At 44.2% G+C, this 288,358-nt stretch overlaps 1 protein-coding gene and 1 long non-coding RNA gene across 26 annotated transcripts; one reads left to right on the forward strand and one right to left on the reverse strand.

Moving 5' to 3' along the window:
- Positions 1-49,012: 49,012 nt before the first annotated feature.
- On the reverse strand, positions 49,013-204,725 carry ARPP21 (cAMP regulated phosphoprotein 21). Of its 25 annotated transcripts, none has more exons than XM_043595812.1 (21): positions 204,599-204,725; positions 163,320-163,493; positions 161,375-161,541; positions 160,267-160,308; positions 159,404-159,493; positions 155,260-155,404; positions 153,756-153,834; positions 152,997-153,056; positions 152,130-152,270; positions 137,514-137,622; positions 135,489-135,590; positions 129,158-129,195; positions 127,277-127,336; positions 123,073-123,305; positions 116,186-116,416; positions 108,302-108,483; positions 107,201-107,305; positions 105,984-106,244; positions 101,701-101,827; positions 50,949-51,097; positions 49,013-49,840 (listed from the first exon to the last, which is right to left on the reverse strand). In XM_043595812.1, exons 3-21 carry the CDS (start codon positions 161,501-161,503, stop codon positions 49,583-49,585), a joined length of 2,541 nt encoding a protein of 846 aa, XP_043451747.1. In that variant the 5' UTR covers positions 161,504-161,541; positions 163,320-163,493; positions 204,599-204,725; the 3' UTR covers positions 49,013-49,582. The 25 variants fall into 25 exon arrangements, with proteins under 25 accessions (XP_043451747.1, XP_043451754.1, XP_043451750.1 ...); XM_043595819.1 differs by lacking the exon at positions 204,599-204,725 and adding an exon at positions 203,281-204,068 and having other exon boundaries at positions 107,201-107,239; XM_043595815.1 differs by lacking the exon at positions 204,599-204,725 and adding an exon at positions 203,281-204,064 and having other exon boundaries at positions 127,277-127,333.
- Positions 100,400-121,168, forward strand: LOC122492183. The gene is made up of 3 exons (XR_006299570.1): positions 100,400-100,692; positions 115,813-115,815; positions 121,046-121,168. It is a non-coding gene; the product is annotated as an uncharacterized LOC122492183 (long non-coding RNA).
- Positions 204,726-288,358: the final 83,633 nt, after the last annotated feature.

Genomic DNA, 288,358 nt, shown 5'->3' on the forward strand with positions numbered 1-288,358 from the left:
TATATACACATTTACTCAAAATGGGTCACAGAGTGAATGTAAAATGCAATTTTACATTAATGTTACATCTTTTAGAAAAACACACAGGAGAGAACCTTCAGGGCTCAGAGAAGAGTTCTTAGACTTGAAATGCAAAGCAAGCTCCATAGGAGGAGAAATTGATAAACCGTACACATCAACATTTAAAATGTTGCTCTGAGAAAGAGAGAAAACAAGCTGCAGATTAGAAGAAAATACTTGCAGACCTTATCTCGCCTGGGTGGCTCAGTTGGTTGAGCGTCGGACTTCGGCTCAGGTCACGATCTCGTGGTCTGTGAGTTCGAGCCCCGCGAAACATGTTTCTTCAAGCCAAATATGCACTTACCACAAACTCAGCAATTGCACTATTGAGTATTTCTCCCAGAGAAATAGAATTTTATGTTTACAAGTGTTCACGGCTGCTTTATTTGTAATAGTCTCAAGCTATAATCAGCCTAGTGCCCTTCAACAGGTGAATAGTTTGAAAAACTATAGTATGTCCATAATAACAAATACTATTCATCAAAACAAACAAGAAAGGAACAGACTCTTGAGATATACGGCAACGTGGATAGATCTCAATGTCACTATGTTGAATGAAAATGTCAAAATATTACCGTTATGGACTGAATTGTTTCCTCAAAATTCATATGTTAAAGTCTCAATGCTCCAGGGGCGCCTGGGTGGCTCAGTCGGTTAAGTGTCCAACTTTGGCTCAGGTCATGATTTCACCATTTGTGAGTTTGAGCCCTGCGTTAGCTTTGTGCTGACAGCTCCAAGCTTGGAGCCTGCTTCGGATTCTGCGTCTCCTTCTCTGTGCCCCTCCCTCACTGGTGCTCCATCTCTCTCTGTCTCTCAGAAATAAATAAATGTAAAAAAACTTAATTTTTTAAGTCTCGACTCTCAGTGCTTCAGAAAGTAGCTGTATTTGGAAATAAGGTCTTTAAAGATATGATTCAGTTAAATGAGGCCATTAAAATGGGGTTCCAATCCAACGTGACGGACGTCCTTCTAAGAGTTGGAAGAGAGAACAGGGGTGTGCGGGCACAGAGGGATGACCAGATGCGGACCCCGCGAGAAGGCGGCATCTACAAGCCAAGGAGGGAGGCCTCAGGAAGAACTAAACCTGCCTACGCTTTGGCCTTGGGTTTCTAGCCTCCAGAAGTGTGAGCAAATACAGTTCTGTTGTTTCAGCCAGTCTACCGTGTTGTGTTATTGCTGCTTTAGCAGACTCATACAGTTATGTGCTATATGATTCCACTCATATGATATTTTTGAATGACAAAAATGTAGAGATTGAGGCCATATTAGTGGTTGCCAGAGATTAAGGAGGGGGGAGGGAGTGAGATGGTTTTGCCCAGGGAAGTCTACGTGAAGGAGCCTTGTAATGGAACTTTTCTGTGTCTTAGCTGGGGTGGCGGTCGCAAGTGTCTACCCATGTGATAAAGTTGCAGCGAGCTAACTACACACACACACACACACACACACACACACACACACACAATGAGTGCGTGTAAAATTGACAAAATCTCAATAAGATGAATGGATTCTATCAATGTCACTCTCCTGGGCGTGATATTTATTGTCCTATAATGTGCAAGATGTTACCGTGGAGAGAACCGCAAACAGAATCTATTATTTCCTACCCTATATGTGAATATCCAACTGTTTCAATACAGCAGGTCAAAAACTATAGCAAAATGCGAAAGCCTTGCCCGATGTTCTCTTTCTCTAGAGACGAGAATTTGTTTCTGGCAAGGGCCTGGGATCCCTGCAGTGCATGATTGCCTTAATCCAATGTCAGGAATTGACTTCAGTTGAGGTAGACGCGTAGCCCATATGAAAGCTCTTCTGTTTTCGGAGTTTTGTGTCCTGGTAATTCTTCACAGCCTTGTTATCAATCCAGGGTCTTCAACCAGGCTTTATTTGCAGTGATTCTGTTTCCGGCAGGGCGGTGGGTCGACTTTGCCTCGTCGGCCATCACCAGAAGCGAAAGTCACAGGGTGATGGGCATTGAAGAGGGCATCTTTTGGGATGAGCACTGGGTGTTGTATGGAAACCAATTTGACAATAAATTTCATATATTGAAAAAAAAAGAAAAAAAGCAAAAGTCACAAATGCCCCAGCTTCAGCTTTCGGAACACCCGATCAACGTGAGGCTTCTCTATTAACCACACGAGCGTGACTTCTCAAGATCAGAACATTTGGGTCATCGCCAGCTGAAGCATCCAAATTGTGAGTTTCACCATTTACTCGGGGTTTCGGTCATCTTCGTGATGAGTCCCTAGTGCATTCATAAGACTGCCTGGCCATGTGAATAATTTGAGAATCATTAAACCAGAAATAGTCATTGGAATATCCATTATCCACAGGCGCCGCTTTAGAGTAACTAGAAAGAGCAAGGTTAGGGACCTTCAGCTTTGGAGGCTATTTAAGGGGGTAAAATGAAAAAGACTGTGAGAGAAGTGGCTTTGATAAGCTTCAAAGAGGCACTTGAAAGAATTGGAAGAACGCTCAATAGTGGGTGAGGAGAGGTGTCATGGTCATGAACGGCAGCAGTGAGAAATTCAGGAATTTGGAAGTCCAGCAGAGAGACCTGTGTGAAAGGAGCGGAGGTATCCAATTGGAGGCATAGAATTTGTTTGCTATATCTATATTTTTCCTTCCATTGACTGGTGGTCAAACGCCGACCCCTTTGTAATAGCCCCTTCGGTGGTTTGCACTATTTTTGTGCGGGTTTTCATCTCGGGATGTGTGGCCATGAGTTCAGACAGACATTTTCTTTTGTTTTGTTTTTACAATGAGATGAAAGTATGCTCCATTCAGAACATGCGATAAAACGCTCAAAATCCCCCACTGTGAAGTTCCAACCCCGATTCTTTTAGTTTGGAGACAGTGGCGAAGATGCTGTAGATACAGGGAGACCAGACATAACAGTGTGGCATTGTCGTTAATAATTAGGAACGTGATGGCATCTACAACATGCGTCACTCTGTCCACTGATGTTTGTTCAGTCCTATCCACGCCATCGTACCTCGCAAACCTTACCAACCTCCAAAAGGCAAATTATTTAGAAATAACAAAGAGAGGGGCGCCTGGGTGGCGCAGTCGGTTAAGCGTCCGACTTCAGCCAGGTCACGATCTCGCAGTCCGTGAGTTCGAGCCCCGCGTCGGGCTCTGGGCTGATGGCTCAGAGCCTGGAGCCTGTTTCCGATTCTGTGTCTCCCTCTCTCTCTGCCCCTCCCCCGTTCATGCTCTGTCTCTCTCTGTCCCAAAAATAAATAAACGTTGAAATAACAAAGAGAACTCTAATCACGTTCTTAAATTCTTACCCTTGAAAATGTATTTATCTTCAAAATGTTTCCTTCCGAAAGCTAATCTCAGGTCGACTGTAGTGCTGGCTGTGCTTCATTCAGGAGCTATAGATGCACGGCCAGGTGGGCACCCAAAGGCACCTCTGTGAGGGTTTGAAATAACGCTCTTCCCCTTAGGGAGACACAGCTACGTTGATGTACGGCTTGGATGAGCAGACAGGGGATGTGTGTAGACTAGAAAAAGGAACTACGGTTGGTAAGGGGAGATTGGACTAGAATTTCATCTGTTTCTCACCCTCATGGCCAGATGTCCTTGTGAGTTAAGTTTCTGATGGCCCTTGCCTTTGACCAAATGACAAAAATCAAAATTACTTTGAAGTCAGGCAAACCTGGGTTTGAATTCTGGTATTCACAATTTATTAACTAGATGGCTTCAGAACAATTGACCAGTCTTAGTTTTTTGGGTTTTTTTTCTCTGTGAAATTAGGAAATAAACCAGCCCCCACAAGGTTGTTCAAGCACTAAATAAAGGTAGGTCTGTAGAAGGCTTTATAGATTGCCTGGTACCCAATAATCTTTGATATATGGTAGCTTTTGTTTTTAGCTTTATTTTTTTTTTTATTTTTTTTTCAACGTTTATTTATTTTTGGGACAGAGAGAGACAGAGCATGAACAGGGGAGGGGCAGAGAGAGAGGGAGACACAGAATCGGAAACAGGCTCCAGGCTCTGAGCCATCAGCCCAGAGCCTGACGCGGGGCTCGAACTCACGGACCGCGAGATCGTGACCTGGCTGAAGTCGGATGCTTAACCGACTGCGCCACCCAGGCGCCCCTGTTTTTAGCTTTAAAAAAAATCAGATCTTCCCTGTTAATTGGTGGCACAATCATCCGTCCGCTGCTGAGGGCCAGAAATTTAGAATTCATTACCATGCTTCTCTCCTTACAAACCCGAATCACCTCTTCAACAATGTTACAGAGACCAACATAGTCATCTTCCTGAATTCTGTCCCAACCATGCCACTCCTTTGTTGGCATCATCAAGCTGCTTCCTCCCCCAATCCATTTCCTATAAAACAAGTTGCAGACTTTTAAAACTAGCACTCAAGTCTATCTACAACCTGGTCTTGCCTATTCCTTGAGACTAATTTTTCGCCTTTCTCCCACCCCTGTACCACCCTTAAGCCAAGAACCTTTATCCAGCTTAAAATTCTGCGGACATCATTACAAAAACGATGGCTGTATTAAATGAGCTGTTTGAGACTATGTGTGCCGGCATCCATCACCTCCAAGAGGCTTTGAGATGACCCCTCAGGATAGCCAGCACCGCTCCAGTTGATGTCGAGTTACTTCCTCTAGGTTTTGGTTCCCCGTTGTGCTTTCCCCACATGTACAACTGCCCCCACCTGCTTCATCCAAGGTAAGAGTCTGACCCAACCTGCCCCTAAAATGATGGGTTTCAAATGTATTTTATTTCTTCCGTTAGGGAGGGTTTGGATTGAGAGATCTCTCGCCATCCCCCCCCCCCCCTTTCTCAAGCACGTTGTCTCTTTTAGTGCTTTTGCTTGATATTAGCTCACTGTTGATGTTGAGGTTATCAATGCATTTTGAATGCAGTGGAGGAACAACATTAAAATAGACATGTCTTCTTGTTCACTTATCATTGACCTGAAAGAATCCATCAAGCAAAGAAGAAAAAAAAAAGCCTGACAGGAGTTGACAAAGTCATTACCAACATTCTGGAATTCTCATGTGCTGTCACTTGCTACCTGGAGCACAGTTCTCCTGAAGTGCGGCTAATGCTTAGAGAGCAGTGAAATAGAGCCACAGAAACCCCACACATGACTATTACAGGATGTTACCTTGATCAGTAGACTCCATGTAGATTTCTGGATGCTAAGGAGCCAGGAGATATGGGAGCTGACAACCCAGGTTGGTTGGCCACCTTTAGTTGCAACACAGTGATTGGGACAGCAAGGTTACCGTCCCTTCCACATACGGGCTAAATCTGAGTATTGCTAAAGGGTGCACGTATCTTGCAGCACTTACATCGAGTGAGATGGCTATGCAAGACTGCAATGGGTCTTTCTGGTCTTCTCCTGACATTTTGCAGCTATATTTATGTCTTTGCATCTCTAGAAAAGTTTTTCGACAGAGGACCTGGTGATACCTTTCAGATGACGTGAAGTTAGACATGTTTAAAAAACCAAGTCTGGGCTCTCTCAGGCTCCCGTTTTGGCATCCTCGAGTTATTGGCAACACCAAGAAGACATTGGGGCTCTGGGGCACTTTATTTATATCCATGCACACCTTCCAAAGTGTGTTAATTCTGCATATTTCTCTGCTTCCTAGGGAAGAGGGATTCTGTTGGGTACAATGCCAAACTGAGAATACAAGCTAGGTGATGTGTGACTTCTAGAACCTCAGCAAGAACATATTTCAGGGTAATGCTCTGATGAAATAGAATCTCTGGAAGAATAATAGTTGCACACACTATAGCTGACCATCCTAATCAACGAATATGTTACTTTCTCACGTCCTTGTTGGAATGCTCACCTCATCCACATAGCCCACAGACTGAGAAACCTGCTTATTCCCAGAGATCGAAATGTAACTATCCATTTACAGCTACTCTCAACCACCTGGAATTTCTGTAGAGGATTATGTCATGTCAGGTGGTGAACGAATATGCTTGCATGATTTTTTCCAATCACAACCCCGAGATCCAGAATCAGTAGAATCAAGATGGCCTCCATTGAAAATGGTGGATTGGCATTTGTATTTAGCTGCTCTCCGTGCCAAGATCCAACTAAAATGGCAGTGACATATTATATCCTCTCCACAGGGAAAAGATGGACACCCACCCAAAATTTGGTTCAGATGTGGACACTGATGATTTTACACACACGTGCACGCACACACACACACACACACATGCCAGGAAGGTATGAAAAGAATTTTTGCTCACATAATGAGACATTCTGAGGAGGCAAAGGTGGCTTCCAAGTGATTTGAAAATGGCTTGAGAGGTCAGGAAAAGGAGACAGACTGCGAGTTTTTATTATGGTCCAGGGGTGGGGCTGGGTCAAGGTTTCCGCACCTGAGTCGAACTTCGCCCCAGTGGCAAAGAAGGGAGCACTCAGGCTTTCTCACCTGCTTGCGCAGATGGGGGCCGAAAGGGAGGAGGGAAGAGTGTGGCTTCCAAGCTGTCAGGAAACATTTTAAAAAATGGAGTCTGCACTACATGACTGAAATAAAAACCTATAGCATTTAAGTCTAAAATAACCTGAATGGGAACATCGGTGGGTGAGAAATTTCAACAAGATGCTGACAATGGAGGATTTGGTGGGGAGGATAGAGACACAGGCTAAAGTATGTACAGCAGCGGGCAAAGATGTGGAGAGAGTCAGTTTACGTTGTGCTACTTTTCTAAGGCTCGCGACACCAGGGATGATGGATGAGGCTTAAGGATGGAAATGGACAGTGGCTGAAACCCTTAAGTGCTGATGTTCTTTCGGGAAGTTGCTCCCCTCAGGAGACCTTTTTCGCCTGAACCACCTGAGGGCATTTTTGTGACTTCAAGTATCAAGTACATGTTGACCATGTTGTCTTATAGCTTCAGTTCTGATTCTCTCCTCATCTCCAGACCCAAACATCCACCTGCCTGTTGAAGACCTTTACCAGGGTGACCCACAGGCCACGTCAAAGACACTGCCCAGAATTGAATTCACAGTCTTTTCCTTTATTGTTGAGGCATTTTTTTAATATGAAATTTATTGAGAAATTGGTTTCCATGCAACACCCAGTGCTCATCCCAACAGGTGCCCTCCTCAATGCCCATCACCCCTCCCAAACCCCCCCACGCCCCACCCACCCTCAGTTTATTATCAGTTCTTAAGAGTCTCTTATGGTTTGTTCACACGTCGTACCGTAGTCCCATGAGTGACTTTGTACCTTATTCACCTAGTGTGCTATTCACTTAGTCGCTTTGGTCGAAAAACACCGCCCCTCCCTCCATCTCTCATACACATTCTGGCAATGACAAAGTCCTGCCGCTTCCATGTATCTCTCCCTTCTTTGATACGGCCACTGCCTTGCGTCAGGCTCTCATCATGTATTACCTGAACTATCGCTGCAGCCAGGATTTCCATTTCTGAACTTGATCTTCCTAAATTTAAATTCTGATCACTTCTAGGCTTAAAATCTTAAATAGCTCCCAGGACATTCTAGATATCTCAGTATAGCACTCAAGCTTACTAATATTTGCTATTTCTTTCTCCTTTTCAATCCTCTCTACCCACTCAGGGCAATGGAACACAGACAATGCAAAGATAGTGTTTTATTTATATATCTGAATCTTCAGCACCTACTATTGAACAGCTCAACATGAAAGTTAATTAAGAAGTATGTGGAATGAATAAAATGCATTCCACAAATATTAGGGCTATCTTGAAAATCTGACCTGATTCTCTCTCAATCAAGAGAGAGGAGGAACGATCAATTCATGGTTCCTCCCAAATGATGCAACTCTTTCAACCCCGATTTTGCAGAAGGACCATGGACGTGGGACAATTCAACAGGGCTCGGAGGAGAGACCCAACAGGTGCTGAGCTAAAGCTCAGGTCATGATCTCACAGTTTGCGAGTTCAAGCCCTGCCATCGGGCTCTGCACTGACAGTGTGAATTCTGCTTGGGATTCTGTCTCTCCCTCTCTCTCTGCCCCTCCCCTGATTGCGTTCTCTCTCCACCCCCCCCCCAAAATAAATACATAAACTTGAAAAAAATAAATGTTAACAACCCATAATTTATAGTTTTAGTATATTTAGTAGATCTGTGTCTAAAGTTGGTGGGAAGTGGCATTCTCTCATTCCAAACTTCTACGTGCGTAAATTTTACTGAAAATCCTGGAAGATTTTTTTCTCATGAACAGGATTGCTTTACTGAAGTATAGCTCAAAGGTGAACTTGGGCCTCACAATGAGTAAGCTGTAGCAAGACCCAATTCAACCATCTGAGAGTGTCCGAAGCCTCTTGAAGATGGCTGGGCACCCCATCTGTTTTCTTAATCCCTCTCTTTCTGAGCTCCTAAGTCCTACACACATACCTACATATGGAAACACATCCATACATGCCTGGCTGTGTAGGTCAAGATACCAAAACCTTCATGTAAGACTACACAAAACATTAACACTCGGACCTTTCCTCAAGAAATCCAATTATATCCTTCTTTCTCAATGATTCATACTCTTAACTTCTCACATCCCCTCATTCTTGCTTTCATAAAATTCTTCTCTTCTTAATTTAACTGAGGAATTAATCTTCCCCGCTGACCACAAACCACTTGCATAAGCGTCCCTTTTGATGTGGCCAGCGGAAAAAACTGTTCTGACCATGTGACTGGAACCCTCCCCCACTTCCTTTGGAAAGCAGTCAGCTTTATACGTAACATTTTATTTCTTTATTTTTTTAATTTTCTTTAATGTTTATTTATTTTGAGAGAGACACAGAGCACGAGCAGGGGAGCGGCAGAGAGAGACAGAGACATAGAATCTGAAGCAGGCTCCAGGCTCTGAGCTGTCAGCACAGAGCCTGACGAGGGGCTCGAACTCACAAGCCGTGAGATCATGACCGGAGCTGAAGTCAGGTGCTCAACTGACTGAGCCACCCAGGTACCCCTATTTCTTTTTTTTTTAAGTTTGTTTGTTTGTTTATTTGTTTTGAGAAAGAGAGGAAGCAGGTGAGGAGCAGAGAGAGACAATCTAAGGCAGGCTTCCTGCCGTCAGCACAGAGTGCAATGCGGGGCTTGATCCCAGGAACCCTGAGATCGTGACCTGAGCCAAAATCAAGACTCAGATGCTTAACTGATGAGCCAACCAGGCACCCCAGAACATTTTATTTCTAATGTATTAGGAAGTATATTAAAAGATATACGCTTTTTAAAAAGTATATCGTTTTTTAAAAAGAAACTTTATTTCTCTTACAAAACTCTTTGGGATAAAAACCCTTAATTAAATATTGCCTTATCATACTCAGTCGGTTAAGCGTCCGACTTCAGCTCAGGTCACGATCTCAAGGTGTGTGAGTTTGAGCCCCGCATCGGGCTCTGTGCTGATGGCTCAGAGCCTGGAGCCTGCTTCCCAGTCTGTGTCTCCCCCTCTCTCTCTGCTCCTCCCATGCTCATGATATGTTTCTTTCTGTCTCAAAAATAAATAAAAACATTTAAAAAATTGCCTTATCATAAAGTGTATATAATCTAGTGTTTAAATATATATATATATATATATATATATATATATATCTTTCTGGAAGCCAGTGTTTGATATATATCTCTTAATTATGCCCTCTTTTCAGCATGATGTGAAATAGCCCATGTGGCCTGGGACTATACTGGCTGCTATTTGCTTTCTGAGAGCTATTGATTCTGAGCATGTGGTCTTCTAGGCGAGTAAGTTCCTTTGTGGTATTCTCCTGTCGCAACCTCCATCTGACTTCCTGTCTCATACATCTTTCTGTATGCTGGATCTCTCCACCTGGATGACCCATAGCCTCCTCAAATTCAACAGGTCAGTAGCCAAACCCACTACTTTGCCCACCACCCACTCCTGTGTTTCATTGTTCAATCAGGATGGGAAAGCGTGGGCCTCTCCCACTCTTTTTATGCGGTATTTTTCAAACTTCTACTTCGTGCCAAGAAGGATGCCAGGTTCCAGCAATAGAACCGTGAGCATGACTGAGTTGTACGATTTCTCTGCCATAGTGAGTTTACCACCCAGATTTCCCACACCCATTTCTACACTCCTCACCAGTTTAGGTCTTTTCCAATCCTTATCTGGACTTCTGAAATGCTCTCTAATCTTGCCTCTCCTCCTTTCCCCACCATTACTCACCACGTTTTTCCACTTGCAGGCCTGACCACGTTGCTTTCCTGTCTGAAAACATATAGGCGATGCTATTTATTGCCTGCTACACGATTATATACAATCATTTGGTATGGTGACAGTTGATAATGAGACCTATTATGATCATTTTCTAATTTATAAGAATATTGAGCCACGAAGTTGCACACCCGAAACTAGGGTAATATTGTGTTAGTTATGTTCAATAAAAAAAAAGAGGGGTGCCTGGGTGGCTCAGTCAGTTGAGCCTCCGACTTCGGCTCAGGTCATGATCTCACGGTTTGTGAGTTCGAGCCCTGCATCGGGCTCTGGGTCGACAGCTCAGAGCCTGGAGCCTGCTTTGGATTCTGTGTCCCCCTCTCTCTCTGACCCTCCCCCGTTCATGCTGTCTCTGTCTCAAAAATAAATAAACATTAAAAATAAAAAAAAAATTAAAAAAAATTAAAAAAAAAGAAAAGGAAAAATTCCACAGGCACCCTGTGGTCATCAAAAATGGCAGACTCCTCTTGATGCGCAAGGCCTTTCAGGATCTGGCTCCATCTCACCCCACTAGTTTGATATTTCTTCCTAGATATCAACCTTTGAAATTCCAAAAATCTACAGACTAATTCATGATGTACGTTGACAGTGTCTGTGTCCTATATAGAATTGTATTGTGCCCAATTTCCATTGACCAAGGTCTTACTCATCATTCGAGACGCCATGTTGCTTCATCTGAGAAGTCCTCCCTTCCCCACCTGTCTTCAGCTCATTCCATTGCTCTTTGGACAGACCACTGGTTAATTAGTGACCAAAGAACGCGATACCCGACTGATGATTCATCTCCCAATATAGTGTAAACTCCTCTACTGAAAGGCAGCACCCAGTTTATAGTCTTACTCCCACAGACCTGCCTGATCACAAAATAAATGCTGCAACAGCTATAGATGTTGCCCACAAGTCTCAAGGGTGAAGAAACGTCACGTGACGTCATCTTATGCAATCACATAAAGCCGTTCGAAGATCCCTACGTGCCTCAGCTGGTGGCAAATTTCATCTCAGTTATGAGTTGTGGCAGCTCTTCCTCTACTCGGAAATATTCAAAGCAAAGAGTCCATAAACTCACCTTTATGGGCGCTTGGCATTCCAGAATGCCTGACAGAGGGCCTTCTGATTTCATTCCAGGATTGGCACAAGTGATGAGCTTAAAATCCTAGCCTTTATAGATTCACTCGGGAAAGAAGTCCCTTCGCTTTTTTGAGCCAGTGTCAGCCATAGAGAATTTTGACTCCAGGTTGTATAGGACCTTAGCCATTTCTTTCATTCGACTTCCTTTCTCCACCCTTTGGCTTCTCCCATTGCCCTCTACACGGTCCCGTCCCTTGAGGGAACTCTGCAGTGGAGCCGACTGGATGTCTCCCATTCACAGAAAAAGCATGACATATTTTTTTCCTTTCCCAATCTAAGAGAAGCCCCCACGAATATTTGGCCCTTCTTTTGCTCCCTACCTGAAGGTTTCCTTTCTTTCCCTCGCCAAACAAAAGCCTTCCTATGTTGTTTTATTTTGGGGCTCTGACAACGGCTGCTTTCGTTCCTATAATACTGTTGTAAGGAATAAAAATCCAGAGTTTGGAAGAATGTGAGGGGTGTTGGTTCTTCCTGTTATGCCCAACCTGCTATAAATAATGAAAACAAAGCATAAATAAATACCTCACAAGATTGCCCTTTGTTTATGGACTACGTAGTGAGCTCTAGTTATGATCCATAAAGTGAAGACTCCTTACATTTGTAAAGAGACTGGTTTGCATTATCTGAGATAAGTCTTTGGATCCAGTGCCCTGCCAAGGCTGACCTGCTTCGCTCAATGTCCATTAGGGGGCAGCCAAGAACCTAATCCTTTTGTTGCGTTGCAATCATGGAACACTCTCAAATAGATCTGGTTCTTGGGCCTTGCACTAGTCAGCTAGTCCAAAACAAAACAAAAAACAAAACAAAACAAAATAATGCATTATCATTATGTAAAGTACCCTTTAATATCATCAGTCTTGTACCTTATGCCCCCACTCCTCTCGAACTCACACAGCCACACACACTCCTCACAAAGGCACCCCACAGCTATCACCAAGGGCTGTTTTCATTTCCAAAATGACACCCTTGCCACAGCGTTTGCCCCCTTCACTGATTTTTTTTTTAAAGAGAGAGAGAGTAATTTGACAGCATCTGTAAAAATAAAAAAAAAAGGAGGTGACATTAATTCATGGAACATTTATACTGCACAAAAATCAGAACCAGCAAATGTTCATGTAATGTATTCTGATCAGCCTAATTCTACCTTTTATGCAATGCTCACATATGAACAAACAAAATGGCGGTGTGGTTGAATTAATTTTCCTGCATTTTGCCTTGTGCCCTGTACGGGCAAATAAAATTTTCTTTCAAGGATATTTTCCTCTCATGTTGATGTAATCATGACTGGTTTTGCTGCACAGTCAAACTCTGTGTGTGTGTGTGTGTGTGTGTGTGTGTGTTTTCTGCATGTGTATGTATTCATCCCGATCCTCTCCTTTCTATTTCATTTCCTTTTCTATCCTTGAACCTGTCCCTCTCTATATATACACACACATGCACGCATGCACACAGATGTAAATGAATATACATACCTATGTGACAAGCTGACGAGAGTGAGGTTGACACCGAATTCTCTGCTTTCCAAATGCAGCTAAACTAACTCCCAGCTAGAATGCTGTCACCCTGACTTTCAGAAGAGAGCATTGAAGCTCAAAAAGAGTTACCCACGATGACTTAAGAGCTGTTGAAATCATAGCACCCACTGCATCCCGTTATGTGCGATGGAGGGGGGAGAGTTGCCAATAGCTGGGATTCTTGACGGTCAAAATAGAGGGCAAGATATTAGGCCATGATAAATCTCAGAGAAATTAGGGCAAATGGAAGCACTGTAGCTTCTCTTTATCGAGAGGATGGTGAAAGTCATCATTGCTTGGCCTTACAAAAGGCAATGGATCTGGAACACCATGCTTTCTTTTTTTTTTTTTCTTTCATTGTTTTTTTTTCTAGCCCGTAACCCATGGTCTGTCTTTTGTTCACCCTCAGAAGCAGTAATCCCAATGGGAAAACTCTTCCCTCTCTGATCTGTCTTGACCAATCAATTTGGGATTCCTAAAACGGGAAAGCTGATGTGGACGAGAGAAGAATCCAGTCTTAAAGCTATCTCTGATTTTTATCGCCAAGACTGCGGCAGTTGAAACTATTCTTCTCGGTTTTTTCAAGCTCTTAAATAGACTTAAATATCTTCTTTGGACAATCTGATTTCAGTTACAATCACGCACCGGTGTTAGCAGAAGGAGGAAGAGAAAAGGAGGAAGAAAGGAGAAGAAGGGGGAGGGGAAGAGGGGTAGAAGTTGGGGGAGGGTGAGTAGGGGGACGGGGTGCGGGGGGAACCAAAAGGAAGCCATTTACTGTTGAAGAAGTTGTTTTTAATAAAATGCCCAGGTTGATTTTTCTGCTAGAATACGCCATGCTGGGATTTGTTATTCTTTTTAGCAAAAGGGAATAGAGTAGGAAGGTATAGTAATACTACAAGGATGTGAACAGAATAGAAATCCCACTGCTTTTGGCTGTGGGATCTCACATGAAAAATGTGTGAGAAGTGGATAAAGAGCCCGCACTGTTTGTAACATAGGAAATTGCTACTGTTTGGGTTCTAAAAACATCCATCTTCGAGATGGCCAAAGTTGCTACAGTTAAGGAGAAATGAAATGCAAAGACGAGTGATAAAGGACTTGTCTATCTGATTCTCAGTAATTAAGTTTGCAAAGTTGTTCTACTCAGGTATACTCAGAAAATTGAATGTTAGTTAATTTACCAAAAGAGAAAAACAAAAAAAAGCCTGATTTAATTTCATCATCCGTTCAGAAGGGAACAGTCCACAAATTTGAAAGAAAAAATGTGTGTGTGCGTATATATATGTGTGTGTGTGTGTGTGTGTGTGTGCACATATATATATTTACATAAATATGAAATATACATATTTTTTCATTTTTAAGGAGCATTTTCAAACTAAACTAGTTGATTTTTAAGAGTCTCAAGTTCCACTATTCTTCAGTAGAACCTCTACTTCCAAAAACTTGTTTTAGACTGCAGACAGGAAACACAATGTTGGAAGGCGGTTCTAGAAAACCCCACGGATCAGAAGACCCAGCCAGGGATTCCGTACTCCTTGACTGCTTCTCAAAATGAAAAAAAGTCTAATGCTGGGACCACACCTTCACTCAGCCAGCCTGGCTGGGGACGTGAAAACAAATTCCAAAGTAGCCAGTTGTGATATACAAGTGACATTTCCAGTCAGGTTAACGTTTTAGGAATTTAAAGCTAACAGTCTTGAGGAGAAAGGAAGCCACAAGCAAGGAGGGACTGACCAGGGTCAGTGAGCAGTGAGTCAGAGGCCTCACTGTTGTTCTTTGTCAGTTATAAAGATCTTTATGAAGATTCTGTTTGCACTTTGGCTTTCTGGAAAACCACTGAAGTTGGGTTTGTTTTTTTGTTTTTTTCCTTCCAGCTGGGCAATGAGGTTTTCCTGATTTTTCTGTATTGCCAAGGCAGAAAGATGGGCCTCTGGCTCCAAGTCCTATAAGGGATAAATAACCTTCATGCCAAAAGAGCCTTTGTTATCCTGTTTTTCTGATGCAGCCTGATTCTGTTGTGAAATTCTTAAGGAGTCAGTCCCTGGCTGATTCCACAGGAGGCGTCCCCCAAATTTCACCACATTCGGACGAGCCTGGAAGATCCCCTCAAATGAGCCAGCCTCGGGGTGCAGAGTGCAGGGAGCTGTTCTCCCCAGATGTCAACTTCTCTTTGGTCTATTCTTGGCTTCTGATCCTGGTCTCGGAGAATGTTTGGGAATTAACAGATTGAAGAGCTAGGAAGAGTCTCAGTTAAACAGGTTAATGTACACAAATGATTCACCTTACTTTCTCTTAAATCCCACCACAGTGGAAGTAAAGGAATAAAAAACGTAGCCCATGGAAAGGAGGGGGAGCGTGCGACATGAGATTCAGTGACGAGACAACAGCCCATTTAAAAGGCTGATTCCAGGGTTAATTCCAGGGTGGCTCAGTGGGTTGAGCGTCTGACTTCAGCTCAGGTCACGATCTCGCGGTTCATGAGTTCGAGCCCTGCGTCGGGCTCCGTGCTGACAGCTCAGAGCCTGGAGCCTGCTTCCGATTCTGTCTCCCTCTCTCTCTGCCCCTCCCCCACTCACTCTCTGTCTCTCAAAAATGAATAAATGTTAAAAAAAAATTTTTTTATGTTAATTCCATTAATTTTAGAAGCTGGAAAGAATATTGGACAAGTGATAACTGGCTCTTTATACCCGACAGAGCTGCAAGTGTGGAATGGGAGAGTCATGAGGAAGCAAATGGACTCATGCTACAGGGCCTCCGGAAATGGAGGTGGGGTCCAGGGTTGGTGTGCTGGGTGGATGGACGGAAAGAAGGATGGACGGTTTGTTTAAGGAGCAGTCAGACCCATCGTTCTGCAAATCCTCATGCCCAGATAGCAGTTCTCTACAACCCCAGGATATATCAGGCTTACTTCCCGGGGTGCTGCGATTACGGATCGTGTGGTCATTAGGCATAGTTAGTACATGATTGAAGTTCCTGTCCGAAAATAGGTGAATGACGAGGACCTCTGGTCTCTTTCCCTATTTTCGCCACCAGGCTCACCTACCTCAGGCAGGAGATTAGATGATTTCCCAGCCCAAGGACTGTAGCTGAAGAGAATGACACTGGGGGGTGGGGGGGTCTCGTAATAAAAAATCCATTTCACTCCTTATCACTCTGCATTCAAAACCACCTGTCAATTTGCCTTCCTCGTGGACTGTCAGCTCCAGGCAGGTTTCCAGTGACTCCCTTGCAAACTTGAACGGATAGCCAAGAGTCAGAGGAAAGCTTAAGGCAGAGAGCATGTTCACGGATTCACGATAGGGGCACAGGAAATGAAGCAAAACAAATAAACAAAAAAAGACTGTAAAGCTTTACGTCTTCGAGAAGAAACAGCTGCAGGATGTAATCAGATATAAAATAGTTAAATGGTTATAGTAACAGAAACACTAAATATTGATTAAACTAAAATTTGTGATATTACAATAGCAGGGAGGCAGAGGAAAGAATGCCTCTATAATATAATATAATATAATATAAATATAATATATAAATAAATACATAAAAATATATTCTATTGTATATATGTGAAATTGATGATGCATATTTTATATATAGAATTCACCTGTGCTTGACATAATTATGTTTTCAAGGTCAAGCTAATTTTAAACCTAAATAGACCTTGACGGTGTATATCTCTGATAGAGGTTTCCACTCTCCTGATTATTCCACATTTACATGAAAAATACGTCATAATTTATTTAGTCGTTACTAATTACCATTCCCTATAGTATGTGTCTTAGAAGGACCAGCGACAAAGCTATTCCCACCACCTCGTTTAACAGACAGTAAGCCTGGGTCTCCGAAAGCGTGTATAACTTCCTTTAATGAGTATTGAGATAACGCTAACGAGAAATATGGAAGCAATTTCCAGAAGAAATAGCAAAGCAAGTGTTAAATAGCTGTTTCTAAGGGGAGGAATTAGGAATGGAGAGGGTTGGCCTGTATCAGCGATCATTTTGCTGTACAACAAACCACCCTATAACTTAGACTCAAAAGAACACGTTTCTTTTCTCTTGAGTCTAGTTTGGGCAGGGGTTGCCGGGGGACTGCTCGGCTTCTGGTAACAGCAGCTGGGTGGCTTAAATGAGGTTGGAAAATCCATTGTCGCAGCAAATTGTAGAAAATATTGGAAGGTAGGAATATTGGAAAGCACGGAAAATTTTAGACAGTGCATTTACGTGCGTGCTGTTTATTCGCGTGTTCATTCGCGTTTCAACAGCAATATTGGCTTTTCATCCAACATCTGATTACTCCAAGTGGGCCTGCACGGCCACAACGGACCACCGCATTCCAGGGCCAATATCAGCCTGCCCTAGACAGTCCCAGCCTTGCATTCCTGTGATGGCAGCATTCACAACTCTCAAACGTTTGCAACTGTTGTAGATAAATAAAGAACACGTGTGAAATTGAATATCGGAGCCAAGGGCAGCGGTGTCACATGTTCACGTTTAATGATACATCCGAACAGGTGCAGGCAGAGCCGAGACCGTGAACATCAATCAGCAGGACTCAGAGCTGAGCCCCCAGGATCCCCGACACGAGCGTGACATACAGACAAGACTCTGCAGCTGTCAGAAGATCGGTGCTTGGGGCTGCATTCCATGGCTTTTCCCTGATTGACAGTCCCTTCGAGATGCCTTGGGATTTTGTTGCCATCTGGCAGTGTTCCCTACCCCTTATCTTCTCAGCGTGTTTTATGATGCTCCAGCGGTTCGGCTTCAGAGGAGCAGGATAGAGAAGACGGGAGCAAGTAGCAACCACTTCCTTTCAGCTAGAGATCAAGAAGTATTGAAGTCCTGGGAAGTGACGTGACTCACACCAGATCGTAACGTCATCGACTCTGATGCCAGATCGTATGCTCATGCCTCTCACATCATTGTGCGGTCGTATGTGCCGGGAACCAAGTGAAATACTGAACTCACGCGAGCCAACAAGACCACACGGTGTCGTGGTGGAGCTCCCCAGCTTGTACATTCAAAATGGAGGAGAGAGGCACGGAGGCAGGGCAGCGAGGCCACGTGGCGGTTTACGAGATAGGGTTCGGAAAGCCATGTCTGCCTTCAATTCTAAAGCATGAGTGTGAACTTGCCCTAATGGTGACCACAGATGTTTGTGTAGGCTGGGAAGGGAAGGAAGAAAAGCAGCATCTAGGGTCTTAGAATGTTCCGGAAGCTCGGTGTAAAAGCACAGGGTCCTGACGTAGCGCTTGCTCATATCTGTACTTTCTTTTTTTTTTTTTTTTAATTTTTTAATTTTTTAATTTATTTTTTAGAGAGAAAGAGAGACAGAGCACGAGCGGGGAAGGGGCAGAGAGCAAGGGAGACCCAGGATCCTAAGCGGGCTCCGGGCTCCGAGCCGTCAGCACAGAGCCCGACACGGGGCTCAAACTCACCAACCTTGAGATCATGACCTTGAACTGAAGTCGGAGGCTTAACTGACTGAGCCACCCAGGTGCCCCTCACGTCTGTACATTCTTTGCACCAAAAAGTGGGCTGTGTAGCCGGGCAATATGCCAGTTATAATTTGCATTACCCGAGCTATGTGGGCTAGACCTGAGTCTTCTGAGAGCATTTAGGCAATGAGGGCACCAAAGAAACATGACAATTGATTACACTTGGTTATGTCACCTTCAAAACACGTGTTACACTTGTTGCTAAAACAACCAACCCAAACACACGAACAAACAAACAAAACACTTATCCTGAACCGGAAGTGCAAAACGAATTGAGAAAATCCGATGCCAAGAGGTACAGACCCAGAGGATTTAGCGACGGACCTTTAGACACCAGGCTTCTGCTCTTTAGGCAAAACTGTGTGAGAGCACTCTTGAAAGAGCTTCAAGTTAAAATTGGTAATGACCAAGTATTGCGTCATTGGATCCTTAATACAGGCAAACACCACTTTGGTCTGGAAACAATTAAACCTGCAAATCCAGTCTATTCCTTGTTACTAGCAGATTACCTTCTGGGCTTTCACTGCCGAACTCCTAATCTCGGCCGTCTTTGCCTTCTTCCTCCACTCATTTCTGTCTTAATCCGTTGCAATCTAGCCCGCTGCCCCCCTCTCTATGTCTGTCCCCAGCCCCCAGCCCTCATACAATCTTCCACTGTCATGTGACAAGAAGTCCCAAACTCAGTAAAATAAAATGAAAACTATTATTTACCACAATTCTGTAGGCCAGGAAATGGGTCAGGGCTCAGCTAGGTGGTCCTTTTGTTCTCTGTGATGCTGCCGGGGGTCACTTAAGTGACTGCAATCGGCTAGGGGTTCAGATGGCCCTGGACCCCCAAGCTGCAGTCTCCTCCTTCTAGAGTCTGGCCCCAGGGGTTTGGTAATCATTCAGTAGTTTAGCTTGGGCTTCCTTGCAGTATGAAGGCTGGGCTCCAAAAAACAAGCAGCAGAAGGTGCCAGCCCTCTGAAGGCCCGGGTGTAGATGTCCCAGAATGCCACTTCTGCTGTATTCTGTCGATCAAAGAAAGGCCTCACCGTAGTCTCTACCCCTTGCTACGAGGATGGAAGGAACCGATGGAAGGAAGCATTCGGTTACAAGGATGGAAGGAACCGAGCCAACTCTCTGGAAACAACCTACTGAACGCATACTCTCAAATACAACTGCTCTCAAGGACCACAAACGCCATGCTTCCAAATAAGTTAGAAACCTCTTTTCGGGGCGCCTGGGCGGCTCGGTCAGTTAAGCGTCCTACGTCGGCTCAGGTCAGGATTTCATGGCTCGTGAGTTTGAGCCCCGCATCGGGCTCTGTGCTGACCGCTCAGAGTCTGGAGCCTGCTTTGGATTCTGTGTCTCACTCTCTCTCTGCCCCTCTCCTCTCTCTCTCTCTCTCTCTCTCTCTCTCAAAAACAAATAAACATTTTAAAAAGTTAAAAAAATATATCTTTTCGCACTGTGTATCTGAGGTTAATTTTTTGCAATGCGTTAGTTTCCTAGGGATACTAGAACAAAGCACCACAAAGTGGGTGACTTAAAACAACATACTTTCATTCTCTCACAGGCCTGGAAGCTAAAAGGCCAAAATCAAGGTCTTGGCAGCCCTGGCTCCTTCTGAGGCTTGGAGGAAGAAGATGTCCCGTGCCTCTTTCCTAGCTTCTGGTGTTTGCTAAAACCCTTGACATCGTTTGGCGGGCAGATGCGTCACCCAAACTCTGCTTCTGTTTTCTCTATCTCTGTCCAAATTTCTCTCTTCTTAGAAAGAGACCAGTCACATTGGATTAGGGCCCCGCCCCCCGGCCTTGCCACCAATGACCTTATCTTAACTTGATTACGTTTGCAAAGACCCTATTTGCAAATAAGGCCACATGTTGAGGTACTGGGAGTTAGGAACTCGACATCTCTTTTGGGGGGACGTGATGCAATCATCACACACGTCGCCCAGGGAAGCGGCCCCAGCGTGCTGACTGACATCATGGGCACCTGAAACCACATAACGGCGCCCGCTGCTACGCGTCCAACATTCCGAAGTGTTCCTTTCTTAACTTACTCTTGGGACTCTTGATAGTGGTGTCTCAGTTTGTATTTCACGGCCCCTAGCGTGGTGCCCAGCAAATGACAAATGCTTATTGCATGTAGTTGGTTTTGATGATGAGACTCCTGAGTTCATGTGTGACAAGAAGAATGCAATTGTGCCCACCCCAGCTCATAAACACACGCGTAAAAGCCTACACGGTTGAATCTGTCCCACAAAGAGCGTCAAAGAGCTCTAAGTTCGAAAGAGCACTGTGGATTCTGCAAGTACGGCCGTAGCCTCGAAGTCCCATGTTATCCAAATAGTCTTGTTGGTAGTGTAGTATTTGACAGTAATATTTTAATGTGTACGGTCCTCTTACTGTTTGAAGGGCTCGCCTAATGCCTCGACGTTTTCCAATGTTCTTTTTTACCCCTTCATTTTGGAGATAGTACATACTCATTTGAGACATTTTGTTAAATACAAAAATGTATGCTAAATAAAATAATTACATACACTTCAGTTACCCAAATGCCACCTAATTTAACTTTGGGGACATTTCCTTCTGGTCTTTGTATACACACGGTTTTATTTTTATTTTCTATGTAACCGCCCCCCAGATCTGGCCCACCGCCTGCTTTTGCAAATAAAGTTTTATCGAAACGCAGCAGCACCCATTTGTTTGGGTACCGCCTACGTCTGTTTTCATGCTAAAGTGGCAGAGGTGGGTAGTTGTGACAGAAAGAGAGCTTAAAATATCCCACAGAGCTTAAAATCTTTACTAACTGATCCTGGGGCACCCGAGTGGCTCAGTCGGCTAAGCGTCCGACTCTCGGTTTCAGCTAAGGTCACGATCTCACAGCTTCGTGGGTTCAAGCCCCGCATCAGGCTCTGCGCTGGCGGTGTGGAGCCTGCTGGGGATTCTCTCTCTCTTCCTCCTTCTCTGCCCCACGCCCACTCATGCTGTCTCTGCCTCTCTCAAAGCAAATAAATGAACTTAAAAAAAATTTACCAACTGGCCCTTTCAGGGAAAGTTTGCTGATCCTTGAGCCAAAATGTGTTAAGTTCTGTTAAAAGAGTACAAGTCTGTTTCATTAATCACTGTTTCCTGAAGTCTTTACATAGCGTCTGATACCTAGGAGGCGACGGAACCTTTGTCAACGGCTTTATACTGTACTTAATAATATTGACTCTGCTTTTTACTTAACGTTGCATTGCAAACATCTCTGAATTTTACTCAATAGTTTGTATGCATGATCCTATTGTCTGTATAATATCTCGAAGGGTGTAGGGGAAGAGGACGCATGGATATTAACATTTCAAAGGCACTGAGTAAGCAGTTAGCAGACATTCCTTCTATAATCTGAACAACCTTCTTAGGTAAGAAGTATTATCTTGTTGTTACATCTGGGGAAACTGAGTTTCATGAAGGTTAAGTGCTTTGCATAAATTCACATTCTCCTGTATTTAGACATTTTGGTTTTTTTAGGCTACCACCATTTCGAGAAGACAAAGAGAATCATGATTCTGCTTCACACAGACTTCTCCCATCTGTAAATTCATTTCTATAAGCTAAATCTCCAGAAATGAAGTCATAATGTCAAATTTCTTCATTCGTACTGCCAAATTATTTTTCAAGAGGACATTTAAAGTCATTTTATTATTTATCTAATAATGTTTTAGAGTTACTTTCCGAAGAATAACCTAGTTAGTTTGGGAAACACACACACACAGCATGCCTGAGTTATTAATATGAATCTCTAGAACAAAATCTCAGAATCAGCAGTTTAACACATTTTTCCAGGTGACGGTGATGACCAGCGACCATTAGTATTTGAGGAATCCTGTTTTTGTCTGAGCAAATTTGACATTTGAATAGCCTGGTATTTAGAAATTCAAACCATTCATCTGCCAGTAAGACAGATAAGGAAGAGTTTGCACTTTAAAACGTGTGCAGCTTAAAATAATGTGGCTATTTCCTGATGGTCTCCATAAAAACGTTTCCCTCTAATACAATATATTGAAATAAGCCAAGCGTTAGCCTCCTACTTTGGAGAAACAGCTACATTCAGAGCAGACATTTATACCTCAAAAAGGCTCAATATAATAAGCAATCAAACACCGTTCAATCCCAATGACCTCGGCAAACATTTCCTTTTATTTCTCATTTTGGAAAAAAAAAGTATTTTCTGCTACTATTTAATCTTGACTTGCATCTGAAATTGGGTATGTTTGTTAAGAGCAGAAAGGGGGGGCATGACAGGTTTGTATTTTGAGGCTTTTAGGTCCCAGACCGAATGTAGTGGTGGTGGCAGGTCAGGGGAAACCGCGGTCCAGAGGAGAGGTATCGCACGAGGATAACATTCTTGGCTCACTGCTGGGGTTGGCTCTCTAAAATGAACTGAGGTCATTTGCGCAATGGTCTCTAGCCCAACCAATGGCCGCCTTAGGCTGCCCTCCACAAAAGGGAGGAAAATGAGGTGGCTGGAAAGAACGTGGTCTGATTCTCTCCCTAACTTGGTGCTTTACGTATCCTCTCTGGATTGGGGCCATTTCAATCTGTTTTTCGTGGAGGCTGTAGGGGACAGTGGACCTGGGACATTTTCCCCAGCCCGGCTGACCTGACTCTTCCGTCCCTCATCTCATCCAAATGTCTTTCTACATCCCCCACTGCTGACCCAAAATCATATTTCAGTGTTCGTAATTAGAACTGTAACCAACCCCCGGGATTCCAAAAGTCATCAAGGAAAACCAATATTGGAACACTAGTCTTTGAGGCAGTAAAACGTAAGCATTGCCTTTACTTTGGCTCTTTTTGGACCCTGTCATGCCCCTGGCCCCTCACCCATCCCTTCCGTATTCACTTCTTCATCCCTCTCAGGCTGTGAGAGTCCCTACCTGAGCACTATTTCCTGGCTAGCAGAGCACACGCTATCTGTGGGGTGTTAATACTGACCAAAGCAGCCAACAATGGATAGGGGCTATGTGGGAAAATAGTCTGGAACCCTTGACTGGAGGTGGGATCATGCTGAGACCTGTTCTGCACTGTCTCTCAGACCGCCCCCAGCGGGGCTGAGATCTCGTTCCCCAGAGGAGCCCTTGCTGAACATCCACTATTGGGTTTCTTCTTTTCTCTGCTTCACTCCCCCACCCTCTTAACCACGCCTCCAGGGATCAGAATCAGCCTTAAATATCTGCCTTTGAATCATTGTCTCGGGGGGGGGGTCTGATTTTGGAGAGAACTCGTCAGGACAGACGCTCCCAGCAAGGCTGGACAGCTGACCTGCCCCTCTCAAAGGGCCCCCCGCTTTCTCTTCGAACCAGTCTCAGTCTTACTGGTTCTTACTTCCATTACCTCTCCTGAGGCCATGGCTCCCTGGCATGGAACTGGCACCTGACTGATATTTATTGAATATTAATGTCATCACTGGAAATAATCATAGTAATGCATGTCATTGAGAAGTTTCCCTGTGCCAGATAATGTGCTCATATGAATTCGCTAATCATTCCATAAGCTTTGAATAAAATACTATTATTGTTATTATTATCCTCGTTTTGGAGAATGAGAATACTGGTTTGGTTGAGGTAATTGATGGCACAAGATGGGTCTGGCTTCAGCCACGCTCTTAACCACTGTAACTTCCCAGCATTTCAGCCTGCTTAGCACAACACGGTAATGGGCATTATTGATTGAGAGGATGAGACATAGCAGTCGCAAGCCCCTCGGTGGAATTTTCCGGTCCCATTGGTTGGGAGTATTTGGGATTTTTGATAGCCCACAGAATATAGAATAGCCTGGGTGCTCTTTCTCATGTATTGGCCTCTGATTATCCTGTCCTCTGAGAGTTGCCCAAGAGTTTATGAAGAAGACCTCTGAAGGTCTTATGAAGCAACTCTGAAGAGTTGCCCAAGAGTTTATGAAGAAGAGTTTATGAAGAAGAGTTTATGAAGAAGGTCCCGTGTTTGTTAGGCCACCAGCCTTTGTGGTAACCCTGTGCGGGAAGAGACTCAAGCAAGCACCTCTCCCTAAGGAACGCGGGACCAGTAGCCTGGACACTTGGGGTCTAGTTCTGACATCACCACCAAGCAGCTGTTTGATATGGAATAAATTATCAGATCCTCTTGGGGGTTTCCATTGTTGCCAATGGAGGGAGTTGGGGGAGCTGGTCTTCACAATTTGGTAAATCTACGAATCTACAACCATTCCTTATCGGTCCTTATGAGTCACGAGGAGAATCGTTGCTTCCACGCATGTTTCTCAAGCTATCGAAGACACATGTGCGATTTGTCTTCTCTCCAGATTTTGCTATACTCCTTGACGTGGTTTCATATCATTGTCAATCTGTAACTTTCTAGAATATGACTGTTCAAAATACAACCAACTATTGCAAATGGTCGGTGGTTCCTTGACCACTGCATTCGCTTTTACCTGTCTTTGAACGTGAGTTACAGCACTTTTTAACACTATGACCTTAATTGTTATTTTTATGAACATTTTTTTTCCCTAACTGCACTTGAACCTGAGAATCGGGTCTAATTCATCACCTGCATTTAGTGCTTACACATACCTTGCGTTTAGTAGAAATCGATACGTGTTCATTGAACTCCATTTAGCAGTCAATGTGTCCTTTCCTCGCCACATTTACAAGTCTTCATGCTCTGTGATTCAGTGTAGAAAATGCTGTTGCTGTGGACAACTCCTAAAACAAGCCCCACCCTCACCATCTTATTGCCTGGGGGGAAAAGAAAAGATTAATATATTCTAGTCTCAGATGTAAGGGCTTCTCCTTCTAAAGGTCCTGAGAGGCAATACGGTTAGGGGGCCGAAGATGACAATTTCAGTAGAGCTGGGGTTGAATCCAGCCTCTCATAAGCTGTGTGCCCTCCAGACTATCTGAGCCTGAACTCGCTCATTGCCAACATGGGAATTGATAATGCAAAATGACGACTGGCTGGGTTAGATTAGGTACAGTAAGTCGAGTGCTCGGCACCAAGGCTGGTACCTAGTAAGTGCCAGACGTGATGGGGCGCCTGGGTGGCTCAGTCAGCTGAGCGTCCGACTTTGGCTCAGGTCGTGATCTCGCAGTTCGTGGGTTCAAGCCCCGCGTCGGGCTCTGTGCTGACCAGCTCAGAGCCTGGAGCCTGCTTTGGATGCTGTGTCTCCCTCTCTCTCTGCCCCTCCCCTGCTCACGCTCTCTCTCTCTCTGTCTCAAAAATAAACATATGCCCACAGAAACGAGAATGACAACGCACATTTCCGATTAGCTCTGACCGAGGGACAAAGGAAGAGGAAATCCTTTAACTCATGCTCCCAAAGACCCCTAGCGCTATCTCCTCTGCTGGGAGAAATACAACTAGCTGGCCGAGGCAGATGTTATGATCGTTGTTCATTTTGATTCCGATGCAGAGAGTGGGGAGGGAGGCGAGGGGAAGCGAGAGAGAGAAGGAGAAAGAGAGAGCGCGCGAGAGCGAGAGGGAGAGAAGTAGGTAACTGTGTTACACCTGCTCCGTGATGGTACAGATTCACAAAGGCAACGACAGCTACATTCCCGTGTATCTTGCTCTGCACCAAATATAGCAGGATCGTTGTAGACATTTGGCAATCTCTCTCTCTCTCACACACACACACACCCACCACATCTTATTTGACACAAGGGAAGAAAAAGAACTCTTCAGAGCTTCTGAGACATGGACAGCTTCATCTGAGAGCTCGGAGGTAGAATGGAAATTTCAGTTTTGGGTAAGCCACTTGTTTGTGCAGCCTCACAAAGTCCATTTTTCTCCCCGACTGATCCCATTTTCAGATAGAATCATCACATGTCCAACCACAATTGCCTAAATTGAATACATGTGACTCAGAAACTCGGCCAAGTTTGTGGCGTATTCTTTCCAGTTAGAGACCAAGCTAGTGATTTTGTCATCGTCACGAGGACACGGCCACTCTTGGTCAAACATCCAGGGTTCATTTGTTCTCATTAAGAAATAAAAATACTGGAACATATGACTGGGGAGAAGGTGCACACGCTGCAGAGCGTTGGGGAAGGTGGCTCACAGACCTTCAAAAACAGTGGCTTCTGGGGCGCCCGGGTGGCTCAGTCAGTGAAGCGTCTGACTCGCTTTCGGTTCGGGTTATGCTCTCGCAGTTCGTGGGTTCGAGCCCCGCCTGCTTCAGGCTCTGCGCTGACAGTGCAGAGCCTGCTTGGGATTCTTTCTCTACCCCCCCACCCCCCGCCTGTACTCCACATGCTCTCCCTTCTCTCTCTCAAAATAAAAACAATAATAAGTAAAAGAATGGTGTCTGAGTCTTGCCAACCTGAACCCTTCCTTTCACGTCTTTCTCTTGTGGTTATTCTGCACACTGATGGCAGAGTGATTTCCTTAAAGTACAATTCGGATCCAGCACCGCCCAGGCCAAACGTCACCTCTCGCATTTTGACTTTCAGGAAGTGATTTGTAGAGAAGAGGGCAAGCGAATTGGTTCCTAGAGGATTGGCGGGATTTCTATCGGGTGGGGCCTGGTGGAGGTAATCCAGGGGAAGGGAGACAGTATGAGCAGACAGAGAAGGCAGAAGGAGTTTGGGAAATAGCAAGTAATCCCACCTTGTTGAAGCGCAAAGTCTCTCTAGTCTCTCTAGCATCGCTAATGCTGCAATGCTAACATTTACCTTTGGAGGTCCTTGAATTAGGTAAGATTAGATCCTCTGATAGATAGAAGGAACTCAATGTAAAGAGGGAGGGATGAAGACTAGAGAGAGAACAGAAGGGAGGAGCAAGTGAGAGAGAGACGGAGGGTGAAGGAGAGATGTAATAAAACAGTAGTAAGAAATTTAAGAGGAGGATCGTACACGAGTCCACAGTCACGAAGAACGTCCCAGGTTGCATCGACACTCACTGCGTACATTTCAACCTATCTTCTACAGGTGAGACAGGCGTATAGGGTTACTGGAAACTGGTTCATCTTGGAAAGTACGGATCTCTGAATGATTTCTTTTCACGCTTCCTAGCCTGCCTTTATACCTGCTACCGAGGTACAAAAGACGGGGAAACTTTTGAACGTCATGCAAGGAGTTGTGTGTTGAATGAATTTCAATGAAGTTTCAGGGTGCTTGCCCGGGTTCTGTAAAACAGTTATCCAGAGTCGCTCTGACCCCCCTCCTCTCTAAGACTCTGTCTGTAATCGTCCGTCAACGCCCACGGGTTCTAACCCCTGCCTGGTGTTCCAATTTTATTCCCTTTCCGCTCCTTCAACTTTCTTCCAGCCTGTTTGGCAGCAACTGCACCGGCCACCTTCGAGTTGCCGAAACAAAGCAATCTGAACCTTACTCCGAATCCTTCGCTCCTTAGCCTCGTCACTAGAAGGTCTATGTTCTTGAACTTGACAGGACTTGCTTTTTCTCTTCATTCAGTTATCTCAGATGACACCCCCTAAGGAAGTCTTCCCTAATCCTGCTGGCAAAATCAGCCCCCCCACCCCCATCACTCTCCTACACACACCACTGTGACCTCCACTAGGTTAAATCGTCTTATTTATTCTCTCGTCTACAGGTTGGTCATCTCTCTGGTAGGTAAATGATAACTAGTTGTAAAGGTAATGGGGCAGCAAAAGACCTTGAATAAGCATCAAAACACTGAAAAGGAGCAAAGATGGAAGGCAGCACTGACATCAAGACTCACTATAAGACTACAGTGATCCGCACAGTATGGTGTTGCTGATAGAATTCGACTGTAGCTACATAGATCCATGGAGCAATGCGGTGCGGTGCTTGGCCGTGTACTCGCACAATATGGTCAACTGTAGCCTCTCTGCTCTCAACCAGGTGGAATACATTTCCTCAGTCCAGAAGGGTTGGCCAAATATAGTCACTTCCTCCCAAGAGTATGGAAACGGTTGGGGGCGGGGGGCGGAGGATAAAGTAACTTTACTGTGGAGAAACCTGACAGACGTGACCTCTGCCAGGAGATCAGGGTCCACATCGCCAGTGATAAGCCATTTTGGTACTACGGTATACTCAACACGGCGTGCTGGAAATGCCACTTCACCTTGTGATCTCCTCCCCAAACCCGTAACTCCAGTCTAGTTATGGGGAAAATATCAGACAAACTTCATCTGAGGGACATTCTATAAACCACCTGAGCGTCAGTCGTCAAGACTGTGACGGTCATCAGAAGCAAGACAGGTCAGAGCGACCGGCACGACCGAGAGGAGCCTTGGGAGGCAAGACTACTAAATATAGTGTGGTGTCTTTTTTTTTTTTTAATTTTTTTTTTCAACGCTTATTTATTTTTGGGACAGAGAGAGACAGAGCATGAATGGGGGAGGGGCAGAGAGAGAGGGAGACACAGAATCGGAAACAGGCTCCAGGCTCTGAGCCATCAGCCCAGAGCCCGACGCGGGGCTCGAACTCACGGACCGCGAGATCGTGACCTGAGCTGAAGTCGGACACTTAACCAACTGAGCCACCCAGGCGCCCCATAGCGTGGTGTCTTTAATGGGATCCTGGAACAGAAAATGGTAGGTAAGACCTGGGAAACCAGAAAAAAAAGTATGGGCTTTAGTTAATAATAATAATACATATATTAATAAAATACATATTATTATAATAATATAAGAACAATACAGAAATACTACTTTAGAAATTGTGATAAATGTACTTTATTAATGCAAGGTATTAATAATTAACAAAGGGGGAACTGAGTGTAGTGTATCCAAGGACTCTCTGTGTTATTCCCGCAACAATTCTCTAAATCGAAAACTGTTCCCAAATGAAATTTTGCTTAAAAAATAACAAACTCTTAGGTGTCTTCCCTTTGAGACTCAATGTGAAATAAGAATATTACGATATTTTTAAATCCTCCAAAAATAAACACACAAACCAACAATGGAAAACATTAGCACACCCAAGGAATGAAAACCGTCTCTCTCTCTCTCTCTCTCTCTCTCTCTGCAGGCCCTCACTCCATGATGGGTTTTAGGACCACGCATTCTAGCACATTCAGATGCTAATTTTTTCCCTAAAAGTTTTCATGTATGCCTACTCTCCACTGCCTCTGCGTCTTTATGCAGATTGCTTCTTGTACCTGAGATGGCCTTCCACATTGAGGATAAGCAGTCAAATGCTACGCCATCGTAAGACCTTACAAGACGACTGCATCGTCTTCTGTCATCTTGTCCCTAATCTATCCAGTCTCCCCAGGTAGGAATAAAGCTCCCGATTCCTGATGCCTTCAAGCACTTTTCACAGCACTTTTCCAATAGCGTGGCCTTTTATCTTATTTTTTCCGTGTCTCCTCGGTCTCTGCAACGTTATCATCTCGATTGCAAGACCCGAGGTTCATTTATCGTCGCGGTCATGCAGACCCTTGCACAAAGCCGACAGCTGCTCACACGGCGGGCATTTGATAGCATACCTGCTCAATTTCGACAGGAAAAAAGCACAGTTCAAGTCTATTAGATTATACAGACATTCTCGACTGTGTCTTAATTTCTAACCATACAGGATAGATGGGCCTTGTGCGATTAATTTTACATGAGCAAGGCAGTTGATGTCAAAGGAGGAAAAAAATCAACACGGGCTTCACTTCTGATTTTGACACATGTATTTTCTCGGGCCCCCGGGCATCAAAGTCTCTCCCTGCAAGCTTTGATGCATCACTTCATCACTAATGAAGGTCTTTCTCAAACTCCTCCTGTTCACAACATCCAGCTTCCCTTGAAAGATCTGAACAAATGTCAATTGCTTCCTGTTCCAGTTCGTCACTCAAGATGCCTGACAGCATCGGATTTTAATGAATGCCACCAGAGCGCCCAGTCCCCCTACCACCACCCTCTCCCCTTCTAGGCTCACAGCCACACGAGCACCGCTTTGACGATGTGGATACAAGGGAGTCTGTCGGACAGATGTAATCACAAGCTACCCTCCATTTAACAACCCATTTAGCTGACGTGATGTCCTTTCGGCCAGGTGTTTGTGTACTTACAACTGTTCTTGACTGCCTGTAAAATTCTAAACCGGACCGAGCCATTTTTCTAAGCGTGTGTGGTGGTCATGTTCCTTGCGCAACCATCCAAGGTTTTTAAAAACGCTTCGTTATCTATCTAAATCGAATTACATTTAATTCCGAGTCTGTGCTCTTCTGGGTGGCGAGAAATTCAAGCTTGGTCATGTTTGAGGACTCCCCTGTTTCTGGGGCTCCAAACACTTGCTGAGGTTTTCTGTAACATCCAGATGAGAAGGAGGAGGGGATAGATGGGTTTAGAGAGAAGCTCATGGCGGGGCGCCTCGGTGGCTCAATCCGTTGAGCATCCGATTGTTGATTTCGGCTCAGGCGGTGATCTCGCGGTTTGTGGGTTCAGGCCCACAAACGTCGGTCTCTGTGCTGACAGCTCAGAGCCTGCTCGGCCCTCTCTCTCTCCCCCTCTCTCTCTCTCAAAATAAATAAATAAACTTTAAAAAAGAGAGAGAGAGAAGTACATTGTGATTGTCTCTTAAATGTCCTCTATCTGAACTCAGGAGTTACCTTAATGATTCAAGGATGGGTAACCTCCTCCTGCTCATTGTCAAACGGGCATCTTTTGAGGTAATTCTTAGTGCTATTCTGAAACAGCTACACGGTGCGGGGACTCAGTGCAAAAAAGCAAACTCAGAGCCTCTTGTTCGAATTTATTCAGAATTTCAAGACGGTGAGAGCAGGGCTTTAAACCAAGTCCCTTCTGAGCACGCGCCTGTGCGCGCACATCCACGGAGCCTAACCTGCTACCATATTCTTGATGTCAGAATCCTGGGTCACCCCAAGTCACCTTATAAGAGTTCTGGTGAGGCTGGCTCTCTAAGGAAATAGTTTCTTGTCAATTACAGGAGCCACAAAGCCCAAGTACTCTTGCCTCTGGACCGGCCCTCCACCCCACTCTTTAAACAGTGATCTGTTCTCCTCCTGGGACAGTCCAGCCCTTTGTCTTCTGGGACTTCAGGCCATAAAAACAAAGCCCCTCAAACCCCACCCTGGAGTTTAAGGTGGCTACACTTCCCCAGGATATTGCCATATAAAGTGAGTTCTAACAGCAAAGGCATCACCAGGGAGCTTGTTAGCAATGCAGAATCTTAGACCACGACCAGACCTCCTGCATCCAAATCAGCATTTCGACAGGATCCGCAACCCTAGGACTCAAAGCATCGCTAATTCTCCTTGGGATAGAGGGCAAGGAGGGGAAAGATTAGTGCTTCTTGTGTTTCCTTCTTCCACACCGAGAAAAACGTACAAACGCGTTGCCGTACCCAATGTATGGTAGCCAAGAAACTAGTTAACAACAGGATTGAGTCCCCGGTGTAGAGCCGGGAATTGCAAACTCAAATGCATCTAAGGGCCAGGAAGGTAACTGAAATGGGGGAGCCGGTTGTGGGTGAGGTGGTGGGGGGGATGCTGGAACTGGGGCCGACTGGGGAGAATGTTCTCAGACATAGTCGTTGTGGTGGAGAAGCATGGATCCCCTGCCATGGATCTTCTCCCTCTTTTTTTTTTTTTTCCTAAAGTTTATTTATTTATTTATTGAGAGAGAGAGAGAGAGAGAGAGAGAGAGAGAATCTCAAGCAGGCTCCACGCTGTCAGAGCCGAGCCCGATGTGGGGCTCAAACTCACGAACTGTGAGATCATGACCTGAGCTGAAGCCGGACGCTTAAAGGACTGAGACACCCAGGCACCCCTAAGCGTGACATTTTTTTTTCCAGAATTTCCATTGGATTGTTTTTTGTACATCCCAAATCTCAAATGAAATTCATTAAAAAAAAAAATACATTCTCTGTCTTATTTATGATCGCCATTTTAAACTTCCCCAAGTACTCCTATATCTTATCTATCTTTGGGCTTGCCTCTATGATCTGATTCTTTTCTTGTTCATCTCCTTGCATGTCTTTTGACGGTTTTTTTCTTGAAGTTAGGCATTGTGAATAACGAATTTTGAGACCGATGATGATACGATGTTACTGTTTTCCCACAGAGGGAAAATAATGACGTGAATTCATTTTGGAAAGAATAAATACTAAGGTGGAAAGGAGAACATCTGGATGGTAGTCCTGACACTCACTAGGAGCTATCAAAATTCACCCCCAGGGGCCTCTGTTAGCATTAAATGCTCTCTACTGTCTTGTTATGCGCGAGAGTTTACAATTCAATGATTTCCTACTGCTATAGTGATGTGCGAAATCTTGTGGAAAGGAGAAGAATAAACAGTGTTTAAGTTTAATGATACCTTTCTGAGATGAGGAAACTCAAGCCCAAAACATCAGTTAACCTGCCTATGGCTGAAGAAATTACTTGGGACTTTCAAATCAGTTTCACTGGGGTACCTTTCGGTGTATCAATAAGCATATTTGTTTTAAGAAGGTTTTAAAGACGGTTAATTCAATTTTTCAGTGAGCCTTTCGTGTTGGTATTCAATGAGTGCCTAGTAAATGCTATTTATTAATTTTGCAATAAAAATAGAGGCGTGGTATTTGACTTCAACCGAACCCAAAAGCACCAACCATCCTCAAACGCCCCCAAAGTTCTGGGAACTCGAATTTTACTCATTGTAGCAAATTATCCACAACCTGTGGTCACATGAGCCTGTCCAGGTGCACACACTCACACACACACACACACACACACACACACAAACACACACATTCTTTTCTTCCATTCACACTGTTTTATTTCTGCTTTGCTGAGACTGTCACAAACATCCGAATAGGTAGCCAGTATCCAGCTGACCGTGTGAAGCAGCCCTTCTCCTGACACGGGCAAAAAATAAAATGCCGGTGCTACTCATAAGTGGTACCAAAATGTACTTTTTTATACGCCGCATTGTGTACAAGAAATGTAGGCTATTTCTCAGTTATGAACATTCGCCAAATGCAGAGGTAAAGCAATAAAATAAGGGATGCCTGGGTGGCTCAGTTGTTGGGGTTGGGCGTCGGACTTCGGCTCAGGTCATGATCTCGCGTGATCTCGCGTGATCTCGCGTGAGTTCGAGCCCCGCGTGGGGCTCTGTGCTGACAGCTCGAAGCCCGGAGCCTGCTTCAGATTCTGTGTCTCCCTCTCTCTGCCCCTCCCCTGCTCACGCTCGCACTCTCTCTCTCTCCCTCCAAAAAATAAAGATTAAAAAAAATTTTTTTGAATAAAAAAATAAAACGCATGACCATAACGAAACGCCTTTACCTGGGTGTCTTGAAATTTTTACTTTGAAATGTCAAGCTTGTAGGCAACTATAGAGAATACATTTTGCAAACAATCATCTATTTGTTGTGAATTCACCGTTTTTAAATTTATTTCGTTTTTTATCTTTCAGGTCTAGTTGAAGCTTCTTAGGTAAATAAACCCTTTCCATTCTTCACCCTCTTTTCCCCAGAATTAACCAGTAGCCCACGTGCATATTTACATGCATATTTTATACTTTATCCATGTTCATAAGCCATACATCGATTTATTTTGAATGTTTTCAAATTTATATAAGTATTACAGGGGTGCCTGGGTGGCTCAGTCGGTTAAGCGTCCGACTTCAACTCAGGTCACAATCTCGCGGTCCGTGAGTTAGAGCCCCGCGTCCGGCTCTGGGCTGATGGCTCAGAGCCTGGGGCCTGTTTCCGATTCTGTGTCTCCCTCTCTCTCTGCCCCTCCCGCGTCCATGCTCTGTCTCTCCGTGTCTCAAAAATAAATAAACGTTAAAAAAAATGTGTTTAAAAGGTATTACATTTTAAGTATTTCTCTACAATTTAGATGTTTATCCAAAATTTGTATGTGGGGGATTTTTCCATGCCGTTAGAGGCAGCTTTACTTCATCGTTATTACTGCTGTATTATATTTCATTGTACGTGTGCATGAATTTATCCATTCTCCTACTGGTAGGCAATTAGGTTGATTTTAATTTTTCTTTTTTGGAAACACTGTCATCGTCATTCTCATAAGCCTGTTCTTGGCTCCCCGGGTAAGGGGTCCTCTAGTGTATTTCCCTACAAGTAGAATTGTTGGATGCTAGATATTCTTATTTTCAATGTTATTAGATAACGCGACTTTTTTTTTTAACGTTTATTTATTTTTCAGACAGAGAGAGGCACAGCATGAACGGGGTAGGGGCAGAGAGAGAGGGAGACACAGAAACGGAAACAGGCTCCAGGCTCCGAGCCATCAGCCCAGAGCCTGACGCGGGGCTCGAACTCGCTGACGGCAAGATCCTGACCTGGCTGAAGTCCCACGCCCAACTGACTGCACCACCCAGGCGCCCCTGCGACTTTCTTTTCTCAGGTGATCTTACCAATTTATAACCCCGCACCCCCTGTTGTGGCAAAGAGGTCCCATTGCTTCCCATTCTCGCCTAATGTTTTTCTGTTGTCAAATTTATTAAGTTTTGCTGATGTGATTAAGAGTAGAATGGTATCTGGAATTTTAAACTTGTCATTTCCCTGATCACTAGTGATATTGAGCCTTTATTTAAATATGTTTCCAAACCATTCAAGTTTACTCTTCTGTGCACTGATGGCTCGTTGTGTCTTTTTTTATCGGTTTATAAGTAAGTGTTCTTTAAATAGTTTCAAATATATTTACTATCTTCTGGTCAATGGCTTTTCTCTTCACCTCGCCATGGTGACATTTCCTTAGAGAAGCTTTCATTTTTATAGTAACCAAAATTTAGTAATATTTTTTCTTTGTGTGATTTTGGGGTCTTCTGTAAAAACTCAGTACGTAACTTGAGGAAAAGAAGATATTCTTTCATAGTTTCTCATAACATATTATGTATGTATTTGCCTTTCATGTTTAGGAATTTTTCTTTTTTCAGCGTTCTTGAGATATAATCGACAAATAAAATCATAAGATATGTAACGTAGACACCATGATGATTTGACGTACGTGCACACGGTGAAAGGATTTCCCTCAATGGGTTGATCAACCCATACATCTCCTCACTTATTGAGGAGTTTCATCCTTTTCAATGTTATCCCTGTGGATTTTGTGTGATACAGCGTCTCATTTCATCTTCCCACCCAGATTGTATATATATATATCTCATTCCATTACAGGCTAAAGTATCATTGTCCTACATTTTGCATTGCATTATTTTCATTTGGGGATGTGTCTGTTTCCGGGCTCTTTAGCGGCTATCTTTATTTATTAGTGTGTTAACACGAGACAACTTTAACTGTATACCTTTATAAAATATCTGGATATTTGATAGAACAATGGCCTCTCCCATGCCAATATTCATAGGATGTTCTTAGCTGTTTGGTATGCTATAGGAAGGTTGGGGTATACTTTTGAAGTTCCTCGAAAATATGAAGAAACCTTGCTTAGAATTGATTTCAATTCATAATTTAACATACGGAAAACCGGTATTATCTTACTAGAGTTTCCATACCACAGGATGGGCGGCTCAAAGAACAATTCTCGCGGTACTTTAGGCGTAATGTCTAAGATCGACGTGTTGGTAGGGTTTTGTGTCTTCTTTTTTCTTTTTTTAAAATTTCTTTCTTTCTTTTTGAGAGAGACAGAGTGGGAGAAGGGCGGAGAGGGAGGGAGAGAGAGAATCCCAGGCCGGCTTTGCACCTTCAGCACGGTCGGATGTAGGGCTCAAACTCATGAAACCCTGAGATCATGACCTGAGGTGAAACCAAGAGGTGGAGGCTTAACCGACTGAGCTACCCACGCACCCCAAGTTTTGCGTCTTCTGATGTGATCACGCATGCATACAGACATTGTTGTGTTGAATTTGTTAATACTTCATTCCAAATATTTGCATCTATTTTCCTGAATGAGTTTGGCCTATAATTTGACTGTCTCATTCTTCTTGTTTTGTTTTGATCTCAAGGTTTTAGCACACTTAAAAACAAATCCTAAAAAACAGCAAGTCTCTAGAGGATGTATATAAGATTGTTTAGTGTGACCCACTATAAACATATCTGGGACTGGTGCTTTGGGGGTTGGGATCTGTTACCTGTTATCAGACTATTCAGCTTTTGTATGTATGATTCATTTTTGTTAACGAACATGCTGCACATATTTCATCTATTTTTCAAATTTATTGGCACACAGTTGTTCAGGGTGTTGACACTATTTTTGATTCTTGCTGTATGGGTGGTTAGGTCCCACTTTCCCTTCCTAGTAGTATCTTTTTTTCCTTTTTCATTATCTGTTCCATCAGACTCGTGGCATTTTTATTAATCTTTCCATTCACTTTTGTTTATTCTGAATGGCAGGAAGGACCCCATCCTTCCAAAGGTTTGCATTTCCTTTTCATATTGTAGACTTCTTGCTACTAAGTGGCCTCCTAACTAGGAACACATTTCCCAGTCTCTCCTTTCCATGAAGCACATCTATGTGATGGATCCTCACCAGTTGAACAGAGGGCTGTTCTCCCCGTCCTTTGCACTGGGTGACTGCAGAAGACTGTAAGACCATAAAGAAGGATGAGTTCTCAGGATGGAAGGACTCTGGGTCCCTGTCTGTGGCAGCCAGGGGAATGCGCCTCTCAAACCCCTGATCGTGGGGAGATTGAGTGAGGACCCCAACCACTGTGCTCTGAAAACCATCTCTGTCTTCAGAGCAATATCAACGATCACACATGCCGTTCAAAGACAGCAACTGAGCTCCGCAGAGATGCTAAGATGGGCTCACTCCTGAGACAGCTGGGTCTCCTCCGACAGTTGCTTTGACTGGAAGACTCCCCATTGATCTTGGTGATACCTTCTTGATTTGCACTGTGTTCTAAGATTTGTCCTACCCAGACCTTTTCTCCTTCCTTCTCTCCCATCTACAGGGGGCAGGCTTGCATCAGAGTCAGATGACTCTGCTGGCCTTTTCCAGCGCCTGCCACATCTTTCCTTTGTCCTAAATATCTAGAAAGTCTAATCCCACCTTGGCATCTGCTTTGCAGAAGACCCAAACTGACACAAGTGGCGACAGGTGTGGCATGGGTAGTGGGCAGTAAGGTGGGGTTCAGGACTGGCAAAGAAGACAGCATCCACGACTCCTTGACACATAGTTCAGTGGCAAAATATGATTCAAGCATAGTAGCCATAGGAGGGGGGAAAATGCCCACAAAGGTAGCAGAGTGGCGGTTAAGGTTCTTGCTAAGTTGTGTTGACACTCTGCGGAAGCTAATGAAGGCTGTTACCAAACCGTTGCGGTCTTAAGGGTGAGCACCAGAGAGGCTCCTTGGGGGCTTACAAAGAGCTTCTGAACTTCCGTCGCGGAGGAGGGGACATGGCTGAGCAGCAAACAGCACACTTAAGATCTAATAGGATTTCAGAGCTCCAGAGACTTCAAATGCTCAGTCGGGAAGGTCTGCATTGCTAAGTTAGGGCCACGGTTGAGGCAACTAGAGACCCTGACGTATGGAATGGGGGGCATCTTGATCGATGTCCCAGGGGATGTTGGTTCTGCACTGACACTTCAGAGTTCCCAGAGGTGGTCCCTCCCCAGCGTTGTTTAAAAGACACCGTGGAAGCCCTATTCCCCCTTGGCAGATGCCTTTTCTTCCTCCTGGCTGGTAAGCTGGTAACTAGTAAATCCCTACATAGACCGACAGGACTATTGGTGGGCCTGGTGAATAAGGGAGGTTAAAAGAGGAGGGAACAGCAGTAATTAGAGAACGTGTACCAGCAAAACCCAGAGGAATATTTTAGAGGTTAGATTTTTGAGGGTGCTGACCATGGGAGCTAGAAAGTAAGACTTTCTCAGGACATGGAGTTGAACATTCTGGCAGGGACCCGGGGGGATGGCTTTCAACGTCCTGAATAAAGCGATGCTCAGCCCTGAGAGGAGTAGGAAATCCTAAGAGGATGGTGAGGGACACGACCAGGGTGGGGGAAGTGGGCTTGCTGGGTGGATATGTTCTGAAAAGTCAGAAGATGTGCTAGAAGTTGATCTTTCATAGGAGGGCGGGAGGACCCATGAGTCTGCAGGATCGTCGGGGACTTGCTGATAAGGACACCAGCATCACCAAGATCTGTGGTGGCCTGCTCGGAATGCCAGGCTGATGGCAGGAGAGGTGTTCACGGGGCTGGACACGCTAATATCCACAGGAATGGTGGCACCCCAAAAGTGACAGTATTAGGAGGTTATACTCAGCCACCACAAGCTAAGGGCCACAGTTACTACAATGACAAGTAAATGTGGGGAAGCATTTTGAAATGAAACAGACAAGCAGGCAACATCCACCACCAAAAGGACAAGAGTTGGAGGAGTAGAAGAGTGAAAGTGGTTGTTCTAATAAAAAGTTATTTCGGGGGGTGGGGGGGTTGGTGCCTGGGTGGCTCAGTTCATTCCGCACTTACAGCCTGGAGCCTGTTTGAGATTCTCTCTTCCCTCTCTCTCTGCCCCTCCCCTGCTTGTGCTCTGTCTCTCTCTCTCTCAAAAATAAATAAGTAAAAACAAGTTATTTTTGTAATGTTATTTAAAAAAAATAAATTATAAAGGAGGACTAGGTTTTTGCAACGCCCACCCCCCCCCCCCCCAAATTCTATCTGTCCTTGAAAGCTCAGTGCTTTCGACCCATGGCCTTTGGTAGGCCCTTTTCCAACACTCAGAGAACTACCCTAAACACTCTCATAGTCCTGAATAACCTATATGGAATTATATCTTAAGATCACGACCTAGCCTTCTACATAGGTCTTAAGCGTCTCTTAGATATATCAGGGATTTCAAAGTCATCTACTCCAAATCTCACTGGTCAACAGAGCCACTGGGAGATCCTGCCAAACAGATGAGATCCTGAAATCTTATTCTCCACTACCCACCCCACTTACTGGACATGAGTTCCCCAAACTTCACAAGTGATCAGACCACGGAGGAATATGGCGCCACAATGGATGCTGCAGTCATGGACACATGGACAGCGCTCCCAGCAGTGACAGAGGCTCGGACAGACTTCCTGTCTGAAGCCTGTCCTTGTCCTTAAGTTTACCAAGTGAAGGAGAAGTCATATGTCTCTATTTTGGAGACTAGTAAATAAAGTTTCACAGATGAATAATTTGTCTAAGGAGAGAAGACGGACCCCACAGTCAGGAAGAGGGTGTTTCAATGCAGTTATGTGGAACTTCATGAAAACAGCATAGAGAGAGGGAACTCTATTTTGTCTTAGTAGGGAGTCAGAGAGCTAAAGGAAAAGTGTCCACAAGAAGAAATGTTTGAGGAAACAAAGGCTCGTCCAATGTCGTCCACGTATTATACATTAGGACCCGAGATCTGGTCTTCTTTACCCAAAGCCTGATTGTGTTTTATGAAACAGGACAACTGCAGGACAGATGGTGGACCACAACAGACGACATCGCCTGAAGTTTGGCTGTAGTTGGAGACCTGCAGGCTTGGGGTGTGTTATGGGTTAAACTGGGACCCCCAGGAAGATACGCTCAAGTCCTAATTCCCAGGACCTGTGAGTGTGACCTTATTTGGAAATAGGGTCTTTGGGGATGTAATCAAGTTACGAGGAGATAGTTGATGGGCCTTAACTTCCTCTTTGAGCGTCCTTAGGAGGGGAGAAAAGACACAGACACCGAGACGAGGACACAGATAACAGACACACAGCCACGTGAAGAAGACAGAGGCAGAGATTGGAGCTAAGCTACCACATCCCAAGGGTCCCCTGGGGATACTGGAACCTGAAGGGACTAAGGAAGCATTTTCCCTGAGAGCCTCTGGAGGAAACGTGATCCTACCAATACCTTGGTTTTGGACTTCCGGCCTCCAAAACTGTGCGGGAAAATATTTCCGTTGTTTGAAGCTACCCCGCCGTGGCATTTTGTTATAAGGGAGATAAGAAAAATAAGACAGAACTTGAGGACAAAGGAGAAAAAAAAAAAGAAGTGTGCGTGTTTCCAATGCCTGGAGGCATTTCTGGGTCCTCCTTCCGTATAAAGGTGAGCCCATCCTTGGACAGTCACCGTGCCTGTCCATCACGACAGGTTGTGTGTCGCTCACACACAGGCATGTTGAATGAGGCTGGATGGAGGCACTGTGTTTTGGGATTGTCCCAAGGGGGGGCCCAATATAAATGAGGATGAGGCATAGTCTAGGTGTAGCGGGCCCTGAGGGAGGCTGAGTGGCAGGTGTATAAGATCCTTTGCCTGAATCAGTGTGGGGCAGCAAGGTCAGAAAAGCAGATTCCAGTGATAGATTCTTCCAGGAGGACACTCTCAGGGAGTGTGAGAGAGATTTTTAAACGTCCACAAAAATGCGTCAGTTTCCGGAAAGTACCTTTTGTTTTTTTTTATTTTTTTTTTCAACGTTTATTTATTTTTGGGACAGAGAGAGACAGAGCATGAACGGGGGAGGGGCAGAGAGAGAGGGAGACACAGAATCGGAAACAGGCTCCAGGCTCTGAGCCATCAGCCCAGAGCCCGACGCGGGGCTCGAACTCACGGACTGCGAGATCGTGACCTGAGCTGAAGTTGAACGCTTAACCGACTGCGCCACCCAGGCGCCCCCCAGAAAGTACCTTAGTAGTGAGAACTTCAGGGAATTTTCCAGGCCAGTGCGGCCTGTTCGCTCAGAATTACACACAAAGGTGCACTGAAAACTCTGGCTTAACGTCTGTACGTGCACAGCGTTCAGCCAGGATGGCATTTTGCACTTCTGTTCACAAATGAAGGGTGTGAAAACGTGAGTGAGACGAAGAGGCTTTGCACAAATCCTGGTGAGTGTGTGTGTGTGTGTTGGGGCGGCGGGGCCTGGGGGCTGGGTTGCTGGGATTCAAATGCAAGGCTTCTGACGTCATGTAAAAGATGCTCTGTATACCTTACACCTGCTGATATGGCAACAGGTCGGTGGGAAAGAATAATTATGTCCTGCATCCTCGGGCCAAGTAATACTGACTCATTAACAGCCAATCGATCAATCAATTTGAACAAATCAATCAGTGGCTTGAAGGCTTGAATAGGATGGGATCCATATATAGACAGACAGACGGATAGATGATAGACAATAGATGTGGATACGTGTGTGGTGGGGGGTGTGGGTGTCGAGCAATATCCTCGGACGCTGTCTGACACAGCGTAGACTGTGAACAACGGAAGCCCCTGTGTTTCCCTTACAGCTTTACCTTTTTCCATAGAGTTTTACGTCTTTCCACAAAGGAAGACAGAATATAGACATCACGGTCCTCCGGTACAATGCGGATCCTTCCATGATGGAAAGGAAGCTAACCGAGCCTAGAAATCTCCAGTGAACATGACACGCAGGCAGAGTAAAGCAATAAATCATCAAACGATCAGCCAGCGGATTCAGCCGCAAGTGTGTTTATCTACTCCCTTTTAAACAACTCTTTTAATGGCATCTCGCCGTTTCCCCCTTAGGAAATTATTTCATTGTATAATTGCCCTCGCTTCGAGTGAGATTTTCTTAATGTCCAATTTAAATGGCTGCTTTTTTTCCCGTCTCAAGTCATTGCTCTCTATTACGTTACTATTAGGCGCCTTAAGTAGCTCCTCTCTCTTTTGAAAAGGATGAAATTGGCTTGTACGTTTCGTTTCGAAACGTGACCTCATTCTTGTAGATCAAAAAATGTAAAGCACCCGAAGAAGACAGGCGAGCTTCCTGTTTCTTGGAAAAATGGGTGACGTTCCTGCTGGTGAGTTTTTCTCCAGCTTAGAAACAATTTGTGGGGCTGATCCAATGAGGTGGCACCAGACGCGTGGTGTTTCTTCCGGGGTCCCCGTTACGAAAAGGTAAACACACTCATTTCTTCACGGAAGCGTGAACCCCACATGAGCGGAGATATTTTGCAGAGGAGGAGAAACAATTGCACAGACAGAGGTGCTTACTGACTTCCTTGCTCAAGAACACGGGGGAATCAGCCGCAGACTCCGTGTGCAAAAGAGACAGAACCTCAAGAATTGGGTGGGGGGGAGTTGCTCTCACAATCATGTTTTCTCGGGCCATTCATTAAAAAAAATTTTTTTTACTGTTTATTTTTTGAGAGAGAGAGAGAGCGAGCATGAGTGGGGGAGAGGCAAAGAGAGAGGGGGACACAGAATCCGAAGCGGGCTCCAGGCTCCGAGCTGTCAGCACAGAGCCCGACGCGAGGCTCGAACCCAAGAACCTCGAGATCATGACCCGAGCCACCCAGGCATCCCTCGGCCCATGTTTATTGGGGTGCCAAATGTTTAGCAAAACACAGGATTCAAATTTTGCACACACAAAATAGCTGCCTTATTTTGATTCTGAATTCCAGGACCTTTATATTTCTGTGCCTCACCTTCCCCTCCCAGCCCCGCACGCCCCCACCCTCCGGACCCTGACGGAGTGGGGCCTTGAGCATTCTTAAACGTGACTCTCCTCCAGCAGGATGCTCCCCCGCCACGTGGGTCGGTCTGGGCCTGCGCATCATCTGCACGTGCGCCCGCTGGGTTTGCTTCTTGATGGCCCATCAAATCCGGTTTCGGGGTTCACCCCTATTCAGAGTCATGTCTCCTCCTGTTTGCTCAATATCTGACCTCTCCTGACGCCCTCTATGCCAACGCTGACAGCAAAATGGAAGAAGGCAGTAAAACAAAACCAATCAAATCGCGAACACAAACAGCAAAGCCTTCCCTGAGCTTCTGCAGCCAGGGAGTTGGTTAATATTGTCTTAGAGAATGCAGCCTCGTGCTCACTAGGGGCATCAGTTCCCTGTCAGGACATCAATCAGGAAATGATTGTCTTCTACCGAAGAATGTCAGATGCCTGCCACTCCCACTGTGCCCGCAGCGCCGAAGAATCCAGAGAATCCAGCTTTGGCCGCTGGTGACACAGAACAGCCGCGAGCCCTTTTTGAGAGGAGATTGGAGGTTAAGATGCCCCACAGAGGGCAGATGATAAAGATTTGAACTTGAAACAAACACTGATGCTGAGAACTGTGGGAAAATAATCTCCAGGCCCTAATGAGAACAACTTCCTTAGAAAAGAGGGTTTTGGGTAAAAGGACATGGCAAGAAGCACAGAGTTTTGGTTTTGTGTAGAAGTGTCATCTGTAAGGGTACAGAATTTTTGTTTTCTCCTGAGCTATAAAGGAAAAGTGTTCTCACCATTTATTTAGTTATTTAAGTTTATTTGCTTATTTTGAGAGGTGTGTGTGTGTGTGTGTGTGTACAAGCAGGGGAGGGGCAGAGAGAGAGAGAGACAGAATCTGAAACTGGCTCTGGGCAGTCAGCGTAGAGCCCAACACGGGGCTCTGTCTCATGAACCATGAGATCATGACCTGAGCCAAAATCAGGAGTTGGATGCTTAACTGACGGAGCCATCCAGGTGCCCCCTCACCATTTATAAATATATATATATATATAGTTTATTTATTTTTGCAAAGAGACAGTGTGAGCGGGGAGGGGCAGAGGGAGAGGGAGACACAGAGTCCAAAGCAGGCTCCAGGCTCCGAGCCGTCAGCACAGAGCCCGACATGGGGCTCGGACTCGTGAACCGAGAGATCGTGACCTGAGCCACAGTCGGACGCTCAACCGACTGAGCCGCCCGGGGCCTCCCTCACCATTTATTTACACAAGGGGAACAGGACGTTGATCTGCGATTTCACTGTGTGTTGGGTACGGGTACTGAATACTTGGTAGCCCTCCCACGTTGTCCCCTGTGTTCACTTGCCTTCCTTCACCCTGACGGGGGACGCTGACTGTGCCCTGTGATCGTAAGACACGGCACTTACATGCGCAAGTTCCCGTCGGAGAGGGAGGCATCAGACCTACACAGCTGGGAAGCCTGGCCGTCCATGCGACAGAGCTGCTCGGGGCTAAGAGCCAGGACTCATGTCCGACTTAATCCCAACGAGGCGGATGGTAGCTGTAGTTCAACGACAAACCTCGACTCTCCTCGTGTTCATCTCCACTTTTGAAAGAAGAGCCTTTTCGGGTCTAGCCCGTCCTCCTTTTTGAGGCCCGTGCTCCCTTAGGAACCATGGCTGGATCTTAGCATCTTTCATAAGATCTTCTCTATCTTTGACTCAGAAAGCCTCACGGGCCCCTGGGGACCTGTTAACTCTGCCTGGCTGTCAAGGTCCTGCCAATCAGGCCCATGGCACACCTGTAAGTCCTCCTCCCGTCCTCTTTTCCCATCTAGCTGCCTCCCACCCCAACCAGCCTGAATGAGAAAGGCCACACGTTTCTGTTTCTTTCTTTTGCTTTCAGGCATTTCTCTCCGCTGGGGTTGTGATCCACCCACATCACGTGTGCGTGCCCACATTCTGTCTAACCAGCGCAGCCCAGGTCAAAAGCCTCTTCAAACGTCAGCCAGAAGTCATCTGCTCCTTCTCAAAACTCCTGTATTTTATGTCTATTTATTTATTTTGAGAGAGAGAGAGAGGGAGGGAGAGAACGCATGTGAGCAGGGGAGGGGCAGAGAGAAAGAGAGAGAGAGGGAGAGAGAGAATCCCAAGCAGGCTCCACGTTCAGCACGAGCCCGACACAAGGTTGGAGCTCACAAACCTCGACCTGAGCCAGAATCAAGACTCGGATGCTTTACCAACAAAGCCATCCAGCCAGCCTTAAAATCCCATTTTTACGTGAGGGCTATATTTCTAGTCATTGATATGCTGGTATATAATTTAGTCTCAAAACTCGTAAACTTCCTCAAGGCAGGGCCTCCGTGGCCTGGCACAACATCTTGAAATCAGTAAGTACCTAATAAAAGCTGGTTGAATAAAAAAAAAATGCATAAATCACTCTTGTTTTCTTTTACACTCACAGAGTGGTGTGCAAGATCATTGGAGATAACTACATCTATACATCTATATGATCACTATAATTTTAGATATAAACATAAATATAAATTCATTCAACATGAAGAACTCAAAAAAAAAAAAAAACTAGCCCAGAAATATCAGCAACACGGCATTACCTTCCAGGCTCACACTTGTGGAGGAAAAAAATACACACTAGAGCAGTTACCAAAAGAAGTCATACTTGGACCTAGGGTTGGATATTACGTGTTGGTATATAATGTAGTTTCTATAGAGACAAAAGAACTGTGTTTGTATTCCTTTTTAGGGGTCTGTAATAAAATGTTTAATATATATGTTCCTGGGGCGCCTGGGTGGCTCCGTCGGTGAAGCGTCCGACTTCGGCTCAGGTCATGATCTTGTGGTTCGTGAGTTCGAGGCCCGCATCGGGCTCTGTGCTGACGGCTCGGAGCCTGGAGCCTGCTTGGCATTCTGTGTCTCCCCTTCTTTATGCCTTTCCCCCACTGGTGCTCTGTCTCTCTCTCTCCCTCAAAAATAAACATTAAAAAAGTTTTTTTTAAACATATGTTCCTCATAATACTATTCGTTTGACACAGTGTGTGAAAAGAAAGGCATTGTGTTCAACCAGGTGTGAGAAACCATGCAAAGTACCCGTCCTGCTTGGAAACTCATAATCTAAAGTGACATGGTAAGGGTTCCAGAAACCAGACTCTTTCAAAGGATCGCTCGACCTTCATTAACCCTGCTTCCCAACTATTATTATCCTTGGAACAGCCTTTTGCAGATAACAACTCTTCGTAGCCCAAGGAAAGGGTGTCCCATGGAAAATATTTTAAGAAAACTACTGTTCTAGGGTATTACTTGGGAACAAAACCCCAACGATTTGCGTTGACTCTGCCCTTAGGGCAAGGTATTTGCAATGCTTTCTTTTTGGTCTGTAAGTGATCAAGTCACCTGCCAAGGACGGTGGCAGGGTACGGGAGAGGGGTGGGCCTCACCTCTGTGACCGGCGCGTACCTGTCAGCCCAGAATACAGGCGACAGGAGGGTGGGGGCTGAAAACATCCCACCACACTCTCGCCGCTGGCAAACGTCGACGCGGAGTCCGAAAGCGCCTTTGTTAGGTCTCAGAGCCATTTCTTCTGTGATGTTCTTCCTTCCGCGATTGTATCTGCTTCCTACTTCAAATCTCTCTTCTAAAACTGCTCCGGCTCATGTGGACCCCACTTATTTTCATGATGATGATTTATAACTTTATTTGAAATCCTCCAACCGTACTCCTAAGTAATTGTATAATTCTACTTCCATAATGTTCTAGAACACGCTCTCCTTTCCCACCCCACATCCTGTGAAACTATATTAAAACAATAAAATAATTATGGCTGAAATTCATTGGCATCCTAGTGAACATTTAGTGCCAACTATCGCAGAATAACTAAGTGTATGATAAAACTTACAAGAATAAGTCTAAGTGCTTTAAATTTATTTGTCCCCATTTGGAATGGTGCCATGTAATTAGGATATAATCAAGTATGCAGTAAAAGTTTGCCGAATAAATGAATGCATAAGTCACTCTTCTTCTCATGGACACCCACGTAGAGGATCATCAGGGACAAATGTATCTATTTATCTATCTCGTTACATATATATACAAATATATAGAGATATATACACACAAATATATATATATACACACATATATCTATATATAAATAACCATGTCTCTCTACATAAGCTTATGAGCTGAATAATATATCATTACGAAATGCAATTGTGATAAAATTATTAACCAACATGAAAAACTGCAATGTGCTGATGATAAATTCTGGAAATGCTTCCCTGATGAAAACCAGGTCCAGTAACGTAGTATAAAAGACAGTTAAGCATAACATAAGATTCGGAATAATGTAATGCTGGGCGTCTATATTTAGGATTCATCAATTCTTTAGCGAAGAAGGCTCAGCCTGAAACAGTATACAAAGGGCTTTATGCAGGAAAAGTCAAGTGTCTAAGCAGGAAGGAGTGTGGCATGTTTGGGGGGAGGGCAGCCCAAGAGAGAGAAGGCCTGTCTTTACCACAAGCATGATGGTGGTTTCAAATCCACGGGAAAGAAGGCTCGGTCATGCTAGGAATCATTAAAGAAAAGATGAAAATGTCTCAGATTTCCAGGAAAAGAAGATAACCCTTGAGACTCGTATTTGGATACTTGATCTGGTATCACCTCCAAGATGAGAAAGCTAAATGGAGACTGTATTTCTAAAGGGAATCTCTGTTGGTCAGGCCCCCTCCTTCCATTAGGGGAAGGTATTAACTGGGCAAACACATCGCTCCCTCTCAGACCAGCGGTTGGTTTAATAGCGACTCAGCCTGTTGGTTTAATGACTCAATAAAAAAAAAAAATGCAACATCCTCTTTTTATAACGTTTTTCACGTGTAAGGCTTCTTTACGACGAAGAGATCCAGGAGACTGAGATTTGGGTAAATGGGACAGACGTCACAGGGAATGAAGCTAGTGACAGTGTGTGTAGAAGCCCCCCTTGGAAGGGAAAAAGAAAATGATACTATAACATTAAGAAATGGTAATCCTTGTGGCACCTGTGTGGCTCTCGTGGCTGGACATCTGACTCTTGATTTCGGCTCAGGCCATGATCTCATGCTTTACGGGCTCCAAGCTGTCAGCGTGGGATTCTCTCTCTCCCTCTCTCTCTGCCCCTCCCTCTCGCTCTCGCGCGCTCTCTCTCAACTAAATAACTAAAAAAAAAAAAAACTTAAAAAAAATTCTAGCTAGGTAGGCGTTTTTGGTAATTTTTTTTATATTTAAGTTTTAGTTAACGAGTGCACTATGGGTTTCGGGAGTGGAATTCAATGATTCATCACCCACATACAACACCCAGTGCTCATCACAAGTGCCCTCCTTAGTACCCATCACCCATCTGGCCCATCTCCCCCCCACCTCCCTCCATCACCCCCCAGTTTGTTCTCTATCATTAAGAGTCTCTTGTGGTTTGTTTCCCTCCACTTTCCCAGGTAGAGTTTTTAACTAGTAGCCTAACTCAACCGCCAACTCATCAACACGAAAATGGAAAGGTCTAATGTAGAGCAGGCGATAATAGGAAAAACAGGGGGGATTATCCAGATATGCTTTCCATATCCCTCTCATTGGCAATACTGGCTTTTAGGCAGAGAGTATAAAAGAGATAACTATTAATCATTGTACTGTGATAGCAAAGTGAAAGCTGTGAGGTGATATTCCTCCAATAAATACGTCCCAGAAGGGCCAACGCTGATATTTGATGTTATTATTTTTCAAAGGTTGTCATAAATCAATCTCACCCGCAGAATCTACAGGGGATTAAATACACATTTTAGGATTAGATAGAAACAGCCTTCTTCTAAATGTTTTTCCCCCCGAATGTTCTAAGTCTTTGTGACTAAACGCTTGTTCTGTTTTACCTTCTTTTCAATTACTAGGATAAACATTAGCACCTTTTGCATTATTGACTTGCCCTCAAAACTAATGGCGCTTTTCACTGTATGGCCCAATGTAACTGATAGAATCAGACCATGCCTCTTCTGATTTCCCTCTAAAGAAAGAAATCTTGTTTTCCAGGTAGCATGTGGAACTCAAAGAAGATGGAACGGGGTTTGGTATGGCGTATCCCTAAAATTAAAATCAGGGTATATGTTTCAAAAATGTGAAATGTCACTGAATGGACGAGGTGGAAGCCATCTTATTCCCAGGACCCCTGTCGTATCAGGACAAGAAACTGCAATTGGTTAGGTGTTTGCCTACCACGTCTCCCAACGTGATGCTGATTCATTCACAAATACCCGGAACACCTTTACCCTGCATGGTGCATGCAACAGTGTTCCAAGGGGACAACGGTGACACATAAGCGAACACATATTGGAACAGAGAGTGAACCAAACTGGTGGTAAAAACATGACCTTCCTCCATAAGGTCAAATAGTTTTATTTTGATTAAACACTACAATACAGTATATATCCATTAAAAAAAAAAGAAAAGAAAACTCTATAGCGTATATAAATTATTCCTTCCATTCATCAATTCTTCTCTTTCCCGTTACGGCTTTGGTACGATGTGATTTCGGTATATGATCTTTCAATACTTTTAGCATCACAAACTCAACACAAAGTACAAAACTAATAATCCAAATGAGGGATATTATCATCTACACAGTGGTGTTCAGTGGTAGGAGAAAATCTTACCTTGATGAAATCATGTCACTAGCTAAGCTACAAAGGCGTACCTAGCAGACATGACAGAAATATGCACCATTGACCAGCTAATGTGTGTATCAGTCTTTGTGTGTGTGTGTGTGTGTGTGTGTGTGTGTGTGTATGTGTGTTTACAGAATACCAGCAGCGATCGTTTGGGTGTTGAGTGAATACATTAAGTCCTCAGCCAGCGTCCCACCTTTGCTCATCTTGCCTCAGCGGCCACGAGCGATCTGGAGACACGTACCGCAGCCACAGTGCTCAGAATTTGACCTGCCACCCGGTGTGGCTCACACTTGCACAGTTTGTCCTGCAGCTAGCCGACATCACGGGGACAGTGCTGGAGGGGCAGTGTGGACCGATCAGCCTCAGGTTGTTCTGAGGGGTCGGCGGTGTGACGTTACAGTAGACAGGCATTCCGGTGGCCTGGAGCGACCCTTGACCTGCCTGGTCAGGTAGCAAGATTGGCTGTTGGTATGACTGCTGGGGAAGTCCTTGAGAGCCCTGGGTCATTGGCACCTGGAGGAAGACACAAGAGAGAGCCCTTCGTGAAGAGGTTGTGCCTGCGGGTCCGGTAAGCCACTGTGGTGTCACAAAACATACTCAAGCATTTGGGTGAGACCTAACTGGTCACCTATCCCGGACGGACCTCTCGTCAGCTGTTTTACATCGGGCAAGTCGCTTAGCGTCTCCGGTTCCCCGGACCATGGGCATCATGACACCTGCTCACAGGGTTCCTGAAAACCTTGCGGGGATGATGTACCGTGCGGGGACCCTCCCGGGACTACGGTTTGGATCTCCTGCTCTGGATTTCGCTCAGTGGGGAAAGCCGCATTCCCACTCTGGTTTTGGCAGACAAAGTGGCCTGGAATCATCTACAGCAACAGGGACCTACCTCACTCTCAGCCTGCAGCTTTAGAAGCCATGGAGCTGGAGGGAGAACCTGATGCAATGTGAATAAGGATTGTCAGCTAGGAGGGCCGAGGACAGACTTTTTATTTTGCTTTGGCTTGCTTGCTTGTTTGTTTGTTCGTTTTAGGGCCAGACGTGGCTGGTGCGGCTAAATTTAACGATCGGAGCATTTCAATAACCCTTCAGAGTATTTCGGGACGTCAGTCCCCAAAGGGTGTGCGACATTTTTTAAATACCCGGGATGGGTTTAGTCAAGAAAATGCAGTTGGTAGGCCCTCTACATGCCCTTTGAATAAATCTGAGCTGCCGAGTCTCCTTTAAATTAAAACTGTCGTGACATGAAATTTTGGAGGCTGTGTACTAAAAATGCACGGAAGCTTGTCATGAAGGCTTTTCCCCAATAGGCAAAATCTCAATGGACTACCCAAAGGTCTTCGTGAATATCACTTTAGACTACAGCATCTTCTTCTGTGAATAGAAGTTTATAGAGTTTAAATACCTTTTTAGCAGGACATTCAGAAGCCACGGTAGTAAGAGAAGCATGCGTGTCCCGTTTTCTGCTCTTCTGTTAATCTTAATTCAAAGTCAACCATCGACAGGAGCTGGGCACGGCACCCCCCACCCTGCTGACCATCCATTACGGGGCGGACTCACGGCCTCTACTTTGGCAAGCTCTACTTTATAAACCACGATCTTCCAAGCTGCTGATGTGCACCTGATAAGAAGACATTGTTGGGTAGGAGACCATCACGCCTTGCACCGGATTCCCCGGTTGGTTGCTCATCACGTTCTGACTCTGGGAAGGCTGCTGCACTCCTATGAGGCCTTGGAACCCCTGTTGACCAGACAGGACTGGCTGGTAACCTGCCAAGAAAAACCACCTTTTGAACAGGCTGTGCCAGCAAGAACACAAATGAGATTTCATGGGGGTAAAAGCACTTGTTCGCAAAACCTTCAGACATCCCAATCTCCCCAGCAGCGGGGTGTTGTCTAAATACTTATTTCCTAGGAATGCATCTTGTTGCTCTAAGAGGAGACAAGAGTACGATGCCAAAAAAATTCACTGATATTTACATCTCCGGGCGGAATGGTCCGGCGAACACGACGTGACAGTGGTCAATTTTTTTTACGGCACAAAGACAGGAACCTCTATTGGTATCACCGGGCCTCTGATATCTGTGGTTTGCTTCGTTTCAATGATATTCGGAGTGTTCGTAAATTATCAAGTGGTTTTTTTTTTCCTAATTAAATTGACTCATTCTCTTACTATCTCACCTTTCAGCACAAACTCATTTCACCCAGTGATCATCAAACTGCCTGTTAAATTTTTATTTTCCATGCCCTAGTGAACAAAATGATTCACTACTCTGACTAATTCAACGTCCACTGCCATAGACAAAAGGCTGCAACTGGAGAAAGATACGGCATGCTTTTTATTCTGTTTCAACGCCGGCTCCCCGGAGGATATTCTGGTAAAGCACTCCAATAAGTGACCACGTATGCTAATAATACGGAATACAGAACTTAAAAAAAAATGTCTCTGTTGTGTCCTTGTGAGTGGGTCAGTTGCTTGGGTTTCTTTTCTCTTCTTTTTGAAGTGTATCACAATTTAAATCTTGCAATCATTTTAATCCCCACCACAAGTGGTTTCAAATGCATTCTCTTTCTTTTTTCAAGATTTTATTTATTTATTTTGAGAGAGCAAGAGCAGGGGAGAGGCAGAGAGAGAGAGAGAGAGAGGGAGAGAGAGGATCCCAAGCAGGCTCCATACTTTCAGCGCAGAGCCCGACATGGGGCTCGAAGTCACGAACCGTGAGATCGTGACCTGAGCCGAGAGCAAGGGTGGGCTGCTTAACCGACTGAGCCACCCAGGCGCCCCTAAATTGCATTCTCAAAGGAAGGGAACGGTTCTTATGTAATTCCTGGGAAGAAGGTTCTGATTTAGGTCAAAATGATGTGGTGGTAGAAAAATAAAACAGATGCACTTCATGACGTAAAGTAAGGTCTTTCCGGAGCTTCTACTACAAACCATACTGACTACTCTAAAGTCCATCTGCTGCCTTAACACAATTCTCTGAGAGAAAAATCTTTAAGATCTTAGATTGTTTTAAAACACAAACACTAAGCTATGTTTTACAACCAGATTTTAAGAATCGAAACAATCAATATGCATTGTTAATAAATAACCTGCATTTCGAGCGCATGTGAGAGTTTTAACTTTATATGGAGGACAGGTAAAATTGTATTATAATAGTCTTTGCAGGGGGCAACCTCTTGCTCTCCTTTGGCCTACATATAATTGCCTTCACTCATCACAGAGATATTGTGGACACAATGGCTTGTGAATAGTCCCCGAGTTGGGAGATCAGCTCCATTGGTCACACAAGCTGTCTTCAGTCTGGAACACCTGAGAACAACAAGTCTGGGGAAAAGCCAAGCTGGGAGGCCTGCCCTGTGCTGGCCGCTGAGGGGGCCAAGTGTGGACTTTCGAAAACCACCCTTCGATCTTCGTCTCCCATCGCTTTACCTTCACATTTGTCACCCTCCTTCAGCTTCAAAGTGGTTTGAGCCTGCTATTTTAAGTTTTTGTAAGGACATCACATATTAAGGACGTAATTAAGAGTCACGACCATCTTCCCTCCGACTACTTTGTGCCCACAGTCAAAGCCTTCCCTGGACGTGCTCTGCAGGCCTACGTAAGACTAAGAACATCGGCTCACGGGCTGCGTTCCTGGAAGGTTTACAGGTCATACAAAAAAGGAAACCCCAGCACACTTGGGAATAAGAAATCGGGACACAGGCCACGTGACGGCCCTCACTATCTCCCAGAATGCCTCGTCTGCAGAGGCACTTGGGAGAAATTTATTTTAACACTGCAGACATACCTTGTTTCTTGGGGCTTTGCTTTAACACGCTTCACGGATACTGTATTTTCTACAGATCGAAGGTGTGCGGCAACCTTCCGATGAGTCTGTTGGTACCATTGCCACAACAGCGTTCGCTCCCTTTCGTCTGTGTGCTACAGTTTGGGGTTTCTCACAGCATTTCAAAGCTTTTCATTATTATGTTTGTCATGGTGGTCTGTGATCAGCGACCAGTGACTGCAACTTGCGCAAACCTCAGATGATGGCCAGCCCATTTCGGCAGGAAGTATGTTTTAATTAAGGTACGCACGTTGCGTTTTTAGACTTAAGGCTATGCTACACTTACTAGACTACAGTACAATGTAAACATGAGTCTCACATGCACTGGGAAGGCAAAAAACTTCGTTTGACTCGCTTTATTACAATAGTCACTTGGTTGCGGTGGTCGGGACCCGAACCCGTCACACCTCTGGGGAATGCCTCGCCTTGCAAACAGTCGTGGTCTATCATTTCCCTTGCCTAGATAGTCCACTCTAATGCGTATATCCATTGGCCCTGCAAAATTCTCTTACTCTTTTACCATTTTGTTACGACATTATTCCTGCCCCTATCCAACTCGTGCTAGCAAGAATTGTCTTACGTGTAGGGAAACAACCTGATACGAATGTAGACAAATGATCACCCGCCGTATTCCTCCCCATTGAATTCCACAGCAAAGAGCAGACACTGTGAACACGCTTTATAGTCCATGTGACGGTAAATATAATAGAGCCCTTTTTCTGGCTGAAGATTCAAAGCACAGGTTGAAAAGGTGAGGGATGTCTTTGAAAATTCTGACTTCTATCTGGGCACATGGTGAAAGCCCCGTTGGGTCTTTTTGTGGAACATACCTAGCTAAGATGGGAACAAAAGAGGGGAGGAACGGAATGGGGGGTGGGGAGGAGGGGTGCGGTGGCCTTGCTTCAAAAGATTAAGTTGTTTACTGAATCCTTGCGTTCTCTCAGAGCCCTCTTCAAAACGTTCAAAAATAAACTGACGTAACCTATGAGAGATTCATTTATTACACCAGCTCTAAACCAAAATTGGGATGAAAGGGAATAAAAAAAAGTCTTTTTTTTTTTTTAAGTTTATTTACTTTTTTTGAGAGAGAGCGAGAGAGCCGGGAAGGGGCAGAGAGAGAAGGGGAGAGAGAGAATCCCAAGCAGGCTCCGCACTGTCAGCTTGGAGCCCGACATGGGGCTCAAACTCACAAACCGTGAGCTCGTGACCTGAGCCAAAACCAAGAGTCAGATGCTTGACCGACTGAGCCACCCAGGTGCCCCAGTTTTATAACAGAGCCGTTTAGACATACAGAAGCAGACTGTCTTGATAGGAAAAGGAAGTGCACTTCAAATAACATTCAAGGAGAGAAAAACCTGCCGGGGGCTGTGTGGCCCCATCCCCGTACAGGCCCAGACCTGGGGGTGTGATGCATCTCTGCCCAGAGCACTGATGCAGTGCACGACGGTGACGCCCTCCCCCGGCGAGACTTGCGGATGTAAATACTCAATCGTGCAGACAGCAAGGAGCCACCAGCTCTGCACTGGGGTCCCGCGGTAAACACACTTAAGGCACATAAAGATTTATGGGGGAAGCAGATAACGCTCTGCAGTTTCAAGACGAAAACTTAAGTGAGGTAAAGCCCAATTTATATTCATGAATCCCATCCATTTCTCAATAGGCTCCCCAGGCAACAGAGCTGCATCCAGAATGGTTTAATTGCAGCTGCCCATTTCTTTAAACGACGTTACAGACGGTAGGTAGCAGGATGGTCCCTAAGACAGGAGGCTTTTTGGAATGTGAATCCGAGCCCTGGTCCAGAAATAGACGGACAGAAATGTGAGACCACTGACCTAAGAACGAACTAAGCGTCTGCCCAGGACACAACCCACCCAAAGGCCGAGACGGCAGAGCTGGAGGCAACCTGCTTATCTCGTCTATTCAAATGAGAAATGTGTTCCAGTTTGTCAATTCTTGGCTGTGAAATGATCACCTTTTCATATTTATCCAGGATTAGCGAGATATAATACATCTTACAAAACAGAAACAGCAACAGTGGCTGCCCTGTAGGCTTGCTATGGAGATCATAAAGACATTAGCTATTTTTCTTTCTTTTTCAGCCAAGATTCATTCAATTTCCAAGTCCCGTGTATCATTTGTTTTCTGAAGGTAAAAAGGTTAGGAATGGACAAGTGCCTCCTAGCAAATAAAAAAAAAAAAATGCACTCTGCTGGGATTGAGGGGTTGTCAGATTTAAAATGTCTGGATCTGATCAGTCTGAAAATGTACTAGCGTTCTTAGTGAAATACAACAGTTATTGAATACTCTTGGTAGTTGCAGGATACTTCATTAATATTCTGCCAAGGCAACGTTTCTCTCGATGCACCACGATTAGGAAAAATCCGAATGTAAATTGATGAGGGGCTATGAATTGGCAAGACTGTGATGGAGCTTATTTTAACTAGTATTTGAATACTCTGTTACAGATCCAACATTTTGAAACTGAAGGCAACGTCAAAGTAGCAACCTGTATTTCAGGGTACCGTCGCCTCAGCTGTTGTTGGGTTACAGATGTGAAGACGGGGAAGGGAGTAGTTAAGAAGGCAAGTGCGTACAGAACAGAGAAGCTACCACCTCCCCTAACCCACTCAAGCACTGTCATTTACACGTTGTGTTTATTAAGTAAAATATTCTTAATGTGGCGGACTGTCTTCAAATATGAAAATTAGTAACTTTTCATATAATAATTACTTATCTTGGAACGATAAGATGTCAATATTTTTCTAAGTTCCTAGGGAACACATGAGCTCTCTCTGAATTCAAATCCTGCTCTTTGTAAATGGCTTTGAAATAGAATTACAGTAGGTCAGCTGCGGCAGGGCTGGTGAAGGATATGAAGAAAAATGCTGATTCAGAACTGGCTTCTCCCTCTGCTGAATTTTTACAGTTTGTGCCTTGGGCCGTTTTCCAGTATCTTCCCAGTTCTGGTTCTTGGTTTCAATTCCTTTACACTTTCATCTTTTTTGAAGATTTTCCATTACAAATGAGCTAACTAGCTACGTATGTTGATCACTCAGTCTCATCCAAACAGTGAATTAAATGCTTTTACCTTGTGTCATGACAATCCTGGGAGGCGGTCACTGTTATTAAATTGCTTTTACAAAAGAGAAAACTGACTTACAGGGGTGTAGGGATTGTTCAAGGACACACAGCTACGAGGAGGGAAGGCTCAAATTTTAGTCGTGGTTTTCTGACATCAGCACCCTTGCTGATATTCCCTAAATTGTAGTACTATTTATTATACATTATTCTAGTTCTAATACCTTAACAATTCCTTTAGTATGTCAGGTATTTAATGACCATTTATTGCATTCACTGTTTCTCGGTAATTAAAACAATTAAGAGGACAAGACATATGATTCACAGTTTGGTGAAGATGATCTTGTTAGTATCAAAGAAAGGAAATCAAAGGCAAAGCATAACTTACCGGTCCAAACAAACTCATACCACTCAGTAACAGTTTTAAAGTCTTGTTAGTCAGATTAGGGGACACCAGACAGGCAGTTGGGTTGGAGTAGGATCGGGCTAAGTCAAACAGACTCTAGTCCCTTCACTTCACTAGTTTCTAATAAGCTGATACTGTAGTTTTCAATTACTAGGACCATTTTGAATAATGGCACTCTTCACACTCTTTGAAGACTCTGGACTTCAAAGACTCTATATTTACTCTGGACTGTTTTGTCAAAATCATCTTAAAATATCAGACATAAAAGTAACTTATGTCTGTATTAAACGTAAGAATGATCGCTTGACTGTTCTAGGCAACTGGCTGCCTCTAGGAAAGTCGCTTGGCCTTTGGAAACAAAACTAGGATTAATAGTTTTAAAAGACAAAAACAGGCAAGAGAAAAGAGGTACACAGAGACCCTGCGTCTGATCTAGGATGACAGATGAAGGCCCGGAGGAATCAAGATTCCCCAGGCCGCTTAGAGACGGCTGTACTTTCAGAGTTTATAGATTGCTATCATGCTTTCTAATTCTGCGAATACTGTGGCTTTCGCCCAAGTTTTACTTGTTACTAGGGTACTGTCTCTATGACGGGCGTCCTTTTCGGCCTCATCTATCTCTATAGCATCTCGGTGCTCAAGGTAGCCTTGGATACAGAGACTGGATATACAACATGATATCATGATATCTCTATGGTTTTCTGAAAGAGGAACCACTGTCTTAGGCTTTAGGGACATAGATTTGGGGTAATGGCTACCCCTTGTCTGTCACCCCACCCTCATGTAAGGTGAATAAAGGCCTCAATATCTTACTTCAGGCCTCCCAGAACCAGGGGTCCCTCAGAAACCAGGGAAGACACCCGACTCTGGCCTTTGCAGATGATGGCCTGTTCCAACACAAATCCCAGGTGTGACAAGGTAGGCCAACTGGGCTCAACCCTGACAAGGTGTTAATCTTTTGACGCACTGGCCTCTAGGCCAAACTCCCAATAATCTATGTTACCGAAACCCTAAGTAGGACTTTTAAAACAGAGGAGCAGTATACTGGGGTGCCTGGGTGGTTGAGTCAGTTGAGCATCTGCCTCTCGATCTCACAGTTCATGAGATCAAGCCCTACATCGGGCTCCACGCGGACAGCAATAGTCAGATACTGCTCTGTTCTTACAGATGAGGTACAATACCACAAACTGGTCCTAACTTCAAAAGGAGGAGTGCACCAAATTGCTTTTTCGTTTTTTTTCCGGTTAAAGCCCATCGCGTTTACTTTCATCTCTGTGTAAACATCTGCCTCCACCTCATTTATGCACCGTTTCCGCACCCTTCCTCGTCTTCTCCTCTCCATTCGTTAGCCTGTGGCTGTAGTTTCATAGGGACACGACCCAGAATGACCTACAGGGACTCTGCGCGGGCACGGAGGTGATGCGGCCCATGTCCCCGCAAGGACCGGTCCGTCCTGATGACTTTGAGGAAGGTTGCACCAGGTTCTAAGCGGGACCGGGCTTCCTGAAGCTGTAGCTTTCCTTCACACGTGTGTGTTTGCTCATTAGCTTTCATACTGCACAGAGCGTCCTTCTTAAAAGCCTCTTCCCTGTCCCCTGAGAACATCCACGCATGGGTCACTTTCTGATGGCAGTATACATCAGACGGACCAGCCTATTACTGCCAGCTCGGGGGTCTCTTTGCTGCAATTATACCATCCTGATCCATGTTATCGCAACTACAAAGCTGGTTTTCTCTCTCTCTCTCTCCCTCTCTCCCTCTCTCTCCCTCTCTCTCCCTCTCTCTCCCTCTCTCTCTCTCTCTCTCTCTTTTTAAATCAGGGCAAACATGAGAGACCTTGTTGAATGACTACAGGAATGCATCACGCATAGACTTTCAATGAACGCCTCCGAGAGAAGCTGCACTGAGTCCCGTTTTAAATGGAAGAGGCTGTCATATTATTGAAGCAATTCTCTGAATTTTCCCGGCCCCGAGTGCCGTGCTGACAGCTGGAGAGCTTCGACGACCCAGAGGGAGACAACCCCAGCTGCATAAAAGACCCGCAAACGTTTTGCTTTCTTCACGAGGCTGCTGAAGGCTTAGAAGATAACGGTGGCATCCCTGCATCCCTACACCCTGCCAGAGTTAACCGCGAGCATCATACAGCCAGGCTGGGTGACGGCCAACTGCTGCTGAGGCCCCGTGAGGACCCCTCTTCTCAGGCGAGGCTTTGGGCAAAGTCAAGGTCGGAAATGGCTCTAATCACGGTCCCCATAATATCACCCCCCCCTGGTGGACACCTTCACTGATGATTTGCTGCTGATTGGCCGGCTCACACAGGATAATCGCGAGGTCAGATGTCACAGGGTTAACATCACTGTGATCAAGTGACCGTCCCTGTCACAGGGCTCCAGGGTCCAAGTTGGCCCCGGCTGACCATTTTGAAAATAAGTGCTGTGGACATAGATTCAATCTGTAGAAATCTATCCATCACTACAAGTAGAAAAACCAGTTCACAGGCAACTAATGGTGAATCAGAAGCGCCCCCTTTATAGAATGAGGCATTCCAGGGGCGCCTGGGTGGCTCAGTCGGTTGGGTGTCCGACTTCAGCTCAGGTCACGATCTCCCGGTTTGCGAGTTCGAGCCCCGCGTCAGGATCTGCGCTGACAGCTCGGAGCCCGGAGCCCGCTTTGGATTCTGTGTCTCCCCCTCTCTCTGCCCCTCCCCCGCTCACGCTCTGTCTCTCTCTGTCTCAAAAATAAATAAACATTAAAAAAAATTAACAAAAAAAGAGAAAGCATCCTACGTTATTTTTCCCAAGCAGCCAAAAAACAATGATCTTCTATTCTTCCGCTCCAGACTGGCAAGGGTCCTTACGCAAACCTTCCTCCCGTGGTAGATTTAACAGTATTACTGTTCTAGTAGTAGAGTCTTCTCGGAGGCAACAGCACTGATCTAGGGCAGGGTCAACGAGGACCTGAACTAAAGCAGGGGAGGCAGGAATGGAGAGAAGGGACATCTACTGAGAGAAATGTACGATGTGACTTGTGAGAAACTGGCATCTCGTGGTTTCTGTGGTATCACACGCTCGACAGAAGGGGGCTGTACCACCATCGGGAAGACCAGTCACCCACGGGAAAACGGACTCTCTGAAAAACGAAAGCCCTGGTTTGTAGTGCTTGCCCATCTCCCTGGTGTCAACATTCCCACCAGGGCCCGTCTCACGAGACACATGTCTTAACAACGCGCTGGCAAGATTCTGATTGGTTTTTTTTATCCTTCCTTTTCAAATCTTATTTGCTATTGTCTTCGACATTGGCATAAGAATGATTATGAGAGCCGTTCACAGGGCTCTCAGGCAGGTGGTGGAGCCCAGCCGTGAACAGAAACTTGGAGGACACCAGGATGGCCCTAGGGTGGAAGCAGGTCTCAGACTCCAGGATCACTGAGCGGGAGATGAACTCGTGGTGTGAGTTGGGGGGGAGATGGGGAGCATGTGGGAGGCTCCCAGGAGATCATTTTGAACCGAGTATTAGAAGATGAGTAGGTGTTTGCTAATGGAGTGGGATGAAGGGGGGAATAATCATGATAAAGGAAGTAAAACACATGGGACACCTGGGTGGCTTAGTCGGTTGAGCATAGGACTTCGGTTCGGGTCATGATCTCACGGTTCCCGAGTCTGAGGCCTGCCTTGGGCTCTGGGCTGACAGCTGGGAGCCTGGAACCTGCTTCAGATTCCCTGTCTGCCTCTCTCTCTGCCCCTCCCCCCGTTTGCACCGTCTTTCTCTCTCAAAAATAAATAAAACGTACGGAGCAACATGGGAAAAGCCAAGAGATGCGGGACGTACGTTTAAGGACTGTCCGTATTTCGAGGCAGTAGCAGGTTAGAAATGAGAAGAGGCAGCACAGGGGAGAGAAAGGGAGCTGGGTGCAAATCCTAGGGCCTTGAACACCATTTATGAAAACCGGAACTGAAAGCTGAAAGACTGAGGGTGCCGCGTAAGGTTTATAAGCTGAACAGCGAAATGACGGATGGCCATTTCATCGAGATTCTTCAGGAGTCGCTTGGGGGTTGCATACCTGGAGGTAGGGCCTCGCCTCCTGGGAGGCCATGGCCATCACCTAGGGCAGAGACAACGAAGACATGCACTAAGAAGGAATGGTAGGGATGGAGACAACGGACACATCAGAGAGATGCTTAGCACGCGAACCATCAGTCGCTGGCATCTAGGAGCTGCAGGGAGGAGCGGCAGAAAGGAAAAGCCCACGAAGCAACGTCAAGTTCTGTTTTGGTTAGGGGAGTTGACTGCAGTGCCCTCGCTGTGAATACAAGCGGGACAAGTAAGTGGAGATGGGCAGGAAACACGTGAGCAAAAGAGTTCTAGAGCTCAGGCCATCAGCCTGCCACAGGTACAGATTCAGAAGTCGTCGGGATGTTGTTGCACGTAGAGACAGTATATTCCCGAATGGGTACAGACTGGGCAGACGAGCCACGTGGGACCCGAAGGCACGACGGTATTCAAATACTGACCTGAAGAGGAGAATGAGGAGTGATGGGAAAATTAGAAGAACCAGAAGAGAATGGCGTGAAGGCAAAAAAGGGAGAGACGCGTTTCAAGAAACGCGTGCCAATGACTCGCGCTGCCCAAGCGCGGAGAGAAGAAATGACCCCCGTGGTTCAAAAACATACCGGTGATCCTGACAAAAGCAAAGGCAGTGAGGAACGAAGCAGCCGAGGAGGAAGGAAAAGGAGGAAAGGGGATTCCTTTGAAAAGTCTGACAGGGCGGCCGAGGTGTGGGCAGGGGCCAGAGCAGAGAGCCCGAGGGGCACCTAGGGTTGACAGGCCTTTGTGGGTTTGTTTTGCCGCGGTGTTAACATGGGATGAATGGAAGGGTTTTTATATTTTAGCAGATGAAGTGAAGAGAAAAAGATTTAAAAATCTGGGGAGAGAAAGAAAACTAATGCACTCGTCGTGAGACACAGTACATTGAACACCAAGGGATACGCACCATCAGGAAGTTTGGGACCTGAGCGACAGAGTCTGCATTTTTCTCTCCCGCCCAGCTGACAGCTTTCAGTGTCCCCTCCTCACTATTCGAGACCTCCTCTGACCCAGCAGTAAAACAGCTGGGGTCGCTTCCCTCCGCCAAATTGGTCGAACGCACAAGACGGCTCAGAGAGGTCACGAGGGAGCAGGGCTGAATGCCGGAACACAGTTTGAGAAGGCAACAGAAGATACGCAAGATGACTTCTGACAAGAGGCTGAAGGAAAGAGGCCCTTGTTCATCTTGTGAACCCGATGAGTGTCTCATTCGCAAGGAATTGCAATAATGAAGGAAGTCTCGATTAGAAGTGAACGAGAAACCCGTGGGTCCCGCCAACTGTCCATTCAATCGATCAACAGGATCCACCGATACAATGGCCCACGCTGTATTATCTACCGAAGCAGACAATGAAGTGAAGTTCCCATAAAAACAAAAACAAAACGAGCCTCAGTAAGAGGTCTTCTGTTACGCGTCCTACGGTGAAACTGTAGGACACATGGTATGTTCTGGCAAGTCTTCTGTCACACGTCGGACACCTACTCTTTGAACAGATGTCCGAAAATGCCAAGCACTGATGTCTTCAAGATTTAATCGTTCTGATTTTTCCTTAAGGTCTGCGTAGCTATTATCAGTTAGCTGTGGACTTCAGGATGCCAAAATTTAAACCTTCAATTATCTCCATTCACTTGCAACCCAAGAATGAATGATTGATTCTAGATCATTGTAATGTGTAGAGCCTACCCACAGCTGATGTTTTCCACGAACGCCATGGAGAAGAACCTTTGTACCGGTCTCTTTATAGAGTTTGGGGAACATGACTTTCGACTCCCTAATAGTCTGCCTCCTCATCGATATTCAACAGATGACCCCAAAACAAAACCTCTGGTACCAGATGATGTCACAGCTCTAAGCGGCAATAAAGAGACACTTTCTGTTCATCGCCATAATTAACTGTGATAATCCTTGGCGACAGCAACAAGAAATACCTTTAAGCTCACCACGTAGGGAACTGTTACATAAAAGTGTTGTTTCATCTGGATGGAGACAGTGATCAGAAATCTTCAGCCTTGTCTACACAAACACAAATGTGCTTATCTTTTTCAGCCGGCTGGAATAGAAGGCTCTGGTCCACACGTAAATCTGATTTCACAATAATTAAGGTGAAAATGAAATTGTAGGACAAATGCAGACTCTTTCAATCACCCCTTTGGGGCAGGCTGTCTCCCAGGACAGAGCCCTTCCATTTTTTAATGGCCTGCTCCAGGGTAGGAAGAGAAAGGATGCAGATCATTCACTTGTTAATTTTTCCCTTCAACCCAAGGCATCCAAGGGTGAACCTCATATTTCACATGCTTCATTGCTTTATAAGCACCCAAGTGGAGCACAGGCATTTTAAAATGGTCACAACCTTTCTTGCCGGAGGTTCCCTTCCAGGCCTCAGAGGAACCCCCTACATGGCGTAGCCAGCTGTCCAAACCTTCGGCAGAGGGAGCCCCCTGGCCAAAGGTACCACTGCTCTTTATAAACCCACTGGGTCTAAGAGAGACGGCAAAGGCCTCAGGTTTTACCCTTGGCAGGACATCAGGCTACTACTCCTAGAAGTACCTCTGAGAAAGTGCCATGCAAGGCCCATCCTTACCCAGCAAGGTTTGCACGCTGGCATCTCAGAGCTTTGTGTTCTCACGGTTTCACTCGGTCCTGCCTCAACATCCTAAATCTGTTTCTGACTGCCTGCTTCCCCACCCCACTGGCGCGCTTTTCCCTGGGTCCACAGTTCTCAGTGTCACCCTGTCTCTGAATAATGCGAGGGGCCACTTAAAACACAAATCACTGCTCTTCAGAGGTATTGGTTCAGTAGCTTTGGGTTGGGGCCTGAGAATGTGCATTTCAGTAGGTCTGGGTTGGGGCCTGAGAATGTGCATTTCAGTAGGTCTGGGTTGGAGCCTGAGAATGTGCATTTCAGTAGGTCTGGGTTGGGGCTTGAGAATTTGCATTTCAAGTAGGTCTGGGCTGGGGCCTGAGAATTTGCATTTCTGAGAAATCCTCAGGTGATGCGGATACTGCTGGTCTGGGGACCACACTTTGAGAACCACTGCTGGACCTTCGTTCTCAATAAATACTTTTGCCTTGAATTCCTATCGTTGAAGCCACTCGTGATTTGTCCCCCTAGAAAGCGGGTGATGGGATTTGGCAAATCACACTTCTGTGGGAGGCTCTCTCTCCTCTTTGATCTCATTTCCCTCAGCTGTAAAAGGGAGACAATCTTCTCAGTGGGTGTTAGGATGGACGGACAGACCTCCTGTGGGACACGTCCCGGTGTCTGGGCACCTGGCCATAACCAACGTGTGTGAGTCCCTTCTTCTGTTCTTTGCACTTTCCATCTTGTACGATATTTTATTACTTGCTCAGGTCTCCCTGCCTCCCAGGGAGATTACGACCCTCGGGGAGAGAAGGTCTATCCCAGACATCTCTGCCTAGCCCAGGATTCTACGTGCCGCACTTCTAGAACCCTTATCGGCAGCGCGGACAAAGCGACTGCCCTTATTATACTCACCCTCCGAGAATCCTTGTGTTAACTATTATGTGACGTCACGTAACAGAAAAGAAGCCAACAAACAAAACTTTGAAAGAAAAGAATGCAGAGGTGATGTGCTCAGAACAGAGAGCCCGAAGGCCTGCCCGCGCGACGGGTAGCAGGAGGCAAAGGACTTGTCCCCTCCACAGCACAAGTTTTTAACAAGCTGACTAGATGTCAACGACTCTCTCGTAACCCCTTTGCCTTTGGGAAAAAAAAAAGAAGTTCCTTCTAACAGCAAATCAAGAGGGCACAGCACTGTGTTCTAAATTGGCCTCATGCTGCTGAGATGGGAGCAGAGACAGGCCCAGAAAAGGAAAGGGGGAGGAAATACAGGAAGGAGCTGATAAGGGGAGTGGGGGGGGGCGGGGAGAGAAGGAAAAATGCATTTGAAGGGGATGATGCTTGTCATTCTCAAATCTGGTAGCATTTGGTGAGGCCTCTGGGACACCAGACCAAATGTCTACAGCCTCCCATTTCTTGAGATGTAGCTGTGAGTTTGCTAACCAATGGTAATAATCTCATGGCAGTGCCTCAACTTTCCTTTGTCCTGATAGAAAAGCAACCCACTTGGACCTCACCTGCTTTCCCTGATACAGTTCAGGCTGATTTCCCTTGTTTTTCTTTTCTTCATTCTCTCGTTGGCTCCCACTCAGCCTGCGGGCGTTCCACGCGACTGCGGACCACGGCTCTGGAATCACCCGGGCCACCTAGCTCTAGGTGGTGAGGCTGAGCTTTACAGGGTGAAGAAGGCACTCACACAGCATCACGCACAGGATTTCTCAGCAACTGGGGGCTACCTCTCATGTTCCTGTTGGTCACTCCGCCAACGGGACGGACTGGATTGCTCGGAATGTTTTTGCTTCCTACACGCTCCCAACTGAGGAACTGAGCTGTGTCGTGCTGGTAATAACCCATACGTGTTTCACAATGGAACAGGGGCGGCACTGCCTTTCCACGCAGGTGAAAACTCTGTTGCTGTTATCACATTATCACTAAGAGTTTGGAGAAAACCTCTCGCGTACCTGACCTGGAGCTCACCTAGCTTGTCCGCCATAGCTACCAACAGATTTCTCTAAGAGAACCCATAGGAGGGCCTTACGGAAAGAAAAGGAGAGGTTTGGAGATTCAGGGAACTCATGAGTTGCAAAAAAAAAAAAACAGAATCAAACCACCTCTTTTGAAACTTATCAGCCCAACCATATTCCAATGTTTAGATACAGATATCAGCAGTTCCTAACCAAGAGTTCATATCATGGATGGTCTACACCCTCGCGCTAATCCAAACCAGGAAAAGCAAGCATTTTGCTTACCACCTTAAAGCTAGGAGTGGCCCTTATTAGCATACTGCTTACTGTACTCACTGAGCTAAGCACTTATCGGTGGGTACAATTATTATTCTCATTTGACAAGAGGATGCGACGAAGCACAAGGAATTGAATAGACAGGTCAGGGCCACATAGCCCTCAAGTAGCAGACTGGAGTCTACTCCTTTCTCCTCTAACCCCTACACCTCGGGGGCCTGGCAGGCAACAGAATTCCACTCAAAGGATTCATCCGAAGGGATATTAATAAAGACAGAAGTGCCAGATGAGTAGGCAATTTAAGGGACCAACTAGGGAAGGAGGCATCCAGAGCCTAATGACAGAGGGGGCACTGTTTTCACTCTTTGGCCTGAAGGTCTTGGGAGAGGAGCCAGGGTTAACAGAAGCTAGGAAGAGCTTGGCGGGGCCATCCGGAGAAGAGGCTGCATCCCGAGGCAGGCAGGGAGATGCCCATCTCTCAGCTCTCTGATCTCTTGCCGCTGATGCCTTCTACGACAAGAACCCACCGGGAAGCCCCAGGCCAGAGGCACCTGAGAGGGGCAGTCTTCAGAGCGAGAAGAGAAGGAAAGAGAACAGCATGCGATGGGGGGAGAGGTGAACAGACAATAACCCCACACCCCTTCCCTCCGAACACGGCCAACCTGGTCAAATAAAGATTTTCAAGACAGTGGATCATGATTTTAGCAGAGGTTTTACAGATCTCTCTTTTTTTCCCCCCCCTTTCAAAAATGATCCTTTCTAACACCTGATAATATGTCAGACGAGGCACTTAGCGTGGCTGCTTGGGCAATTAAGTAAATGTTCACTCTCCAATTTGTGTGTCATTAGATATTAGGGCAGAATATTTGACTCTCTGCCCTACTGCCTGCCTTTCCATTTTGAGGAAATGGCAATGTTTGTAGGAAATTGATAATAACTTAGGAAGTAGTATCCAGTCACATTAGTGTTTAAATTTCCTGTAGCGCAAAGGAAAAAAAAGCTAAATTATGATTCAGCTCAAGCCACTCATTTTGTGGAAACCCACATTTTTCTCCACTGGCGGCAGAAACGGATGGCTGAGATCAAATGGGTAACAACGGGCAGAGAATATCTCAGGGGAAATGACAAAGGGGAAAAAAAAAGGATCCAGTTTATTTCTACAATGACCCTAACTGACCCTTGCATTTCCCACGTATATTTGGTTTAGAAGGTGCCCTGTTATAAATTGGTCTCCAATTTAGTACATGTAGCCGTGTTTGTTTTCCAAATATTTTAAAGCAGCTATCAGCAAGATGAAATAATAGGAAAGGATACTTAAATGCGACTTTGAATAAGACTTCCGTCCAATCTAAGGAGTTTCTGCTTCCTAATGGACAAATCACAGACAGGGGGCCAAAGGTTACCTCTTTCCACCCACTGGGCCTGTGACCGGTGGGGAAGTTATCTCACATCGTTGAGGTTTGTTTTGCTTCCCTCTTAACTGGGAGCTGGTAACGCCCAACTTCCTAGGGCTTTTGTGAAAGTCAAGTAGGTATCAGGTAAGGTGACTGACACGTTCTGCGGCACAGGGCATTTATTACATGGCGGCTGACACCCGTTTCTACCAAACGATGCTACATAAATGAGAGTATTCTCACGTCCTCCAGAAGGTGTTTTAAACGAAGAACAAACTGGGTGTTGACAATACCAGGATGGACCCCCCCCCCCACCAAATTTCCTTAGGAGCCAAGGCGCAGTCATTAAGCGCAATTTACATACATGGACGTAACCATGGGTTACGTGGTTTGGATTCGTGCTCCTTTGCCCTTGGATTATGGGAAGTACAATCTCTAGGAGCAAAACAAAAACAAAAACAAAAACAAAAACAAAAACAAAACAGCAGAAGCAGTTCTGAATGGGAAAGCAGGCCAAGTATCCAGTACAGCGGGGGATGGAAAAGGCAAGCTGGCCGTAACCGGGGAGCAGATGTCCAGGCAGGAGTCATTTGGAAAGGCATTTGGCCCCAGACTCCAAGCACTGGGGGAACACCGATTTCTGCATGTAACTTTCGGACAGCCGGGGGACTGACTATCTCCTTTCTTTCCAGGCTCTACTCCATGTTGGTTACCAAAGACTCAGCAGAACGGGAGGCCTCCTTTTGTTCCTGCCTCTGGTCTCCTAATCAAAGCTGAGCTTGCACCTCCCATAGGCTTTGTGTGCTCCCCCTGATCAGAGTACTCAGGAAAAGGAGCGATGCCCTTCATCTAAAGCTGTCTCAGAGCAAAAGGGTGCCGAGTGCACCCTGGGCTCAGGCAGGCGCCTTTCAATCTTTTTCTGGTGACATTAATAAGCCCATTTAATAACAGGGCCCCCTGTCATCGCATCAAAGATACGACACAAAGCAGCGGCCCCCTCCTCCGTCTCCCCAGGCCTGCTGCTCTTGTGAAAGGCCGTCTCCTAACTTAAGACTACGGCATTGCTTCCCCACATCTAGAACCCCTGGGATGTTTGCAGAGACACAGAGAAGCTTCCACTTTACAAATATTTCTAACCTACCCATTTGTACTATTTTCTGTGCTGGACGATTAAGCAAGTGATTCTGAAGAATTATCATATTTTTAATTAACATATTACTGATTCAATTATTGATTCTATTATTCTTTCAAATGCAATATTTAACGTTATTCATTCACAATTTTATTTTTTCCCATCGAACAAGTGACATGACAGTATGTTTTCCATGTAACCGAGTAAGAACAAAAATCGTGATTTGCGAGCAAATACCTTTTGAAATGTTGGGCCTGGGCAACCCAATGAATAATACGGTGAGCATTTTAGTTAAACATGTATTACATGCTTTGAAACATGCTCTTTAACATGATTTTGACGAGTTTTGTGTTTTGCTTCTAATTGATAAGACAAAAAGATTCATGACGTTCACTGCCAGCACTTACACACACGCGCGCGCGCACACACACACGCACACACCACGGTAGATTATAGATAGCCTCTATTCCTTCTAAACGAAAAGCCAAATTGGATACAAAGGTCATCATTTTCCTCTTTTAACCTTTCGAATGCATTCATTTATTTACTCTTAATCGCTAGTTTTTATTTAATACGTATCTAGAGCACGAAATGAAGATTAAAATCCACCTGTCACTTCTAATGTTTCTGCACGTGTATGTATATCTATATACACACATGTACACATTAATACACCTTTTATGAAGATGGTGATGATCTGATTGAAATGAAGTTAGAGAAGTTTCACTTTGTGTGCCGTTCATAAACTCCATCACGGCACGTGTTGTCCTTTCTCGTCCTGTCCTCGATCAGTGGGTCGTTACGCACATAAATTAAACAATGTATGGCTCAAAATTAAAACTCTTTGAAACAGGGGCACCTGGGTGGCTCAGTCAACTGAGCGTCTGACTGTTGATTTCGGCTCAAGTCATGATCCCAGGGCTGTGGGATCCAGCCCCACGTCAGGCTCTGGACTTGGTATGGAGCCTGCTGAACATGATCTTCCTTGCCTTCTGCTCCTCCCTCCCCCTTGGGCTCTCTTTCTCTCTTACTCTCTCTCTTTCTGTAAAATAATAAAAAAGATACTTCTGAAACCGTTTGGCAGATAATCGGGTTCAAAACAAGGCAACGGTGACTGAGTGAGGGCATGCTCTCTCATCTAATCTACCCACAGCCTCCCACTCAGAGCACATCTTCAGAATTATTTTTCTCAGGGACGGGAAGGGGCCTGGAGTGGTTACATTAGTTGATGTAATAATCATCTTTATTAATTTTTTTAATGCTTATTTATTTTTGAGAGAGACAGAGACAGGATGCGAGTGGGGAAAGGGCAGAAAGGGAGGGGGACACAGAATCCGAAGCAGGCTCCGGGCTCTGAGCTGGCAGCACAGAGCCTGATGCAAACCTCGAACTCAGGAACTGAGATCATGACCTGAGCTGAAGTCGGATGCTTAACCGACTGAGTCACCCAGGCACCCCTTAATCATCTTTAAATTGGCATATTTACTGTTTTTAACAGCAAGGACTCCCAGAAACCCTTAAGTCCAGAGTCTGGGGACTGCTGTTTAATTTCCTCACTAATCTTTGAAAGAAGAACAACAATAGACGTCACTGACTGTTCATCGGTCAAGGACATTGACATTTAACAACCACAGAGGAGTATGGATCACATCAGGACCGTAATGAGAGTCTCGAATCCTTTTTCTAGTCACTTGTACCCAGGCACATGCAAAAGACATTTTGCATAAGACCGGCTTTAGGAACTCTAGAAACCCAATCACAAAGTCCGGAATTTAAAACTCTCGATCTAGCCAGATGGGTGAACAATTCTCATTCTGGATCATTCAGATACAGCACAGTTGGAATGGAGTCCACTTCTCAATACACTCCTCCGGCAAGATTCTAAGTATTAAAAAGCAGGGGGCGAGGGGCGGGCACTGGGTGGCTCAGTCGGTTAAGCTTCCGACTTCAGCACTGGTCACGATCTCACAGCTCTCGTGACGTCAAGCCCCGCATCGGGCTCTGTGCTGACAGCTCGGAGCCTGGAGCCTGCTTCGGATTCTGTGTCTCCCTCTCTCTCTGCCCCTCCCCCACTCTCTCTCTCTCAAAAATAAATAGGCATTAAAAAAAAAACAAAGCAGGGGGAGAGAGGGAGGCAGGGCTTGAGGGATACACAGAAATACCTTTGCATTGATGAAGAGCCATTTAATGTCACTTAGACAAGCTCAGGTGTCTATGACCGACCCAACAGAGACTACCAATGAAAATAACGTGCTCCTCTGAGAGGTCTTTGTGAATTGAATATGGAAGGGGATCTGTCCTGATATGGATATCCTGAAGTATAAAGTCTATCATTTAAATGCCTCTCATTCGGTTATATTTCCAGCCATGGGTTTTTTGTTTTTTTTTTTTTTTTCAGTTGCTTGTCTTATGGGAAATCCTTCTTCATCTGGTATTAATTGGTAAACACCTATTAGGGGAACGTTCTCCATCCTACCACGGCCACATTCACAAAGAACACTCGACCGTCGGGCTCTTGTACCCGGCCATCGACACGACACCTGTGTAACTGCAAAGCCAGGCACAGACACCGTCTCACCAAAGTGATGAAAACGGGGTCGGCACAACCTCGTGATAAGAGCGGCCGCCTAGCTGACACTGTGCCTCCAGAGTGCTGCCGGGGAACACAAAGCTACAAATGCCCGTATTTAAATAGATGTGGCCAAAGATGTGGCGCAGCGTGATAATTAGTCCCGTTATTAACTCACTGAAAGACACATAGAGCGGCTTCTTTGGAGAATACAATTTTAATTAAGCGAAGTTGGTACTTCGGCAGGTGAGGGCCCTTGGAAAGCTTCTCTGATGAAATCTCACGACCGTTAGGTCCTCGGCGGCCTGGCATTATTAACAAGATCACGATGAAGGACGGAGATGAGCAGTTTAAAAATAGATGATCACACTGGTTTTACCTAGGTGTGAGAGGGCTGCTATGTGATATCTAATACCCACGACCACGAATCTAATGACGTCTCAGTGGACGTACACTTTTTATCCTGGAAAACATTTCTCTGGGAGGAAGCAAGGATGGTCACTGGTTTATTTTGTAGGTACAAACTGTCAAGTCAGGAGAGGCAGGGTATTATAGGAAAGCCCCAGCCTTGGGAAACGGGCCCCTTTGTGTCTCCTAGAGCAGTCCCTTCCCCTTGGCAAACCTCGATTTCCGTCCTCGGTAAATGAGGAAGGAGACACAATGGATGGTCTCCATCTCACAGGATGGGGGTCAGGATTAAATAGCAGAACACCTGTAAGCACAGTATCTGGGGTATCGACAGCTGCTTTTATTTAGAACTTAAAAAATAATAAAACTGATTTGGAGTCAGAAATTCACTGGCCGCTAAGAGCAATGCCACCCCCCCTCCCCAGGATTTGCCTCAAAGGCATCATGCTCTAAAAATGTGCCGTATCCTCAAGACGATACACTTTCCATTCGTTTTTCAAGACACAGCTTTAAGTCTCAGGAATAATAAGGAATTCAATGCTTAGGCTGAAGATATGGCTAAGAAACCCGCTTCTTGAAGTACAAAATCCTTTTGATCTCACTTCAATAAAAAGTAAAAAAAAAAAAAAAAAAATCTACGAGGAACGGCCTGCTGGAGGCAGAAATAATTGCAATCTAATAATGCCAGGCTCGGTTACAGAAGTGCCGTTCTAGAAGAACAGCTGATCCGGGTTCCGGCTCACGCCGTATACCGGGAGGCTGACATCAATACATCAACCGGGGCGAAGCCGGGCAGCTGTTCTCAGGCATCCTAAGCCCTTTAATTTATCTGCGGCTACGGAATCTGTGATCACCACGCAGATGATTGCCCAAAATAAAGTGGGATAAAAAGAGAGGAGGATTATATCTCGTAGAAGTAAATTCACTGGCCCAGAAAGAAAACAGGCCGGCTTTGAAAAGGCGTAATGGGCTCGTGACGGAGAGCGCAGGACTATGGGGACCACCCAGCAGGACGTGAGCTCACCTCTAAATACAGAAAACACGCCGAGTCTCCGACACGCGTCTGCAACCGACCGCCGACCAACCGCTTGGCCCTCTGAACGTGAACTTTACAACTTTACTCAGTGCATTGGCTCCGAGCAAGTGGCTTTCTCTCCTTCGGCCTTAGTTTCCTCGCTGGGCAGTAGGACGGGAAAGCTGGGGTCCTGAGCTAACCCGGGTCTTTAAGCTCTAAGAGTCTAAAAATTAAATGCGATTGTTTCATCGAAGACAATTCAGCAAGTGATTTTCTGACGCAAGCTGTTTGAGCTCTGGGAGAGGTCTCCCACTTAAATATCCTTTCTTTTGATCCCGCTGCCAAGAGGAGCTGACACCAATACCACTTCGACAGATGCCCCCCAAATGCCTCAAATCTTAAATCTGTCCAATTCATCAAAGGTTACGTTTCCGACTGGGCACAGAAACCAGCTGCAGCCAAAATTAGAACTAAAATGGCTTCAAAGAACAGCTACACTTGCTACTTTAAAAAGATGATAGTGAGCCTGAACCAAATCTGGTATTAAGTTTGTTTAAAGAAAGAGAGAGAGAGAGAAAAAAAAAAAAAAAAGGATCCTGCCCGATGTGAATTGGATTTTTATTGTGTCTGTTAAGGTCCGTCTAATCAGTATGTTTGGGAGAAAACAAAACAAAGCAACCAAAAAAAAAAAAAAAATCCTCTTGACCCGAAGAAAGGATGGCCCCAAAGGCCTTTTACAATATTTTGTTAATGTGTATCACTCTCCAATGATTTTAAGTCACTTTTGTTCTCCTTCTTGCGTGTAATCCCCTAAGAGACGGCTTTGAGTTATTTCTCTTTGATATTTCCCACCTCGCTTTCCCCACACCCTCCAGAGTTGCAAAGCCTGCACACACAGCAGTTGCCCAATAAACGCGCTGAATCGATGTTGATAGACTACCAAAAGCATCACCAGCCGACGGTAGGGAACAGTTCGCCTAAACATCTTGTTTGTCAACAGTAGAACCCAGAGGCCAACAAGCAAAACAGGCAAAGGACAGCATCGTGCCCCTGGGTCCCGGTAGCCAATTTAAAGTCCAGCTGGGAGGAACCTGGACCTTCAACCGTTCCGACTTCCGGTCCCACCGGGCACGAGCCTAACTCGCAGGGAGGGCCAGTTTCCAGCACGAGTAAGAGAAAGGGAATTCTGTCCCGGGGGAGCCTCAGGTCACACACAGATGAACGTGAGGCTTTAGGCAAAGCGTGTAACTCACTGCACCTGTTCCTCAGGTGAAAAATGAGACTGGATGATTCCTCCGGCTCCGACAATTCCCGTCCTTAATGTTCCGCCCATATTGACGGGCATCCTTCTGTCCTACTTTGAAAACCCTGGGTCTTTCCTCACCATTCATTCATTCTAGCTGTCACACCAAATAGCCATCTGACCAAAACAATGTATCACAGCAGCGATCTCCCACATCTCTCCCCTCGGTGGCCTAAGTCACCTAAATGACACACAATGTCTAGCGGGGCCCGTGGGATCACGGCCTAGGAATCCAGTCAGCAAGCTGCGGTTTCCGATTGTAACAACTTGTGTTTCGTTCTCCTGCAGGGCTCCTACCATGCTCGGAAATGATGCTCAGCGATCGTGGCGTCCATACGAGCTGACAAAGTCACGGCCCTCCGGGGCAGACTCATAATCAAATAGGTTGGCGCTTCTGGAGGCTGGGTATAGTCCAGGCCGTCCTTCGAGAGCCTTCAAAGCCGTGGCATCGACCGTTTCACCACCAACAGTAAATGCCGTTTGTGGTAGGAAGAACCACACGCTCTTTCAGAACGTTCCGGCCCCAGATCATCAAGATACAAAGCTGCAAGTCCAGAAGTAGACGTAGCTTGAGCTAGTTCACGGTTCCCAAGGCCAAGAACGCTGAGCCACATGACTACCCTTACTACCAAAGAACCCTTCAAGAAACTCATTGGAAAATCCAAGCTATTCTTTCCCAGGCCAAGCTGGTGACAAGAAACGGGGAGAGTGAATCATTTTAGACATCCAAGACACTCAAGTGCCTTCTTTAAGAGAATTTAGAAGCCCGGACGGGGCTCTGCTGGAAAGGGCAGCATATAAAACAGGTTTGGTTTTAATCCCAGAGACGATGAAAAAGCGGCCTATTTCAGGTGGGTATTTTGCCCATAAAGGCTGTGGTCGAGAAGCTTCCTGACTGCCTTTGGATTTCCACTGATGCAACGGGCTCTTTTAACCGTGACAACTCGGCAAGTTGTAGTGGGTCACCTGGATTGTGAAACCTCTTCTCAGTGAGCTACACACCCCGCCCTCCCACAGACTTGCACGCTTTTTATTTTTGTAGGCAGGGGTGAGCTCCTGTGAAGTTTCAAGCCAAACCACCACATGCCCTTCTAAGCAAGGTCTTTACTCCCACACTAAGTTTCCCGAGCAGATTGCCTTCTCTGTTTCTTGGTGAGGGAGCAGTGCTTCGGCTACTGGAATGTATATTCGTCTAGGCAGGTGGTAAAGAAGGTTTGCCCCAAATTGGCCATCAAAGGGGTTGCATACATAGATAAAGATTGCCCTAGGACAGTCTGCCGGACTACTGAGAATACAACTGTCATCTGGCAAATTATTACTCATTATAGTGAGGAAGGCCATCGAGCAGAGGAATGATGGGGGGGGTCCCACCAACAAAGGATACAGGAAAATAGAGAGCTATCACAGGAAGTTTAACAGAGGCAAAGCAGGACCGTGTCCAGGAGCCAGTATCCCGTCTGGACCGCGTGGTGGACCCAGGGTCCTATCACCGTGGGAACCACAAAGTGGGGATAGCCATGGAACGTCGTACCCAGAAACTCCAGTCTGAAACCCTGCATGGAGGATGCGAATCAAGGCTCTTCTTTATGTTTCAGTGACTGAAGTCTTCTAAGCAAGAGTGGGAAGTGTTATTATCAGCTGGGACAACTTCAAACAACGAAGTTTAATAATCTATAATTTTAAGACTTTTTTTTTTATTTTGGGAGAGAGAGAGAGAGAAAATGAGCAGGGGAGGGGCAGGGAGAGAGAGGGAGGGAGGGAACCCCACGCAGGTTCTGCACTTTCGGTGCAGAACCTGATGCAGGGCTCGATCCCTTGAACCGTGAGATCGTGACTTGAGCCAAAACCAAGAGTCAGACACTCCCGTACCTGAGCCACCCAGGATCCCCCTCTGTGTCTGATATCCCAGCCTTACGAACAGCTGCACAGACTTTTACTTTCTCAGTCAGAGCTCATTTTTGCTTTTTTCAAGATATAAATACACAGTCATAGAGAAAGAGATCGAGAAATAGAAGGAGAGAAAGAGAGAAAGACAGAGCATAATTTCTTCAAGGATTATCTATCTTCACTTCCCTTCACCTCCCACCCAGGCTTAACACAGGTGGACACCCCAGAGACACAACTCCTTTATCGGAAGCCTGTCTCGTTTCCACAACATTTCTAATTCTATAGCAAACCGTGCCTTCAGGAGGAACTCAGGATCCTGAAACATCGCACGCCGGTATTTAAAGAACGCAGTGACAACATGACAGTACATTGCAACCACTTAATGATAAAACAATTGTAAGTAATAATACTGTCATATTGTAATCATTTGGAAAAGGACGCAGGTGGCCTTTCAGGGAAAAGACAAACGAGAGTGAATCATGCTCAATTAAGCACTTGAAAAACATGTAAAACCCGACATGTTACAACGGGCTTTTCAGTAGAAAGCAAATTTGCGAATGGATTCCACATAGAAGAGTTGCCAACTAAGCGGGCAAACAACCGTCCGTGAAGGATTGCTGTCGTATTATTGGAGTGAGATGTGCTTCCATCGTGCAGTGAGGTCCCTAGGGTCGTACTATCGTAGAGCTCTTTTCTTTAAAATCACACTGCTGTTAAAATTAATGATATTACCATAAACTATCACTTGTTTTTCTTCTTCGAATGGGTATCTACACGACAGCGGCAGTCCCATAAATAACCGGTTTTCTAGAAGAGGAATTGCTCATATGCGTTAGGCGATGCCCCAGATTTGGGGGGAAATGAGGAAATCTTCCAAAAAGAAAAAAAAAAAAACGGTGGTTCTCTTTTTACTCAAACTGTTTGTTGTGGAATTTGTAAACTGAGTCCATTTTGGGGAACAGGAACCCAGCTCCCTTCCACGGTGGCAAAGAGAGAAGGCAATGGGGTGAGGGCCTGGGAAAAAGAAATCAGAAGGAAGGAGGCAGAATTCTACCTGCTGAAAAGAGTCACGAATCCGAGTCCCAGCCTTTCTATCCTTTACCTCCATTCTTCACCCACACACACGGGCACACATCAGGCACACACACATATATACGCATACACACACGCGCCACATACACGCATGCCCAGCATATACACAAACACTCATACACAACACAGACACACGCATGCACATACACCATATACGCCCGAACACACCCAGAGGAATGCACGGGGGTCAAGCAGGGCATAAACCGGGAGCCACGCTGGGTCTACCTGGATTGGACATGCGGGAGGCACAGAGGTGGCTGGTGGGGTCAGAAACCAGAAAAGCAGGGGTAACGAGGAGATGAAAATCCGGGGGTGCATGCTGATTAACCCAGGATGATGGCAGCTGCGGTGCTGGCTTGGACGTCCAAGGACTGTTTAAGGGGCAGGATGGGACCACCCCCCAGAGGCTGCGAAACCCTTGTTCGGACACCTGCGTCATCGGCACGAAGGAGGGGTCTATGAAGTTCTCAAGAGCAGCTAGCAGGTAGTTTGATAGAAAGACGAAGAGCATTACAAATCGTGAGAGAAGGGTGGAAAAATCTAAAATTCCATGACAGGACACCTAAGTCCCTCCCGATGACGAAGCCAGAAAGCACGAAGGCTTATTCAAATGCTGCGGTGCACATGGGAAAGGCATTCGGCTTGGAAACAAATACATTCGTTTCTAATTAGAAAACCTGGCTTCTTTATTGACACTGTTTTCTCTGCTTGGAATGAACCAGCGAGGCGATTACAAACAAAAGTATGTTCCGATCACATAAGACGTGATGGCCAATTAGTTTATAAATATTTAACAGTTTTTTCAGTCCAGCCCATAAAAGAAGAACACACTTTATTGTCCATCAGGCTAAACGGAGTCCTGAGATACTATTAAAATTAGATTGTTCTCCTCAGTGGGAACTGAAGACCTACTATCATTATATAACATATCTTCCCTCTCAGGAGTCTTGCACCGAAAGGGTGCACATCAGCTTTGAATTCAGGTTTGGTCGTTGTGAAATGAGGGCAAGACTGGAAGTCAGTCCCAGAGATCACAACGGGCACAAATGTAGTTCTGCAGCCTGATTACGTCTTTAGAGCTGTCAGGAGAGGTAGATATTTGCCAAACACCGGGTTTCCTGACCTCCTGCACGGCAGACCCAACAGGAACCATTTGTGCTTCGTCCCATTTCTTTGCGGACGGGTTTCACTGAGACACTGAAGCAGGAAAGCGCTACATGAAGTTTAACCCCAATCACAAGCATTTAATGCCCACATTATTATAGTAATAATGGAGGAATAAATCGCTACTATATAACAAGCAGGGTAAAAATGGCCGCGTTTCTCTGCGAGCTGATGCGAATTCCTCGGAAGAGTTTCTTGCAGCTTAAAAAATATATTATGAGCTTCCTAATTTCATTTCAGGAAATGGGTTATGATGCATTACAAGTTACACAAATAAAAGTCTTAGAGAGCATTGCATCTGTAAAGCATGGAGATAACTTATTGTTCTGGCAAATGATGAAACTGCTTACAGTGGCAGCTGTGATTTATCGAAGCAATTCAAATACACTTGGAAAGTATATTAGCTTTGCCTCTGCCCACAAAGGGCGCATTTGAGCAGGGTAGGACACACCAGTGATAAATTATAGACCAGATCCAAGTGAAGGCAATTGGCACATCAGCTACCTAAAGGCTCCAACTTCCAGTAAGAATGTGTTTTCCACCATAACCCCCCACACAGGGGCATCTAGGGTAAGCAAGGGAACAAATGAGCACCTGAGTGTTTTATTTTGTGACTGTGTTTGTATTGTTTTTTTAAGAAGAAAGCCTCTCTTGTTTTCATGGGGGAAGAGATGGCACCTCCATGCTGCATTCAACATTGCCTCAGCAGGGCGCCATTACAATGGTAACTGCTGGAGATTTACAAATTGGTTCCAGAACAAAACTTGGAAGAGCCGTGTGCCTATATTTTACCAAAGAATCCAAAATGCCCAGTTTCCTCTTGCGAGAATAAAAACATGACTCTATGTGACAAGCATTTAAAACCCAGAAAGTTCCATTTCCAACACGGAGGCAGTGTCCAAAGTCAAACAGTCCTACGTGGCAGAGATTTGAAGCCAGGTAATCTAACTTCTTAGTTCTTATTTCTAACCTTTCTATTCCATAGGAAAGCTCATTTATGTATAATAATTATTGAGGGCGATCTGCTTAAAAGGAACCATTTTTATCTTTTCCATCTTTCTCAGTTTTGATCTCAGTAGGAGGAAACTACTTACATTCAATTAATTTAATAAGTGTTGAAAGCACTCCACTCATTTACCTCTTTGTTTCCTGGGATGACTGAGCTTTGTTCCTTGGCAAGAGGGCATGCAAAACTGTATCCCAACTGACAGGAAGGATTGTTGACTGATTTTCTGTACACTCACGCTTCACTTATGCAATGAACTAAAGAACTCAGGGCGAAAGAGACTACATGGTTAACTACATATTACAGTATTCCTGTGCTAAACCCATGCTTTCATTCTTAGCTAAGAAGCTTAGCTATCACTCAGAATCAATTTCAGGCATGTTTCTAACAAGCTTTGTTATCACGCTCTCAATCCAAATCAGAGTGGAAGAAAAAAAGTTGGGGCCAACGCAATTCTGCTTAGAATTTGACATTTTGACAGATGTAAACCAGGAAAAACAAGTGTAGGCCTGGGATATTTGGGGCAAGAACAAACAATGTTACGTTCAGTGTATATACTCCGTTCAGTAAGGTAACAAAATGCACTTGTGCATTTCAGTTCAATTACTTGAAAGGACATTTTTTTTTTTTCATTCACCTAAGCCGAATTTTCCCTGTCTTGAGCAATAGTACCTATGTGAGACCACAATGTATTTATTTCACATGATTTTAATTCTGATGTTGTGACTTTGTATTTAATCGACAGCACAGAGAATTACTTCACATCTTGAGCAGTGAAGAGGCTTTGAAAATAAAGAGTGAACTCCTTCCCATAATTCATACGTAGTTAAAAACCCTCTATAGACTCTGCATATCTATACGGGTATGTGTGTGTGTATATAGACAGAGAGATGCATAGTGAATTTCTACCTTTTGTATACAAGCAATGTGTATATATATCAGTAAAAGTAGCAGGCTTAAATTTACGTCTCCACAACTGTGGGGAATAGGCTTAGGAATTGCCTAAGCCTGCATTGATGGGCTAACAAGGCATAAAGAATTAGAAAGCCATAGGTTGTACACACCCAAGTTTGGGTAAACAAGATTAGGTAAATGAGGCAAAGCCCCCAGTATAGGACCAAGGCATAGGAATAGAACTTTCAGGATGACAGCATCCAAGATGAGGTGAACAAGATTAGGTATTCAGGGCGGAAGTGGCCCCCAACTTAGTACTATAGCAGAAAGCTGCTTTCACAGGAAGGAAGGACCAAATTAGGTAAACAGGTAAGGAGGGCTATAGACTTCTGAAGAGAAGGTGTCCAGAGGGGAGTTAATCAGCAAAAGAAAGGTGCCTTGTTTACCCTGAGGTAGCTCGCTCTGATGGTCTTGACCCCTAGGCCAGTTTAGGTAAACAGAGGTGGCACCTCATGTCCGCTGTAAACAACCATCCGCCAGGCGCCAGGATTTCGTTTTATATTGACCCAAACCCCTAACACTGTATATCTTCAAAACCCCCTTCCCCTCACACCCATGAGTTAATGTTCAATATCGCACTGTCTCTTTGTGGACGACCATCACACTTGTAAGCCTTCTGATCCTAATAAAAACAGGGCAAGGACCCTTATTCGGGGCCCTCGTCTCCTCCCGAACATTAGCCTCTCTTGCATTTTCAATCCTGCATCCAGCTCTCTTGCTGGACAAGAGAGACCTTCAGACCCAGAGGCTGTGACACACGACCATTTAGAAAAACAAAATGCATATATATGCAAACAGAAAACCAAAACTCGCACAAAACATGACCCAGGGTTCCCTCTTTGGCCTAGTAGTTCTGTATTCTCACTGTCCTCTTTTGTGACCAAACAAAACTGTAGTTGAGAAGGTCACCTGGGGTTAGGGACGCAGGTTGTGATGTTTAATGAGGCCAATTCCTAACTTCTACCCATCGTGTCCTAAACTGCTGTGTCCCCACAGGGCTAACGGAGGAAAGCACGTAACAATCCAAATTTAACCTTGAAGACCAGGGGCACCCATCAGCCCATGGAGAGAAAAAATAAAAAAGAATACACAGAGGGGGAAAAAACACTGAAATCTGATGCCACCCCACTTTATGTCGGTCAAGTTTTCTATTTCTAGTGCATGCTGTCAGGTTTTAAAATCAGAGCCACAGTATTAAAAGTAATCATTTCTAAAAACGCTAGTATTTATCATCCCAAACGAGGCATATAATACAGCTGTAATTTTTTCTTGACAAATACGTCTCTAAGAGATTTCACAAGAACTAAAACGATTATTTCCATCAGCCTTCTATCTTTTTGCCTCGTGTCAACAAAGGTTAAAACTTTCACCAGACTCTTCTAGGAGACAAGAACAGACACTGACACTTAATTTCCTAACACAAACGAAAACCTTTTTAGGCCACTTTAAACATTTTAGCCTGCCTCAGTATTTGAACGCCACCTAAAAAACGTATTTGGACCACAAAATGCTCATTAGCAAAATCTTACTGGCGATAACAATTTTTGAATGTTTCTACAAATATTAGGTGATGGCAAATTTGGAAGGGATATCGCTGAATACTTGATTGCTATACGAGAACTGTGGGATGCCCCTATCCCGGGCCTCTAAATTGTCATTACCATCAGTTGTGACTTCAAACTCAAGACTATCGTACTATATTTACTTCTGTAAAATTTATTAGATTTTACAGTGATCCCTAAAAGGCTGCCAAAAAGAGAACCACTGGGTTACCATTTTGGTGACTGTCCGAGATCCATGTGGTTCCACAGACTTAGGTTAATAGCTCTTTTCCTTACTCGGTGTAACTTCACAGAGACAAGCAAGGTGGATCAGGAAGACACCACCAAACTCCATGCCCTTCACAAGGTATGTTAATGACAGCTGGATGTTCCACACACATTAAGACCTCAACAACGTTATCAAATGCATAAACCAAAGTTCTAGGTGGTCCTTCGCGATGTGAACCCACAAGGTAGAGCTGACTCTCTTAAGAGTTGTCCTAAGGCTCCACAAGAATCCTGCCCTCTTCTACCAAGAGCCAGGTTAGAAGAGAAATAACCAAGAGGGGCAGAAATGAGAAAAGTGGGGGAACTATGAATCAGAAGCATTGGGAACTTAATGCACCCAAAGTAGGTCATTGGCTTATATTAGAGAACTTTTGATAGGTTTCCTCAACCCCAGTGGTGAAATCATCTTCTTAAAAAGACACACAGAATCACTAATCTAAGACCTATGTGCGAGGTGTTTTCCTTTATCTGGTCTAATTGTTTCATGCTGTGTTTGTGTCCCCTGCTGAGGTCCCCTGATTCAGCTCTCCAGCGGTTATTTCAGAAGTCTCAAGTATTTCAGAGAACCCAGTCGGCCTAAGCATTAGGATCAGGAACATTTAGTAAAAGAAATCACTGAGGTACAGTGCAGACATGACCCCTCCCCACTAGGACTAAGTGATCTTGGGAATGATGGGGCTTTATAGCTGACTTGGCTTCAAAGGTCCCATCTGGTTTTAAACTCCTGGCCATCAATCCAATGTCAAATGAAGACTTAACGAAACCTCAACATATGCAAGTCTTTGAATCAGGATTCAATCACATGCCTAGAAACATCTTGTCCAGAATTTGGTCTTATGATTTTAGGAAGTTGTGACATCTGCTATTTGTTCATTCGGGAGATCTTGCCTGTGCGGCTGCTACAGGAGGTTTATATTGACCCCATTGGGGTCAACTGGTAAGAAGTGGTCAAGGATATTTTCTTTTCCCAGCCTTTTAGCCCCCACGAATCCAATATTCACCAGAAATAAGTAGACATTATAATGAGAAAAAATGCATGAGGACCTACAAGTCTCAGGCTGAGGGTCCAATATACTAATACCCTGAAGAGTATCGCATCTGTTGCCAACATTTTTGATGGTGCATAAAAAGCAAATACACAAGAATTGGGACATAATGTCAGCATTTCCTTAATAGCATCACAAATATCATTTGTACAGTAGTCAAAGTATGGTCTAGCTTGTCTACCACCACAAAGAAGAATATTCTCCATGACAGAATATCTCTGTAATTTTGGTGTAAAAATATATGAGGAAATATCAGCTAACTTTTAGAAAAACATTGTATGTGTAAGAAAAATAATATATATTCCGTGTGTGTGTGTGAGTGTGTGTGTGTGTGTGTGTGTGTGTGTGTGTAGTTATTATAAAGTTTTTGACTTTGGTGTTGAGGGCTCTTTGTTTAGAAAAAGGTCTTTGCTATTTAAACGTGTTGTAAATTCACAACAGATTTGAGTGGATTTGTGATGAATGGTGCAAATGGTTTCAATGTGGGATGACACCAGGTCTGTGTCTCCAAATGTCACTGGACCCCTGGCTGGTCCTAAGAGAGGCTCCATAAACACTTGCTGAATTAATGCCTGGTTACAAAATTGATGTTTGACTCTGACTTGGAAATTCAACTTGTAGAAACTCATGATATACCCCGAAGAAGACTTTTTTTTGCTCACGCCATTCAACTCGCTGGTGGCTGGAGTGCTCATCTTTCCAGTATCTACCTCGGAAATCCATCTACCATGGAAATCCATGGTATCTTAGCTTCCACTTGCCACTATATCTAACAAGAAAGAATCACATTGGTTCCACTCGGATGATATTTCCCTTGGGGAAGATGAAAGTGTTCCTCTTAAAAACAGAGTGGAAAACCAACTTTGCCTATAACCTCAATGGGACACCCTCCCTGGGCATCAAGGCACAGAGGACGAGAAGGCAGTGCAGGAAGGCTATGGTCTAACGGCAAGCCCCTGTCTTCACGGAGAAGTTGCTGTATAACTTCACATAACTATACGAAGAAGAAGCACTCATGAAAGCACAGAGATGATGTAAGTAGCTTTGCCTTATAAGCAGTCAAACTTGCTGGCCGGATGTCACTTTTTTCATGTATCTTGCCTGTATCTAACTGCTCTGCCACTGTCGTAATGGTCTCTGAACACATCCCTAGATCTAGAGAAGACCAACATTTGCCTCATCGCTTAGTATTCCCGGCGACGTAGACTCGCTGGAAAATGTGGAAGGAAATTTGCACCCGGTTCGAACCTGCTGGTAGCCTGCCCTTGGGTTCTTTAGAAAAGAGGGAAGGAAATAAAAATCAGAAGAAGGCTCCAAGGAGAGCTGTTTGGGCTGAGAAATGAAGCCATCCTTGACCACTTAAATACTAATGGCATATGAATTCCTTAAGAATGTATTTTGGAAAAGCTGGTCTTGCCTGAGCATTAGAATCAGTAATACTTGTTTTTTTGTTTTTGTTTTTAAAGGGCTTTTAGAGAGACTAGAGAAGAGCAGCCTCCCCGTAAAAACGGAGGAAGCCCTAGGGAGAGATGGTGTGCAATCTTCAGTGATTCAGAAAAATCCAGTTATCTGCATTTTTGTATAAGCTCCCCCTCCTCATCCTGATATGGGGGGAACGTCTCTTGGAAAGCAATGACTTGGGGACTCTGCAAGTACATTTTTCCCGTGGCCGATTTCTATCGCATCATCGCCTTTCCTGAAGAAAAGCCTAACATCTACCGTTCGGTGATGGGGTCTTTAACTCGGAAGTCTTTAAAGTTGCAATTGGCTTTTACGACGCCTCCAAATTCTCCCAGGTGCATACTCGAGTCCTAATAAATCAACGACATTCATCTCCAGTCCCTTGAAGGCCCACAGACATTAAACTCCCGATTGATTGATTTTTCTACTTCCTACCTCTCCTTCCACGCCTGTTGGCTCCCAAAATAAAGCCATCTGTGGTGATTTCACAGAGGTTCTGGCTTCCCTGGAGACTCTCACATTCCCCAAAGCCAACAGAGACTCCTGCTACAAATCTAGCAGAAAGAGCCAGATGGCAGTCATCCTACAAGTGCTGGCTGTCACCACCAGGCAAATGTACAGATTCGCGGAGCGGTCTTTGCGACAATACTGCAGACCCCGAGGGCCACCCGTGTGAACTGGAACAGGAAGAGGGCTCCCGGGGTGCCGAGAGCTGGCATCACGGAGCCACATAATTTATAGTCAGTTACTGTCACCACAAACCAGCAACAAAGACAACAACAACAAAGGGAGGGGAAAAAAAAAAAGGAAAACAAAGAAAGCTTTCGGTGTCTTTTAACTCTGGTTTTCACAGCCTCTTGCATACACCCCAGCATGCCCTTTTTAGATTTTTAATCTCCACTTACAAACACACACGGATACAATGCGATGTTTAATATATGCCATCCAGTTCCTGAAGGTATAATGTCACTCCTGCCACGTTAGAGTGGCTTAAAATGAGAAGGAACACAGAGATGCCGTCTCTGTTCTGGTTAATTCTAGCTGGCGGTAAAAGAATCTGACGGGCTCGTGTTTGTTGACAACATTATAAGGATGCTTCGGCAAAGCACATGTGGTTTGCATCTTAACATCTCTCTTCAACTCCTCGGTTTAAAAAGAATGGGTAGGGGCACCTGGGTGGCTCAGTTGGTCTGCGGTCGGGTCCCCTCCCTAAGGGAGGTGGGGGAAACCACCTCAAGGCAACCTGGCTATGCGCGCACGTGACAACATCCCTCATGACCTTGTAACACGAGACCACTTAATCAGACTGCACGTTTGTGTGTTACCATAGATGAGAGGCAAAGAGGTAGAAAATACAGAAAAAGATTATGCTACATGGTGCTCGGGGCTCAGTTCTTCGGGTACGAACCCAACTGAGCGGTGCCGGCACGAATAAAGTGGCTTCCTGGACAGAAAAGCCTGGTGTCGCGACTCTTTGTGCGAGAATCCTGCTACGGGCTCGGCGTCCGACTTCGGCTCAGGTCATGATCTCAACGACTCGTGAGATGGAGCTCGGCATCGTGCCCTGCACTGACCATGGGGGAGCCTGCTTGGGATTTTCTCTCTCTGCCCCTCCCCTGCCTGCACTTTTGCACTTTCTCTCTCTTTCAAATAATTAAAAAAAAAAAAAAAAAAAAAAGAACGGGGCAGATTTCTGCAAGCCAAGGAAAGAGGGCTCAGAAGGGCTCAATATCGGCCTTGTAGCCCCCAGAAGTGTGAGAAAGTAAAGTGGTTTACGCCTACCCCTACACTCAAAGCAGATCCTAGTTCTCTGAGCTTTGTTACTTGTGCGAAAGACTTGTTCCTGGACAGGAGGCTAAATCTATTGCCAAACTCTTAAAATTCCTCGGTAAAAGAAGCAAAAGCTTGCAGTACAGTAAATACCCTTCAATAACTGACAAGCCCAGCAGCCGAATCTCAGAAACCAACAACCGTACAGTATGCATATTCTCTTTCATTGCTCTGAGAAGAAAAAAACTACAGAGAAGAGGGATAAAGTGCATTGGGAAGAGGTAAAGCTTTGGCTCCCGACGTGGTTTTACTGATATCCTGGGGCACAGTGAGAGCTCAGGGCTGAAAAACCCCATCAGTTCATCCCCAGACTTGCCCAATGACATCTCTGAAATTAGACCTCAGAGATCACCTATCTGTACGTTCATGGGTCTCTATTTGCCTTACTGTTTTTAATAGGGTGGGGGGGAAGGCATTTGGGAGCTTATTTAGAAGTATGCTCAATAAGTATGTCGTAAGTTTTGCCAAACTAATGCATTAATTTTCACAGCGGTCGCCAAACATGCCATTAAGTCCTGCCAGAGATTTAAAAATACCTTTGATGCAAATTTCAGGGGCTGAAAATAAACGTAAAAGTGCTACCAGTCATTGAAATTCAGCTCATTAGGACAACCACGCGCGCGCGCACACACACACACACGCACAGATTTCTTAAAACCCAGTTTCCCCTTTGTCCAAGTTTACCTGTCTAAAAAAGATCAGCTAAAGTCATAATGAGAAAATGCCCATTTCACAGCTGAACTGTCTTTATTAACGGGAAAACAGAGCAGGTGGTTGGTAGTATTACCTTCCGGTCACTGACTGATCAAGAGCTGGGAGTCTTGTCTCGATTTTGTAGTTTCTGTGCCTGGCAAACCGCAGTGCTGAGGGGCACTAGGGAAGGAGGTGGGGAGCAAATGTTCCATGTTTCTTTCTTTCTTTTTCTTTTTTGCCACATTCCTGTTGCCAAGGCAACCATCTCCTTTGTGGGGCCATTCACAGAGGCACTTGAGGTAGACTCCAATGCAAAGAGCCTGAGCTCCTTGAATTGTATCAGTTTTAACAATGGGAAATTAAAAAGACAAAGGCCTTGACAGCCGGTGGTGGAAAAATACCCTGAAACTTCTGTGGAGTCGTCCCAGCTTGGGGAGAGCAGCGGCAAGCCAATAACTAAACAGTTTATTATGAACTATCTGTTGGACTTGGAAGTTGAAGAAGCTAGATAAATGAGAGTTGTGAAAGCCTTAGTCCTTCCCTTCATCCGTTATATGCTTCTGCCTTTGCTCTGAAGGAGAAGCCAGGAACACAAGGACTAGAACTGCTGTGATTCTAGAAGATGTCGTGTGGGGGGGAGGGGCTCACAGGGAGTGATCCCCAATGACCCAGGCAATGCCCTGAGGCGCCCTGGACCTACCGGGTTGGGAGCAGGGCGAAGGCTATTATTGCTCTGAAAACTGTGTCACACACTATTCCAAATTGAATTCGCCAACGTTCCATTTGTTTCCTGCAAATATAGATATATAAATATTGTACGCTGTATATTGATTCCTATATATCGTCCTTACAGTCTGCAACGTTGTTAAATTCCCTAACGAGTTCTAGGAGTTGTTTTGTATACTGTTTAGAATGTTCTGGGTCAACATGCATGTCCTCTGCCAACACGATTCTACATCTGGAAAAGGCAGTGTCTCAGACACACTGGAAGAATTAGTTTCCGTGCAAATGTAAACGGAGTTTCGGGTAAGTAAAAATGCCGTATTAATAAGGAAGTGGCATAATCTGGGATTGCAATGCACGTATACGTCTACGACGTGTACATACATAAGCTCCAAGGCAGAGAAAGAGGAGGCAAAAGTAATTATAATTCGTTATTGCGTGGGCATGGAGTTTTCGTGTCTTTTTAAAAAGAAATCCTTTACTGCAAGTACTGTGTCGTTTTGACAATTTGCAGAAGTTACGTATGCAAAAGAAAACAGCAAAAATTCCTCATCAGAACGATTTTCTCTTAACTCTCGCCACAATTTTCAGCAAGACAGGAGCTCTTCTCTGATTTATGTTTTGGATCCTTCTCTTTGACTCACCTCCGCAGTAGGAGCGGAGCCTTTCCTCCCAGATAGATCTAGTTAGTCTCAAGTGGAGAAATCCAGGTGTCCATCAAGATTCACCCGGGAGCGCCCCAAGCCCCAAGCCTTCTGATCTCCGCCGTGTAATACCACCTGCACTCTGGCTAACCCCCTCTGGGCCTAGGTGAGTAATTAGAGGACCGTTTGTTTGTAAGCTGCTATTGGGGGGGGAAAATGCACCTAACGGCTGCTTGGGGCTGGCTCGGCAAATTCTATCATCACATGTTCTCACGTTGCCTCCAACGTGAGCTCCGCTGCACCACCCCGCATGCTGCGAAGTGTGTTTGGGGCGCTGTTCTGGCCCCCCTTTCTGCCATTACTTTCTTATTCCCAAAACAGTTACGACCCACATGGCTCATGAGAAGCGCAATGGTGCTGGACCCCCTACAAAAATAAAAACCAAACACAAGACTAAGGGCATCCGGGAGAGTGTTAAAAATGCAATTATAATGAGTCTCTCCGTGCCTTCAGGGAAATGGTGAGGGGAGTCCTGGAGAAGAAGTCAGCAGGCAGTGAGGGCTTGGTGGCAGTCCTGGAAGGGCATGGAAACCACCGCGGTGGCCAGGGGACGGTCAGCAGGCAGCTGGGAGTAGTAGCACCTGGGAGAGGCCACGGAGGGAGGCCCGTGGCAGCTTTGGGGATTTGGACAAGAGCTTATGTGTGAAAGCCACTGCACGTTGTGGACACGCTCTTCCAACTGAACAGATGTGCAGAAATGCCTGTGCCATGGAATCATGCTGTAACAACTGAATCAATTAGTGACCCTACTTGTAAGCATCTGACCCCCACTGGCTCTAAAATGGGTGCGTGAGTCATCGTGGTTTTTTTTGAGAATTATACTACTGCTCCCAGGCTCAACAATCCTGCAGTCTTTCTGGGTTACAGAGATCGCTGCTCGGCTCTGAACTGTAACGTTCAGGAGCCACTCATGTAGATAGGAAGACCCCTGGCATTTCAGGGATGGGGGGGGGGATGAGAATTTGTTCATACGCTGATGGTCTGGGGAAGGGGCCAACCAGCAAGTGTGGGTGCAAGCAGATTGGTTGAGCTGAATATACACTTGTGTCCCTGAAAAAAGCAGCCACATCCGAAGACAGCAGAAAAGAAAGCGTATTTCAGGACTGCTGACTTCTGAGATTGTATCCTTCAAATTTCATGATTTGTACACTCCTCCCCATTCAAAGAAGGAACACCCAAAGGTCGAAGCAATAGTAAACCCCTTAGACGTGACAAATGCAAACACAACTTTCCTGTGGGTACCACGGCGTCACCGAATTTGGGAAACAAAATAAAAATAACATTCTTAAAGATACTCTTCCCTTTTTTATCACTAGAAATTCCGAGTGAATTCACTAACTCTGAGGGTAACTTTATATTGGCTCTCAGGACAGCAAGGTGGAGAGGACAGTTTACAACTCTTCATGTTCTGGGGCGCCTGGGTGGCTCAGTCGGTCGAGTGTCTGACTTTGGCTCAGGTCATGATCTCACAGTTTGTGGGTTTGAACCCCGCGTCAGGCTCTGTGCTGACAGCTCAGAGCCCGGAGCCTGCTTCGGATTCTGTGTTTCCCCTCTCTCTCTGCTCCTCCCCTGCTCACACTCTCTCTCTCTCTCTCTAAAATAAAGATTAAAAAAAAAAAGAACCCTTCATGTTCTGTGTTCAGAAGGTGGGGAGGGGGCCCCTGGGTGGCTCAGTCCGTTAGGCGTCAGACTTCAGGTCATGATCTCATGGTTCAGAAGTTTGAGCCCTGCGTCGGGCTCAGAGCCTGGAGCCTGCTTGGGATTTTGTGTCTCCCTCTCTCTCTCTGCCCCTCCCCGCTCACACTCTGTCTCTCTCTCTCTCTCTCACTCAAAAATAAACATTAAAAAGATTTTTTTAAAAAAAGAAGGCGGGGAAAACCCAGTACATTCTTCTTCATCATTGGAATGTTGGATCATGAATGTCTCTGGAAGAATGAGGTGTCCTATCTCATAATGGAAAGGAGTGTGCGGGATGGAAAGAAATAAATTGGCTACATTAAAATGAGAAGAAATGCAGACAACCAGAGCATGATATGAAATCACCTCGAGTTTGGAGTGAAAAGCGTATTTATGATAAGGAGAAAGAAAAAGGAAAAAGAGAGGTCCAGGGAATTAGATAGAAAGTAAATAAAATGAGAAGGCAGACCTGGAGACGGTGAAGCAATGAAGACGGACCTTGAAGAGTGGAAACAACCAAGCGCGTCCAAAGAAAGGAGGGGCTGAAAACCAGGGCGACTTTTAGCTCTGGGCATAGCTCAGGGCAGAAATTAACAAGAAACTGACAACAAATGAACCAGAAAGAAAATGGAGAGGAAATTAGAAGGCAGGGCCAAGACTACGAACCTCACAAAACATCCTAACTTCTCTTCATTTAGTTCAGCGAAATCATCAGTAAACCTGACCACTTGGAATTGCCCTTTTGGTCCTTTAAGGAGTTCAGGTTCTCTCTTAGGAACTCCGCAGGGGAATGTTAGAGTTTTGCTTTTCTTGCCACTTTTCTTTCCTTGCCATCTCTAATCCAAATCTTTCGCTAACAAACTGTTTCCACTTTTTGTTGCATAAATAAAAAATAAAATAAAAGGTACTGTTATGATCTGTTTTACTCCTTCTCTTTATAGAAAAGCAGAAATCCGAATCATACCAGGAGTGCTTAACTACCTAATTAATAAATATGTAAACACCAGAAGCTACATAAAATGCAAAGTGCCAAAGTAACTATTAGAAACATGTTGTGAGGGAGCCTGGGTAGCTCCGTCTGTTAAGTATGAGACTTTGGTTCAGGTCATGATCTCAGGGTTCATGACTTGGAGCCCTGCATCTGGCTCCGGGTTGACAATGCAGAGCCTGCTTGGGATTCTCTCTCTCTCTCTCTGCCCCTCCCCCATCACATAAACTGAAAGAAAGAAAGAAAGAAAGAAAGAAAGAAAGAAAGAAAGAAAGAAAGAAAGACATTGAATAAATCTCTTTTACTATAACCTCCTAGGGAACAGAGGGAACCTGGCCACCTGTATTGTCTTGGTAACCTGTTAAGATTGCAGACCTAAAAATAGCATAATTCCTATTATTGTTCCTAATAATGTTATCCTTTCTCATAACCCCAGTTTCTCATTCCCATTTCAGTAAATGGAATAATGAGACCAATTAATGAAAGAAACACATGAATATTTCCATAGAAACCTTTTCCAGACTCATATTTTCAGAACAGCATGTTCCACGAGGATTTATCCATGTGACTTCCACTGATGTTAACAGAAATCAGACGATTAAATCCTCGCGTAACTCTTTGATAACTGACCCCCTCTGCTTTTAGGAACATAATAATGCACACCCCCAAGGGTACAAATGGCTACCTCAGAGTGGTCAAGTGTGACAATTTCTGCATTGCTTCTCTTGAGTGATTATTGGTTATACATTTTAAAAAATGTATCTAAAAAATAATCTGACTTACCAGGTTTTAAACATTAACATGTATGTGCATTTTAGGTAGGATAGTTGAATAAATATTTTTAAAAACCATCAAGCTTGGGGAAGGCGATTTAAGACTAAAAAAGAGAACCCAGAGGCGCCTGGGTGGCTCAGTCAGTTAAATGCAGCTGATTCTGGATTTTGATCAGGTCCTGATCTCACAGTTCATGAGCTTGAGCCCCGTGTCCGGCTCTGTGCTGATCGGAGTTGATCTGCACTGACAGCTAGGAGCCTGCTTGGGATTCTCTCTCTGCTCCTCCCCCATTCTCTCTCTCTCTCTCAAAATAAATAAACTTAAAAAAAGAAAAAGAAAATCCCACTACCTAGAGATTAATGTATTTTATTCGTCACACTGGTATTCTAAATTCTTTCAAGGTGAGGAGCACCCTAAGAACAAAGAAAGAGAAAGACTTTTTTACAGATAAAACTCCTATTGCATTGATGCTGACGAAGAAGCCAAGCTAAAAATACAGGGTTCACTGTCAGCTTTACACAAGTGCTCCGGTTAAAAACAATTTACAGACTCCATCAAGGTACATTTCTCGCCATCCCAAACGTGTTTCGGAACAACATTAAAGAGACAATAATCTTTTTTTCTTACTAGGAGATGTTCATATACACAATATTCTATCACAACACAAACAGGACTCCTACAAGGAAAAAGGAGGCTCATATGTTACTGCTCAATGAACTTCTGCGCAGACCTATGAGGAAAGGAGCCGAGGCTGCGGCTGTTCGCAAATACGCATGCGTCACGGACGATTACGTCTTTCCACCACAGATACCGCCGTGCCCACTCCTTTGGTAAACACTCAAAAGGGAAGGAGGCAGAGTCCTGAACTAAGGATGCTACGAGTAGATTTTCAGGGCCTGGTTATTCCCTACCACCTGAACGTTTTCAGAATTAGTCGGTGGAAATGGGTTTTGATGAGAACGTGGTTACTTTACATTTATAGAAATTCCCAAGTCACTAAGCACACGAAAATCCGAACATATTTTACCCCTGAAAGTGGCCCAAAGAGTCTGTGACCTATCCCTTGGGCAAATGTCCAAACTTTGAAAAATGTATATGTATTTGTTTGTTGATGTGGGTCGGCGTGTTAGGTTTTCTATTGTTTTTAACGTTTATTTGTGTGACAGAGAGAGAGAGAGAGAGAGAGAGAGAGAGAGAGAGAGGGATATAGAGCACGAGCGGGGGGAGGGGCAGAGAGAGAGACAGAGAGAAAGAGAGAGAATCCGAAGCAGGCTCCAGGCTCTGAGCTATCAGCACAGAGCCCGACACAGGGCTCGAACTCACGGACCACGAGATCACGACCTGAGCCGAAGTCGGACGCTTAACCGACTGAGCCACCCAGGCGCCCCTAGGCTGTCTTTCTATTTGATTTCATAACATTTAACTATAGCTTTGCTCTTACTCCTATTTGAAATGGATGATGGAGAAGGTCCCATTTAGCCTTTTAAATCTTCGCACATTCTCTGCCCTCTCTCTCTCTCACACGTACACACACCCACACATACACACACGCCCCTAATCCTCTGTGTGCACGTTAACTTGAAAACAGGTACACAGGGAGCCTGGGTGACTCAGTTGGTTGAGCATCCGACTCTTGATTTTGGGTCAGGTCATGATCTCACAGTCATGAGATCGAGCCCCGTGTCCGACTCTGCACTGGGTCTGGAGCCCGTTTGAGATTCTCTCTCCCTCTCGCTCTCTCTACCCCCCTCTTTCACTCATGAGCATGCTCTGCCTCTCAAAAACATATAAAATAGGTACACATATTATTCATTCTTTCAGCACTTAAGAGTTCCCACTGGGTAGTGGAATCATGCTGTATTTACTTTCTATCTCAAAATTTGGATCTGTACACATTAGCACATTGATTCCAAACACTCACTGGCTATAATTCCTAAGAGTCATAGGATAGCTATGAAGTATTAGAGTTTTGCCTAAAATAGAAATAACATCCAGCTGTAGAGTGAATTTGTGCAGGTTCCGTCCCTTTACAACAGCTTAAGCACAGACCAGCCACGATTAAAAATTTGCTAGCTACGACACTGCTCCCCAGATGACAGACCATTAGCCTCAGCATCCCCCGTGCGTGAGCGTGAAATGCAGAATCTCGAGACTCACCCCAGAACTACTGTGTCAGTATGTGCATTTGATCAAGATCCCGGGTGGAATGCATGCTCATTAAATTTTAGGGAGCACCGGGTACAGTAACACCCACACCATGTGAGGGAGTGAGAACAGCATTTCCAAGCTCTTCCCAGGAATCCAGAGAGGCACAGAAAAATCCAATGGACCGTTACAGAGTTAGTATTTCTGACGGGCTAACCCCCACCCAATTCTACACACAAAAGGTTTCCTGGTTATGTAGAATGGAGGTTTGAATCAATGCAATCTATATCCTAAAGGTCAGGGTGTCCCCAAAGATTCCTGGACTATGCTGTTATCCGATCATCAGTTAGCAAAATGAAACAAACAGGATCTACATGCCCTGACCTGGTTTTCTCCCCCCTCGATGTTCTTCTGTGTGCCTTTTATTTACATATATTTTGAATTCGTTGCAGACACTCGTTATCTGCATCCATCATTCTTCTTTCTGATTCACTGGACAGCGGGAAGCCTGTTTGCAAGGCTTGTGTCCGTTTTCTCTACTCCGAGAGGTGGGGAAGCTCCAACTTCTGTCTTACGAAGCGGGAGGGGAGGGGTGATAACACATCTCCAAGTTTTCTGGAAGGTATCTTACTCTTGTCTGCATGTTCTCCTTGGAGCCTGCCATGTATGTGGTACTGAGTTCAAACCCAAGGACAGAATCTCTCAAAGTCAGACTCCGCCAGACTGAGGAAGCTTGCTGGGTTTTTGCAACCGACACGTGTCACCGAATCTGAAAACACTGAGGGGGTAGAAGCCCCCTTTCTGGCTCTGACGAGAGAGCCTCCCCATGGGGCGGGAGGCTGACCCTCAGTCTCACGTAACCAAACGGAGCGTTTAAATTCTATTCCTACTCTGCATTCCTCATGACGGCTGTTGAGCACAGTGCAAGAAAAAGTCCAAGGGAGGCTTAGGTTAAACACAAGTGGCAGAGCGAGTGAAGAAGCTCGAACGATTCTAAAGACCCCCCCCCCCCCCCCCCCCCCCGCCACCGTCTCCTGCAAGGATTCCAGTTCCGCTTTGCAAGGTGGGTTGGCTCGTCATTTACCCAACACAGATCCCTGGACAGGACCAGAGCAGAAGGAAATTAAACAGGCTTCAGGAAAAGCCCCCCAAAAGCTGCCTGGGCCTTTGCCCCGCAGGATGCGTTATTGAAGATTTCCCTTCCCCGGCTTCCTCCTGAGCTATCATTTCAAAAGTGAAACATTTTCATGGAAAGCGCTCCACGAAACCGGTGTTTAGCACCAACGAAGCATTCAGCCCGAGCGGGGGAGGGGCGCAGGAAAGGTGCCCAGAAAGCAGAGGCCACCCGACCCGTATCCCCTCAGTTTGCAGAATCGACACCAAAGGATCGGTTGCCCTTATAACCTAAACGGATTCAGGGCTCGCTCAAGCATTGCGTTTCCCCCCTTCCTGCTCTGCTCCGCGGCTGCTCTATCTTCCTATGGTTCTACTTTCCCGACATTCAAGAATCCCGACTCTCCTGATCCCCCGGAAGGGCAGAACTGTTGGGCTGTCTGTTGTAGACAGGCATCTACATTACTGTTGTAGCTAACCCGAAAGTAGTTATCATCACGGGCATTAGGCAAAGTGCTGGAAGTCGGAGAAGAGAGGGATGCGGGCACCATGTCTAGGAACAGCCGACCCGGACCCACGGGTCCCAGGGCCTTCCTTTCCAGACTATTTCTAACTTTTCTTAAGGAAATGAAACATTTCTTTCTTATTTGGGGGGGGGGGCAGGGAACCCAAATGTTAACATGCTTTATTTTATTTTATCTTTTAATGTTTGTTTACTTTTGAGAGAGAGAGAGAGAGAGAGTGAGGGAGAGGCAGAGAGAGAGGGAGACACAGAATCCGAAGTAGGCTCCAGGCTCCGAGCTGTCAGCACAGAGCCCGACGCGGGGCTCGAACTCATGACCCATGAGATCATGACCTGAGCCGAAGTCGGATGCCCAACTGACTGAGCCGCCCAGGTGCCCTGTAAACATGCTTTAAATAACTTTCAAAGTTTCCCCTGCATGCTCGGACCTCAGGGAAACCTTTGCCCTGAGATTCATGTCAGGACTGTAGGAACTTCTTAAGAGTTGGAGTCATGACTGTGGCCTCTCAGCAACCGAGAGAACTAGTAAGCCGAAAACCAGCAGAAATATAGAAGATCGGAACAATGAAATAAACTAACAGGATGTAACTGCCACGTCTGAACACTGCACCAAACATCAGCAGAATGCCCAGCTTTTTCAAGAGTGTGTGGAGCATTTAGCAAGTTAGACCGTAACCTGGTCCGTAAACCCGACGTGAACAATCTAATAAGAATTGAAATCATACAGAGTATGTTTTTTGACCGTAATGGAATCAGTCTAGAGCCAGTAACAGAAATACAACAGGACAACCTCCAGACACCTGGGTATTAAAACCCTTCTAAATAATCCACAGACCAAGGAGGAAATCTCAAAGAGAAGAAAAAAACACATACAATGAATGAAAATGCAAATAAAGCACATAAAAGTACGTGGTACTCTGCTAAATCAGGGCTACAGAGGACACCCTTGGCACTAAATGCTTACATGAGAAAGGGAAAAAGTCTGAAATCAATAATCTCACTTCCTACCTCAAGAAACTACATAAAGTAGAGCAAAATAGAGCTAAAATGCACAGAAGGAAGAAAAAAAACAAAACAAAACAACCCAGCAATCAATGAAATCGAAACAATAAAACAATAGAGAAAATCAATACCACAAAGTGGTAGTTCTTTGAAAAGGTCAACAGAATTGATACATCCAGCCAGACTTATAAAAATAAAAAGAGAGAATTTGAAGATCACCAATATCAAGAAGAAAACAGGATATCCCAACATGTTCTGCGGCCAGTCGGAGGATAATAAAGAAATGCCACTGAGCACTTTTCACTCATAAATCCAACAAGTTATTAGAAATCAGCCAGTTCCTCGATGACCACAAAAGACCAAAAGTCAGCAAAGATGAGACAGATCGTCTGAATACTCTGATAATCAGAAAAATTTCATAATTAAAAGGCTCTAGGAATCACATTCACATAAAAAGTAAAAAAAAAAAAAAAATATATATATATATATATATATATATATATATATATATATATATAATGCTTCTGAAAATCCTCAGTCCCAGCCAGTGTCACTGGAGGGTTCTATCGGACATTTAGGGAAGATTCAGCCCCATTTTTACAGAAATCCTTCCAAAAAAAAAAAAACAGAAGAGGAGGGTTGCTCCCCAATTCATTTTATGAGGCCACTATTCTTCTGATACCCAAATCAGGATGCATTCATCCCCACACGTCCACTTATGAAAGGACAGAGGAATTTACAAGCCCATTGTTGTGGCTTGTAGAACGTGTTCAAGATTATGGAGAGCAGAGAATGAAATCAAATATATTTCTTCTTAGTCAAACTCAAAGAAAAGGGAATTTGGAGTTGGATACAAGATCCAAGATGAATTCTTTTTTTTTTCCCCCCTCTCTCTTTCCAATGTGTGATCCACACATAAATGTCAGCCGTGCTCTGTCACTTGGTGTTAGTGACCAGGTCTGCAAAGGAATAGGAAAGCCCATGGTGGGTCAGGAGGCCAACATCCAGAGGTCCCCATGTGTGCTGATATCAGCCAGCCCGTGCACTTGGACAGTTAAATGTCTGCCTCTAACACAGCCCTGCTGGTTTAGTTCCAGGATGCTTGTTTCTTGTATCATCATCCATGACAGTAAATAAAGGCAAAACTAGTAAGCTATGTTTATGTGCTTTTGGGAGAGTGGTTAATGTGCAGCCTTAGAACCGGCCAAGCCTGGGCGCTCTCCTCGATCTGATCAGCCTTGGGACCCAAGTAGTGTATTTCTATACAGGGTATTGCTAACAGCTCGTACTCCCCTCGTAAATTTGTGGTGGGTATGAAAGAATGCCATGTTTGTAAGTAACTGAGCACAGCAACGAGCCCATTAGAGGCCTAACTGATGGTAACTGTGATTACTACTAACGTTTTTTGTGGCCTTAAAAATGTGTTTGAATCAGAATAAAACCATGGCGACACAGGGATTAACTCAAAGCGATATGGTAACTGACGACTACATAAACCTAAAGCACGAAGAAATGTAAGGCTTATGCCTCAGCATTTCATCTCAGTATTCCCCCCTTCCCCCCCCCCCGGGGGGGGGGGATCTGTTCTCAGGTAGGACGGATGCCCTCACTTTCAAGTCTTTCAAAGCCGGAAGGATTTGAAAACCACAGTCTTTTAGCTCTAACCTGATAACGGCCTTTCTACATGGCTTCGGGTCATCAACAAGAGCCTCATAAAGAAAATTATCTGCCTTCACTGTTGGGGGTACCTGATAATGTTAAGTTGACAGTAGACTTTTTATTTTTCCACTAGGGACACTTCTTTTTTAAAAAAAAATTTTTTTTAACGTTTATTTTTTTTTGAGAGATACAGAGACGGAGTGCGAGCAGGAAGGGCAGAGAGAGAGGGAGACACTGAATCCGGAGCGGGTTCCAGGCTCTGAGCTGTCAGCACAGAGCCCGACGCGGGGTTTGAACTCACAAACCGCGAGATCACGACCTGAGCCGAAGTCGGACGCCTAACCCACTGAGCCACCCAGGCACCCCAGGGACACTTCTATATTAAGGTTTTGGTTTCCCTTGTATATGTGGCTACCGAATTCAGATGTCACTGTTTCAATCTACCATGCAATTTCTCCAAAATTTCTGACTTTGATGCCCTTTGTTTATAACACTTAACCAGCGTAGGCTCCTTCTTCTAGATGCTTGGCATCTCTATCAGACACTGGTAGGGAAAAGAGAACAAAATCACCAGGAGGAATTTATGTCCCCCTATTGGGCCTCAGGCTAACTCGAATGTCCTACTTAATTGCAGAATATCCAATTTACTTTATAAAAATTCACTGTGTGTAGTTTTAAGGCCCACGAAAGAGGTGGTGACTTGACTGACTTACAGAGATTTCAATTTGGCCAAGAATGTAGGACAAGGAAGGGACACTTCTCACTAGGATTAAATAAAGATGAAGAACACTGCCCCGAAGCAAATCGGGATTAAAATCTCATTTGGTTAGGGGCACCTGAGTGGCTCAGTCGGTTAAGCATGGGACTTCAGCTCAGGACATGATCTCACACTCCGTGAGTTCGAGCCCCGCGTCGGGCTCTGAGCTGACAGCTCGGAGCCTGGGAGCCCGCTTCGGATTCTGTGTCTCCCCCTCTCTCTGCCCCTCCCCTGCTCATGCTCTGTCTCTCTCTGTCTCAAAAATAAATAAAAACATTGAAAAAAATTTTTTAAATCTCATTTGGTTATAACTGACGTAAATTGGCTCTACACTAATGCCCCACCATGGGATGCTGCCTTTACTGGGACGTAATCCAGTCAGTACCCTGAGAAGGTGGGAGAGGGTCAGATCCAGGAGGCAAGACTGCAGGAGGTGGGAGGGAGAGCTAGTCAGGGCATCCCTGCGGGATGGTGCCAGCCCAAACCTGGTCCCGAGGTCGATTTACAGAGAGAGGGGCCCTCTCTCCAAGCTCCTCCAGGAAATACAGCTTTGGCAGTTATCCAGAGAGGCTCTTTCCTCCATGAGATATTCCATCCACACGGAGTTGTTTCCCCCAAGTAACCTCCAGGGCCCTTTGGGAAGTCTCTGTTGGTGTCACTCAGCTCAGCAAAAGGCCACGTAGCTGTAATCACGTGCTGTCACGCGATTGGCCTAATGGCTTAGGCCATTGCATGAGCTGGAATTTTGTTAGAAGAGGCGAATCTCAGTGACGTCAGGGGACACCGTCCGTCCTCCCAGACCCTCAGTAAATTCAACACCGCGGTGGAAGCTGCATTGAGATTTTAGGCTGATATCGGGTGTGGTGGTCTCAAAAGCTAGGAGCGTAAACGTCTCAGTCCACGTGTGTATGTCGATGGTGTCGCTTCGGGGAGGATTTTGTTCCCGCAGCATCACTTCCCTTTTCTCTTCTCCCCAGTCCCCACAGGCCGCCTTAGCTCCACTGACTTCTTTGCCGCCCAAAGCACTCACTTCTATTGGGAACAGGATACCCCTTTGAAACGCACCTCTCTGATTACGGTGCCATGACCTCACCTTGGGGGGGTGGCATCCCCACGGTGATGTGGGGGCACGGGACAAGTCAACGTCACCAGGCTGCCACAGGATGTAGTTGGGGCCAGTCAGGTCTCTCTGAGATGGTGGGCGGGGGAGGGGGGAGGTTTCGCACCCCTAAATCCTCCCGCAGTGTTTTTAAAAAGACAAAAAAATGTCACAGCGTTCTCGTTGGTGTTGACGCTCACCAATAAAGTTCGTCGGGGAGAGTCAGGGGAAGCCCAAGGCTTGTCTTAAATCTACTTGGGTTGATTCAATCTACTTTCGGATGAACACATTCATTCATCCAACTCTCTCAGCCCCTCACCCAAACCTGGGGTTTTCCGGCTTGGTAGGTTCTAGCATGTCTGTAACCGCATTCCTGTGTAGGAGCTACATACTCTAATGCAAGACTCACACACCTTCTCAGAAAACTGTCAAACGATAGCAGTAAACTAAAATTTAGCCAATCATTATCAATGGACGTCAATGTCTCTCCTACAGGGATTGGCAGCCAAAAGGAAAACTTCACTGGGACCCATGGACCAGCAGCTAGGAGATCACAGCTTAACTTTCTGACAAACATTAGCAGAAGGCAGGCAAGCAACACGTTACTATAGTGTATATGTAAATTGACGGCATAGTTACCACCAAGTGATACAGCTAGAACATTTTCCCACTTCAGAGGAAACATTACCAAACGCTTGAAAACAACAAAAAACAAAAAAACTAATCATTGGAAACGTTTTTGTGTTATTATTAGAAAAACGTAGGGGCGCCGGGGTGGCTCATTTGGTTAAGCGCCCGACTTGGGCTCGGGTCATGATCTCACGGTTCATGAGCTCGAGCCCCACATCAGGCTCTCTGCTGTCGGCACAGAACCTGCTTTGGATCCTCTGTTCCCCTCACTCCCTGCCCCTCCCCTGCTCGTGCTCTCTCTTTCTCTCTCTCTCTCCTCCCCTCTCTTTCAAAAATAAATAAACATAAAAAAAAAAAAAGGAAAAACGTAAAGCCAGTTCAGAGGTCAATGTCGATTTTTTCCCCTAGACGAATACAGTGTTGAAACGAGAAGAAGTCTGGCCGGCTGCCATACGTCTCCCTAACTCTTCTCCCACGGACGTTAAAATAGGCCACGAGACAAATCAGAGAACGTATCGCTCGCTCCCATACAGAGGGACTGAATTCTTCTCCAATCTGACAAGACGCTCGTCATGTCCGCGTTCATAGTCTCAGCGTGCCCGTTCTTGGCGTTAATCCTCGGCAAGGGCGTTGCTTTCCACCAGCTTATAAAAACCGTCCACGTCCCGCACATACCACACGCACGTATATGTACATATCACACGTGCACAGCCTTCTACCGAGCACAGACGTCGCACGGCGGGACAGCCGGTCAGGAGCGGCAGCGGGAGCCCGCGCCCTGGCACGACCTACTTACGGCAGGCAGAGTCCCCCGGGCAGGTGGTCTTCGGCGTGGCAATGAGCGGTGTCCCCTGCAGAGCGGCCAGCAGGAAGGACCCCAGCCCGTCCCCAGTACGAGCCACTCAGCCCTGCTGGGTTCCTGCTGCTGTCTGGGCACCGGCACGCCATCAGGAGTGTGACACAGTAGGGAAAGAGACCGGTTCACTGTGAGACCTGCTACTCACTCTCGTACAGTGTATCGGCCCCCCTTCCCACTGCACAGCGGCTGCCGAGCTCTGGGCGGGAGGCAGGTGGCCCTCGAGAAAGCGAGCCACGCACGGAGTCACTTCCACCGGGTGACACAGGCTGTGAGGTCCGGGGCCGCCTTCTACAGACGGTACTTTGGAGGAAGGTAGAGAAACAAGCTAATGTCGTCCCCCTGGCCCTAGGAACAGCACAAGGATTGTCTTCGAGTCGAAAAGGACCAAAAAAAAAAAGAAAGCAAGGAAAAGCTCGAACTAGGAAGCTAAGGACGTGGTTGGCACTCTTGCTTTGAAAGAAACCAAGAAGGTCCACAAAGAACTTGTGGAGACGGCGCTCAGCATGCACGTCTGGGGCAACGGCGTGACGTGGGCTTCACCTTCTCGTGCCCGTGACCTTCCCAGAGTTCCTCCGATGCCCCGTTATCTTCTCTGGGTGAGGGAAACGAGGAGATTGAAACTGCCGAGCGCGGACACTCGTCCCAAGAGGACGGCGAGAGATTTGCGGGCAGGCATCGCTAGGTTGGGGGGGGAGGCGGGAAACGAGAGGCCACGTACCTGCTTGCTGCGCGGCCTGCGGTATCTGCTGACCCCTCTGAGCACCGTACTGAACGGAGGCCAGGGGCCGGTACTGCTGTGTGGCTGAGGTAGGGTACTGACCGGATGGGTAATAATAGACGGGCATCTGCGGAAGAAAGAGAAAAACCACCGGGGATGAGAACCGTACATAGAGAAAGCCCGCAGCGGACGAGAACTGTACGGAAAGTAACCCTTCTTGACGTAAAATCTACGGTCACCCTAGGACACGGCCTGATCACAGTCGATTGTACAGATGGCCACCAAACACTTCCTCCTGGGCTGCACGCGGGGTGCCCGCTACTCTTCTCGCGAAGACGGGACATCTAGTCCCCAAGCCCGAGTCTGGGCTGGCTGTGTGAGGCGCTTTGACCAACGCCGTGAGGCACAAATGGCGACTCCTGATGCCTGAGAAGACTGGAAGCTTCTGCTCACACGGGAGGGGCATCCAGCCACCAGGAAAGGAAGTCCAGGCTATTCTGCTGGAGAAAGAGGCCATGAGGAGAAGACAGGTGCCCCGGCGGCCAGGCGGCACCAATGTTCTGAGCAAGTGAGCGAGGCCATCTTGGATGTTCCAGCCTCGGCCAAGCCGCCCCCATAGGCCGCAGAGCTGAGCCGTCCCCGCTGAGTCCTGCTGTAATTGCTGACCTAGTCCTGGGCAACACGGTGGATATTGTCTCAAAACACTGCATTTTGTGTTTTCAAACTGAAAAGAAGAGTGAACGAAACAGTCATCCACGACAACAGCAAGTTCATGGTAGTTTTAAATATTAAGTAATCTAACTTGAGGGGTGCCTGGGTGGCTCAGTCGCTTAAGTTCCCGACTCCTGATTGCGGCTCAGGTCGTGATCTGCACGGACGGTGCACAGCCTGGCTTGGGATTCTCTCTCTCTCTACCCCTCCCCTGCTCATGCTCACTCTCTCTCCCAAAACGAATGAATGAATGAACAAATAAATAAATAAAACTTCAAAAAATATTGTATCTAACTTGGGTTATTTTTTCCAATGGAAACACAGGCAAGACATGAAAACTGCTCGTCTCCAGCCCGAAAGAAGCAGTGGATGGTGTGGCAAAATACGGTCAAGTCTATCAAAGCAGAGTGATCGGCACGAAGCCAGCATCCACACGAATTTCTGTTCTATCTGAAAACAGGAGCCATGTTTAAAATACTGTTATGTCACCTACCATCCCTTCCTAATGACTAGGAATGGCTGAAAATGTTCTAATTATTTCCAATAAGCTTCCAATCAAATGTCTCTTGATTTGGAAAGGCTTCCTTGCTTGCCTCAGGTCATTTATATTAAGGCTGTTTTCTCACGAACCCGAAATATTTTTTTTCATCTCCAGGCTTCTGAACATTCTTCCATCAGCTTCTTTACAGTGTAAAGAGAGGCACGCCAGGACACGGCCTTCAAGTCTCATGTGCACAGAGTAAACTTACAAGCCACCTGTTTGAGAGCTGTGATTTAAAAAAAAATTTTTTTTAATGTTTATTTATTTTTGAGACAGAGAGAGACAGAGCATGAATGGAGGAGGGTCAGAGAGAGAGGGAGACACAGAATCGGAAACAGGCTCCAGGCTCTGAGCCATCAGCCCGGAGCCCGCCGCGGGGCTCGAACTCACGGACCGTGAGATCACGACCTGAGATGAAGTCGGACGCTTAACCGACTGAGCCACCCAGGCGCCCCCGAGAGCTGTGATTTTTAAGGGATATGTCATTTTCTGATGTGTTCAAGTCAAAGAGGAAATGCTTTTTTACTTCCATCTTGCTCCTGAAACACATATATCATGTTTCCTTGCCTTAGCATAAAGTAGGAACAAAAGATAACTCCGTTCACGTTGCGCTGTGGTTCTACAATCTGGTGGCATTGTTAGGAATTCTCATTCGGACTGGCTCTATGGATATCCAAGGGTAAGAGACCAAACGAGTTTCCAGTGAACACGGGTCACTATGCGGCAACTAACTGATTGTACATGTTGTGTATAGTGATTGTTTTCTCCCTTTCTTTGTGAGGCAATTTATAACAATAACATTCCAAATAATCCTAGAGTAATAACAGGTTTTAGTTATGCTCTGGTACATCATGGTGCTCTTAAAGATTACCACCATTGTATATCAGATGCCTCCTAATATTAAGAATAAGAACAGCCATTATGGAATTTATTCCATATTACGAGTCTTATATTTATTTATAGGTCCTTTAGGAAGAATAACAGTTTGTTCCTTTAGGAAACTCTGATTTGATTCAATTTGAGCTCATAAATATATTACCCAGTCCTTGGTCTCTTCTCTCACATTCAATATGAAACATGAAAATACCTTCAGGGAGGAGGGACAGAGTTCAAACACTTGACAATTTCCTGCTGCACCCTAATGGTTTGGATGAAAGTGTAACCTCTTGAAGGCGAGCCTCAAGTTTTAGTGCTAAGTTGTTCTGTTTTCTTCTTCTCCTTCTTTCTCCTTTCTCCTTCTTTCTCCTTCTTTCCCCTTCTTTCCCCTCTCATCCTATCTTCTCTGATACCCTGAAGGGCTGTGCTAGAGATCTGGTCACCTCCATCCAGTACCTCTCCCGGGCAGGGCACTGGCCAGCTCTTAGGAGTTTTAGCTCCCTATCATGTCACACCCACGGGACATGGGCACTTGGCTCATCCTAAGCCTCTCTCACGGAAGAAGGAAGCAGAGCGGGGCTGAGAGGAATCACCAGAGGATCCAGATGGAAGGTTGGAAGGGAGAAAAAGGTAAGGACAGCCCCCCAAAGGAGAAAATATATTTTCAGACAACTGTGTGAAATCACGGAGAACCAAAAATATCAGTGGATTCGGAGAGGAAAGAAAGAAATGAGAAAAAAAAAAGAGCAGCCATATTTAAAAATGTCTTCCCCCTCTCTCCGCCCATTTCTATTCCCAAATCTTCTAAAGAAAGGATGAAAGTGTTTCTGTTGCAGACACACCAGGGGTTCTGGGTTGTCTTTGCTCCTGCAGAGCACGAATGCTGAAATTCATTCATCAAGGAAGATGTTTTGTTTTGTTTTTTTTCCCATCTTAAAAAAAAGTCTTCAATTAAACATTCTGCCAGCTCTTCTCCTTGACAGTAGAAATGGGTAAGGACACTTAGATGCTACTTAGGATAAAAGAGCTACGCTATTTTTCCCATTAATTAAATGTAAAGTATTTAATTTATTGCTAAAATAATTAATATATGAATGAGGCCCTTCCTCCTGTAGCTTAAAATTATTTTTTCACAGCCCCTCAAGTCCTACTGGTGAAGAGATATTTCAGAGAAGGCAACTGAAGACGAACTATTAATTAATCATTCCAAATAAAATGAACAACTGAATGAAGACCGTTTCGTGGTGAAGGGTTTCGCACGGCTCGAAAAGAAAATAATTTACTCAAGATGTTAAGGCAGCGCAACAAATAATACGAAGGTGACAGCGTACTTTAAACAGCTCATCCAATGCAATATTTCTTAATTAGGATGGAATTTGCTTGGGATACGTGTGCCTTGAAAATGGACCAGAAAACGCCTCTGTGCATTTTACATCTTGACAGTAATCACTTGCAATATTCTGCAAAGGGATCCCCGGGAGAGCACCAGAGATGTTTGGTGGTGAGCAGTAACAGATAATCAGTCTTGGGGAAGACAGTAAAAATCAGTGATCTGTGGTGTCTTACATGCTCGAGTCAATTAAATATGATTAATGACTACCTGTGAGAGCACACAGGAGCCTGGCTCCCCCCCTGCCCCCAGGGAAAGGAAAGGACAGTGGACCTCCACTTCATCTTCCTCCTTTATATTCATAGAGGGGCTCCTGCCTGGAGCACCAGATTAGCTCCAGAGAACGCTTGAGGAAAGAACACATTTCCAGAGCAGCAGAAGGGGAGAGTCGAAAGTCCCCCAGGAGTAGGCTCTCTTTTGCCGGCCTTTTTTCCCTTTCTGGGCAATCCGGTGACCAGGAAGGACGTTGCAGGGCAGGGAATGGTTTCCTGTGGCTCCTGTACCAGAAGCCTGGAAAATAGGACACGCCCCAGTGCATCACGGGGGCAGTTGGGTCAGTTTCGTCAAACTCACTTTCTGCGCCCCAAGGCTTTGCCCAGCTGCCGAACAGGACAGCCTGGCTTCTGCCAGTGGGGAATCTCAGTACGGACCAGAAAGAGCAAGACAGGTTGACCTGGGGAAATTCTACACGGAAAGACAGAGATCAACATACCCAACGAATCAACTGTAGGTCGCAGGTGTGAGAGAAAACGAACACACACTGACCTGTGCCGGTGGAGGCTGTTGCACAAATCCCTGTGGTGAGGGAGGGGCCTGGAGGACCTGCTGGGAGATGGAAGGTCCAGAGCCCGAGAACCCCCCAGCAGGGAGCTGCTGGCCTGTGGAGGCAATGACGTAGCTTGGCTGTTGGGCTGGCTGTGGCATGAGGGACGCTGGGTAGACAGGACCAGATGGGGGCTCAGGAGTCTCTCCTGAGGATTGCCGGCTCAGGTTCATCTGGGTGAACTGCGTCGCCACATCGTCTCTCTGCGCGGAAGCAAAACAGGAAATTAGCAAGATCAGCTTAGTAAGGGGAGAGGCACACAGAGGCAGACACGGGCCACATGCTTGTCCCCGCGGGAGAGAGGCAGGGCGTACAAATTGGAAACGCTACCAGAAAGGAATTCTCTGTCCAGAACAACAAGAGGACATAGCAAGGGGGAACAGATTGTAATCATCTGGTGGATGGGAGACGGTCAACAATTTGACCAAATCTCCCCGCTTTCAATGGAAACAAATCATTATCTTTTCACTGAGGGCTCAGGCTCCTCAGGGTAGTGCTGAGACAAGAAGGGCTTGTCCTGAGGGGTCAGCTGGTCTCCCTGGGAGTCATCACAGCCTCTGCCTTCTGGGGAGAGGCAGAAGGACCTTGTAGTCCCCATCACACATGGCTACTGCAGAGATGCAGCCAGCCAGCACGGGTGGGATTTCCTTTGCACACTGGGGAGTATTGTTCACCTGCCTCGCTTGAAATTTAGGGGACATGCTCATTTCCTCTTGTCCAAAAGGACCTAGTCCACTGATGGGAAAGGAAGGGAGAATGGGGGAGTGGGGAGCTAGGGGAACCCCCACATCAGGAGCACAGGGTGACGCTGGTGACCACGTCAACTGACTTTAAGTTGTGTCCCAAACCCTCGCGCCAAGTTCATGGGTCTCTCTGTTGCTGACTTCCAACTCTAAGGGCATTTCATTCCTGCTCAGCTGGTAGGTAAAGTCTCGGCAGGGTACCCGATCGCGGAAGCAGCAACCACGGGACCGATGACAGAAGGGAAACCGTTATTTTGGAGACGGGCTGCAGTGTTCTGGAATGAGACACTCACGTATGCCCCCCTCACGGTCAGCCCGGGGCACCCACCCAGCGTCAGCCAGCCCCGCACAGGACAGGAGTAAAACCAGCCAACATGCGCTCCCGGGGACAGGGTCACAAGCATGTCATACAGTACCATGGGGAACTGCTGCGTTGGAGACACAGGCAGGAGATGCTGGGGAGGAAAAGAGACCGCTGGGTATTGCACTGACTGAGAGGAAGCCTGTAGCCCCTGCACCGACTGGAGGAAAGAGAAAGCTGATCAGGTAACAGGGAAGCACGGGGGGCAGCAATCCCACAGGAAGGCTGCCTCACTGGAAGCCCACCACATCCCTATGGGTCCTCTTGGCTCGGCGCACCCCCGAGAGGGGAGCCAGCCACCAACGGAAGGTCAAAGCCATGCAGACCCCAGCCAGCCAGCCTCGCAGGAGCCATGTTTGCACAGAGTGATCACTCCTTTAAGAAGTTACTGCAATATGGCGGCGCCTGGGTGGCTCCTTCTCGGTGAATTAAGTGTCTGACTTTGGCTCAGGTCATGATCTGACGTTTCATGAGTTCGAGCCTGGCGTCGGGCTCTGTGCTGACAGCTCGGAGCCTGGAGCCCGCTTCGGATTCTGTGTCTCCCTCTCTCTCTGCTCCTCCCCAACTCGGTCTCTCTCTCTCTCTGTCTCTCTCTGTCTCTCTCCCCCCAAATATAAACGTTAAGAATATGAAAATAAAAGAAGTTACTGAAATATATTTCATGTTACTGTGGTTAGCTGACTTTAACGGGTCTCTCAACGAACAGCCGGGCCACCCCCGAATGAACTGATTTCTGTTCTTGCCATTGATAAAGTGTTTAGTACGATCCCTTTGCGGCCCTGAGCCCGCGGCCTGTGTTGGGAATGAATGAGCCAGGCGACCCAAAGGCCTGGTTGAAGTTATGAGTTCAGCCTCCAAGACGGGCTCCTTGATGCAGAAAAAACAGCATCCAGACCTAAGAAAGAACTTGGCAGTGTGCTCGCTAAGCAGATCACTGGCTGGGGCGTTCACGTCTATCGAAACTGAAGGATCCAGATGAAATCTTGTCAACGGGCCTTCAAGGGCTCTAGGCTGGTTTTGTTTACGAGTGGGTGGAGGTGAGCCCAGTGGCAAATATCCCCTCTTCCCCTCTTCCCGAGGCACCGCTTGCTGCTCTGAGGACTGTGCACCTTTGTCCTGGAACACTCCCCCTCCCCGCCTTCCCGCCAGCTCCTACCTGAGTGACCAGAGGGCCCGCCAAGTGTGGCTGGGGTGGCTGCACCTGCTGCTGTGGCTGAGGAGAGGGCTGCTGCTGTGGCGGCTGCTGGGACTGCCCCATCATGGTGCCTCGCAGGGGCTGCTGGCTGCTGGGGGGGTTGTATATGGCAGGGGTTCCGTCGGGATTCACAAAGGGCTGGCCTGCAACGGAATCACCGCTTGGTTCAGATGAGCTCCTCAGACAGTCCTTTAGCAGGAAGAGCCGTGTGAGAAGAGACCCCAGACGGCACGTAAGGTAAAGGGGCAGGGCAGTGGACATCCAGGACACCAGAACCTTCACGGGCGTGAAGACTTCCCTGTCGACGACCTATCCGGTTAAGCTAGCTAACTGAGTTAAGCCCAGAGCAATTTGAGAAGCAACAAATAAATCCACTGCCTTCGGGGAGATTTGCTAACGCTAAGCGCATCTGGGTGCAGACGCACACACTGAGAGGCACACGCTGAGAGACAAGGCTGCTTTCCGTTGACCCAGCTCCAGCTACACTGAGTCACACGTTATTTAGCCACACACGTGTTTCGCTTCCCCTCACCCTGCCGCCAACTCAGAACCGTGATCAGTGCTACTGATACGTACACACGAGGGCACACGCCAGCCACAGACTCACTTCTCTGAACAGAAGCAACACGGACAATGCAGGGGCTTAGGCTCGAAAGGTGACGTCACAAGAGCATCACAGCATCATCGCGTAACAGCGGAGCGAATGCACATGATTTTGCCCTTGGAAATAACGGCGTGGCGCACTATGATTATTATGACTGTTTGAGGAGGGTTTTATGGTTGACAAAATAGGGGTGCGGGACCCTCAGCCGGACTCTGGCAGGAAGGAAAGTGTCATCTCCCCAGGTCACAGAAGAGGCAACAGGGGCCCACCGGAAAGGTTATGGGGAAGGAGGATGGAAGAGGGGAGGCGGGGAAAAAGCAGCAGACAGAAGAGGAGGGAAAGGAAGGTGGAGGAGAGAACAAATCAGGTGCCAGCGTGGCAGGCACAGGGACAGGCTCACACACATGAGCTCAGCAACTCCAGGGAGCTCACGTGATCTCATTCCACTTTAGACACAAAAAAACTAGGGCTCAGATGGACCGTGCAACTCATTCAGGAAGTGAGGGCCAGGAAACGGCCCCGGTCAGAATGACTCCAAATCTTCCCATTGCACCAAATACCTTGAGTGGATTATCCCCGTTTATGTCACGTGTCCAGGCTACAGTGAGATACGATGAAAAACGTCCAATAGTGCCTGAAAAATCCTTAATGTGTGAGAAGGCAGGAGGGGTGGGGGCTGTGTTTCAAGGTGGGATCATGCTCAGGACTGGCAGATAAAGACCGAGAAGAATCAGAATATCGGGCTTCGCATTTGAGATGTCAGAAGCAGTTTCACAAGCACAGCGTCTCAAGCCTCCCCCTACATGGTTCTGGTAAGTGGGGTCCCCAAGAGCACTCTTGTCCAGTGCAGGCAGCTTGTGACAGCTGAGAAAGGCAGCCTTTTTCATTAACAATATATATGAAAAACAACCAAAGGTCATCAGTGGTGTGAGGAAAGTTAGCAACAAAGTAGAACAGGTCAGAGAGTGAACATACAGAAGCTGAATTCTAGTGAAAAAAAAAAAAACAAAAAAACCAACCAAACAAACAAAACAAACCCAGTACACAGTATTCAACAAGAACAGACTGTTATAAAATGGGAGCTAATTAGCTAATGTAAGGTAAGTAAAAGAAACCAGGCCCCGAAGGGTAGCAATTATGGAAATACACAACTGCATTTCGAATACATTCAAGGTCAGACAACACTTAACGGTAATGGAAGCGTGAATGGTGGGACCTCTAATGGGGGCAGGAGGGAGCCCGCCAGGAGGCTAGACGTGTTCTGCGTCTCCTTCCTGGCAGTGTTCACACAGGTGTTCCTATACTCAAACACCTACCAAGGCCACACGCCTGGTGTGTGCATTTTATGAATTACGGCGAGAAAATATTCTGGAGTAGGGCTGGAAGGCAGAAGCTGGGGTCGTAGGTGGAGCCAAAGACTTGATTTCAGCCCGGCGGGGAACTGGAAGGGGAGATTAGTGTTCCCCATCACTAGCCCACAATTTCAGCCCAGATATACTGGGGTGTGTGTGTGTGTGTGTGTGTGTGTGTGTGAGAGAGAGAGAGAGAGAGAGAGAGAGAGAGAGAGAGAGACATGGCCTTTCCACGCTGCATATTCATGAACGTACCTGCCAGAAAAGTTCTGACAACAGTTTCATAACCATTCACCATGTGCTGTGACGGAAAAGCAAATGCTCCAGAATTAGAGTCACAGAACAATGACTCAATTTAGAGGTATTTAAAATATTAATGTTCTTCCTGGGTACCTGTTTTCCTATCACTGCCATTTAATTTTAGCTCCATTTCATTGTTTTAAGTCCTATTTTCTTTTTTTCGGAAATAACTTCCTTCTGGTCTTAAAATCCGCAACCCATTTTTCCTCCCCCAAAGCAGCAATTGGGGGAAGAATGGAAAAAAAAAAAGTTCAATTTCCAAAAATCTATCAGCCTATTTAGTGTTCGAATTCTTAGCCCCCCCCTCCCCTTTTTGGAATTGGAAAAAGATGAGAGGAAAATTTTAGAGACCTAGCGTTGAAAAAAATGTTCCCAATAACTTCATCAGAAGTCATTTCAAACTCAGTCTCATTCTGGGGCGCCTGGGTGGCTCAGTCGGTTGAGCGTCTGACTTTTTATTTCAGCTCAGGTCGTGATCCCAGGATCACGGGATCAAGCCCTGGGTAGGTCTCCATGCTTCCTCGCTGAGCCCGATTCTCTCTCTCTTTCCCTCTCTCTACCCCTACCCTCCCTCTCTAAAAAAGAGAAAAAACAAATAAGTCTCATTCTACGCGCACACACACATGCACACACACGCACACACACGCACAGATGGAAAGTAAAAAGAAAACAATCTTTACTATATTTTCTACAACTTCCAATTTACCCCAGTGAGAAGTAAGGTAGCATGAAAAACGGACCATAATGAGGGTGAAAAACAGAACTGCAAATTATTCAGATGTCCTTTTTGATACATTTTAGATCCTCTGTGTGAAATCGTATTAATGTGCTATGAACCGGACAAAAGAAATGCCTCCAAATAATTGCATATGAAGAGTACTAAGAGCTCCCTGGGGTAGAGAGAGGTAGCAGGTTCTTCTAGAAGAGAAGACAGCGTAAAGGGCAGCTATTAGGCTAACTAAGGAGGGGTGGAAAGAAGTGAGGAAAGGAAACCGGCAAGATGTATGCCAGGAAGAGAACAAAAACAATTTCCCGAGAGAGCTAGGACAGGTGACTGTTGGTTTTCAAGTCAGGCAACAGTCGCCTCCCTAGATGCTGCCGTTCCTGCCAATCCAGATGCAATTACAGCTGAATACAGGCAATTAGTTTGAATGACAGCTGCTGAGGACCAAAGGGGCCAGAAAGACTAGTTGGCCCTAGGACTAGCCAGCTTAGAGGAGATTTTCATGTCAGAAACTGCTGAAGCATACCCGGCAGGCCCTGGCAGGTGCACTGGCACAGGTAAAGGGTGCAGGGGGCAGAGGTAAGCCGGGGTGCCAGGAGCTGGGCCAGGGCCGAGCGCTCACTGCCCTCAACTACAAGCGTTCTTGGTTCTTGGTTCTTGGTTTCGAGCCCCCCCCGCCCAGCTGTGTGCCCCTTAGGTGGAAAAGTTCTCCACTCCCCACCTCATCATGAATAACGTGCAGGAGATGCTATCTTATTCGTATAAAATTATTGAGCACCTGCACGAGAACGCGGACCAGGTTATCCGTTCCAGGGATGCCAGACAAAAACAAACACAAAAACTTGAGTCTCAGCCCTCCCCACAAAGAGCTTATAAATACGCTCGTAATGAGGAAAGGAACCCAAGGGCAATTCACACTCGAAGCCAAGTAATCAAACGCTCTTAGTTTCTAACACCAGCACATTTCTGCCACGTACTTGGCAGGAGGGTTTTTATTCAAAGAGATGGAGAGGGCATAAAAAAAAAAAAGAGTTTCCTTTCCTAGTCCTTAGAAGGTGGCAGATCCAATTACAGAGATGCCGCTGGTTATGGACGGGCGAGGGTTAACTCAGATGTTGCAAAGATACGTTTACAGACAGCACACGAGAACGTCTCGGGGGTGCGTTTCAGAAGGAGGTGGAAGCAATTCGGATAAACAGGTGCCAGAAGTCCTGTGAGAAACACGAAGTATGGTGTTATGGGAGCCCATCGGGGCACTGGAAAGCCATGAGCCCTAAAAGGCTGCTCACAGCAAAGTCCCAGCCAATGGCAGGCCCGCACCTCACACGCGCGTGCATTTGCACGAGATGAAAGCAAAGCAAAATGGCAAAACACCATCCGAGGGCATTAACGCGTGCTTGGGGGATGTTAATGCCCGTTGGCATCCCCGGGTAGCTCTGAATTGAAAGAAAGCGGCCGGACAAAGATGAACTTTCCGCTCAACCTCTCTGAAAGGAGATGGGACCCAAGGCAGCAGGAGGATCAAACTCAGGAGTCCAACTCAGGCTTGCCTCGTGAGCGTGAGTATGTTCTACGGGGATAACTCTGAAAAAAGCGCATCATCCAGTTGCCTGCAAAGCAACGAAAGGAGAGGCCAGAGGTCCTGACTTAACAACAGACCAGCGGAGAGCTGAGTCTGAGGCCGGACAAAATAAAAAGCTGGGACTGCACTCGAGGAACTGCAAGAATAATGCGGGTGGCTTTGCTATTGGGCTGCCAAATACGCGGTACTTGGGATGAGCCCGGTCAGCGGTGCTGACACGGGAAGATTCGTGCTGTTTCGTTTGTTAGGAGTGACTGGCAGGCACCTTAGTGTCTTGCCCCTATTGCTCGTCTTATGCCTGCCGAAGACAGATGACTTTAAACAGGTCAACAAAAAGCGGAGTCAGACCTATCGGCACAGAGAGCGAAACCGGTGGCGGCCAGAGGGAGGGGGGAAGAGGAGATGGGCAAAAGGGGTGAGGGGACGTGGGAGGTACAGGCTCCCGGCCTTGGAATGAAAGAATCGTGGGGAAGAAAGGCACCGCCTAGAGAATGCGGTCAACGATGCTGTAATGGTGCCAGATGGGGACGCACGGTGGCCAACGCTTGTGGCAGCTGAATCACATCACCGCGTCAACTAATGTAGCGTTACGTGTCAACTAGCCTCAAACTTCCAAAAAAATTAAAGACGTACTTTGGGGCACCAGGGTGGCTCAGTCGGTTAAGCGTCCAACTCTTGATGTCGGCTCAGGTCGGGATCTCATGGTTCTTGGTTTCGAGCCCCGCCCCCCGTCCAGCGGTGTGCTGACAGCGTGGGGTTCTCTCTCCCTCGCTCACTGCCCCAATAAATACAAACATTTTTAAAAAATCCACAAAATCCAGGTGTTTTATCTTTGTTTTATCCAAGAGCCACATTCTCAAACAGATAAAAAAAAAAGACCTGTCCTACTATCCACACATCAGTGCATCATGGGTATATCATGGGGCGTTATTTCGACACTACGCAATTATTGAGCATCTGTGCGTAAGCACACTGCCTAACGCTACTTTGTTATCTACTCTAGTGATGTAAAAAAAAATGGCCAAGGATGGCCCCTTCCCGTAAGGAACTTATAAATGTACTGGTGACGAGGCAATGAATCCAAAGACTATCCACACAAGAAGCAAAGTAGTCACATGCTGTTGGTTGCTAGTACCAAAGAATTTCTACTACGTATTCGGCAGAAGGGTATTTAGGGAAGGGCGAGAGGCGTGGACTTCAGGGGTCCACAGCAATGACACGGAAAGAGGAGTTCCAGCCCCCAGGAGGCAAATTTCTGGTTTCAGTTGTAGGTCACATGAGACTGAATAGACAGGTGGGGAGATAAGACAGACAGACGTGCACCCATATACACACCGCACATAAAGATACACCTTACATCCCATCACTCAACCATGGTATATGAGATATTAACACATTTTCTTCCTGGTCTTGGGGATATTTTAATGTCTAGTACCTGTCGGGTCAGGGACGTGTTTATGGAGAAACTGTTTAACGGTGTTATTAGATCCTTTTCCTCACTTAAGATTCTTTTTCAAAGGAGATATTTTGGCAACAGCTCTAAATGACTGGATCCAAGGAATCAGAATTGGAAGCTGGCCCCAGAAAGCACTTTCTTTCTTTTTCTAGAAGCAAGATTATACAGGATAATATACACAAAACACAGCTCGACCATTATATCATCACAAGTAATATTTCTTCATTACGCCCTAAAAAATAATTCTGTTGAGCTTTTTTGCTTAAAACAAACAAGGCACAGCAATTCTGCTTAAAACAAATGACTCAAAACTAATGCTTCTGTGTGTTCTTGAATGCAAGTCCTCCGTCTCAATTAAAAGTGAAGGGATTTAAGCCAACAGAGTCAGACCATACTTCGATCAGTGCCCAGAGAAATGAATATAATCCTGGTTTTCTTTTAATTTGCTTTTAGTGCTTACAATGATCCAAATAAAATAAAAGCAATCTAATATTCTCCTTAGAAGTATCTATTCCGAAAGCTTTCAAATGGTTTTCAATAAAATGATTATGCCTTCTTTTCCCTCAAGCTTATGGCATTTTCAAAACGTCTCAAACACCGTGCCTTGAGAATGTGCCATATGTTTTCACGAAAACGTGGCAATTATTCAAGTAACTATTTTACTATCATTCTCATGTTTCTCTGCATTTCCTAATTACCAGGAGTGCTATCTATGTGAGAAGATTGAGTCAGATCCCTTTTACGAGGTTCTCGTTCACTTTTGCATTTTCAAGTGTCGTGAATCAAGGACACACACTGGAATCATCTAAACCAAACCTCAGACATACTTTGAGACGATTCAATGTTTTTCCAGTTACCTATAAAGGCTTCTAAAGAAGTGACCAGCCAATGTGAAGCCTTCTAACCCAGGGTTTCCAACCACAGCACTACTGACATTTTGGGCTGGATCATTCTCTGCTAGATGGGGCCGCTCTATGCCCTGGAGGATGCTTAGCGGTCCCTCTGGCCTCTACCTTCTTAGACGCCAGTAGCAGCCCCCTCCTCCGTTGGCCAAGATCATCAGTATGTCTGTGGATATTGCCAAATGGCCTTGGAGGCATGGCCATAATTGCCCCTGTTTGAGAAGCTTCCCACATGAGGGCAGATGCTTATTAGCCTATTTCCTCAATGACCTGGGTCCTTTGGAATCAGTGTGGAAATTAAGTGGTCAGTTAAGACCACTTCGAAAAGAAAGAACCACTCATCATTGGAAGAAGGGTACTCACGAAGTTAACAATTTTCCGAACCTCAACAAAACCAGTCTAGTCCTAAAAATCCCTAAAATATGCAAGAATTTTCTCCCTATGTCCTATTTGCTATTCCTTATTCCTCAGCAGGAAATGGGTGAAGTTCTAAGGCCAGAAAGCAACGTCTATAGGTAAGAATCTGCTACGTGTCCCAACCGATGTCTCAAGTTCGTGAAGTATCTTGGATGCAAGAACACTTATGACAAAAAAACAGACTGGCCCGGGATTTAGTCCACAAAACACAGCATTTTAATTAGTATTTCCCAGCTCATCAACTTCACGGTTTCTGACCTTAGCTCCTAGGAATACATGAAACACACCACAGCCAAGGCAAGAGGACAGAGAGACAAGTGGATGTTTCTGGGAAGAATCTAGATTGATAACTACACAAAAATATTGGTATCGGTACAGAGACAGAGGTGACAGCTATAGATCCGTTCTTCCTAAATCAAGAAACTTGCTGACGAATTTATAAGCTCAAACATATGCACAGAACTCTGACCTTGAGCCCCTGCCGTCGTCGCAGAGGGAAGGAACTCACCTGTATGCGGGTTGAGCAGGATGCTTCCGGGCGGGATGCCTGTCGCAGCCTCGAGTGGAAGGAGGATGTAGCTGGTGCTCGGGGCGGCCTGGCCCCCTCCTCCGTTCTCGGGATAGGGCACACAGCCAGGAGAGCCGGTGGACACGCTTGGGGCCAGGGGCGCGCTCTGCAGAGGTGCGTGGGTGCGGGGCAGCGACCCGGAGGAGCCTGTGCTGCTGTTAGACTCAGAGCCTGCCACAGAGAAATGGATCAGGAAATCATCCAACACGGAGGGCTCAGGCTCCAAAGGCTTAGTTTACATAATCCATCCTTAAAGAATGTGAGGTGCCTGCCGCGGGACCAGAGCGCCGACAAATATGTCCCTCCAACATTTGGGGCTCACATTTTATTGAGATGTTTGCTACGTATTTTTCAGATACGTCCGCTTCTTGGGAATGGGCACTCCCTTGCAGCCGCCCACATGCCCCTAGGGTGGTACACTGGCAAATGGTACCCTAAAGCTGGGGACTCAGCGCCTGGAGACACCCATCACCCTGCGTAATTAGAGCCAGAAGCCCGTCCTACTGGAGTTAGGAGAAGAAAACGCCAGGTGGATATGAAAGAGACGGCAGTCTGAGAAGGAGTCAGTCCTAGAATGTGCTGATCCCGGGCCTGTCTCTAAGGTACTGGTTCTCCAACATGCCCCAAAAGCTGCATTTTGAAAGGGCGTGGCTAGGAATAATCTCTTCCCCTCAGATGTGAGTAGAGGAGACTAGATCATGCCAATGGAGGGTGCTTAAGATGCACATTTCACATGTTCACAGAAATCCTATTAATAGGAGGTCTGTGGACTCTGTAATTTGCAAACATGTAGGTAACCGGATGCCAAGGTGGCATCGAACCCAACGACCTCCCTCTCCCTGCACCGTGGACAAAGAGACACCTGCTATACCCCACATCCGTTAGGCACTACCTGCCCTTCACCATGACCAGAGCCAAGCCGTTCCGGCCAGCCCTTGACCATGGCTGTTCTGGGCACGGAATGTTAACCGGAGCATCGGAGAGAAAAGGCACCAAGCAACATTTCTGGATCAGTGAATTCTAACAGATGATTTGGATGGGACCATAGGTGGCAAGAACGGAGTACGAGAAGATTTTGAAATTATGAGCCCACGGCTCTCAGCTTATGTCGTTCATATGCACTCTTCTGTGTCATTGAAGGGGACATATTAAGGAAGCGCTAACATTGTTTTCAAGACGCTAAAATGTGGCCGTGAGTTCAACTGGAGACCTTTAAAAACAAGTGGTAGGGATACGGCATGTCATTGCAGAGAAGAGGGGCCATCGGAGAGAGCTTGGAGAAGGAGGACATAGTTGTGGAGAAGGACGGTGATGTTTACGGAGCACTTAGTACGCGCAAACACCTGGAAACACCAGTGTGCAATACCGTGCCCCTCCGTCAGCTGGAGAAGAGCAACACCTTCATCAGGAACAATGAGAAGTCGATGCAAAGATGATGTGAAGAATCGGATTCCACAGGGTAGAAGGATAGGAAGGAAAGCAACTTAGCTTAAACTCTCAACACCTGCAAAGATGGAGACCGAGATCCCTCCTTAGGGGGGTGGTTCAGCAGCCACGACGCAGCCAGGGTTCGTAACTGGCCTTGCTGCTGCCTTGCATCCGGCTTTTAAGAGCCCGTAACCATCTACGTTCTTTCTATGCGTAGAACAATCTAGAACAACCTACGTTCTACGCGTAGCCAGCATTCCCGAAGTTCTTGATCCGGAATGCATGCCAGCCATGGTGATAAAGGGCACAGGATGAGAAGTGTTCAAAGGCTGGTTAAAAAAATGAAATTGATATTTGAGAACTTTACGACTTTGCGTGCTGAGAGCTGAAGTGTGTCCAGTCTCCTTCGCTCAGGGACTGACATGATAACCGTGCAAATATTTAACCAGTATATCTGTGTGACAAGCACTGTGCTAATCGCTCTGTGTGAATTATCCAATCTCATTTCACAGCGACCTCATTTTGAAAATGAGAATCAATCCTCAGAGATGTTAAGTCAATTTCCCAAGCATGCTTCTTGCGTGGCAGACTCTGGGTTCAAACCCAGCCAATGCAGTCCCATGGACCACGCCCCATGCCCGGGGTCACTTGAGCGACATACAGGTGGGGCCAGGGCCCCGACCAGGCCTGTGCCAAGTACTAGGAGACACTGCACAGAAAGCTAATGGCTGCCCCCAGTGAGATGCTCAGAAGTTGAAGCTGGACCCCAAAGGGCAGCTGGCAGAAGGTATGGTGACAAAGCATCAGGGAGATGAATGGAGGACTCTGGTGAAGGCTCAAGAGACAGACAGGAGGGGCACCTGGGTGACTCAGTTGGTGACGCATCCAACTCTTGGTTTCAGCTCTGGTCATGATCTCACAGCTCATGGGTTTGAGCCCCAAGTCAGCTCATTGGGATATTCTCTCTCTCTCTCTCTCTCTCTCTCTCTCTCTCTCTCTGTGTGTGCCCCTCCCCCACGTGTGTTCTCTCTCCCTCTCTCTCAAAATAAATAAATAAACTTTAAAAAGATAGAGAGAAAGGGAAAGAGCAAAGTGGCGGTGGGGTGGGGGGGGCGGGATCGTATGATAGATGAGGAGGCAAAGCAAAATGGAAAACTGACCGGGCAGAAGGGAAGAATGAACAGACTCCCTTCGCTTAAGGGAGCACTTGCTCCCCAGGAAGCATCCTGAGTTTTAGTTCTAGTCATGCCACAGACTAGCTGTGTTTTCTTCGTGAACTGACCACTTCTTTAGACCTCAGTATCCTCTGCTGTAAAATATAAGCCACGGGACGAAATGGTGAGTGGCTGTGACGACGATGGCCTTGAAGTTCCCCTTAGCTTGTCCAAACTTTACACTGGTTTCTTCCGAAGGACAGTCCCCCTAGCTCTCATTTATTCGAGGGGGTCTGCCCCTTTCAGGTGTAACTCTTCCGCAAGCCTCTTACCAGTTTTACAAGCCAGGCACGTCTTTGAGGAGGATTTGGGGGCCATCCCTTTGAAATGTAATAATCAAGACAAGTGGTGCCCTTGTCTGCCAGTTTCTGTGGGAGGGCAGAAAGAAGACTGACTTTGATAAGCACCAATTAGCAAAGATGGCTTAGTCAAATTCACCAACCACCTGGTTTGGTCTACTGTTCCCTGGTGCTTATCTAGCGCCTTCCTCCAGCACTTAAACCCCCCTGCAGGGGTGCCTGGGTGGCTCAGTTGGTTAGGCATCCAACTCTTGATCTTAGCTCAGGTCTTGAACTCAAGAGTCGTGAGTTCAAGCCCCATGTTGGGCTCAGTGCTGGGCATGAAGCTTACTTGAAAAAAAAAACAATGGGGGTGACTGGGTGGCTCAGTCGGTTAAGCATCCTCCTCAATTTTGGCTCAGGTCATGATCTCATGGTCCGTGGGATCGAGCCCCACGTCGGGCTCTGCAATAACAGCTCGAAGCCTGCTGGAGATTCTCTCCCTCTCTCTCTGCCCCTCCACCACGCATGCTGTCTCTCAAAATAAATAAATAATCTTAAAAAAAAAAAACTTCCCCTGAAATTCATTGGTGTATGGTTAATTTCAGTCTTTCTCCCCTGGCACAATAGTCTTGACCCCAATAGCAACAGTTATGAATAGAACATTCCTTGCCTGTTAATCTCGTCTGATGCAATTTCTCCTTTATATGGAGCCTGAGCCATAAGTCTTTTTCTCTGAATCAACAGCTCAAGAAAATCTTTCCAGATTCAGGGGTCAGAATTCAGTAGAGTGACCCAAAGCTTCTGAGATGACAAGGAGAAAGAGAACATCCTGGATGCATTAGGGTCGTAATGAAAATAAACATATGGAAGAGGAAGTGATAGAAAGAGGAGGTGTCTTACATCGGCTCTAAAAACGCTCCAGAACCTTTGCCTCCAGAAAACCAAATGGCACGCCACGTAAAATTACTAACACAAAATACGAGGGTCTCTTAAGTCTCCAGAGCAGGTGTTCCCAAAGCCTGGTTTGAAAACTGGCAATCTGTGCTTTCACAAATCTGGGGCAGCTGAAGCCGAGACCCCCTTCTCCGGAAACGGAGAGGGGAAGACGGTAAGACGGTGTCGATCGCGTGGCCAGGGTGGAAAGAAAGAGACATCATCACTTCCCAGCCACATCGCCACGACCAAGAAGCAGCTGAGGTTAGGATAGGAGCATCTTTCCAGTCCCCTCCACCAGGAGGAGGTGATGACAGGATGACATCCTCTACCTCCCAAGCTGGGCGCCGGGCGTCCGGCAGGCGACCACCTCTGAGCTCAGTGGCGGGGATGCCTTAGGGGAAAGACAGCCCAGGCCTTAGCAGAGCAGGTGGCTTTCTGTGCGTTCAGACTTCAGCAATAAGCTCCTTCCAAAATGTAGGGAAACAGGTTCCCACCTGGAGAAGGTCTCATTATTATCTATTTAAAGCTCGAACCTATGTAATTAGAGCCGGAGAAGAGTAACTTAAATGTCATAACTCCAGGCTTGGTTTCTGAAAGGTCAAAAAAAAGTTTGCAATTCCACTGTGAGTAATGAGGCAAAAAAATGGAAAACTTGCGCTGTTCTGAGGATCCGTGACAGCAAAACTGACAGCTTTGCTTCACAAAACCATCTTGGGAAATTGTAAGTTTGTTTTGACATTCTATCTTGATCGCCTTTAATTTTTTTTTCTTTTTTGCCTTCCGTTGCTGCACCTTGACAAGCTTTCAAAAGGAGACACTTAGATTAAAAGGAAAAAAAAAATGTCTGAAGCACTTACAATTTCTAATCATTCTTCAAAGAACATGGCATTTTAGCATTCTCGAAGTGTTTTAAATGTTTCCAAAGAGCTTTTCTCTGGAAGTGATTGGGGGGTTGGTGCATGGAGAATTGACGATTAATTTAAAAATCTTAAGAGCCCTTTCGGTGTGCTGGAATTTTTAAGTGCACCATTTAAGGTCCTTGGTTTCTGCATTTTAAGGAGATTTAAAACGATTTAACCTTTCTTAGTGTGCAAGGGCTCAAGTGCACCACAGTGGGTTTTCTTGACTTCGGTTGCTGCAATAGTGGGAGATGAGAGCAATTAATTAGAGTAAGAAAGCAAGAATTCACCAATTGGTGAGATGACAGAAGACAGAAGGCGGTGTGAGCCACCTGTATCTTTCCGAGGAGCAAGAGGTATGTACACAGATACGGTAGCGGCCGTCACCAAATGCTATTAATTTTCTGCCCGTATTGGAGAACACGAGATAATTTCTTAGGACATGTTCAACATCATCATTAGGGGAAACCATTAGCAGGAGCCTGGATTTCGCAGAGAGCGCCCCCTAGCGTGAGTGTGAAACGCCGTTAGGAAAGCGTTCACAATCAGGACAACCCACGCCTCACCTCCGGTTGGTGTTGGCCGTTCCCGCCCCGCTCCCTGCCCTGCAACCCCAGGTCTGTGATCGCACCCCCAGTATGTCCTGACACCCGGGACGTGTCGCTGAACCGCAGCTCTCCACCCCCACCCTAGCTCCGAATCCTCGGAGGCAAAATCGAAGCCAAACCGAAACGCTACATACTAAAACCACACACGTCAGTTCGTGGAGAGCTGCTAAAAATGGTTGCCTGTCAGCTTCCTGGGATTCTAAGAGGTATTTTGATGGAGAACATTTGGAAATCAGGTGAAAACAATGGCGAGGGATCCTTGGGAGCCAGAGGAGCTGGGAATGACAGACCATGATGGGCAGTTTTTGGACCCCCTCTGAACCCCGGGGGATTAATGCTTGCATCACTTTAAAGTTGCTTCCAGGTAATGGTTCTCATCATTGCCTGCCTCCCAAAGTCTGTCCATGCAACTTGAACCACCTACCTCCACAGATCACTGTGCACTTGGAAGAAAAAAAAAAAAAAAAAAAAACAGGAAAAGAAAAAAAAAAAAAAAAAGAACTCCAAGCCTCTCTGAGTCTCAGTCTCCTTATTTGCAAAGCAGGAATGGAGGCATTAAGTGGCAATAATAAAAATAAACATAGACTAGTGTTTGTGGAGGGCATACAACTTGCCAGGTATTATTCTAATTGCTATGCGTACGTGAGCTCTTTTAGCCTTTGCCATGAGCTTGCAATATAGGTACCACAATTATTCCCATGTCTTGGGTGGAGAAACGGAGACACAAATAGGTCAAATAACTTGCCCAACGATGACACTAACAACGTGCCAAAGCAGGGACCACAACTATCCATGTTTTAATCACCTTGCAATGTGAGGTTTTAAGAAACTAATCATAGCATTAAGTTAAAAAAAAATGGCTTCCTCGTGTTCATGTACAGGTGCCTTGGGAACCATTTTTATAGAAATAATTGAATTTAAACGCACGGTGGTTTGCTGGGGGGGGGTGGTTACGGTAAAATTCTTTAACAGTTTACATATCACAGTGTGAAAGGTGAAATGACGTGGGGTCACTTACGTCAAGAGGTTTTAAAATGGACCCGGGGGGCCATTAAGGAGATGGGCGTCATACACCTTCTCACCGGTAGAACCATGAACTTTGGAGCTGGGCCCAACTGCAAACACGCCAGGGACACAGCCCAAACACCTGCAAACTGCTACAGTAAGAGAGAAACCGATTCTATTCAAGAGATCAGGGTTCTGCCTCCAACACCGATCAAAGATTCTTTGCAAACCACGCATACAACCTCTGAGAGAGGTCCAGCGAGCGATCTGGCCTTGGCACACAGCGGGCTATAGACAGTACTGGCATTTCAACGGCACCTTCTGACTTCCCGGCCATGCCAGCAATCACTACCCATTCATTCCAATTAATTAACTGGAAGCCAGAGGGAATGATGGCCGTATGGGTTGGGGAGAATCTGGGCAACAGCACAGGACACAAACCCATTCAGTACTAACTACCTGCTTTGGACAACTTCCCGGGGCTCCTGGTACTGGATGTGCTGTCGCCCCTGGTCAGCACCGTGATGCCCCCGAAACTTGCTGTCTTGGCCATGGCGGGCTTGAGGTTGCGGTTGGAGCCATCAGAGTCCGTGCTGCTCCAGGGCCGGTGGTGGTCGGACCACTTGAGCTCATTCTCGGAGCTGCTCTGTCGACTCCCGGCTGCTCTCCCCGAGCCGTCTCTGTTGCCCCTGGAGCACAGCCATCAGAAAGATGCACAGGGACAGCGTTACCTTCCACGAGCCGCACGGGCACAGGGCGGGAACTTTCTTGGAAGAGCGGTCTACGCGAGACCCTTCTTGCAACCCTTTCCGTCAACCCCGTCGCCCCACAAACAGTGCCACAAATACCTCGTTGATGTGTAGACAGATCACATGTCACACACAATGTGGGTGTTTACAAACAGAAAAGCCGAACCTAGAACTGCCACACCATCCCTCTGCCGGTGAAGGAGAAACAATTAGGGAAAAAAAAACCAAACCACATGGCATAAAACACAGTTGTTAACTTCTCTTGGGGAGAGGAGAGGAGGATAAACCCTCCTGACTCAAGTCAACAATGAATCAACGTTTGGGACCGATTATGATCTTGAATGATTCTAAAAGCAACTCTCACTGAAGAGAAGTTTTGGGTGTCCCTTTAGCATGAAATACTTGGACCATGGGAAAACGCACCCAGAGCCGGGGAGGCCGTTCATTGTTTCCTACCTTTATAAAATGTCTATCTGAATTCATTAAGGCTTTGACAGCACAGGAATCACAGCAGTTTGACTCCATTAACTGAGGGTGTGAATTTTGCCCAGTGAGTTTAACCTTCGTGGGCAGAGGAAAGAGTCTTTCGCTCCTTTTCACGTGGAAAAACTTGAGACAATACCACCACCAGGGTAAACGCTATGCTGACACGAAACTTTCCAGGGGATCAGTGAAAATAACAAAAGCTCCATCGGTGAAAGAACCCATTGGTTCAAAATTCAAATTGAAAAAAAGTGAACGTATGGGAAGAGATCCAATACCCAGGAGTGAATGTTGACGACTCCACAAGATCTCTAAGACACAAAATCACCAGCGTTTCATAGAGAAAGTTGATGAAATTTGCATTTTCATTGGTTTCCAATCTATTTAAAGGGTGCCTTAGTATTTTCATAGCTTTTCCTGCAGTTGGAAATAACACATGATTACAATACTCTAAGGTTCTCATGGACTATAAGTAAGTAAAGGGAACATAAATCACGGGCAATGGGTACAACCCCTAATTTCATTATCCCTGAGCAACGTGACCTGCCCAAGTCTTGGTCCCAGTCTCACAGATGTCATCCCTGGTTCTGTCGTCTCCTCTTCTAAACACAACAATAGACCGTGGAGAGGTTAGGAGCGCGTCTCATTGAAACACTCACCAGCCAAACTGTACAGAAGGTACACAGAAAACTTTAGGGGTTGTTTCCACTTTACTCACTAAACTTTTCCTTTGTTTTAGAAGAACTGAAGAAGGTAAATGGATCCAAGAGATAATAAAAATGAAAAGGCTTGTCTGTGATTGCAACTTCACATAAATGAGGGGAGGGCAGAAACCTCACACACAGAAAAGCACTCAGTGCCCTCCTGTCTTCTATCAATTTTACTTATATTCTCTCTGTTAGGACCTCAGGGATTGCTGGTTTCAGAAAGATGATCTCAGGAAAGACCAGACTGGGAGTAGAAGGTATCACACACACCCAAGGGCCAGGTGGCTTGAGTTCTTCAAACTCCTTTGAAATTCAAGAAAGCCAGAGGAGGGAGGGGGGAGGGGGGGGAAATAACCTTTTCAAGGGTGTGGTGCTCCATTCCTGACTGTCTTCAAGTTCCCAAATCAACTTTATTCTTTTTGCGTTTAATTCTGATTAATTTGACCCGACTTTGACAATGCTGGGCAAAATCATTATTTCGTAACGGTCAGCGCACCAGGGCCGTGACAATAATCTCACACGGAGCTGGTTTAGAATATTTGGGGTAGGAAAAGATTTGGGGTGGCCCTTAGCCGCAGCATACAGGATGCATCCAAAGGAAGCTCTCCGTACGCAGGTGACGATCACTAACTCTGCTTCGGTGTCCCTCTCCCCACGCGTGGTGCACCTCCATTAGTGGAAATGCCGGGGTGGCTTAGCCTGTCCCTGCAGTGGAATGTCCACCGCTACTCCTGGGTGGAAACGAGCGTGCGGGAGTTTGGAGGCTTCACTCTGGCGATGGGTTAACTCCTCGAGACTTGGGCCACACCCTTTGGCCAATAAGGCCACCCAAGATCGCCTTAACGTCGTCTACCTCTACTCTCCACCAGCTCAAAGCGGCATCCCAAGTCAGCATCTGTCAAGATTCCCAAAGAGGGAATTTAAGTTGCTGCTTTAGAATTAGCGTGAATGCGATTCACAGTAATACAACTAACTCTAATTTATGATCTCTACTGATACACCGAAACAGTATTTTTACAGGTCTATCCATTGATTATTCACCTTAGCACTGGCAAGGCGAGGGCCAGAATTGACTTCCACATCTATTCGGTATAGAATCATAGGCGTCATAGAAAAAAACATATCCACAAGTGTTTTCCTGTCCCTCCTAAGCTCAGTCTTGGTCCCTTCCTACTGGAAACCAGGAAGACAATGGTAATGAGATGTCTGGTCATCAAGAGTGGTCGTCCCTCATGTACGTAACAAGAATCTGATCCCAGGGGGGTCGTAAAGCACGTACTCTAAGTACTGTTTTTGTGCTGATTAATACAACTAATGACATTTATTTTCCTTCATATCTGAACTGATATTGTTCAGTGATATGTTCAGTAATATCAGTGATATTTTTCTGACCAAGTTAAGTATGATGTATACTTGGAGTTGCTTTATTATCGTGTGGATGCCTCTGTGCTCAGTCATCATCCTGAGTCTCTGTGCTTGGTGACTTGGTGGCTGATGGCACTCCTATTTGCGATGGCTATGAGTACACGGTAGTTCAGGCTGGGGACCAGATTTGGGGCTATGTAAAACGAATTTGCCTATCGGGGGCAAGAACTCACATTTCATTTATATGGACCTGAAGAAACCAGATCATGGTGTAAGTACAGGAGGACTGGTAAATTCTCATTCTTCTCTGGGTTTTTAAAAAGAACAATGCAACGTTTTGTTGTTGTTGTTATTTTTAATCTACAAGTGTGAAAGTAAAGGGTCTAGCAATACCAGAGTAAGGCATTGGCCTATGTAGTTCAACCTGGAAAAGTGCAGGAAATTTTGAAAAAATCTTTTTTATTTCTGCCAAAGTATAAAGGGAACAAATCAGTCTAACTTTTCTAACGCTGAGGTGTGAAATTCACATTGACTGCAAAAAGATATTTTCTGAGCACACAACCCATTTACTGTTCTTGGTCTTTTTTTTTTCCCTTCTAAGTGGGCAAGAGGTTTCATTTGTTTGTGAACAAATAAGTTTTCTCTTTCCTACAACAGAGATGAATCCTAATACTCGTAAGAGCAGTAACATATTAAATATATATATGTGTATATATATGTATGTGTGTATATATATATATTTCATGTAACTGCTAGCCTATATAGAACTTAAAATATATAATATTAGTATGTAATGAACACATATATACCAGTCCCCTTATCTCACACAGACCTTGATTTAAGTAACTCATTCTAATTGGAAGCAATCCTGTGCCTTCCTGTGCTGGAAAAAAGTATCGTTAGAAATATTTAGGACTATAAAAAATTCCGCTACTCAAATGGAGTTATCATTGGTTTGTTTTCCCATATCAGGTACGTATATATCATTGCAAGCTATCGGAGAAATTTTAACTTGGTGTAATTCACCACAGTTGACTCGGGAATGTTAAATCAGCTGCTGCCAGAGTGACCTCTTGAGAGGGAAAAAGGAAAACAAACAAACAAAACAACTTCCACCCAAAACAGCAAATCAGAAGGAGAACCCTAAAGGATTATATACAAAGCAATATTTTCCTGGTCCCATATCCCACATTATCGAATACGGCTTCAGCACTAGCTTTGTAACAAGCTTTTACAAAGATATAACCGAACATGTTTATTTCATGAACAGATACTTTACACTAATACATTTATATTTAACATTGATTCTGCCACAGAAGCTGAAAACACAGTTTAAAAAAAGTAAACCATACCAACCGAAAGAGCTGTCTTTTCTTATAGGTCTCATTGCATATGTTACTGTCTTCCAAGAGCCTACTGGAAATGAAAAACACGGTTTTTATGATATAAAACCTACTGACACTGAATTTCCTATGCTAAATGGGTGTGTCCTACATTGTCACATACCTGCTTTCAGATCAACCCCATAGACTATGCGTTATGTGCATGCTGTTGAATTTTTGCAATAATAAACCAATGACTGCATGACGTTTCCCTATCCTGGGATTAAGGCGCTGATACCAGATAAGCAGGAAAGGAAGAAGAAACAGAAGGAATGGGAGAGGCGAGGAAGATAACAGAAATCGGTAGGGATGTATCAGACATGTAATTAAACACATTAAAAGTTGTGATTCTTTTTTCCCTTGGGTAATATTAAAGTTATCTTTTCTTCTTGGGCATAGTGAAATCCTGACATTCCAAAGACAGGTATCCAAGAAATGTATTTACTTTTGTAGGGAATCCACTCAATCAGATTTTTGCTTTTTGGAAATATCAAGAATTGTTCATATGCAATGCATGTATGGGACCGATTACTATACTGACTAATATGATTCAATTTGAATTTAAGGGACACGGGAGTGCATTAGCACTCTTTTTATACAAAATCCAAGGAGATATAAAATTAGGGCATAAGGCATGGAGAATGATTGGCTGGATGACTGGGGAATAAGGTTTCCCACTAAACTGAATTATAAACACTCCATCCTTTGGGCTAGAATATAGAATTGTAGAATGCGTCAGAATCATCCCTAAGATGTTAGCACCCATAGTTTCTTAATTTAACTATAAATAGAGAATATTTACTTAAATATGTATGAATCTTGATGTTGTTTTTGAATGCCTTCTATAGACGTGTTTTCTACTTTCATCCGTTCTTCTAGAAGAGGCTGTTCAATTGAGGGGGTTAGTTACTTGAAGCTTTCTAACTGCTAATATTAAAGATAGCTTTTTTTCCCCCCAATCATCGCTAATGCCCGGTTTAAATTTTCTCTAAGTACTAGACTTTAATCAAACAGCCTCTATTTTAATCAGTTTTACGGGGGCGCCCATTAAGCCGACACCTGAAATAAAATTAAGCACCACTCTTTGAAGGGATACCATATTTCCATTCCAACTTGCCCATTCTGATGTCCCTCAAACGTGATTAATGCAGCTAAGGTGGAATTCTTTAATTCCCCTTGAAAAGCTGCAGTGGAATGAATGGAGCATTTAAATATCTATGCCAGTTGAGAACAATTTCTTAAAAAGCGTATGCGAAATATGCAAAACTTCAACTCATCCTCTCAAGACCTCAGAGAAGTTGTAGAACCCACCCATCTCACAACGACTAGCCCCGTCCTGACTCCCAAGTTAGCAACTCTAGATCGGGTTAGCTAGATTTCCAAGTTAGAGTGAGAAACTTAAAACAATATCTTATCCCAATTATTGTCTGCATAGCTATATAGAATTACGGGGCGCAGGAAGTGGCTAATAATACCCAACATACGAATACTGTTAACAGCCTAGTGCATAAGCCAATGAAACTGCAAGTTCATTCATGCTTTGTAATGCCTGGTGAAGGCAGCAGGATTCCACCTCGGGAAGAACCAGAAGTTGAGGCTTTAAATAAAGAAAATGTGCACACTGACGTTTGGAAAGAACAGAGAAGTAGTTCCCCAAAGTAAATGGTTTTTAGGCATGCTAAATAACACATACGCGTGTGCATATAAGTGCGTACACAGAGATATATGCATTTACTTATACATATATTCAAGCTCACACTTATATATGGGATATATACCTATGAATACACAGGACACACACGACAGACTTTTTTTCCTCTAATGACACGAAAAAGCAAATTTCAATTTCATTTACCTGGTTTCCACAAAAAGGCTTTCCTGGGAGCAAACTGACTGGAAAAAAAAGAAAAGAAAAGAAAAGAAGGCATTGTATCAGACGTTCTGGATGTGCCGAAGGATCCCAATTCCTTGCCTGATTTTAAAGCTACTTTTCCCCTCCAAGAGGAAAAGAATGAAGAAACATAGGTACTATGTTTTGAAAAAGTGGAAGCAGAAAAGGGAAAAATTGGTTAGAGTTAGAAGCGTAAACCATTCTCATTCAGCACACAAGCCCTTTCCCATCGGGGCGTCTCCAGGTTACAAATACATTTAGCCCGCTCGACATCAAGGTCAGAAGTAGAGGGATGTGAATGAGCTACTGGTTTATTCCGGGGCTGCGGAGATGCGGCCCCCGACCAGAGCCAAAAGACTGGTTCAAATCAAGGCAGAAAGCGTGCGCTGAGCACGATCAACCTGAGACCGGACAGTCAGAGGACCACAAACCTGCAATTGTTACCTGGGAATGACAGACTCTGGTGAAATAAACAGATTGGCTGCAAGACACTGAAGATTGAAGACATGCCCTCAATCCATTTTAGGAGGGGGGGGGGGAGGGGACGCGGAGACAATTGAGAACAAAATGAAGTTAATTCGGAAAAACGATGCCAAGCTCCGTCTAATGTTCTGTTTTGTTTTTCACCCAGAAAAAAAAAAAACAACAACAACAACGTGACTTTCTTCTTAGCTTCTGTCCCCCTAGCTATCACTGCTCTTCTCTCACGTGTTTAATACACTCGCAGGGAAGAGAAAATTCTATTATCATTATGTGCTGGGGAAAGACAGATCTGATTCAATTTGAACAAGCAGAAAAAGAGAAGTCGAAGCAATATAGTGCAATGGTCCTCTAACACAGTGACTGTGTTTAGGAATTCACCTAAAACCGTTTTCAAAGTACTGAGTTGCGAAACATAAATGTACACCCCGCATTCTATGTGCAGAGTTTCTAAATGATGAATAAATGGCCTGCTCAAGGGATCACTCGAGACCTAACAGGTCCGATTCAAGAGAAAATGAAACTAAAGTAAATAAGGACCTCTCAATATTGAATTCTTAAATTCAATGATCAGCTAATGTAACCACTACTCAGAGAGGCAAGCAGGATATTGGTTTCTCTGTACATTTTGGTGGAGAAGTCATTTCCTTCCACTAAATCAAAGGGCTAACTTTGGACCTAACGTGCTTTCCTCAGTGGTCTGAGCGTCTCAGCAAGGGCATCTCTAGAACCACTTCTCTTTTAACCTTTGTGCGTTTAACAGACATCCTGAAAATCAAGCGCAAAGCATCTTATTTAACAAAAAGAAAAAAAAATCCGATTAAAAAAAAAAGCTTTACAGAAAATCTTTCTTTTTAATTCGATGTTTATGTGCGTAAACAAAAACGTGGACAATCTATGTACCACTGGCATCATTCCTGCCAAGATCTCTTTATAGTAAGCAAAATATTCCATTGTCTTTGCCTCCTTTAGCTTGGTTTTACTCCTGGTTTGAGTCAAGTCATGGAACTAATGGTCTCGGGTACACATTCCGAGCTCCATAGTCTCCGACTACTCAGCTCACGTGGTCGGAAAGAGGTCAATTACGTTTATGCGGTTCATGCCGGGTATTGGCATGACACTCTGCTTCTTTGAAGGAGTTGATCAAAGACATACTGACCTCTTCAGACTCATTAATCTAGTCGTATTCGGGGGAAAGTTAAGCTGCCCTAACTCTTTGAATTAAAAATAATAATAATAATAATAATAATAAGGCACCTGCAAGTCAAAGATAACTTTCCCAAAAAACGTATCTCAAGAGTATTTTCCAATGTTTGTGCAAAGGTCCTAAAAATCTACCACATGATTCTTCTGCCACATTTGCAGAAATAGGACAGATACGGTTACGGGCCGTGATTCAGTAGCTGATGAAAATAAACTTTTTGAAAAAGTTATGCGAATAACTTGCAAATTTAAATAGCAGAGAAAGACAAAATTGTCATAGTAATTAAGTGCAGCTTTTAAAGCTGTCACTTATATGCATTCTCAGATATAAAGGGCTCTTTTTTAATTTTTAAGGAGAAAACGATTTTGCCTAATGGGTTACAGAATTCTCTCCCACACCCCACCCCAATCTGGGTGCACCACACGCCTTCTCGTCGGTTGTCACAGAAGAGGGATCCCGGTACGTGCTAGGAAGACCGTGGATGAGCTCCTCCAAGAATCTCTACTTATATATAAATATCCTTCAGAAAGCATCCTCCAGGCAAAACACGTCTTTCCCAAATACATTGCTTTATCAGCGTAACCTTGCCAAAGCCAGCAACGTTGCATTGAAGTGATCATAAAATAAGCTGAAATTCTTGCCAAAGGAAACAACAGTTATATTTCAAATATCTCTGACTACAAAAACTCACTTATTTTTTTATTTGAGAACTAAATTGCAGTGTGCCTTGACTTACAACAACTTCATTGTCAAATAACAAATGTGTCCTATCTCAAGCCACCCGAATTCTCAAACTATATTTGAAATTAGCTTTCTAGAAAATCCCCAAATAATCTGTATATTTTGATTGTGGACCTACATAAAAAAAGCGCACGCTCACGCACGCCCACACACGCCCACACACGCCCACACACACACACACACACCCCTTAGACACCAAGATACACTTGTAAACTCTTCAAGAACACTACTTGTTTTCCCAAATAAATTTTAATTTTGCTGAAGTGTAAGTACCGGGGAGTATTTCCCTGTAACTCTATTATAACTTCCAGCAGGAAAAAAATACCTCTACCTAAATATGTCCATATTTGAACCTGTTTGAATAACTCCACCGCTTAAACAATAATAGGCTGGCAAGGGGAGTTGCTTTCATGACCTCAGTTCTTAAATTACGAAGACACTAAATTAAAGGCCAGCTAAGAAAAAGACTGTACGTTTGTAACTTAGATTCCTTATGCTGGATTCTTTGCATTGGTTTTACAACTGACTTACTATATTTGATTTATTACCTTGTGTACCTCAACAATCTAGAGAGCAGAAACGGTCACTTGGGAATCCGGAGTTACATAAATTAAGTCTCTCTAAAATGTTTTTATGTATGTGCTAAGGAAGATTTATTACTGCATGTATTCAAGAAAGTTCGTATCGCTGGTTACGTCTTTGCGTTTGCGTTAATAAAAGATACAGTGACATCTTGTTAACTCAGGGTGGCCCCCGATGATCCCTGCCTCTGGGCATTCACGTTTTGTAGTACCTCCCACACGGCACCGCGTTTGGTCTGTGTGTCCAACCGAACACAGAAGGCAAGGTGTCAGTTCCAAGATTAGGTTATAAGAGACTCTCGCTGCCACCTTGGGCTCTTTTTCTCTTGGATCACTGGCTCTGGGGAAGTTAGTTACCATGTCTTCAAGACGCTCCGTAGCCTATGGAGAAGCCCACATGGTGGGAACTGAGATCTTGGTACATCCAGCCAGGAACTGAGGCCTGCCAATAACCATGGGGGTCCGTCAGAAGACCACAGCCCCAGCTGACAGCTTGACTGTAACCTCACAAAAGGCCGTGAGCCAGAACTGGCCGGCCAAGCTACTCTCAGTTTCCTGACCCACAGAACTTGTGAGGCAAAAAGCGTTTTGTTTGTTCTAAGCTGTCAAATTTGGGGATAGTTTGCTGAGTAGCGATTAAGAGCGAAAACACAGGGAACACCAGCCTTCGGACTGCATTGTTTCTCCAGAGCTGCAGGCCTAGGAAGACAGGCATCAGGCATCGTTTCTCCCTCTAGGAGAGCGGCTTTGAGCCTTTTAAGGGTCACGAAAACTTATAAACAATCCGGATCTTTCCCTTACAAAAATGTACCCACACTCGCAGACATAATGTTTTGCAGATGAAGTCAGGAACTGGCTTTAATCTCTGAAGCCTGCCTGTGAGTATCCTCCGGTACAGGATACCAATGAAAAATAAACCCACCCCAGAGATCAGGCGGAAAAGTAGTGCCAGAACCGGGCAGGGGCCCCACCTGAATTAGGAAAGCCAGAGTGCTGGTCACCGGAGAGCCTATCAGAGGAGCTCACACCTCTACTCCTGCAGAGGGAAGGAGCCACCGCATTTCAAAGAAGGCTGCCGAATGGCTGGTGTCATGAATTGGAAAGGCTATGGCAATAGCTTGGCATTTAGGCCTCCCCACACTTCAATCTGCTTTTGCTTTTAAAAAATATGCTAATTCGGCAGTTAGTCATAGAGGCTCGGAACAGCAGCTTTGCCTCCAGTCTGTTACCGGAGACCCGGGTTCCTTGCTGGGGCTGTAGGGAAATGCACTGTGTACCAGGGGTCACGGGCCCCCCCCCCCGCCTGTGATGACCTCTCTGGGGACATGGCCACGTGCACACGAAAGGGCAGCAGCCCGAGAATCACCCTCCTCACAGGCAGGCATCAGGGGTGGTTCTCTGGCCACCCAGCCCCAGAGTGTTTGGCAATGTGGCATGGCAGTACTTTGAAAGAATACCACGATGTTTGTAGATTATCTGGGTGATTAGGATTTGCTTTGCAACACAACTCACTCATAAATTTTATGACTTGCTAGAATGAGAGTCAGAGGGAAGTGTGCGTGTGTGTGTGTGTGTGTGTGCACGTGGCAGGCAGGGGGAGAGAAGGACGGGCAGAGAGGAAGAAAGAAAGAGAAGAAAGGACAAACTAGCCGTCAGACAGCTCTCTCTCTGCGAAGCTCATCGGCCAGGCACAGGCTCGCTGCCTTCCAGTCCACCGGGGGCACCCCCCCCCCCCCCCCAGCTAGCCTGGCTACACCACCTCCAAGCCCCTCATCACTCTATCCTTGGATCCAGGAAACACGATGAAAAGCCTACCATGGGTCGGGCTGCGCTTTGCGCCATCAATAACTCTGACTGTCCGAAAAGCCCAAGGAGCCCACACATACGCAGAATATTCTAGACTTGCACGTGGACAATGTCCTTCTACAGCCACCTCCACCCGCCTCTCTCCCACTGCCAACTCCAGAGCTCTGAGCCAAATCATCCGATCACTAAAGTTCTATTTCCCTGCACCCGTGACAGGCAGCGGCGATCTAGAAGAGAGAGAGGCAGCCCGTGTAGACAGGGAAGAAAGGCACCGTCGGTGGGGTCAGAATTGCCTCTGAGGTTTTCTGTTGAAGGCGCCAGCGTGCTCTGGAGGACCAGGGAAACTGGCTGGGGCCCGAAAACTCCAAGGTCAGAAGGCCTCTCCATGCTACGCAGTGGAGCCTAGGTCTCTACGCTGGCTTGGCAATGGCCTCCAGAGCAAAGCCCGACGGGAGGCGGGAGGCCCAGCTAAGGCAGCAGGAGCCACGAGGAACTACACAAAGCAGCTCACACCTTTACTTCTGCTGAGGGAAGAGCCGCGACATGTCCGGAGGCCGCCAAGTGACAGCATCGAACGCAAAGGCTAATGGCACCTGCTTGCATTTAAATCCGGCTTTGTAAAAATCACTTTTTCACTTTCATTTAATTTCACTGCATTTTATTTTGGCCACGGGCAGGGGGGCGGGGGTCAAAGGAAGATAAATCCCCACCACGTTTGCTTTGCTGGGATTTGAACAGAGGAAATCACTCTATGGTTATTCCCTTGACGAACCGCTCACAGACCTGATCTGATCCGAAACTGAGGGGGAAGAGGAGTATTCTCATTTAACTCGGATACAAGACAATGCCTGTACCTGCGAAGAAGGCAGAAAATTCTGTGTTTACGTATGCGATTCACAGAACCTTCTTTCTTTTTTTATATACGTCTTCCCTCTGCACGACCTTCGTATTAAAAAAGACAACACTGGGCCGTCTGCGGGCTAACACAGATGTGAAGGCATTTCTTCAAATCTGGCAACTTCCAGGGGGGCCTGGGTGGCTTTGTCAGTTGAGCATCCGACTTCAGCTCAGGTCATGATCTCACACTTCGTGGGTTCCAGCCCTCCAGGGCTGGAGCCTGCCTCAGATTCTGTGTCTCCCTCTCTGTCTGCCCCTACCCTGCTCATGCTTTGTCTTGTCTGTCTCTCTCAAAAAGAAACAAATGAACATTTAAAAACATTAACAAGAAAACAATCCGGCAACTTTGCTCTGTACTCAGGATCCATTCTACCGACCCGAATCACATCGGTGCCCCCCCTTCCGTCATAGCCTTCCGGAACACAGTCAACCCTGGGCCACTGTTCCATCACTTCCCTGCACTGAGGTCTTCCTCCAGAAACACCTCTGATTTGCTGCAGTTCGATCTGTCCCTGGCTCCAGCTTCCTGAGTCCTGCCAGCTCGCTGTCCCCAGACACTAAAGAGGCAATTAAAACAGCTACTCACATCGTGTGCAAATATTCTCTCCCTCACTCTCTGATACTCCTCTTCTCTCTCTTCAATTGATTTACTTCGTCTGTCATCTCTAAATGGATGCACTCTGTTTTGCTGAACGGAAAGAAAGAAATCAGTACGGTTATCCAAGTTGAGCCGGTGCAAATCTGCAGTTAAGCAACCGTCAGCTGAGAATAAGAAATGTTCGCTTAAACAAATGGAGCATGAAGAGTGTCCTTCCCTCGGGGCCCGGAGGAGGCTGGGCCGGTGTGCGGGGTGCGTGCCTAACACGTGGAGGCAGTTGTCTGCGGCTCCTGCTTGCCTCCCCGCCTGACGCACGGAGGCCAGCGGTTTCCAGCATGAAAGCACCTGGACGTGTGTCCGGTGTGCAGCCAGTTCAGCCGGGACGCGGGCCACAGGGGTGGACTCCGTCTCCTCTGCTAACTAACCTGCGCGTTTGGGACTCTTCAGGCGAAAGCGGGATGTTGAGCACGCGGCTAGTTCAAGGCGGCTAAGGGAAGACGTGGCTGCGAACAGTTGGGTACCGGGAACAGTTGGGAACGGAACAAGGGAAGAAAGAAGGTAACGGGCAGAAAGGAAACTGTGGGCATAGTGTCTCCGTGTTCTAACCGGTGTTTTTCCTTCCCTCGGTGACTGATCCTGCACCCTGCGTTTGGCACAGGAAGCAGACCCTGAATTTGAAGGGTCTCAATTTGTTGACGAGGGTCAACACCAAGGAATCTAAAGGCACCATCCAAAGAACCCAGCATGAGGACTGTTCTTTTTCAGCCCTGGACCTGTGTCCCTGCCTGCGTCTCAACTCCCCTCCCCTCCCATCGTCCCATTCCTCACAAAAGGCTCTGCGCTAACCACCTTCATCCGTTCATTCAACAAACACCCACTCAGTACACGACACAGGCACATGTCTCGGAGTCGATGGGAGCTGCTTACAGCTCCATGGTGGTGGCGGTGGGGGTGCGAAGAACCGAGATATGGGTGAAGAACAGGGATCTTTTTTTAAGTGCGTCAGAGATGCGCGCACTGGCTTAGTGACTCACAGAGTCATTAAAATGATAACTTGGGGGAGATGCAAGATTGTCTTACCTTCAAGAATTCTAAAGCAAAGTCTATTTTCAAAAAAATCTATTTGGATTGTCAGAGACACAATGGGCGATTGAGGTGGCAGCAGATAACTCTCTCCCGTCCGTATTATTGTTTTAACTTTATTTTCTTTTGTCATTCACTTAGTTAGCTAGCTTCCTGATCACCCCGGATCCCAACTCCCCCACCCCCAATAACCCCCGTCTGGAGAAGAGATTGAGCAAATCTCTCTCCCCTTGCCGAAGTACCATGAATCCTTACTCTAGGACAAGGTAATGTTTTGTCACAAGCAAAATACACAAAAGGAGAATGTTCTGCTACGGTTCATGCAAAACAAGCAGACAGTTTACATGGGCAGTAAAACGTGGGAAGGAGAAGGGGTGGAGGGGAGACTAAAACACGAACTCGATTCCCTTGCGTGAAGACTTATTTTAGGAGAGTTGCAAAATCCACCTGTCCTCACCATAACAAGGTTTGTTCTTTACGGCTACACCAGTTGGTCATCGGTCCGTATTGAGAATCCAGCTGAGTGTGCACAACTGAAGGACAAAGCTGTGGGAGCGAATTACTGCCATAGTTACACAGGCATCTGGAAATGCGATGACAAAGCTTTTCCCGACACCTCGGGCCAGTGGCGTCCCAACCCCGCACCCCCCTCACCAACACATGCTGCAAAAGCTGTGCCAAGCACCCCCCATGCAGCCCGACACACAGAGCCATTGCTGAAGCAATCGGGACAGATTTTCTCGGCTACCCACTGAATGCCAAAGGGGGAGCGAGGGAGGCAAGGAGGTTAGAGAGAGGACAGTCGCCTCGGAGGCGGGGGGCGGGGGGGGGGGCTGGGGAAAGGGGCCGGGGACAACAGAAGGACAAGAACATAAGTCAGCCCACCTTCAAAAACAACAACGTCAGCCACTCTCAAACTTGAGAACCAACCTGATTGTCTTCTTTATCAATACTAGAGTTATCTCGCTTCAAGATAAACCGCTTCTGGGATTCTTCACCTTTTTCATCTTTTAAATGTTCACAAAACCTTTGCTCTGGTCTGCCAGCAAAGTAAAACATATCAATAAAAAAGTTCTCGCCCCTGGTTCAAGTCATTTTCTCAGTGTTGCTTTTTCCCCCACAGTGGCATTCAACTTAAAAAAGAAGCTACAGGTGGTCTGGGCACCAGGACTGCTGGCATTAGACAGGGGGTGTCGTCAGGATACCGTTTGTGGCTTCGAATTCGAAGTCTTGTTGGCCGCGTGTTCCTCACCACGGCTGAAGTGAAGAAAACACTTTTCAGGCCTGAACATGTATAGCGTCTAGGTGTGTGTTCTTTCGATATGTTGACCTCCGTCATTCCTGAATGCAGTCAAGTTCCCAGCCGTATTGTCAAACAAATACGCACGTTGAGAACTTGGGCAGACCACGTGAATTCACCAATGTCTGCGACAGGAGGACAGGTCTTGTCACATCGTCCCTCTCAAGAGCCCTCAGAATCCATAGTGAGGGTGGATCACCTATAAATTACTTCCATCTTTCCCCATGACAAACGCTCTGGAATCTGACTCCAGTAGAGTCTGACATCCTTGACCCTGTCTTGTAAATCAGTGCAGTAATTGGGGAAACTGGACATATTTAGTTTAAACAGCTTAATGGCTGATTAGCAGGGGGAAAATGCTCCAAGCAGTTACACGCTATTGATTAGTCAATTGATTTCTTTTTTGTAGGTCCTCTTAATCATTTTGTATTATTACTGGAAAGGGCCCCATGTCCTTGTTAATTTCCCACACTCGTCACCGCATGCCACAGAACTCAATGAATGGCTTGGGCACGGGTTCATCCCCAGAGGACGTGCTAAAGTGTTTGTCCCACGTTTAGAAGGAGTTGTAATTGATGACTCTCATTAAAGCCCCTCTGCCATGGCTGATGGATTACTTCTGAAGCCCAGTGGGTCTCCTCTATCTCTACGGGGTTCATTACGCATTCAGTTATTGGAAAGCGCCTTCACACTGGCTGTTGTTTAATATGGCTGACCAGTAATTAAGGGAATCTCATAGTGTCCCTTCTCGCTCCAAAAGAAGCAAACGGCACGTTGAAAACAAAGGGATCTTTTTCAGTGTATGGCTCAAGTCCGGATGGGATGCGTCTTTTTCTTAAATACGTGTACGTGAATCATACTGGTATCGGTGAGCAGACACTACCAGAAAGTAGGAACGATACCAGTTACAGCTTCCGGAACTGTGTGTAATTTTTGCAAAGGGTCAGCATCGTCTTTCTCAATCCTTACGGGACAACTCTGAGGCAGGAAGAACAAATATTTTACGCTTCTTTCATAGATAGAGAAACCATCCCCCCGTGATCCTTTTGACTGCAGGTTTATAGATTTTCCCAGCAAGCCACAGGCCTCAAACAGCCTCTTCACATCCTTGCAGAGATGGCATGGGATTCGGTCGCTCTGCTTATACGGCACACAGTGGGCCAGAGGCCCTCAAGCCCCACAAAGAAGAACTAAAAAGCCTGCATCACCTCACCCAAAAGATCAATGTAAATGTTTTCCACCGCAATTAAAATGTAAAATATAGTAGAACAAGCCATCTGGAAGTGCAAATATGACATTTTAAAATCGGAACGCCAAGAGAACAAAGTAAACTTGCACTTTACAGTGCAAAGGCCATTTGCGGTGGAGAAATTCAACATGGTTCGTTCGGTGTTGGTCACCGCACGCTTCTTATTCCGCTGGACAGTCTTACAAGGTTAGCGTGAGTACTCACAGGCCACTGTCCACGATTACGGTTCTCCGGGAATTTTTTTTTAACAATTTTTTTACATTTTTTTTAACGTTTATTTCTTTTTGAGACAGAGAGAGACAGAGCATGAACGGGGGAGGGGCAGAGAGAGGGGGAGACACAGAATCTGAAACAGGCTCCAGGCTCCGAGCAGTCAGCACAGAGCCCGACGCGGGGCTCGAACTCACGGGGCGCGAGATCGTGACCTGAGCCGAAGTCGGACGCTTAACCGACTGAGCCACCCAGGCGCCCCTCTCCGGGAATTTTTTTAAAGCATCCTAAAATTGTCAGCCGACACTTGGATGTTACGGTGTTTTTTTCTGTGGCAAGCAAAACTGGGTATCAACTTAAATACAGACGCTGACTATATCCATGCTAAGAAAAATCTCTCCTGATATTCCTGAACTCTGCTGCCTGGTGAATTCCAGTAGATGAAATGCTTTGCTTGCTGCTAAGTTTACAGATCCATTTCTTGGATTGGGTGCTAATAGCCTGTAACTGTTCATTTAGATAAAAAGTGGTCTGGGAGGGTGAACTTTTCGAGTCACGAGCATAAGGTGAATTTGCTTTAGATGAAGTTCTTCTTTAAGAGGAAAACCATTTTGAGATTTCAGCATACTAACCAGGGTGAGAATGTGCGTTCCATGTGGGTTGAGACCTTGTTTTTTCAATACTTAATTCTTAGTGTCTCACACGGTGCCTGGAATACGGGAAGCATTTGGCTGAATACATAAACTAATCAATGTGTGAATGAATGAAAATTTAATAGCGCTATATAGGAATCACTGGAGTTCAGGGACAGATCAAAGAGTCGCTGAATCAGATATGCAGTCATAAATTTTTAAATTATAAAACAGAACAAGAGAGAGTTTGGTTAGTAGGAGCATAAATTCAAATTTAGAACATGAAGAAGATCTTTAAAAATCAAATTTATGCTTTGGTTCAAGTTGACAAACCAGAACCATGTTACTTAAAAAAAGATAGGTTTTAAATTTTGAGGTTCTTTTGGGAAGAGAGGTGGAAATGAGAATCTTAGCGTCTCTAGTTTGGAAGCCTCTGGTTTACAGTGTCATTATAGTTACAAGAGCTATTCGAGCATTAGTTTTTGAAATTTCATTTGCATTTTTTCATGGTGCTGGTTGATTTGTTTCTCACAGCAGCACATGTGTAGGAAAAAACACATCCATCCCATAAGAAAAGAATAGTCAAAGGACCCGGCTTTAATCAATAATGCAAATGTGATTTAGAGCAAGAATATTTCTCATTCTAACATATATGTTATGCAAAGTGCAGTCTCCATAATAATAGCTTTTCAAAAAATATCTTGTTTATTTTTTTTCAAACTTGAGAACCTACCAGTTAGTCCCAATTATTGGTATTTTCATGATTCTCCGAAAATATGTTGAGTGGTTATAAAGTAACCATTGGCAGTTTGTGCAAAAAGAAAAAAAAAAAAAACAACACTTCGTAAGATTGTCCCAGGTTGATTTTATCGAGAATTATCTATTACTCTAGCGCAAAAGGGCAATTTGCGGTTGAAACTCATGCAGACTAAAGCATACACCTGAAGCACCGCATGTGATTAAACTACAAATTACCGGTAATGCACCATTATATTAGAGCTTTTAAAAACCCTTTTTGCCACTAATTTAACATCATAGCAATGTTATTTCTCAACCATAAAATGAGTGAACTGAAAAGATATGATGGCCCTTTGTGTAAAATGGGAACAGATAACTTTCAGTGTATCAATATGAGAATGGAACTCTAAGACAAACTCCTCAAAGCTGCAAAAGGTCATGGTATTGATTAAATTCACGATAACTAGAGTTTACTGCGTATCTCACAGCCATGCACGATAACACACGCCTCACTGTTCTTTCCTGACGGACTTTAGTCCCTGAGCTGTTATTTCTGGTGTTCTCCGTATCATCGTCAAAAAGCAAAGAAAAGGAAGTTAGCGTTTCTCCTTGATGAAAAGATCGTTTCTTCTTAAGGTACAGTTTGTAGTAGATACCAACCACGAATCTCATTGCTCGTGCGTGGGGAACAGTACTGGCGTTTCCAGCCAGGGTCCTGGCATCCCCAATAGAAACCCTGAAAACTTCGAAGTAAGTCCTCATTGTTTCTTATCAGACACAGCTCATCAACTGAGAGGCAGTGCGGCTGAGCGAAACACCCAGTAAGACATTCAAACTCTGTCTTCTGGTCAATCGATGATGATTTTAGGCTCCCCCCACCTCTTGAAACTTAAAATAGATGAGCACTCATTATTATTTTCAAAAATCTTTTTGATCTGGAAATATTTTACCGCCTGGTACTTGAGATGAAATTTATTACTTGTCTTGCAAAGAGTTAAGCTTAATCCCTCTCCCCCCCCCCCCCCACTCTATACACACACAGATGAAGAATTCAATTCTACTAAACATGGACGGGGCTCAAACGGAAGCCTTTGAATTTCATACCGAATAACTGAAAGACAGTCATCAATATGCATAAGTATCTGAACAAAGAAAGGTTTCTGTGCACAACAGGATAAAATATTTTGATGGTGTAAGACACCTATCAAAAATATTTTAATAGTCGAACAGATTAGAGGAGCTTAGGAAGCACTTTCCCTCAATACTTTCAAATCTCCAATTAAAACATTTATAGCTGATGTCTTTTATTTCAAAAATAAAGTGCTACGTCCTTCAGCCAGTTCGCAATTTGCTACATCCCTCTTCAACTCTTTCACAATTTCCACCGCCATTTGGTCATTTCACACCATCCTGTTCTCTCTTAAATGAGAGCACACCTTGCAAACCCCACAAACGCGGTGCTAAGCATCCGGCTTCCAACATCTTTCAAGCATCTTGCCAACTCATGTTCTCAATTTTCTATGTGTCCGACAAATTCATTTTATTCTTCTCTGTCTCGGCTGTACCGTATCCATAAACAGAGGCGTGGAAGCTAACGTGGGACACGCCTTGACTCTCCTTTAACCTAAGGCTATTCGTGAGCAACAACAAAATTAAGCAGACTACTCAAAGTCAGCAAAGGTCTCTGAGGCCCCTCCTCTTATTGGTGCCAACACCCTGGAAAACAAGTTATGTGCATTAAGACCCCTGGCGGTATCTATCCACCTTGACAGAGCGACTGCATTTCTAAGAATGAGTCCAAAGAAATAGTAACAAGTGAATGCACAATTTCACTGTTCAAGACAGCAAAACAGTGGAAATCCATGGTGGACTGATTAAGTAGCTTAACGTATCTCCACATGTGACACGTAGCTTTATTAGATGATATCCGAGGCTATTGACTAACGGAGAAAAGCGGCGTATAGAAGGACATACTACGCTCACATATACGTTGAAACCATACTATTTAATAAGAATAGCGATAGCAGCAGTTTTCTCCGGATGGTAGGGTAATGGGCAACTTTTACTGCTAACCTTTCATACATTTGTGATTATTATAATAAATAGCATCTCATCAACAAAATAATAAAAGCTATTGGTTTAGAAAGATAGGAAACCAAATCAGCAACCTACAAGTGGTTTGTATATAACCACTGGATTGTGAACAATGAAAATATTCTTATCTTTTGAATACTTTCTTTCACGCCCTGTATTATTTTATAATCTACAATGGATACTTCGTTGTGGCATTTTGTCAAAAATCCCCCCTTTTTTAATGCTATGTCCTTGTTGATCTATATACACAGAGACTTGCATTTAATAATCATACTCTAATTGTAATAAGTAAGTGACAGTGTTCAATCTGAAGACCTTTTTTCCCCCTCTCTAAATGGAGAACCCAAATAATAACGGTAGAGGAAAAAAAAGATAAGGATGAGTAAAAACAGGAGAAATTATGAAATTGGAAAAAGAGAAAGAAATCATATGCCTTAAGACCTAGAATGCTGTCTTCTCTGCCTGTGAATTCAGCCATTTCTGAACAGTACTGTCCATGGTATTGGCGACAGTACCCCAGAGGCATACACATCAGACGGATATATTCAGCTAAAAAAACATGCATATTTCTGCAAGTTTACCTGTAAATTGAGAATTTCCACAAATGAAAATTTTCTTTAAAAAGGGGCTAGGTTATCAGTGAACCTTTCATAGATAGAGTGCGCCCTCCAAACACCCAATGACCAAAGCTCCACGCCCCCCAAAACACAATGCATGTGAATAATCCAATAACTTGATATAAAACGGACGTGAACTAGCATACGAAATTTAACGGAGCAATAGTTTCAATAATTACACTAAATTTTAAACAATTCCCACGTAAATGCTGATAAGCGGGGCTAACAAAGGTCTGGCGTTTTCAAAACACACATTGTTGTGTCTTTTCATCCCTACAGCTTACTAAGAGTGGGCCTTTTGCAAATTACAGTAAAACCTTGGTTTGCGAGCATAGTTCTGAAAACAGGCTTGTAATACAAAGCACTCGTATACCAAAGCGAATTTCAAGAACCGTCGGCCCAGTTGTGATCATGTGACATTGAGCAATCACGTGCCACTCTTACTGCACGACATCGCTCGTTTCTCAAGTTAAAATTTATTAGAAATGTGTGCTCGTCTTGCGGAACATTCAGAGAACAAGTTACTCGCAATCCGAGGTTTTACTGTACTTAACACGCCTAAGACAGAAGCCTGGTTTGTTTCGTTGTAAGAATGGAAAGTAACAATTCTTATCTTAAAGTGTTTGGGAGGGTCAAGCCCAATGCCAGGCACGGGTAAATCACTCTATAGATGTCATAATCTATTATTATCATCGCTCGTACCTTTCTGGGGAGTCAAAACCTAAAGGCCTGCCAGTGAATATTGAGCCAACATTTACATTAGTGTTCGTTTTAATGAGGGTAAATCCAATCTGCACTATAATATTCAAATAATGGTTTGATTCATGAGTTCCAAATGAAGCAGTAACAATGGTCTGAAAGTAATGTTTTCTTTGCAAACTGCTGAATGTGATTATTGCTTCTTGGCATGAAAGGCTTTTTGCTTACAATGCTGTGTATAAAAACATTCCATTTAAGCTTATATGCAAATATAGTATTTTACTTGCTGAGAAGGTCCAGAGTGATCAGTGTGCTTTAACTGGTATGGAATGACTAAATACGCATTGTATGTGTAAAGAAATGCCGTTTTTTTGGTTTTTTGGTTTTTGGGTTTTGGTTTTTTCACCTTCCTGGTTTAAAGGGCAGGAGGGTGGGAAGAGAGCACTGTGCTCTCCCGGAAATGCTGTGGGATCTAGACAGGCTGGGAGGTTGAAAGGAGTCCAGCTGCGGGGTAAAATGTATTAGGTATGCAACCACTTCTCAGGGCGGAATCCGATCTATTGCTTGAAGATTGGTACCGATAATCACAATCTAGCCTGTTAAGTATGCGCTTCAACGGAAACCAAACACCTTTGGCCAGTAAACTACAACCTGTCTTTCTACCATATGACCCATTCTATCTCTCCTAAAGCCACGACGACATGCTAATGACCTCTCCGCTATCAGAAAGGTTAAGATCCACAAGTCACAAGAACTACACCAAGAAGACCAGCTGGTCATTATACATTTCATCTTCAGGTACAACCCCAAACTTTTCCCAAGGCACCGGTGCTCAAGTGCTGACAACCCTAATGACGGATCTTGATGCAAGGAAGGGAGAGAGCTCTGGAAGCAGGTCTAATTCTGCCGCCTACAGCAAAACCGTAGGTGGGAGCAACCAGGCCCCGGTAATACTGCTCCCTCCAAACCGATTGCACATTTGAGATCACACTGTAGGTACTACGTGTGTGTATAGTGAACCCTTCTCCAACAGCCCCAACCTGTATAACACAGATCACACACACACACACACACACACACACACACACACAGTCCTGATCAAAATTACCTTGTTTCTTCAAACAAACAATAAACAGAAGATGGACATATTCTATAGCCTACACTTCTTTTGTTCAAAGCAGGCCACCGAATACCTGAGAACTACTTTTCGCTCGGCACAGTCTAAGAACACGGAGCTGGGTTTTGTCTTACTTCTGCGCGTGCCAGGACAATTTTTAATCCGGGGTGTTCTGCGGTCCTGGAGTTTTGTTGGCATCACAGTTTTAACATCCACCTTAGTGTTACCATGGTTTCCTCGAGTTCTCTGTTCAACTTTAAAAATAATTAAATGCAAATTAGGATTTTGTAAAGGAAACCAAGCGATAAGGTTTGGTTTTCTTCTTGCTCTTTGTCATTTCAGAGTATTGCTTCTGTGCACATTAGTTGTTTCCCTGACCTTAGGTGGAGGGTCATGGCTGTAGAGGCGGGCATCTTGGGTCTTCTGTGTATTGACTAAGTACGATCAAGACCCAAATCTCAGTTTTTGCTCCTGTAAAATGGTCTAGCTTTATCTACCTCGAATGTGGTAAGCTAAATAAACAAGCACTTAATTATCTAAAAAAAAAAAATCACTCCATGGAAAAGCTCTTTAAAAAAAGTTATATTAAAGATTCTAATATTATAGAAGGAGCATGCATGTTTCATTTCTAAAATTAAGTGGTAAATTATCCATGCAACACTCAAAGGGCCATCCATCATTTCCGGTGGGGAAAAGAACACAACAAACTTCTTTTCTCACCTCAAGATCTATTTCTGAGACTTACCTATCTCATCTACAGGATACGTTCTCTGAGGTATTTGAGAATAATAACATGAGAAAATACAAATATTTGAGAGCAGTGATAGGGAGTTTGACCGATGTTAACAAATAAGTCTTACTTTGAGCCTGAGTATTGATTAAAGGACTAGGGTGTCAGTTCAGTAAATAAAGCATCGTGGCTTTCCTAAGAGCAATGTGATTCTGAGTTAGGCTTCTGATCTTTGGCTTTTAGTCAGACGATTTCTATTCCTATAGAAAGTGCAGAGTAAATTTACCATGTTTGGAAGTAACAGGATACCAACCAACCACTCAGAGATTTCCAAGAGGCACTTAAAGAAATTGATGCCTGATCTTCTACAGAGGATTATTCGGCAAGCAGTGGCATCGGGATGTTGCTCCGTTTACTGACGGGTGCCATTCACGTGCCAGCCAAAAGGAAAACGAATAGAACACACGTGGGAGGAAAGCTTGGGGTTTTAGTGAGTCTGTTTGTTTGGTGATTCTGGATCACCTGCAGGGAGTGAAATGCCCAAGGGCCAAAACCCAGTAATTCCCACCTTAAACCATAGCCTCTTAAGAAAACTGAACAGAACAGGTGTCCCTTACGGCTCTGGCACTCCCTCTCTGTGTCTGCCACTGGGCATGTGGAAGGTCCCACAGTCCCGCCTCTCAGGGCAGGACTTATCCATCACTTCAGGGCTTCTGGACAAAGTCAACTGGGCTCAACCGTTGTCACCAAAGAGAAGCTTTATTTAGACAGAGAGCAAGTTTATGAGTCTTCTGATTTACCAAATAGCTAACTCTGGTCATTATCCTCTCTGGAACAAACAAACAGGCCAACTATGGTCATCACTACCCGGGTCCACACGTCTCAGGAATCCAGGCATTGTATTATCTTAAGACGTCACCCCAAAGCTCTGCCTCTGGGTCTCTATTCTTGTTTCATGGTTTCTGGGGCTGAGAACCACTCTCCTCCAATGGAGATGCCATTTCTGTCTTTGATCTGCACTCTGGAAATAGGGGATTTCAGGCAATGACAGTGGGTGGGTGCCAAAGTCAAAGGAAAAAAAAATATTCGAGAGATGACAACCTTTTAACGTGACAATTATCTGGGACTGGTTCAGCAGTTACTCTGACATATGCAAAGACGTTCAGGTACACTTGAGACTCTCTGCCTATGCCTGATCTTGGCCCCTTGGAAAACACTAAGGCAAGAGGATGGTTTCAAGCCTCCAAATGATACAAGCTGAGCACACACCCTTTCTCTAAGATGGAGAAAGACAGATGGCGGTGAAAAAAAAAATCATCTAACAAAAGAACCACGGGCTGCTTTGGGCTAACCACCTGGAAAAGTAAGCAAAAGACAAAGTGGAGACAAGAAAGGCAGATACAGAGAAGGTCGAAGCTTCTCATACAAAAATAGACTCAGGTACGCGTAGCATTCAGTTTCCACAAAATCGTTGCTCATAGTTTTAGTCTCCATCCCAAGTGCGTATCTTTAGAACGCAACACCCCAGAGAGTAAATATGCGTTGTAAGCATCACTTTTCATACCAGAATAACACCGACCCTGCCCGGATTTCCAACGGGCTCATTTGGTGCCACCACCAAATCTGGGAGTTGACCAAGAATCCCAACGCAAGAAAATATGAAAGGGCCACAGAGTATAACGTATTTCGGGCAACCCACAGGGGAAAGAGGAATAAACCAAAGGTGGCAGAACATAACAGGGTGAATCTCAGCTCAAAAACGTCGTTATTCCAACAAAAAGGCAGTAATTCTCGTGAGAGGCACCCCCAGCTCTTCAGACCCCATTTGTGGACGGACAGGTGTGCTGGGAGGCTCCAGGTTACATATACTCACCTGCTCTTACCCCAGCCAAGTCAGAGAACCAACAAGGTTGCTGTGCTGTGAGAGTCAGGTGACTTCCCTTTGTTAATTCTCTGAAGCACCCAAGTTTGCTCAGAGGAAGGCACCTCCCCGGAATGTCTCCCACATGAGCATGGCTGTCATTTCCTACTCTCTCTGGACTACTCTAATTTCCAACCCTAACCCCATGCTCTTGTGGCTACGGCATGAAACCATGGATTTGAACAATTGGGTTGCCTACAGCAGTTTTGTAATGCAATAGACAGCTTTATCTCCTACAATGACGTCGTTGATGAATGTAGCTTTTTCCATTCTTGGTGGGGGAAAGAAAGATGGAAATGGAATAAAACAAGGTTGAAATTGAATCACTATCACCCCCTGCCAAACATTGCATCTTGTTAGTAGTGATAACCACAGAAAAGGTAGCAAAAGTATCAAACTGTGGGGAGTGTGTTTTATTTGCTGATTACCACTCAGTTCATTTTCGAAGATCCCTCCCCATCCTCCCCCGCCCCCCCCCCCCCCGGGCCCATTCCTTGTATCTTATCAGACAACAAGAGACTTAGATGGCATTTCCAACCAATCCAAGGAATCTTCTTGGGGATTCTGCTCAAGACGTTCTGGGTGGTTTTGCTCTAAGAGAGTTAGGTTATTTAAGAACATTGTTCTTGGCATGTAACAAACCGACTTGGATCCCAGCCATGCTAATCATTGCTTCTCTGTTGGTCCAAAATTGAACCTGAGTTTGTGCCTCATTTTCTGCTTCTGTAAAATAAGGCTCTAATTACCTAGGTTGTAAATACGATTTCAAGATTAAATGAAACAATATACGGGAAATGAGAGGTAAAGTACCCCATGCAATGAATAAGAAGCAGATAAACCTACTCTATCACTTCAGTAACTGAAAAGTTAGTCCTCAGAGAAATGTTTTCCATCATGAAGGACAGGTATATTTCCTCTCAGGTCATTAGAGAAAATACCAGAGGCGAGGAAGTACATACGCACATGTACATACAATCCTCACAGGGTCTTATCACGACTTAAATGCTTTGAGCCTCAAGTGAAAGTATTCTCTGTCTGTGCAAACCTTAATATTCTGAAGTCACACCGTACAATGACCCGAACTGCTTATACTCTAGAAACGCGAGCATTCTGGGAAATGAATCCCAGCCATGATGTGGCTGAGCGACATCCACGTCAGAAGATCAGTGTCGGTGAGATAGAAACATCAAAACTTGCATGGAAACGTGCTTTCTCACAGTCAGCCCTACAGTCCATTTTTGTCCCCTCCGTCCACATCTCTCTGCATTTCTCCCAAGCTACGGTGCCATTTAAGATACGCACCTTCACGGACTTGCACTGAACTGGCACGGAACCGCGTACTCCGAAAAGGCATCCCTCAAACACAAAACCCACGAGGAGCCACCTGAGGAATTTCCACCTCGGCCTCCTTCCCTCCGGTACATGGAAACCTCTCCATCCAACAATACGCCTATTAAAACACGTTTCTATGACCGTGGTCCCCATGACCATCGCATACCAATTGCCCTGACAGCACAACTCTTGAAATTTTCAGAGAACCCAAGAAAACCAAGACGCCTACGACTTACACGGCAAGTTCTGGTTAGAATGTCCCATTTCAGACTTCAACTCCAAGAGAACATGGGAACAAACTTTTAAAAGCAAACATACAACTTTCTACGGAACAACATTTCTCCTTTGTTAAAGATGCCGACGGCGCTTCAGGTCCTGAGGACGGGACTTGTTCCTCTTTGAAAGATGACATTTAATCCGCCCAATTCTCTTGTCCGAAAAGGCCCCGCCCATATCCCCAGACAAGAGCCCCTCAAATAGAGGATGGTCAGAAGGGTGGCTGGACTAGAACAGCAGGACTTGACAGCTCCACACCGGACACTGGTAAGGTCAATTCTTCTGGAAATACCTTAAGAGTCCATGATCTACGGTCATTTGTCTTTTTGTTTAGGCATGGTGTGCGTCACGGAGAGGGGCTAGGGGGTGTGCATAAGAATAGGCATTCCGCTGTGGCAACCACACTTGAAAGGTGCTCCTTTGACTCTTCCTGAAGGCATAAACACGTGGGGTCTATTTAAAATTGGCCAGTTTTGAAAACATACACACGCACATGCACACACGCACACACACACGTATAAACCAGTGTTCTCCAGGAAGTGAAGAAGTCTAAGAGCGTGATAATATGATACTTATTAGCCAGAAAACAGAAGTCTGAAAGGACAAATGACATACTCTAGTGATACTTGGAAACTTGTAAGAATCTCAAGGGTTCAGACCGGAGCTGCCCAATGGGCCTTCCCGAAATCACGGAAATATTCTCTATAGGTTCTGTCTCATACGTGCACTTGAAATGGCGCTAGCTTGGCTGAGGACCTGAACTTTGAAGCTTAAATCTTATCTAAATTTGGTTCATTTCAACCAACACGTAAATAGCTCTATGTCGCTCCTGGCCGCCACACTGGACATACAGCAAGTTCAGAGCCATCACTCAACATTCACCAAGAATCTTTAGACAGTGCCAATTTTCTCAAAAACCACTCGACCTAAAAACAGGTCTCAAACACGTGCGCTAATGTTCATGACCATGCGATTGCAAAGATCAATGTAAATTAAGAATAAATGCACTCGCTCTACTGGTTGGACCTGTGTCGGACGCTATATTTGACCTACGAGCATTTCCATGTCTGCTATGGTCTACGGAGAGAGAGAGGAGGAAAAAGAAAACCATGCACCACTGGCCTATTTTGCGATCAATATGCCTCTGCACTTGCAGCATCTGAGAGTCATAAGAAATGCCAGAATGGAGACTGAAAACAGCAACAGTGAGGAATTCTCCATGGGGAGGGGACCCATGAAGAATGAAAGGGCAGTGACCTTTCATTCCTATGACGGTTGAAGATCGGAGGTCCACGCGCCAGCAATCAGATAAAGCGGAAAGCGGGTAGGCCCGCACTCTCGTTCTCCTGAACACGGACCGACCGAGCGCCGCGAACAGAAAGGGCCTCTTCTGCAGCCATACTTGCCCAGCCTCTCTGGTGAGCAGAAAACACAGTGTTTGAACCACACTGCTCTACCCAACACAGAGGCTCCCTCCACTAACACGGCACTCCTAAAAACCACGCCATTGGCACAACTCACCAAGCGCACTGTGGAAAAGTAAGCGATAATACACAGATGCCTTCGGAGAATGTGTCGCAGAGGGACGGTTTTTCAGTTTAACGTGGATTTTGCTAGAGAAGTGGCCTTGACACAGACATCACTTTAAGACAGCCAGATCCACATTTCCAAAGCCAATGGCTACTCATGCTGTGCTTTGGGTGACTCAACGGGCCCATGGAAAGTTAGGAAGACAGAGGCAAACCATCACGTTAAGGAGCAAAAACAAAGAAACATCTTCCTTTCAGATCTGGAGCTTAGCTATGGAGCTCAAAATTCTCCTTCCTCAGGTGAAAAACAAACAACAAAAAAGGAGGCGGCAGATTGTAACGGATTTGTTTCAAGTCCCACAGCCGGTAAGTAAAAGAATTGAGACCTGGGGGTGGGATTTCTGTCTCTGGGTTCAGGGCTTTTGGTCTCGCTAAAAACGACAGCAAGACAGAGGTCTACAAACCAGAAAGAGGAAGAAAAGAACAGTTATCCTGGATACGTCACTGTGGTTTTAATAGGTCTGTTATTTTCAATTTGAGTTATATTCTGACATAAAATGTTCCATGCTCTTTTGATGTAATCACATGGAGTATGTTTCTCAAATGGTTTTACTTATTTATTTATGTATGTATGCGTGTACGTACGTATGTATTTATTTTGCGGGAAAGAGGCAGAGAGAGAGGGAGGGAGAGAGAATCGCAAGCAGGCTCTGCACTATCAGCACGGACGCTGACGTGGGACTCGATCTCACGCTTCGTGAGACCATAACCTGAGCCGAAATCGAGAGTCAGGTGCTTGCTTCACCGCCTGAGCCACCCATGCACCCCCTCACGTGGAGCACCGAGAGAAGAGAGAAAATTATGTTTCAGGAGCTATACAAAAGTTCTGGGGATAAATCCACTTTATTGCCCCAATTGTACAAACTTTCCTGGTCCTCAAATAATCTTCTGCAGATAAATGCCACACGCTGCTGAGAAGTGCAAGAGATAAATAACGCTGCACAGCTTAAATGTCACGTGCGTTGAACTGTATAACATGCTCTTATAAACGAAGCCGTACGAGAAAAAAGGAAACGCTAAATAAATACAGTGATGGGCTTACATTCTTGTGTTGCTGGTCTTGTTGATGATAACAGATTTCCCTGTTTGATCCACATTGTGATCCAACCCAAAGTACGCTGCCACTCGATGGACAAGCATCCTCTGGTAGGATGACATCTGAGGGAACTTTTTATAATGATTACTGGAAAGGAATACAGGACAGAGTGGGATCAGCATTGGCATTTCCGGCCTGTAGTACATTTTACAGGTACACACACAAAACCAGTCCTTTCCCGTCCAAACCGCTAGGCTTAGTTCATCCTCGGCAACATTTCAGGTGCTCGTTTCTGGACGCTTTTCCGCTGATGATGTATCTATCGATTAAGCTACAAGAAGTGTCTTTGTTTCATAGCTGCACGGTTCTCTCAGCAAAGAGAACCTAATGTCCGTTGGAAAGTATTCTCTTCTAGTCCGTGATACCTTATCGGCACAGCCAGGCCCAGGACAAATGATATGACATACTATGTGACAGCAGATGCCTATCTGGAGATGTGTCATTACACGGTTTACACAGAAAACAGCGCAATTATGCCCAGGCATCACTGACTGCAGCCAGCTGGAGCCCATTAAAAAACTATAATAAAAATGAAAAGGGTTGCCTCTTGTCACAGCTACTCTATGCTAATCAGCGGCCCCCTGTTTATAGCCATTTTGTCAGGAACTTAACAAGCAGAAACACACATGGTCCAAGCAACAATCCCCATCAATATATAGCTTCTAATCCTAACAGCATCCCCACTCACCAAGTCGGCAAACATATTAAGTAATGTTTTATCTATCCCTCAGTCTTTCCAGAACGCATCATTAAACCCAAAGCCCAAACCAAGACCCCATCGTAGAAATTAACCCGCCTTGCAATGGAACATACTTGTTGTCACCAATGAAATCAATAATCTCCTGCTCCATTTTCAAGAGTATCATCCTGTCCCTGCAAAATAAATGTTAAAAATGAGAAGGTCGGACGGACTGGCCATTCCCAAAGACCAAACAAGTTCGTTTGCATGTATGACAGAGATGGTTTGAAGGTACGTGACTCCAGATCTTTAACGCTTCTCTGGAACGTGCTGCCCATATGCGTATGATCTCATTCCAGTGGAGATGATTTCTCCTTGTAACATTGAAACTTCTGTGGTTTTTATGTTACTGAAGACATATGAGGAATGAAGCCCATAAGACATATCAGACACATTGTAGATTTTAAATTAATAGGAAACTGGACCAGAGCAAAGCCCAAGTAGAGAGTTATATAACTGCAGTGGAACATAATTTGGCTTATTTGACATTGACTCTTGTTCTCTGTCCTTTCCCCCTTAATCCGTATCTCTTTGTGACCAGGAAAGCAGAACCCGTAAACTATAACGTATTCACTAGAGAGCTACCCAGGACTCAAGAGCTATCTATAAGCATCGTATGGAAAGCAATTTGACAATAAATTTCATATATTTAAAAAAAAAAGAGTATCTATAAGCAGTACACATGCAAACTATTCGCAGAAAAAATATAAAAGAACGCTTAAGACTTTAGAAAAGGTGCCTGCATTTTACAACTCTGTAAAGTGTTTGCCCTAACCACACTGCGACAGTCCACTCGACTCTTCTAAAAATAAGAGGCTTATTTAATAATTTACCTGGAATTATTCTTTAATGTGTTAATCAGAAACTCATGCAAGTCTATGCCAGTAGAATCCGTGTATTCTTGGCTGCAATCTGAAACAAACAGCAGGATGGAGTTGTCAGGAATGCGGATGGGGAAAAGGGGGTAGCAATGTTTCCCTCTTGCTTGGGTACATTTTAGGTGAAGCTACTGGCGTGAACGGGACGTGTTTCGAAACTAGCAAACTGGCAGGGTAACGCCAGAAATGAAAGTCAGATTCGCCACAGAGGAACCCGGCAGATCCCGAGTATGGAAAGCTCCAGCTGTCACAGGATGGGGCGTGGGCACGGTCAGGTAGGAGGTGGGTGGGGTGAAATGTCACGTGTTCCTTCCCTGCTGTACATCAGCGAGGCCCCTCCACGTGACAGACCCACAGAGAGAACTCTGAAGAGTTTGGGATTCCAGGAAATCCCTTTTGTCTTAGCCCCGAGAAGGCAAAAAAAAAAAAAAATAATAATAATAATACAAGTTCTGTGGCAAGGCTGTCTAAATATCAATCAGTGCAAAACACAGGAGGGCACTAAATAATCTCCACGTCTTTCAACTCTTCTGATGCTGGCTAATGCTTAATTTCTAAAGCCATTTAACCTGTACTTCTTTACTCTTGTTACACCTCGGGTTTTAGATCTTCAGTAACAGAGGCCATCGGTAGAAGCAGATACATGGTTACAGAGCATACAAGTAGCAGATGCCCTATTCTGCCTCAGTTACTTAAAAAAGAAAAAAAGAAAAGGAAAGAAAAAGTCTACCGCAAAGCCATTTACTCATGGTATTCTTCATTTCAACCTCACTTAGTTTTGTTTTACTTTGCGTTTCCTTTTTTTGTTGTGGTGGTACTTTTGTAACAATTAGACAAGTCTGGAAGACGGGTTCGGGGATTTAGAAGGCAAAGCGCTGTTTGTTCTTGGAAAAACTTTATTGAAGGAGAAGCGTGTATTTTTTAGGTGAGACATTACGTGGCAGTACATGGGTGGCCAGAGGCCAAATCCATTTGTGCCAAATACAATGTTACTCACGTATGCCAGCGACACTGATGTATACATCTGTGCTTTGGGGACACTATCACTCACTGGCTGTGAATTGCTAATCCACTGTCTGTCTTTTAAGATAAATAGGGAAGTGCAGCTCTAAAACTAGGTGTCATTACTGCTCCTCAGCCCAACTTAACTGGACCAATAAACCTGAATTAAGAGATTTATGCTCACTCCTGTGCACCAAGTTACCACTGAAAATAGAAGACCCAAGTGAAAATCCAAAGAAATAAAGGATCCTAAAAATAACCTTTCTGGCTCCACAAATAATGACACCGCGAACAGAAAGAAAATACAGTTCACACCTTTTACACACACACACACGTACACACAGAGAAGTATAGGCAGAGTTTGGTGGCAGGGAGATGTGTGTGTAAGTCTAGGATGTGCTCCGTGACTACTGATCTGTCCAAATTCAGCAAGTTAAGGAAACATGTTCACATTCACCTTTTGATAACATTCTGATCTTGGGCTTTTCAGAGGTTTTATCTTTGTTTTTATCCTTTTCTTTTTCTCTTTCTGAGTCATCTTTCCTAGATTTATCATCCTCTCGCAGGCTGGGAAAACTGGAAAGCTGTAAATGAATTGATTCCTGTTGAGGAAAAAATATAATAATTTAGGGCCAGATTTAAGAATCTCTGTCTGGTTTCCATTTTGCAAAGAGGTTATTAAATACAGGAAAATGAAAGCCAGGAGCAGGTTTTTTTTTTTTTTCTTTTTCTTAAATGGTAAAAAATCAAACCTGTCAGAAAAATAATTGCCCTTTAAGGTGAATTAAACTTCAGAAGTCAATGGGAGTTCATGAGAAACATCTCGTACTAGAACTTGGCCTCATGAATATTCACATTAAGCAAGTCACTTTCTCCTAGATCATACCTCTTATTTTCCCTACAGATTTATTTTTAAACACTTAGGAACCATTTCCTTATCAGTAAGCTTGCATCACAGCCACTGTCATGTCTCAAAAAAAAAAGAAGAAGAAGAAGAAGAAGCCTTCTGAGTTCTTTTCTATAATCCCTTATAAGGAGAAATCTGCACAAAGACAGACAGACAGATATTACGAATCATAATTACAGATGGAACAGACATAAAGGCCTTAATAGCCGATTTGCGCTGAAAAGTCCGTCTCAGAACCACAAAACAAGGGTATCTACTGCCGAGAAAAACCAAGCTGTCTAAATGCAGGAATCCTGGGCACGGATTCCTATCACACACTGGGTACAAACTCCATTGATAAGTCACCATAATACATGGCTACAATAAGCATTGCCTTTTAGAAAAGGTAGGAGGTACAACTATCGGGTCCATCAATTTAGTATTTTAATTTTTGCATCAGTCAATCCTTTCCAAAATGGAAAACTCTCTTGAACCAATGCTTTGGTATACAACTGACTGTTTACAGTATTGGACCCGGATTCACTTTTATATTTATTTCATTTGCACTGGAAACAGCTCATTTTGTTTCAACTCAGGCAGCAGCCATTTGGTTGATAGTATGTTCACCGTTTTGAAGAAGAATGAGCCAAATTAGATCGCTTAGTTTTATGACAAGCCCAAGCTATGATTAAAACTATGACAAATTAACCAACATTAAGCCCACTTTTGCTTATGTAAGAGATCATTTGATGGGAAAGGTTTTTTTCCTGCCGTGACATTCAAATTTATGACGTTAAAAAAAAATATATCCCCAATGACTAACAGTGTTCCTCACTAAAAACTAAACTGATGCTCCTATTCACGTGACCAGATCGAGGCCTGCACACCCTCAAATTATGGCCGACCTGGGATTCTTAGGGTCCTTGGTAAACCTGGCTGATCTAAGAAGCGTAACACAAGGCCTCCTACACCAAGTTCGTGTTTTAGGAGGGGTTACCTTGTGAACTCCTGGCTGGAAGAAAAAGACACCGTGGTTGGAAAGACATAGGATAGAGAGGATGAAATCAAGCACGTTCTCATGACAGATATTTAGCTTAGCCAGATTTCCTGACATCCACGTGTTTCCCTTGGGGTGCACTTACACAACATACGTAACACCGAGTGTAACTTGATCATAGGTTCTTTGGCATGTGATTTGGGACAGAACTGTCTTAGTCTGCAAAGGTTCAGGCAGATTTTAAGGTTTTGATTTGCTTCTACTGGCTAAGGGGACAGCTGGAACGTTTCTGCTTCAAGGGAATACAGTCGGGGGCGGGGAAGGATCAGTTCAATAGTTGATCAGGAGGGGAAACTGAGGGCACCAGGCCATGGGAGTGGTCTCCTTGCTTCTCCAAAACCGACTGCATCCCCCGCCTCTGTCAGTTTGCAGCTACGATCAGAGAGGGTTGGAAGCATACACACAAGAGCAGAGGCTAAAAAGCATCCTCCACCAAAAAAAAAAGAAAAATGTACAAACTCACGTCACGTGTGGACAAACACTATTCTCGGGAAAATACCTCACTTTTCTAGGCATCAGCATACATTATGGTGTTGAAAGAACACACAAAAGTGCTATAGAGTTGGTAAAAAACAATCTGTTATTTTTTAATATTTTTATTGATATGCTCAATAATAAAATACAGGTATTAGTTGATACATCGGTACAGGATAAGTTTATATCCAACAACAGTAAAAGAATGATTCAAGTCACAGTAATACACTGGTAGGTAAATCGTAGAACATTTGGAAAGCAAAGCTCCTTTAACTGAAGGACAGACTGAACCGTCAGCTATGGGTCTGAGATCAAGTAATACAGGTAGCAAGAGTTTTTCCCCACACAGGAAAGTGAAGGCAGTTTTCCAAGTACTGTGAATATACAAATATTAGGGAAGCAATACAATCCATATAAATGTATACCTCTGCCGGGGTTCTCTGGGATTCAGTTCCCACGTTTTGTAAGTGCCGGTAGTACCTAATGAAGGCATCGCATATAAGCTCAAAGGTCTGCTTCTTTACTCTCTAAAAAGGAACGTGCCCACTCACTAACATGCGTGGTCTGGGTATTTCCTATTGGCCGTCTGCTCCCGCCTCCCCTCAGCCAGCCCCAAGAGGGGTGCGCAAGCTCTAAACCTCCCCTACAAAGCTAGTCTTGGCCACTGAGCTTGAAACCAGCGGGAACAGAGCACCCTTGGCCTCTTAATTCTCTGCACCAATCGTATGGAGAAACCGGACTCAGGTCCAGGACGGGCACTACAGTACAGATGATCTCTTTAAAAATTTCCTCCTGGTACCTCGTCAAATGGGACGAAGAGCAGATTAAGTCTATAAAGGCTGTCCTCCTCTGTCGGGTGTTAGGAGTGGGGGACAACCGGGGCATGACTTCTCCCAGAGTCTGTCATTTTGCAGAGTTAACATATATCGCGTGTGGTACATTACAAGCCGTCGATCAACACTTAAGAACACAAGCCGGGATATTCGCGTTATTTCCCCTTTTCAATCTCCATGAAAAATAGAAGCACGTGTAAAATGCTGAAGGAAAGCCACACACTTCTCAGAGCCCAGGTAAAATAAAGCTTGTGTATGAAACATAGTGATGGCTAGAGAAAGACAGCCTGTCTATGCCTTACGACATGAGTGGCATATTGAGAAAACGAAGCTAGGGGGGAAAAAAATACTCTTAGGACAAAATCTATAAGGTATTTATTTTTGGTCCTTTTAAAGAAAGTGCTCTCAATGCTCTCTGCATCCACGAGGAGAATTTAGAGTATTTCAATTAAAGTAAAAGAGGAAAGCCAACAAAAGCAAACAAAAACAATGATATCTTAATCAATTTTCTCTCCCCTGGGCTCAGATAAATCCTTTTACTTTTGTCTGGACTTCTCTCAGCCTCTGAAAAAGCAAGGAACATTTCGGCAGCTAGACTATTTTTTTATAAAAGCGGATACGATGCCTAAAAGGCAAACAAAAATAAATACGATATGAAGTTCCCGTTTTGTCACGGGAGGGTTTCGTCAGAATGTGAATTTTCCGACCCCGATAGTCTCGCTGTAAGGAGCAAACCTAAGTGGAAGGACCCACAGCGGTAGATAAGAATATTAAATTCCTATAAATTTAATAATATGAAATTCACCACCAGCTCGGATTCACTTCTGCCCAATTGTTCCAGGATTCAGAAATCTCTACCAAAGTCCTTAAAAATAGGTCTCCAAAGCTCAATGCACCTTATTCACTACTTCTAAAGTTTTGTAAGAGCCAAGAGTTGTGTTTCTTATAGGCAAGTGCATTTGGGAAGTGAGAGGTAAGAACGTCCCAGAAGGAAGGAGAGTGGACACTAAGGACTGTATTTGGTTCAGTCTTATCAAGAGAGAGCCTTTGAGGAAACTCAGCACTACTGTGCTTACTTTTTAAGTGTTTTATCTAAATTCTTTTGACATTCCTTCCCATTTGCAGTTTTCAGAGAGTCTGGAAAAAAACAAACGTAACACTCTGTGACACACTGTTCAGCTAGTTTAGCATAGCTCATCAACGGGGGACGAAGCCAGCAAACTCTTTCTTCCTTTGATTATCTTTCTTTTCTCCCCCAAACCAGTGCGGAGTGCCAGCTTTCCACTCATGCACACGCACACCAAGAGAGATCCCATTTGTGCAGCTAATGGAAATGACAGGGGGTATGTACCTGGTCCTGAAGACTTTCTCCCCCTGGCCGGGCCGAGGATTCTTCACAGACAGCAAGGCTGCGAGTCAGTTTACCTTTTCCCGCTCCTGACTGGGGAGGGGAGAGAAGAGGCAAGGACAGGAAAATAAAGACAACAAGCAGAAGACGTCCTCCGGCTGTCAAATCGTCTCCCCCCCGCCCTTCACAGGACACCCCCAAGTCAGACTTCGGACACCGAGCTTCGAACTGGGGGCTCAGTGCTGTCTGTGTGCCTTGGCTCCCAGACTGAGCCCCCTGGGTTGGTGGGGACGCAGGAGGAGGAGGACGTGACTGCGTGGACGTAAGGAAGGAACGCTTTTAGCAAACTGTGCCCATCACATCGGAAACATACAAAGAATGCCTTGCTGCCATCTCCTGATCATCTAAGGAGGAAGAGATGACGGAACTAACACGGAGTTTGGGAGGGATCTGAATGGAAACGATGCTTCAGAAGACGAGGAACGGGATCGAAACACTGGCACCTGTTTACTTCGAGGGAGAAATCCACCGGGGCGACTAAAACGTCTGCCCCAGGTGTCGCACAAAAGGACAGCCAAACAAGCCGGGGCTCACTGTGTAAGGCACTCTCAAATCTGCAATTGTGAGAAACAGGATCAGATACACACATTTGCGGCCACGTGAACACTAAGCGCTCTAGTTGCAAAGCCTACGGAGCCAGGGAGAAAAGACAAGTGTCAACAGGACCCCCTTCCAAGCGGGCAGGACCAGGAGAGCCACGATCCACACGCGACCGTTTGAACTGTCGGCAAATCTTTTCACCCCAGTGTAGACTATGCAACTGACATCCGTGATATCACGTCAATGTGGAATCTCCAGAATCCTACCTTGGATTTTCTTCTTTCTTGGTTCTGAGCTGCCAGCCGCCTCTGTGTGTTGGAAACAAAGTAAAACAAACAAACAGACAGTAAACCAACAACCAGAGAGAGAGAGAGAGAGAGAGAGAGAGAGAGAGAGAGAGAGGTGTCACTAGAGTCCAGAAATCAATAGGAACAATAAGGTCTTATAACCACTGAGAAGGACTCCCCTCCCCCTCTCCCCCCAACTTTTGACCTTTTTAACTTTTAGCTCCTTCTCCTTAGAGCAGCCATGCAAGGGGGGGAAAGCTGACCTTGGAGGCTTTTGACCATTATGTGGTTATCTGCCTTTGTTCACTGGTACATAAAAAGAATGAACACTATTGTAGTTTGGTTCAAAGAAAATCAATACAGGCTATTTGCAAATACAGTTGGTTTTCCCTCTACCAAATCTCCTTCTCTCATAAATCATGGTGTATTTAATCATATCACCTTTTCGGTACTGTCAGTCACTCCCAACAGCCCCAATACCCCCTTCCGTCCCTGGCCTGCCCTTTTCTAGGGCTTTCTCTCTGTCTCTGTTCCTCTTGCCCTCTCTCTCTCTCCCTGGCTGTGAATTCTAGGGCTTAGGTTGGTTGGCTCATATGAACTGAATCTTAGCCTGCCCTCAAAGGTCCACAGAGCTCACGCCTTTGATTTTTCTTAGTCTCATGATAATGAGCTGAGTCTTCAGCTTTCCGTGGAAGAGCAAATCCATTTTTAAGTCTCAACCAGCCTCAAGCTGCCTCAGGGAGAAACCCTTCTCAAGCTCCACGAGGTGGTCTGGAAATCACTCTGGAGGTGCCGTGTGCAAATTCAGTCCTCAAAGAGGATCTCTGGCCCTTGCTTTCATTTCAAAGGGCATTTCGGAGCACGTTTTGCTCGGGGAGAAAAAGTAATTAATACTTAGGAAAGGAGAGGATTAGCTTTATGGATTTCCTATTCATTTCGTAGTCAAACTCTCCAGTGGAGACAAAGAAAAGAAAGAAGAAAAAAAAAAAAAAAAAAAAAAAAAAAAAGGAAACACCTCCCAAGCGCTCCGAAAATAAAGGAAGGGAACTGCACCCAGTTGTGCGAGAGACTAGGTTTCCAGGCTCACCTGCAATTCGAGTTTCTCCTCTTCATCCAGACTCTCGGATTTCACAATGCCATTCTCTGGCGTGGCCGCCTCCTGCTCAGTCCCGCCTTCCTCCACGATGGCCGGATTCAGGTCTCCTGGCTCGGACATCCTCCCGGACGCAAATCAAAATCACAAGGTTCGATGCCCTACGAGGTGAAGAAGTCAGAACGTAAAGTCAGCGCACTGTAGAGCCTTGACTGTTATTCCCGTGGCATTTCATGTCTCCTTTTGTATTCGAATTCAAATGAGCGACTCGGGCGGCTCTGTCACTGTGACACAAGGGGAGAACGACGAAGCCAGATCAAATCCAGTACCCGAGGCAAACGCGAGAGGCAGATTCGGGCGCCCTCTCCACACCCCCTCCGCACCCATACACACACACGCTTGCGAATACACACCTTGCCATCAAAAGGGATCGACAAATCTTAGGTGGAGACGCAGAACTCCCACACATCTACCAGTCCCTATGCCCCACGACAAAGCAGGGGAGAAAGAGAAACAGAGTCTCCGTCCAACTCTTGGAAGAAACGACCCTCCGCCGCTGAGTCACGAGGTGCTCTGGGTGTTGGGCGGCAGGCCCCAGACGATTCGAAAAGTATTTGCGAGTTTTCAACCGGAGGCACGCTTTCCCAGGCACGGGGAATACAGGACGCCGTGCGAGGGGCAAAAAGCAACCGAAGAGGTAAGGATTCCGTTCGTACACGGCATCTAAATTTGGCAATAACACTTTCAGGGCCAACGTTGTCCGGCTTCAAACTGACAGCTCCATTATTTGAAGCCAAAAGTGCTCTCCCAGGCTCCCGCCAGCCGCTGGGGCTGCCCCGACCCTGTAGAAGGAAGTCTCTGGAAGGCGGCTCTAATGAAGCTATGGCCACTGAGCCCTGCTCCTCGGGGCTCACACTAGACCACTACATGGACACTGGAAATGGCTTTCCAAAGGGAGAGCCTGTTACCATCTTCTGTCCCCCGACCCCATACCACCCCTGACCCTTCCCCTCCCTGATGGGCCGTCAACCGAGGTGCATGAATGACTGAGCATTCACTTCCCCCTCGGTTTTTCTTCTCTTTTGTAAGATGTGAGAAAAAAACGCAGAGGAGAGGGAGGAAAGACACACGGAAGGAGTGAAGGAAGGAAAAACAAAACGAGAAAGAAAGACACCGTGACCCAGAAAGTCCATCTGTCCACAAAAGTTCTTCCACAAAATTCCCCCAAAGGGAGGGCTGTCCTCCTACTGCTCATTACCACAGTGATTATTATCGGACACAACGGTGGTAACGTTTCCCTGGGAGTGTTTAATGGCCATTTACTAAATTCAGGCACTTGACTTCCCACTGCATAGAGGAAGCATGAGAAAAATCTCGACCACAGCAACTTCTGTGGCAAATCTGCTACGATCCACCGTGACAGAACAGATGGCACCTAATGATATCTTTAAAAACAACGCAGGCTTCCTCAGCAAAGGATTATGGGAATGCCAAAGGAAGACTTGCCCAAAGGCTGGTACTCGAGTCTGTGAGTTACTGGTGAGCAATGCTTTCAAGTCGGAGGAGGCTTTAGGATCTTCCATCCAGCGTATTCAGACGGACGCCTCACACTTTAGTGACACTGGCTGGGCTACGTGTGTAGCTAACGAAGGTTGTTTCTCGAGGGCAAACACCGTGTTTCTCAACCTACTGGGTAGGGGGAGGCGATGGGACTTCACGGCCCTGACTCTTTCTTCAAAGCCTTTCAATGAGAAAGGAGATTGTGACCAACTTTAAAATGGAAGGAACAGATCGAGCTCTACTAACTTTTTAGACTCTAAGCCAGTTGAGTCCCTGTCATAGATGTCTATAGTGGTTACGCTCACGGACCTCTTCTTGGCACACGTTTAGACAGTAACAAAATACAGATGAGCTGACAGCCAGACAACGAGGCCTTTACCTTTCGTGCAGAGCTCCTGACGTAGATCTTGGCGACTTACTGGCGGCTTCTGTCGCTCTACCCCGGGAAAATCCACACCAGTGATCAGAGACAACTGGAGTCCCATGTCCCCATTAACAGTTCAGAATGCCCATCTCCCTGCGATTCCCTTACACGGCGTGACCCATCGTCAACCTGAAAGAAAGACGAGAAGTCAATAGTCATAATGGCAACGGTCACGGCGGGGCGAACGACCAAAACAATCGGACCCGATTTCTAACGCTAATGACCAGCTTCCAGCAAATCACGTTCACAGCTCGATCAGCCCCACCTGTCTCGGGCTGCCTGCTTCTTCTCTAACGAAGGCTACAGCCCGACTGTTCAAGTCAGAGCGGCACCCACGCAGGGAGCTAAAATTAACGATTGCATTATGCGCCGAAGATTACTCACTTCAATTTTAACCTTTTTTAGTGAAATCTCGCACTTTATATTAAAAAAAAAAAAAACAAAAAAAAAAAAACCAACAACCAGTTCGTGTGTCTGCCTCAATGAGCATCCAGATCACCCCGTGAGCTAAAAGTCTTGCCTCCTTTTTTAAAAAACCAAAGGCTCTTTGCTTCAATCGTAGATGAGTATCATATAGTCTAATGCCGTTTCCGTGCCTCCTTTTTAATGAAGCGTACTTGAAGATTTTGATTTAGCGAGCACTGGCTGTAACAGTTAAAAAAAAAAAAAAAGAAAGAAAGAAAGACAAAAGAAAAAAGAAAACTTTCACCGTGGCAGGGCTGAGAGCACTCGTGCCCTCCCCACTTCCAGTCTGGCATGAAGAATTCCTAATATTCTCCTTGGGCAGTTGAGCACAGTCTCTCCCCGTTCCCCTCCCTCCCCGCCAGGCTTGCCACCACCAGCTGGGCTCTCAGGATTGCCGCCACCAGCCGGGCTCTCGGTTTGGCAGCAAAAGAAACGCTGTCAGATTTGCAAACTTGGAGCCCGTGGGAAACAACCCCTCGCTCTCGTGTGCATTTTCTCTTTCTCGCAACTGCTACGGGGTGGGGGGGGGGGGAGCAAAGGCAGCTCGAACGCAAACCCAAAGACGGATCCCTGCTGACGTCTGCCAAAACCAAGCATGGGTAGCTCTCCCTTCCGCGGCAACCTTGGGGCACGCCTGCGAACTCCCAACAGCACGGACACCTCTCCCCATCATACACCCATCTTTGCAAACACCCGACTGCAGCTCAGTTGTTGCGTCCCAAGTTGAGAAACGCTCTCTGCCTTTCCCGGGCCGCACCCCCCTCCCCGCCCCAAGTTTAAATGAGCACAGCTGGCTCCTCACCAGATTTTACCGTGGCTCTAAGGACAACATATTGGATTACAACACCATTTGTTGTGCAAGGGGGGAACAACTGTTGAAAGCGGGATCACTAACGGAGTCAGTGATTTCTAGTCTCATTCCTGTCTTATTACAACGGCCAAGTCGGCTTTCCGATGCTTCTTTTGTTGCTAAACACCATGCAGCTATGAGAGAGAAGCAAACGTGCATTTAGGGCAAAAATGGATCGCTCATCAACAGTCATTTCAAGTTTTCAATTTCGACCGGTTTCACCACGGCCACTTGGCTAACGCCCGATATTAAATAGAAGTCAACACGTCTTACAATTAGGATCTATTTAAGTAACCAGCCCATTATCTAATATGTCTCAGAATAGGCACCAGTGATGGATGGCATTACCACATGTTCTGTGGCTTCTGTTTTCCTTTTCCCAGAGAAAATGAAGTTTTCAACGATCACCGCGATCTTTTGGTCTTCCTTCTCTGATCCTCATATTTGCAAAGTGGCATTTAATCCAGCAGGTGAATGGCAACGTAGTTTTCAAATCTAAGCCTCGGATGCATTATTCCAGCCCCAGCAGGTGGCTACAAGATATAATTCTTTCCACGAAGAAAGAGGAAGAACAAACTGGTATTCACGTAACCAACCCAAAGCAGGAACAGACTGGATGCGTGTGTGTGTGCGTGTGCGTGTGTGTGTGTGTGTGGTGTAATTACCAGGACACGTTTTGAAATAGCACCGAGCTCCAAAGTCAGCGAGGTATTATTCTTGCACGCCTGAATCATAAAGTTATCATCTACCGAGATAAAAGAGAATATGGGCAGATGGGGATGAGCAGAGGAACATACGGATCACAAATATTTTTGTAACTGATTAAAATTGTTCTCTTTGCTAAGAAAGCAGTGCCAGGAAATCAACCCTACTCCGGCTTTCTGTTCGCCAAGCTACCCGACTCTTCCATGGCTATTTAATCATAATCTGTTCAAATTTCCCCCATTCTCACAAGAGAGCAAAACTATTTTTACCAAGTTATCTTTTATCCAACATTTGAGTAATGGATATTCTGGCCAACTTTCAATTGTGATAGTGGGCTTGGGGGTTGGGGAGAAAAAGGAGACTCTGTACAAATGCACAAAATAAACGTTACTATAGTTCTTTCAGTGGAAATAACATTTTAAACATAATTTAGGGGATAGTATGTCGCAAAGGCAGTCAATCGCTTGTCAGACAAGCTATAGGAAATTGATCAACAAGGCTGTCAGATGTTTACGATGTGGAAAATGAGTAAAATCATTACCATTTCACATTATATTTAGGTTTTCTTCTCGAGCTTACTTCCGAGTTGAAAATAATAGCAACTGTGGGATCGTGGGGATGAGAAAGACAGGGAGAGGGGAGCAAGACATAAGTGGTGGGCTGTCATGTGGTGAGAGATCCGGATTAGACTCAACTTCCAGGAGTGATTTAGTTCTCAGGGGATATCTAAAACAGGAAATTAACGTGGAATTCAACTAGCAAGTCAGGAAGGTCCCTTTATTAGTTACTTTCCTCATCCCTTTTACTAATAATTAACACAGGATGGCTCATCTTATTTCAAACCAATAGAGGCACCAGATGATGAAATAACACAATCAACACTGATTTACTGGAACAATTGAAATATTTCTGCCCTGATGCATCATCCCTTCTTTTTTATTTTAAGCTGGTCCAACCTCTGCAAACAGATGCCACTTGCAAATTGTGGTGACATTAGTGATGTGTCAATTGGCTGTGTAAGGTGTTCAAAAGCTGTGACACCTTATGAACGAACGACCTATCCTATTCTCAAAACGGTTATTCTGTCAATGCTTAAAAATATTTTGAGCATGTAAAATTAAGTTTAAAGAGTAAAAAAAAATGTAATTGGAATGTGATCCTTCCAGAGATCAACCATGGCATGAACAGAGTGTACAGACTAACATCTTCAGCAAGTTTGAACTTTTTCCCCAGGTGACAAAAAAACACCGATAACAAATTTTCACATCAGTTTAATTTCCCAAAGAAAATTTTCTTGGTCAATACACGAAACAGTCAACCAGGAGCTCTACCCTTTAACTAAGCTCTTTGGTCGACCTAATGCATAGGCATTCCGTAATATTCTTGAGCCACCCGTGCAAATGCCAAAATGGCCAGACAACTGTCTGGGAGAGGAAGAACTGAGGGGGATGTTTAAGAAAAGGAATTTTCATACTTGGGTTTTATTTTTTTTTTTAATTTTTTTTTCAACGTTTATTTATTTTTGCGACAGAGAGAGACAGAGCATGAACGGGGGAGGGGCAGAGAGAGAGGGAGACACAGAATCGGAAACAGGCTCCAGGCTCTGAGCCATCAGCCCAGAGCCCGATGCGGGGCTCGAACTCACGGACCGCGAGATCGTGACCTGGCTCAAGTCGGACGCTTAACCGACTGCGCCACCCAGGCGCCCCCATACTTGGGTTTTAGAATTAGAAAAATTCTACATGAATGCTCTCCTTTGGGTTTTAAGAGTTAGGCAGCTTACGAACACGTAGAGCTCTTATGTAGGATATCACTTTTTCTTCTTTACCCAGACACAAACACAACCTAGATCAACATCAAGCAGAACCCCAGTAATGGAAATAATTGGTGTCACAGCTTTGGACATAAGAAGAGCCCCATGATAATCACAAGTGCCTTTAAAACAAGAGAGGTGTGATCTCAGTAAAAACATCCAATGGAGAAAAACCAATGTTTCAATTCTCCATTCTTCTAACAAGTCTTTATGGAACGTCTACTATGTGTAAGGATATTCTACACTATGACATGATATTCAAGTCAACGAATACAGTCTCAAAAAAAGCCACTTTTTTTTCTAAAAATGCAAAATAAAGGTTAAATACTTCTAATGGATCCACATGAGAAATTTCAAAGACGGGTGGAGGACTTTTATTGTCACCATCCACTTTGTGATTATTCATGAACTGGCAAATAAAGATGACTTCTGCTTTTGTAACTCTAAAATGTTTCCTCCGTGTATCACAAGGTCAGGAAACATAAACTTGGGGAAGCAGCCTGATGCACTTGACCCCAGAGTAAGTATTTGGATCTTCCCCTAGAGTGAACTACTTGATAAAAGTAATTAACATGAAATGTAGGTGGGATTGGTAGAAGATCTTACATTTGGCTTCTAAAAAAACAGGTTACATCACTTGGAATATTTAGCTGAGACAAGAGAAGACTTAGAAAGGACATCATAGCTATTTTCAAACGCTCACAGAATATTCAGAGAGAGAGAAATTAGCCTTGCTTGGTGTTGCTCCAAACTTCAGAACCAAGGAAAAAAGAATAAAAAAGAAGCTACCATTTTAAACATAGAACTACCATATGACCTAGCACTTCAGATATATACTCCCAGTATGTGTGTGTATATATATATACGTACATATATTACATATATATATTATATTATATATATTATGTATATTACATATATATATACTATATATACACACACATCCAAAAGGATTGAAAGCAGGGACTCAAACAGATACTTGTACACCTGTGTTCATGACAGCATTATTCGTAACGGCCGAAAGGTGAAAACAACCCAAGTGTCCATCCACAGATGAATGGATAAACAGAAAGGGGTACACACATGCAATTGTGTGCCTTAGAGAGGAACGGAATCCAGATACCTGCTACAACGTGGATGGACTATGAAGACATTAGAAGCCAGACACAGATCAAATATTGGATAATTCCACTTATATGAAGTACCTCGCATAGGCAAACCTATAGAGATAGAGAATAGATGTTTCCAGGGGCTGGAGATAAGGAGGAACGGAGTTGTTATTTAATGGGTACAGAGGTTTTGCTGGGGACAAGGAGAAAGTGGTGGGTATAGATGTGGTGATGGTTACACAACACTGTGAATGTATTTAATGCCACTGAATTGTACATCTAGGAAAGGCTAACATGACGAATGTTATGTTATGTATATTTTATCACAGTAAAAAAGAACCTAAAAAACCTTTTTCTCCCTGAATACGATATAAATCACAAGTAAACAAATCAATATGCAAAGAGATCAAAGGCAGAAAAGGATACTACCAAGAAGAGGAACTGTCACCCTACTTTCCAAATTTCCTCTGATGTATCAGTAACACATACACATGAGGGCAAGCTCTATGGATATAACTGGCCAAGGTTGGTACTTGACTCACGTACATACCCCATAAATGGACCATCATCACCCTCACCATCATCTCAGTCTTGACTCTGGCAAGATAAGCTTTGCCACTGTATTTATTTTATCCAGGGTGGACACTGTAAGAATAGAGAGGTTAGGACGCGTTGTTCACAGAACCTTCCACCGTGCCTCTATCAGAATCAAGATGTCTGTGGCCAAGGTGTTCTCTCCGCACAAAGTAACAGACACCATTTCTAACTGAAAAAGACAACTCTGGGCACATTCTCACAGCAACGCAAACACTGGGCTGTCAACACTCTGGATGTGAGAAAGCAGCTGGTCAGGACTAGCCTGTCGCGTCACAGACTCGGAACTTTGCATATTTTCTATTGCCGATAAGGAGACTCTTCTGACCGAAATCAATGCCACGGAGAGCAGGACTAATGGCCCCTGCTGCCATCATTGAAGATGACCCAAGACTCCGAGAGAGTATGGAGGATGCTATGGCCATAACCGCGTGGTCACGGAGACTGGGTCTAGTCTTGGAAATTTTAAATAGTCTTCACCTTGATCATCCACACCGGCTAATGACCACCTTTATTTCCTATCTCATGCTAAGAGTCCAAGCATGATTTAGCCATACACCAGGTAGTACATCATCTGTCTCCAGCCAGGTGCAAACTTAAGTACCCAGAGAACCCCAGCACTGCCAAGAACCTTGACGTCAGCCAGGCCAGGCGACGTCGTGTCAAGTGACCTGGGCTAGAGACACAACCATCGAGTGGCACAGTGGGGTCAGGACTTCATCATTTTAATTGTGGATCAGAGCTCTTTTTAATACCCTGTGTTCCCCCAGTGACAGCTGTACTAGAAACCTCCACCAGCCTCACCTACTCCAGACAATTCGTTTCCTGGACACCGCAAGAGAGGCCAACGCATGGATTTTCACTAGACCACCATATTCCTTCCTCTCACGTGAGCCAGAAAACACCACACGAGAACTGCACAGACAAGAGCCTCTGACGCCGCTAGGGGTGTCTCCCCTGATTCTATCCCTAACATCACGCGGATATACGTGCGTTTCTAGACATTATTCTCAGCCTTTCTCTTTTAAAATCCTAAAAGCTCATAAGCCATAATAACAGAATGACCAAAAGTTGGCTGCTGGCTACCCGCCCGATTTCTTCCTTCTGCGTAGAGAATTCACAGTACCCATCTTTCCAGAAGCCACGCAGGAAATCACATGCCTGCAGGACTCCCAGACAAAGTGTGCCCAGGGTTTGTAGGAAGGCGCTATAAATTTTTAATATGGCCCAATTAATTAGAATCTATACTGGTGCCACAGCACATGTAACCTTTGCAAATGAGCGCCTTCCCTGATCTTCAGGCCAAAAAAAATCAATCAATCAATCAATCAATCAATCGGGCTCTCAGACTTGGGGAGCTACTTTGTCATTCCACGTGTAACGACAACAAATTTTCCGCAAACTTAAATAACCCTGCTGGGATCTTGTGGATAATGTTACCATATAACTTTGCCAAAACAAAACACAAGAAAATGTTCCTGCATAATTAGATCTTCCAGGAATCCCACTGAGTTAGACACTCATCCTAAATATTTCTCTCCCTATCACTGTAGCATGATCTCCTACAAAAGGCAACGTAGTTGCAGGGATCGGGTGGCATAGGGGGGTCACCAACTGAAACGGTAACTTTTGCCTGGGTGTTAGTAATCTCACAGGTGTTCCAACCTCCATACCCTAAATTCAATTCAGTTCAACAGGGTATTCCAAAATGCCCCCTCTCTTGGAGCTCTGGATGCCAAGAAAATAATCCATACTATCTATTTTCAGGTGTTTGTATTGCAGACACCTTGTAACGGAGCGAGAATTTATCACAAAATGCATCCTTTCAACTCTGGCTTAAACGATTCAAAATGATAAAAAATCATCATAAAGAGAAAAGGCATGTCAAAAAAAGGGCGGGGAGAAATATGAATTTTATTCTGCATATCTGACATGAACTCATCACCTTCCTTTCTACACGAAGTGAAAGATGCGTCTGTCACTTCAAACACAATGCAACTTAACAAATATGACGCAGTGACAGGTGGCGGGGTAGGAGCTAAATGTTTGAGTTATTAAAACCTTTCTTGCGGAGGAGAAGAAAGGGAGAGGCACGTAGATAAAATGAATAAAAGCAAAGATAAGTGGAGACGTTGTTATTCCATCCGGTGTTCGAAATGACTGTAAAACTCATCGTTGTTCGCCCCCCCCCCCCCCCCCATGGAAAGGAGGAAAAATTAACTTTTCATCCCGCTGGTATCTTTGTTTTCCACTATATGCCAACGCGATGTTTTGGGGGCCGTAGATCATGAATAGTTCACGCCCGGACGTTGCCTTTGCAGAGTTACCATTGCCTGCGATCGTTACCAAACCTAATGGAAAGAATCGACACAGGGGTTTAAACTTCCCGCCCAGGACCTCAGCTCTGTCTCCCCACGCTCCCCAGCTGACAGCAGAAGACTGGAAAGGTTGTCCAAAGGAGAAGAGGAATTAAAGGGTGTTTCCCACAACAAAACTGCCAAAATGTCTTAAGGGTCTCAAGGGTCTCTGACTGCAGGGGGAATGTCCTCCCCCCAAAAGGGAAGGAGGGAGAAGACGCAGAGACGGAAGTATGCTGCCATCCCAAGTACAGAGCGGGGAATTTCAGGAGACACGGGCACAAAGGGGATTCATTTCTGGTCACGTAGGCTAGCTCTGGGCTACAACTGCGCCTTGGCACTCTGACAGCAAACTCTCTCTACAGGATTCACCAGCCACGCCAACAAAGGCTTTGCCTGAGTATTGACTCTGACATGGGTAATTCTGGACTGTTTTCCATAGATGCTGACATTGTATCCTCGCGTCAACCCTGCACCATTCATGGCCAGCCTGTGGCGGAAAAGACAGCAAGCTGCCTACTTGTCCTCTCTCTCAAGTGCTAAGTCCGCTGGCTGCTGACTCCATCGCTGCAACCCCCAGGTCTCAGAGATGCAAACGAGCCATTCTGGAACAAGCCTCAGTATCTGAATCAAGCAGTAAAGATCACTTCCCCTTACTGAAGTCGCACGGTGGTGGAGATTTCTGCCTGTGGGAGTCTACACCTCTGTATTATCTCCAGTGCTGAGGACAAGGCCTAGGCACACAGTGGGGCTTGCCGACTCAGTGACTCAGTGACTCAGCGACTCAGGGCAGTGTAATCAATCGGCGAGGGCCGGATGACTTTTCTGGGGTTCTGCTTTCTTCGCCTAAAAGCCAAGGCATCTAATCACTCAGAGCCCTACGAATCGGTGCGGGAAGGCGTTAAAGGAGACCCCCCATGCCCTCCAAGGCCACTAAAAGGTAAAGAAGAAAACGTGACACATTTCTGAATGTATGGATTTCAAGAAGGTTCTGGTCTGGCTGCACTCGGACAGAGACAGAGTGGGCCCTTATTTATTGGCCTTCTGGATAGGCTGTTAGGGAAAGGAAAGAGATGATGCTGGTCCTCAAGGAGCTCCCCGTGTAACCAGAGAATTCAACGGTGAAAGAGATTTAAGAGCACAGCTCCCCAGAGAGCTAAAGCACGTGACACAAAGGATACCCAGCCCCGCGAGCCTCGCACGGAGCGTTTTCTCAAAGCCTTCTGTTCCCAGAGGCAACGTTGACAGCAATCTTAAGGGAACGAGGGGACACAACGAACGGAACGTGCCAGACCGGTCAGGCTGTGGGTAGTTTCCGAGTTTTCTTGAGAAAAGTGATGGCATCCATCAAACACACGATTTCCCGTCATTCAGCCGGCCTTGCTCCCATTTCCAGGCTAAAGGACACAGAGAGGTAGGACCTCTCCTCTGTCCTGAAGCCACTCGCCTCTCTGATTCCACGCAGTGTCCTGAGGGCTCTCACTCCGTGGAGCGCTCACCGAAGTGTCACCGCGACTCTGGGGATGACGTGATGCACGCTTCGGGCGCCAAGAAGAAGATGACCTATCCCCATCGCATGTGCCAACTCTGGCCCTTCTTGAATGTCAGAGCCTCTTATTTTCCCTGCTGGGTGTTTTCTTTCCGTGCCCGCCCAACACGGCGTTACCCAAAGTGACGTGGCGACAGCCCTGCAGACCCGGTCGGGAGCCCTAAGAGGCCACCGTGCTGAGATCAACATCTCTGCTCGGCAGGAACGTAAGCGTTCGATGAATAATTCCTGCCATCCTCGGACTTCCCGTTGGAAGAGGCACCTGAAAGGCACGATACATGAAGGCCTTTGACGTCCGCGTGTCTTTGGTTCCAGTGGGGAGCGACGTTGCGTTGGGAGTTTTTCCTCTGAGGGGAGATTCGATCTCTTGAAACAGGAAGCCTGTTTTCAAGGTAGAGGTAGGAGGTAATAGCAAAACCACCCCAGGATGCGTGTGCGTTGGGGGATCTCAAGGGCTGAAGAAGGTGCCCCCTTTCCCAGAAGACAGGAAAGCAGCCAGCGGGCGAAAAGAGCTATCTGTCTAGAGAGAGAGGACTCCCAGAGGCTCAGGGAGAACAAATGTATCCTCAGTGAGAGCCAACAGGCAAAATAATGTCTCCGAGCATTTACTTCTAAGCCGCCGAGAGCTTGGCTCCATTCGGATCCTGCTCTAAATAGAAGCATCCTGAAGAAATGTTGCAGATGACCAACGGGGGCCACTGGGGTATAATTCCCTGGGCCAGTGTATCTCTCGAGGCAGAAACACCACGGCCACCACTTGGCTTGAAGGAGAAATGGGTATTTTCCCGGGAGGAAACCCTTATCGGTGTGTGTGGTTTTGCCGCGCCCGGGGCTCAGCCAGAAGACATGCCAACTGGTGTGCATGTCGGGGGGGACAGCACCCCAGCTCTGGGGTCATCTGCAGTGATGCTGATTGGACCCCAGATGCTGTTCTTGGAAAGCAACCTAAAGGGAGCACGCGGTTGGTCATTTAAAAGAGGGGGCTGCAGTTTAAAGTCGGCTCATCGGTCACGGGCCCTTGACTGCAACCTTCCTCCAAAGGCTGGCCCTGGCCGAACGTGATGACGCCTCCCCCTTCTCCCTGCCCCAACCTCCTGTAAAGTTTCTATTACCTCTTTACTTTTAAGAGAGAGAGAGACAGAGGGTGAGCTGGGGAGGGGCAGAGAGAATCCCAAGCAGGCTCCATCCACACTGTTAGTGCAGAGCCCAAAACGAGGCTCGAACTCACGGCTGGTGAGATCATGACCTAGGCCGAAGGCGGGGGCTTAACCAACTGAGCCACCCAGATGCCCGGCACAAGTTTCCGTTACTCTTCTTCTTTTTTTTTTTTTTTTTTTTAATTTTTTTTTCAACGTTTATTTATTTTTGGGACAGAGAGAGACAGAGCATGAATGGGGGAGGGGCAGAGAGAGAGGGAGACACAGAATCGGAAACAAGCTCCAGGCTCTGAGCCATCAGCCCAGAGCCTGACGTGGGGCTCGAACTCACGGGCCGCGAGATCGTGACCTGGCTGAAGTCGGACGCTTAACCGACTGCGCCACCCAGGCACCCCTCCGTTACTCTTTTAACAGCGTGTTTTCGCTTGAAGGGGCAGTTAAAGGTTAAGGAGTTAGTTGCACTCAAGGCTGCAAGCATTTGTAGGTGAATGCCTTCTGGTGTGATGGGCTCTGACCCCTCGATCCTGAGAAACCCACGTCAAGGAAAATGGGTGTGGTTGCTGTTGTAAATTATCTGTATTTTTAATCTAGTACATGTTGATCATCTTATAAGAAATGCGGGCTGGCATGGGTTCTGTGAGGTATTGCAGCCTACTAGGGTTGGCCACTAATGAAGAAAGAGAAAAAGCAGGTTCTCAAACCACGCTACTTGAAAAAACTGGAAGAAATGGCTGAATTTAAGAGCTACCTGGATGGTCTCGATGGAAGTGAGGATAGATGTCGGCTTGTGGTCCTGGGCTAAATGTTCTTTTTTTTTTTTTTAACATTTATTTTTGAGCGAGAAAGAGACAGAGTGCAAGTGGGGGAGGGGCAGAGAGAGAGGGAGACACAGAATCCGAAGCAGGCTCCAGGCTCTGAGGGGTCAGCACAGAGCCGGATGCGGGGCTCGAACCCACAAACCGTGAGATCCAGACCTGAGCCGAGGTCGGACGCTTAACTGACCGAACCGCCTAGGCGCCCTGTTCCTGTGACTCTTGAAGGAAAAGGGTCAAGTTCTGTGCAGGAATATCCAAGGATTCTTGACAGCGAGGGTGAAGATTTGGGGTCATTTTATTCATGGATTCTATGGTGCCTAAGCATAATACACCATGCATAATACATACATATATGATGTCATTAAAACTACATAGTCCTTAAAGCGTACTTGCTTTCTACTTTGGTAAAAGAGAACTGCTGGGGACCCGGGGCCAGCGGACATTTCTAGAAAGACGTGAGGCTGTCCACCCACTCTGAGGTCTCTGATAGGCAACCTTGCGCTTAAAAATCAAATGGGATGCAGCATCCCTACAACTTAGGACAGCCTGATCCCTGGAATGAGGCTGGAAATTGGTACTGCGCTGAAGAATGAAAACACACCGTTAAAAGTTGGCAAGAATGTACATCCAGGCTTCAGGTTGGAAAATGCCAGGCTGAGATTGTCTGGGAAAGAATCAAATCTATGATTTGACATGTCACAGAAATAAAATATCTGCCCATCTTCTATAAGAGGCAATACTCTGCTTTTGAGCTGTCTGCTTATTTGTGCTACCTTCAAGATTTTAAACATAAATAAAAAAAGAGTCCGTCATGGTATTCATAATACACAGCAAGAATCTGTTTTGCTGGATACGGTCTCCTTAATAAAAACTCCAAGGCCTCCACATGGAGAAAAACTATAGAGTGGGGAAAAAAATATCATGACCTTTGTTTACTCATAATGGTAAATCGGGAAGGAAGAGGGGGGAGGAGGGATGGGCAGAAGGGAGGAAGGCAGGCAGGCTGGTCCAACTGTCAGAAACATGCAAACTTAATATGTGAAAATGGAACATGGACTATTTGGGGCAATTCGTGATGAAGCCTGCAAAACTTTTTAGTTTTAATGAAGAGACTTAAAACTAGAAAGACAAAAAGAGTCAATCGCCCATTATGACTCGTATTTAGGCGGAGGCAACACTGTTCATTAGATAAATAATGTGCTAGGCATAGCATTTCCCTAGATTTGCTGAAGTATGGTACATATATAGGAAAATGTGCCCTACACTTCAAACGATTACACATTTCCACTGGGGGAAAAAAAGGATACAAGGAAAGAACCAATGGGTTCCTGTAACCTTTCAAAAATAATCTACATGATGACAAGAAAAGTAATTTGAATACAGAAGTACCCGTGAATTCTCAGCACATTAACATGAACCACTGGCCTCGCAAGGTTTAAATATTAAGTAAGGATAAAGGTCCATCTATCTATATATCTAGAAAGAAGAGGAAGGAGGAGGAGGAAGGAGAGGAGGAGGAGGGGGAGAAACCAGAAGAGGGAGAAGAGGGGGAGGAGGGGAGAGGGGAAGGCAGAGGGAGGGAGGGAGGGAGGGAGGCAGGGAGAAAGACAGAGACAGAGTGCACGTGTGTTTGCGCATATACAATTTGCACAATCCCAGGTCTTTGAAGTAATTCTCTGTGGTTCAAAACAATTCTTATCACCTGGCAGGTTCCATTTCAGTTCTGGAAATACTGGCTCTCTGTTGGAAACTCTGTGGCCTGACTGTTCCTGTGAGGCTTGTGCATGCCCACAGATGCCGATTTCAGGTCGGGCCCCAAGTATCCTAAATCTCAGAGACCCCAGCACGAGCAAGGGGGTAGTAACTCAGGAGCGGAACAGACTGGCTGTTCCCTCAGCTGGCAAAACACTGGGTTCACCAAGATGCCAAAGTTAGGGTGGCTCTGCAAACCTCGGACAAGTGCTGCCTCTCCAGATACTCCCTGTGTGCTGGGTAGCATTCATCCGTGAGTTCAGAAAGCCGAATTTTAGAAGATCTGTGTTCTTAAAAAAAATGCTCTGGGGGCACCCGGGTGGCTCTGTCGGTTAAGCATCCGATTCCTGATTTTGGTTCAGGTCATGATCCCAGAGTTGTGAGACAGAGCCCCACGTTGGGCTCTATGCTAAGTATGGAGCGTGCTTAAAATTCCCTCTCTTTCTCCCTCTGCGTTCTTTCTCTCTCTCTCTCTCTCAAAAAAAAAAAAGTGCTCTGGTTATAAGCAAAACCGACCTCATCACCTGGCTTTCTCTGGGCACACCCTGGCTGAGTGGCCTGGACTTTGTTGCTGATTTTGTGCCCTGGCCTTGTTATTAAAAACCAGTTGGAAAATTCAGGCAGCCTTCTCGTAAAAGGGATTAGGATGTAGCATTTCCACATATTTTATTTTTTCCAAAGTTCTATAAAAAAAATCAGGAGGAAATTTATTCTGTTTTTTTTCTTTCTTTTTTCTTTTCTCCTTAAAGCATGACGACTACATTGTTTGGGCAGGTCTCTTGGTGGCGTCTGAAAGATAACTGCAGGCTTTTCTTGAAATAAACACTGGACTAAAAGTTTCTTTTCTGAATGACAATAGTAAGTTACTCGTATTCACCACGGTCTGTTTAAAGTGTAGCCTCTAACCTTTTAATACAACCTCCTCCACACACACACACACACACACACACACACACACACACGGAATATATATATATATATATATATATATATATATATTTCTTAAGTGTAATATATACAGCTTTCCCCAAAAAGGTTTGTGGCTCCCATTTTTTATTTCCTTATTTTAGTAGAAATACGCTCCCACAAAAATGAATTCTTCTGTACTGGGGACTACTCCTCTCCCCCAAATGGATAAAAACAAAGTCAGAGATGATACAGGGATGTTCCAGTCACCATTCCTGGTATTATACAACAGCTAGAAACCCAGCATATAAAGATCTGCCTTTTTAAAGCCAGTGTCTATTCAAGGACGTATGTGGTGTCAAGATATCGGCTCCACTGCCAGCTTCCAGAGTGCGTAATTTCGGAACGCGGCTGTATCAGTACCAAAGTTTCACTGCAAGTTAAGATACTGTGTCCTATAATTTCCCATTTCCGATTAGATCGTACTTCCCTTTAATTAACTGTAAAGGATCTTACGTTGCTTCTTCCCTTTCTTTTCTTTTAATGCAGCGTCTCCCCAAACTGCAGTTAAAAGTAAGCCAAGCTACGGATGGAGACCAGCTGTCAACGAATGTTGCAAAAAAAGGCTTGCTTCTTCAGGAAGAATCGGTCGCTTACTTACGTGTCTCTCACGTAAGTTCTTTAAAAACAGGGACTCTCCCGCTTTTTCTCGTACTGGAACACCTGGCATTCAGCAACGGTTTGACGAAGCACTCATTTGATAAATTAATACATACACATGACAAGTCGTGAGATTACGGTACCTTGTCATAATGCAAAACGGTGATGTCTCACTTCCAAATTAGCCATTATTTCCCCATTATCCTTATCGCTGCCATAAATCACATTAAAAAAAAAAACTACTTTCACTGTGATACAATTTAGGATTTTACATAAAAATAAAGTTACATGCTAATATAAACAGAGCCAATTCCAATACATCTACCGGATACTCACTCTGTGCCTGACATTATGTTGATTAAAAAAGCACAGTATATATGGATCAAATTTTTTTAAGGTCATTTATTTATTTTTGAGAGAGAGACAGAGAGGGAGAGAGAGAGCGAGCTTGTGCACAGAAACAGGGAAGGGCAGAGAGAGTGGGAGACACAGAATCCGAAGCAGGCTCCAGGCTCCGAGCCATCAGCACAGAGCCCGACGCGGGGCTCAAACTCACGGACTGCGAGATCGTGACCTGAGCTGATGGCGGACGCTGAAGGACTGAGCCACCCAGGCGCCCCTATGGGTTAAATCTGAAACGTCTCACTGTGGAGTAGAGGAATGGAGCCACAGAGACGCTAACTACCACAGCCAAGATTTTACTCTAGGAAGGAAAGAGTGGGGCCAGAGGTCAAATTCGGACAGACAGGTCCCCAGAATCATCCGGACCTGCTACACTTCGAAGTGAGCGAGGATCACAGACACCACCTAGCAGACAACAATAAATAATAGAAGGCACCGGAAAGTGATGCCAGGGGTGACCCATGGGATGCATGCTTCCTCCAGTCTTTCTAAATATTCTCACGTGACCCTCTTGTACTCTTAGAATTCAAAAAAGTAACCAGAGAGATTGAGAAGAAACCAGGAGACAAGGAGTGAGTCCGAACTGGCTACGGGCAGTGTTAACTGTACCGTGAAGCAGGTTTGTGGTTGCCTCGTCATCACCCATTCCGTCAGAAAACAGGAAAGTAAAGACAATGCAAAGGATTGCTAATAAAAATCAAAGAGTATGAAATGACTGTATCTACACCGATGTGCAGTCAAAGGAACTAAGTCTATACAAAATGTGTCAGATAAATGTCAAAAATAAAACTGAAGGGAAACACACTACAGGCAAACCAAATACTGTAGAGCATTGTTAAAATCTATTTTTAAAATGCCCAAAGAATCTCAAGATTGGTTACATAAACATTAAAAAAAAATTTTTTTTTAATGTTTATTTATTTTTGAGACAGAGACGGAGCGTAAGCAGGGGAGGGGGAGAGAGAGAGGGAGACACAGAATCCAAAGCAGGCTCCAGGCTCCGAGCTGTCAGCACAGAGCCCGACGCAGGGCTCGAACTCATGAACCGTGAGATCACAACCTGAGCCGAAGTTGGATGCCAAACCGACTGAGCCACCCAGGCACCCCACTAATTTTCTTTTTTTTAAGTTTGTTTATTTATTTTGAGAAAGAGCACACGAACCAGGGAGGGACAGAGGGAGAGGGAGACACGGAATCTGAAACAGGCTCCAGGCTCCGAGCTGTCAGCCCAGAGCCCGACGTGAGATCATGACCTGAGTCGAAGTTGGAGGTTTAACCGACCGAGCCACCCAGGCGCCCCAGTTATATAAACATTTAAATGATCACAAAACATGTTTTGTGCTTGGAATAAATATCAAAATCAATACAACTCAATTGCATTAAAAAATCAAGTCAATAACAATTACAAGCCAGACTGGCCTCAAATTTCTTAAAAATTCAAGGACATTTTTACATGGAGCCACTCAATTGAATATTGTGTTCTAAACTGACTTTCCTCTACAGAGGAATCAACCAAGAAGCATCAGGGACAAATTAACAGTTTGTGGAGAGACCCTGTAACTTAAAAAAAAAAAATGTGATTCCCTTCTACTTTGTCAATTTGGATTCAGAGAAAGGTACGTGGGTGACACCTGTAATCATATGGAGCATTCTGCACATACTGAGCAGTGTCCACATAGGTTTGTCACCTTTTTTAAATGTTTACTTATTTTGGAGAGAGAGAGACAGAGACAGAGCGTGAGCAGGGGAGGGGCACAGAGAGGGAGACACAGAATCGGAAGCAGGCTCCAGGCTCTGAGCCATCAGCACAGAGCCCGACGCAGGGCTCGAACTCACAGACCGCAAGATCATGACCTGAGCCGAAGTCGGACGCTCAACCCACTGAGCCAGGTGCCCCCGGTTTATCACTTCTAAACAGCTCCTGCCTGCAGCCACTGCTCTTTGAGGAACAAGGCTGGAGCTAAGGGCTGGGAATCTGGAGAAAGACCCGAGGAACCCTCACGCCTTAAGCAACGATCTGGGTACTTGTGACATCACAACGATACACGCTGTCATCTTTTTCCTTTCAAAACCACAAAGACCAGAATCAGTCGAATACCTTTTCATTTAATCTACAGCCAAGGCGTACAGAAATGACTAGAATCCAGCCCCACTCTCTAGGGGAACCCAGGCTTGCTCACAAAACTGGGGAGTGTTCGTTAAGTGGCTTCTTCGTCAACACGAGTGCCTTAAATGGGACGGATTCACGAACTCCTGTGATGTTTCCCCAGAGAATTTGTTTTCTTGTTTCTCAAATATAGGAAATAGCTCGTCTTGAATGTTTGATATGACCTCTTAACGTCCACGTGGATATGTTTACATTACATAAAACAACTCTTCTCAGCCATTTTAAAAAGACCTAACAACTACTGCTCTGGAGAAATCGATACATAGATGTGGGTGAATCTCCAAGTCAACACTTTGATTCTGTAGCTTTTTCAGAGTGTCCGGTGTAGATAGCATTGTGCCTAGAACTTTCAGTTGCTTTAACTTGTTTGCTTCTGCAAAACACCAGCTCTCATCATCTGATCTGAGAGATTTATTCCTTTCAATTAACATAATAAACAACCAACCAACCAAAAAGCTTAGCCCAAGGGCAATGATGAGGTCCAAAAGCACAGGTCTATGTTCGTAAAGTCCACACAAGAGCTAGAGCTCGGTTCTGCCTCTTAGCCCAGTATCTTTCCAAGCTGCCTCTGTGCATATGTTCAGAGTCACAAATACACACCCAAACATTCTTATATTAAGCCCACGCATTCTGACTTAGGATGGTACCCTCAGCTTTCTCCTTTGAAAGAAAGACAACTCCTTCAATCGGCAAATTCCCCCAAAAGAGGGGAAGTCTTGCTTGTTTCATGCACCTAAACTTTTTCGTTATCACTTGAATGTCAGAGAATTGTCCCCTAACTAGGCCACTCACACATGCGCGCACACACACACACACACACACACACACACAGCAGGTGGGTTAAGCCACTCAGAATGTGCAAGTGACAGTTCTCGCAGGCCCCTCCCCGAATGCCAGATCAGGCCACACTGCAGCCTGGGGCTGGTTCCAGCTCAGAGAACAGAGTAGCAGCTGCTGGGAGCTGGCAGCGACTCAAGTCTCAGCTGTATTCTTGGCCCCCTGCCTCCTCCAGGCACTTACTAGGGGCGCGTGACCAAGGAAACAGCTGAGCCCCCCCCCTCCAAGAGGAAATGCAACCGCCATAGCCCCCACCGCCACCTGCTCTGGGGCCAAACAACCACCACGGTCCTGTTGGCTCTTGCGGTGGGGGGAACATGGACTGCTGAATCACTCCTGAGCACGCCTGAGCTGCTCTGCCCGGGACGGGCGAGCAAAGGCATAGTCCGACAGGCCTGGGCGGCATCACCCGGGGACCCAACCTGGCAAGGGAATCCGCTACGGTTTGGATGTTCAAATCCCAGGGACCCAGTCAGATCCCAAATGCTGCTTTGGATGTATTCTCTGTAGAATTTTCCTAAGACACACCTCCTCTGCTGAACAGAAATTTTGATTTGGGGTTTGCAGTGGCTTGCAACACGGCTGAGGGCACAGGGGGCGGGCAAGTCCCTTCCGAGGTCACCAATCTCCAGGAGTCCTCTCAGCACAACAGAAGTATGAATACGAAGCAAATGCATGAAATGTCTTGCCCCTTCCCTGGCCTGCGACTCACGGCGTGGCCTTCCTGGGGGGCCCTGGAACACAAGACACAGAACTGGGACTCGGACAGCTTCAACTGCACTCACGTCAGTGCTATTAAGAGACATCTGTGACCTCAAACATTGTGAAATCTCACCCTCCTCTGAGGACACGCCTGTCCGGATCTCAGATTAACACGAGAGGCACTGCTGTACCTACGCTATTGAAAATTCTTCTGGAGAAGGGCAGAATGTTGACACTGTGCCAGGCCCACATGGGGGTCTCTTCTTCAACAGTCTCCGTTTCCTGCGTGCTTTGACATCTTCCTTGATAAAAAAGCTGGGAGTGTAGCAGTTCCTTTGGGCTTAAGTAATCTTTGGATACGAATCCCCTGCACCCAAAGTGGGCTTCAGTCCAGATAAGAGAGACCCCGATTGCTGGGAGACTGATTCTTGTTTCCGGGGAGAAGAGGAGAGGTTTGAAGACCTATTACGGGCTATGGGTTCTTTGAAAACCTGACCCACATCTAGTTAAGGTTTTTCTCCCCAGGAGTGACGCTAGACAATTTTTATGCGATCCTGGTGGATTCTTTGAGACCGACTAGGTCCAGGGCATCCCGGTGTTCAGTTTCTACCTTTCTGGTCAACCTCGGGGGTCGACCCGGATCCCTCTCCAAGGAAGGACGGATTGCTTCTTGGAGGATTATTTCAGCTGCAGAGAGCTGAATGGCCCAACGCCACACTGATCGAGGTGGCTATGGGAAGCCTAGCTCCCTCAACCCCAGCAAGACAACCCTAAGGCCATTCTAGCCGCAGAACAACCCCAAGGAGCTGGTCAGATCTGTTCTCATCCTTCGCCTGAGCTATGGCTTTCCTCCGCCCACACCTGCCCCCTCCCTCTTCCTCCACGGCACTGGGGCCAAGATTTCCCCTTAGTAAACATCCTGCACCCCAAACTCCGTCTCAGGGTCAGCTTCCCAGAAGCCTACCTGGGACACCTCAGGACATCCCTTTGGAAGGTGGAAATCACACCGTGGCAGGAATGAAACCCAGGTTCCGAATCACTCGCTGGCTCCAAACCCTTGTTCGTTTCCCTAACCCCGGACACATCATCGCTCAAGTTACCACCCTATATGTAGTTCCAAAAACACCAGCAGGTAACAGGATGCTGATACCCAGTACACATTAAAGATATCATGATGACATAGGAGGTGATGCCTTTGTTAAGCAGTTTCTACAAATTATTTCAGTGACTTCCTCACAAGCACTAATAACTAGCTATTGCTGTTTCCACTCTACACATGGGATAACTGAGACGCACAGCAGGGCCAAGGAATTTGGCCCAGGATTATACAAATTAAGAGACACTGACCAAGCCTCACTTGATCCCCAGAAGATATTTATTATGGTTGTCTGTCTACAGCACCCTTGCCACGAAGAGGCAGGGCAGATGCAGGTCAAAGAGAATTGAATGTGCTGATGTCTGAAATTTTATAGCCAGCTGTTCAAGAAATCTGTAAGTATTCTGATTTCTCTGTGCCATTCCATGCTCTTCCCGTATTCTAATACAGAAGCAGCCTAAACAGTTACAACAGCGGCTAACATTTGCATTGTGTTCCTATATATTGAGCAGCGTTCTACGCCCTTCGCCAGGCAGGACTCAGAGAGTCCCTTTGTCTTAGGTCTTTCCTTTCCTAAGTCTTTCCTTATGTCCCATCATAGAGAAATTTCTGGATAGGCCTCGGGAGGTGAATTTTCAATAGCGTGAACCCTTACTCTCATGAGCACAGCTCGACAGCTGACTTTCGTACTATGACAATGAGTCAATAAGAGAATATGAAATTGCATTAGGTATTTGGTGTTTTACAAGGCTGAGAAGAATTGTGTTTAAATTGGCCAAAGTAACACACTCAGTGACTTGGAGGGCTTGGCCTTGGATGGCTCGGACGATCCACGCGTGTGTGATTGTGTGTGTAGCCAGGCCTGTCCAGGGAGTGCAGTCAATAAACAATTATTTATTCAGCTCCTACTAGGTGCATGGCATCCTGCCAAGGACTTGTGAGAGATATGGTGATGTTTTCGGTCCGGCATCTGCCTTGGGGAAATGTATACGGTGCTAGAAATGAGGACTTCCTCAGCTCAGCTTTTCAAAGACTCATCTTCTCTTTTTCTTGTAAGTATGCCGAACGATCAACTCCAAACGAATCCTTGTGGAGTCTCTCACGAATTTTCCAGGGGAAAAAGTTAGATGAGAGTAAGTCATGCTTCGCAGAAAACTCCTTTTCTCCCAACAAGGTGAAGAGAGCCGTGTTCTTACCAGTAAGAAAGGACCCATTTCCCCAAACGTCCTCGGTCAAGAATAATTGCCCTCTTGGGTCTGACAACCAGCCATCAAGAAGTGAACTTCAGGAATGTTGTTCCTCATGATCTTAATCTGTTGTTCCCCACACTGAACTGGTGGGAGCGGCCTCCCTCTCTCCCTCCCAGGCATGGCTCTCTTTTTCCAGACCTTTCTGCAGGGATGGGACGGCAGAAATCCAGAAGGAGAGCGCAAGCTACAGCCCTGGGCAAGGATGGCTTCAGGGGCCTGGGGGGAGCAGGGTTGCGCCCCGAGGGCAAGAATGCAGGGGGAGGGGGCTGCAGAGTTTTCACTGCTCATATCTCTAAGGATCGAACCAGAATAAGAAGCCGAAGTCGAAAACCAGCAGAGACGTGGGACAGCAGTGGTCCTCTAGAGGCGGGACCTACCCTTCACATTTTGCACACTGCTCGGCCTGTGAACAGACCCGCCTCTCGCCCCGCTGGAGAAACTGAAAAGAGCCATTTAAATGTAAACACTCAGAAGCGTGTTCCGTAACTGGGAAACCAGACCTTAGGATTATTTACTAAACCACCTTTTTGCACTGAACCAGGTCAAAAAGAAAGGAGTCAGGGTCCCTAACCCGAGAGCCCCTGGAGGCCGGGGAGGCTCGTTGGGGCTCGAGCCCCGACATGGCCCTTGGCAGGGTGTCTCATGCTCTCCCGGTGCCAGCAGGTGGTGCAATGCACACCTGCGACTCTTGTTCACAAAACAGCTCTCGGAAGTGCCAGGATGACGTGAATGACGCGTCCAGGAGCCAGTGTCCCCGTGTGTCTCTTGGCTGAGCCGCTGCTGACCCGTGTGGCGGTTTTGGCATAAACAGGAAGCCCCTCCACTTCCGCTCCGCGAAGGTTTCCTCGTTTAACAACAGGTGAGGGATTACTGCTTTATGCGACAAGATGAGATTTACAAGTCCCCTCTTCCCTTACCCAGTGCCCGTCTGTCACCTCACTGCCGCGGTTGAGCCTTCCTGTGTGTGCACACGGAGCTCCAGCAGCGCCAAGAGGTCAGTTCAGCGCCCACCCCACGGGGTCCCAAAGTCGTCAGAGAGTCAGGCTGTATGCTCCCCCAGGACGGGGACTATGCCTTGCTTCTTTCAGGGTCTCTAGGAACCACCAAGGTATACGGAATGCGGCAGGAAATTAGCAAACGTCTGTCAAAAGATAAATGGCTTCTGGGAACGCTGGATGGTGTATTAATAGCATCATCTTATAAAACATTTAAGGCACGCACCTTGAAAAAAAAAAACTGACCTGGTGTGCGCTGGCTGTATGAAGAACGCGAGTGAGACCAGTAGATGTTTTCTAGAAATACACTGGCCACCTTATTCAAGAAGTCCCTCTTCTGGGCAAACTGTCCAGAGTTTAACAATGACTCGCGCTCCTGATTTCCAAAATACTTCATCTGACTCATCAATAAGTCCTTACTGAGTGACTAGAGCGTCTTCAAGGGTACTAACGGGTATTTTCTCGGTAGATGGATACATTAACATCCCACATAGCCGAGATTCAAAAAGACACAGCAATGCCATATGCATTCCCTTCTACGGATTCCGGGACAGAAGACAGAATCGTAAGTGAATTTAAAGGGAGATCAATGTGTTTCAAACTTGAGCTTATGACCTGTGAGTAAATCAGCAAGTCAAGTCACTGGTTTAACTTTAGTTTTTACAGTGAAATCTAGAGAACACGAATGGAGTGGAATGAGCCAGACTGGAGTACATAAGAATTGGAGTACATCATTACCCTCAGTAAGGCCATGACTCATTCTGTAAACTTCTATAATTTTGTTTCACATATGTGTGTGGGGTGGGGGGGCGGGGCGACAAGTCTGTGCACATCTACCTATGTCTGAGCGCTGGGGAATTCATGAAAAAGTTTTTTAAGTTTATTTATTTTTGAAAGAGAGAAAAGGCAAGAGTGGGGGGAGAAGCAGAGAGAGAGAGAGAATGAGATTGAGAATCTCAAGCAGGCTCCACCCTGTCAGCGCAGAGCCCCATGCGGGGCTCGAACCCACAAACCCTGAGATCGTGACCTGAGCAGAAGTCGGATGCTTAACCCACTGAGCCACCCGGGCGCCCCTGACAGTATTTTAAAAGTCAGTCTGCGTCACAGAAAAAGTTGCTGGGATAGATCCCATAATGTTTCCACAACGGAAGGCTAATTGGAAATAGACATGTCACCCATGGCGTCTTGATTACCAAAGGCAGCAGAGAGAAAATAAGGGCTGTGATGGGGGTTCCTGCTGTGAAATCCAAACATTATTTGTGAGATGCAAAGACCTTATCATTTAAATATGAGGATTGATGCCTCTGATGAAGATAGAGCATCTTCGTTAAAACAAACAAATGATTATCTTGGACAACAGTGTAAACAAGTCCCTAATTCATGAAGCTGCTAATTGCTCTCCCCAGCTGCAGAAGATTGGCCTGTACTCCATGCTTCACCACGCACGGTGCACATAACACTTGCACACTCGCTCTCCAAATGCAGCCTCGCACAAGCCCAGACATACATACACCCCAGAGCCCCGGGGGCCAAAGAGGGTCAGTTCAGAACGGACCGGTCTGGAAGAACAGCTCCTTAAGGGCGTCGCGGGTTTCACTTTCCAGACCTAGATTTTCCATAGGAAATGAAACTCGTATGTAACTTACTTCATTTCCTCACCAGACTTCGGGATGCGCCAGGAGGCGAAGAGCTTTGGCGGAAGCGTGTCTTGCAGCCAAAGGAAGCTGGTACTTTTCTATCACTTTTTCAAAGCAACTCGCGAGATTGGCATCCGGATCCTGGTAATCCCACGTTCCCATAGTTACTCATATTTAATTCACTGAAACGCAGATGCATTAATTCGTGCTATGAAAAACAACAGCTACCCTGTTTTCCTATATCGTGTTGTGCGCCACATGCTACAAGGAACATGGGACACATAGCGTTTTGAATCCTCGCTGCCGCTAATCTCATTTGCACATATTTAAGGACGGAAGGAAGGGAGGGAAGGAGGTGAAGGCGTGGAGGGAAGAAGGGAGGTAGAGGGAGGGCAGGTGGGAGGAGAGAAACCGAAGTTTCAGAAGAGATGAGTCCCTGTCCAGGGTCAAACGACACCAATATTATTCAAATGCCCGTGCCCTGTCCATTGCCTACCACCACGTTGTTCAACCCATGCATTTGGTGAATGCAACGCCCACAAATATAATCACAACTATTTATTTAAGAAAGACGCCAGAAGAGGAAGTAACCTTGCTGGATACCTAGCAACAAAGTATCATTTCTACTATTCCTAGCTAGAAACGTGCAGTTAGTTTCTTATCAGCCAAGTTGACTTGGCTATCCCACTGACATACCCAACCCCCCCCCCAAAAAAAAAGAAAAGAAAAAAAAATACTTGCTACTTGATTCTCTCACTGCTCTTAAAAGTGGGAAGTAAAGAGCTGCAGAAGACTCTGGCCTGTGCCCGAATGTTACCCTGTCTGGGGAAGGGCTGGTTCCAGGGTTCATGAGATCGCATCTTGACCACCATGCTAGCATTCAGGTTTGGAGATTTCTTTGGGGAATGGGCCAGACCCTAAGGTGGTGCAGCCTCAACGCACAGCTATCTTTTGGGTGTGGAGCTGGGTCCAGCCACACAGGATCCCGCGGCATCCCGTGTGACTGGCTTCAAACTGGAGTCCGAACCTCCTGCCCAGTTAGGGCAGGAAGGCCAGTTCTGTACAAGAGTTGATGGCTAACCGGGGGTGGGGGTGGGGGTCATGCATCAACTGGAATGCACCATTAACAAAAATATTAGCCGGCCCTCAAAGGAGAAAATACAGCAAAAAGAAAACACCACACAAACTATAGCGTCGTATAGTCGTGAACTTCTCGGACTCTGAATCCGGACCTCCAGGGCGGAAGCCTGCTTTCTCTACGTGTCCGAGCAAGTCTCTAAGCGTCTCCATGCCTCAGTTTCCTCCCTGAAAGTGGAAACAGGCAGAGCCCCTACCTCACAGACGACTGTGAGGAGTAAACAAGTGAAAATATGTAAAGCACTCAGAAAAGCACCTCGCACATAGTTAGCGTGATGTATGTATCAGCAATTAGCTATCTCTTACCAAGACATGCACATGGGTCCATTCAACAGAGATTTGTGGCTGTTACCTGATGAGAGCTCTGGCTAGAATTCAACTGCCAAGACTTCCGGAGCCCCAGACCTTCTAGACACTTCTAACGACCTCAGTGTCTCTAAAAACTACAGCTACTTCCAAGTGATATTGGCTTCCTTCCAAAACTCCGAGGGAGCCATCACCGGGCTGTTCAAGCTGTGAATGGCTGGCAATTCGTGAGGCTTCACGCATGTATGTAGAGAGGTATGTGCATGACCGTTCTAGCCCTGTGTGTCTTTTCTAGCTCGTATAAGTGGTAAGAACAAACGTGCCCCTGAAATTCACATTGAAAGAGACGGATTCCGCCCCCCACCCCCAAAAAAAGAACAAAGGCGCAAATGGGATGACAGTGCTACAGGTGACCAGACCAAGATGATGTCGGGCAGATTTTTCCACCTTCCAAATCTGTCCTCAGATCCCTGCCTGCAGCAAATGGCCTTAGGAGCGTTTACAAAGAATCCTGCTTACAGAGATCACTTTTTTTCCTTTTGCTGGAAATAAAGTGTTTTGATTTATTTAAATCAATTGATACTTTCACCTCATGCAATGGTGCAAAGCCAGTTACTTGGTACAACTAAAAGACAGTATTCTGGTTTGTTTTTTTTTTCATTGTTATATCATCCGTTTTACACGATCATAAAATTATCGTATAGTAAACTTAGCTTGTTGGGGCTGGGAGCTGTAGAGTTCCATGGATTTTAACACAGGTATAAGCTTGTGTAACCACCACCATAATCTGGCTAAAGAAGAGTTCCATCACCCTCAAAGTTTCCTCATGCCATCCTTTCCGATCATACCTCCTCTGTGACATATCTCCTGGCATTCACTAATCCGTATTTCTCTGTCCCTGTGTTTTTGTCATTTTGAGATGTTATATAAATGAGATCACACAGTCTGTGATGTTTTGAGATTGACTTCTTTCACTCAGCACAACGCCCCTGAGACCCATTCAAATTGCCACGTGAATTCATAATTTGTTCCTTTTTATCGCTATGTAATATTCCATTGTATGGATGTACCACAGTTTCCCCAGGCATCTTTGGAAGGACATCTGGGTTGTCTCCAGTTTGAGGCAATTATGAATAAAGCTGTTATAAACCGCTGTCTGCACGGGTTTGTTTTTTTTTTTTTGCATTCATAGTTTTCTTCTCTAGTGCTCACTAATTTTTATGTAAGTTTTTCCTTGACCCTGAGAATATCCAGTCTTGCAGACTCGGGATTATCTTCTCTCCACGGACTTTAGAGTCCTAAGCTGGAGACCCTCAGACTACAACTCAGGGGGAAACCTGCATCTATCTCCCTGTAATCACCCAGAACAGAGGCTCCAACCTCTTTTTATAATGGAATTTGCAATCTTCTTCTCTTCTCTTAAGGTGCTACGTTTTAAAAATCGTTTTTAAATCAAAGCAACTTTAAATTCACTTACTAAAATTTGTCTCGAAGCCTTATGGCTTCTCGAAGCCTAAAGTCGAGAGAAATCCCTAACTTTTTGATTGAAAGGATAAATTCATCGCCCCACCTTCTGTTTCCATCTTGCCATTATATCACTGCAGACAGGCAATAACAAGGGAGTACTCGTTTCATAACATAACCAAATCCCAAATGTACGTATATACCAAAATATTATACCACATCTAATACGTACTATATTAGATACATGTGTGTAATTTTTATAATATAACCAGATTGCAAATGTGTATATATATAAATATATTCAATAAATATAAATCATATCGTATATATAATACGGTATATGACATGTGTGTGTATGTACTTTTAAAATACACACACACGTATATATGTATAAAAGAGTATGCATACGTATTCATTTTCTGTTATTCTGTTCTCCCTTCAGAAAAAATTCCCAATAATAAAATTAGAGGTAATTCCCTAGTCGAAGACCAATATTGATCCAAGCAAACCTAGTAATGCATAAGATAAATTATACAGGTTAAGAAATTGAGGAGGGGCGCCTGGGTGGCGCAGTCGGTTAAGCGTCCGACTTCAGCCAGGTCACGATCTCGCGGTCCGTGAGTTCGAGCCCCGCATCGGGCTCTGGGCTGATGGCTCAGAGCCCGGAGCCTGTTTCCGATTCTGTGTCTCCCTCTCACTCTGCCCCTCCCCCGTTCATGCTCTGTCTCTCTCTGTCCCAAAAATAAATAAACGTTGAAAAAAAAAATTAAAAAAAAATAATAAAAAAAATAAAAAAAAAAAGAAATTGAGGGCGATAGCCTCTCTGTATATAATGTAAAATACACTGCTACCAAATAAATCCTTAATATTTACCTATAGATAGTATTTCTAAGATTTTCCATTTCTTCAGGTTACCTAGATGAAAAAATCAATAAGATTATTTTGGTTGTTAATTTCCTTCGCCACAAACAAATGTTACGCCACAAACTACGGCGTAAACATTTACTTAGTAAAAGGGAAGCCCAGTCCCTAAATTTCTCCATCCAACAACTTCACAAAGCCACTGCCTTTGACAAATCATTAATAAATAGGGTTATCGCACCTAACCCACTTGACTTTTATTTCGGGGTGAGCTGAAATTTCTGTTAGCCTCACCACTTCCTCTATCTGAGAAACTGACTCCCCGAGGGTAGAAAGATAAAAAGGCTACTTTGGTCCTGTACATCTGCCAAAAGCAACCGCCACCCTCTGCGACAAACAAGCAGGACGCAAGGGCAAAGAATGAGTGTACATGATGCTGCAGGTGTCTCGGGTTCACTTGGGACCAAACAAACTGAGGACAAACCGTCGACGAAGAGAGCTCACAATGGCGAATTGGAACTTCAGGTTTTCCTGAAGATAACTTCAGGGGGCACATATTAGTTAAAATGGGTCATTTCATCCTCAATATCAGTAAATGGCATGAACACGTGTTGGCAGGTGGCCTGACAAGAGGTTTATGCGACCTGGCGTCAGCTCTTTCCCCTGGGACAGAGACAGAGTATAAATATACAAGGCAGCACTTTTCCCCAACTTGACACGGGGGGGACAGCTCAGAACACAGATTTAAGGAGCAAGACATAATGCCTTAACTACAAAGAATCACAAAAACGTCTTGTCACACATGCACCGAAAAGCCCAAGCCTTGTGAATCCATTCGGAAAAAAAAAAAAAAAAGAAAGAAAGACAATTCTTTAAACTCCACTTAACAGTTGATGGGGCGTCTGGGTGGCTCAGTCGGTTGAGCCTCCGACGTAGGCTCAGGTCATAATCTCATAGTGTGTGAGTTCGAGCCCCGCGTCGGGCTCTGTGCTGGCAGCTCAGAGCCCGGAGCCCGCTGCGGATTCTGTGTGTCTCCCTCTGTCTCAAAAATCAATAAATGTTAAAAAAAAAATAATAAAAGTTTTAAACTCCACGTAACACTTGATAAAGATCTTCAAAATCATGTTTTCATTTGTGTTTTCAAAAAACTTTTAATGAATATTTTCCCTAATCACTTATCCCTGGGTATCTATTTTTATGCAAACGTGAACTACTGGGTCCCTTAAATCAATAGCATTGTTTCGGATTGTTGGACACAAGTAAGTAAAGATATGTGTTTAGATATGTTGTAGTTTTTGTTCCCCCCCTTAACCACGTGATACGTATTGTTAACATCTTATAAAAGCTAATGCAAAAGAATCCCAACACCCCTTAAAATCATTGTTTATGTTTTTTTTTCCTCAGTAATCCACAGAAAAAATACTTAGGACTCAAACTACAACTTTATATTATTTTCAAAACAAGTACTGACATATACTTTCATTGCACATTCTTACAGTTTTCAATGTTTTAATGGATAAACAGTCCCTGTAGGAGAAAGCAGGAAGGAGATAACATTTCCATTTTGTGGCAAATATTTTACAGAGGATAGCTCATGAAGGGAGTGCTGCTATCTACATACTGCAAGACGGACACTGAAGGTCACTTGGCGAGGCCAGTGAGAAGCAGAGATGAGATTCAAACTTAAACTTAGGTCACCTTGACCTCAGACCTATTGCCCTTCTTTGGCACCAGGAGAGGATGTGTCCCAAGCATGGGGGAAATCAGGGGCTGAGAATCTATTCTTGTCTCAAATGGAAGCCACAAGTACAGATTTGAGATGCAGACAGACAGATTTCCAGGCACTCTACCAGCTTCACAAGTTAATTTCCACATCCTTCTATGCCATGGCCCCACCACATACCCTTTCACTACCCCCTTGGTTCTCAACTCCTAATCTGTAGGTAAGATCTGAATCCCTGTGTTTCCCATGCCTGTTGTATGTTACCGTGTAAGTTACACTGCAAAGAAAAAAACAGAAGGATGAAATATACCCCTTTCTTTTTCCTTAGACAAGAATCCCCCAGTATGCTACAACAGAAATTTTGCCACAGCTGTGATCACAACCGAGGGTATATTCATGTGGGCATCACATGAGCACACAGTCCCTTTCACACAACCACAGCTGTGACCACAACCGAGGGTAGATTCATCTGGACATCACATGCGCGCACAACTCCCTTTCACACAAGAGGCAGCTCGTGAGTATCCGTTGACAGTCGCACTGCACAACAATTGAACAAATTATTTTTCCAAAACAACCACCCCGCAACCAGCTTTCGATCAAAAATGACCCAGAGGCAAAGTCAGAATCCATAGAGGGAATCCTGATTTTTCTTATCACTGTCCCTGTGGCTTTAGCGAATGATACAGGAAGAACTATAGAAAAATCTTGGATCTCCATCTTGATAAAGAGTTTTTGCCTGGACACATGAGGTCGTTCAGAGAGCAGAAGGAACAAACCAAGGGAAGTAATCCCCGCAGAGCAGAACAAATGGCACTAATGACCTAATCGATACAGAAATAAGTACAGATTTCCTCCACCAATGGCCACTCAGTAGCTTCCCTGAAAAATACAGAAACATACCACCTTGCTTTCATTTAGATTTTCCTTAATGCTTATGGTGTATTTCATCAGGAATACCCCAAGTTTGGCTTTCGATCAATTCAGTAACATTAGATAAGTTCACCAAGACTTGGAGTAAAATATAGGGGTTCTTTCAAGTTTGCAGGTCTGGGTCCTTCTCAGTTCTATCGATTCCTTGACTACTGGTGCAAATCATATGATCCCCACCTAAGCCCCAGGATCTAATCTACAAGTGATGAAACAAGTTGGTATCTCCTCATCTTTTCTTAAAACATCAGAAGCAATCTATGCTCACCGGCAGGTCAAAACAATGATGTAATGTTGTCAGGTGATTTTAGAAAAATGGATTTTAGAGGTCTCTTGTCTTGCTAGATCTGTTGGGCCCATCTCGGATTATACAAATGGCTTTCTGTTGGATAGATCTATCGGTTTTACCTGCGAAGTGTACAAATCACGAGTCTACCTACCACAGTTGTATTTGAAGTCATTTCTAGTTCTTAGATAAAGTCTCAAATTGCTCCTGGAAGGGTATTCAGAGTAAACTCTCTGTGGTATTTCCAGACAAATCCAGAAGGAGGCCTGGTTAACTTTTTTTTTTTTTTTAATGTTTATTTTTAAGAGACAGAGACACAACGTGAGGGGGGAAGGGGCAGAGAGAGAGAGGGAGACACAGAATCCAAAGCAGGCTCCAGGCTCCGAGCTGTCAGCACAGAGCCCGACGCGAGGCTCGAACACGTGAACCACGAGATCATGACCTGAGCCGACAGGGAGAGAAGGCAGGCCCTGCTTCTGCTTGGTTAGAGCTGCATAGCTTCCGGGCAGGAAGAGGGGCCTGGAGACCCCCCTCAGTTTGCCAAATTCTCTTCTCCCTCTCTTCCTCACCCCTGCCTTCTGCTCCAGCACTGAAAGCTCACTCAGCCCTCGGAGGAGTGAATTCTCTCCCCACATCCTGGATCACCTTCACCGTGGTTAATCTCTCCCCAGGCACCTGTCCAGTAAACATGAGTTGTCGCTAACTCTGTGTACCAGTGATTTGGAAATTGCTTGTGAACTTGCCTTGGCCCCATCCGCTCTCGCAATTTATTTATTAACTGTTGACCTTAATTCCCTTCCATGCAGCTGAAAAAGTCATCTACGTATTCCGTCAAAGCAGACCAAAGTTTTAGGGACTTTGTTACTCTTGTAGAAGCCCTAGTCATGGTCTGACATCTGTAGCACACACTTCCTTGTGAGAGCCCAAACAGATCTCGAGAGCAGTTACAATTTCCCCTATGCGGGAGGGCGTATCTTTGTTCTCCTTTTTAGAAAGATGAATGAAATGTCAGGCCCACGTACGCTGACACTTTAGGGGAAAAACACAATTAAACCTCTACTTAGGGCTGCTTTTAAGTCCGGAGTGTTAGATGCCATCGACAATATAAAGATCAATTTTTAGTTCAACAAACTTGGATTAAAGATCTGCCACGTGCAAGCAAGAACCGCCAAGGGCAGTAGAAGAGGTAGTAGGAAATATGCTTTGGGGCCAAACTAGTTTTTTGCTTCATGTGAGTTAGGTAGATGACTCATATCTAAGCGTGTGGAGAATGTAGATTCTAGATACAGGTATAGATACAGATATATGCTGATTATAGATGAATATCATGTACATGATAGACAAGATCTATAACATACCTCTTATGTATGGGATCTATACTGTGGACGAGATACGTAATATATATGTTACATATATACATATGTATGTATGTATATGTGTATATAGATGTATGTATATGTGTATATATACATATGTATGTATGTACATATAGATATATAAACACATATATGTATATGCATACATATATATATTTATATATATGGACACACACACATGTATAAAATCTGTCTACCCTTTCCTTGTTTTCCAGCAAATATCACAATACCAAAGGATTCTAAGTTCATTCTCAGACACCTTCTGAGAAGTTTCATTGGATAACTTTCGGACCGTGTTATCCCTCAGAAGAACGGCTGATATGCAAATTATAATCGAAACCAAAACTCCATTATTTGGCAAACGTATCGCTTCGCACAGCTCACCTTCTTCGGTGTTGAACGGGACTGGTGGGCCTGGTGGTTCCTGACGGGGCCACCAACTGATGAAACCCCCCTTTTGAGGGGAGTTTCTCCCCTCCTCTGGCCACTTTCACCCAAGGGCAGAAGTGATTCATTTCGGCAAAAGAGCAAATGCCTTGGGATCAGAGGCTGGATCAGCTGCTCGGCCCAAACAACTCACTCAGTGCTTAGGAACCAAAGCCATCGGTGGGGTGTCTGGGAGCCTACCAGTGAGACCCAAGTGTCACTTGCTTTAACGTCTCCGAGGTAGCTGAAGATATTTCCATCTCCCATGCCAGTTCAAGTCTGCCGCTTAAGAGCTTTCACCCGTTAACACAGGATTTAAAATCATTCCCTCATGGATCCCTTCCACCCCCTTCTTGTTCAGTTCTTTAGCCACCACTGGATGACCCAGTTAAACTTTTGGAGAAATAATATCCGTCCGTTCACTTTGTAGACAACTCTGAATTGGACTGCCCCTTCCCTTAGCGGCAACAGCCGGGTTACACAGCGGGGTTCTTGCAAAGTGCATGCTCCTAAAGCGACGAGTACCTTGGCCTGGCCTTCCGGATTTCATAGACACAGAAAAAGAGTAAAGCCTGTCTCCAACCGTGACCGTCACAAAGGTTCCCTTCCAATTGTAACCGTCAAACACGTTACGGGGCCGAAGAAAAGAGAGCTGTACTCTTACTGCCAAACAACAACAACAGCAAACCTTCAAGGGAGGTGTGGCTCATTTATGTAACCAGCTTACATCTCTACGGTTTTTTATATGAAAGGTGATGGCTTCTTTTTAGTGAATGAAACCTACGTGCCTGTGCCGGGTACTCTGTATCTGCTTCAATCCTTCGGGGTGGGCCCGATCCCACTTCCTAAACGAGAAAATGGAAGCAACATGACACGAACTCAACTGTTAAAGCCAAATAAGGAGTAATCTGTTCCTATCGGACTGTTGCCACTACGTAATTTCACCTGCAGAGGCTGTGACGCACGGAGGGGTTTAGAGTCTTGGCCATCAGCACCCGAAGACTCAGAAGCCCGACATCAGGACGGGTTGTTCAGGTGCTAAATTGAGTGTTTGTTTATACAGGCCCGCTATGGAGCCGTGAGATTCGGATACACCACCAGGAGCCTTGTTTCGCGAGGCTTTTGTTTTAAACTTTTGTTTTTGATTCAAGTTTTGCGCGTATCTGTACCCTGCAGAACCCCACGGAGTTCTTCCTTGGTCACAGCAAGCCCCGGGCTCCCTCTCAGATAAGCCTGGAGCACACCTTCTGTATACATCCCCTCCCTTAGTTTTAACCTGACTTTGAATCGGAAGCTGCAGTGAATTCCAAACATCTGTCGACAGCTTCTGATATCCTATGTGACCAAAAATGCACCCATTGCGATCATCTGTGGAATAAAATAGTATCTCTCTTGGAGGGATATTGACATCCTGGTCCTAGAATGTATTCGTTTTCGTATGTAAACTCTCACATTAACTGTGTGTACTCTCTTACCTCTTGACACTGAAGGAAAAAAAACAAAACAAAACATTAAAAACGAAGTCATCCATTGTTGTGGATGAAGACAATTGCTATGATAATAAATAATAAAGATTGAGGCATCCAGTTAGAGTGTTTAACAGTGCTTAAGCAAATAGCAACAGGATGTGCATACAACACGATCGCATGCTATGTTATTTTATCTTTCCAAAATTCTGTTAGCGATTATGTGGAAATTTCAGGGTTGGAGAAAGGTTTCAATCTTCACAAAGGCATTAGGTGCCGTGACCAAAGTTAAATCATCCCCACAGTGGGGGAAAAAAAAAAAAATGAAGACTCATTAATGCCAGAGAATTGTCTGCGGTGGGATTTTTGAATTTATCTTTAGCGCTCTGACAGTTCCCTGAAATTCCTACCGTACCAACATATCTAAGTGAATTTAAAATAAACAAATACAAAACCGTGTAATTTAAAAGTGTTACCTTTTAAAGTATTACTGTGATCATTTTCACAAACCAGAGAAAATCGGATCACGGATATGGCTGCAAAGTCCTGACAATTAATGAATTCAGTTAATGAATCTGTCCAAAAGCTCTTTAATGACTGAATCGTCAAATGCCAGCAATGATGGGACTTGCACCAAACTTACATACGTGTCAACAAGCAAAAGGCTAAGTTAAACGGGTCAGTGTGGAGTATAGACATTTTCTTATCAATAAACATGAGAACTTTGTGTGAGGATTTTAGCTTGTGGTTCTGGAAACATTTTAAAATAGCTTTTTGTAAAAGCTGCAAAAGGAATGTAATACCTCTTTATTTTCCTATCGAGTTTATGAGCAAATAACAGTCAAACGATTACGAGTAGTCCCTGAATTCCAGTGAGTCCTCCTGACCTTCCTTCATCCTCTCTTGACCCATGTTTGATTCTTCCAGATCTCTGCATCAGTGATGGGATCACCTGAAAGCAATTCAAATTACCTGACCCATCAGGTGACAGGTAGGCCCTGATTCACACACCAAGGGACAGTATACTTGGATCTCGAGGACCTTCAAACTTGAGAAACCGATGTTCTATTTTGTTTCCTAAAGGTGTCGAAACGTTTTACTTCAATTATTGGTGTTGCTTCATAATTTCCACTAGATCAAAATAAGTCAAAATGCAGACCTTTCCCTTTAAGTATGATGCTAGGGACTAGAACGTTCTAAAGTAAGTATTAGATCTCAAGCAATTAGAAGAAAAGCTGCTAAAGATATGAGCGCCATCCACCTCGTTTCCATCCCTTAGAGATGGTCTTCGTCCTTATCTCAAGTATTTAGTGTGTGATAAAGAATCCACGGACAATGATACAAATGCAAGAGAACGTACCTCCATTAAGAACCCCTGCACTAAATGTAGTGAAGAATGAGTACGTGCCTTGAGTGAGACAGTTTTGGACTAATTCCTCAACATTTTAATTGCGTTGGAATTGTACTGCTACCCTAATACTCACCACTTGATTACAACAGGAAAAATCTTATATAACCTGTGGCGGTGACATGTCCATTAAGCGGGGGGAGGGGGGGGGTCCAAAAAAAAAATGCCAGAAGAAATCTCCTTGGGAAGAGTGTGTAGAGGAATTCAAAATATTGATCTACTCTGGCCCTACGTAGTGATTAACACCCGTTCCATCTGGCAACACTAAGCTCCTTGGGGGCAGCAAGGAGGGAGGAACTTAACATGATGCTGAGGATTCAGCTGGCAAGTGGAGAGTCAATTTGGTGTATTCAAGTCAATTCTTTTCTTTTTTGGTTTTTTCCAATATGCTCTCCATTTTCCTGGTATAATTATTTCAATTCACTCTTTGGTTTCCTTGCCCAGCTATCTCCCAGGGGCGCAGAAATGTCCCAGTGATCTTAGAGAAAGGTGTCTTCAAATGTTGTGCGGGCATTTTATGCCACACGGGGGGCGGGGGGAGGAAATCACCAGACTGCAGACGATTTGGAGACCATACGATAACAATGCTACCAAACATTCAAAAACTGCTGAATGCACTTGATACTGCATCTCAAGCACTTGATTCTTTATCAAGAATACTGTATTTATGTATATAATTGAAACACTTTGTATCTCGGCTGAGATCTGATCCCCATGGAAATGAAACTGTCGTGAAGTAAAAACAAGGAATAAACCCTGTGAACATCCAGGGCTAAATTTAATCCCAAACGAGCAAAATTCATTTAGATCAGGCGTTAAAAAAACCAATTTATTAGAACTTGGCATTCAGGTCCCTTAAAGTAACACCCACAAGCAAAGATAGCCTGAGAAAAACAAACCCAGTCACAAACACATCCTGCTAACATGTTTTGCCTCCAACAGTCCTTCAACATTTACTTACGTCGCAGCTTGAAATTATTTATCGTATTTAATTCCAAATATTAGAATGAAAAACAAAAGGAAGAAAAGTCAGCGGACACAGACAGCCTCTGGAATCACAGATTTCCTAAGAAAATAAAGGTCCTTTGTCTCAAGAGAGGAAATACGTATTTTGTAAGTTCATCGCTGACTTCAAATACGTCCAGAACTTTCCAGGTGACATAATGCATTGCTAAGGAAGCCAATTCTTTTTCTGATTAGAAATTCACAAATTTCTAAACACACTACCACTGTGTGGTACCAGTTAGAACGATGCCAATACTCACCACCTGAAGAAATGACTTTCACGGCCACCTCATTTTTAAACCCCATCTTCCTTCTTAACCTTGTCGCAAAGCAGATCTGAATTAACACGAACTCCTATGGAACCGGTTCGTTTGCAATTTCCAGCCTTACGGACTGCAAACTGTCTCCTAATCCTAACGAGGACCCTCAGTTATAGTCCCTTCTGGCTGCGTTGTACCTTGTGTCTTCAGTGGCTGACTCATTTCACGCTCGGCTCCTGTAGCTGATCATTATCTTGTCCACAGGCAAAATCTACATTGAATTCAGATGAGAATGGCCCCTGATTTGAGACTCTTGAGAAAGGTATCAGCACTGGGGTCCAAGGAGCAGGACCACTAAGGGAAATGTTGCAGCCCGTGTGGATTGTAATTTTCCCCTCTAAAAGTACAAAGTAGAAAACACGAACACCGGCAACCAATTACAGTAACTCCTGCCAATGCATTTCCCTTAGTGGTTTATTGCGGGTCGGGGGCGGGGGGGGGGGAGTTATTCTTCACAGAAATGGACAAGATCTAGAACAACTCTGTACACTGCCCTAACAGCTTTATTTAACACTACTTACGTAACTCACTTCCCCACTGAATAAAAACTTCTCACTTTTCCTTACGTTTATCAATTTTGAAACTACGTAGGCATTTGTCTAATCAGCTTCGCTTCGAACAGGGATATAACTCGATCACAGCATGTTGTTAATATGAAAACGAACAACACAGACCTTTCTGACTGGACATTTTCACTGTCTACCTCAAGACAGGTGCTCTGCATTATACCAATGTCGCAGACAGATGGCTTCTTAGGTTTTACGCACTATGACATTAAGATATTCCCCCCTCGTTATAATGTTCCAAAAATTACTAGTGCTTCCCCTGCTAGCTACAGTTTAAAAATATTTAAACTAAGATAATCTATTGTGCTTATCTCAAAGGAAGGAAGGAAACCAACTCGAATATTCTATCAAGTTCAACCCAAACTTCCTGCCTCAGTTGCCACAATTCTGGATCCAGATTCCAAGTTTATGAAAGAAACACAAAAAGTCACAAGGCAGAGCTTCAAGTTACAATATCTTAGAAGGATGCTAGTTATTTGATGCCCCTCAAACGTTTCACAAGCTCCAAACCCTTCACGGGGACAGTATTTTAGAAATCTAAAATGATTTCTGCACTTCTCACCATCCAAGAATACGACAGCTCGTAGGAAAAATTGTACGTGTGCAGCAACTCCTTGGTTAGTGTCTCTTTTTTAAGTTTTCAGGCATTCTAGTGACTGAGTCTTGCTTCTAAGAATTATTGAAGAGGTTTATGAAAACACACAGCAGACTATTCATGTGTACTTCTCCCATTAAAATCAACTGATTTCTGTTAGCACTGTATATCAGGACTAATTAAAATTACCGTTTCCCACAGCCAGTCTGTACCTTTTCAAACATCCTTCTCCCGTATCCAAAACCATGCACTGTTCTGTCTTCCATCATGCTTCTTTTATTGCTGAGTGAGGCGCTCGCTCCTTCATTAAATAGCATTAAAAATAGACAGCACCGAAGTCCCCAGTGGAGCATGCTCTAACAGGGCTAATGCCACAGTTCTTAAGGTAACCATACTCAGCTGGGATCTAAGAGGGAAAGTCACCGGAAGGTCAGCAATTTGCAAATCTAACAGCGCACACAAACCTGTCTCTGAGCTGAACACCGGAAAAGAGAAACCAGCGTGTTGTGAAATGAAGTCACTGACAAGCTGAAAGTCAATTTCTAAAACTGTGTAAGTTGCTTTAAATATGCCTTACCTAAACCAAAGTATTCTGTTCAACAGGCATTCACCTACCGCAACTGGGTTATAGTCTCACTCATCAACTAACACAAAGCACGTCCGGAGAAACGGAGCCATGGAGGCATAGCGTCTGAATGTCTTAAAAACTGCATCTAAACCAAACTGTTTAAAACAAGCAAATAGTATTGATAAGCAAGGACAGGGAGAGGTTAGCCTTCTGCATCGTTTGTGATGAAGCACAGCCCTTAAAGAATATGCGAAACCCATGCTCCAGAAAATTTTAAAATATTCTGCTAGTTGAAGTGACAAGAAGGAGTGAAGGAATGTGACAAGAGAGGAAATACCGGATCAAACACAAATACATACCTTACAAATCCCATATAGACCCGAAATGAACGCACGTAATTTCTCACATGCGATCCACATTAGGTGTGCAGCAGAAGCAATTACTGCCAAGACAGTAGATTACTTGGCTATTCGAACAGAACACGCTAGAACTCTTCAAGCCACCGTCTTCAGTGAAAACGACATTAACCAAAATCCTATTAGGACAGGCATGTCCCATGGTGACACAAACACAGAGGATCAAAGGAGTGGGGAGCATTTATTTTTAAGTGCATGTCAAAGGTTCCCTAACTTTCAGCAAATGAAAGATGATTCCCCGTCATCTCCATTTCTCTGTTTTCTTAAAACAATCATAGCAATTTTGATCTCCAAAGTAAGCGAGGAGCAGGTGGGAATCGTTTGGAATTATTCAGCATTTGAGCCAAATCTTGTACAGATTCCTTTCAACTTTGGGGGATGTCATCCTTTTGGGAGAGGCTAAAGTGTCATACCCATAGACTTTAAAAATCAGCAATCAAAAGGGATATCTGCACTCTAGACACATTCTCCAGAAAACGATTTCCACCAGCCTTGCAATGTGCACACTAGCCTCCCAATCCTTTGTAACTTTCAACGCCTCCTTGCTTTTCCTTTTAGACTCGGACTCTGTCCTTATCTTGTATCGTGGGGAGGTGATCAAGTACTGAGCCACATCCACTCCCGCTGCATTTCCATGCAGAAACATGGACTGAGTCAATTTCTCTTCCTTAAGAAACTTTCTAAATACCTGTACTATTCCAGGCAATTCCACCAACCGTATCTACAACCTGAGACAGAAGACATTGCATTCGGAGTTTGCAATGAAACACACATTTCAAACACGTAAAAATAAAAGGTCACCCCCATCGTCTCTACCCGCCCCCTTCCCCCACAAATCCCTTGGGAGCCGGGACCCCGATTCCTGCAAGAGCGACAAACCCATGGCAACTTCTCCGCCCCTTGCACGGTTCTTTCAAATGCAATCAGAGGGTTCCAAACTTTCTACCACGAAACCCGCAGACATCGCTGTAGACTTCGCCCATGAGGAAAACTGCCCTCCTCTGTTCTCTTCCAGCTTTCCCTGTCTGCCTCATCTGGAGGAGGGGAGTCTGCCCCTCCTGTGATGAAACATAGAAACACAATGAATACATGTATAACATCAACGGTTTTCTACAAACACGAAGGAGGGGAAAAAAAAAAACAGACGATAAACAATTCCAAAGAAAAGCACAGATAAACGGCAAAAAGGAGGGGGGAAATCACAAAAGACGTGCCAGGCTCACGTCGGAAGAGCTTGATTATTACCTTGACATAACAGTGGGTATCCCCCCAGCGTCTTGGTGCCTCGATTGATTTGATTTGGTTTCTGGTTTTTACTAATATCGTTTCTCAGTGATTGAATTGGCTGGATCTGTTTGGCTTGGCGCTTTTTTTTTTTTTTTTTTTTTTTTGGTCGATTTATTTAACTGCTAGTAAACCGAGCTCTCTGCAGCGTCGGCGGCTGGGATCCTCGCGCAGCTGCGGCGACCGTGGTGGCTTTGGCTGGCGACCCCGCTGCCCCCGCCGCTGGTCGCCGCTCCGGACGAGCTCAGGGGGCGCCGCCGCCGCCGCCGCCGCCGCCTTCTCTGTCCCGCTGGCTCCGCGGGGCGAACGATGCCCCCCGCCTCCGGTCCGGCAGTCCGCCCCTCCGCGCGTCGGTCCGTCTGCCTGCCCGCCTGTCGCGCAGCCCCGCGGCCCCGCGCGGGATTCTGGCTTTCCTGCGCTCCGCTCCGGCCGGCTGGCGGTCCGCGCGCGGCCGGTCTGTCCGTCCCTCGGCGCGTCGCGGTCCCGCTAGCAGGGCCGGGTCCCTGTTCCGGGTTCTGTGCCCAGCTCGCTCTCCAGCTCCCGCTCAGGGCCCCGGCCGCTTCCCTCGGACCGCGGAGGGCGTCTGGAGCGGAGGGTGCACGCGAGTGCTGCGCGCTCGCTCGCTCGCTCGCTGTCTCCCTCGCTCTCGCTCTCCCCCTCTCCCTCTCCTCCTGCCTCTCCTCTGCGTTCTGCTCTCCCAGACTCGAGCTGTCTAACTGCTCCCACCTGTCCGCGGCTCTGTCACTCCGTCGTCCCACCCCGAGCCAGCCAGCCAGCCTCGGCCCGTCCCTCCGTCCCGCGCCCCTGCCTCCCCGCCTCCGCCGCCGGCCCCTCCGCGCGTCCCTGCCCTCCCACGCACCCGGCTCCTCCCCGCAGCCCCGGCCGCATCCGTCCCCGCCCCGGCTGCAGCCTCCAGCGCCCCCGCCCCCCGCCCCCGGCCCGCCACACCCCGGAGCCGGCCGCGGCCAGGCGCGCCGGCTGGGCGGAGGGGAGGGGAGAGGGGGGACGGGGGAGGGGAGGGGGGCGCCGGGGCCTCTGCCCCCGGGCGCGGCCGGAGTTGGCCGGGTCGGAGCGCGGGCACCTGCCGGGTGCGCCCGGCGCGCGCGGGGCCATCCGTCCCCCTCCCGCCCCCTCCCCCCCGGCGGTCTCCGCCAGTCCCGACGCTGGAGACAAAAGCGCCCGGGCCACGCGCGGCCGCACCGGCGTCATTAATCAGAGGGGAGCCTGGCACGCCGCCCCCTGCCCCTCCGCGCCGCCTCCCCGCTCCCCCGCCGCGTACCTGTCCCCGGGGCGCCGCCGACTCCCGCGGACGCTCGCCCGGGCCCGGCTCCCCGCCTTCCTCCGCTGCCCACTCCGGCGGCCAACTCTGCGGAGAACACCCCGCAGCGGCGGCCCCTCACTCCGCGCGATCGCGTCCCCGCAGTCGCGGCCCCTCGCTCCGCGCGGACCAGCCGGAGCCCGCGAGCTCTCGGAGGCTCTCGGAGGCTCTCGGCTTCGAGCGGGACCCAAAGTCCAGGCGAGCGGCGCCCCGTGCGCCCCTGGCCCGAGCTGCGCGCCCGAGCGCGGGCCTGGGGTCGCCGCCGCGCCGCAGCGGGCAGGGCGCGGGGCGCGGAACAGAGTTGACATCCGAAGAAATTAAAGCGCTGCATTTCCCGTTTGTTCTGCAGAAGTGCTATTTTTATTAAATGTAATTCTTTTTTTTTTTTCATTGTCTCGGGGCACACACTACCAAAAGGGAAAAAAAAAGAAAGAAAAAAAAATAGTGGAGGAATGGGGATACGTTTCCGGAACACCGCCCACCCTTCCCGAGTGAACGTGGAGCCTACTTTTCCAACATTATAGGTCACCAGCCAAGATAGATCACTCTGGCTTTCTGCCCCCCAGCTGAGAGCAAGGCGTTTGATTCTGGGCTTCTTTGCTAGGTTGTTATTAATGTGAAGCAAAATTATACTTGTGCGCGTCTGCATGGAATTGCCAAAGCTCATTTTGACTGGATCCAGCGTTTCAGACGCTGAATAACTGTGTATCTGCTGCGACGAACGCCCCATCCCACAGTAAATGGAAGAGGAGAGAAAATCAACTCTCACCAGCTGCAATTAGTAACCCCATGAATAGACAACAAATAAATAACCAGCATAAACCATGCCACGAAAATTTCCATGTCCTTTTAGTTTCATGTATTGGCATCCACTCCTAATGGCAGACATTATAAACAGATTTATTGAGGGATATGCCTTCCACTTTTTGTAGGGATGTAATTTCAACGGCTATTTCCCCGTTCACATAGTCTAAGATATTGATTATAAATATCAAACAGATGGCGCGTGTAGTTCTAGAAAATTCTGTAAAGATAGGCTGATGTTGTACTGGTCCTTCATGAACCGATTATTATTTTCCAAATATTTGAAGTTGTCTCCCTTGGGGGTCATCTCTTGAGTTGTGCTGCATCCTCAATTCCCACAGTTGGGGCTGCTTGGCAAGAGGGTCAGTGTACTTGCCTTTCCTTCTGGACAGGACTACCTACCCCCGAAGCATCTCTTGAATGGGTGGATGCGTAATCTACTGACAAGAAACCTTAACAGCTTACTCTTAACACACAGTTTTCCTTAGAACGAATCAGATTTCACCCTGAGAGTTGAAAAAAAAAAAAAAACAACACAAAAAACAGAAGGAACTAGAAATTATAGAAATCGAGTACCGGGAGGGGGAATCCAATCAGTTCTCTTAGCACTGGTTGTATAAAAGAATGAGACAGAATACGTCAAGAACTTCAGTGCGTAGACAAACATGATGACAAAATCTGCATATTCTCATGGATTTCAGCCTTTATTTAAAAAAGGAAGCACCCCGAGAAGAATAATGTTAACTTGCTTCAACCAAAATTTTCTACCTTTTCTCATAATATTTTGTCAACGAATTAGGCACTGGAGAAAGTTCAAGTGTATGCAAGGACATGTAGACAATTAGCATTCAGCTGTCCAATTTTAAATTTAGTGCCCCAGTGTGGGACTGAAATATACTTCTGGGAATGTGAGGCAGGCCGTGACAATAAGCGATTCTTCTAGACATTCAGAAAGTATTTGTATTTCCTTAAACAGTTTGCAACACTTAGCGTTCCTTAGAGTCCTTGACCTGTTACGCATTAACTACCACTAACCTCCGTGCAACTCTGGGGCCCCTCATTGGAGCTCTGTGTGAGAGATCCACAATACCAGTTGCAGAAATGTTCATGCATTTGGAAGTATCCCCACCGTGGGGGTGAGAGGTGGTGGTTGTGGGGAAAGAGAGGGTTGTGGCTTCTTTCAGTCCGGATGCTCTTGAATGTATTTGGTATCAGACGGAAATGAAAAAAAGCACACATGTAACCAGGTAACCCCAGCTTGGGGAGTTGAGCTCACCTACACACTGGCAAACATCTAAGATTGTCGACAAGCTCCTTTAAACACATATTCCCCTAAGACACTAAATTAGTGCCCTTTAATGAAGCTTCCAAATTGGATTTTCAAAAGAAGGCAAATTGCTAAAATAGCCCCGCTACCTTTATAAGCACCTTTTCAGCTGAAGCGAGAAGTAGACTTTTCCATGCTGTTGAACTTCCATCATTCCTCAACAATGAGGCCGGGAGAAACTCCCCTGCAGGGCATTCTCCCCACCACAGTAAAGAGAGACTTCTCGTTTGCCCTGTTTTCGACAAAACCGTCCAGGGTCTATTAAATGCCAGTCTCGGGTTTAAAGCCATACAAACACGCGTGGTGCGGAAAGGCAGGGGGATATCAAGGGGTGGGGGGAAGATGTGCATGTCAACCAGAAAAGTTTAGTTCCCCATTCTTATTTTGTGCTAAGCCAAAATAACTCTCAAACACATTTCAGAACATCAACAAAGAATGTTACATCACGTATGCATCTGAGCATGAAGAAATGTCACGATCAAAAGCAAAGAGGACTGGGGAGACTAGAAACCAAATGTTCCAATGGCACAGATCCCTTGACGGCCAGCCATGTTTCCTCTGGAGTCTGCTGCGCGCAGTGTAAGAAAATCTCCGCGAACCCTCGGTGTTCTCACAGGCAGACCAGAAACGAACAGTGTCCTGCACCCACACACGGTGATGCTTTGCCGAGAGTGCAAACCAAGGCATTTCCTCGGAAACAAACGTGGGGAGTGTTTTCATGGCGCCGCATCTAAATCAGAGGAGGGACAATAGGAAGGAAAGGAGGGACCAAGGAGGGATGTTCAGAAAACCTGTCACGAAAACCATCCGAGCACCAAAAGACTAGGGAGGCTGTCGCCTAAATGGAGTCACTTCTCTTCCGCATCTCCTGGGATAGAAATGCCAGCATTCAGACACGCCCTTGGGACTTGGGGGGTTGGCCCCCTGCCCCCCCCCCCCCCAGAGTACCGTGTGCCTTCCTTCTCTGCAGTCTCTGCCCTGGGGGACGTGGCTTTGGCGTTGCCGAGGCCTGTGCAGCGGGGAGCACCAGGCTCAGATGCAAAAGCTCTCCGTGACTGCAGGGCAGGTATGTGCAGGCAGGGAGTCTAGCAGGCCCTGTCTACCTGGCCGGTGTTTGCGCCCTCCTCCAGGACCTGCTTCGGCAGGAAGTGTTCTCAGCCTCCTCTGAAACCTACCGAAAATGATTCCGATTTTTAAAAACCTGTGCCATCAGAACAAGCCCGGCAATGAGGCAGAAGCAACAGGAGCACAGAGGAGAAGCACAGAGGTAAATGTCATCCCGCCGAAACGCAAGGAGGGATACAGAGCATAACCTAACGCTTGCCAAAGCCCCGCACCTGCCTCCATTCTTACATTCCGGTCCCAGGGATACAGCGTTTGCCTCCATCGTGGACTCCATTCCCCTTTTCACTCAAAGGAAGACAAAGGTTACCAGGTTATTCACAACTTGGAATAATGAAGTTGGCTGCTCGACAATGAGATGATGTTGAAAGGTCTATGAATTAACCACCAGAATAAAGCAGCTCCCACGCATCCCTAATGAAATACAGGACATTTGCATTTTGAAACTGTGCTTCATAACTGAAATGGTGTGTGTGTGTGTGTGTGCGTGTGAGTGTGTGTGTGTGGCTAAAAGGTAAAACATATCCACCAGGTTCGTATTTCACGAGAGTACTAAGATCTTACTGGAAACCGGTTGCAGGCCAACCACCTGGCATCTGAAGAACATTATGGAGATTTGTAATTCTGCATGAATGTACAGCGTGTTCTCCAAAGCTACCCGTTGAAGAAATTTTCTCTCTTCATTTTTTTTTTTTTTGGAAAAGGAATGTACATTTGCAAGATCTACAGAGTCTTATTGTTAAAAAAAAAAAAGAGGTAGAAGGTCAACATTTAAAAGGAACAAAATAAAAATATCTCAAAATACTACCACCCAAACAGCTATCACTTTGGTTCTCAGCCAATCTCTGTGCATATATATCCACAAATATAAAGCAATGTGTTACATAAATGGATTGCAAAATGCATGTTACTTTATCATCTGCTCCCTGCTCTCTGCTTTAGAATAAGTCATGGGAGTTCTTTCCACGACATGGGCTATTTCAATATATTCATGAGAGCAGAGTGGCCTAATGCAAAATATGTGTGTGCTACACACAAGTGAAAGATATTTGCGGGCACGGCTTCCAAATTGGAGGATTATCCCTTTTGGACAAATCTTAAAAATTTGAATTGCTCATCAAAAGTACTTACACTTTACATTTGGGCATAATACTAGATTTCAAGATGATGTATCAGTTTCAAAATATCTTTTGATAACTGATCTTTATTAAGGCGATCTCCTTCCTCGTACAAATTATACAGATTTAAAAATAAATATAACATTCAAAGCATACAAGACATTTTCCTGTGCATATTTTTAATTGAAGTATATTAAATTAAGGCAAAAACTGTTGTTTTGGGAAGAGAATGACACGAATTAAATACAAATTCTGTAGGTTCACTGATTACCTTTCGGCTTCAGGCTTTTCTTTTAACACAGATACCATTTTTTTTTCCTATAAAAAGGGTAAATATTTGAGGAAGCTGAGTGAACCTTTATAGGCCAAGAAGCTATAATTTGGTGGATTGCTGATCTGCCTTCTTTCTCCTCAGAAATAAAGCAAATCCCTAGGAACCATGGGCAAGCCTCCAAACCATTGTTTTGATCTTCTTCCTTGGCTTACCATCGTAATCATTTTGACTACACAGAGCCAAACATCACTAATTTGACTTACATTATCACATATTTATCCTTCAGCTCTGAGGATGGGGGTTCAGACACAGATATACAGGAATACTTTTAAAAACTGGAAGCCTTAGCGGGAGAGAAAAAATAAGGGAGGAATCATCAGCCTATCAATTCAAAGTTGCTTTCGTATGACTACATGTTATTCTAATCCACATCTATGGGACACGTCACTGTCCAGCCGGCCCTCTTGCGATCAGGAGGGGCCATGTGACGTGTCCTCACTACTATAAGTTGAATGGAACTGATATGTGCCACTTGTGGGCTCAGGCAACGAAAAGCCTCTGAGACTCTCCGGATCCTTCCTGACCCCCCCTCCCTCCACAGCTACAGATAAAGTCAAATGTCCAGATGTCCAGACGTTCTAGATGATGTAGCCTCCATCAGCCTGGGTCCCTGAGTGACTGCGTGGGGGCATTATATGAGTTAGTGTTGACTAACTCGTAGAAGACGTATAAACCAAGCAAGAAAAAAATATTGTATTTCAGGCATTGAGTTTGGGGGATTGTTTGTCATCAGAGAACAACCTAGGTACCCCGATTTATAAACCCTGGGCTAGTTGAACAGCATGCGAGAGAATAACATTCACTGGAGTAAACGGAGGCCAGGACTGGGATTCAGGAGACCAGAATTACGGTCCTACATCCGCCGCGGAATCACCACGAGGCTCGAATAAGTCATTTCCCCCTTAAAGCCTCAGTTATTTTTGTTTCTGAGTTTCTAAAATGGGGTGAAAGCACTAAGTGTTCATCTAAGCAATATCACACTGTTGTAATTACTGTATTATATTAAGGCTTTCTATTTTCCAGGAAAGACCTTATTTTCTTCTTCATTTTCTTTTTTTGGCTTTACTAAAGTATAGTTAACAAGATTGTCAGATATTCAGATATTTAAAGTGTGCATCGTAGTAATTTGATATATGATACAATTTGATAATTTGATACATTGAAAAAGGATTCCCATCATTTAGTTAATCAACACATCCATCACCCTATGTATTTATCTCTTTTTTTTTTTTTTTTGGAGAATTCTAGAAATAGCTTAGAAAATTTTATGAAACATTTTCTTGGTAGTTTTATTGCATTGAATTTACAGATTGGCACCTTTGTTTTGTCCTCCCAAGTGTGAGCCTGATGAGTTTCTTTTATTTTTCAGTTGTGTGTTACTGTCCCTTGGTATTTATCCATATTATTTTTAGTTGTGGCCTCATTAATTTCTAAAGTATGTTTAATTGTACCATCTCTTACCTATTTGTTGTTAATATTTCCAGAATTTTTTTTTATTACTTCTTCCAAAAAACCAGTTTTCAAAAAAAAAATCTACAAATTCTATTTCATTAAGTCCTTCATTTGTATTTTTCTTTCCATTATTTGGGGTTTGTTCAATTATTATTATTTTATAGCCTCTTAAGGAGTAAGCATAGCTCATTAAAGTGTGATATTTCTTATTTCCTATTATGCACGCTTAATATACATTTTTTTATCTCAGCACATTTTAACTGCGTAACAAAAGGTTTACCATTAGTACTTTCTTGGCATTCAATTGTACGTTGTAACCCCCGTTAGAAGTCATTTTCATCCCATGAACTATCTAAAGGATTTTTTTCTTCTTAATTTTAGTTTACAAAGGTACTATTTTTTTAGGGAATGCTCATTTTTTATTACTGAGTTTTAATTTTATTTCATTTTAGTCAATGATTTTGAATTTGTTGAGCTCTTACTTAGGATCTGGAATATGAACAATTTTTGGTAATAGCCTATGTTTTTAGAAACAATGCATGCTCTCTATTTAGTACAGGGTTCTAGACAATCTATTAGCTCAGATTTCTAAAATTAACTTGTTTTGTATGTTTTTAAATCTTTTATTGTCCTTTAAGTTCTGGTGGTTTGATCTATTTCTCAGAGAACTGTGCTAACATATTCAATTATTCTTACGGATTTGTTATATTTTTTCAATCATTTCAATTTGGCTTAATGCATTTTTTATTGTGTTTTGATAGGTGGATACAAATTTACAAATAATATATATTGTGGATAGGTTGGTTTTTTCAATATTACCTATGGTTTTTATATCTATTAATGATTTTACATTTTGTCTATTTTGTCTGCCATTAATATAGTCATTAGAACTTTTAACTAGAATTGTGCTAATATATATTACATTCATTTCAAATTTTCTATATTATACATGTGTATTTTCTATATTGTAGTCATGCATCATTTAAAACCATAAAATGATGTCTTTTACAAAATATAATCTTGAGGTTTGTTTTATAGTTTGCTATCATTTCTATATAGGGATATATATATATATAGTATATATATATTACTATATATGTTATATATAGTAATATATATATAATATAAATAGTATATATAATTATATATAGTATATATACTATATATATGCTATATATATAGTATATATAGTATATAGTATATGGTATATAGTATATATATAGTAATATATAATATATATAGTAATATATATAATATATATAGTATATATAGTAATATATATATTTGTTTTATAGTTTGCTATCATTTCTATATAGGGATATATATATATATATATATATATATATAGTAAGAAGACTTCTGTTTTTAGTTCTAGAAAATTTCCCAGATTTGTTATTGTCTCTCCTATATTCTCTCTTTTTCTTGGAGTCATATTCAGTAGAGAAGTAGCTTTTCTCCCTACAAAATATCCTTATCTCTCTGCACAGATTTCTGTATGATTTCCTCATATCTAACTTTGTCATTTTTCTTTAGTGTTCTTCTTAAACCATCTATTGATTTTTAATATTATTATTTCAATGACTATATATTTTATTCTAAAATTCCTATTTTGTTCATTTTCCAACACTCTATTACATGTTCCTAAATTAGATAGATCTATAGTTTTTCCTTCTTAAGTTTTCTTTATCTATTACGTGTATCAGAGGAATAATTAAAACCATACAGTTAATGTACTGACTTTCCATGGTTTTCTATCTTCCAGAAAAGTATTCATTAAAAGACAAATGATCTGTATTCTTTTTTTTTTAATTTTTTTTTCAACGTTTTTTTATTTTTGGAACAGAGAGAGACAGAGCATGAACGGGGGAGGGGCAGAGAGAGAGGGAGACACAGAATCGGAAGCAGGCTCCAGGCTCTGAGCCATCAGCCCAGAGCCTGACGCAGGGCTCGAACTCCCGGACCGTGAGATCGTGACCTGAGTTGAAGTCGGACGCTTAACCGACTGCGCCACCCATGCGCCCCTGATCTGTATTCTTAAAGTCTGAGTTTGATGGCTTGGTAAAAGGCAAAATTTGAGGATACATTTCAATTTCAGGTATGATTTCTGGCATATTCTAGTTTTCTAATTTTTCTTGTGCTAACATGTTAACTTTATATTTCTCAAGAAAAATTTCACTTTTCTTCCACATTTTCAGATCATTGGTGTATAGCTGTACATTTTATTGTTCCATACTTTAAATAAATTTCCCACTGCTATAGTCAGGTACTTCTTATTTCTTTCCTCGTCCGTCCTGACCAAAACAAGGGTATGTGAATGATTGGATGGATGTGTCAGTCCAAACCAGGGGCTCCGACTGTGGCTCAGAGAACCTGCTGTCCCTTTGGCTGCCACTGAGCTGCTTGTACTTCTAAAAAGCCACCACCTTTGGGGCTGAAGCCCCTTTGAAGCTTCTTACTTTTGCATAAACGTTTTGGAATACATCCTCAATTTAATTCCCTCTTCCATCTATGTTTCCTTTTCCATGATAACTAATGCACTAATGACACCCCTTTGTAATTTCCCTGTGCAATTTTGTCATTTTTGTGGACTTAGGCCAGAAAGGAGACGCTTCAGCATACACCTAGCACGCCATGGTGAAATTAACTGCATACCTTTTTTCTTGAAAAAGGTTTTATTAGCAAGGAGAGAAGCTCAGAAATCACTCTTCCCTGAAAAGATCTATAACACTATCACCCGGATTTATATTATAAAACACATCATGTTTTTGATAATTTACCCTTGGCAAGCAATACTAGTTTGGTGGGTCTATGCCAACAGGTCAAAGACAAACTTTTAAAATGTATATTATATATTTACACATATACACACATGTAAAACAGCATATAAGTTATTTATACTAATATATTATGGCACATATAAAGGCTTTTCAGCATGTGTTTTGATAGCTGTATGTATAGCTTTATATCTAGCTTCAAGTGTTTTCTTAGCTGTGCTAGTCTACTTCTTAAAACAGGCATTGGTATGTGTGTGTGTATACATTCATATATCACATAATATATGTATGATATAACATATATACTATGTTTTACATTATATATATTCTGTAAGTTATATATTACATATGTGCATATATAAGCATTTCACATACTATATATTACATACACCCATATGTATTCACACAATGAATGTTTTAAATATATAACACATTATGATGTGTAATATATATTATATAAATATGAAATATAAGTTATATATTATGTATAATTAACACACACATCTACATACACAAAAATATACGTTAACACTTCTGGCAAGTTTCTGTGATGTCTGTGTAGTTTATCTTATCTAAGTGTTAAGATAGTGTTCAAACTTACTTCTTTCATAGCCTTAAACCCACTCGGAAATAAAATATATTCTCTGGCCTAATTACGAGCAATTTTTATCCAGTAATTAAAAAAAAAATTTCAGATACTCTAATTTTCACCTCTAGAGTTTCCATTTTATTCTTTTACAGTTTCTAATTCTTTGCTGAGGTTTCCCGTCTATTTATTTATTACAGGTATATTTTCCGTTAGCTCATTAAGCATGGTTATGATCACTGCTTTAATGTTATTTACTAATTCCAAAATCAGAACTATTTGGAGGTCAGCTTTCATTGATTTTTTTTTGTCTCTTGAGAATGAATAACATTATTCTGTACCTTTGCATATCAGACAATTTTGGATTGTATCATGTATCATGTGAATATTACATTGTGGAGATACCGTGTTGTGTTATGGTCCAATGCGGAGTGTAGATATTTTCCTTTTAGCAGGTAGTTACCTTGATTGGGCTCCAACTGCACACTCAATAGTTAAGTCAGCAGCTGAAATCACAGATTTTTTTAAAAAAATTTTTATTACTTTTCTTTATTTTTGAGAGGCAGAGAGAGACAGAGTGCATGTGGGGGAGGGGCACAGAGAGAGGGAGACACAGAATCAGAAGCAGGCTCCAGGCTCTGAGCTGTCAGCACAGAGCCCGATGCGGGGCTTGAACTCACAAACCGTGAGATCAATACCTGAGCCGAAGTCGCTCAACCAACTGAGCCACCCAGGTGCTCCACAGATTTTCTTTTTTTTATTTTTTATTTAAAAAAAAAATTTTTTTTTCAACATTTTTATTTATTTTTGGGACAGAGAGACACAGAGATTGAACGGGGGAGGGGCAGAGAGAGAGGGAGACACAGAATCTGAAACAGGCTCCAGGCTCCGAGCCATCAGCCCAGAGCCTGATGCGGGGCTCGAACTCCCGGACCGTGAGATCGTGACCTGGCTGAAGTCGGACACTTAACCGACTGCGCCACCCAGGCGCCCTACAGATTTTCTTTTTTTAATTGGACTTCTTTATAGCTTGGTTAGCACAAGTGGGGCTTAGGGATCAGCTAGAGATTTTAGAAAAGTTTATAGACAGGATTCTTTCTGAATCTGTTCTTTCTAGAATTCTATCCTTAATGTTCCAGTAGTCCTTTAGATTGTCGTGCCTGTGGGGTTTTTTTGGTTTTTTTGTTTGTTGTTTTCTTGGCTTTTTATCAGAGTTTTAGTCACCACACAGGGCTGACTTCTGATCGGCCTGCAATCTACAAGCCATAAAAAATGTTAAACTCAACCATACTAGTCCTTCAATTTAAGGATCAGTTCCCCTCCAAAATTTGTTTTCTTAATTCCCCAGAATTTGTTATTGTCATCTCAGGGAGATCTGGTCTGTGAGGAATTTATTCAGCCATACAGGAAGCCGACCTGAATATTCCCCTGAGGTTCATGAAGTGTGTGTGTGTGTGTGTGTGTGTGTGTGTGAAGACAGCAAGAAGTATTAGAATTTATAAAGGTCATTCTAGTAAAATAAACTAAAACAAACTGAGTAAGAAGACTAATTAAGTGGTGAGACTCTTCATGTTAGAGGAAAGAAAAGGGGAAATTGGACGACAGAGTTTTGTCATTCACACCACTTTGCTTCTGCAAACGGAGAAAAGCTATCGCACCCAGGTTCTCTTGCGTTGTCAGAAGTTGTATCTCATTATCGTGTCTAGACGAAAGGGACCCTCTACGTTCCCACGGCTCCCTTGTCATCCTCTAAAGTCGAGGAAGGTTAGGAAAAGGGAGCCGAGATCAGCGTTACGTGGACCGAAATACATTACCTGCCATTGTCTCTACTTTGGCTTTTAAACTTATTACACGCCTCGTCTTCCTTATAAAGTTTGAAGGCTGGATCTTCCTCTCTGAAACAAACATACCTGTTTCAACCCATCTAGTTCGGATAGATTTTCCGGAACGTAGTTCATCAAGAATAGAAGAACAGCATCTTATGTCATCAGCTCTCAGGCTTGAATGACAGTCGACACTTAAATCCTGTTACTGCGAACAGGGGGACTATTTCTAAGAGCTTTTGGAAGTGTTTTGCACATCCTCCTGCTGGATATACTCACCAGTATCGGGTGGATAAAATCGAAGCTGGTCTATGATAAACGTGTTTAAGAATGTTTCTTTTGGCTCTTTTCTTGTGGTTGTTAACTGTAGTGCAGCACAGTAGAATCTTGCAAAAAGTTGTGAAGGGTGTCTCAGTCTGTGACTAATAATATTGAAATATCAAGTCTTGCCAGTTACTTTAAAAGTACGTTAAATTCAGTGTTACTTCTCTAGCAGTGTCCTTCTTACATTCTAACGTGCTTACTTGAGTAGAAAGTAAAGAGAGAAATTTAAATATCTTAAGGGATGCTTCACCCATAGGAAACATTTCCGGCATGGCACAGAAAAGAAAAGAAACAAAAAAATGTTTCATGACGACCTGTCCTGCTTATTAGAGAACACAGGAAGTTCCTATCTTAAACAGAGGGGTTGTGACATGAAATGTAGCTCAGGACAAGAGGTTCTGAGTGGATGGAAGATGATATCAATGTCAATGAGGATGTGAATGGATGAACATTGAGAATAAACAAGAACGGGGGCGCCTGGGTGGCTCAGTTAGGCAAGCAACTTTGGCTCAGGTCATGATCTCCTGGTTCTTGGGTTCGAGCCCCATGTCGGGCTCTGTGCTGACAGCTCGGAACCCAGAACCTGCTTCGGATTCCACGTCTCCCTCTCTCTTTCTGCCCCTCCCCTGCTCATGCCCTGTCTCTCTCAAAAATGAGTAAACATTAAAAAAATTAAAAAAAAAGAATACACAAGAACACCGCATAAGTAAATATGATCTCCCATGTGACAGTTACTCCAGAAAAAAAGCTCAAGAGAGGAAACAAAACAAAACAACACAAAAGCAATGGAAGAGTGTAACCTGTCCAGCATCCACAGGTCTACTAGGAGGGGGAAAATAGTGCTATGAGTCAGAAAGATGTATACACCTGCTAAGTGGTTTTTGAACCGGGCCAGAGAACATTTAGGTGAAAATAAAGAGAGAGGGCAGCAGAGTGGGATCACGGAAGGGAGGACTATCCAGGCAGACGAGGCTGGGTTCCTGGCGCTGATCCTAAAGCTGATGCAGGGGAAGATACAGCAGTCATACGGGACCTCAAGCCCGTTCAATGGCTCAAAGTCTCATTTGCCTAAAAGCGGTGCACCTGATCCGTTCTTCATGTGCCTCGGGCACAATTTCATCCCTTCAGTAGCAGAAAGAGCCTATTTTGGGTCCAGATCCACGCCCTAGAGGGGAATCCATATAGACCCACTGATCTACTCGCAGCAACCTTGGGATACGGTGGGTGGGGCAGGGTCAGAAAGATTCTCTGGACTTCAAAGAAACAGTTCTGTAAAAATTCAGAAGTCTAGTGGGTACCATCTCCTCGGCCTCTAAAAAGAAAAAAAAAATGGCTAAAGCAGGTTGCATTAATCCAAAGAAAGAACCTCTAAATTATTCCACCGACAAATAAAATTGGGTAGAGATTGATGGGACCACACAGGCAGCTCTCTAATGGGGTCAAATTCTAAAAGCCCGTGAATTAAAAATGAAACGGAACCTGACCCGAGGCCTGCGGACGGACGGCGGCAGCAAGCGCAGAGGTTCTGTGAGTCGCATATCCAAAGCGTGTCGCGGCTGCTGTGCGTGACATGCTGGTGGCAAGGGACACAGCCTCTGCCGCGGTGTGGCCCGGGCCCATCCTTCTCTGGGGTTGGTCCTGGGGTGGCACTGCAATAGGGCTCATCACTGATTGTTCTCGCTCCCGTTGTCATCTCGGGACCCGGTCTCTAGAAAGTGATTGCTCTGGAAGTCTGCTCCCTCAGAGGTCCTGCAAAACGTCCATCAGTAAGTTCTATTTACCAGCAACGGGCTGGTCTGCATAGTTGAGCCGCGAGCTCTGAGGCTGTGGCTTTCCTCCCAGGTTCCTCCCTCCTTAGGTGGGCAAAACAGAGCATCGTGTACTGCCTGCTGTTAATTAGGAAGCTGAGAAAGTCGCCTTAGAAAAACGGATGCCTTCAAATGTTCTGTGTCAATGCTTGTTTTCCGCCGAAGCAGGTGCGATATGGCACTTGCAACACTGAATTACCTTTTTTTTGGTTTTGTTTTTGGAGCTCTTTTCTTTCTCTCTTTAGTATTTGTAGATTCTCATTTATTTAGTTACATAGAGCTCATGCACAATTGTCTGTCAGTAAGAAGATGGTGAAGTACGATTTTTAGCAAAGGACAAATTGTTGTGGGGCACCTGGGTGGCTCAGTTAGGCCTCCGACTTCGGCTGGGGTCATGATCTCGCAGTTTGTGACTTGGAGCTCTGCCTCGGGCTCTGTGCTGATGGCTCAGTCTGGAGCCGGCCTCAGATTCTGTGTCTCCCTCTCTCTCTGCCCCTCCCCTGCTCATGCTCTGTCTCTGTCTCTCAAAAATAAAGCAAAAACATTAAAAAAAATTCAAAGGGCCAAGAGTTGACTTGTAGAAAAACTCTTTTTCATGATATTTTAATTCTTTTTTTAAAAAAACAATTTTTTTGATGTTTATTTTTCAAGGAGAGACAGAGCATGAAGGGGGAGGGGCAGAGAGAGAGGGGGACACAGAATCTGAAGCAGGCTCCAGGCTCTGAGCTGTCAGCATAGAGCCCGACGCGGGGCTCAAACCCATAAACAGTGAGATCATGACCTGAGCTGAAATAGGAGGTTTAACCAACTGAGCCACCCAGTCGCTTCTATTTTAATTCTTTAAAATCAAAAATCTGATATATGCAAAAGAAATTTGAAATAAGTGTGAAATTGTAAAGCAATGCAAACAGCTCTAAATCCATGAACCTAGACATTATTTAGAATGTTATCTAGAATATTTTAACATTCTTGAAACCTGCCCATGACCTCATCCAAAGTTCCAGTCCACAGTTTCACTGCTTGATATCATTATTACCTTGGTTTTGTTCCATCATGTCTCTTTTTAAATGGCTTGACTATATATATATATATATATTGCAAATCAATATGTTGTTCAGATTTCTTTGGGGGGATTTTTATGAAGAAAAAAATATGCATATCCTGTTCATACTTTCTTGAACATGCTCTTTGAGCTCAATATTTTATTGCTAAGTTCGGCTATGTTTCGTATACATAGAAAACATACATTTTCTCACACTGCTACATAATATTCCATTGCATGATTGACCATTTTTCCATGATAAACATCTGCGTTGTTACTGGTTTTCAACTACTTTAGTCAATAATGCTTTGAATACACTGGTACATATGTCACTGTACTAGGAGTTTCTCAAGGTGCAGAAGTTTCTCAAAAATACATACCCCAAAATTGATTTGTCAGATCACAGAATATGTTCATGTTTACCTTTTGAAGACTTAAGTCTACTAGGTAGCCCAAAACAGAAATATATTTTAATACATGCGAAATGTATTTCTAATGATTATAAATAAATATTTATTTAAATATTTGAATCCCAATCCAGACATCACGCTGTGAAATTTTAAAACATTTTATTTTAAATGCTTAATGCCATTAATGTTTCTATACAGACTCCTGGATTAAAACAAAAAAAATTCTGATTTTCGTTGAGGGTGTCAGGCTCCAGAGGTCAACGCAAACTTATCAAAGTCAATCGTAAGAATCTTTTTCACCTTCTGCGAGGTATTTTTAAATCTGTCTTGCAGCCAAGAAGGGGGTGGCCATATTCCCTGTTATAAACAATAAGACATAATGGGAAACTTGCTGGGGGAACTTCTGAGAAACCTTTTCCTTCTGGATCGACATAGAGAAGAAACAGTGCAAAGAGGAAAATTACCAAGCACATGAAAAGCTTCATTAATTTTGAAGAAACATACAACCCCAAACGGATTCCGAGAATCAAAGGTAAAGCAGTATGTTGCATGACCCTTCAATTACCTGTTGACTTTGTATCTTGTTCCTGTATTTCTAAGTCTTAGATGTGCAACTTCAATGAAGTATGTGAGCCAATCCGTTAATAATGAAATGATGTCAAAATAACGCAAATTCTTTGTTTGTGTATCTTTATTAACAGAGTATATAATCCATAGCAACACTGCTTGAAATCCTTTTCTTCTACTATTCCTAAACAGGCACCCATTACTTTATCCCTCTCAGATCTTCGCCCAAATTTCTTTCCTCCCCCAATCTGTTTTTATGTTTTTTTCTCTATTACCTTATTTTCCTCTTCTCTTACTTCTGTGTCCCTAAGTATAAAGGCACTGGTATGACCTGGAAAGCCCTGTCCTAGAATATAAGGGAAGGAAACATTTTTACCTTTATTGAGACATGTTTTATGACCCAGAATATTGTTCTGTCTGGGTCCATCTTCCACGTGCACTTGGAAAGAATGTGTATTTTGGGGCGCAGGGTTTTATAAATGTCAGTAACGCCAAGTGCATTGATACTGTTGTTCAAGTTTTCCATATCCTTACTGACTTTTCGGTCTATGTGTTCGATCCGTTATTGAGAGTGGGGAGTTAGAATTTTGCTGTAATTGTGGATTTCTCATATAGTTCAATAAGTTTTTTTTTTTTTTAATGTTTATTGTTGACAGAGAGACGGAGTGTGAGTGGGGGAGGGGCAGAGAGAGAGGGAAACACAGAATCCGAAGCAGGCTCCATCCAGGCTCTGAGCTGTCAGCACACAGCCCGATGCGGGGTTCAACCCCACGAACTGGGAGGTCATGCCCTGAGCCAAAGTTGGACGCTTAACGAACTGAGCCACCCAGGTGCCCCATAGAGTTCAATGAAGTTTAAAAAAATTTTTTTTAATGTTTATTTATTTTTAAGAGAAAGAGAGAGCACAAGCAGGCAAGGGGCAGAGAGAGAGAGAGAGAGAGAGAGGCACAGAATCCAAACCAGGCTCCAGGCTCCGAGCTGTCAGCCCAGAGCCCAACGCGGGGCTCGAACCCACAAACTGTGAGATCATGACCTGAGTCGAAGTCGGACGTTCAACCGACTGAGCCACCCAGGTGCCCCAGTGGTTTTTAATTCATGTATTATATAGTTGTTTTCAGGCACATATGTGTTTGGAATTCTTAAGTCGTCTTGATGAATTGACTCTTTCACTGTTAGAAAATAATGTTATTTTTCCCTCGTCTTTTTTTTTTTCCTTTAGTTTGAATCTATTTGGTATGAACTTCATATAGCCATTCCAGGTTTCTAAATCTAGTGTTCGCATGGCATACCTTTCTTTCCTCTTATTTTTAATCTTATTGGTGTGTTTCTATTTAACATGCGTGTTTCTTATAGCTAGTATACAATGACTTCTTGCTTTTTCATTCAGCCTTAAAATCTCCAGCTACTTAGACCACTTACATTCAATGTCGCTGTTGACACGGTTTTGTTTAAGTCTGTCATCTGGCTGCCTTTTTCTGTTTACCTTGTCTATTCTTTCTTTCTCTTCTCTATAGATTTTCCGCCTGTTAATTGAACCTTTTCATGATACAATTATCTTTTTTATGGACTTGTTACCGAAAACTCTCTCTCTCTGTTTTTTTTTACTTTTACTTCTAATGTTGCACTTTTATCAAGTATTTAAATATGGTGGTAACCAAAAAATAAAAAATTTAAAAAAGGGGGGGCACCTGGGTGGCTCAGTCAGTTGGGCGTCCGACTTCGGCTCAGGTCATGATCTCATGGTTCGTGGGTTCCAGCCCCGCATCGGGCTCTGTGCTGACAGCTCAGAGCCTGGAACCTGCTTTGGGTTCTGTGTCTCCCTCTCTCTCTGCCCCTTCCCCGCTCATACTCTGTCTCTCTGTCTCTCTGTCTCTCTTTCAAAAATGAATAAATGTTAAAGAAAAAAAATTAAACTGACATGTGAAGATAAACACACACATGCAATGTGAACAGGTAATAGCAGATTAAACATTAGTGTGTATAAATATATATATGATTCTTTTTTCTGTTTTTTAAAAAATTACAGATACACTCAAACACGTTTATAGTCACATTAATTTCATACGTGAAATAAATGTATAAATTCATAAGCAGATAAATTGTAGAAGAAGAAAACGTGATGCAGAGCTTTAATTGAAGGAAAGACAAAATCGATGCCTTATGTAAAAATGTATAAAAATGACTAAAAATAAAAGGCATAAAGAATAAAGCATATTTTTTTCTTGCTATTAAGCAAACTAGGTGTAGACCAACTCTCTCACCCAGTACAACTACAATCCCCATTACTATTTAACATTATTCTGGGGTTTTACCATTGTAATAAAATGAGCAAACTAGATACGGTAAGCTAAAATGCCTCCTCTACGGGGGTGCCTGGGTGGCTCAGTCAGGTAAGCGTCTGACTTCGGCTCAGGTCATGATCTCCCGGTTTGTGAGTTCGAGCCCCGCGTCGGGCTCTGTGCTGACAGCTTAGAGGCTGGAACCTGCTTTGGATTCTGTGTCTCCCTTTCTCTCTGCCCCCGCCCTGCTTATACTCTGTCTCTGTCTCTCAAAAAGTGAATAAACGCTAAAAAAAAAAAAAATCAAATAAAAAAATAAATAAAATGCCTACCCTACAAAGGAAAAGCTATCTATGTCCTACAAATTTTGTCAATGTAAAACCTGTACATGCTACCTTATTTGGAAAAGCAGGAGTGCAGATGTGGTTAAGAATCTTAAAATGAAGAGATCATTCTAGATCATGTGAGTGAGTTCTAAATCTAATGACAGGGTCCATGTAAGAGAAAGGCACAAGGAGATTACGCAGAAAGAGGAGGAGAAGGCAGTGTAAAGAAAGAGGAAGAGGTTGGAGTGTCGCGGCCACAGAGAAGCCACCAGAAGCTGTAAGAAGTAAGGAACTGATTCTCCCCCTGGTGTCTAGGAGGGAGCAAGGGCAGCTGACACCTTGATTTCAGCCCATTGATACTGACCTCTGGCCTCCAGAACTGTGAAAGAATTTCAGTTTTTTTATGTCACCACGTTTGTAATAATTGGTTACACTAGCCGTAGGACACTAACGCTCTAGAAAATAGTGTAAATATTAGAAAGAAGAAGACCGAAATTAAAATTATTTGCAAATGATTTTATATAGATATCCTCCAATGCAACTAAAAAAAAAAAGCCAGTTCACTAAGTTCATTTGCAAATAAAAAAGATGAAATTAAATGACTTCACATAAAGGTCATTACTGATTAAACTAATATAATCAAAAAAGAAACACAAAGATTTGATGACAGCAGCACTAAAAACATACCAACTACAACAACCAACATAACACCTTCGGATCAAACTCAATACATACTGAAGATTTATATGATTAAAACTACAAACTTTTTTAGGAACACTAAAAAGGTCTTAAATGACAATGCTTTCTAAGTCAGTCCATATATGTGAAATTCTAGTTAATATCTCACCTGGATTCCTATGATTGAAAAAAGAGGATTCTAAATTTTTATCTGGAGGAAAAATGTTTAAGATTTACCATGGCAATTTAATGAGTGAAATATGTCAACAAAATACATTTTCATATGAGGAGGTAGACTGTGGCATATTCATTGTTGGGGGCGGGGGCAACTCCCTGGTTCCTGCAGGAGGACTTGATTGGCACATTTGAGTAATTCCATGGCTGTTTCGTGAAACACATGACTCCGGTATCAGCAGAAAACTCAGCCAAACACCCTTGAGAAGGAGGGGTTGTTTAGCATGAGGACTTTGTTCCAGGGAGCACAGTGGGGGAGGGGGTCTTGTGGCTAAGCCACTTGAGGCACTCCAGGTTTTACTAGATGTCAAGAAATCATGTCATATCGTGCTATGATTTTAGACCTTTCGCCACGCCACCACAAGAATATGGTGCGATTGTTGCCTAACTTTTCCTTTAAGGGCCAGAGAGTAAAGATTTTACGCTTTTGGGGCAATATGGTCTGGGTCATAGCTACTCAGTTCTGTTGTAGCATAAAAGTAGCCCTAGACAATGTGTAAACAAAAGAGCATGATTGTTTTCAATAAAGCTTTATTTGAAAAAAAAAAAACAGATAGCAGCCTGGGTTTGGCTTGCGGAACACCCTTGATATGATGGATGATAAATTATTGGAAATTATTGGGGAAATTGATTATATAATAAATTTTGTCGGGAGAGCTTTCAAAAATATATACTAAATGTTGTGCTAAAATAAAATTCCAGCCTGATTAAATATTTAAATGTACATAAAGAAAGCGCAAGTATTTATATATGTGTGTGTGTGTGTGTGTGTGTGTGTGTGTATATATATGAAAGTACAGAACTGTTGTTATTCAGGTTATGCCAGGCTGTGTTTTGGTGGGAGGAAAAAAATTCTCTGAGATCCTTCTGGTTGTTTCTAACAAATGGTTGTTAGTTAGTTTGTTTTTGCTTTTGCTACATGAATAATATGGGTTTGCGGGTCTCTTTTCCCCCTGGTCAAAAGTGGAGGCTCTATCATCTTACTGGGCTGCTCATTCAACTTAGTCACAGTAACTGGGGACAGTTAAAGGCTGTCACGTCGGTTCTGAAATGGCACACATATGACACACAGCTCTGCTCACCGTCCTTGTCCAGAACCAGACACGTGGGCTAAGGGGGGCCTACAAAGGGGACTGGGAAATTGTTGGAGAGTAAGTACCCAGGAAAGAAGTATATCCAAAGGGTAATTTATTCACATTTACATGTAGGGATGAAGGATGTCTGCTCTGGGTCTTGTGCTTTCAAGAGCCCAGGAGTTCATGAGAACACACACACACACACACACACACACACACACTGAAGAACATAATGGGCCCCAGCGTCATTGAAAATGAAGGACTTTGCACTTTAGAACATGACTCATAACTCTTCACTCTCATGACTAACACCATTTCAGGTCTCAGGTCTCAGGGGGAAAACCCTTCTCCGGGACTTCTGCCCTCCGACCCAGAAACAGAAGGCAACTGTGTTCAACCACCGTGAAAAGGTTTGCATTGCTGAATATGAAGGAGGATGCTATGTCCGAATGCAGGTGGAATTTGAGCAATGCAAGGACTTAGGTAAGAAAAAAGATAAATTAATTAACATGTCACAACTTTCCTCTGGGTGTGAATTTAATGTGTGCATGTACACATATGTATACGTTGATGTTTATATTTACACATTTATATATATTATATTTTGCTGGTACTTAACCCCTCCCAGGGTATTTATTCATGTATCATCACACTATTTGAACATTTGTACCTAGTGGCTCTGGAACATGTGGCAATATTAAGCAAATTCTATTATTACATTTATATATTCAGTACGATTGCCAGATAAAATATAGGACAGCCAGCAACATTTGAGTCTTAAATTTAAGAAGTGGATACCTTTTTTAGAAGAAGTACATCTTATGCAATATTTGGGGCACACTTGTACTGAAAACTATTGCTGTGTATCTGAAATCCAAATTTAATGGAGTGTTATACTTTTATTTGATAAAGTTGGCGATATGCCTCAAGGACAATTCCGATTGTTCACACTGGCAAATAGATGGATATTAAAGGCTAGAATTGTGCATAGTTTTATGTCAAAAAACATCGTGGGTGGGATTTACAAAGAATTTGCAATATAAATGCAAATTAATTTCATCAAGTTTTTTTAAACATTTATTTATTTTGAGACAGAGAGCGCGTGCGCGAGTGGAGGAGGGGCAGAGACTGAGAGAGAATCCCAAACAGGCTCCCGGCCATCAGCATGGAGCCCCGACGTGAGGCTCGAACCTGCGAACCAGGAGATCATAACCTGAGCCCAAACCAGGAGTCAAATGCTCAACTGACCGAGCCACCAAGGCACCCCTACATTAAGTTTTCGTGCAAATTTGTGATTTTATTTTTTACTTCTAATAAAAAATGATGAATACCTAAGAAGAAAAATAACATTCCAGAAACTATATACTCTGCTGTTTGATAGTTTACATTTGTTTCATATTCAAATTGCACTTTGAATATGTTTCCACTTTATATTTTAATCTTTTGTATCCCTATTGTCAGTTGAGCACAAATTAGGAGACAAACTTTGAACGACAACATAATTCTTGATTTTACCCGAAGGGAAGGCGGGAAAAGCAAATTTTATACAATCCATTGATTTGTACAGTTTAGATATCTTCATATTTGCCATTTAAACACTGCTGAGCCATCACTAGAACACCTAGACATGAACAGTAATTATTAAATTCAGTGATTGTTGATATTTTTGACTTTCAGTCATATAAGTATATAAATACCACAACTTTTCATACTAATGATCATCACATTTCCTTTTGTTGCCTGCTTCCCACACATAAAACAAACACTTACTCATTTGTCTTGGGAGAAAAATCTCAAATAGCAACTAAGGAACACATTTGTTTCAAAGCCCGGGGTCTCTCAGTGATATGTAATAATTACTCTATCAGATTCAGACGGAGCTCCATACAATATTCCAGAAAATCATGAGTTTAAAGGAGTTGCCTGCTGCCACCTCCCACCCCACCCTGATGTGCAGATTGGACGAGGAGAGGAAAACCACAGTAAACATTCCCATTTGGAAAGTGGACAAAGGAGAGATACCAGTCCCTGGTGTGTAGAAATTCTGAAATCTTTCTGGGCAGACATTTTTAAAGGCTTTCTACTCTGGGTGCAGAGAATTCGTCTTGATTCTGCTCTTGGGGAAAGGCAACCTTGTCTTCGCTCTTGAAGGTGGTGCCCTCTGGGAGGTTCTTTTTCCATTATCTTCCTTGACCCTTCTGGAAGGTCATGCAGCTTTCTTGTTGTACCTCCTGCCTGCAAAAATTTGAGAGCCAAAAGGCCATTTTAAGTCTCAAGCTCTTGGTGGTTTCTTCGGTCGTAACTATCTTTTAAAACTTCGACGGTTTCTTATATTTTGATTTCCGTAAATTCCACGTGCTAACAACTCTACTCACAGTATTTACCTAAACTGAGTTTTTTCCTATTCCTCCTCCCTGCTCCCCGCAACTCTATTTTCTTCTTCCTCTTCTGTCTCCTCCTCCTCTCCTTCTCTTTCTCTTTCTTCTTCTCCTTCTCCTTCTCTCTCTCTCCTGCTTCCAACAGACTATCTACAATAGGTGTGAAGGCTACACCCTTTGCCCAATCTTTGCCCTGAGGCATATTAATCCACTGAAAAAAATTTAACAGTCAGTATATAAGCTACACTTTGTTTTGATTTTGGCTTGCACCATTTTAATCAAAGGGTCAACTTTACTGGGTTCTTTTCCATTCAAAATCTATTAACTTGACTCTGGAAGCCGTCTGCTTTTCAACATTAAAATCTCTGCTTTCTTTCATTTCTACTCACCATCTGCTATCTGATCGTCAAACCAAAGTCTCCTCTGCTAGGTTTTTCATTACAGCAGTTTCTCTTTTCTGTTATAAATTTATCACGAGTCATGGCAACATCACACTACGCTTCAGGTTCTTGTGTCTAAGGAGTATTAGGTAATATGATTTAACCTTACCTCCTACTTACGATGTGAATTGTAGAGGTCAGGGTTGGAATCCACATCTCCTCATTCGTCGGCCGTGTTCTTTCAGTTTTACTCTGGAGCTGCCTTGGAAACTGTGGTTCTCCTTCCTGACTACGTTAGTCAGGTGTGATGTTGTATTTGTTCTCCAATCAAGGTGTTATTTTGAATAATGGAATGTCACAGTCTTCAAACTTCCCTTTACAGGATGAAGTAGATGTCCTTCCCTTCCTCCGCGGCCCCAGGCAGAATTACTGCCTCCCCCTTCCAAGTTCCCAGAGCACTTCATACAGGGCCTGTTCCAGTGAAAAACACACCTTTTGTTTTTACTTTGGATTGTAAGCTCCTTGAGGGAAGATCCTCTACCTTCTTTCTTTTTATCAGCACTTAAAATAGTAAGCAAGTATACATGTAGAAAAAACGGAGGGGGCGGAAACAGTCTAAAAATTTGTAGGAAGCACCAGATGGGAGATAAAGTGTTATAACTGGGACTTCTGGGTACCACATTTTAATTCTCTTCCTTCTTATCCTTTAGTGTCTCCAAAGGATCCTCCCTCCCCCTCCTCCAAAAGATCTTAGGTGAGTTACATCAATCCCTGCTAAGGATCTGGTTAGTAATTTTTAGATAACTAGTAAACCATTTATCATTTTACCTATTATAAAGAATTCAAGATTAAATAACCTTTCTAATGTGTGTGTACCCCTTAGAATAATATATAGGTAGGTAGGTAGAGACAGAAAATTTTTAGAGGGACTTATGGGCATTATGATTTTTAAGAGGACTTTACAAGACTATGGTAAGGCTAATTTTAATTACAATAATAAATTACTGAATATAGACTAAGAAGTAATAGCAAAACAAAATGATCTGTTATATCTTAGATAAAATTTTGTACACTTTAAGAGATGGGATTTCCTAAATATCTTCGTAAGTATATAAAAATATTATGAACAACATTAACAGGTTGAGATTAAAGCATTTTATTAGCCCCATGTGTCAATTTTGAGCAGTATTGCTAGACTCTATGTTAAGAAAGAAGAAATAGGAATTTTTGTACTGCTGCCCATCTGTACATCTCCCCAATTTTTGTTATTCAGCAAACATAAAAAATTGACCCTCAGGAGCGCCTGGGTGGCTCGGTCGGTTAAGCGTCCGACTTTGGCTCAGGTCACGATCTCACAGTCCGTGAGTTCGAGCCCCGCGTCGGGCTCTGTGCTGACAGCTCGGAGCCTGGAGCCTGCTTCAGATTCTGTGTCTCCCTCTCTCTCTGCTCCTCCCCTGTTCATGCTCTGTCTCTCTCTGTCTCAAAAAGAAATAAACGTTAAAAAAAAATTAAAAAAAAAATTGACTGTCAAATACAAATGACACAAATCAATGGTCTTACCCTAAATTAAAGCTTTACTAATTATTTAAGTATGTAAGAATTAACATGTCCTAGCATGCCAAGAGAAGTCCCAGAGACCTTGCATGGTTCCTCAGTTTTCTTCTTTTAAGGGATAAATGCTCTTTGGACCAGAGTAATATTTAAGTCCTCTCATTGAAATTTTCCAGAGCCTTACACAGTGGAAAACGTGTTAGTCATGAAACATTTCCATTTGATATTCCAGGTAGTCATATTGCTTATAATTTTTAGAAATCTTGCTTCATAAATCCATTTATATTAGTCTTGTCCATCATAAGCAGTTCTAACCCAGGGATATTCTGGTAATTCCAGAGATAAGAACTCTTTCCTCTAGCAAACACCATTAGTCTATTTACCAAGGCGTTTAGTTACCAATATGTTTAAAAGAAGATTAGACAAAGTTAACAGCCTTTTCCTTCCCCGACAACATCCTCCCAATAATCATGGGTCAGGTGTTTTAACTTATTTCTTCTCAGTACATTCTTCATTTCTATGGTCAAAGTATACATTATGTACATTCTGTCTTATAACTATAATTGGCTAATCTTATTCCATTTATCACAGTTTTGTAAATGCAGAATTATTTAGTTTGATTCATTTCTTGGTTGTCTGGATTTTATCAAATAATCATTTCAAAAAATTCTCATAGATGCTTTTTACCTTGAAATCTCAAGGTTTCAAATTTAACAGTGTTGGCCAATTATCTTGAATAATAGCTTGACAGATAGAGTATTAATTCAATGTTTCCCTCCAAAACTAGTAGACATTGGTCAACTTTCTTATCTTGACTGATAATGTTTTAAGCTGGGAGGACAAATAGGTTTTAACTGAAGGGCAAACTATAATCAGTCAGTAGCAACTGACTCCAGCAGTATATTCCAAGGTAGCATCTGGACTCCGCAGGAAGGAAGACCTTGGTCAATTAGCCAAGTCTGGCAAAGGCCCAGGAGCGAAGAGAGATGGCATAAATACCTTGTGATTGCCAGGCCAGCTGGAAGTGTCACCTTTTCCACAGCTGATGGCATTTCATTAGAACATTTTTTGAAAATAAAAATCTATTTGGAAACAGAGGAACCCAGTTCTAATGATCGAATTTTGAAAATGCAAAGACAGATTTCCCAATCTCTTCAAAAACATAGAGCTGAAATGGGAGAATTCAAAGGAGAAACTGACAAATCTAAATGAAGAGAAAAATAGCAAAGATATCAGGGTTAAACGACACAAGAGGTCTGATCAAATAGCTCTCTAGAGTATTTCATACCTTCCAAAGAAAAAACATGCATTCTTCACAAACATGTGAAACATTGTAAATACAGATCATGTGCTAGGCAAGAATGAGTTGCCTCTCATAAAAAAAAAAAACAAAAAAAACAACAGACAACACATTTTTCTAACCCTGATAAAATGAAATTAGAAAGCAATGATATATTCATGGCTAATGCCCTCCAAAATATGTTGGGAATTTAAATTTCATACTTTTGAATAATAAGCTGGTTAAAAATACAATAACAGAATATAAAAACTATTTAAAGTAAATGACCTTATATTTAAGCCAGTGGGAAGTAGCCAAAGCTGTTCTCAGAGGGTATTTCATAGCCCTTATATGATATGGATAGGTAGAATAGTTGAATAGTGTTTATGTACATATTCAGCTGAAAAAGGTAGAAAGACAAGTGCAGTTAAGCCAAAATTTAAAATGATATAAAAAGATAAGATGAAGTTACTGTAATTTTATTATAACTAAAACAGTTTTTTTTTCAAAACAGTTTATTCTTTGAAAATCAGATAACTTTCTAAGGAAATAAGGAAGAATATAAAAATAAACACTCATAGGACGTAAACAGGTAACAGTGCTACAAATAGGAGGTTCCTTTCGTTGAATTCTAAAATGAGCTACGAACAACAAATAATTTTTAAAAGTTAAAAAAAATGGATATCTTAAAGTATGAGGAAAAAAGAAAAAAAGACACAAAAAGTTATTTCAAAATCCCCAAGCTCAAAAAGCAAGTATATTGTTCATTAATAGAAAAGAATCTCTAGGGGTGCCTGGGTGGCGCAGTCGGTTAAGCGTCCGACTTCAGCCAGGTCACGATCTCGCGGTCCGTGAGTTCGAGCCCCGTGTCAGGCTCCGGGCTGATGGCTCGGAGCCTGGAGCCTGTTTCTGATTCTGTGTCTCCCTCTCTCTCTGCCCCTCCCCCGTTCATGCTCTGTCTCTCTCTGTCCCAAAAATAAATAAACGTTGAAAAAAAAAATTTAGAAAAGAATCTCTAGCCAAACAATCTCTATTCCTACAGGGAAATCTATCAGGTGAGAAGGATGGTTAGCATGAGAACCTTTAAAGGACTAACATGTTTGCTTTTTAAAGAATTATTACTGTGTATTGATGTATTACTCATTTAATTTAGAGTGGATAAAAATGTAATTTAAAAATAAGTAAGCAACAGACTCTTAAATGTAGAGAAGACACTGATGGTTATCAGAGGGGAGGGGCGTGGGGTGACATAGATGATGGGGATTAAAGAGGGCACTTGTGATGAGCACCGGGTGATGTATGGAATTGTTGACTCGCTATATCGTATACCGGAAACTAATATAACACGTAATATAATATGTCGACCAATTGGAATAAAAACTTATAAAAACTTAAAATATAAAAACAAATAAGCAATTAGCAAAATGAAGCCAGTCTCTGGCTTCTGACTACTCCTTCTCAGCTCCACTCTCATATGAGTTCAGGTCCTGCTAGCTTTCATTTAGACTCAGGAGTCAGGCTCCTTAAATCAAGATACAAGCCTATTCTCTGCATATCCTCTCTATGACTCTTTCTCCTTCTTCTCTGATGCCTTTGATGTTCATTTTAAACAGGTTTCTTCTACATCAGAGCACATACGTGAAGGAAGTTCAGCTCGACACTGTTACTCACACACTCTCTTTTGCCTGGTGAGCACCCTAGGGATAAACCTGCATGAGGGATGGTATCTCCACAGGGTGGGGTAGAGATGCTAACTGAAATTCTGCCCTCTGAATAACCCTGTTCAGTGCTGATGTTAATGTGTGCACATCTTCTTTTCTTCAATCGCTCAGCTTTAGATTCAGTAATGTTTTCCGAGATTCCTTTATGTGCTCAGAACTGTGTTCCGTGCTCGATAGGCTGGTCTTCACAGAAATGTCTCAGGTAACTAACAAACTGTCTCCACTTGGGTTCCTCAGGAAGCAGCTTCTGAGTCAGAGTATCATCTGCAGAATATTTATTAAAAAGAACACTTGGCGATCCATTCCTGGGGGTGGGGGATGGAAAGGACAAGGGATTGGAGGAAGGAGTCCCATCCACCATGCAGTCCTGCTGACCGCCTCAGCCAGCCTTCACACGTACACACTCATGAGGGGCCCCAGAGCTATGACAGCCCGCCGGAGCTGCTCCTGCTGAGTGGAAAGCCCACACTTTTACACACCCACAGCCATCAGTCAGCAAGCAGGGACTATCTGAGGAAGGGCCATGACCTTGTACGAGGTCATTCTTGATGACTGAAGTGATCTCTGAAGGGCTGAGAAGATAGCCCACTAGTAGCCTTCCCAGCAACTGGGGAAACTAACCTTTTTCGAAGGGAACTCCGCATACCATATCTACATGTGCACTATATATGCCCTACCGTATACATCTAAGCGGCCATAGCAGAAATTACAACCCAAGTTTCCGACTCCAGGCTTGAGAGACTTTCCATTACATCCCAGCTGTCTCCGTGGCCTTTTCACTATAGAACATTCTTCTGCAGGGGTACGGAGTTTTCCAGGTGAGTCCGGTGAGAGGAAGCTTGGTGCAAATGAAATTAAAGAGAGAAGGTTCATTGTTTGATTCATTTTTTTCAGAGGTGGGGGTCAAGCAGAGGGAGAGGGAGAGAGAGAATCTGAAGCAGGCTCTGCACCCAGCAAGGAGCCAGTTGGTGGGCTGGATGTTACGACCATGAGATCATGACCTGCGCTGAAATCAAGAGTCAGATGCTTAACTAACAGAGCCACCCAGGCGCTCCAAGAGAGAAGTGTTTAATTCTTAGCTCTTCCGTGGTTGGCTGTCACTTTGAGCACAGCAATCCTAGGAGTGAGCATCCATTGAACTTTTATTACACACCAGTGACTGTGTTGCATGTATTCGCCTATCTGACCCTTTGTTGCCTTGATTATAGGCAAGGATACCTGCTGAGCAGCTTTGCAATGCGGATTAAACGCTCGAACATTATCTAAATCTCTTTCCGTAGAACGGGCTTGATACGCACGTTAGTTCGTCTCTCTTCCTTATAGGGCGTGAATGATCTAGATCCCCCCATGTATGGATTGCTCTACTAGCCTTGACTTGCGATAACACTTACCATGATAGTTACTATGCCTCCCGTTTATTGAGAGTTTACTATTTTCCAACCAGTATGCTAAGCCTTTTACATACGTAGACTCACTGAGTCCTCACGATACCCTTCTCTGGCAGGGACTTGATCCCATGAGTCTGTCTTGCCGGGAAAAGAAACCCCAGAGGAGAACATTTCTCTTCCCAAACCACCACCGTCATTCATCATTCACTCTCTGTGAACACACACACGCACACAACACAGTCTTAATTCTCTTTCTTGAACTGCCTTCTTTTCGGCTTCTCTGTGCCTCCACCTGTAGACAGACTTAAGTTTTTTCTTTTGTTTTATATCTTGAATTATGTCATGCTCAAAAATTACAGTCTCGGAGAGAAAGAAAAGCATCCTCCCCTTTGCAAAGCTCAGCACGAGTGGGAATCCTGCCATTGAACAGTCTGCCCGTGTTCAATTTTAGCATCATATAATTTCCTGCATAATTGTTTAAATGTCCTCGCTCTCATCCCTGTCGCTCTCCCCACACTTTGCTATTTTTTTTTAAAAGCAAGCATCCAAACTGCATGTCTGGTTCCACAGGGAGTTTCACAGAGGACAAATGCAGGCTGCATCACACGCCTCGAGTTACAGCAACCCCCTAAGAACACAGTCGTGCAGCCGAGAGAGAAGTCCGCCAGCCCGCCGCTGCCTTCGGTGACCTCTCTTCTCTCTCTCTTCTCTGCCAGCCGCTTGGAGGCCGGGCATGTGAAAATTCCTCATGTGTTCGCGTCGTTCGATTCCCACATACCACATAACCAAAAATATTAAAATATAACTGCTCATAACATTTTCCTGAATGCCATCTGGGCCCCACTGGAATCCGAAACTATCTGTCAAACTCAAGATAACCACGTTTCCCCCTCCTTTGTATGTGTTAATGTTTGTCATAATGGATTTCACTTTAATGCCCCAATTACATTTATGACATTCTTTCAACCGAGTGGCACTAATGACTTTCATTATTATTTATGCTCCTCCTTAATTATAAGACTCTCACCTCTCTCATTACGCACTCCTTCATAACCCCCTCACTTGCGTACATGCTCTCTGGTATGAGGCTAATGTGCCTTGGCTTCCAATTTCAGAAAACACAATGATTAATTACTCTTGTTAAATCGCCCTACCCTAGGGTGATCAGATTGGCAAGATGAGAAGGGCCAGATTGCTACTCCAGAAGGATTTCCCAGGACACCTGTCAGAAAGGGGGAAAAAAAAGGGAGGAGCCACCCACCCCCCAAACAAATAAATGCATGGCATCCATGCTCGTCTTAGTGCCGGACGAATCGTAAGAAGATGTGAGTTCAGATTAAAATAAAATACCAGGGGCGCCTGGGTGGCGCAGTCGGTTGAGCGTCCGACTTCAGCCAGGTCACGATCTCGCGGTCCGTGAGTTCGAGCCCCGCGTCGGGCTCTGGGCTGATGGCTCAGAGCCTGGAGCCTGTTTCCGATTCTGTGTCTCCCTCTCTCTCTGCCCCTCCCCCGTTCATGCTCTGTCTCTCTCTGTCCAAAAAATAAATAAAAAAACGTTGAAAAAAATTAAAAAAAAAATAAATAAAATAAAATACCAAAGCTTTGGTACAAACGCCATGCGTTGCCGACGATGGTAGTAAGGCTCCGTGAAATCGCTAGCAACCAAGCGAACTGTCACGCAACGCACCGCTCCTTCCATCAATGCAAACGGTCTCCAGAAGGAGTTCACCTGCCCTGGCAGATTGCAAACATTGTACCGATTCTTTCAGCTCCTCCTTCAGGGAAAGGGATTTCTTCTATGCATTGTAAACCCAGGCTGGGCTTCTGATTTGATATAGCCCAGAGAACGCGGCAGAAGCAACACTGGGTTTGTTCCTGGCCTGCGTCTCAGGAGGCCTTACGGCCTTTCCCCCAAGTTCTTGGTCCCTCCACCATTTCCACGGGGACAGACCCAGCCTCTCCAGATGGATCAAGGCCCATTGTCCCAGACAGCCCCAGTTGACTCAGGACTGCGAGGCGGCTGGATGAGCAAGCCCGGCCAAGAACAGCCACGTGTGTAATGAGCCGCCCAGCTGAGCCCTGCCCGAACCGCCCGTCTGCGAAACTCTGACCTCGGGAAGCGATTGTTGTTACCAGTGTTTTAGAGGGCTTCATTACACACTGCAGGCTGACTTGTGTACTTGTAAAAAGAGAGGCATCCGGCCCTCAAATCTATGATGAAGCTTGAGGAGGAGATGAATCATTTTACGGTGAGTACCGAAAAAAACAAAACAAAGCAAACGAACTCCGCAGATCTGAGAAGGAGCTAGTGTTATCTTTCCCGCTCTGCAAGACCAAGGCCCAGAGGTGGCCCGCCATCAGGCTGCTGGAATAATTTGCGGAAGACCTCGGACAGGAAAGCAAGATTCCGGAGCCTGGGTGGCTCAGTGAGTTGAGCATCCAATTCTTGATTCCAGCTCAGGTCGTGGTCTCACGGTGGTGAGATCGAGCCCCGAGTTGGGCTCTGCGCTGAGTATGAAGCCCGCTTAAGAGTCTCTCTGTCTCTCTCTGCCCCTCTGCTGCTCGTATACAGGTGCGCACATGCTCTTATCCCTTAAAAGAAAAGAAAAAAAAGAAAAGAAAGAAAAGAAAAGAAAAGAAAAGAAAAGAAAAGAAAAGAAAAGAAAAGAAAAGAAAAGAAAAGAAAAGAAAAAAGCAAGTTTCAAACCAAAGGCTCTTCGGCTCCAAAGATGATACGGGTTCAAACACCACACTTGCTGGTGCACGGATCCTGGCCACGTCATGGTAGGAGGCCACATATCCTGTCTTCCCTGTACCTTCCCTACGGCTCGGGCCAGGGCTGGCAAGAAGAGGTAGCTGGGGGCCGGGGACGCAGGGAGGATTGCATGGCCTCCTGGTTCTGCCCTCCCCAGGGGACGGGCTTGGCCCTTTCGTATCTCTTTTACAAACTGATGGATTGAAAAGAGTTAGAGGCAGTTACTTAAACCACAGCCATCGGCACATCCAGGCACGGCCGTAAATTTGCTCAAACGCTGCATTTCAGTGTAAAGTGCTTTTGCTCAGAAGTATGAGTTATGGTGAAAGAGTGAATGTCTGCTTAGAGGACTGAGCATTTCTTAGGACAGCCCCTAGGACCGCCGTTATTAGTATGCTGGCCATTTGCTGCTCCTTCGTGGCAGAAAATTTTCCATCTGAAATCACAGTGTCTTAAAAATCAAGCTGGTCTCACGGAGACCCTTGCTGAAAAACTAAAAGGGCCGAATCCTTTATTTTTAAACTATTGTGTGCCTAAGTTTGATTTAAAATACACACAAGTTGAAAAATGATAGTTTATTTACAGTGCCCCCAATCTATATTCTAATTTGGATTAAGTGTCCTTCTAAGGCCGTTATGTTTTGATTCATTCTTACTTATTTCAAATTTCGTATACCTATACCTCTGAGGGAAACTTTATTTTGTATATTATTTAATAATTTCTTCGGAATCTTTACCCATTTCAGGGCGCCTGGCTGGCTCAGTTGGTGGAGCGTCTGACTCTCAATCTTGGCTCAGGTCACGATCTCACAGTTTCTTGAGTTCGAGCCCCACATCGGGCTCTGCCCTGACGGTGCGGAGACTGCCTGGGATTCTCTCTCTCTGCCTCTCCCCTGTGCGTGCTGTGCTTTTCTCTCTCAAAAGAAACAAACATTAAAAAAACTAAAAAAAAAAAATCTTTACTCACTTAAAAAATACCCAACAATATTACTCCCGTTTTTGGTGTTTTATACAAAAAGGCTTAGCCCCGATGCTACCTACCAATGGGCCCCCTGAGCCCCTGAGTAAAAAATATAAACTCTTTGGGGCGCCTGGGTGGCGCAGTCGGTTAAGCGTCCGACTTCAGCCAGGTCACGATCTCGCGGTCCGTGAGTTCGAGCCCCGCGTTGGGCTCTGGGCTGATGGCTCAGAGCCTGGAGCCTGTTTCGGATTCTGTGTCTCCCTCTCTCTCTGCCCCTCCCCCGTTCATGCTCTGTCTCTCTCTGTCCCAAAAATAAATAAAACGTTGAAAAAAAATATATAAACTCTTTGATTTCCGAGATACCTTTCAAATCTATACAACTCATTATTTTATTGAAAAAGGCATCTGTGCTTTACCCATGTTAGAAGAATTTGGATCCATAGGCTATAAACATAAAAGTAGAATACATTTGTATACGGAGGCTTTTCAAAAGATTTACCGGTCTTAATTTTGGAGACCAAAGTCTTCCTTTTATCTAGGTTTTTATCTTAATACCAGTTAGTTAACATACAATGTTATATTAGTTTCAGGTGTACAAAATAATTATTCAACACTTCCATACATCACCCCGGGCTCGTCGTGATAAGGGTACCCCTTAATGCCCATCACCTATTTCACCCATGCCCCCACCCACTGCCCCTCTGGTAACTATCAGTTTCTTCTCTGTCATGAACGTATGTTTCTAGCCTTCCTTCTCTCTCCCTCTCTCTCCTATTTTTTTCCCTTCGCTTGTATGTTTTGTTTCTTAAATTCCGTATATGAGTAAAGTCGTGTGGTAATTGTCTTTCTCCAACTGACTTATTTTGCTTAGCATTATACTCTCTGGCTCCATCCACATCACTGCAAATGGCAGGATTTCATTCCTTTTTATGGCTGAATAATATTCCATTGTAAATATATATACCACAAATTCTTTATCCATTCATCAATCTATGGGCACTGGGACAGTTTCCATACCATGGCTGTTGTAAATGATGCTGTTAGAAACAGGGGTGCGTGTATCCCTTTGAATTTATGTTTTTGTATCCGTTAGGTAAAAACCCAGTAGTTCAATTGCTGGATCAAAGGCAGTCCTATCTGCAACTTTTTGAGGAACCTACCAACTGTTTTCCTCAGTAGCTGCACCAATTTGCATTCCCACCGACAGTGTAGGCGGGTTCCTTTTTCTCCACATCCTTGCCACCACCTGTTGTTTCTTGTATTGTTGATTTGAGCCATTCTGACAGGTGTGAGGTGATATCTCGTTGTGGTGTTGATGGCTATTTCCCTGAGGATCAGTGATGTTGAGCATCTTTTCATGTATCTGTTGGCCATCTGGATGTCTTCTTGGGAGAAATGTCTGTTTGTATCTTCTGCCCGTTTTTTAAATGGGATTATTTGTTTTTCAGGTGTTGAGCTTTATACGTTCTTTATATATTTTGGATACTAGTCCTTTACTGGATATGTCATTTGCAAATATCTCCCCCCATTCCATAGGCTGCATTTTAGTTTTGTTGATTATTTCCATTGCTGTGCAAAAGATCTTGGTCCCAATAGTTTATTTTTCCTTTTGTTTCCCTTGCCTCAGGAGAACATTATCTAGAAAAAAGTTGCTATGACTCATGTCAAAGAAGTTACTGCCTGTGTTCTTTCCTAGGATTTTTATGGTTTCAGGCCTCACATCTAGGTCTTTAATCCACTTTGAATTTATATTTTTGTATGGTGTAAGAAAGTGGTCTGGTTTCATTCTGTATGTTGCTGTCCAGTATTCCCAACACTATTTGTTGAAGATATTTTCTTCTTCCCATCAAATATTCATTCTTGCTTTGTTAAAACTAATTGACCATATAATTGTGGCTTTATTTCTGGATTTTCTATTCTGTTCTACTGATCTATGTGTCTATTTTTGTGCCAGTGCCCTACTGTATTGATCACTATAGCTTTGTAATATATCTTGAAGTCGGGAATTATGATGCCTACAGCTTTGCTTTGCTTTTCCACGATCGCTCTGGCTTTTTGGAGTCTTTTGTTGTTCCATACAAATTTTGGGATCGTTTGTCCTAGCTTTGTGAAAAATGTTGGTATTTTGAGAAGGATTGCATTAAATGTGTAGATTTCTTTGGGTAGTATAGACATTTTAACAATATTTGTTCTTCCTATCCATGAGATGGAATTTCTTTTCATTTCTTTGTGTCTCCTTGAATTTCTTTCATCAGTGGTTTATAGTTGTCAGAGTACCATTCTTTCACCTCTTTGGTTCGGTTTATTCCTAGATATCTTATTATTGTGGGTGCATTGGTAAATGGGATTGTTTCCTTCATTTCTCTTTCTCTTGCTTCATTATTGGTATATAGAAATGCAACAGATTTCTGTATATTGATTTTGTACCCTATGACTCTACTAAATGTATTCAGTGGAGCCTTTAGGGTTTTCTGTATATAGTATCATTTATCTGCAAAGTGAATGTTTTACTTCTTTACTTCTTCCTTATATATTTGTATCCTTTTTATTCCTTTTGTTGCCTGGTTTCTGTGGCAAGGACTTACAGGACTATGTTGAATAAAGTTGGTTAGAGTGGACAACCTTGCCTTGTTCCTGGTGTCAGGGGAAAAGCTTTCAGTTTTTACCTAGTGAGGATGATGTTAACTGCAGGTTTTTCATAAATGGCCTTTACTATGTTGCGGTACGTTCCCTCTAACTCTATTTTGTTGAGGTCTTCTGTCATGAATGGCTGTTGTGCCTTGTTAGATGCTTTTTTTCTGCATCTAGAAATGATCATATGGTTCTTATCCTTTCTCTTATTGATGTTATGTGCCGTGTTGATTGATTTGTGAATATTGACCCACCATTGCAACCCAGGAATAAATCCCACTTGATCCTGGTGATTTTTTTTTAATGTCATGTTGAATTCAGTTTGCTAGTATTTTATTGAGAATTTTTGCCTTTGTGTTCACCAGGGATATTGGTCTATAGTTCTCCTTTTTAATGGTGTTGATATCTGGTTTTGCTATCGAGGTGAAGCCAGCCTCATGGAATGAATTTAGAAGTTTTCCTTCCTTTTCTATATTTTGGAATAGTTTAAGAAGAATAGGTATAAACTCTTCTTTAAATGTTTGGTAGAATTTGCCCATGAAGCCATCTGGTCCTGGACTTTTGTTGGGAGTTTTTCCATTACAGATTCAATTTCTTCGCTGGTTGTCAGTCTGTTCAAGTTTTCTGTTTGCTCCTGTTGCAATTTGGGTAGTTTAGATGTTTCTAGGAATTTACCCATTTCTTCTAGTTTGTCCAATTTGTTGGCATATAGTTTTTCATAATATTCTCCTATAGTTGTTTGTATTTCTGTGGTGTTGGTTTTTATTTCTCCTCTCTCATTTGTGATTTTACTTATTTGAATCCTTTCCATTTTTTTCTTTATAAATCTGGCTAGAGGTTTATCAATTATATTGATTTTTTTTTAAAGAACCAGTCCCTGGTTTCATTGGTCTGTTCTATTGGGTTTTGTTTTTTTTGTTTGTTTGCTTGTTTTTGTTTCTACATCATTTATTACTGCTCTAATCTTTATTATTTCCTTCCTTCTGCTGGTTTTAGGTTTTGTTTGTTGTTCTATTCCTAGCTCCTTTAGTTGTAAGTTTAGGTTGTATATTTCAGATTTTTCTTGCTTCTTGATCTAGGCCTGTATTGCTATGTAATCTTTCCTCTTGAATCACATTTACTGCATCCCAGAAGTTTCGGACTGTTGTGTTTTCATTTTCATTTGTTTCCATGTACTTTTTAATTTTTTCTTTGATTTCCATCATTTAGTAGCATGTTATTTAACCTCCACATATTTGCAGCCTTTCCAGATTTTTTCTTGTGTTTGACTTCTAATTTCACAGTGCGGGGGTCAGAAAAGATACATGGAATTATTTCAGTCTTGATTTTATCGAGGTTGGTTTTGTGGGCTAATATGTGATCTATTCGGGATGATGTTCCATGTGGACTTGAAAAGAATGTGTATTCTGCTGTTTTAGGATGGGATGTTCTGAATATATCTGTTAAATCCATCTGTTCTCGTGTGTCATTCAAAGGCATTGGTTTTTTTTTTGTTTGTTTATTTTCAGTTTAGATGATGTAAGTGGAGTCTTAAGGTCCCCTACTATTACTGTATTATTATCAATTAGTTTCTTTATATTTCTTATTAACTTTTTAATGTATCCAGTCATCTTATGTTGGGTGCATAAATATTTACAATTGTTATATATTCTTGTTGGATTGTCCCTTTATTATTATATAGTGTCCTTCTGTGCTGTTTGTTACAGACTTTGTTTTCAAGTCTATTTTGTCCAAAATAGGTATTGCTACTCTGGGTTTCTTTTGACATTCATTTGCATGATAGATGGTTTTCCACCTCCTCACTTGGAATCTGCAGGTGACTTTAGGCCTAAAATGGTCTCTTGTATGTGGCATATAGATGGGTCTTGCTTTTTAATCCATTCTGTCACCCTATGTCTTTTGATTGGGGCAGTTAGTCTATTTCCATCCAAAATAATTGCATATGTATAGATGTGTATTTGTTGCCATCTTACTGTTTGTTTTGGTGTTGTTTCTGAAGATCTTCTCTGGTCCTTTCTTGTCTTTCCCTCTTTTGTGTCTTGCTGATTTTCATTAGTCATACATGTCTTCTCCTTATTCCTTGCATGTTTATGAGTGGTTATTCATACATGGTTACCATTAGGTTTGTATGTAACATCTTCTGCATTTAGCAGTCTATATTAAGTTGATGGTCATTTACGTTTGAATCCATTTTTTTCTTCTCTTCCTCCCATTTTATATGTACGTTGTTATATTTTATATCTTCTTTTTGTGAGTTCCTTGACTGATTTTTTTACAGAGAACTTCATTTTTACTGTTTTTGTGTCTCCTACCTCCCTACTGTCACTTTCTGTCTCTCTTTTCCCCACAAAGAGTTATTTTTAACATTTCTTGCAGGGCTGGTTTAGTGGTCATCAACTCCTTTAGTTTTTGCTTGTCTGGAAAACTCTTTATCTTGGAGGCTAACATCTTACTCAAATATGTTCTTACTGTCAGATAATTACATACGGAGAGACAACTGAAGAAAGCTATTAATATGGCATCTGTAGCCTTCCCCATTGGACTTTGTGGTCATGTGATAATGAGTTTTACGCAGAAATCTACACAATAAGACTGGTGGGAATGCCCAGTGCTCAGCCAAACTACAGCTGTTGATTAGCTTTCTCTGTAATTTTTCCGTGGCTGAAGTCATCCTGTCCTGCCATAAGTTAAATATCATTCACATATTCTTCTGTACTTGAACTTCTATGTTGTAAAGTTTTGCAAGTCACAACTTCCCTGAAACAATAAAATCCAGCGGCAAATCCTAAGCCCATCGCCCGGTGGGCTATGTCAGTATCACCTGGATGGCCTTAAAAGTATCTGAACTCTTGTTCTGAGCTAGGATGTCTTAATTTAGTAATTCCAGGATTGGGCCAAGGATTCTGTGTTGTTAACAAGCTTTTGAGATCTATTGGCTGTCAAATTGCTTCATGTGAGGAGATGAAAGAATGAACTGAGTTTTATTCCAAGTGACAAAACTGTTATCTTTGACTTTGTGCCCAACCCCTGACAAGGGATTGCTAAGGAGACCTGGGAAATTAACCACGGCAAGCAGAAGGTGACACGAACGTGGGGTGGTTATTAAAACTCTTTGCTGTATCACCTCAAGGAATCACTTAACTTTTCTGAGTATCAATATCTTGCTTTCTAAAAATAAAATTTTAGACAAGACGGTGATCTTTGATCAGGTGACCAGGACCTTCCTCCAGGGTCACTGCAGCGGTGAGTCTGAGCAGGGGTTGGACAGACCAGGCCACACAAGGGCCCCTGTAGTTGAGTACTCCTTTTTGACTTGTTTACAATGTTAAATGAGATTGTGTCTGGAGAACGGGCTCCAGTGATAAAAGACTGGACAAGACATCTCCAAGGGCCATTCTGGTCCTGCTGTTCTGTACAAATAGCCATTAAAGGGAGAATTACACCAGAACAGGATCGCTTGAGAAGGGAGGCTGATAGCACAGTCAGACCCACAGTTACCTAGCAATGAGGAGCAGCTCTGTCCGACAGACTTACGGCAAAGCATGGTCTCTCATTGATTTCTGCAGCTATTACAAACGAACTCCCTAAGCTAAGGAAACAAGCCCGGTAATCATGACTCGAACTCAGCAATTGTGACCCTTTACTTGCCATGCTGTGCCTCTGTCATGCTGTTGTACAAGGCCGAACACTAATCATACTTGCTACATAATAACCTCTCCTAGCACACCTTCAGTGTGCGGAGAAGGTGGCCCCTGGTATATTTGGGACAGTCCTACTCCTTCTTCAAGATGTCACTCACAAACCACCCCGACAGTGAAACCGCTTCTAATCCTGCACATCTCCACTCGGGGAAGAATTCATCATTCCCAAACCTGAGTTTTCTCAGCACCTAATGTGGATAGTAAATAAAAGTGACAGCACTGAATAGAATTTCTTCTCTGGGCTCGGTGTTCTTTCTTATCTCAGGGATTGCCAATGGTTTCCCCAAGTAATAATAATCATTTCATTTTAATCTGTCTTTCCCCACCATCAGACTGAGCATGGCCTGGAGTTTAGAAATCTTTTTGGTTGATGAATGAATGAATGGATGGATGGGTGCTTTCTTTCTACCTTCTATGTTCTTGTTCTCCCGATCTTCCTAAATTCTCTTGACTCCAGATCAAAGCTGCTGGCCCTGATTCGGTGACTCAGCTGGACTGTGACTGAATGAAAAGAAAGGGCACTGAGGTATATGGCCGACCAGTGGACTAACTCATCTGATATTTACTTCCCCCAAGAGACACGTTAGCTTCCCTAATCTCCAAGTGGTGGTAAGTGTAGATTTGCTTCTTGAAGGTCATAAACTTTGAGTGTGGAGAGGGAGATGGGGTGGGGGGGTGGGGAAGTATAGAGAAACCCTTTTAACCGGGCCCATCCTCATTGAGGGTGTTTTGTGCGTTCGAGTTAAAATGATTTTGACTCGTGTGTTAATTCCTGTGTGACTCTGGACAAGTTCCTTATTACATCTAAGGCTCAGTTTCTTACCTGTGAATGATATGTCACACTAGCATTGATGTCTTTGTATTTTTGTAACAATTTAAATTAGCCAATAGATATAAAAATTGTACTCAGTGTTGTATCAGGGATGGCAAAGGAAATGTTCTAAGTATAGAAATTGTTTAAATTTTTTTATTAAAAATTTTTTTTAACATTTATTTATTTTTGAGAGGCAGAGAGAGACAGAGCACGAGAGGGGTAGGGGCAGAGAGAGAGAGAGAGAGAGAGAGAGAGAGACAGAGACAGAATCTGAAGCAGGCTCCAGGCTCTGAGCTGTCAGCCCAGAGCCCAATGCGGGGCTCGAACCCATGAACCGTGAGATCATGACCTGAGTTGAAGTCGGAGGCTCAACCAACCGAGCCAGATGCTCCAAGAAAATTTTTAATTAAATGTTAAAAATTACCCTTTGTTAATATACTGAATTCTAAATATAGGCTTCTAGTGATAAAATCTCTTGTCATTTCTGGGGTGGATCCTGATTTTCAAAACCAGTATGTGATTTGTCCTGGATTTGACATGTATTGGTGAAGAATCCTAAAGGCAGTACCAGAAAACAAGAATGAGGACGATGCAGATCATTTGTGAAAATGGTTGCAATTATTTTGCTCCACATATCAGAGCTCTTTTGTAATATAATTTCAGTCTCCCTCCCACCTGGGGGTGGATTTCTTGAATCTGGCCTGGGCTTGTGACTTACTTTGGCCAGTAGACTGCAGCGAACATGAGTGCCAGTTGCAAGCCTAGGCCTTCAAGTTTTCCACGCCCATGTTTGCTCTTTTGGAAGCCTGCATGACCACCATGAGAAGTACATCACCTGCATACATGGTTGTTTCAAGCTACTGGGATTGAGGGTGGTTTCTTACGTACCAATAGCTAACTGATACAAATGACACAGGCTTTGAGATCTGCCAACCAGATATCGAATAAGGGTTTCTACACCACTTAAATGTAACCGATGGCATATTGTGTGACACTGTCATATGCATATTGAACTGGATTTCCCCCAACTATAGGATAGTCAGACTTTCCCTCTGAGTAGGAAAAGTCCCATTGGAGTCAGAGAGATTTGGCTTGACTACATACCTCAAACTTTATTCCGACTTAAAATTGCAACCTTGAGCTGACTGTAAATGACCAGGAGATCCTTACAATTGTCACACACACATCACAGACACACAGATATCCCTTCACATTTGGCTTTTCCATAAACACCTAGAGATCTTTCTTGCTACATCTGTAGGTTGCGAGGTGAGAATTTTTAAGGATGAGGTGTAACAGCAGAACAACAGCTGGAGAGTAAGGAACTAAATAGGATTTAAGCTTTGCTGTCATTCCGTGAATCACGATTCTACACTGTTCCCCGCTGACTGAATGCCATCAAGTTGAATCAGATAATGTCCACAAAACAGTTTATTCCCCAGAGATAGGCTGTCATTTTAAAAGATGTTTTATGCAAGGAGGGTTACGTTCACATTCCCCCAAAGCCATTGCTTGCCTTCCTTCCTCCTCTCTTTTTAAAATTTTCCTCTTCAGTGTAGATCGTCTGCTGTGGTTGTAAGTGAACAGCTTTGTTGGTCACCCATGCTCCTTCATTTTGAATAAGGTTGCACTTCTGGTGATGCTTAATTTTATTAATTAGTGCACAATCAGAAAGGTAGAACCTGAAAGTCATGGGCAATATCTTCCAGTCAGCAACTCTACATGTGATCTGAGAAACATTGGGTGGGAGAAAGGTCAAAGGAAAAACAAAAAACAAAAAAACACACAACCCAAATGACCAAAAGAATTAGAGCAAGATATAAAAAAATCAAACCCACTTTCTGAAACAATGAAAATCCCAAAGGATATCAAACTTCTATCCAAGATAATCCTAAAAGTAGAAGTGAGAAGAATCTGGAGACTAGAGAAAGCTTAGTAACTTTCAAATAAATTTTATACTTGTTATTGAGGAAAACTATTTTCAAGTTTTTTTTTGAGATTTGCTTTGAAAATCACTGCAAAAGTAATACAAACATGAGGTACTAATTCCATCTATGCTAATGTAGTTAAATAAAAATGAAAAGTTTGCATCACTTCCCTCCTGACCTAGTTTACTCCCTATGACTGATCGTAACCGTTTCAGGTGGTCAACACCATAATTCAACAAAGGAATTATTTTCATGACCTTTTGAGTTGGTCTATTGGACCCCTGAATTGGATCTGTTGTATGCCCTCCTCCCTCTCCTTATTCATTTTACTTGGTTTTGTTTTATTTTGCCAGAATTTTTTTCCCCATGAAAACTATGGGAATTAAATTCCTGGGTCCGTTTCTGAGTAAGTCTTTACTTATCTTCACATTTTGCTTCGTTCAGTGCTTGCCAACAGGGCTTGTCCTTGAGGAATGTTCTCTCTGGGAATTCTGTCACTATGTTGTAGAACATCGGAAATAAAGAAGAATAAGTCAGGGGCGCCTGGGTGGCGCAGTCGGTTAAGCGTCCGACTTCAGCCAGGTCACGATCTCACGGTCCGTGAGTTCGAGCCCCGCGTCGGGCTCTGTGCTGACAGCTCAGAGCCTGGAGCCTGTTTCCGATTCTGTGTCTCCCTCTCTCTCTGCCCCTTCCCTGTTCATGCTCTGTCTCTCTCTGTCCCAAAAATAAATAAACGTTGAAAAAAAATTAAAAAAAAAAAAAAAAAGAAGAATAAGTCGCCATTTTAAGTCACTCTCATGTAGGGGTATTTGTTCCAGAGCCAATTGTCCACATTTGCACTGGAAGCCCTCATTTCCTTCAGGAACATTATTTTATTTCTTCACAGAGAATCACTTTCCCTTCATTCTGGAGGTTGAATGAGCTCTATGGTGGCTCTTTATAAAGGATAGGAAGAGGAAACAATGTGATTGACATGTTTGTTCCATAAATAGTTTCCAAATTGACCATTTTGGGTTTTTTCCATCTCATTTCCACTGTCTAAACCTCACTTCTCCAAGTTTGAATTTCTCTGTTCAGAGGAGAGCATTTCTCATCTTTTTCAGCCACTACCAAAGGGCACTAGTGGCTGTTTCTCTCGCTCAAGTTTATCCGTCAATCCATTTCCATCCACTTGTCATTGTCCAGAGATTTGTCTAAATTCTCAGAGCTCACAAGGACGTGGCCTTTATCTTCTCTCAGCGTTGTTTTCACTCCTCCATCTTAAGAAGACATAGTCTTTGACTACAAATATATAATCATTGCTATTTATCACATCTCTATCATTGAAATTGCGTACTTATATCAAAAAGAGTGCCTGATCGTAGCACATTTTAATGTCCTAACCAGGCAGTTACATCCAGAATAACAAATATATAGCTGTGGTATCTTTTCAAACCTTGAATTATGATTTGTTCTCTTGTCCACTGCATGACTGCATGAGCACGCTGAAGAATTTAAAATTCCTATTACGGGTATCTTTTGTTACCCCCTGCTCTGGTTTTGTAGATCTACTTTAGGAGGATTCATGACCCAATGCTTTTCTCAGGTATTTTTTTTACATAATAATTTGAGTTTTGGTTGTTTTTGTTTTGTTTTGTTTTGTTTTGTTTTGTTTTGTTTTACCCTGGCTCCTAGAAGATTATCCCCATGACCTTCCCCTGGTCACCAGTATAGTTGGATCAAGAATCTTTTGGATGACTAGAATAGTTAAGAGTTTCCTGGATGATAAGGTGTATTTATTTTTAGATCAGAGAAGTAGTTTAGGTTAGGGGTAGTAAGAAAAGTCGTGATAAGAGTAATGTCCATCCAATCACTGCAGACCCTACCATTAAAAATCCATCCCCTATGTCATCCCCAACCCTCTGTCTCAAATATCCAATTCACCAAATCAGACTAGTTTTCACTTTTGACAGGTAAGGCTTTCAGGTGCCCATGTCAATAATTTTCCAACCTGAAAGACACTTCCTATCCCACCTTTGCCTGTGAAAATCCTCTGAGGTCAAAGCCTGTGCCATCCTCCCAGCTGAATTTTCTTTCTCTTCTAATAGTCTATAATAACACACATCTATCTTTGTTTATAGTTTCTGTTATTTGCAAATATTTTAGCATACTGCCTACGTACCAAAATGAGTGTGATAACTCCAGGATATAAAGTCTTCGCTGGTCTGTTTCCCTTGCTTTGGTTCTCGCTCATGGTATCTTTTTCCTTTGTTAGGTTGGTTGACTTCACAGTGGGATGCTCATCATATTAGTGAAACTGGTTTTAGGATTATCAGGTCACGGATAAAGGTGCGCTGTTCTACAGAGGTGATGCAGTCATTTTTCCCACGTGGCTGAAGGCACTATCTGTCCTAGACCACCGAAAATCAAATTCAAATCATGAAGTTCCTTCGACTACTCAGTCCATATGAACCTAGGCTACAAAAAGGCCCATGATAATTGGATTCAATCTTATCCCAAGGATGTGGTGCTTTCTAGAACAAGGTATTTGTGGGTTTCTGTTCCCCACACCGTGTGAGTTCTGATCATTAATAAAAGACATTAACAGGATAAGGTGTCAAAAGTAAAGTTCAAATGGCTAGGATCAGTGAATGCCCACAAGGAAAAGCTAAATTGTTTACCTTGGAGTCCCAGTTTTCCTTTCCATTTTTCTAGGGGCAATATCTTACTATTTCACTAGTTTTTAGAGGCTATCAAATTTAAGAAATATTTTTATCTAGCGTTTTATGTTTATCTTCAGTTGGTCTGAAAAAACTTCTTGGGAAATCAGAAGTGCTCAAAGTACATTATCTGCATGGCTCCAATTCTACTATATTATTCTATTCTATTCTGTTCTATTCTATTCTATTCCATTCTACTTCTTATTATAGATTTGTGTCTGTCAACTAGCCCTCTAGATTGCAAGCTCCTTCAAACCGAAGACAAATTTCATTCATTTTTGTATCCTTTCCTGATTTCTTTATTTCATAGACACTAGAAAAAATATATTGAAAATTGTTCATTTTTATGTTTTTCTATAATTTATCCATTTCATATAATTTCTATACATTCTTGACATACAGTTTTTCAGAATATTCTATTATTGTTTGTTTATAAATGTAGGATCTGCAGTGATGTGCCTTTTTTGTTTGTTTTGATTTTGGGAAGATATTTGCAAGATATTGAGTCTTTTATTCCTCCTTGATTATTTTTACCAAAGGCTGTCAATTTTAATAGTCTTTTCAAAGAATTGACCTTTTGAGTTTGTCAATGACCTTTATTATGTGTTTTTTTCTGTTTCACACTACTCTAAACTTCTCTTTATGATTTTCTTCTTTTTTCTTTCCTGAAATTAAATTTATTTTTTTTCTAAATTCTTAGTATAAACGCTAAGAATATTGATTTATCTTTGAGTATTCCTCTTTTCTAATACATGCCTCTTAGGCTCTAAATTCCACTCTAAACATGACCCTAGTGGCATCTCATTTCCATTACGATAGCTTCTTTTTCCTATGGGTTATTTAGAAGTGTGTTTAAAACCCCCCAATACAAGATATAACCCAAGTTTCCATCAACGTTAGAATGGACAGATTGGGAATATTCATGGGGTGAAATGCTACTGACAAGGACGTTGAAGGGACTTCTGTTACACAGGACGACAGGGAATAATAACATCCATAATCTCAGAAAACAACAAAAAAAACCCCAATAAGCACTCTTATCTATGCACATGTGTTATGCATAGAGACACGTAGTTAAAACACAGCCATAACTAAAATATCGCAGGGGGTTAAAGGTCAGGATGGTGATCAGTGTGAGAGCTGGGAGCTGTGATTGGCAGGGTTGAAGAAGTGGCTTCCCGGGTACTGGTAACATGCTAATAATACGTTATGTGACTCTGGTGGTGGTTTGCACGGGTGTGGTCACTAGCATCATCTCACCATCCTGTACAGTTACCATTTGCGCAACTTAACGTTTGCAAGTGAAATGCTTGAAAGAGTGTTGAACATCTTCAAGTGATTACTACCAGCAAGATACTACCCTGGACATCGGTGGGTATAAATGGTGACTAAGGTATGGCTTCAGCCTTTACAACATAATAATTGAAATGGAAAAAAATGAAAAAATTCGAAGGAAGGAAAACTGCCTCAAGATAATTTAAGGTGTGATGGGAATAACACCACTAGAGTTGGGTGTCCGGGGTTGGGAAGTTGAAGAAGTTGAAAAATAGAGTTAATCATAACAGGAGAGCATTCTTCTCGAAGCTAGAACCAGCAATGCTAATATTTGTATGGAACCACAAAAGGCCCCGAATAGCCAAAGCAATTTTGAAGAAGAAGACCAAAGCGGGAGGCATCACAATCCCCACTTTAGCCTCTACTACAAAGCTGTCATCATCAAGACAGCATGGTATTGGCACAAAAACACATACATAGACCAGTGGAATAGAATAGAGAACCCAGAATTAGACCCACAAATTATGGCCAACTAATCTGTGACAAAGCAGGAAAGAACATCCAATGGAAAAAAGACAGTCTCTTTAACAAATGGTGCTGGGAGAACTGGACAGCAACATGCAGAAGGATGAAACTAGACCACTTTCTCACACCATTCACAAAAATAAACTCAAAATGGATAAAGGACCTGAACGTGAGGAAACCATCAAAACCCTAGAGGAGAAAGCAGGAAAAACCCTCTCTGACCTCAGCCGCAGCCATTTCTTACTTGACACATCCCCAAAGGCAAGGGAATTAGAAGCAAAATGAACTATTGGGACCTCATGAAGATAAAAAGCTTCTGCACAGCAAAGGAAACAATCAACAAAACGAAAAGGCAGCCAACGGAATGGGAAAAGATATTTGCAAATGACATATCGGACAAAAGGCTAGTATCCAAAATCTGTAAAGAGCTCACCAAACTCCACACCTGAAAAACAAATAATCCAGTGAAGAAATGGGCAGAAGACACAAATAGACCCTTTTCTAAAGAAGACATCCGGATGGCCAACAGGCACATGAAAAGATGCTCAACTTCACTCCTCATCAGGGAAATACAAATCAAAACCACACTGAGATACCACCTCACGCTGGTCAGAGTGGCTAAAATGAACAAATCAGGAGACTCTAGATGCTGGCGAGGATGTGGAGACACGGGAACCCTCTTGCACTGTTGGTGGGAATGCAAACTGGTGCAGCCGCTCTGGAAAACAGTGTAGAGGTTCTTCAAAAAGTTAAAAATCGATCTACCCTATGACCCAGCAATAGCACTGCTAGGAATGTACCCAAGGGATACAGGAGTGCTGATGCACGGGGGCACTTGTACCCCAATGTTTATAGCAGCACTCTCAACAATAGCCAAATTATGGAAAGAGCCTAAATGTCCATCAACTGACGAATGGATAAAGAAGTTGTGGTTTATATACACAATGGAATACTACTTGGCAGCGAGAAAGAATGAAATCTGGCCTTTTGTAGCAACGTGGATGGAACTGGAGAGTGTGATGCTAAGTGAAATAAGTCAGGCAGAGAAAGACAGAGACCATATGTGTTCACTCTTATGTGGATCCTGAGAAACTTAACAGAAGACCATGGGGAGGGGAAGGGGAAAAAATGGTTAGAGAGGGAGGGAGCCAAAGCATAAGACACTCTTAAAAACTGAGAACAAACTGAGGGTTCAGGGGGGGTGGGAGGGAGGGGAGGGTGGGTGATGGGTATTGAGGAGGGGACCTGTTGGGAGGAGCCCTGGGTGTTGTATGGAAACCAATGTGACAATGAATTTCCTATTTAAAAAAAAAAAAAACACCTATATTTTCAAATGCAGGACTTGAATCATAAAAAGTATCATGAGAAAAATACACTAATAACAAAGAGCTACAGAAAGAATCATTATGATTTACAAAGCCAGTCTTAAATATATGACTAATCTTTACTGACATACATAAATACCACCATTATAAAGCAGGTGACTGCATCAAAGTCAGTTTTAACAGACTGATTTACTTTGTTTTTCAAAAGCGTCGTAAAAAGCAATCCCTAATAAATGTTAATTTTCCAAACAGACAAAACAATCGTAACAGGAGACGTGTCCTGAACCATTGCAACGTGCCAGGCGTTCATTCACTTAACCTGTACAGCAACCTCGAACGGGTACCACCGTCCTCCTCTCACAGGAGAGCCAGGAATCACACCCAGGCTGCAAAGTTTAGCTTTAAAGACCATCCTCTTACTGTCCTATGAGGGGACGAGTCAACAAGGCAGAAGAGTGAGCAGACTGTTGCACGGGAAAGCCAATACAAGGCCTAGTTCAGGGAGACAGAACATCGCAGCTTATTATTTCGTACTTATAAGGAAAACGCAATTCTCTGAGCTCCTCTCTCCTGCCCGTTCTGTTCCATACAAGGAAGCTTGATTAAAGACAAGCTACTTCAGACGCTTGCGGCAAATAAAAGGGGGAAATGAAAGGTTCATCTCTACGTTTCTGAATTTTACTGGCTTAGGCTTAGAGAGCTGATATCCCACCAAATAAAGTGGTTCCTTGAGCTTGTTTTCTTTTTTCCTTGGGTTGTGTGTTAGTTTGTTTGTTTTGCAGAATGCACCTGAAAACGGAACGTGTGAGCAGAAGACAGAGGAGCCAAGCTGTGTGGGCATTCCTTCTTTCACGACCCACGTCTTTTGCAGAAGGAAAGAAAAATAGAGACTGGTTTGCTGGGTCTGACTTTTCCCAAAGCCCTTGAGTTGGACCCCTTCGTTCACGGCGCTGAATCTGTCTTTGGCTAGTAGATGTTTTTAAGATTTAAAGGAACAAAGCAAAGCAAATTAAAATAAAACCTTCCTGAGGCCCACACGTAGGTTGTGTCTTCTGTGCAGGCCCCGTCACCCCGGTGCTTTACGCTCCATTTACATCATATCTGCCGGCCCCACTGAGCATTTGAGTCTCCCATTTTTGCGTGAAGAGTAACACGATTGCACCTAAACTTTGCGCGCGATGGAATTCTTGCTCTCTGTTCTCTTAAGTAAGATACGTGTGTTCCTTAATCGGTTTTGCCATCGGTAGAATGGAATAATACGCCTCTTTTGAGTTTTTGCGTATAAAGTTCTTAGTACAGCGAGTGTCATGAAATGAGCTCCCAATAAGGGTCACTACACATTGCTTTAGTTACTGCTATAATTAGAGATAGTCTGGGGCCCAGAGTATCAAAACGTTTTCCGTTTTCCCCTCTCAAGAAGACACAATTCCCAGGGCCTTTCCACACTGTCTTCTTACACCTATATTTATTAGGGCTCAAGTACCCAAGCAAAGTTCACTTTCCCTAACATTTGAGGTCTGGCCCTTGAGAGTTTTCAGTGTGCTGAATTTGCTGCTGGCATAAATTCACTCTTGGTAACTGGGGAAACATCGAGGCTGTGCATTGGACCGATCACTCTTATTTTCCCACGTAGTCTTCTGACAACAAGTTATTATTATTATTAGCCTACCCAAAGCAATGACTGGTGTTTCAAAGTCCCACCTGTAAAATAAAATTCATCCTGTAGTTAAAATATAATTACGTGGTTTCGAGTTTACCAGAATATTGCCTGGCTTTTATTTTGGCAATTTAGGCAGCATACTCCTGTAAACCAACTCTGATTTTCTTTGTTTCAGAGAGATGCACAATCCAATGGCAACGCCTATATTGAAATGTAGTAGAGAACTCTGAGGTCTTAAAGTTATGAGGTTTTCAGCTGAAGATTTCTCTAGGCGAAAAAAGAAAAAAAGGACAGAGGTCTTGAAGTCTTTCAGCGCTTGTATCAATAACTTCAACTTTAATACTTTACTAAACACATAATAATTAGCCTCATAATCAGGTCATTAGTTTATAGTATGTAATGTTGCTTTTGTGGTGATGGTTTTCAAAGGAAGTTCTAACTTGTTTCATTGTGTGTAAAATCCAATGCTATGTGAAAAAAACCTTTCATTTAATCCAACAGAGGATAAAGCATGGTGAATTAGCTTGTCTTTGAATCTTTGTCCAGTTAGGCTAGATTGTTTGCTAAATAAAGTAAAAATAACCGATTCTTCCCTAGAAATGACAAAATAATTCATAATTTTGCCAGATCCTAGTGGCCAAGACAGAAACAACCTGAGGACCCATCAATGGATGAATGGTTAAAGAAGATGTAATATGTATAATGGAATAAAGGGAATATAATTCAGCTTAAAAAGACATCATATATATATGTGTGTGTGTTAACATTTTATAAATATATATATATATAATGGAATATATATATATATATAGTGGAATATATATAGTGGAATATATATATATATGTGTGTGTATATATATATATATATATATAGTGGAATAACAATTCAGCTTAAAAAAAGATACAAATCTTGCCATTTGCAACAACATAGAGAAAACTAAAAGGTATTATTATGCTAAGCGAAATAAGGCAGACAGAGAAAGACAAAACTACGTCCTATCACTTATAGATGAAATCTAAAAAAACCAAGCAAAACAAAATCTAGATCATAGAGTAAAATGGTGCTGCCTTGTCAGGGGTTGGGAGATGGGAGCAATAAGGAGAAGTTGGTAAAGGGTACAGCGTTTCAGTTATAAAATAAATAAAGTCTGGGAGCATAATGGATTACATGGTGACTATAGTTGATAATATTATATTGAATAATTGAATCTTGCTGAAACAGCAGAACGGAAGTGATCTCACCCAAACGAAAACAGCATCATCAACAACAAAAGACAGGTAAATAGGTGAAGGGATAGATGTGTTAATTAATTTGATTGTGGGAGTCCATTTACATGTATGCATATATCAAATCACCACATTGTATACTTTAGATATATTACAATTTTATTTTTCAATTATATCTCAAACGAAAAATGTACATTTAATATACAGATTGTGTAGAATATACATTCTTTGATATATAATATATATTCTTTCATATTTTATTTTTTCTTTATAATTCATCATTTATTTTATACATTGTTTTATATTTTATATTTTAAGAATACGTATTATGTATAAAAAGAGAGGCATTCTTTTATGTTTTATGGAATACATGATTGAAACCACGAATTGCTGGGTTTTTCCCTATGGGTATCTTTTTGGGTACTGGTCCAATCTCTTGTTTTAAGTTTTTTCAGATTTCTGTTTCTTACTGATTAACTTTGTAGTTTGTGTCTTTCTAGAAGTTTATACATTGTATCCACGCTAATATGCTGGCATGCAATTGTTCATAGTTTTTTCTCATGATCCTTTTCATTTCTATATGGACACTGTTAATGTTCCTTCTCTAATTCTTGATTTCGGTAATTTGAATCTTCTCTTTTTCTTCTTGACCAGTAGCTGTGTTTTGTCAGTTTTGTTGACTCTTTCAAAGAATTAGGTTCTGGTTTTTCATTTTGTTATTCTCTATCGCATTAATTTCCATCCAACTCTTTCTCATTTCCTTTCTTCTGGTTTTGTTAAGTGTATCTCGATCTGTTTTTCCAGTAGATTAGGGTGAAAAATTAGCTTATTGACCTGCGATTTTTCTCTTTAATATGGGTCTTCGGAGCTATAAATTTTCCTCTAATCATTGCTGCATCCCGTAAGTTTTGCTATGCTACGTCTTTAATTGTCATTCATCTCCAAGTAATTTTCCAATTCCCTTCTGATTCTTGAGGCTTCGGTTATTTAGAGTATATTATTTTATTTCCAGTTTCTAACTTGTTTTTGTTATTGATGTCCCATTTGATGCCATTATGGTTGAAGAAGATACATTGCATGTTTTCAACCTTTTTAAATTTATTAAAGTTTCTTTTGTAAAATATGGTATATTCTGGAGAATGTTCAATGTCCATTTGAGAAGGATGTGTATTCTGCTGTTGGTGGGTAGTGTGCTAAAGCTGTCTTTTAGGTCGGGGTGATTTGTAGTGTTGTTCAAGTCTTCTACTTCCTTGTGGATTTTCTGCCTGGTTGTTCTATTCATCATTGAGAGTGGAGTATTGAAGTATCCAACTATTACTTTTGCATTGTCTGTTTTCACTTCAGTTCTGTCAGTTTTTGCCTCGTGTATTTTGGGGACTCTATTAGGTGCATATATGTTTATAATTGTCATATCTTCCTGAGGATTGACACTTTGATCAGTATAAAATATTCCTTTTTTTCTTTACCTGGCAACATTTTAATTTTATTTTAAAGTCCATTTTGTCAGACATTACTATAACCTCTCCATCTTTCTTATGGCTTCTATTTGCATTATGTATCTCTTTCCATTCATTTACATTCAACCTGTTTGTATTTTTGAATATCAAGCGTGTATCCCATAGTCATCAAATAATTGGATCTTCTTTTAGAATCCATTCTGACAATCCCCGCCTTTGGGTTGGATTGTTTAATTGGGTCATATTTAATGTTATTAGTGATATGATTGGATTTAAATCTGTCTTTTCACTTTTTGTTTTCTTTATGTTTCCTAACTTTTGTTTCTTTCTTCTTCTTTTATTGCTTCTTTTGCATTAAGCAAATCAATTCTAACGTAACATTTTAATTCCTTTAATACCTTTTTTCACTATAATTTGCAGTTATTTGGAAACATTTCCTCTAGGACTTATCCTGGTAACTTGAGAAAATTTTCAGTATTTTTTCCATGATTCCTAACTGCATCTCTGTGCTAACTTTCTTCTTCTTACGTTGGTGTTGATGCCGAAAGACAACGGAACGTGGGTGCTTGCCAAGGCATCGCCGTTCGTGTGTGCGCCCATGTACCCAAGTGCTTGTAAGCGAACAGACTAACATGGTTGAACCAGGTTGGCAGGAAGCAGCCTGGGAACGGCACACTACGAGCAAACTATCATTGCTTTCCCTTGCTCTCCCTGCAAAGCATGGGCAAATTAATGAAAGGCTTTATCTTTATCATAAAACAACAGTCTCCATAGCGCGGAGAACGCAAACAGTAACATAACAGAAGCATGCCGCAAAGATTAGTGGCAGAGAAAGGGAATGAATAATGTAACAAGATCTTAAACTAGATTATCACACCAAGGTAGCTTGTCAGAGCCCTGGGTAGCTTATTTGACAATTTATCTTCCTCAGCAGTAGCTGAGTATGTGTTGGCCAGCCTCATTAGAACACTCGTATGCAGCTCCTGTCCAGCATTCTTATGGATTAAATTCATGCCAGAGACAAGATGGTGATGTGTCAGTGCTTGAAGCCACAAATCACCTGGTGCCCCATACCCCTATCCACATAAGCCAAGAGATATTGACTCGGGGTCATCACAAATGAATAAAGGAAGAAAATAAAGCAAAGCAAAACAATCTTTTCGTGACAAGCCTTTCTTTCCACCAGAGAAGCATCTTAAGCATTCATAGAAATTTCCGCTAAATATTCCAACGGCAGAAAACTGTTTTGGAGTAATTAAGACAGCATCTGTCTAGGCCCATGCAAAATTAGTTGAAACAAACAAAACTGTGCAGTTAGACTCGCCCACGATATCAGTTGGGTCTAAAACTTAGGGTGTCGTTACCGTGTCATGCGAATGTTTTCTGAAATATTTATGTTCCCCGTAATATATTGTCAGGATAAATATCACCTCGTTATGCCAAAAGCCCTCTGCTAAGCGTGTGAAGTACTACACGGGAAAAGGAGTGGAAGGTCATAAAATGTACAGAGACAAGCATGGTCTGAAAAGAATTCAGTCCAAGGTCAAGAGGCCCACATTGTATTTGCGTGGCTCTTTCCAAATCAGAAAATCTAAGTCAGATTCGCAAAGCACAAACTCACTCCAGGGGAGCATGGCTGAATCATCCAGTTCCATCCTGGTAAGATTTGTGTGATTCCGGGAGTAGACAGACACAGGTGACCAGAAGACAGAGCCACAGAACAGTGGTTCATCCAGGATGTGATGATGCAAGTTCTTCACTGAACTGTGTGTAGGGGCCAAGAGTGCCCCTGATTTGTTTGTTTGTTGAAAACCGACTCTCCAGGGGCGACTGGGTGGCTCAGTCGGTTAAGCGGCCGACTTCAGCTCAGGTCATGATCTCGCGGTCCGTGAGTTCGAGCCCCGCGTCGGGCTCTGTGCTGACAGCTCGGAGCCTGGAGCCTGTTTCGGATTCTGTGTCTCCCTCTCTCTGACCCTCCCCTGTTCATGCTCTGTCTCTCTCTGTCTCAAAAATAAATAAACGTTAAAAAAAAATTAAAAAAAAAAAAAAAGAAAACCAATTCTCCAGAGTCTAAAAAAATAACAGGTCTACCTGTTCCCCAGGCAGGCCTTATGCTTATTGTCCAAGGTGAATCATAAAGGCAGATTTAGTATGATCAGCTAAAAGAGACTGCAGAAGTACAAATATCTCTTAACAGTCAGGTGGCCCGTCTCTCTTCTGTGGGTCAGTGACTGACTTGAATTTTCGGGAATCTAGAACTCTCACCATCCTTATTCTGTTAACACCATTCATTGTAATATTTCTGAGGAATTACTTAAAATTGAAATTTCTCTGAAGTTATATGCTGATAACTATCAGCCTTTGCCAAGAAACTTCTTGTAATGACCATCTTTGAGACGGACTCAAGTGAATTTCACCTCAGAAATGTCACCAAGTTAGTGCTATCTTAATTTACTGAATTTCTTTTTTGAAAGTCAGCCTCAACTGTCAAGGACTGGAGTCCCGAATTTAATATCTTTCTTAAGCAGTATAACAATTAGGGGCCAACCAGAGAAGTAGAACTATTAAGATCTACATCTGTGTTTCTATCAATGTCTATATATTCCCTATCTTATCTCCCAGATAAGGGATTTGCTATAGGGATTTGACCTTACACAATTGGCTTCTGCCCTGGCAGACAATAGAGCAAGGCAGACGATACCAAGTGTTAAATACTCAGGAATTCTGTGAAACCATGGTTAGCTGGATACCGGCATGCCACGGGGAATATGGACACGAAGTGAGTGAGAGAACAAACCGGAAGCAGCGAGGATGTGCTGACCTCCATGAAGACGAGCTGGGACCCGTGTCAGTCTTTGCCTTGGAGTGTCCAACTTTGATGAGCCAGGTGGCCTGCATTATGGAATTAAACACGCCTGGCACAGGAGGGGAGGTGCCAAAGGAGGAAAAAGAATGGTTGCTGGAAGAGAAGGGGACCCCACTGTTGAGCCTCCCTCCACCAGTAAAGGTGAGCCACCAGAGGTGCCCTAAGTGCACAGAGAGCAAAAGCGCCAGACCACACGTGGACCTGCCAAGTGTAAACGTGGCTGCTGTTTCACGGCTACCTGCCAAGTCTTGAATTTCTCTTGTGGTCAATTCTCACCCACCACCATGCCGACAGAGGAATTCTGGAAGACGTCATTCTGAATTAGCTAAACTGACATGGTAGGAAGTCACCGCAGTGGGGAGCGAGCAAGTTGAGCTCAAAGACTCCACTAGGGACTTGTCCGAGTTAGGTGTCACAATTTTGTTTTTTTTAGAAATGGATGGAACACATATTTATCCTCCTGTCAAAGTCTGGAATTTAGTTATCCTACCTCGAATGGATGGAGCGGCTTCCATCACAAGTAACAAAGAGCTTCGCGCTGGGAGCAGCTTAAACTAGCATTTAAGCTTTTGGAAGTTCAACCTCTCTTTTCAATCAGGGATCTTATAATTTCTAGGTTTGGGTAACCTCTCCTTAGAAAACACCTAAAATGTTAAACAAACAAACAAAAAATCTTTGTATGCTGAACAGTCATTGTCTTGATTCTAACAATGCCTAAAAAATCAGTAAGTACCTATCTATCCACTAGCAAGAACATAACAAGATAGAGTAAGTATCCATAATATACAATTTATATAGAAAGTAGACTAGACAAAATACATAGAGAAAGTATTTTAAGAAAAATTTTATGAAAGGGTCGAAAATGATACCACTTGTGTTAAAAGAACAGTAACGTATACGTAGGAAAAACAGACTAGTTCAGTATTAACATACCTTTCTCGAGCAGGTTAATTTTTCCTCTTTCGACTTTTCTGTAGTTTTCTGTTAGCAAACTCCCTCTCATTTCCTGCCTTTCTTAATGGCCCCAAACAGTTTTCTAAATTAACACAACTAACAATGGATGCATCTGAGATTAAGTCAGGGGCTAGCTCTTAATGCCTACTAGAGATTACAGAATTTGATGTATAGTTTAAAAGCAATCAACTATGCTGGTCTACCAAGAGCGGTGCACCTTAGTGGCAAAGATTGGACATTTAAGTCAGATTTCTAGAATTTTGCACCCCTAACCTTTCCTTCCCAGATGCTGGACAAATTATTCAACTTTCTCATCTGTTAAAATGGTAGCAATGACAGAAACCGCCAAGGTTTCTGTGTGGGTTCAATGAGTACCTATGTGTGAAGCATTTAAATGAAGGCCTGATATACAGTAAGTACCACACAAGTGCTATTCTTTAGTGCTGTCATTATTACATGGGATAAAAAGATATGAGTTCATGGTTTTTCTTTATTTCATTTGGATTAATGAGACTGTTCGGAAGAATTTTACGCATAGGTTAGATATTATTTGGCCAGTTGCAACAGTTCCTTTCAGAAAGTATACAAAAAGATGCATTTACATTAACCTAACGATCTTAACTCGTAAAAATCACACGGGGTTATAAGCAAAGGAGAACGCGACAATTTCAGAATTACGTTATGGTCGTATCTTGTCCGAACCAAACTTTGCTAACAAATCACAGGATGAATTCTCTTTCTCACTCCCTTTATCCTGTTGATGTGCTTTGTAATAAAGAGCAATTCCACACATGTTTACTAATTTTCTCTGGGTCCAAAAAAGGAGAAGGAGAAATCCAAGATGGCATTGGTTTAATGGCTTACTCTTAGCCCCAGTCGCCCCGTGGAGACTTCGGGAACACATTGTGTGTGTTTACAGTCTCAAATGTTCTCATTTTATGGTTGACATGTCCATACTTAATTAGAACTAATAAACAATGAGACCTACTCAGTGAAAGTGAACATAAGCCATAAGGCAGATCAGGGAAAAAAAAATCCAAAATAGGTGAGATAGCAAGCATACGCTCCTACCACTGGATGTTCTTGAACATCCCTCGTTTGTGGATTTACCTTCAAATATCTGCAAAGGTTCCTCCACAAGCTCACAGCTCACTTTCAGATGAATCTAGGAAAGGGCAATAAACAGTTATCTACCAGTTTATTTTGTAAGAATGCTAGGCCTATAAAGCAAAGTGGCGAACATTAATAATAAAAGAAAAACTCAGGGCAGGATCTGTTTTGTTCACTATTATTTTTCTGCCATGATTTTTGGAAGCTTTCTTCAGCAGCCTCAGGTTTACAAAACCCCAAGGGAATGAAACTTTGTTGGTTTTTTTTTTTTTGAAGAAAAAATTCGGAAGAGTATTAAAAGTTTGAACGCAATGGTATAGAAGCATACGTTTTATTACAGGCTTCATCATTTATTAGCAATTATGAAATTGCTTGAGATTTGCTGAACCTCAATTTATTCATATGTACCTTGAGGGAAACAGTGCCTGTCCCATGGAGTTGTTAAGAAAATAAAGTCCACTTATCTTTGTAAACACCTAGCATATTCGGTGGTTACCCAGTTGATGCTACTTCCCTTCACTGAGCTTAGATCAAGATACTAGATACTAGATATTAGTATCGTTGGAGCATCGTCTCTTTCTTTAGTCCTCTATGATGAGTCATTTTAGAACATTTTAAAGCATTTGCCTATCTTTTTTGTCCATCTATCCTCTTTGTTTTCTGTTTCTTTCTTTGTTTCTTTTTTCTTTTTTCTTTTTTTTGGCCTAAATACTGGGTGGTAGATCTCACGCATAGATCCTCTAATTTTCTTTTATTTTCTGACTTTGTATTTTCATATAGTTTTTGACATTTCTTTGAGTTCGTCTTCTAACTCGTGCTGATGACGTGGAATTTTGCTGTTGTGTACGTTTTTCATTCCCATGAGCTCTTTTTTGCGCTTTGTTCTCTTCACTGTGGTATTTTTGTTTCCTTTTCCGGTTACATGGATGCAGTCTCTTACCTTTACGGGAACGTGAACGATAAAGTCTTACTTTGGGCATTTTATCCTGCCTCGTGGATTTTCCCTCTTTTCTCTTTCATTTCCCTTTTGATCTTTGATTATATGTTTTCTTTGTCCCTTAGCTCTCTTATTTGAGGAATCCACCAAATGTCTTTGATTCCTGGTCGCCCATTGATGTTGAAGACGGAGGCATAAAACCGCCGATGGGAAGCTCTGTGGGTGTGGTGGGGGGCAGAGGACTGACTCTGGGCTTCCTCAAGTAGAGGTGAGGTGGGGATGAAATATTTTATTGTGCCCACCCGCTGGCTCTCAGGAGGCACGGCTTGCAGTTCCGTTGCCCTCGCTGAATTCACTGTTGTTCCTTTCCTTTACGGAATTAGCCTCTTGGCCTTCTGGGTTCGACTTTGTTAAGTGGGGTTTGAGTCAGAACCAGGGGCCCAACTCCTCTCCTTCAAACTTGAAAACAATCCTCAAGGTTTATAGCTTTAGCAAATCCAAGTCGTTAGTCCTCAACCATTCTGCGTCTTCCAAAAGGGAGCCATCATCTCCCACCCGCTCTCTGCTCTCCGTTTCTCTTTGTCGCGCGATCATTTTAGTGGGAGAAAAGATAACCGTGTGTGTTCGATCATAATCTTCGCCTGGAAATATCCCGCTGAGGCTTTTCTATGGCTGCCTGTTGCAGAGGAACTATCTAGGCAAATCATGGTCGTCGGCCAATCAAATGCCTCATGAAAGTCCAAATATAAGAGAATTAGGTGGCACTGCCTCTCTCTCCTTTTATCGTTGATGACGAGGTCGAGATTGTTAGTTCATCCTCGCCAGTCCAGGATATATGTTATCTCTGACAGTTAAAGGCTGCCGGGGTGTGCAGCCTCCAGGGATGAGAGAATTTGATAATTCCTCAAACATTTTGAAGCAAGTGAGGGAGACAGACAAGAAAACCAAATAAACCAAGACTAAAGTTTAATATGGTGAGTATGAGGTTGGAAAGCACTTGGGGCCACAGAATCCCAGTGAGGAGCCATTCAGCCCACACAGAGGCAAACACCACAGCTACAGGAAAGATGTTGTGTTAGCTATCTCCTCTTCATAACAAATTACCCTGAAACTTAGTCCTTAAAAGAACAACAGGGGCATCTTGGTGGCTCCGTCAGTTAAGCTACTGACTTCGGTTCAGGCCACGGTCTTGCTGTTGGTGGGTTCAAGCCCCACATCGGGCTCTGTGCTGACAGCTCAGAGCCTGGAGCCTGCTTTGGATTCTGTGTCTCCCTCTCTCTCTGTCCGTCTGTCTGTCTGTCTCTCTCTCTTAAAAATAAATAAATGTTAAAAAAAAGAACAATAAACACAGACTGTCCCTCGCAGTTTCTGTGGCTCAGGAATTCACGAATGGCTTGGCCGGGCAGAGCCAGCTCAAGGTATATTCTGAGGTTTAGTTAGATGTTGAGTAGGGCTGCAATCCCCTGAAGGCTTGACTAGGGCTGGAGGATTGGCTTTCACTCACATGGCGGCAGAACCGGTCCTGGCTGTGAGCAGTATGCCTCCGGCCCTCCTCCTTGTGGGCCTCCCGAGCGTCCTCACAACGTGGCATCTGTTGTTCCTCAGAGCAAACAGTCTCGGGGAAAACAAAACAGAAGAAGTCCCAGTGGCCTTACGACTAGTCTTGGAAGCTGTTCCCTGTCAGCCCTGACCAGCCCTGATCCAGCGTGGAGGGAGACTAGCAAAGGCGTAAATACCGCAAGATACAATCATGAGAAGCCAATGGTAACAGATGTCAGACCCTCCTATGGATGTAGAGAGGTGATAGGGAGCTACTGGGAGCAGCGGGGGAATTTAGGGGTTGGTGATAAGTACTATGCATGCAAAGGCTCCGACATAAAAGCCAAGGGGGTGCTGGACGGTTTGAGGTGCTTAGAAGCTCCTCATGGGTAGGAATCGCAGCCGGCGGTGAAGCTGGAAAGGTTGACGAAGACCAAGCTGTGAAGTTTTTGACTTCAGCGGGCCAGTCAGAAGAGCGTCCCTAGCGCGAGAGAACTCTGAGGACAGAAAAACACAGGGCATTGCAGAGGCAGGAAGATGGCAGGAAGCTGGACAAACAACAGAAAACATGCGCCCCTTTCTCTATGTGGTCTTCACCTTTGCTTCCTTTTGGTCTTATTGAAGGTTGGTGATGGGCATTCCGAGGTGGTAGGGGTCTTTGAAGACAGACCGTATGAAATATTCAAGCATCACTCAAACCTTAAGAAATCAGCCGGTAGGAATGTCACGATGCCGTTTAACAGGGGTGAACACGTGTTATTAAAGGCGAACCGGGGAACCTCTCCTCCTCCAGCAGAGCCAGTATTTATTTTTTGCTTCTTCGTTATCTCAGTGACTGCTCTGAAAAATGAAAGGGCCATCTGGCTTGGAACAGAGACTGGAACGGAAACGTTCCGGAGTCCGTGGGATCTGCTTTTATTATTCTAATGAGATTTAGAATGCTGAGGGTATCCACATGGAGGGATTTGGGTTCAGGCAAATGTATGGTGGCTGTGTCTTAGCCCCTGTCTCTTCTGTCTGTCTGTCTGTGTCTCATTTCTGTCTACTGCTCGCTGCCTGCCTGTCTCTGTCTCTCCGTTTCTGTTTTACAAGATAACTTGTAAGAACCAGCTTACAAGATATTTTCCAAGCAGATGTGTGGCCAGAAGGAAATCAAATTTGAAAAAGGCCAGGGGATGCCTGGATGGCCCAGTTGGTTGAGAATGTGACTCTTGATTTCCACCCAGGTCAGGATCTCACCGGTAGGGGGATCAAGTCCCGCGTGGGGCTCTATGCTGACAGTCCAGAATCTGCTTAGAATTCTCTCTCTGTCTAAAACGAAAGGGGGCTGATACACTGTGTTCCAGTCAGTTCCATGAACTGGGCAGAAGAACCCTTGCAGCTCTCAACATGTCAGTCCTTTCCTCATATAAGTCAGTATTCCCATTGCTTTCTACCAAACCCTGCTTGTATACATGGGTCGGAGGAGGGACAGGCACAGGTAGCCAAGGGTGTTGGCCAGAGTTCTGGTCATGTGACCTCTCCCTCTTAGCTTTTTTTTTTTTTAACATTTATTTATTATTGAGAGACAGAGAGAGACAGAGCATGAACATGGGAGGGGCAGAGAGAGAGAGGGAGACAGAATCCGAAGCAGGCTCCACGCTCCGAGCTGTCAGCACAGAGCCCGACGCGGGGCTCGAATTCACAAACTGCGAGATCATGACCTGAACTGAAGTCAGACGCTCAACCGACTGAGCCACCCAGGCGCCCCTTAGCTTCTTGATTTTAAGTTCCCTTTGGGCTGCTGTGTCAACGTGTGTTTCGTAGTTTAAGGACTTTCTCAGGCGTTTGGGAGTGGAGCGGTGATACTTTCTGAGGAAGAAAACACATGCATCCAGGCCTCCAGCGTAGATGGTCATTATCATTCTCTGATGATTACATTTTAAAAGAGGGGCTTTGAAAGTCAGCGGGGAATGCCAGGAACAGGGCTCCCCAGAGATTCTTGAACAGATCATTCTTGACAGGAGTCGGAGGAAGTAAGATACAGCTATTGCGACACGGCCCAAGAAATGAAACTGAGGGGTGGTCAATTGGTTAGGGGAGTCCTGAGCTTCTGGAACCACAATGACATCAATGAATGAAATAAACAGAGGACCACTCATAACCGGGTTTATAACTTTGCCTTGAGCAGGCCAATAATATGAGCAGTAAAGATGGCTGAAGGAGCTGACGGCCGGCAACTTCTTCTGAGCTTACGTGGCGTTTACAACAGTGCTTTCAAAACATAACATTTTCTAATGTATGTGATATTCAGAGGTGTCACTTACGAGGAGATGACAGAGTTGATAAAACAACAAAAACATTAGAGGTAAACTAGAAAAGCTTTCAAAAGTTATGTCTGGGGAATCTGGATTATTATTTTTTTAAATTGTTTTTATGTTTATTTATTTTTGAGAGAGAGAGAGAGAGACAGCATGAGCGGGGGAGGGGCAGAGAGAGAGGGAGACACAGAATCCGAAGTAGGCTCCGGGTTCTGAGCTGTCAGCGCAGAGCCCCACAGGGCTCGAACCCACTAACCGGGAGATTATGACCCGAGCCAAAGTCAGACGCTCAACCAACTGAGCCACCTGGGTGCCCCGAATATGGATTATTGTTAATTTAATCAGGAAGAGAATGAGTCATGCTATGAAGAGGGAGTTTCAGCTTCTTGGCAATGTATTTATACCATGTGAGTCCACAAAACAGTCCACCTGAGGCTCCAGAAAGGAGATTCTAGAGAGCCAGTCCCACCAAAATACTAACTGTAAAATTTAGGAATGTACAGCTGAATGTTAAAAACAAAAATATCTTTGTTCTTTCAGGAACATGAAGACATGTAGTCAACTGGAATGCTTTGTAGCAGAATCACAAAAATGATCTCTGTAAGAAGACATAGGTTTTTGGAAACGTAGCCAAAGAAGGCTTTAATGGCTTTCCCCCCAATTATTATATCAGATAGTACGACACATTATTAACCACTTTGAAAATGTAAGGAGTCTAGAGAAAAAAATAAAAATTACCCCCTACTGCTACCAACAGTATGGGTCAACAGGTAGAATAAATATTTCAATCGAACCAAACAGACTTTGTTTTCCATTACTTCTCAGTGAAAAACTCTGCTTCTGCAGGGCTCAGGCAGCCTGAAGATGCCAGGGATTAAGCCATTTTGTGTTTTGGGCGAATTATTCATATTTTCGTATTTTTCATAAATATACATTTTTTTTCACTGAAATGTTTAAAACTGCAATTGACTATGGGAACGGTAATTTTTCTGTAATGTTATTCTGTCAACACTAACAGCAAATGCTGGTTTCCTAAATGGTTATTTATTCATTCTATTTTATTTTATTTTATTTATTTAAAAAAATTTTTTTTTCAACGTTTATTTTTTATTTTTGGGACAGAGAGAGACAGAGCATGAACGGGGGAGGGGCAGAGAGAGAGGGAGACACAGAATCCGAAACAGGCTCCAGGCTCTGAGCCATCAGCCCAGAGCCTGACGCGGGGCTCGAACTCACGGACAGCGAGATCGTGACCTGGCTGAAGTCGGACGCTTAACCGACTGCGCCACCCAGGCGCCCCTATTCATTCCATTTTAAACATCAGATATGTATTGAAGGTGTGCATGATTCCTCGATATCCATGTACATGCTGAAATGATTACTACAGTCAAGCTAATTAACATTTCATCTTTTCGTAGAGTTTCCGTCTGTGTGTGTGTGTGTGTGTGTGATGAGAGCACTTGATATCTACGCTTTTAGCAAATTTCCAGTATTCAATGCAAAAGTATTAAGTACATCAAAAGCATTAACGTACATCACGCTGTACATTCGATCTGTAGACTTATTTATACTATATAATCGCAAATTCTTGTTTAAAGTGTTCTAGACACTACCAGCAGGGCTTTCCATGGGCAGCATGATTCACGTTACCTAAATGATCTGATACTTCTAATGCGTTTCTTAGTAAGGAATACGTGACTAATACGTTATAAACATATATAGGCCCAATAGGCTGGGAAGTTTGATAAGAATGTATGACCTGACTTTCAGGCTGTCTGTTGAGTTGTCCCCAGGTCAGAGATTTTCTCAGCTCTCCTGTCAGGACAAAAACCAAACTGTAGGATCTTAGCAAAACAGAGCGTCACCTGAGTGTATTGGCATCCCATTGCTTTCCCCACATCCTGGGCTCATTCTTGGCCTCTAATCTGCTATCTTTTAATGCCAGAGTCTTTAGCCTGGGGTATGCCCTTGAGTCCTAAAGCCTTAAAGTCTTCCTGTCCTTCACGCCAGCTACCCGGAACGTGTATTCATAAAGGAATCATCATTTTCATGGCAGTTAGGTAGAATAAATATTTCAATTGAACCAAATGGACTTTGTTTTCCATTGCTTCTCAGTGAAAAACTCTGCTTCTGCAGGGCTCAGGCAGCCTGAAGATAAGGCCTTGCCCTCACGGTGCAGACACAAAGTGGGGACGCTGACCCACATACAGCGTAGTGTTGCAATGTGGTCATAGAAGAAAGAACAGGGGAAAGGCCCTTAACTCACAGTAAGAGTAAATGAAGAAAAAATTTGACCCCCAGAATCATCTAAACTTCTCTGATTACATTAGCTCGGGGTCCTTCTTTTCAAGATGGCTGCTAAGAATGGTGTCTTTGTTTGTGTTTGTGTTTTTGCTGTTGGTGCTTTTTAGTTTGTTTTTCTCTAAGGAACCGTGTGGAAAAAAAAAATCACTGCTGTTTGGTATCCTGTAAGACAATTAGTTTTTACAAATGTGGCTGGTTAAAAAAAAAAAAAGTCTAAATATTTTTCAGTTTATTGCCCACCTGTGATTTGATTTTGCTGAACTACTAAAAAAATAATAATTTGGCAAGATAGCAAATCTTTTACCTAGAAACCTTTCTTACATTACCAGTAGGAAAGTCAAATAGTAAATGTACGCCTATCGACTCACTGAATGAAAATCAAGTGTTAGAAGAAAATAAAGTTTTCTTGTCTGTTTTGGGTTTTTTTGTACCTGACCATCCTGTCACATTAGCAGCCGTGGGACAAGACCTCTGAGCTCAGGACTTATTTCCGGTATGTCCGGTGACACTTTATAGGCTCATACGGGCCCTAATAAAAAATAAAACAGAAAAAGTTCCCAGACACCCAATGAAACATTTACTGCTGTGTGGACTGAGCTATGCCATTATCACTTCTGTGTGAGTGAAAATCTTGCAAAGCAGCATCTCACTGGTGCTCCCAGTAGGCAACAGTTCCACCCAACACATCGAACAATTAATGGGAAAGTATGCATACAGGTTTCAGGGAAATATTGAAATCTATACCGTGTGTGTCTATACCATATTGTGTTACGGCTTTGAATCACACAATGAGTCACACAATGAATTGCTAAAAAATGTCACACCCAGTGAAGTCATTCCAAATCGCTGCCAAGTCTATCAGCGGTCTTGGGTAGATATTTTAATTTTTTGTCCTTTATCCTCCTGAAACTACAAAATGCTTCCAACTGGAAGAGGTACTGGCAAAGTTTGATGGCCGTGAAAATTATCCCAAACACAAATCGTCAATCAGTTCTTTATTATGGCGGCAGAGTGGCAAGATTGTTTCGTAGCAGCCCACGATTTTACAATGTTTTACGTAAGGAACTTTTACGTCCACGACTTTGCCACCCTCGCCGAGTCTACATAAAGGAGGAAGGATGGATACCGTATTTTGAATTATGAGAACAACATATTCCAAGATGTCATGACTTGCTCAGGTTCTAGAACAAGACTAGAAACTAGATCTCCCGTCTCCTTCCCCAGAGAGCAATGGTGACATGAAAAAGTAGTTCTCACAGCAGATTAATAAATGGACAGCCTACCTGTCGTCCCAAACTCAAAATAATATAAAATGCCAGTCCCTGAAGCGTGTGGGTGGCTCAGTCTGTTAAGCATCCGACTTCGGCTCAGCTCACGGTCTCACGGTCCCTGAGTCCCAGCCCCGCGTCGGGCTCTGTGCTGACAGCTCGGAGCCTGGAGCCTGCTTGGGATTCTGCGTCTTCCTCTCTCTCTCTGCCCCTCCCCCACTCGCGCTCTGTCTCTCTCTGTCTCAAAAATAAATAAACATTAAAAAAAAAAAAGCCGGTCCCTTAGCTAACATAATCCTTTAAGATTCCATCATATCTTGAAAACAGATAATAGAAATGCATATTTATTAAGCCCGTGATAGGCGCAAAGCACTGTTCCAGGTACTTTGTAAGTAATTTCCATGGGCAAATCTGGGCTCAGTTGTTGAAGTCTGAGAATGGGAGAGTTTAAATAAGGGGTCTGTTGGGCACCTGGGTGGCTCATTCGGTTAAGTGTCCAACTTTGACTCAGGTCATGATCTCACGGCTGGTAAGTTCGAGCCTCGCGTCGGGCTCTGTGTTGACACCTCGGAGCCTGGAGCCTGTTTTGGATTCTGTGTCTCACTTTCTCTGCCCCTTCCCTGCTAATACTCTCTCTCTGTCTGTCTCTCTCCGTCTCTCTCTCTGCCTCTCTCTCTCTCAAAAATAAATAAACATTAAATAAAAAAATACATACATAAATAAATACACAAATACTGAAATAAAGGGTCTGTTGAAGACCCTTCCAACTTCAAGAGGACATGACTCAATGACTTGAGATTCCAAATTGAAACACAAGACCAAACTAAAACCTCACATCCTTTCTGAAAGCAGGCACTTAAGTCAACCATATCGTCCCGCTTCTCACACACCTGTCCTTGAGTGTAAGTCCCCCACTGTCACATGTCACGGTCAAACACCCCTGATTGGGCAAAGCTGGTGCTCGTACTCTCAGATTAAATGTCACCACGGAGTAGCAATTTCATCCCTGGACCAGTGATTTCTTATGTGCACCTTCTTCTCTTGAGACCATCTGGATCTAATTAATGCCTGACAACTTCAATTACCCAACAGTCCCCGCTACAACAAAAGGTCAAGAAGGTCAACAGTTTGCTTATTTTGTTTATTGATGGACGGCCAGCGCCTAAAATTGTGCCTGGAAATATAAGCAGCTCACTAAGTCTTTGTTGAGTTAATAATTGGTTTACGAACTGATCATTCCAAATCCGAGATGGGAAGACAGACCAAGTCTCTGGATTTATCAGCTTATTTATTTATGATTTCTCAGTGTCTATTTTCCGCCGGCTGCCCGAGTTAATCTGGTTTAAAGAATCTACCAAAGGTAAGAATCTCATGTGGTGGCATAATGGCTGACCATTACAAAGCATTTATATGAGGCACGCCTTGAATATCAAATGTCCAAATTTAGGTGGGGCGCAGGTCTCGCCTCCCAGGGTAGGAGTAGTGGTCATGCTAATCTTCTTGCCATCTCGCCATGCGTTATGCAGGACCAGTCCGCGAGATGGTAGGGGAGTGCCTCTTTTTGTCCTGTATGGTCTCGAGTTTCCTCATCTTGTGAAATTATGCTTACTGAGTAATCCTGTCTAATTACAAGGTGCTTTGTTAGTGAGGATCAAATTAGATCGTCGATAGGATGCCCTGTGAGATTGAAACCGTCAGGCATACAATCCTTTGCTTTGCCACAAGTATGCCATGGCTTTTGTTCAAATGGTATGGATCTCAGTGTTTCCTACACACCAGGCAGGACATCAACCTGTTCTCTAGAGCTAGACATTAACCCTTCTTGACCCTCTTCCCAACAATCCAGTCTCCTCACCATGTGCCTTCTCCCCTGCCCGTGACGTGCAGTGTAAAATTTTCACCAGGGCTCACTCTTTAGGGCATAGAAGCTGTCATCTGAGAACACGCCGTTTTCTTCCACAGTCAGCAATAATCCCTGCTATCCTCCACGGTGATGCGTAATGCCAAAGGGTGCCTAACATGGAACTCAGAGGACTCAATCTAAGAAAGATTTCCTGGAGGAAGAAGAAGAGGAGGTACTTGGAAATTCCAGGATTGACAGGTGTTCTTATAATGGGTCGTAGATCAGGGGGAGAGACTTAGTTCTGGGGAAACTTAACACCATGGTGAGGCCTCAGGGATCTGAGTGGTTAGAAATAGAAAGGTCTCCAGGTACTTCAATTCAATTCTAACTTGGGGAAACCAAGTGCCCCGTTGGATTAAAACTCTAGCATAGTCTGTGTATCGCTAGGCATAGGGAAAGTCTGAAGATTTTTTTTTTTAATCTTTTTCATTGGGACAGTAGTTTATAAGTCCTGTTATCCAGAGAGAGAAATGAGATTCAAAATACCTCACAGACTTGTTGAGGGCGCTCCACTGATGGAACAGATCTTAGAACTATAGTCCCCAAATGCTATCTTATGCCCACACAACCACTCACTCGATTTCATTTCAAGCAGTAAAGACCAGGGGCGCCTGGGTGGCTCAGTCGGTTAAGCGTCCGACTTCCGCTCAGAACATGATCTCGCGGTTCATGAGTTCAAGCCCTGCGTCGGGCTCTGTGCTGACAGCTCAGAACCTGGAGCCTGCTTTGGATTCTGTGTCTCCCTCTCTCTCTGCCCCTCTCCGCTCTCACTCTGTCTCTCTCTCTCTCTCTCTCAAAAATAAACATTAAAAACAAAAATTTAGAACACTCACTAATGACTGGCATTGCCAGGACTGAGTGCTGACTGCTGTTTAACCATCTATGTGAGATCTCTGCCGCCTTCCAGATCCCACCTGTTTCATTTGTGCCCCTGCTCCCTCCTCCTCGTTTCAGCCAGCACAACCAACACTGAAGAGAGGAAAATGAACTTGTAATAAAGCCCATGAACCCCAGCGAGCACCAGCTGTCTCTAGAGAGTATTTGAGAGAAAACTATGCAAGCTTTAAATTGTTCCTCAGAATTTAATTATTGAAAAGCACTTGAAAATCTTGGTTTGGGGATGTTATCTACTCATCAATGCATTTTTATGACTTCACACAAAAGCTATTCTCAGAAATGGAGCAAAGACATTAAGATGAGTCTTTAAAAAATAGTGCATTTTTGTGGTGTTCTATTTAACAAGCGTTTATTGAGTATTCGATAGGTCCAGGAACTGGAGACTAGGCGTGTAAAAAAGATCAGATTTTCCATGTGGTCAGAGATTTTACAGTTAGAAACAAAGTGATCATGGCATGATGAGGGATGTGTGGTAGGAGTGATTTAACATATAATGCTATTAAAGAAAAACCAAAAAAAAAAAAAACCACAAAAAACAAAAACTAACTGGTGTTAGCATTTCTTTTCTGTACCTCCACTTGTGAGAAAGCAGTCATCGCCGAGGTTCTAATGGCCAACCGAAGGGAATTCTGTTGGATTGGCGTTGTCCGGGATCGGAGCAGAATTTCTGAGTTGGGGAAGTCGACGTGGCTGGAAATGAAATCTGAGCTTCTCACTGAGCGTGAATTGGACACTGAGGAGGGAACTGAAGACAGGTGTGCCTCTGGCACCCACCGCCCTGGATGATGGGGTGACAGATGGATCTGCTCCTGGTCCGGTGTGGTCCCTACCGCGGGTCCTTTGGCCGTCTCTCTCTGATCCACAGCGCTGACTGCTGATGCCACCTCACAGCTACCCTTCTGTCACCCCATCTGTAGTCAGCACTGTGGATCAGAGAGAGACGGCCAAAGGACCCGCGGTAGGAACCAGCCAGACCAGGAGCAGGGTTCTCCCTTCCTCTTCTGATGACACACGTCAATTCCAGGCCCTCGTATACCTCACGGTAGGAAGGAGAAGACTCTACACCAACTCAGATTAAGTAATCTGTCTTGCAGGTGAAAGGGGGGCTCTCTGAACAGGTTAAGTACGATCAGAAGAAATTTTAAAAAATATATATTTCTTGCACTTGAGGTGTGGGTAAGTGAAACGTCTTCCTGTGGCTCCTCCTTCCTCGCGTTCCACACCCCTGCAGCATCTGGTGTGTGTTTACACCCCCTTCTAACTGTTTTATCCGACTTTGGCAGGAGTTAGCCCACAGAACCAGTCAGGGCTCTTTGGCTGCAAGCAACAAAAATTCGGCCTTAGTGCATTTAAGCAAAATGAAACCCCCAGAAAGGTTATCAGGAGCTGAAATGATTAGGTTCGAGGATTGAGGCGGAAAGCAAGGCAGTTGCAGAAGTAAGGAGCAGTGCTACAGTCCCAATTGCTCAGCACACGTTCACGGGGACAAGGTGGATGGCAGACATTTCAGTCTTTTTTCCTGCTAAGTTTTAAATCCCAGGGAAGAAACGCCCAGTTGGCCTATGCTCAACTTTTTTTTTTTTGCCAGGACAGCCCCTAAATTACTAACTTCCATACTGATTCTACTGCAGGAGAACTATTTCTTCCAAACAAAGCCAGGGTGCTGTTTGGAAAGAGAGATGGGTGGTGGCTCAGTTCTAGAGAATGACTATGGGGCACATCTTCAGGACTTTGGCTCATCGCCAGTTACCAGTCTTCTTCCTGCCCTGTCCATCTCCCCGCAAGCCTGCTGTCCACCATAGTCTGCTCGTCTCACTGCTCTTCCTTTTTTTTTTTTTTTTCCAGAATTGGCATAGCCTCAGAGCTTTAGACTTTTCTCATCATACTCTACGTTGTATATCATAGGATTGTTGTAATAAGAAAACAATAAAATGCAGACAAAAGACATAACAGGGTGTAGCTTGAACTCTGGAATAATGCAATCATAAATATTTAGATGCAACCTGACATCAGGGAACTTCATTGGAATCCTATTTTGGACCCTCTAGGTTCTGAATTGTGCTCAACAGATCTGTGTAGGCTCTGGTCTACTGGACCAGCAGTTCACTCTCTGAGGGCCCCATGCGTATTATCTCTACCTCTCGTGTTCCCATGTCACTAGCTACTAGCCATGGGTCTCTTCCTAGGGCGAGAGTGCTTGTGTCTGAGTCAGATAAAGGGTGAACTGTCCCTGGAGTGTGTGAAGCCGGGCCAAGGGCAGAATATTGAAGAAGAAAAGAAATTTAGAAAAAAGTTTAATGTGTGAGTGGGGCCTTGGAAGGACTGGTTAGTAGTTTGAGCTACTCACTATATAATTAACTACCTTCACAGCCTCTCTTCAAGGTTATCACAAGGCATTACTCTTGGCTGCAGCCTTGTTTCTCCCCCTCAGCTATACCATCCCAAGTAGAACAGGAAATGAATGTCTTATGTCCATTAATCCAGTCCTTCCCATATTCCAGACCAGTTCCATACCTAAATGAGATACTTCTACATGGATCGTTCTGGTATCATCCTTAGCTTCTGGCTTCAAATCAAGGGTGACTCTGAGCTCCTGGGGGGCCTTCTATAAACCCATAATGAGCTAGCAGTCTCCTCTCCATCAGTTCCAACTCAATTGAGCTAATGCTCTGGCCAAGAAAGGTGGGTCCAGAGGACATCATTACCAGTCATTGTAGTCAGAGACTGGGTTAGTATGAAGACGCGATACCAAGCAATGAGCAGGAGACACTCAAGAACACTCGAGAAATTAAAAAAAAAATTTTTTTTTTAATGTTTATTTTTGAGAGACAGAGAGACAGAGCGTGAGCAGGGGAGGGGCAGAGAGAGAGGGAGACACAGAATCTGAAGCAGGATCCAGGCTCTGAGCAGTCATCACAGAGCCCGACGCGGGGCTGGAACTCACAAACCGCGAGATCATGACCTGAGCCGGAGTCGGACGCTCAATCGACTGAGCCACCCAGGTGCCCCTTGAGAAAGTTTTAATACATTCAAGTTGATGAAGCTCCCCTCCATATTTCTGCTTTTCTTAAAACCAAGTTGTTGCAAAAAATGTACCTCAAGTGTTGCTTCCTTTTAGTCAGACCTCTAGCTCATCTCCGAAAACGCATGGGCCACAAGGAGAATATTTCTACCTCAAACCTGTCCTCTGTATGCCAGAGTTATTTATCAAACTGCTATCTGACTTCTCCGTTCGGAAGTTACGTCTCCATTTCAAATTAACTGATGCAAAATGCAACTCTAATTTTCCTCTTCTCTTCCCCATGCTTGTTTCTTTTCTGGTCTTTCCCATCTAATTAAATGACAGCAACCAATAGTCAGTGGCTTAAGTCAGAAACTTAGAATCCTCCTTGATTCTTCTTTTTCCCAACCCCCAATCTACAGTGTCAATCAGGAAATCCGTAGAGTTTACTTGCAAAGACACCTCAAGCCTATCGATTTCTCTCTATTTCTACTGCCCATATTTTAGTCTGAGATATTCTCATCTCTGGCTTGGTACATTAAGTGTGAGGAGAAAAAAAAAATTTTTTTTTTTTTTTCCCTCACCTGCAAGTCACTTTCCTACTAGCTAGTTTGGGGCAAGACTCAGAAGTCCTCTCGTAACCCAAGTAAATTCTAGCCTCTCCCTTTCTGTCATTACTTTCTTTCCATTGGTGCCTTTAACCCACTCAGATTCCCAGAAGACTCTGCCTTCCTCCTTGTTCCCCGATGACCCTGTCTTCTCACTCTGGCAACCCTCAGAGCCAGAAAGTGTGCTATATTCCCAACTTCCTCCTGCCTTCTTCCTTTATCTGTTCTCTGACTCCTTAAACGTTGGGTCAAATCCCAAGTTGAGAAAGCACTATGCCGTTCTTCTGAAAGGACTCTTTACGTACACGGACAACCCAAGGCTCACAGAGACAAAGGCATCTTCATAAAAATAGGTGGCTTGGTCAAAAAGCCACCGTTCACTTTACGAGCCTTTAGAGAATTCTGCCAAGGGAATGGGACACAACCCTTACGTCTTTGTACATAAGATGTTTAAAGAACATGTATGTGAACGTTAGTGATGAGCACGTGTATATAGACGTAGAGATTCAAAATTTGATGGGAGAAATAGAAATGGCCCTTTGGGATGATCTGGTTCTAAGTCCATGCTTTATCAGCAAGTGATTTTGCCTTAGGGACTACAGGGCATAGAGTCCAACGGTGAATAAATGGCACTGTGGGGCTGGACCCCTCGTCTCCCGGGGTTACTGCTCTTTCAAAGACGGCTTGCTGCCTCCGTTGCAATTCGATGCTGTGACATTACCCTACAGCACAACAGGTGCAAGAAACAAATGTTTAATAATAACCACATGTGTTAGGTACTTCAACAGTTCAGGCAAATGAAGGTTAGCGTACTCAATTCTTGCGGACCCAGAAATGTAAAAGTTAAAATTAGTATTCAGATTTCATAAATAAGGAAACTGAGGCCCAGAGAGTGGTCCGTTGCCCGGGGGTGGGCGATAAGCGATATTGGCACTGCTGGTGAAGCCACAATTAGGACGGCACCCGATGAGGCCGCCAACCCAGGCCCTGTGTATGGGTCCGTCACAGGTGATACTCACTGACCGTTTGTTCGGTCCCCAGCACATGAACCGTTTGTCACCCCCCGCACCCTCCACGCACCCCCCACCCCTAGGCGGGACATGTGTGACACTCCTGGGGCACTCCTGGCTCCCCAAGAACAAAGGAAAGGGAGTAACTGATAGAGATCCCAGTCCTGCAGGACCTAAGTCTCTGTCACCCCTCAGTCGTGTGGGGAACAAAGGCAGAAGGAAAAGGCAGATAGAACTAAATTTCCTTATAACCTGCAGCCTGTTGACCACTACTTGAGGCCGGCAGAGTCAAACGTTTCTCCAGGAGCTCCTTACTGTCTGAATGCTAATGCTTTGCTACCTTTGCTGGAGGTAAAAACAACCTTAGCTTGACCACAGCTAGGCCTCCAATGTCTCCGGAGTCTTCTTTAGCATATGAAAATCTCACTGGCAACTTCCCCTGGACTTTACCTCCCCCCACCTCCAGAGTATAAACCCAGTCTTTCCTCATGGTCCCAGGGTAGCTCTTCCTGCCCACGGGTCCTGTCCCCGTGCTTGAATAAAATCACCTCCTTGCACCAAAGACGTCTTCCAGAATTCTTTCTTGGCCGTCGGCTCTGGACACCCCACCGCCATTCAAAACCTCATCAGTAGGAAACCCGTGGTTCTTTTGGAATCTTACATATCGTCTAATTTGAATCCCCCCAAACAGACACCTTCCCAATATTCAGGCACTGGAATCCCACGAATGGAAAGCTTTGTTCCCCTCCTCTTTTGCTGAGACCTGTGGATGGTGGGTGTGAAGGGGTCACATTACCACACAACCAGGAAACAGATGAAAATTGGTTTTTATTAGGTAGCCGCCTTCAGAAGGCCTTGAACTACTCTCCTTGGCTGAAATTCACCCCTTCCTCATCCAAGAGGGCTTCTCTCCGTCCTGGAAACGTAACTTATTTCCCCCAGAGGGTTATTTAACCTTCTTTGTTTCCCAGGCTTCCTTTCTTATCATGCCTTGAGGCTGATATTGTCAAGGTCAGATGTCCCATTATTTTGATTTGCTAAACAAAAGGTTACCTGCCCCAGGAAGAAAAGACATCCCCTCCCTTAGGGGAATCAGTTGTGGTTTTATTTATTTATTGATTGATTGATTGATTGATAAATGTTTTATTTATTTTTGAGAGAGAGAGAGAGAGAGAGAGAGGAGGGGCAAAGAGAGAGGGAGAGCCAGAATCCCAAGCAGGCTCCAGGCTCTGCGCTGTCAGCACAGAGCCGGTCCCGGGGCTCCGGAGATCATGTGAGATCATGACCTGAGCCGAAGTCTGACTCTTAACCCGCGAGCCACCCAGGCGCCCCAGTTGTGGTTTTAAGTAACAAACTTCTGTCTTTGTCTCTGTCTCTTTTCCCTCTACTAGCTTCAAAATAATCTTGTCGAATGGTGAGCCACATTTCAGCAGAGAGGAGATGAAGGTTTAGAGAGGTTATGTGATGGGCCCCACACTGTTCCCTTAGAAAAGGGAGGAGGAGGGGGTCCCGTGGCAAGATTCTCCTTTCCCCCAAATCCTGGGCTCTTAAAACTAGCTTTTCCTCTCTGCTTATTCCCTATCGGTGGTTCTAGCTCCAAATCTCCGGATGAACTGTCATAAATCTGTACATGTTCTCACACCTTCTCAACATCCTACTCACCTTCTGTGTACATGTATCTCTAATAATTTACCAAATTAACTTTGTAGTAAAATAATTTGATAGTGTAGGGGCGGAAAACTTTTCCCTTCTTCCTTTTAGGTCCCTTGGCTGGTCTGCTAATGAACTGGATGTAGCATATTAACAGGAGAAGAACTCATTTAATTTCATATGAGGTTCAAGGGCAATCGAGGCTTACATGCCACATGCTGAGCTAAGGGATGGGATGGGGACCTAGGACCTCACAAGGGAGGAGGGTAACTCCCAGGAGGGAAACAAGGGCAGGTATTTGGTTCTTAGATGTTTACCAGGCCTTACCTATGGATCCTTCAGGTAAAAAGTTGTCTCCGGCAATAGCTCTCTTTCTTTCTTTCTTTTTTTTTTTTAATTTTTTTTTCAACGTTTATTTATTTTTGGGACAGAGAGAGACAGAGCATGAACGGGGGAGGGGCAGAGAGAGAGGGAGACACAGAATCGGAAACTGCCTCCAGGCTCTGAGCCGTCAGCCCAGAGCCTGACGCGGGGCTCGAACTCCCGGACAGCGAGATCGTGACCCAGCTGAAGTCGGACGCTTCACCGACTGCGCCACCCAGGGGCCCCGCAATAGCTCTCTTTCTGGGCCAGGCGCCCCCCATAAATTATTTTAGATGGTTAAGAGAGAGGTAAAAGGTTTTTTTTTATTTGAGCCTGCTGGGTCTTGACTGACTTCAGCTCAAAGTAATCCACGTGCGTGCCAAAGTGGCCCATTTGGGGGTGTCATATTCGGTTTCCCTTCAACGGTGAATTCATAAAATGCAAGATGATCAGAGTTCCTTCATACCTCCATTCTCTAAACCACTTAGCCCTTTTAAGGAAGCAGTTAAAAACAAAAACAAAAACAATCTTTATCACTCTCATTTTGATGATGCCCCACCAGCTTCGTTCGGCTTTATGATTCTCACAATTGTGTTTTAGATACGCAGTCAATAAATGAAGGCCTGACTGTTGCAAAAATAAAAACAAATCATACAAGAGTGCCTCATCCCCACCAGCGGCCAAACCCCTTCCGTTCCTGGAGTTATTTTCCTTGTCCGGTGTGTTGCTTCCCATTTCTTTCCTGAGGGCCTTTTAAATAAGCATTTACACGTACTCACACACATCCAGTGCATACAGTGAGGTTTGGAATTACTAATTTTGCTGTTTGTACATAATGAAGATCACACCTTAGACGCGTTTTGCTTTTTCTTTTGAAAAATCAACACTACGCCCATGGGGCGCCTGGGTGGCTTCAATGGGTTAAGTGTCAGACCCTCGGTTTGGGCTCAGGTCGTGATCTCACAGTTGGTGGGATCGAGCCCCAAGTCGGGCTCTGCTCTCAGCAGCAGAGCCTGCTTGGGATTCGCTCTCCCTCTCTCTCTGCCCCTTCCCCTGTTCTCTCTCTCTCTTTCAAAACAAATCAATTAACTTAAAAATTTTTTTTTTTTTTTTAAATGTAACTGTGATGGTCCTTTGTTCAAAGCCCTCCGACGGTTTCCCAGTTTTATTTCCAATGAAATCCAAACCCCTTACCCTGGCTTCCAAGTTCTTCCGGCATCTGCACTTTCCTCCCCCAGAATTTATCTCCCAATGCTTCCCCAACTCTCTTCCTGCTCTTATTCCTTGCTAGTCCTTCTGGCTGGAATCCTCTCCCTTACCTCACTTTGCTTCTTGCTCACATGCTCGTGGATTGAAATGTTGTGGGATTCTTTACCTCAAAACCCGGGGTTCATTGTGCGGCCACTTCGAAGAATGAAGAGCTAGACACAAAATGAGCAGCAGGCGAAAGTTTGTTCGAGTGTGAGACCAGAGAGGAAAAATAGTACAAAAGCTCTTTATGGGGGGGGGGGCATTCAAAAGTGAATGGCCATGACTATAGGCAAGGGTCCTCGTTTTATACGATTCTGGTGGGCCCCTCCCCCGCCCCTTCCCCCTTGTTCCTTCTCAGGTTTTGCCTTTATCAGCTTGACAACTGTAGGTGCTGGGTTGTCCATTCCTGACTGGCCCGTTTCCATTGTATGAGGGGTGATCTATGGCCGTTGAGTTCCTTGTAGGTTATATGTTCTATGGTCCGCTTAGTTTTAGTCAGGTCTTTTGTCCAATTCCTGAGGGAAACCTGAGGGGGGGTAGTTGGGTCCCTTACATTCTTAAGAGGAACCTTCCACCTGAGGGTGTCTGCTGCGGTCAGCCACCCCCAGCATTGGTCCAAAATCTGTGTTGTTCCCCACCCAGCCACCTCAGGTCCTAATCTTTCCCTCTCCGCCTACCGAATCCTTATCTTTTCCTTTCATACAAAGGCCCTTCCTTGGACGGCACTTTTCTACCCTCTTTTCCAGGTATTTCCATTTACTATTGATGAGGGAGCATAAGGCAAGCTAACACCCTGCAAACCTGCCCCCCCTCCCCCACACACAAGATGGGGTATGCATGATATTCCTCAGGCACTCCGGCTGCCCAAGAACAAACGAAAGGAAAGAAAACAAATGGTTACACTGATAAGAGACTCCATCAGTTCACAAATATCTTAGTAAATTAGAGAAAAAGGCAATCTTATCAATACCCTAATCTCCAGGAACTCTCTCCTGTCTTTTTTGCTAGAGGGGAAAACAACCATAGCATGACAGTAGCTAGGCCTCCAGTGATCTGTGAGTCTTCTTTAGCATATGGAAATCCTCTATTAGAAACTTCCTCTTGGGGCGCCTGGGTGGCTCCGTCGGTTGAGCTTCTGACTTCGGCTCAGTTCGTGATCTCACAGCTCGTGAGTTCGAGCCCCGCGTCGGGCTCTGTGCTGACAGCTCGGGCCTGGAACCTGCTTCTGATTCTGTGTCTCCCTCTCTCTCCGCCCCTAACCCACTCACATTCTGTCTCTGTCTCTCTCAAAAATAAATAAGCATTAAAAAAAAATTAAAAAACAAAGAAACTTTCTCTTGCCTTTGTCTCCTCCTACTCCGTGACATATAAACGGTCACCCCTCACACATATAACACAGCTCTTTCTGCCCACGGGTCCTGTCCCCTGTTTGCACCAAAAACATCTTCAAGAATTCTTTCTTGGCCGTCAGCTCCGAACCCCACCATCACGCCAAAACCCCATCACTACCAACACGCTGCCTATTAATTTGTTTGCCTGTGTGTCGTCTGTCTCCCCCATTCAAATGTCACCTCTACAAGGACATGAATACTGTTTGTTTTGTCCCTCATAGTCTCAGGAGCAAGGACTGTGCCTGCACATTCACAAATAAAGGATTTGCTGAATGATTCAGACGCAATCTTTACAACTGCTACGTAGTAGGTCACGGAATGTCCATACCTCACTTGATCATTCCCCTTTCTAGCATGTTCATTTTATGTATTTATTTGTTAAGCTATTACACGCCAGGCTGCAATGAACATCAAGAGGAGGGTTACAGTTGGTGGAAGGGAAGGACCTTTTCGCATTAGCTCGCAAAGCTCTATTGTTTGATCTGAGTGTCGTTTGATAGGAGGGTTTGCTTTATAAGAATTCACCGAGCTATTCATTTGTTTTTTTCCAGTTTTCCGTATCTGAGTTTGATTTACAATCAAAAGGCAAAGGACAGAGAGAGGGTAGAGTTAGTTTCTGAGTCACATGGTTGGTTACTGCCCAAACCTCAGGACCGTGGGGCAGGGAAAAGGAGGTAAGTCCAGGGTACACAGATCCGTAATTTACTTCGCTACTGGGGGTGCGGGGTGGGGAAGCTAGTGCCATCGTCTGTTTATATCTCTTTAAAAGGACTATTTCCCCAGGGAGTATCCGTGTAGGATTTTTCTCTCTACTTGATGAATGAGCCCGGAAATTCTAGGTCTTGGTTGCCCATTCCGGCAGAGAAAAGAAATTCCCGTGAAATAAAACCGTTTGAGTTGGAAACGGTCAGTGGCACGTGAATTTATATTTCTATATTTATATCTCTATAAAAACAAGCACGTTCCCCAGGGTATCTGCCCTGACCTAATCTTCAGTACTCCAGCAAAGTTTTCAGGAGCCGCCGATGTAATTTGACATATACTTATTTGTTATTCCAGTTCATTCCGCTTAATCCGCTGATGCATTTTCTCCTCTTCCTGGGTTCCCATGGGGACTTGTAGGGCTCTACAACCCCACCCCACACCACACTTCGCACTTTAAAACCCCAAGCGCTGAGGGGCGCCTGGGTCGCTTAGTCGGTTAAGCAGCTGACTTCCGTTCAGGTCATGATCTCCGGGTTGATGGGTTCGAGCCCCGCCTCTGGGTAACAGCTCAGAGCCTGGAACCTGCTTCAGATTCTGTCTCCTCTCTCTGTCCCTTCCCCGCTACTGCTCTAACTCTCTCTCTCTCAAAAATGAATACATGTTAAAAAATTTTTTAAAAATCCAAGTGCTGAGGGAGAGAACAATTTCTTTTAAGAAGAAGGAAACATATTGAACACTGGGCACAAATCTATTGATTACTTTCCATTTGAATATTTATTCCAATTGTTTTACACCTACAATGGGACAGCATAAAGGTACCTGTTTCCAGAAAGTAAAATTCGCTGTCTTTTTCATCAAGCCAATCAGGGGAAGGGATCCAACCATTCTAAATTAAGAGAATGAAATAACTCTGGCATAGAAACAGTGGCTTAAGGGGCACCTGGGTGGCTCAGTTGGTTAGGCGTCCGACTTTTGGTTCAGGTCATGATCCTGCGGTCCGTGAGTTCGAGCTCCGACTTGGGCTCTGTGCCGACAGCTCGGAGCCTGGAGCCTGTCTCCGATTCTGTGTCTCCATCTCTCTCTGCCCCTCCCCTGCTCATGCTCTGTCTCTCTCTGTCTCAAAAATAAATAAAAAATTAAAAAATAAATAAATAAATAAAAAGAAACAGCTGCTTAACTACAAAAGATGAAGAAAATCGAATGATATTAGACCAAATTCAGTTAAATTCTTAGCAGAGTTTTTTGTATTTAGATTAGGATTATAATATAATAACACCCAAAGAGCAGCCTTACTGTTTTAGGTAGGTCACTTTTTTCTCACTTGAAATGAGTCACTTGATCTCTAAGACTCCAGATATCTTTATAATTCTTAGAAGGAATAGTCACTTTTGAGAGCTATTTAACGTATAGTCTTACAGATGTAGATGTTTCTAATTTGGGAACGTTTGGGGAAAAAAAATCCCTTGACATAGACTCATTTTTCAATTTATTTTTGTTAGGATGTTTCTAGCACAGGGAAAGGACACTGACCCAGACCCAGACTAATGCCTTAGTTCCAGAAATAAAGACTTAGTCTGTTATTGCTTTTAAAGGGATAAAGTTGTTGCAACCAACCACTTCTTCCCAGTGTTTTTAAGTGGATAGAAAATGTAATTGCACCTCTTGATGTTATTGTTATTTATTGATTTAGAAACCATCTCTCACAAGATTAAAAGAACTGCAGAATTTCAAGCAACTTCTTTCCCTTCCTAAGACTTGCTTATTATTTTTCCAGCAGTAGCTGGTTACAAAGGTTAAGTATGGATAGCTTTGTGTTCTTTTTGATGTGAGAATCAATCCACTATCATCCACTGAACTGGGCTTAGGGGAAGCTGAAATTCAAAATCCGGGCATATACTCCGAGGTGAAGTGCTTCCCCAAAAGTTGTCATTTATGTGATGGGTATCCGCAGAGGATTTACATTACAGCAGGATTTTTACTGTTAGTGGATGTGACTGTTGTAATGGAAAATAATTTTCTCTTTGATGCAAATCCACTATGGACGTACATTATAGGCCCATTATCTTTTCTTAGACTGTGAGCTCCTCAAGGGCAAGACCTATGACTGACTCATGTCTATGTCCTCAGAGAGGTTTTGGTTTTTTGTTTCTTCAATTTTTTATTTAAGCCCCAGTTAGTTAACATATAGTATACTATTGGTTTCAGGAGTAGAATTTAGTGATTCATCACTTACGTACAACACCCAGTGCTCATCCCAACAAGTGCCCTCCTTAAGGCCCATCACCCATTAAGCCCCTTCCCCACCCTCTTCTTCCATCAACCCTCAGTGTGTTCTCTATCATGAGAGTCTCTTATGGTTTGTTTCCTTCTCTCTTTTTTCCCCTTCCCCTGTGTTCATCTGTTTTGTTTCTCAAATTCCACAAAAGAATAAAGTATTCACCTTTCTCTGACTGGCTTATTTTGTTTAGCATAATACACTCTAGCTCCATCCATGCCGTTGCAAATAGCAAGATTTCATTCTTTTTGATGGCTCAGTAATATCCTGTGTCCTCAAAGAGTTTTATCCCTGACATACAGTATGTGAATTATAAGTCATTTTGAACATATTGCTCATGACTTCTTTCTTAATATGGAACCGTGTTGATGTAAGCAAGTGGCTTGGCCAGTCTGCACATTTAACTCTTTCCTTCATTCATCCAACATATATTTATATCCTTGATATGTGTTAGATACTCTGTTGAGTGTGTGTGTGTGTGTGTGTATGTACACACACACGTTTTATATATATATATATGTATACATATATATACATATACATATATACATAATATACATATACATATATACATATATGTATACATATATACATAATATACATATATATGATACAACCTGTTATATATATATACAATATACATATATATGATACAACATATTATATAGATGTAATATATATGATATAACCTGTATATATAATATACAACCATATTATATATATATATGATACAACCAGTTATATATATATATGATATAACATGTATATATATTATGCAACCATATTATATATATATGATACAACCTGCTATATATATATCATATATATGTGATATAACCTATATATATAATATACAACTATATTATATATATGTTGTATATGTATATATGTATCATATATATATGATACAACCTGGTGTTAAGGAAAAAAGATGTAAACAGATAAATTACAGTAAGGTAACAAAAGATGAAAATACATAAGAAAGAAGCCGGCATTGTGATAAAAATCTTAAGAAGATGTTAGTGCAAGAAGGGTAATATGATTAACAGCAATAGTGAACTTCAAAGATTCACGTTTTGGAGTTCGGTATTAAATCTCCATGCAGACAAGTATTTTTGATGGGATATTGGAAAGAGATAGGGACTGGATGCAGTTGGGGAGGCTACTTGCCTGAAGGTGCCACTCGGAGTCATAACGTTACAAGCAGGAGTGTAACCCAGGAGAGTGGGAGTCCTTAGGGGGAAAGTGCCAGAGGAAGGAGAAGGTTCAGACAGGGAGCCCATAGGTGAATGGGAAGAGCACAGCACAAGAGGAGGAAGAGAGAAGGGGCTCCCGAGTCAGCGGTGTGATGTCCTACAGATGCGAACAGACATTGTCGGATCCTGTGATTGGTGGGTGTAGTAATCTGAAGATAGGTCTCTGCCGAATTGCGGGACTGAAATACAGTTCACACGGCATTATACGGGATACCAGTCGATTTTTTTTTTTATGACCCAAAGAATTCTTCAACAGCGTTATGAATATCAACTAGAAGTGACTGGTCCTTGAAAGGTATAGGGATTTGTGAGGAATTTACATGCATCCTTGAATTTATCTGGTTGAATCTTACAGAATCTAGGACAGAGACACTTTAACACGTATCATTATGATTAATGTGATTGACGTTTGTCTCCCTCACTGAAGTCTAAGTTTCATGAAGACAGACCCTCACTTGTTTGCTCGCCATTGTATTCCTGGTGTGGCAATGCCGGGGTGGCACCTAAAATGCGCTGATCATCAGAACATTTTATCTGTTTTTGCTTTTGTTTTTCCTAATCAGCACAAAAGATCAGTTCTTAAAATTTATCCACCAGAATATCCTCATTCTTGAGTTTCTAATTCTTGCGCGTATTTATTTCATAGCAGAATGGCTTGTGACTTCGGGAGAGTTTTCGAAGAACAGGATGCACGCGCCATATTTTCTGAATACTTGTACATCTGACAGTGCCTTTTGGTGCCTTTCTTAAGGTTAGAGTTTTGCAAGAGAAACCGGCTTCCTTCAAGGCTCATTAGGCATCATGTCATTAGAAGTACTCTGAGTTGCAGAGAAGGTGGGTGCAGAGTGAACTTCTATTTTACAACTAAGCTACACTCTACATTAAAATAAGAAAGGAACCTAAACGGATGCCTTACTTCTTAGGTCAAGTTCTCGAGAACCAGTACTCGCCCCGTGTGCACGTGATACGTTAAGTGCTACCGGGAGAACCACGTAAGAGAGGCAGGGAGCAGGACAGGACAGCACAGGGAGGCTGTGAGGCGTGTCATGTCAAGGAGAATTCCACGGGGGGTTGCTGCAGCCTGATTTCATTGGAGAATTCAGGGATGTAAGTTACGACTCACAGGTATCCTCATCCAAGGCAAGGGAGCTGGGTTTCCATCATTCTGCACCAACAGTTATTGACAGGATGAAACCCCCATGGGCCTCTGGCTCTCTCCACATTCAGGCATCAAGGGTTGAAGCGGCCGGACGGCAGTCCTCTGAACAAAAGTCAAGAGGCTAGCTTTTGGAAGTGAAAGTACAATCAAGCTGGGGGGTGCTACCGTGACGAAAAGGAATCTGATCCGCGGGAACTAGGTGGAACGCTGGAAATATCTGTTGCACACACTACATCATAAACCTACCTGTCACCAGCCTGTGGGACCTACCTCACATGTACTCCCAAGCAAGCTCCCCACAGTCCAAAGCATTCAAACCCTTCTTTTAGAAGGGTTTTTTTTTCAAAGTGGGTGTTCCCTGATTGGCAAGTCCGATGGCTCCTCGCTTAGAAGGGCGTGATCACCTCCCAAGAGTTTCCCTGAAGCTGGTATAAAACAGTGGGCCTTCAGAGAAGTGTGGCTTAACCAGGGATCATGTGGAGATGCCCTCCTTGCAATGAGCTGGCCATTAGTTTACGCGGTGGAAAAGGAGCTGTGTGGGAAGACACAACACCTGGTTCCAGGTGGATGGAGAGAAAAATAGCTAGCTCATTCACATCTCTCCACCATTATTCTTCTTCTTCGTTTTCTTCTTCTTCTTCTTCTTCTTCTTCTTCTCCATGTTTATTTATTTTTGAGAGAGCCCAAATGGGGGACGGACAGAGAGAGGGGGAATGAGCATTTGAAATGGGCTCTGCACTGACAGCAGTGACCCTGATGGGGGGCTCGAACTCAAGAACTTTGAGATCATGGCCTGAGCAGAAGTGGACGCTCAGCCGACTAGCTAACTAGCCCTTCTCTGTCCATAGGCTTCTAGAGGTTGACTGTGAAAACACGGAGCCACACTGGGCCGGGATCTTGGAGAATGGATTACAACGAAACTCTTACAGAATGGAAGTTGCATTAAAAGCAGCAAAAAGGAGATTCTCCACTGCTGTGAAAAACGGAGGTGTGGATGATGACAGAAATTTATCAAAGCGATATAAAAAACAATACTGTCTGAAGTTCTTTGACAAATCTATCAACATGTTTGCATATTGATATATTGTTTGGAATGTTTTATAATATATTAACTAAGTCACATCACTGGCCATGTAGGTTATTTTACGGGCCAAAGTTACAAGTATCATCGTTGTAGATGGGCACAATGTAATTACCCTTCATTATTTACTATGATATCCGGCCTTTACCATTTTC

The sequence above is a fragment of the Prionailurus bengalensis genome, chromosome C2, assembly GCF_016509475.1.
Source record: "Prionailurus bengalensis isolate Pbe53 chromosome C2, Fcat_Pben_1.1_paternal_pri, whole genome shotgun sequence".
Taxonomy (NCBI): Eukaryota; Metazoa; Chordata; class Mammalia; order Carnivora; family Felidae; genus Prionailurus; species Prionailurus bengalensis.

Excerpts from the sequence above, each read along its gene's own strand:
- ARPP21 (XM_043595812.1), bottom strand. The coding sequence starts at position 161,503 with ATGTCCGAGCCAGGAGACCTGAATCCGGCCATCGTGGAGGAAGGCGGG. Across the intron at positions 160,309-161,374 it reads AGGAGAAACTCGAATTGCAG|AGGCGGCTGGCAGCTCAGAA; the intron begins GTGAGCCTGGAA and ends TCCAACACACAG. Across the intron at positions 137,623-152,129 it reads AAGACCAGCAACACAAGAAT|ACCAGAGCAAAGGTTTTGTG; the intron begins GTAAGCCCATCA and ends CTTTGCTGGCAG.